The 246,854-nt window shown below is 43.1% G+C and overlaps 2 protein-coding genes across 2 annotated transcripts; both read right to left on the bottom strand.

Moving 5' to 3' along the window:
• Window positions 1-67,777: 67,777 nt before the first annotated feature.
• LOC126267748 (pneumococcal serine-rich repeat protein-like) lies at window positions 67,778-96,445 on the bottom strand. The gene is made up of 4 exons (XM_049973052.1): window positions 96,439-96,445; window positions 96,096-96,176; window positions 83,522-84,029; window positions 67,778-68,360 (listed from the first exon to the last, which is right to left on the bottom strand). The coding sequence occupies exons 1-4, from the start codon at window positions 96,443-96,445 to the stop codon at window positions 67,871-67,873; spliced, it is 1,086 nt and encodes a 361-aa protein (XP_049829009.1). The 3' UTR covers window positions 67,778-67,870.
• An 8,440-nt stretch (window positions 96,446-104,885) lies between these two features.
• Window positions 104,886-185,186, bottom strand: LOC126267142 (uncharacterized). The gene is made up of 8 exons (XM_049972070.1): window positions 184,999-185,186; window positions 169,827-170,067; window positions 151,983-152,155; window positions 146,940-147,017; window positions 137,388-137,506; window positions 116,366-116,541; window positions 111,851-112,044; window positions 104,886-106,948 (listed from the first exon to the last, which is right to left on the bottom strand). Exons 1-8 carry the CDS (start codon window positions 185,165-185,167, stop codon window positions 105,450-105,452), a joined length of 2,649 nt encoding a protein of 882 aa, XP_049828027.1. The 5' UTR covers window positions 185,168-185,186; the 3' UTR covers window positions 104,886-105,449.
• Window positions 185,187-246,854: the final 61,668 nt, after the last annotated feature.

Here is a 246,854-nt window from a genome sequence, read left to right as displayed (position 1 = left end):
TGGCTGCATTTGTTGCTATCGGTACATTTTTCTTCACAAGTAAGAGAGATTCATTGATGAATTTTGCACAGCATACAAACCATACTTACAACTCTATGAAACTCTAGAATTTTCCAAATCTATTAAAAACTGTGGTAAAAATTGGGATAATTAACGACAAAATTCGATTTTTTTCTAAACATAAAGTTTAAAACGTAACAGCTCATTCATTTTTTCATAAATTAAATAGATTCTAGAGTTTCAGACACCTGTTAGTATGGTTTGTATGCTGCGCAAAATTCATCGAACAGTCTTTCTTACTTATGAAGAAAACTGTACCTATAGCAACAAATGCAGCCAATAGTAAGTGAAAAAATGATGAAATTTCACATGCAAAAAAAAAGAAATTGTTATGTTTTTGAACTTCCACTGCTACGAGTGTGAATGCTGAATCCTTCCTGGTCATGCTGACAAAGTTTTATGAATTTAATTCCAAAAGTATAGGCAGTGGAAATTAAACTGTCCTGTGGTGCCTCTCCTGCTCCAAGTCGGCCCGTTTGACGTCCTACCTCCTTTAGGGCCGATTCACATTAGATGTCAGTGGAATGGAACATAACGTAAGCCAACACCACCACGAAATCATGGTGTATTCTCACTGTACAGGGTGGCACATTGATCGTGACCGGGCCAAATATCCCAAGAAATAAGCGACAAACGAAAAAACTACAAAGAACGAAACTCGTCTAGCTTGAAGGGGGGAACCAGAGGGCACTATAGTTGCCCCGCTAGATGGCGCTGCCAGAGGGCAAACGGATATCAACTGCGTTTTTTTTTTTTTTAATACGAACCCCCACCTTTATTACATATTCGTGTAGTACGTAAAGAAATATGAATCTTTTAGTTTGACCACTTTTTTCGCTTTGTGATAGATGGCACTGTAATAGACACAAACGTATAAGTATGTGGTGTCACATAACATTTCGCCAGTGCTGACGGTATTTGCTCCGTTTTTCCGGAGAAGATTGAGTAAGGCATCACTGTTCATTAGGTAAGGATGACTTTCCTGAAAAATGAGACTAGGCCTAAGTATGCCTTTAATTGCGTCTTATTCTAAGTAACAGGACAGTTCCTAATGGCATCACGTTTTTTAGGATCTGGCAATTTGCTTTCCGAAGAGGTTATGTGTCCTAAAAGTTTTACCTTCTCCTGTCCAAAATTAGATTTATTGACATTTGCTGTTGCTTTATGTTGAGAAAAGCGGCACAATACTTATTCAATTAATCTTAAGTGTTCTACCCAAGTGGATGTGGTGACTAAAGGTCATGCATGTATACTATTACCTAACTCAAGAGTTCAGGCCCTAGCACTTTGTCCAGAGCAGAGATAAATACACCTACGCTTACATAAACCCAAATAGTAATACTTAAAATTTGAACCTAGTGCCCCCACACACAAGGTGATATACTTCCAACTTTCTTCATGTAGTTTTGTCTGCCAATATGAGGACCGTAGATCGATTATAGTTAAGAAATTTAGTATCATAGAATATCATAAGCTGTTCCTTTAAGTTGTCTGGATGTGTGCGAACTGGTACAGTAATCTTATTAATGTTACATGTATCAAGGATCAAGGACACTTTGTCATCTGGCTTACTCACGGCCAAACAGGCCTACAGTAAAAGGAAAATGATGCTTGTATTATGCCCCATTCAAGCATCTTGTTAATCTCTTTTCTTACTAGTAATTAGCTTCGCCAGCCGAACCTTATCCGAATTTAAACGTTCGTATTCAGTTACAGAGTTGGAGGGTTTGGCTGTAATTTCGATTTGTGATAGATGGCGCTGTAATAGTCGCAATCGTATAAGTACGTGGTATCACGTAACATTCCACCAGTGTGGACGGTATTTGCTTCGTGATACATTACCCGTCTTAAAATGGACCGTTTACCAATTGGGGAGAAGGTCGATATCGTGTTGATGTATGGCTCTTGTGATCAAAATGCCCAACGGGTGTGTGCTATGTATGCTGCTCGGCATCCTGGACGACATCATCCAAGTGTCGGGACCGTTCGTCGGATAGTTACGTATTTAAGGAAGTGTTCAGCCACATGTGAAACGTCAACCACGACCTGCAACAAATCATGATGACCAAGTAGGTGTTTTAGCTGCTGTCGCGGCTAATCTGCACGTCAGTAGCATGCAAATTGCGCGGGAATCGGGAATCTCATAAACGTCGGTGTTGAGAATGCTACATCAACATCGATTGCCCCGTACCATATTTCTGTGCGCCAGGAATTGCATGGCGACGACTTTGAACGTCGTGTACAGTTCTGCCACTGGGCACAAGAGAAATTACAGGACGATGACAGATTTTTTGCACGCGTTCTACTTAGCGACGAAGCGTCATTCACCAACAGCGCTAACGTAAACCGGCATAATATGCACTATTGGGCAACGGAAAATCCACGATGGCTGCGACAAGTGCAACACCAATAACCTTGGCGGTTAATGTATGGTGCGGCATTATGGGAGGAAGGATAATTGGCCCCCATTTTATCGATGCAAGATGTCTCACTGCATGACAGAATGGCGATGTACCTCCAACATGATGGATTTCCGGCACATAGCTCGCGTGCGGTTGAAGCGGTATTGAGTAGCATATTTCATGACAGGTGGATTGGTCGTCGAAGCGCCATACCATGGCCCGCACGTTCACCGGATCTGATGTCCCTGGATTTCTTTCTGTGGGGAAAGTTGGAGGATATTTGCTATCGTGATCCACCGACAACGCCTGACAACATGCGTCAGCGCATTGCCAATGCATGTCCGAACATTACGGAAGGCGAACTACTCGCTGTTGAGAGGAATTTCGAACACATGTTGGCAAATGAATTAAGGTTGACGGACATAATTTTGCGCATTTATTGCATTAATGTGGTATTTGCAGGTAATCACGCTGTAACAGCATCCGTTCTCAGAAATGATAAGTTCACAAAGGTACTGGTATCACGTTGAAACAACCGAAATAAATGTTCAAACGTACCTACATTCTGTATTTTAATTTAAAAAACCTACCTGTTACCAACTATTCGTCTAACATTGTGAGCCATATGTTTGTGATTATTACAGCGCCATCTATCACAAAGCGAAAAAAGTGGTCCAACTAAAACATTCATATTTCTCTATGTACTACACGAATATGTAATAAAAATGGGGGTTCCTATTTTTAAAAAAAGACGCAGTTGATATCCACGACCTATGGCAGCGCCATCTAGCGGGCCAGCCATAGCGCCATCTGGTTTCCCCTTCAAGCTAGACGAGTTTCGTTCTTTCTAGTTTTTTCGTTTGACGCTAATTTCGTGAGATATTTGGCCCGGTCACGATCAATGGACCACCCTATATATCTATTCGCAGTTGCAAATACAAACATCCATCAGCTGCAGAAAGGAATGACAACAATATAAATTTGTGCCGCACCGTAACTTGAACCTGGGTATCCCGCTTGACGCCAGCGATCGATTTAACCACTATGGCTATCTGTGCACGGCTCACGCCCAGACCCTTCCATATGTCGTCATTCCTGCAGCTCAGCCTGTACTCGCACACTAATTACTGCATCGTTCTTCTTAACAACGCAGGCACCGCAATATCGTATTTATCCACCGATACCAGGAGGCGACTTTCAATTAAAATGTCCTCCCCTGTACAGAAATTACATAATATGTGTACGAGTACAGGTTATGACCCAGGAATATCGACATATGGAAGTTTGGGTCTGTCCATGAGTCTGCATGGATCTCCAAAGCAGTTAAGCCTACTGTTTGTGTAAAACGGAAAATCTCCATCTACACTTATACTTCGCAAGCCACGCAACGGTGTGTGGCGGAGGGCACTTTACGTGCCACTGTCATTACCTCCCTTTCCTGTTCCAGTCGCATATGGTTCGCGGGAAGAACCACTGCCGGAAAGCCTCCGTGCGCGCTCGAATCTCTCTAATTTACATTCGTGATCTCCTCGGGAGGTGTAAGTAGGGGGAAGCAATATATTCGACACCTCATCCAGAAACGCACTCTCTCGAAACCTGGACAGCAAGCTACACCGCGATGCAGAGCGTCTCTCTTGCAGAGTCTGCCACTTGAGTTTGCTAAACATCTCCGTAACGCTATCACGCTTACCAAATAACCCTGTGACGAAACGCGCCGCTTTTTCTATCTCCTCTGTCAACCCGACCTGGAAAGGATCCCACACTGATGAGCAATACTCAAGTATAGGTCGAACGAGTGTTTTGTAAGCCACCTTGATGGACTACATTTTCTAAGGAGTCTCCCAATGAGTCTCAAGCTGGCACCCGTCTTACCAACAATTAATTTTATATGATCATTCCACTGCAAATCGTTCTGTACGCATACTCGCAGATATTTTACAGAAGTAACTGCTACCAGTGTTTGTTCCGCTATCATATAATCATACAATAAAGAATCCTTCTTTCTATGTATTCGCAATACATTACATTTGTCTATGTTAAGGGTCAGTTGCCACTCCCTGCACCAAGTGCGTATCCGCTGCAGATCTTCCTGCATTTCACTGCAATCTTTTAATGCTGCAACTTCTCTGTATACTACAGTATCATCCGCGAAAAGCCGCATGGAACTTCCGACACTATCTGGTTGAGTTCCGGTACGGCTCAAATTTTCATTGTTGTCATTCCCTTACACAACTGATGGTAGTTGGTATTCGCAACTGTGAATATATTTCATAACGGGCGTAATCGCCACAGTGCTTATTCCTCTAGACATGCATGAGTGTCCAAAGGAACATTGCATAGTTCTTCAGCAGCACGGACACTGAAACATCGTATTCTCACTAGACAGAATTCCAGTACAACGCCAATACTGAATAGTGAAAGTGAACTTAAGAAAGACCATCTGCAATATAAAAAATCGGAATATATTATCAGAATCGAGCAACAAGCAATCATAAAAGTTTATCAAAGAACATTCTTAACAGGTGCTCTCGAAAAAGTTTGTATGCAAAGCTGGCGAGAAGAGAAGCCATATTAAATGTGTACCAGTAGTCTAAACATTTTAAAACACTGACATTTACTTGCTAGAGAAATACATACACGAAACACGTCAGACAATACCCAAGAACACAGAACATAGATAGTTTTTACCTTACCCATCTTATTTTTTCTTTCTAGATGCCAAATAAACAACTACACTGCACGACAAAATTAAAGGATTGCCATTTCGAATCCCCATAGTTCCCACGCACTGCAACGCTCAAGTTTGAAATTTGGCGCCGGTTCTAGGTGCTGCAGTCCGGAACCGCGAGACCGCTACGGTCGCAGGTTCGAATCCTGCCTCGGGCATGGATGTGTGTGATGTCCTTAGGTTGTTAGGTTTAACTAGTTCTAAGTTTTAGGGGACTAATGACCTCAGAAGTTGAGTCCCATAGTGCTCAGAGCCATTTGAACCATTTTGAAATTTGGTTCAAATGTGCCTACAGCCTTCGTCCCTGATGGTGCCAAACCGTGGCGTCCTGCGACGTCGCCCTCTGGCTCGGCGTCGCTTCATACAGCAAGCTACCGACACTTGTGAAAAAAAGACCACAAGTCTTCAAATCAATGTGAGCTGGAAGATTGGTTAATGATCTCACATTGGCACCAAATTTCACCACAAATATTGCCCAATGCCACAGTGGACGTGTCAGGCGATCGAAGGGCGTCACACCCACATTTAACCCCTTTCTTTGTTGTCTCTGCGATGGAGGTCAGAATCGACGCGCGTAGTGTTGAGATCACGCTGTTTTCTCACTTATGGCCGCGCAAAATATTCCAGATACACCGCTGGAAGGGCGTCAATGAAACCAACCCTTTCCCTTGGGCGTTGTTTCCCACACTTTCCTCAGTCGAAAATGTCAGCAGCACGATGAGCAACAAGAAGATGTTCTTGACAACGTTTGATACTGCTGACACCCTCAGGCGTGTCAAATCTTCTCTGAGGATATTGTGGTGAGGCTACATCCCCATCGAACATGATCGCAACCTTTTGGGGTGCAATTCGACTTTAATATTTGCTCTCCAGTACATGTTGGAACCACTAGGAAGCGTTCAAAACATGGCGATCATGGGGGGAGGGGGGGTGCGGAATTGATACAGGTGTGAATAAAACAGCAAATGGTCCCTCTGAACCCTGCAGTTCGTCAAAATTCTCGGTAGCATGCGTCCTTCTTTACTGAAAATTTTAAAAACGTACAAACGGAACCTGTGACGACGTCCTAGACGCTTGTAGACCAGCAGTCCCTTTGATACTCTCCCACTGCTGTGACGGCCTAGTATCAGTCACAAGAGCAGCAGTGTAGCGGCGAAAGAACAGCGGCATAGGATGCCTGCAGTTGCCTGGTACTTACGTCATGGGTTCTGTCTGTGCAGGTTGTTGTTGTTGTTGTTGTGGTCTTCAGTCCTGAGACTGGTTTGATGCAGCTCTCCATGCTACTCTATCCTGTGCAAGTTTCTTCATCTCCCAATTCCTATTCATCTCTTGGTCTCCCTCTATGATTTTTACCCTCCACGCTGCCCTCCAACAATGCTAAATTTGTGATCCCTTGATGCCTCAAAACATGTCCTACCAACCGATCCCTTCTTCTAGTCAAGTTGTGCCACAAACTTCTCTTCTCCCCAATCCTATTCAATACCTCCTCATTAGTTACGTGATCTATCCACCTTATCTTCAGTATTCTTCTGTAGCACCACATTTCGAAAGCTTCTATTCTCTTCTTGTCCAAACTAGTTATCGTCCATGTTTCACTTCCATACATGGCTACACTCCAAACAAATACTTTCAGAAACGACTTCCTGATACATAAATCTATATTCGATGTTAACAAATTTCTCTTCTTCAGAAACGCTTTCCTTGCCATTGCCAGTCTACATTTTATATCCTCTCTACTTCGACCATCATCAGTTATTTTACTTCCTAAATAGCAAAACTCCTTTACTACTTTAAGTGTCTCATTTCCTAATCTAATTCCCTCAGCATCACCCGATTTAATTTGACTACATTCCATTATCCTCGTTTTGCTTTTGTTAATGTTCATCTTATATCCTCCTTTCAAGACACTGTCCATTCCGTTCAACTGCTCTTCCAAGTCCTTTGCTGTCTCTCACAGAATTACAATGTCGTTGGCGAACGTCAAAGTTTTTATTTGTTCTCCATGGATTTTAATACCTACTCCAAACTTTTCTTTTGTTTCCTTTACTGCTTGCTCAATATACAGATTGAATTGCCTTTCCTTAATCTTTCTTCTAAGACAAGTCGTAGGGTCAGTATTGCCTCTCGTGTTCCAATATTTCTACGGAATCCAAACTGATCCTTCGCGAGGTCGGCTTCTACCAGATTTTTCATTCGTCTGTAAAGAATTCGCGTTAGTACTTTGCAGCTGTGACTTATTAAACTGATTGTCCGGTAATTTTCACATCTGTCAACACCTGCTTTCTTTGGGATTGGAATTATTATATTCTCCTTGAAGTCTGAGGGTATTTCGCCTGTCTCATACATCTTGCTCACCAGATGGTAGAGTTTTGTCAGGACTGGTTCTCCCAAGGCTGTCATTAGTTCGAATGGAATGTTGTCTACTACCGGGGCCTTGTTTTGTCTTAGGTCTTTCAGTGCTCTGTCAAACTCTTCACGCAGTATATTTTTAAAACTTTCAGTAAAGGTGGGCAGCTGCCAACAATGGTGTTGCCGAAGTGGGAGATCTTAGAGAGAACCGTTGTCGTTGTATTCACGAATGTGTCAGTGTTGCGCGTCCCTATTATCACGCCATAGCAGGACTCAAAATAGAAGCCAGGAGGGAGTAGAACAGGTGGGCTGAAACTGTATAAGCTCCTAAGCACCTTTTACTGTTTCGGATCACGTTCAGATTTCGTCGAATCTTTGGGAACAGTCCCTGGTGGTTCCTTCCTGTACATTGCAGCAAAAATTGTGGTCACGCAGCACTCCAAAGGGGTATGATCACGTTCAGTGGAGATGAAACCCCATAGTGTCCTTAGAGAAAGGCTGAAAACTTCTGGAATTTCAGCAGTATCAAAAGTTGTCAAGAACGTCGTCCTGTTACTCATTGCACTGCGAACTGTCGTTTTCAACCGTTAAATGTGTGGGAATCGACGCTCCAAGAAAGGGGTGGTTCATTGACGCCCTTTTATGCCATCACATGTTGCCTTTTTTTGCCGATTCTGAGCGGCCGAATATCTAGAATGCTTTCCCTGGCCAGTCATAAGAAAACCACGTGATTTCAACGGTGGACGTCATGGTTGTGACCTGCATCGCAGAGATGTCAAACGAGGGGATCAAATATAGGTAAGAGGGGGTGGGATGACCTTCACATCGCGTGGCACGTCCACGGTGGCATTGGCCAAAAATTGTGGTGAAATTTTGTGCCAATGTGATATCATTAACCCACCTTACACGTCACATGAATTTCTTACCTATGGTCCTTTTTTGGCAAGTGTCGACTCCTTGCTGTTTGAAGCAGTGTCGAGCCCGAGGATGACGTCACAGGGCGCCACGCTTTTGGACCATTGCAGAGGAAGGCTGTATGCGCCTTTGAGTCAAATTGCAAATTTGAGTGTCGCAATGGGTCATAAATATGGGGTTACGAAAAAGTGATTCTGAAATTCTGTTGCGCAGTGTACATTTTGCCCCATTAGAGGAAGTGCAAAATGGCTAAACAGGGATGGCTAGAGGACAAATGTAAGGATGTAGAAGCTTATCTCACTAGGGGTAAGATAGATACTGCCTACAAGAAAATTAAAGAGACCTTTGGAGAGAAGAGAACCACGTGTATGAATATCAAGAGCTCAGATGGCAGCCCAGTTCTAAGCAAAGAAGGGAAGGCAGAAAGGTGGAAGGAGTATATAGAAGGTTTATACAAGGGCGATGTACTTGAGGACAATATTATGGAAATAGAAGAGGATGTAGATGAAGACGAAATGGGAGATACGATACTGCGTGAAGAGTTTGAGAGAGCACTGAAAGACCTGAGTCGAAACAAGGCCCCCGGAGTAGACAACATTCCATTAGAACTACTGACGGCCTTGGGACAACCAGTCCTGACAAAACTCTACCAGCTGGTGAGCAAGATGTATGAGACAGGCGAAATACCCTCAGACTTCAAGAAGAATATAATAATTCCAATCGCAAAGAAAGCAGGTGCTGACAGATGTGAAAATTACCGATCTATCAGTTTAATAAGCCACGGCTGCAAAATACTAACGCGAATTCTTTACAGACGAATGGAAAAACTGGTAGATGCAGACCTCGGGGAGGATCAGTTTGGATTCCGTCGAAATGTTGGAACACGTGAGGCAATACTGACCTTACGACTTATCTTAGAAGAAAGATTAAGAAAAGGCAAACCTTCGTTTCTAGCATTTGTAGACTTAGAGAAAGCTTTTGACAATGTTGACTGGAATACTCTTTTTCAAATTCTAAAGGTGGCAGGGGTAAAATACAGGTAGCGAAAGGCTATTTATAATTTGTACAGAAACCAGATGGCAGTCATAAGAGTCGAGGGGCATGAAAGGGAAGCAGTGGTTGGGAAAGGAGTGAGACAGGGTTGTAGCCTCTCCCCGGTGTTATTCAATCTGTATATTGAGCAAGCAGTAAAGGCAACAAAAGAAAAATTTGGAGTAGGTATTAAAATTCATGGAGACGAAGTAAAAACTTTGAGGTTCGCCGATGACATTGTAATTCTGTCAGAGACAGCAAAGGACTTGGAAGAGCAGTTGAACGGAATGGACAGTGTCTTGAAAGGAGGATATAAGATGAACATTAACAAAAGCAAAACGAGGATAATGGAATGTAGTCAAATTAAATCGGGTGATGCTGAGGGAATTAGATTAGGAAATGAGACACTTAAAGTAGTAAAGGAGTTTTGCTATTTAGGAAGTAAAATAACTGATGATGGTCGAAGTAGAGAGGATATAAAATGTAGACTGGCAATGGCAAGGAAAGCGTTTCTGAAGAAGAGAAATTTGTTAACATCGAATATAGATTTATGTATCAGGAAGTCGTTTCTGAAAGTATTTGTTTGGAGTGTAGCCATGTATGGAAGTGAAACATGGACGATAACTAGTTTGGACAAGAAGAGAATAGAAGCTTTCGAAATGTGGTGCTACAGAAGAATACTGAAGATAAGGTGGATAGATCACGTAACTAATGAGGAGGTATTGAATAGGATTGGGGAGAAGAGAAGTTTGTGGCACAACTTGACTAGAAGAAGGGATCGGTTGGTAGGACATGTTTTGAGGCATCAAGGGATCACAAATTTAGCATTGTTGGAGGGCAGCGTGGAGGGTAAAAATCGTAGATGGAGACCGAGAGATGAGTACACTAAGCAGATTCAGAAGGATGTAGGTTGCAGTAGGTACTGGGAGATGAAGCAGCTTGCACAGGATAGAGTAGCATGGAGAGCTGCATCAAACCAGTCTCAGGACTGAAGACAACAACAACAACCCCAAGCTAATCCACCAACCAACACTTAAGTTTGTATTCAGTGTTAACAAATTCAGAGGCATCAAGGGATCACAAATTTAGCATTGGGGGGCAGCGTGGAGGGTAAAAATCGTAGAGGGAGACCGAGAGATGAGTACACTAAGCAGATTCAGAAGGATGTAGGTTGCAGTAGGTACTGGGAGATGAAGCAGCTTGCACAGGATAGAGTAGCATGGAGAGCTGCATCAAACCAGTCTCAGGATTGAAGACAACAACAACAATAGGACTCAGTATTAACTGTTAAAAATGTCGTTTTCTAAAAATTGTTTCATCAGTTTATATTCTTATTTATGCTCAGTGTAGGTTTTATCTTTGTTCAGGTATTGTAAAACCATAACCTTTTTTTGCTTTTAGTCATCGGGCTTCTTTTGTGGAAGAACACTCAAGGGAAAAAATATCTGTGACAGCGTGGAAAATATTCAATCTATCATGAAAACGAAGCTCACAATAAAAAAAATGGTAAAGAGTAAGAAGATACAAAAGCACAAAATCCACTTCCATAATATACACGATTCCATAAAAAACAGGTTTACTTCAAGTTTCAGCGACCGACACCACCGCCTCCACCCGTCCAATTACAAACCTTGATGTTGACGTCCGATCCCACGTCATGTGTGACTGCCGCCATTTAAAATGTGTTTTGGAATGTTCTGACATTCCATTCCGCCCCGTTCCTCTCCGACAAATGTGAATCGCCCTATATTGTGACTGACAACGTTATCAGTTAAAGTAATATTCGTGCCGAGGCAAGACGCAGCCACGGAAAAAGTTTCCGCCAAGAGAGAAGTGAGAAAAAAACATGGTACAAGAGAGTTGACGTGTAGGAAGAAGGATAGAATTTGTGACAACAGGTAGGTCTCAGAGGCAGTTCGAGCGCCGTCACGGGAATGGCGACGGTTATGAATCACGTGTACTCTGCAGCTGTGTGATTGGCCTGTCGATCCCTGCATCGTGCATATTTTTAACAGCACGACTCTCTCTCACGATATTCCTGACCAGATGACGTTTCTACAACGCCACGGTTGATCCCTGAGGTGGAGACTGGCACACAAAATGCCTGAGTCAACATTAACTGGGCATACGAGATTCAGACAATGAACATACTGGTTCCAAGTTGCTAAAAAAAGAACACCACACATTTACAAAGGAAGTGTATCTTTCAAGGTACTTACGTCATGTGTGTTCATTTACTGATCTATAAATCTCGCAAACATTCTGTTTCCTTTCATCAACAGTGTTTGAACTACGGGGAAGTGGGAAGTGTGATTGAAGATGAATAGTGATATATAAGTGGAGGGATACTGGTGGAAACTGACTGATAATCGCTTGAATAATTAAAAAAGTTGACTGGAAATAACAGTGGAAAGAAATCTCTACACAATCCTGGGCGACTTTAACTGATACCAATATCAACAGACCTTCACTATCAATACAATTGAGGTACTTATTCATAATTTGCATTACATACTGCTTCACATTAATTCCATTGTCTTGATTATAACAGTGCCAATGCAGGATCGCTCCTCTGCTGCTCGCGCAGTTCTCTTGTCTTTTCCGAACCTCGCAGACATGATACATGAATTGGAGTGGCACTCATAAAACAAAGGCGTTTTACGTTGCGACGGGATCTTCTCATGAAATTTCAATCACCAGTTTTCTCCTCCGACTGCGACGAAAAAATTCTGTAGGCACCCACCTACATGGGGAGAAATTATCATCATGATAACATAAGAGAAATCAGGTCCCGCACAGAAAAATTTAAGTGCTCACTTTTCCCGCGCGTTGTTCGAGAATGTAGTGGTAGAGTGACAGCTTGAAGGTGGTTCATTGAACCCTCTGCCAGGCACTTTACTGTGAATAGCGGAGTAACCACGTAGATGTAGGATCTCAGCAGCGGGCGAAATGATGAACAGAGAAGGATGGACGTACCAAATGTCCGAATTAATTTTACCTCTCTAATAACTTTTTATAACGCTTTTAATGTAGGTTAAGACAGACATTTTTTAAACAATACTGTTACGACGGATCCGAGCATATGTCCATACCCTACCACTTTTTGAAACAAACAGGTGAAGATACAGGAACTAATAAACTGAAGAACGTATTTCGTCTTTGGTTTTATACAGATGTTTCAAAACATTATGCTTGCCACAAATCAACTCGTTAATTTATCTTTGTCAGGATCTATAACCAATTTAGTTTACATGCAGTTTACATGTATAAAAAGAGAAGAACGAAAAAATAATATGATTCATCACAATTGCCCCCTACTGTGCACTGACGTCATATGGAGGTGCACAGTGTCTGAGCTTGATTCCCTTTTTGAGGGTTGAAAAGACTTTGTAAAAACTACAGAGGAATAACCCTTATGACTCATACAGCCAAGATTTTTGAAAGAATTTTACTAAATCGAATAAGTGAAAAGATATAAAAGGATGAGTTTAGGAAAGGAAAAAGCACAATCGACCTGATATTTTCTGTCTGTCAACTGATGGAAATAAGTTGGAAGTATAACAAAAGGGTGATAATGGTTTTTATAGACATAGAAAAGGCATATGACTCAGTTGACAGGGAAAGACTCTGGGAAAAAATGAAGAAGATAGATATAGAAGATGGATACATTAATGTTATCAAGACAATGTACAGAGGACACAATTGTAAAATTAGACCACCATTGGGGAACTCTGAATACTTCGAAATAATACAAGGACTTCTATCTCCACTGCACTTTTTAATGTTGTGATGGAGGGAATGAATAGGGCAGTTAAAGATATAGTAAAAGAAAAAGACAAAAAGATGATTTTTGCAGATGATATGGTAATATGGGGTGATAAAGAGGTAGATGTACAGTTACAGCTTGATGCGTGGAAGGAAATAATGAAAAGGTATGGATTAAAAATAAATAAAGATAAGAGTGAAGTAATGGTGTTTGGAAGAGAGAAAGGGATCAACGGATATATTACCTTGAATGGAGAACCCCTCAAAGTGGTAGAAAGTTTCACTTATTTAGGGAGTGAAATATCTGGGGATGGAAGAATAACTAACGAAACTAATTGGAGGTTACAGAAGGGAGGCAATTTCTACCAAACAATAAAACGCCTAATTTGGAATAATTAAGTTTCAGAAAGAGCAAAATTCCTTATGTATAAGCATTATTACATCCCTGTTGTCACCTATGGTGGAGAAACATGGACAATGACAGAAACGAACTGGAGCAGACTGCAAGCAGGGGTAATGAAATTTCTCAGAGCAGTTAAGGGAAAAACAAGAATGGACAGAGTAAGGAATGTAGAGATTAGAAAGGACCTTAAACAAGAAAGTATGAGAGAAGAAATTGAAAGCAAGAGATTAAGATGGTATGGGCACGTTAAGAGGATGCATGGGCAGAGACTCCCCAAAATTATGGTAGAACTAAAGATGGATGGGAAAAGACCTAGAGGGCGCCCAAGAACACAGTGGGAAATGGGAGTGAGAATATGTGTAGAAAGGAGAGGTGTGACCTGGCAGCAAGTGGAAGAAGAAGAGTGGTGGGAGGACCGAGCCATATGGAGAAGACTCGTCAACACCCAGACCCGGCAGTAGCTGGAGCGGGATTCGGATATATAGATAGATAGATAGGGTTGATAATCCTGGCCAGTATTGGCATAGCCTTTATTTTCGGCCATTAGAGTTATTTTGAATGGCCATCAATTTATATGGGCATGTCAGCTTCTTTTAACGCACACACACATACGTTTTCCCTCCTGACAAAGTACTTTCTGTAACCGCATCGTCTCATTGTTGTCAGTCAGCATCTGCACAGTGTTTAGCTTGCGAAACATGCACGCGCAGCGCAACGTCCGAAATCACCCCAGTTCACGCTCACATGTTCAGTAAGAGGCCACAGTGTCCGTGTCGTGCGTTTACAGTAGCTTCCACTGCACAAATTCGTGAAGCTCGTGTTCAGTGGCGTGATCTTTCGTGAAATCTTCAATGTGGTGACAACTGGTTTCTTTCTTAACAAGTTGCAGCCTGGTTTCGTTTATTTTTGCCCTTTGTTTTTGAGCGCCTTTCATACCGTTGCATTATACAAAGTTTCTATAGTGTCCTTTTCAAATACTGTAGCAATAACATAAAAAAATACAAATACAGTTACAAAATACACTTATCCTTATCCTATTCATTTATTCATATGCCATTATCGTCGCTCATATACATTATAGTCTGTAACATATTCTCTCCCCATTTTATATACAGTGTCACTGCTTGTCATTTTGTTTTCATTTTCGTTACATTATGCGATTCCAGCTATATGAGTGCACATTTTACTCTCGTTTGGTTATACTTTCTTCATATAACATTCATACAATAATAGATTCGGGTTTCATTGATCGAATAAATTGACATACATTTAATTTCAATTTACTATGACTACTTGTCGGAGCATATTTATTAATTCCAAAGAATTAAAGAAGAAAACAATAGTCTCTACAATAGATACTACGCGGCACTCAGATAACTTCGTATGGCTTCGCCTCTAGCATTCTGCAGGAAGGATTGAGGAAATTCCACAGAAAGGCATTTGTGCTCAGTTACGTCTTGTTAATAGACTTAATTGTGATCCCTTGAACAGAAGAGTTTATTGTTTATAAACATAACTCAAATCTGATCATACCAATCGTATCAAATACTTATTCAGTGTTTAAAAGTGTAGCTCAATATTTACTCGTTATATGCATTGTATAAAGGATAACCATTCCATGTGTTGAGGTTAACAGTGTTGTACCATCAATACGATATGTTATGTACAATGAGCGTAAAACAATGTTTACATAAGTAACAACATGCATAAAAAATTCAATATAATTCAGGTGTTTGACGCTTTCATGAGTAGTTGTCGCTCACAGTAGTTAGGTTTCACACCTTGATCACTTGGTAGTACTCAAGCTTAGTTCAGTATCGTGATATGTGACATACTGCAACTGTTTTCTTCTTCACACTGTCACATTCACACAGATCATAAACCTACAACTACAGGGTGGTCCATTGGTCGTGACCAGGCCAAATATCTCACGAAATAAGCGTCAAACGAAAAAACTAAAAAGAACGAAACTTGTCTAGCTTGAAGGGGGAAACCAGATGGCGCTATGGTTGGCCCGCTAGATGGCGCTACCGTAGGTCAAACGGATATCAACTGCGTTTTTTAAAAATAGGAACAACCCATTTTTATTACATATTCGTGTAGTACGTAAAGAAATATGAATGTTTTAGTTGGACCACTTTTTTCGCTTTGTGATAGATGGCGCTGTAATAGTCACAAACTTCTGGCTCACAATGTTAGACGAACAGTTGGAAACAGGTAGGTTTCTTAAATTAAAATACAGAACATAAGTACGGTTGAACATTTTATTTCGGTTGTTCCAATGTGGTACTTGGATCTTTGTGAACTTATCATTTCTGAGAACGCATGCTGTACAGCGTGATTACCTGTAAATACCACATTAATGCAATAAATGTTCAAAATGCTGTCCGTCAACCTCAATGCATTTGGCAATACGTGTAACGACCTTCCTCTCAACAGCGAGTAGTTCGCCTTCCGTAATGTTCGCACATGCATTGACAATGCGCTGACGCATGTTGTCAGGCGTTGTCGGTGGATCACGATAGCAAATATCCTTCAACCAGTGATGAATACAGCCACTTTCCCCCTGGGGGGTATATAGTTTAACGGGAGGGGGGGGGGGGGGAGAGGACAAAGTTATAGGCTTAAAATTTAAGTGATAGCGTTCTAAAGACGTAGCAGCGCTGTTAATATTTAAAATTTTTCATGAATAGCTGATATATAATTAAGTAATATGCAGTTTAAGTACTAAGCTGTTAGGCTAGGGGTAAGTTAATTATATTAAATAATAAAATAATTTTATTGCGTGCCAAAAAAACTCACATTTACATCAAACTAATACGTCGAGGCTTTTTTACAGCATATCTCTTGATGACTTCATTAATAAAACTTTCTGTTGGCTCGTCTTCTCCTTCAGTTGAAATCTTCACACAAGCTTGGAGCGTTTCCTGGCCCATCCTATTCCTTAATTTTCTCATCTCCCTGTTCATTGTACTAAATGACCTTTCCACACTGCAAGTCGAAACGGGAATGCACAGTACACATTCATGTCCGTAGTGCTTCGTAGCCGATGTCGGCTCTCAGAATGAAAGAAGCAACATCAGAAGACGTATCGTCTAATTTATTACTAACGTCGTACCTAAAAGAATGCAAGTCTGCAATAATAGGGTCGACGTATTAAGTCCCAAAATCAAGCACAGTTCTTTACAATCATTATCACCAAACTCCAGAAATGTTTTAAAACTTTCAAAATATGCACTTAGTTCTAACACTTTTATTGCCTTCTCATCAAACCGTTGCTCAGTTTCATCGATCATACTTTTAACAAATTTCCTTGCGCTTCAGCTTGAATCTGCTCCTCTACGTTCGTGAGTAGCACATCTTTAACTTCTGTTGCGTCCTCCTGCAGTTTTTTTAATTTTATTAAGAGTTTCATTTTCTGCACTATTTCCATCGCAGTCACAAAGACAGTCGATGTTCCAGAGTTCCAGAAACAAGTAGAGGGATTTGAGAAATTTTAAGCGAGTGTCTCTGCAAAACTTTACATAAGTTTGAGACTGCATTTAACGTTTCGTCTAAAATCACTAAACCTACAATGAAATTGGATTTCATAATTTCTAACAAGATACCTCCAGCTAAACTTGTTAAATCCGCGCCGTCCTTGTGTATATGTTCACATGCCATTATAATGGACTTGTAGGTTAGGAAAATATGAACTGTGCGATAGGTACTTAACCATCGGATGTCAAGAGCTTCGGGTATTTTTAAAGCAGGTTGCTCTAAAGCTCACTGAATTTCACGCAAAACATTTTCTCGTTTGGAAGAACCATGAAAAAGTTTGTAAATTAACAACATGTAATGTACGTTTTATAATGGGGTGTTTATTCCTAGAGTTGGTGGCAGCAATTGACAAAACATTTGCTCTGCAGTGAATGTATGGCATCTTATGGCCCTTCCTCTCTGACAATCGAGCGCGCACTCCTGAGATAGAACCACTAAAACTGGCAGCACCTTCGGAAGAACAAGATAATAATCTGTCGTAAGAACGTTTTCTTTAGTTCACTATCAGTTGCTGTAAATATGAATTCAGCTGAAGTGCTTTTCAACTCAACGAGACATAAAAAAAACCTTTCTTCACTTCAAACGATGGAGACTGTGCAACATATCGAACTACTAAAGACAGTTCACTTTAGTTGGAAACATTTGTACATTCGTCTGCCATTAATGAAAAATATTTGTCATGAAGAAGTGTTTCATCTTGAAAGTCTAAAGGCTCTCCCAAATAAGTCAACAGTGCTGACGCAGTATACTTACTAAGATATGTAGCTCTTTCGATCTGAAATTTTAACCACTTTTCAAGATTAATGTCGCTTTTCAGTACTACCTTACGAATTAGAGGTTCATATTTGGTTGTGTGGGGTATTTCTTCCTTACTAAGGAAATACAGACTTGGAATTAACGATGACAGTGCTTGGCGGTTTAAAGCTTATTCATTTTCATTTTGTTTAAATATCTGTGTATGAATTGGAGCGTTCATCCCAGTAATCTGCAATTTTCGAGTGCAACGGTTCTAGCATGTTTTTCTGAGTTGGCGTGCTTTTCTAGTTTTCCCGTGCTTCCGCTAGCTTTTCTATATTTAATAAAGGCACAGAAATGAACACTCCTGCTGTTTTCTGAAGAGCTTCGATATCGTTTTTTAAATGCATTTCACACAATTTGCAGAAAGCCCCGCCTCGCTCGTGTTCAAAGTACAACCAATTGTACTTACACTCCCATTTTTGCTGATACTTAATCTCGCGTGCAATATTTTGTTTAGAATTGCAATTTACGGATGGGCCAGAAATAGCACATTTATCGTTTGAAAACTGTGGAAGGGAAACTGAAGACTTGGTAGACCTACGCAATTTATCGTCACTCACTAGTCCTTTTTTCAGTAGACACACACTCGTCTTTGTCTTTTGCAATACACTGTCTTTTATTACACAACTCGCCATTAAAATTGCTAAACCAAGAAGAAATGCAGATGATAAACGAGTATTCATTGGACAAATATATTATACTAGGACTGACATGTGATTACATTTTCACGCAATTGCGGTGCATAGATTGTGAGAAATCAGTACCCAGAACAACCACCTCTGGCCGCCTGGACATTGAGTCAAACAGAGCTTGGATGGCGTGTACAAGTACAGCTGCCCATGCAGCTTCAACACGATACCACAGTTCATCAAGAGTAGTGACTGTCGTATTGTGACGAGCCAGTTGCTTGGCCACCATTGACCAGACGTTTTCAATTGGTGCGAGATCTGGAGAATGTGCTGGCGTTGGCAGCAGTCGAACATTCTCTGTATCCAGAAAGGCCCGTACAGGATCTGCAACATGCGGTCGTGCATTACCTGCTGAAATATAGGATTTCGCAGGGATGGAATGAAGGGTAGAACCACGGGTCGTAAAACATCTGAAATGTAACGTCCGCTGTTCAAAGTGCCATCAATGCGAACAAGAGGTGACCGAGACGTATAACCAATGGCATCCCATACCATCACACCGGGTGAACGCCAGTATGGCGATGACGAATACACGCTTCTAATGTGCGTCACCGCGATGTCGCCGAACACGGATGCGACCATCATGATGCTGTAAACAGAACCTAGATTCATCTGAAAAAATGACGTTTTGCCATTTGTGCACCCAGGTTCGTCGTTGAGTACACCATCGCAGGCGCTCCTGTCTGTGATGCAGCATCAAGGGTAACCGCAGCCACGGTTTCCGAGCTCATACTCCATGCTGCTACAAACGACGTCGAACTGTTCGTGCAGATGGTTGTTGTCTTGCAAACGTCCCCATCTGTTGACTCAGGGATCGAGGAATGGGTGCACGATCCGTTACAGCCATGCGGGTAAGATGCCTGTCATCTGGACTGCTAGTCATACGAGGACGTTGGGATCCAGCACAGCTTTCCGTATTACCCTCCTGAACCCACCGATTCCATATTCTGACAACAGTCATTGGATCTCGACCGCGAGCAGTGATGTCGCGATATGATAAACCGCAATCGCGATAGGCTACAATCCGACCTTTATCAAAGTCGGAAACGTGATGGTATTCATTTCTCCTCCTTACACGAGGAGTCACAACAACGTTTCACCAGGCATCGCCGGTCAACTGCTGTTTGTGAATGAGAAATCGATTGGAAACTTTCCTCATGTCAGCACATTGTTGGTGTTGCCACCGGCGCCAACTTTGTGTGAATGCTCTGAAAAGCTAATCATTTGCATATCACAGCATCTTTATTCCTGTCGGTTAAATTTCGCGTCTGTAGCACTTCATGTTCGTGGTGTGGCAATTTTAATGGCCAGTAGTGTAGAAAAGAAAGAAATTAAAGTTTGTCGTTTCGACATTGTATTTCGGCACTAACACTTCTTTTTATGTTATAAACTGACGAAGACTGCACGTAGTACACTACGTAATCACATCACACTTCCATAATAACCTGTCGACTGACTGTTACAACCTTACAACAGTTTCAACAATGCATTGAGTTGTTATACAACAATGAATACTTGGATTATACTCGTAGAGCAGCGTTGCTAAATGTCCCACACATGGTGGAATGTACCGCTTCTTTAGTCAAAAATTGTGTATCCCCATTGACACTGCGAAAATCATTGTCGAGTGTACACAAATATTTGGTTTGAGCTTTGGACTCATCGATTAGGAAAAATTTATGTTGTTGTTGTGGTCTTCAGTCCTGAGACTGGTTTGATGCAGCTCTCCATGCTACTCTATCCTGTGCCAGCCTCTTCATCTCCCAGTACCAACTGCAACCTACATCCTTCTGAATCTGCGTAGTGTAGTCATCTCTTGGTCTCCCTCTACGATTTTTACCCTCCACGCTGCCCTCCAATACTAAATTGGTGATCCCTTGATGGCTCAGAACATGTCCTACCAATCGATCCCTTCTTCTGGTCAAGTTGTGCCACAAACTCCTCTTCCCCCCAATCCTATTCATTACCTCCTCATTAGTTATGTGATCTACCCATCTAATCTTCAGCATTCTTCTGTAGCACCACATTTCGAAAGCTTCTATTCTCTTCTTGTCCAAACTATTTATCGTCCATGTTTCACTTACATACATGGCTACACTCCATACGGCCGGCCGCGGTGGTCTCGCGGTTCTAGGCGCGCAGTCAGGAACCGTGCGACTTCTACGGTCGCAGGTTCGAATCCTGCCTTGGGCATGGATGTGTGTGATGTCCTTAGGTCAGTTAGGTTTAAGTAGTTCTAAGTTCTAGGGGACTGATGACCACAGCAGTTGAGTCCCATAGTGCTCAGAACCATTTTTTTTACATTCCATACAAATACCTTCAGAAATGTCTTCCTGACACTTAAATCTACACTCGATGTTAACAAATTTCTCTTCATCAGAAACGCTTTCCTTGCCATTGCCAGTCTACATTTTATATCCTCTCTACTTCGGCCGTCATCAGTTATTTTGCTCCCCAAATAGCAAAACTCCTTTACTACTTTAAGTGTCTCATTTCCTAATCTAATTCCCTCAGCATCACCCGACTTAATTCGACTACGTTCTATTATCCTCGTTTTGTTTTTGTTCAGGAAAGATAGATTAGGCAGAATTGGTGGTGGAGTGTTGGTGTCTGTCAGTAGTGGTTTATCTTGTAGTGAAGTCGAAGTAGATACTCTGTGCGAATTGGTGTGGGTGGAGGTTATACTTAACAGCCGAATTAAGTTAATAATTGGCTCCTTCTACCGACCTCCAGACTCCGATGATACAGTTGCGGAACAGTTCAGAGAAAGTTTGAGTCTCGTAACAAATAAATACCCCACTCATACGGTTATAGTTGCTGGGGACTTCAACCTACCCTCGGTATGTTGGCAAAAATACTTGTTCAAAACCGGTGGTAGGCACAAAACGTCTTCCGAGATTGTCCTAAATGCATTCTCCGAAAATTATTTAGAGCAGTTAGTCCACGAACCCACGCGAATTGTAAATGGTTGCGAAAACACACTTGACCTCTTGGCCACAAACAATCCAGAGCTGATAGAGAGCATCATGACTGATACAGGGATTAGTGATCACAAGGTCATTGTAGCTAGGCTCAATACCATTTCTTCCAAATCCATCAGAAACAAACGCAAAATAATTTTATTTAAAAAAGCGGATAAAGTACCACTAGAAGCCTTCCTAAAAGACAATTTCCATTCCTTCCGAACTGACTATGCGAATGTAGACGAGATGTGGCTCAAATTCAAAGATATAGTAGCAACAGCAATTGAGATATTCATACCTCATAAATTGGTAAGAGATGGAACGGATCCCCCGTGGTACACAAAAAAGGTCCGAATGCTGTTGCAGAGGCAACGGAAAAAGCATGCGAAGTTCAGAAGAACGCGAAATCCTGAAGATGGGCTAAAATTTACAGACGCGCGAAATTTGGCACGTACTTCGATGCGAGATGCCTTTAATAGGTTCCACAACGAAACATTGTCTCGAAATTTGGTAGAAAATCCGAAGAAATTCTTGTCGTATGTAAAGTACACAAGCGGCAAGACGCAGTCAATACCTTCGCTGCGCAGTGCCGATGGTACTGTTATCGACGACTGCGCCGCTAAAGCGGAGTTATTGAACGCAGTTTTCCGAAATTCCTTCACCAGGGAAGACGAATGGAATATTCCAGAATTTGAAACACGAACATCTGCTAGCATGAGTTTCTTAGAAGTAGATACCTTAGGGGTTGCGAAGCAACTCAAATCGCTTGATACGGGCAAGTCTTCAGGTCCAGATTGTATACCGATTAGGTTCCTTTCAGATTACGCTGATACTATAGCTCCCTACTTAGCACTCATATACAACCGCTCGCTCACCGATAGATCTGTACCTACAGATTGGAAAATTGCGCAGGTCGCACCAGTGTTCAAGAAGGGTAGTAGGAGTAATCCATTTAACTACAGACCTATATCATTGACGTCGGTTTGCAGTAGGGTTTTGGAGCATATACTGTATTCAAACATTATGAATCACCTCGAAGGGAATGATCTATTGACACGTAATCAGCATGGCTTCAGAAAACATCGCTCTTGTGCAACGCAGCTAGCTCTTTATTCGCACGAAGTAATGGCCGCTATCGACAGGGGATCTCAAGTTGATTCCGTATTTCTAGATTTCCGGAAAGCTTTTGACACCGTTCCTCACAAGCGACTTCTAATCAAGCTGCGGAGCTATGGGGTATCGTCTCAGTTGTGCGACTGGATTCGTGATTTCCTGTCAGGAAGGTCGCAGTTCGTAGTAATAGACGGCAAATCATCGAGTAAAACTGAAGTGATATCAGGTGTTCCCCAGGGAAGCGTCCTGGGACCTCTACTGTTCCTGATCTATATAAATGACCTGGGTGACAATCTGAGCAGTTCTCTTAGGTTGTTCGCAGATGATGCTGTAATTTACCGTCTAGTAAGGTCATCCGAAGACCAGTATCAGCTGCAAAGCGATTTAGAAAAGATTGCTGTATGGTGTGTCAGGTGGCAGTTGACGCTAAATAACGAAAAGTGTGAGATGATCCACATGAGTTCCAAAAGAAATCCGTTGGAATTCGATTACTCGATAAATAGTACAATTCTCAAGGCTGTCAATTCAACTAAGTACCTGGGTGTTAAAATTACAAACAACTTCAGTTGGAAGGACCACATAGATAATATTGTCGGGAAGGCGAGCCAAAGGTTGCGTTTCATTGGCAGGACACTTAGAAGATGCAACAAGTCCACTAAAGAGACAGCTTACACTACACTCGTTCGTCCTCTGTTAGAATATTGCTGCGCGGTGTGGGATCCTTACCAGGTGGGATTGACGGAGGACATCGAGAGGGTGCAAAGAAGGGCAGCTCGTTTTGTATTATCGCGTTATAGGGGAGAGAGTGTGGCAGATATGATACACGAGTTGGGATGGAAGTCATTACAGCATAGACGTTTTTCGTCGCGGCGAGACCTTTTTACGAAATTTCAGTCACCAACTTTCTCTTCCGAATGCGAAAATATTTTGTTGAGCCCAACCTACATAGGTAGGAATGATCATCAAAATAAAATAAGAGAAATCAGAGCTCGAACAGAAAGGTTTAGGTGCTCGTTTTTCCCGCTCGCTGTTCGGGAGTGGAATAGTAGAGAGATAGTATGATTGTGGTTTGATGAACCCTCTGCCAAGCACTTAAATGTGAATTGCAGAGTAGTCATGTAGAATAATGTTCATCTTATACCCTGCTTTCAAGACACTATCCATTCCGTTCAACTGCTCTTCCAATTCCTTTGCTGTCTCTGACAGAATTACATTGTCATCGGCGAACCTCAAATTTTTTATTTCTTCTCCATTGATTTTAATACCTACTCCAAATTTTTCTTTTGTTGCCTTTACTGCTTGCTCAATATACAGATTGAATAACATCGGGGAGAGAGACTACAACCCTGTCTCACTCCCTTCCCAACCACTGCCTCCTTTTCATGTCCCTCGACTCCAATAACTGCCATCTGGTTTCTGTACAAATTGTAAATAGCCTTTCGCTCCCTGTATTTTACCCCTGACACCTTCAGAATTTGAAACAGAGTATTCCAGTCAACATTGTCAAAAGCTTTCTCTAAGTCTACAAATGCTAGAAATGTAGGTTTGCTCTTCCTTAATCTAGCTTCTAAGATAAGTCGTAGGGTTAGTATTGCCTCACGTGTTCCAACATTTCTACGGAATCCAAACCGATCTTCCCCGAGGTCGGCTTCTACTAGTTTTTCCATTCGTCTGTAAATAATTCACGTTAGTATTTTGCAGCTGTGACTTATTAAACTGATAGTTCGGTAGTTTTCACATCTGTCAACACCTGCTTTCTTTGGGATTGGAATTCTTATATTCTTCTTGAAGTCTGAGGGTATTACACCTGTCTCATACATCTTGCTCACCAGATGGTAGAGTTTTGTCAGGACTGGCTCCCCCAAGGCCGTCAGTAGTTCCAATGGAATGTTGTCTACTCCGGCGGCCTTGTTTCGACTCAGGTCTTTCAGTGCCCGTAGAGCAGCGTTGCTAAATGTCCCACTCATGGTGGAATGTACCGCTTCTTTAGTCAAAAATTGTGTATCCCCATTGACACTGCGAAAATCATTGTCGGGCGTACACAAATATTTGGTTTGAGCTTTGGACTCATCGATTAGGAAAAATCTATATGGCTATTAAATCTTGGAAACATTCCCAATAATGCAATAAAAAAATTAAAGCAATCTTTTATAATGTCAGTTGCTTCTTCCAATTCCGTAGCAATGCCTGGGGACCTGTTTTGAGACATCATGTTTATTCTAAGGGCAAATAAAGTGTAAATGCTAGTGTCGGATAAGAATAAAGTTCGCAGCGAGGGTGGGCTGCTTAGGTAAGGGATTAGCTTACGCGTTAGGCCGATTGAAGGTGTGGTGAGGGAAGATATGAGAGAGGAAAGGCACACTTATTCCACCATCGGCGTTGAAAACACACCTTGCAATGCTTAGCTTTACCGCACATTTATTATACAGCAACTGCTAATTTGTTGCTGTTGGCAATAATAATAATAATAACAGCACAATCGACGCTAAGTGTACCAAACCGAACCGATAAGTAACGAAACCAAACAATAGGGACCCAGCCGCCACCTATTGTATTACAGAATTCATTTTGCTTGTAAAAACTGTATGTCATCACGACTTCTCCATAGTTGACTCCAAACCTCGTTAGCAACAGCAGCTGGCTTAGTTTAAATTCTGTCACAACAGTAGAAGTTAAGAGACCAAATGATAATTTTTATGTTTCATCACAACTATGGATATCAATTTCTCGCGGAGAGGGGGGGGGGGGGGGAATTTCCAATTTCTGGGCGGGGGACTTCCTCGGCCCCTGGGCCACCCCCTAAATTCATCACTGCCTTCAACATTCCCTACAGAAAGAAATCCAGGGACGTCAAATCCAGTGAACATGCAGGCCATGGTATGGTGCTCTGGCGACCAATCCACCTGTCATGAAATATGCTGTTAAATTCCGCTTCAACCGCAGCGAGCTACGTGCCAGACATCCATCATGTTGGAAGTACATCGCCATTTGTCATGCAGTGAAACATCTTGTAGTAACATCGTTAGAACATTACGTAGGAAAGCAGCATACATTGCACCATTTAGATTGCCATCGATAAAATGGGGGCCAATTATCCTTCCTCCCATAATGCCGCACCATACATTAACCCACCAAGGTTATTGATGTTCCACTTGTCGCAGCCATCGTGGATTTTCCCTTGCCAATTGTGCATATTATGCCGGTTTACGTTACCGCTGTTGGTGAATGACACTTCATCGCTAAATAGAACGCGCGCAAAAAAATCTGTCATCGTCCCGTAATTTCTCTTGTGCCCAGTGGCAGAACTGTACACGTCGTTCAAAGTCGTCGCCATGCAATTCTCAACACCGACGTTTTTGAGATTCCCGGTTCTCGCGCAATTTGCCTGCTACTGATGTGCATATTAGCCGCGACAACAGCTAAAATAGTTGCAGATTGTGGTTGATGTTTAACATGTGGCTGAACACTTCCTGTTTCCTTAAATAACGTAACTATCCGGTGAACGGTCCAGACATTTGGATGATGTTGTCCAGGATACCAAACAGCATACATAGCACACCCCCGTTGGCCAATTTGATCACAATATCCATACGTCAACGCGATATCTACCTTTTCCGGAATTGGTAAACAGTCCATTTGAACACGGGTAATGTATCACGAAGCAAATACCGTCCGCACTGGCGCAATGTTACGTGATACCACGTACTGATACGATTGCGACTATTACAGCGCCATCTATCACAAAGCGAAATTACAGCCAAACCCTCCAACTCCGTAACTGAATACGAACGTTTAAATTCGGATAAGGTGCGGCTGGCGAAGCTAATCACTAGTAAGAAAAGAGATTAACAAGATGCTTGAATGGGGCGTAATACAAGCATCATTTTCCTTTTACTGTAGTCCTGTTTTGCCATGGGTAAGCCAGATGAGAAGATGTCCTTGATCCTTTGTTGTAACCGCAGAAAAGCCAAGTCTAAATGCAGTTGTTCTCAGACGATACACCAGAAATCATACGGGGAGATAGAGTTAACAGGGGACGCCAGGCGTGTCAGAGGGGTCACAAAAGATAACGACGCAGCCAGATAGCCGAGGCGGCGGTCCAAGCGGCCAGGCAGCTGCGCGTGATAAGCAAGGAAGCACACTCAGCTATTGAGATAAACAGGGCGCTCTGGGCAGGTCCCTCAATAAGCAATAACTTGCAGTATCAACACTCTTGGCTAGAGGGAGAAGTCTGGGAGCGGAGAGAGAAAGAAAGAGGGCCCTAGGTGGGGACCGCACTACGTCATGAGGAGCCGATGAAGGGCTCAGGACGCAGTGCGTGACCATATAGGGAGAGGCCCCTCTACCCCTCCACCCAGCTTCTGAAGAAAAGTACTGAAGTTAATACTAAAACAATCCCTAATAAGGAAAAGTTGCACTCGACGCTACGTCATGCCAAGCGCTGGCGGGGTCGAAGGGGAAGAGCTAACAAAACTCGGAGGCACGCCGCTCCGGGGATCTATCTCTCTCTCTCTCGGGTTTAGGCAGCGACGGTAGTCAGCGTGAGTAGCAGCCGACTTGCGCTGAGGGCGGGCTGCAGGCAGACAGTTGGAGATAGTCGTCGATGAGCGTTTAGGCAGCGACCGCGGGACTCTGACGTAGGGTGCTAGTGTGGGCAGCAAAGTGCTGGAAAGTTCTATCAGGCAGCCAGAACGGTGGAAGTCAGTCACCGTCTCTGTAATGGGCTTGGCTATTCTGTAGGTACAATCACTACGCAGTTAGGGTGATCTGTATTCTTTATGAATAAATTAGAACTTTTATAACGTCCATACGAGTTTACTTCTACCAACATCCTAGCCTTGTACCTTCACACCAGGGAATTTAACATCTTAGCCAGATCAAAAGTCTCCCTCTCAATTAGGTCAACCGGCTAATTCCCGTTTACGAACCGTGTCGCTCAATCCCTCGCAAAACCCACGCTTGGGACGCGACATAAATAAAAGTTTTGGTGCCAGGTGTGGGGTACCACAAAGGCATATAGGCAAAAAGGAGATAGGAGCCAGTAGATTTTGCTACAGCGACTGTGGTAATTAGCAGGAAGTTGTGGCGACTCGCAACTTTCAGCATTAGTAGCCCCACTACAACAGAGTCCAGAGAAGTAGTCCTCGCGGGTGCAGGGCAACGCAGGATAGCGGCAGCACGACGCGGAGCGACGAGGCACAGAGGTGCCTAAGCAGCCAGCGTTCGAGACCGGGGGTCCGGGCCGAGCAGCGGCAGTAGCCGTAGCAGCGGCAGCCGAGGCGAGCGACGGGGTCGGCACAGCCCAGCAGAGCGGCGGCCGACGCATCGCGGCAGCGCGGAACAGCGCGGGCATAGAGAGCACAGAGACAGCGCGGAGCAGCGCGGCACAACGCGGGACAACGCGGATCAGCGGAACAGACGGCGCACCACAAGAGAAGCGGTACATATAAAATTATATTAAGAATTTTGTATCTTGTATTGTAAAGTGCTAACATAGTTAAGTTGGTAAGATGGCCCAAACTAACGAAGTTCCGTCATCCTCCAGTAGCGGTAAGATATCAGTGAAAGAAGCCTTGTGTATAGTTCCAAAAGTGTTCGAAGGAAATAAGAGAGATCTTAGGGAGTTTATTGAAAATGTAGACGCTGCATTTGAACTTGTGAAACCGGAGGAACACGAAACGTTACTGAAGTTTGTTAAAGCCAAAATAACCGGAGAGGCCAGATCGAGGCTGCAAGTAAGGGAACGCGCGGGGACATGGCAGGAAGTAAAACATGTTCTAGAGGAAAATTATGCGACTAAGCGTACCATTGACTACTACGCGTGCAAGATATTTCAATCGAGACAGGGACAAGGAGAGCCAATTGCGACATGGGCAAGCCGAATAGATGAAATGCAAAGGGATTTCAGGGAAGCAGTAAGCAGAGTTACGGCTAGGGAGAACTTAAAGGGCGCAATAGAACTGGTTGATTCACTAGGAAGAGCATGCTTTATACAAGGATTAAGCAATGATAGAATACAGACGATAGTAAGAAGTAGAGGCGATGAAATCACGCTAGCAGCGGCCGTGGAACTAGCATTGCAAGAAGAAAGTGCAATACTGTCAATGAAAGAGCGGGGACTAGCCCCAAGAGTAACTTTCAACCGGGGAAAGGAAACGTGAAGAATACCAGAGATATTAGAGATTTGAAATGTATCAATTGTGGATTGAGAGGGCACATGGCAAGCAAGTGTAGAAAGAATAGGCCAGAGGGAAGAGTACGGATAATGACGGGCAAAGAGTTTACGAATTTTTGTTACGGGTGCGACAAGCCAGGACATACAGACGCGGAATGCCGGGTAAGATTAAGAAAAATTCAGCCGATAGATACAAGAGACTTTAGAGGAAATCATAGGGAAGCTGATGGAGGGTTACGAGAGTGGAGGTGCCCACAATGTAATCTACCAGGGAACTGTGGAGTTCCGTGTACGAGGGTAAAAGACGTTGCTTGTTTCAAGTGAAAGCGGCCGGGACATTACGCGAAAGATTGTCACGCAGGGCCCTGGCACGCATGGAGAAAAGGCAGGGTGCCAGTATCGAGCAAAACCGGTAAAGTGGTGCAGGGAAACTAAGAGGCGGCAAGGCCGCACAGTCGGGCCTTGTTGCGATAGGTAAACCCTCAGTTAGGGTAATCGACTGTGCAACAGAAAATGACGTTTTGGTTTTATACTGCATAGAATTAAAAAGATATTTGAAGTTGCTAATAGACACTGGAGCACAGTTGTGTCTGCTCAAGAGAACGAGTATTCCGATAAATAGTACACTTGCAATTAATGAAGCGGAAAGGCTTCGGCTAAAAGGTGTAACCAGTGAGGCCGTCAGCACAATAGGTACGGTACAGGTACACTTAAGTGTGGACGGTTCTGAGCAAGTAGGGCAAAAATTTCACCTGTACGGGAGAGGATTAGATATTCCGTACGACGGACTGATAGGCAGAAATTTCTTGACAGAGCATGGAGTTAAGTTAGACTATGCAGGTAAAATAGTGAGACTAAAAGGGCGAGATATACCCTTAGTAGTAGAGGAAGAGCCAAAGGGACATGAGAACGAACAAGATTCAGAAGTAGGCGGGGAAATAGGGCCCCGAGAGGAAAAAATAATGTTATTAAAGGTGGAAGGAAATGTAAAAAGGGGAATCGAAAAGGAAATGATTATTCCTAGGCAGGAGATTGCACAAGGGGTACATGTACCTGAAGCGTTAGTAAAAGTGCGAAATGGGAAATGCATAGTAAGTGCATTAAACTTCTCAGAAGACAGAGTGCAGTTAGGAAACGTCAGGTTAATGACGGAAGAATTAGAAAAAGTAGGGAAAATACGCGAAGTAAAATGTTGTACTAATGTCATAGGAAAGACAGAAAGTCGTACTAGTGTGTTGCGAAGGCAATTAAGAATGGATCATTTGAACGCTGAAGAGAAAAGCGCTCTAGCAGAGGTTTGCGCGGAATACGGAGATGTATTTCATCTACCAGGGGACAACCTGTCCTATACTTCCGCAGTGAAGCACAGAATACCGATTGCACCGGAACACGCGGCAAAGGTAGTAAACGCTAGACCGTACAGGATCCCGGAAGCGCAAAAGGAAGTGCTAAGGGAGCAAATAGAGCAGATGCTAAGAGATGACATAATTGTAGAGAGTAAGAGCGCTTGGAACGCACCGTTACTGTTAGTTCCAAAGAAGCTAGACGCTAATGGCAAACAGAAATGGAGAATCGTAGTGGACTACAGACGATTAAATGATATCACTGTAGGCGATGCATTTCCACTACCGAATATCTCCGAGATACTGGATCAGTTAGGGCAAGCTAAGTACTTCTCGACGCTTGACCTCGCAAGCGGGTACCATCAAATATTGACGGACGAGAAGGACAGAGAGAAAACGGCATTTAGCTCAAACTATCAGTATTACGAATACAAACGAATGCCGATGGGACTGAAGGGAGCCCCAGGATGTTTTCAGAGACTGATGAATACAGTCTTGGCAGGTTTACAAGGAGTGAAATGCTTTGTATATCTAGACGACATAGTATGCTATGGGAAAAACCTGCAGGAGCATAACGAAAAGCTCCGGGAAATATTTGACAGGTTGCGAGAGCACAATTTGAAGCTGCAACCAGACAAGTGTGAATTCCTGAGGAAGGAAGTAATCTTCCTAGGTCATTGCATCACTGACAAAGGAATGTCACCAGATATGGCGAAGGTGGAGAAGGTGAAGTTCTTCCCACAGCCAAAGACAACTAAGGAACTAAAAGGGTTTCTCGGATTGATAGGTTACTACCGCCGTTTCATTGCTAACTTCAGCAAGATTGCGAAACCTCTCCATGAGTTCTTAAAAAAGGGAGTGGAGTACGTCAGAACAATGCGTTCGAAGAACTAAAAGAGAAATTAATAAACCCTCCGTTACTTCAGTACCCTGACTTTACGAAACCGTTCATCATTACAACGGATGCGAGTAACGCAGCCTTGGGTGCAGTGTTATCGCAAGGTAAGAAGATTGGCGAAGACTTGCCCATCGCATATGCATCCAGAGCATTGAACAAAGCCGAACTAAATTATAGCACAACGGAAAAAGAGTTGTTGGCTATAGTTTGCGCAGTAAAACAGTTCAGACCATATGTATATGGCAAAAAGTTCACTTTAGTGACAGACCATAAGCCACTAAAGTGGATATTTAGTGTCAAAGATCCGAGTTCGAGACTCCTGAAGCGGAGACTGAAACTCGAGGAGTATGATTATGAAGTAATATACAAGCCAGGAAAGTTAAATAGTAATGCGGATGCGCTGAGTAGAATAAGGCATGAAGGGAAGGAAGAGATAGATGCGAAGCAGAAGGTGGAGACAGAGATCTCGGCAGCAAAAGCAAATGGGGAAGAAAGTTCCGTAAACGTACGGCAAGCACAAGTGTCGAGTGAAATAGAACAGGAAACGGATAGTGGTGAGGAAATTAGTCCCGAAGAAAAAGAAAATATACTAAAGGAAATGCATGACAATTCCTTGGGAGGTCACCAAGGAATGCACAGGACACTCGAAAGAATTAAAGCATACAAGCAGTGGCGCGGAATGAAGCGTGACATTGAAAATTACATTAGGAAATGCCCATCGTGTCAAAAGAATAAAAACACGCAAATGAAAACTAGGATGCCCTTAGAAATTACAGACACAGCAGAAACAGTATTCGGAAAGTGTGCGATGGATATAGTGGGTCCACTAGATGTATCTAATACAGGAAAAAGGTACATGTTAACATTCCAAGACGATCTGAGTAAATTTACCTTAGCAATCCCAATTGACAAACAAGATGCCGAAACAGTAGCTGAGTCATTTGTGGAAAACGTAGTATTAAGGTATGGAATTCCATCAGTATTATTAACAGATCAAGGGTCTAACTTTCTGAGTGATGTATTTAAAAGTGTATGTAAATTGTTGAAGGTAAAGCGTATAAATACTACAGCGTACCATCCTGAATCAAATGGTGCACTAGAAAAAAGTCATAGAACTATTGTAGAGTATCTCAGACACTTTGTAACAGGAGATCAAAGTTCTTGGGACAAATGGGTACCGTATGCAATTTTTGTGTTCAACACTACACCACACAGCAGCACAGGATACACACCATTTGAATTACTATACGGAAGAAAGGTTAACATACCAGGAGTACTGCAGCAAGAAACACAGCAGGTAAGTTACAATTATGAAATGTATGTAAATAAACTAAGAGCGAGAATGCAGGAAGCCCACAGAGTGGCCAGAGACTCGATTATAAGAAGTAAGAAAATCAGTAAGGAACAGTATGACATGAAACAAAATCCAAAAAACTTCAAGGTAGGAGATAAAGTATTACTGCACGATGAGTCGGTGAGACGGGGTAGATCTCGGAAATTAGATTCACAATGGAGAGGTCCATTTGAAGTAGTAAAAGTGGAAGGTCCTAACGTAGTAATAAAAGTTAAAAGAAATAAGGAAACAAAAGTACATGCCAACAGGCTGAAACAATTCTTTTAAATTTCAGGTATGGCACTCAAGTGGCAGGTCGTGAAATTCGTCATAGTGATAACAGCATACTACATCACTGCATCAGAGCATGCAACAAATGAGTACCAAGTGACGCCATTTCCGAGTTCATCAGGACTATATTACGATAATAGAGGACAGGTAGAAATATACAGTACCACATGGAGAATAGTCACATACGTAAATCTAGATATAATAACAGAAAGGTTTCAGAATGCAGAGAGGTATGGTAGGGCAGCGGTACAAAGGTGCCGAGAAACACTAACACAATTAAATGTAGGATTAATAGAATGCAGGGTACTAGACCAACAAGTAACCCATCATGTGGAAAAAATCACAGGATTGCAACTTTTAGTACAGCAGCTAACGAAACACGAGACCAGAAGGAAGAGAGGAGTATTCAACTTCGTCGGGCAGGTAAGTAAAATACTGTTCGGGACGTTGGACGAAGCAGATGCAGCATACTATAAGGAAAGAATAGACGCTATGGAGAAAAACTCAGAAGGGTTGTTGAGGCTAACAAAGGAACAGGTGGCAGTGGTAAGAGCCACATTGGCGGGAGTAAACAGGACGGTATATACACTAGAGTCAAATGAGCACGTTCTGAAGACAGGCATGCAAAGACTAGAACGATTCATGAAGGAATACGTGAAGGAAACCGATATAGGGTTTAAACGTGTAGCGTCCTTCGACACAGTAACAGAGCAAGTATTACAACTATCGGCAGTGTTTGGTCAGATCGAAGAGGAATACGAACAAATGATAAATGCCATTGTAAATGCTCAGAAGGGAATACTACAGCCTCATATAATTAATCCAGTCCAAATTGTAAAATACCTAAGTTTAATACGGGAAGAAATAAAAGATGTAAAGTTTCCTGTTCCTCTTACGGAGTCCTCAGGTTATCTATTGTTAAGAATAATTGATTTAGATGTTTTCATCTCGGGTAGCATACTAGGATATGTAATTAATATTCCATTAATAAATAATAACAATTTCAATTTGTATAGAGTACTCCCACTACCAAAAGAAATTCCAAACATGAAAGGTAAATATGTGTACATACAGCCAGAGAAAGAATTCTTACTAATAGATGAATCCAAAAGGCAGTACGCGAAACTTTCTGCGGAGGAACTAAAATGCAAGGAGCTAAGTAAAAATAGGAGACTGTGCAAACAAGCATTCGCATTGCTGTCAACATTCGACCACGAAGAGTGCGAAGCCAAATTGTTGCAACCGGTAAGAGAAATTCCGGAAGATTGTGTGCGAAAAATAGTCGCACTGAATCAGAGCCTTTGTACTCATCTAAACAGTAACGAATGGCTATATGTAGCACCGAAGGAAGAAGGCTTAACAGTATTGTGTGGAAGGGAACCACCAAAGGACCTAGTAATAAAAGGGGTAGGAAAAATTAGTTTTTACAGTAAATGTGAGGGGTATGGCACTAGAGTGTTCATACAAACAGATAGAGTGATCCAGAGTAATGTGACGAAGAAAGACATAGTTCCGCAGATCAATCTAGAATTCGATTGTTGCGTGGTAAACAAGGAAAAAAGAAATGTCTCAACGTTAGCATTAGATTTGCCATTGGACCAGGTAATAACACAGTTAGACGACTTGAAAGTAGCAGGAAAAAGACTGGATGATGTCCAGAAGATGGTAGAGAGACACGAGGAGGAAATGAAGTACTCCAGGTACTTCACACATTACTCCATAACTACGTATGTAGCCATATCAATAGTTATTCTAATCATAATAACATGTTGTTGTAAAAACTGTAAATGTTGTAAAGACTGTTTTAAAAGTATATGGAAATATTTTGAAGACAGTGATTGTTGTGGAAAAGTATGTATAAGAAATACCACAGTGAACCAATACCCAGAGACTAGTTCAGCTAGAAGACACAGTAATAAAGAAACTGAAGAGATAGTAATTTATGAAAGATGTGGAAAAGACCAAGGTGATACGGTCGCTTTCAGAAACAGACGTTAAATAACTGTATTTGAAATGTGTAATTGAAATGTAACTGTATTTGAAATATGTAATTGAAATGTAACTGTATTTGAAATGTGTAATTGAAATGTAACTGTATTTGAAATATGTAATTGAAATGTAACTGTATTTGAAATGTAATTCTAATTGAAATGTGAATGTATGTATCAATGAAAGTGTCTTTTGATTTTAATGCAAATGCTTTTGACATAACTGAATGTTAGGCATGTATAATGTAATTGTATTATTGTGTGTTTAATGAATTTGACTTTACTAAATGAAAATGAAAAATATAACATATCAGATGCTAATGTAATAAACAAATCTGTAAAGCATGTAATAAAAAAAAAATAAAAGAGTCACAATTGACGCTACTCTGAGGAGTAACGCCAATTTCCCTGGCGGGGGAGGTGTTGTAACCGCAGAAAAGCCAAGTCTAAATGCAGTTGTTCTCAGACGATACACCAGAAATCATACGGGGAGATAGAGTTAACAGGGGACGCCAGGCGTGTCAGAGGGGTCACAAAAGATAACGACGCAGCCAGATAGCCGAGGCGGCGGTCCAAGCGGCCAGGCAGCTGCGCGTGATAAGCAAGGAAGCACACTCAGCTATTGAGATAAACAGGGCGCTCTGGGCAGGTCCCTCAATAAGCAATAACTTGCAGTATCAACACTCTTGGCTAGAGGGAGAAGTCTGGGAGCGGAGAGAGAAAGAAAGAGGGCCCTAGGTGGGGACCGCACTACGTCATGAGGAGCCAATGAAGGGCTCAGGACGCAGTGCGTGACCATATAGGGAGAGGCCCCTCTACCCCTCCTCCCAGCTTCTGAAGAAAAGTACTGAAGTTAATACTAAAACAATCCCTAATAAGGAAAAGTTGCACTCGACGCTACGTCATGCCAAGCGCTGGCGGGGTCGAAGGGGAAGAGCTAACAAAACTCGGAGGCACGCCGCTCCGGGGATCTATCTCTCTCTCTCTCGGGTTTAGGCAGCGACGGTAGTCAGCGTGAGTAGCAGCCGACTTGGGCTGAGGGCGGGCTGCAGGCAGACAGTTGGAGATAGTCGTCGATGAGCGTTTAGGCAGCGACCGCGGGACTCTGACGTAGGGTGCTAGTGTGGGCAGCAAAGTGCTGGAAAGTTCTATCAGGCAGCCAGAACGGTGGAAGTCAGTCACCGTCTCTGTAATGGGCTTGGCTATTCTGTAGGTACAATCACTACGCAGTTAGGGTGATCTGTATTCTTTATGAATAAATTAGAACTTTTATAACGTCCATAAGAGTTTACTTCTACCAACATCCTAGCCTTGTACCTTCACACCAGGGAATTTAACATCTTAGCCAGATCAAAAGTCTCCCTCTCAATTAGGTCAACCGGCTAATTCCCGTTTACGAACCGTGTCGCTCAATCCCTCGCAAAACCCACGCTTGGGACGCGACACCTTGACGCATGTAACATTAATAAGATTACTGTACCAGTTCGCACACATCCAGACAACTTAAAGGAACAGCTTATGATATTCTATGATACTAAATTTCTTAACTGTAATCGATCTACAGTCCTCATATTGGCAGACAAAACTACATGAAGAAAGTTGAAAGTATACCACCTTGTGTGTGGGGGCACTAGGTTCAAATTTCAAGTATTACTGTTTGGGTTTATGTAACCGTAGGTGTATTTATCCCTGCTCTGGACAAAGTGCTAGGGCCTGAACTCTTGAGTTAGGTCATAGTATACATGCATGACCTTTTAGTCACCACATCCACTTGGGTAGATCACTTAAGATTAACTGAAGAAGTATTGAGCCACTATTCTGAACATAAAGCAACAGCAAATGTCAATAAATCTAATTTTGGACAGAAGGTAAAACTTTTAGGACACATAACCTCTTCGGAAGGCAAATTGCCAGATCCTAAAAAACGTGATGCCATTAGGAACTGTCCTGCTACTCAGAATAAGACGCAATTAAAGGCATAATTAGGCCTAGTCTCATTTTTGAGAAAATTCATCATTACTCAATGAACAGTGATGCCTTACTGAATCTTCTCCGTAAAAACGGACCTTAGTAATGGAACAAGCAATGTCATACTGATTTCGAGAACCCCAAGCAAGCCTTATTAAATACCAATATTTTATCTCAACCAGAAATGAAGAAAGGTTTCTGTTAATTTACCAATGCGTCTTCTCAAGATCTGGGTGCATGCCCTGCTGTACATGTCAGCTAAAGATTATTGCAGCCTACTCATTGAAAATAGTTTCCATAAAGACATGTTACTGCTCAGTAGTACATTGTCTGACGTGACAGTCTTTGCTATTCCACTTTCGCAACAACCTCGTTAGAAAGAAACCTGATGCCACATATTTGCACTGACGTTTATCTTCACCATGGCAACCACTAGTTTGCCTATCGACTTTACAGCAACTTCAGTGGAAAGAAGCCTGCTACCTCATCTTTGGAACGGCGTCCAACTTCACCATGGTAACCAGTGGTTTCAAATGGTTCACTAACAGGCCTTGAGAGGGCAACTCTTGCACTGTCAAAATGACGGTCATTTATTCTACACGTTTAAATATTTTTAACACTTCTTAATTGACAAAAGCTGTTAAATAAGCTAAGTTTACGTGTGTTTATTTTTATTTCTTGACAGTATTCTTTTAAATAAGAAATTTTACATTGTTATTCGACTTATAACCCATAGGTTAGTAATGACATCATTCTGTCAGAAGTGGGCAGAGCCTCCATTATATATAGTAAGAAGTGCACTAGTTTCTCCAGTGTTGGTTCTCCAGAAGGAGGTTCTTACTTATTGGTAATTCATCGTTTTATAGCTTTATAACTTCATGTATTTTCTTTAATGTATGTAGCCCTCTAATTAAAGCTTTGTATACGACTTGTAGGTCTGAAGATGACCACAGCAGTGGTCGAAACCGGTCACTATAATAAATAAATTGTGATAAATACTGTTTTTGATAGTAAATATTCGTAACACATTGATCACTGTCACTCCCATAATGTATTCAAAAGTAATGCTTCACTAATGTTTTGTAACTTAAATGAAAGTTGTTCCTGTTTATCGTCTACGGATGATACTTTTTCCGTCAACGTATTTATGTTGCGGGATATGTCGGTAATTATTTCTTGTTTTCGTTGTTTACCTAGCTCCGTCAACTTCCCAGATATTTCGTCCGATAATTCAGTGCGTATAGTTTTCCTCACCTCACAGAAGTGTTGACTAATACGTGCAACTCTTGAAATCGTTAAATACCTGATTTTTGCTGTGTAAACTGTTGTCCTATATTTTCCTGATATGCTGTGTCATATCCATAAGTTGTTGTGTTACACTTTCCTGAAATTCCTGTTGTTTTGTAAACTGTTGTGTTACTAGTTGCATGAGTTGTGTCAAATTGTGTGTCACTCACTAGTATTTACATCACTTTTACGTACTGTTTGCTGTTCTTGCGTTCGCAATGTAGTGAACAAGCAATCAAACGAATTTTCGCTGTCGCGCCCTTCAGTTTCACTACGTGAATAAATTGTCTCATCAAGCGTCATAAAATGGACATCATGATTAGTAACGTTACGAGTGTCATCATTTATTGATAGTGGGACGCCAATCTGGTTGTTTTGGTTGCCGTTGGCCAGTTCACGTGTTGGCGCGATACCTTCAACTGTTGCCAAGCTCGGATTTGCGACATCTTGGCTTATTGCATTTTGTAATGAATTTTCAACTGACTAATAATTGCTTGAATAATTGAAACAAAATTGTTTGGAAAGAACAGTTGGAAGAAACTGGAACGTAACTTATGAATATGTACAAAATCCTGGGTGACTTTCACTGATACCAACATCATCAGACCTTCAATATCAATACATTCAAGGTGAGTATTCATAATTTGCATTATGTACTGCTCCATATGAATTCCATTGTATATAGTCTTGATTATAACAATGCCGATGCAGGATCGCACCTCCGCTGATCGCGCAAACTCCTCTTGTCTGCTTCGAACCTCGTGATGCAAGATCTCGGCGGTGGGCGAAATGATGAACAGACAATGATGGACATCTCAAATATGCGAATTAATTTTACGTTTCTAATAACTTTTTATACCATTTTTAATGTACGGTTGAGATACATATTTTTTAACACTGGTGGTACAACGGATCCAAGCATATGTCCGTACCCTACCACTTTCCGAAACAAACAGGTAAAGGTATAGGAATCAATAATTTGAAGAGCACATTTTTTCTTTTGTTTTATGCAGATCCTCCCCCCATGAAGCATGGACCTTGCCGTTGGTGGGGAGGCTTGCGTGCCTCAGCGATACAGATACCCGTACCGTAGGTGCAACCACAACGGAGGGGTATCTGTTGAGAGGCCAGACAAACGTGTGGTTCCTGAAGAGGGGCAGCAGCGTTTTCAATAGTTGCAGGGGCAACAGTCTGGATGATTGACTGATCTGGCCTTGTAACAATAACCAAAACAGCCTTGCTGTTCTGGTACTGCGAACGGCTGAAAGCAAGGGGAAACTACGGCCGTAATTTTTCCCGAGGGCATGCAGCTTTACTGTATGATTAAATGATGATGGCGTCCTCTTGGGTAAAATATTCCGGAGGTAAAATAGTCCCCCATTCGGATCTCCGGGCGGGGACTACTCAAGAGGATGTCGTTATCAAGAGAAAGAAAACTGGCGTTCTATGGACCGGAGCGTGGAATGTCAGATCCCTTAATCGGGCAGGTAGGTTAGAAAATTTAAAAAGGGAAATGGATAGGTTAAAGTTAGATATAGTGGGAATTAGTGAAGTTCGGTGGCAGGAGGAACAAGACTTTTGGTCAGGTGAATACAGGGTTATAAACACAAAATCAAATAGGGGTAATGCAGGAGTAGGTTTAATAATGAATAGGAAAATAGGAATGCGGGTAAGCTACTACAAACAGCATAGTGAACGCATTATTGTGGCCAAGATAGACACGAAGCCCACACCTACTACAGTAGTACAAGTTTATATGCCAACTAGCTCTGCAGATGACGAAGAAATTGAAGAAATGTATGATGAGATAAAAGAAATTATTCAGGTAGTGAAGGGAGACGAAAATTTAATAGTCATGGGTGACTGGAATACGGTAGTAGGAAAAGGGAGAGAAGGAAACGTAGTAGGTGAATATGGACTGGGGCAAAGAAATGAAAGAGGAAGCCGCCTGGTAGAATTTTGCACAGAGCACAACTTAATCATAGGTAACACTTGGTTCAAGAATCATAAAAGAAGGCTGTATACCTGGATGAAGCCTGGAGATACTGACAGGTTTCAGATAGAATATATAATGGTAAGACAGAGATTTAGGAACCAGGTTTTAAATTGTAAGACATTTCCAGGGGCAGATGTGGACTCTGACCACAATCTATTGGCTATGACCTGTAGATTAAAACTGAAGAAACTGCAAAAAGGTGGAAATTTAAGAACATGGGATCTGGATAAGCTGAAAGAACCAGAGATTGTACAGAGTTTCAAGCAGAGCATAAGGGAACAATTGACAGCAATGGGGGAAAGAAACACAGTAGAAGAAGAATGGGTAGCTCTGAGGGATGAAGTAGTGAAGGCAGCAGAGGATCAAGTAGCTAAAAAGACGAGGGCTAGTAGAAATCCTTGGGTAACAGAAGAAATTTTGAATTTAATTGATGAAATGAGAAAATACAAAAATTCATTAAATAAGCAGGCAAAAAGGAATACAGACGTCTCAAAAATGAGATCGACAAGAAGTGCAAAATGGCTAAGGAGGCATGGCTAGAGGACCAATGTAAGGATGTAGAGGCTTATCTCACTAGGGGTAAGATAGACACTGCCTACTGGAAAATTAAAGAGATCTTTGGAGATAAGAGAACCACTTGTATGAACATCAAGAGCTCAGATGGAAACCCAGTTCTAAGCAAAGAAGGGAAAGCAGAAAGGTGGAAAGAGTATATAGAGGGTCTATACAAGGGCGATGTATTTGAGGGCAGTATTATGGAAATGGAAGAGGATGTAGATGAAGACGAAATGGGAGATACCATACTGCGTGAAGAGTTTGATAGAGCACTGAAAGACCTGAGTCGTAACAAGGCCCCCGGAGTAGAAAACATTCAACTGGAACTAACGACGGCCTTGGGAGAGACAGTCTTGATAAAACTCTACCATGTGGTGAGCAAGATGTATGAGACAGGTGAAATACCCTCAGACTTCAAGAAGAATATAAGAATTCCAATCCCAAAGAAAGCAGGTGTTGACAGATGTGAAAATTACCGAACTATCAGTTTAATAAGTCACAGCTGCAAAATACTAACGCGAATTATTTACAGACGAATGGAAAAACTAGTAGAAGCCGACCTCGGGGAAGATCAGTTTGGATTTCGTAGAAATACTGGAACGCGTGAGGCAATACTGACCCTACGACTTATCTTAGAAGAAAGAATAAGGAAAGGCAAACCTAAGTCTATATCATTTGTAGTTTTAGAGAAAGCTTTTGACAATGTTGACTGGAATACTCTCTTTCAAATTCTGAAGGTGGCAGGGGTAAAATACAGGGAGCGAAAGGCTACTTACAATTTGTACAGAAACCAGATGGCAGTTATTGGAGTCGAGGGACATGAAAGGGAGGCAGTGGTTGGGAAGGGAGTGAGACAGGGTTGTAGTCTCTCCCCGATGTTATTCAATCTGTATATTGAGCAAGCAGTAAAGGCAACAAAAGAAAGATTTGGAGTAGGTATTAAAATCAATGGAGAAGAAATAAAAAAATTGAGGTTCGCCGATGACAATGTAATTCTGTCAGAGACAGCAAAGGAATTAGAAGAGCAGTTGAACGGAATGGATAGTGTCTTGAAAGCAGGGTATAAGATAAACATCAACAAAATCAAAACGAGGATAATAGAACGTAGTCGAATTAAGTCGGGTGATGCTGAGGGGATTAGATAGGAAATGAGACACTTAAAGTAGTAAAGGAGTTTTGCTATTTGGGGAGCAAAATAACTGATGACGGCCGAAGTAGAGAGGATATAAAATGTAGACTGGCAATGGCAAGGAAAGCGTGACTGAAGAAGAGAAATTTGTTAACATCGAGTATAGATTTAAGTGTCAGGAAGTCATTTCTGAAAGTATTTGTATGGAGTGTAGCCATGTATGGAAGTGAATCATGGACGATAAATAGTTTGGACAAGAAGAGAATAAAAGCTTTCGAAATGTGGTGCTACAGAAGAATGCTGAAGATTATATGGGTAGATCACATAACTAATGAGGAAGAATTGAATCGGATTGGGGAGAAGAGATGTTTGTGGCACAACTTGACCAGAAGAAGGGATCGGTTGGTAGGACATGTTCTGAGGCATCAAGGGATCACCAATTTAGTATTGGAGGGCAGCGTGGAGAGTAAAACTCGTAGAGGGAGACCAAGAGATGACTACACTAAGCAGATTCAGAAGGATGTAGGTCGCAGTAGGTACTTGGAGATGGAGAACCTGGTACAGGATAGAGTAGCATGGAGAGCTGCATCAAACCAGTCTCACTTGACCACCACAACAAAAACATGCAGATGTATCAAAACATTATCCTTGCCACAAATCAACCCGTTAATTTATCTTTGTCAGGGTCTATAACCCATTCAGTTTACATATATTTTACAAGCGTAAAAAGAAAAAAATGAAAATATACACTCCTGGAAATGGAAAAAAGAACACATTGACACCGGTGTGTCAGACCCACCATACTTGCTCCGGACACTGCGAGAGGGCTGTACAAGCAATGATCACACGCACGGCACAGCGGATACACCAGGAACCGCGGTGTTGGCCGTCGAATGGCGCTAGCTGCGCAGCATTTGTGCACCGCCGCCGTCAGTGTCAGCCAGTTTGCCGTGGCATACGGAGCTCCATCGCAGTCTTCAACACTGGTAGCATGCCGCGACAGCGTGGACGTGAACCGTATGTGCAGTTGACGGACTTTGAGCGAGGGCGTATAGTGGGCATGCGGGAGGCCGGGTGGACGTACCACCGAATTGCTCAACACGTGGGGCGTGAGGTCTCCACAGTACATCGATGTTGTCGCCAGTGGTCGGCGGAAGGTGCACGTGCCCGTCGACCTGGGACCGGACCGGAGCGACGCACGGATGCACGCCAAGACCGTAGGATCGTACGCAGTGCCGTAGGGGACCGCACCGCCACTTCCCAGCAAATTAGGGACACTGTTGCTCCTGGGGTATCGGCGAGGACCATTCGCAACCGTCTTCATGAAGCTGGGCTACGGTCCCGCACTCCGTTAGGCCGTCTTCCGCTCACGCCCCAACATCGTGCTGCCCGCCTCCAGTGGTGTCGCGACAAGCGTGAATGGAGGGACGAATGGAGACGTGTCGTCTTCAGCGATGAGAGTCGCTTCTGCCTTGGTGCCAATGATGGTCGTATGCGTGTTTGGCGCCGTGCAGGTGAGCGCCACAATCAGGACTGCACACGACCGAGGCACACAGGGCCAACACCCGGCATCATGGTGTGGGGAGCGATTTCCTACACTGGCCGTACACCTCTGGTGATCGTCGAGGGGACACTGAATAGTGCACGGTACATCCAAACCGTCATCGAACCCATCGTTCTACCATTCCTAGACTGGCAAGGGAACTTGCTGTTCCAACAGGACAATGCACGTCCGCATGTATCCCGTGCCACCCAACGTGCTCTAGAAGGTGTAAGTCAACTACCCTGGCCAGCAAGATCTCCGGATCTGTCCCCCATTGAGCATGTTTGGGACTGGATGAAGCGTCGTCTCACGCGGCCTGCACGTCCAGCACGAACGCTGGTCCAACTGAGGCGCCAGGTGGAAATGGCATGGCAAGCCGTTCCACAGGACTACATCCAGCATCTCTACGATCGTCTCCATGGGAGAATAGCAGCCTGCATTGCTGCGAAAGGTGGATATACACTGTACTAGTGCCGACATTGTGCATGCTCTGTTGCCTGTGTCTATGTGCCTGTGGTTCTGTCAGTGTGATCATGTGATGTATCTGACCCCAGGAATGTGTCAATAAAGTTTCCCCTTCCTGGGACAATGAATTCACGGTGTTCTTATTTCAATTTCCAGGAGTGTATTATTCAACACAAAGAGAAAGTGGATCGAGATTATGCCTATAATACTGTGGATATCGAAGTCATTATTAGTAGTGGGGAAGAACAACCTGATAATAAGGTGAGAGCAGAATAGTGGGTGTCGAACAGGACAGAATTTTCCACATAACCATTGGTCGAAAATGCATCGTTGTAGATCAGAAGCCACAAACGACAGTCAATGAGCAACGATAGAGTTAGTGTGAAACCAGCATTACCAGTCTTAAAATACGTCATACTCTTAGCAACTGTTACCGATTCCACTCGTGCATTGCTGTTCTGAGTTATGCCTGCGCACCATTAGCATGCATACATCAGTAATTAAATTTTTAAAAAAATGCTATCATGAGCAAAGATAAAAGTACCTTGTGATCTAGGATAGTGACACATTAGGAGGGTAGCAAGTTGCATATCTAGAATTCTGTCTCCTTTTATAGTGTACTTCTTGAGTTAATCTTGCTAGGATGGCTAGGATGTGTGCATGCTGTGAGTGGATGAAGGAGGTGCTGGCCACAGTATATGAACAGCTGAATGTGCTTTTAGGTAGGCCATCAGTCACCTTCAGGCTGCTGCCTCAGGGTGTAGCGGTGGCAGAGAATCTGGCACATCACACGGGTGTCACTTGTTTTGCCGACGGGCTCTGCTACCAAGGTACCTCCTAGTGCACCCGACGCAGTGGATCCACCCCCACAGCAAGGTGAGTGACAGTTGCTAGTGCATTTCCATCGTACGAACCTTAGGGCCAATGTGGAGACTGGCCACCTGGCCTCGCCCATTCACACTGTGAGTGGACAGGTGGCCCTTCCTTCAGCAGGGTCTGAGCAGGCACATGGGAGGCAGGGGTTTACAAGTTATTGGGAGTTCCAATGTCATGTGCATTATGGAGCGTTTTAGGCAGATAGCGTTCATGGCTGGAAAGAAAGCCAATGTGCACTCAGTATGTCTGACATGGGTCCTCATCCGTGATGTGGAGACAGCCTTGCCGGTGGCTATCGGGCGTGCAGGATGCAGTGGCCTGCATGTTATGGCTTACGTTGGCACCAATTGCGTCTGTCACCTGGGTTCTGAGGCAATACTCAATTCCTACAGGTGGCTGGCGGAGGTGGTGAAGCCTGCTGGCTCCGTGCACAGGGTGCAAGCAGAGCTCGCAATTTGCAGCATTGTTCCTGGAGTTGATTGGATCCTTTGGTTGGGAGCTGAGTGGAGAGTCTCAGCCAAAGGCTTCGTCACCTATAGACAGTCTTGGCTGCAGACTTCTAGACCTGCGTAATTGGGTGGTGACTTTTAGGACTCCCCTTGATAGGTCAGGGACACGCTACACAAAGAACACAGAGTGCTTGTCGAGTGCACATGAGGTTTTTTTCAGGTTAGTCAGCAGTCTGAGGTGCTCTGATGAACGCTTGCCATTCGATATGCAGCAAGGGAAGTCAAACAGTGTTCATAATTGAGGTGTGCGTACTGTAAGACCTTCAGTACACACACCATCAGATTATTTGACTTGTCGCTCTAACGAAGTAGGCGAGTGTCAGCAATATGCCTTGTGGTCTTAACGTGGCGTGTTTATCTTCTGCCGTTAGGTCAAACGATAGAAATGCCACTTGCATGCTTAGAGTAGCAGATTGATGGTGACCAATTTTAAACAGAACTTGATTAATTTTCACAAACATTTATTAAAATAATAAAAAGGCATAGACATTACATAACTTGATTCTGGATACTATTTACAATTGACAATCTGAAGTTCCTTTGGTATTGGTACATTAATCTTATTCTCACATATCTCTGATACTTGACAAAGTGTCTATACATTTCTCTTCATGGCTATGTACAGGAATATGATAATCTTATTAGGCGCAGACTGAAACTTGACTGTAGACTGGTACAGACTAATGCAGACTGACTAATCGGAGGTCTGTACACTCGTTATAATACCTCGAGCGTTCAGGTATCACTGTGCGAGTGTGATCTGCGAGGAGAAAAGGTTCTACGTTAGCAGCAATCTCATTGGCTGTGTGACATATTAATACGCAGATCGGCGGAAGCAGAATTTGGTCCGTCACTAAGACAGCGCCATCTCGCCGTGCGGAGACGGACGAGCGCTGCGGCTGCATTCTTGTGCTTAGTGGGGCGCGCTCTACTGGGAAAGTTGTGTATGTGCTGACTACACGGAACTATGTACACAACAATAATAAAGACACTTCGACTGTAAAAAAATTATCAGTAAACTGTCGAAGTGTTCGCAACAAAATTCACAAATTTACTGCCCTCTAGGAAATTTCTCGCGCTCAAATTATTCTTGGGACCAAGCCAGCTGAAGCCCAATGTGGAAATGAGATATTTAGCAAGTCGTGGAACGTTTATTGGAACACAGATGAGAGGCCATAGGAGGGGGACTGTTCATTGTAGTTGGCACAAATATTGTCTCTAGTGACGACGAAGCTGAGTGTGACATTGGAGTTATCTGGTCGAATATAACATGTGTAGGTGAAAACAAATTAATTGTTGATGTTTACACTGGCCACCCAATTCTTCTGTGACAGTTGTAGGGCCATTCAAATAAAGTTTAAGTTCGATAGCGCGTAAATATCAATATCATGCTATACTAGTAGGAGGTGACTTTAACCTACCGAGTTCCACGATTCACTGCAGGCAGTAAAGACACAGTCATGCGAAATACTCTTGAACACGTTTTCTGACAACTGTCTTGAGCAGCTAGCTCGGCAGCCCACACACAATGGAAGCACTTTAGACGTTGTAGCTACAAATGGGATGGATCTTATCGACAATGTCACTACAGAAACGGGGATTAGCGTTCATGACGTCATTATAGCAACTATGATTACAAAAGTTAATAAATCGATCAAGAAGGCTAGGTAAGTGTTTCTGCTAGATGGAGCAGATAATCAGTTATTAGCATCTCATTTAGACAGTGAATTGGCATCACTTAGTTCCAGTAAGATGGATGTAGAGGAATTATGGGCAAAGCTTAAGCGGACGGTAAATCAAGTTCTGGAGACATATGTGCCTGGTAAGTGGATAAAGAATGGAAAAGACCCACCATCGTTTAATAACGAAATCTGGAGGATACTGAGGAAGGAGAGGCTCTTGCACGCTCGATTCAAAACGAAACGCACAAATGAAGACAAGCGAAGGTTAGTAGAGATTTGGGCGTCTGTGAAAAGATCTATGTGCGAAGCATACAACAGCTACTACCGCACACCTTAACAAAAGATCTGGCAGAGAAGCCGAGGAAATTTTGGGCTAATATAAAATCGTTAAGTGAGTCTAAGGCTCCCATTCAGTTTCTTATTGTCCAGTCTGGTGTGGCAGTTGAAGATCGCCAAACCAAAGCCGAAGTATGAAATCTCACTTTCAAGACATCATTAACAAAGGAGAAATGTACAAACATACCATCATTTAACTATTGGACAGACTCCCGAATGGATGACATAATAATAAGCATCCCTGGCTTACAGAAGCAACTGAAAGATTTGAAAGTAAATAAATCACCGAGTCCGGATGGAACCCCAGTTTAATTTTACAAGAAGTACTCTACGGCGTTGGCCCCTTACCTAGCTTGCATTTATCGCGAATATCTCGCCCAGCACAAAGTCCTGAACGACTGGAAAAAGACGCAGGTGAATCCAGTACATAAGAAAGGTAACAGAACGGACTCACAAAATTACAGATCAATATCCCTAACTTCTGTTTGCTGCAGAATCCTTGAACATATTCTCAGTTCGAATATAGTAAACTTCACTGAGACTGAGAAGCCTATGTCCACGAATCAGGATGGTCTTAGAAAGCATCGCTCGTGCGAAACTGAGGTTACCCTTTTCTCATATGATATAATGTGAACTATGGATGATGGGCAGCCGGCAGATTCCATATTTATAGATCTCGGTAAAGCATTTGATGCAGTGTCCCATTGCTGCCTGTTAGAGAAGGTACAAGCATATGGAATAAGTTCGCAGATATGTGAGTGGCTCAAAGAGTTCTTAAATAATAGAACCCAGTGCGTTGTCCTCAATGGCAAGTGTTCATCAGAGACAAGTATATCGTTAGGAGTTCCCAAGAGAAGTCTGATGGGATCGCAGTTGTTGTCTATTACATAAATGGTGGATAGGGTGGGCAGCAACCTACAGTTGTTTGCTGATGATGCCATGGTGTATGGTAAGGTGTCGAAGTTGAGTGACTGTAGGAATATACAAGATGAAATTACCAGTTGGTATGATGAATGGTAGCTAGCTATAAATATGGAGAATATGGAGAAATGTAAGTTGATTTGGATGAGTAGGAAGATCAAACGTGTAAATTTCGGATACAGTATTCCTAGCACCCTGCTTAATATTCAAGTCCTTTAAATATCTGGATGTAATGTTGCAAAACAATGTGAGATGGAACAGGCATGTGAAAACTGTGGTAGGGACTTCAGTTTGTTGGGAGAATTTTAGGAAAGAGTGGTCCACCTGAAAAGGAGACTGCATATAGGACGCTGGTGCGACCTATTCTTGAGTGTTTCTGGAGTGTTTGGGATCCACGTCAGATTGAAGGAAGCCATCGAAGCAACTCGGAAGCGGGTTGGCTAGATTTGTTACCTGTAGGTTTCATCAACACGAGTTACAGGGATGCTTCTGGAGCTCAAATAAGAATCCCTGGAGGGAAGGCGACGTTCTGTTCGAGAAACACTAGTCAGAAAATTTAGAGAACCGTCATTTGAGGCTGACTGCCAAACGATTCCACTGTCGTCAACATACATTGCGCGTGAGGACCGCGAAGACACGATTCGAAATTAGGGCTCATACGGAGGCATATAGACAGTCATTTTTCCTCGCTCTATTCGTGAATGGAACAGGAAAGCAAATGACTTGTAATGGTACAGGATACCCTACGACACGCGCTGTGCGGTGGCTTGCTGAGCATCCTTGTAGACGTAGATGCAGAAATTACAAAAAGAAAAACAAAAAACATAAGAACTTGAAGTTCACTGAAACGTATCGTAATTGCTTGAAAATATCTGTTGTTATAATTAAACTGCAACTACTCAGAGGTCCAGTGTGGACTGCAACTATCGTATTGCAGCGAAACTTAATAGATATTCTAATGCGTTAATGCGGAACCGATTTACGCTAGAAAAAATATTTGTTCCAGTTTTGGACACCAGGTGTAAGTCTGGCGCTGTGAATGCAAGAAATATATATATATATATATATATATATATATATATATATATATATATATATAGAATGTTTTCATATTTAATGGCTTAGGAACGGCACATGTGCAGAAATGGTCAAACAAATGAAATAGGAATAATGTTGATTGTATTATTAGCCACCACTTACACAATTTGTTCGATATGAGCACCATAGACGTGGATGAAATGCTGTACAAGGCCAGATTTGCACTTGGTGCCCAAAACTGGAACTAATTTTTTTCCAGAGTAAATTGGTTTCGCGTCAATGCACTAGAATATCTAACAAGTTTCGCTGCTATACGATAATTGCAACCCACAATGGGCTTCTGTGAGTAGCTGCACTTTAATCATAACCATTGACAACCTAGATCGCTGGATCGAATATCAGGTAGAATGAAAGTACTCGAGATGGATATCAAAATTCCTTTATGAATCATCACAACATTGCTCAAAACAATATAAGACACAGAAACATCTTATAAGGCTCTATGATATGACAAGTAAACAAAGGTAAGAAATTTCACTTTATTTACCAAACAAAGTGAGACAGGCAATATAAAGAATCCAGAAAAAGAAAAATTATTGTGTCAAAAGAAAAGGTATCGTTAAATGCCAGTATTTCACAATGAACTAGTGCTTCAAATATGTTTTTGTCTACAAGCAATGAAATAATCATGATAATGCAAAGAAATTCATCACAACACCTAAGTAGTTTTACTAACATCAGAAAGAAATAGAAATAATGCAAGGAAAGCAAATGACACATAGCTCACAACCCACTATATACAATTACATAGAAAAAAGACAATTCCTTAAAATGTTTTGTATAATATTTCCATTAAAAATTGACAGAAAGATGATCATACAGATGAAGAAAAAAAAAGCGTGCACTATGGCTGTCATCCCAAGCAACACATTTTGCAATGGACTTCTGTGCTATGTATCAGTGGCAGGCCGCCTAAACATATTGCAGTAATGCCATACACAAATTCTTCAGGCGTTGAATGGCGGTATTTACATTGCGATCGATGAGGGAAGGACATATGTTGATCAGCCACGGTGACAGGGTGGTACAGCATTGCAAGTGAGTCTTTGGCAACGTTGTTCACTGACAGTGGCTAGTGAATGTAGGCTTTTATGTCACCAGGACTCTCCCTCTTCGCAACAGGAGATAACGTCAGCTGCTCATTGTGACACAGAATCCTCAGCACTTCGATCAGGTTGTCAACATGTAAACACAATAACATTAGACGATAGAATCATCAAGTAACAACATTCATGCTGACTGGTGTTGACCTATTGTGGAAATAATTACACGCAGTTTCGTGGGAAGCCGACGTCCCTACAAGGGACCACTTCCTTCCATCTTTAAAAAAGAAACATTTATGCGATAAATATTTTCATAAAAACAACACACAAATATTGTAAATCAACTCAGTGAAGCGTCCCATATTCCGTGTAAGTACACTATCACTGAAGCTGCCTTATTTCGCTCTCATTACATACTGTCATACGAAGGATATGGGGAAATATAATGGTAACCCACATTAGCTATGAACGGAGATATTAAATTGGAAAAGTTTAAAAAATATTTCTTGCATAAGTTATTAATATTTTATTATTTATATTTTCTACTGTAGTGACTTTTGTATTTTGGAATGTGGTCTATTCTTGTGTTATCCTATTCTATATGCTGGTGGAGTAGTAGCCCCAGCTCGCGTTTTGGACTGTGTGTTTTCTGCTCTACCTTTAGTGTGCTGCAAACCATGAATACTTAAAAATGAAACTTTACAGACATCAGGGCTTCTGCCATCTTTTATAACACTGTATCATACAGTGTTGTTACGCTTGATAATTTCATTGCCTGTATATCTTCTTTTTATGGGTTCTGGCCGCATGGAAACAAACAAATAATAATTTCGTCTATTGAAGTCCCCAATTTTCCAGAATAACTTGGTTATACTTTGTATAAGCTTCTCCCCAATCCGTTCAAAAAAACTTTTTAGAACATTTACAGGAAGCTCCAACTAAATTTCTGGCCTGGATCACTGACCTTTTCTAGTATATTCAAGTCCACTATTCCTTGCAAGTTTCTTCTGTTTTTGTTTGTTCATTAGCTTTTTTTCTTTTTCTCGATGTTCTCATTGTGACGTATTTATTCCAGAGTCAGTTCAGTTGCGATCCTCTTCATCCTATTAAAAAATATATATTTTTACACGGATAGTGTAATATTAAAAAATTGCTGTTAACTAATAAAATGGTAAGCTCATCAATGATAAGATGAATAAAATGGTAACTCTCAAATACGAGAACATTCCTTTTTGTAAACATCCCATGATTTATAGAGGGCAATGTAGCTGCAGTAGAAGACGTGTTGACTATCTTCCTATCAAGATCTTGTAAAAAAAAAGTTGAATATGGAAATTAAATACGTAGCCTAACTAGCTAGCACAAATAACAACATGATGTGGAAAACAAAACTTACTTAACTTGCAGTAGAATTAATATAACTAGAGTCTTCCATCTCCTCGTTTAAATTGAAATCTGTATCATTAATATAATCATCAAAACAGTCAGAATCACTGGAATCATCACACAATTCAGTTAAAATTACAAAAGTATCATAACTTTCCTTATTGCAATCTGCTGCTGCCTCCATTTAAATTTGTGTGTTACCATTGTTTCTCACTAGCGTATGTGGGTTCCCACAGAAACAAATGGACATTGTGCCACCATATTTCATCAATAAGATGAACTCGTTACACCACCTATCTGGATCAGGTTTACCATTGTCTTACCGTACTTGCTTTGAAAACTTCAAATTTGAAGGTTACCATTGTCTTTCCCCATACCTTCATATCCCGATATTAAGGATTAAACAGTAACACGAAACTGATGGAGGAGGATAAAAATCACTGTCATTTTTCCACTGCTCTGAGTTCCAAATCTGCTGTGTAACTTTCGTCAGAAGATTTAATAAGTTTGGCGGTGACAAATAATGTTCCTTAAAAAAGCAGTAGTAAAATTTAGAGAAACCAAGAAATGCCTTAAGCTCGTTGTTTGCATGTTGGCGTTGCAAAATTCTTGACTGCTTCTTAATCTGCAGGATCTCACTCAATATTTAATCTTGGAGCATATAAGCCTCGACAGTGGGAGTGACAAACGTCGTGCCAAACAGACGTAATATTTTGCCGGCGCAGTCAAAAGCGATGCAAATACGTAACGCAACAACTATAGTTACTCAAAAGCTTTATAAATCCTACGATTGCACGACAGAGCGAACTGCCTTATATTATCTCCACACAATTTATTGATTGTAGTTCGCCCGAAGTCTCCACACTCAGATACAGATTCACCAACTGTCTGGTTGTTCTATCAGACTCGCTGAAGAATAGACAGGACTTCAAACTGTGAACATCAATGCAGAAAATGTACAGGGCAAATTATACCTCCGCAATGCTCTGCCTGACAGGTGTATCATATCGTTTCACTAATGAATATCTGTCTCACGAAGTATCGACTGTACATACGTTCATCACTTCTTAGTGAAACTTACTACAAAGTGAAAAGTGCCCGGGTTTTTAACTTGTGTATTCTGAAACACTTCAGTCGATTGACTGACAAAATTAACGTACATTTGCTCCCATGTGTTCAACTGCTCTCTACAACAAGTAAAACATATATATGTATATGTTTGTGTGTGTTTTGTGTCTGTTCTTTTGGACATGTCTGAAAGAATAGACACCTATTTGATCAAGATACCATGCCCAAAGAATAAATACAGGGTGTTACAAAAAGGTTCGGCCAAACTTTCAGAAAACATTCCTCACAAATAAAGAAAAGATGTTATGTGGACATGTGTCCGGAAACGCTTAATTTCCATGTTAGAGTTCATTTTAGTTTCGTCAGTATGTACTGTACTTCCTCGATTCAACGCCAGTTGGCCCAATTGAAGGAAGGTAATGTTGACTTCGGTGCTTGTGTTGACATGCGACTCTCTGCTCTACAGTACTAGCATCAAGCACATCAGTACGTAGCATCAACAGGTTAGTGTTCATCACGAACTTGGTTTTGCAGTCAGTTCAATTTTTACAAATGCGCGGTTGGCAGATGCCCATTTGATGTATGGATTAGCACGGGGAAATAGCCGTGGCGCGGTACGGTACGTTTGTATCGAGACAGATTACCAGAACGAAGGTGTCCCGACAGGAAGACGTTCGAAGCAATTGATCGGCGTCTTTGGGAACACGAAACATTACAGCCGATGACTCGCGACTGGGGAAGACCTAGAACGAAGAGGACACCTGCAATGGACGAGGCAATTCTTCGTGCAGTTGACGATAACCCTATCAGCGTCAGAGAAGTTGCTGCCGTACAAGGTAACGTTGACCACGCCACTGTATGGAGAGTGCTACGGGAGACCCAGTTGTTTCCGTACCATGTACAGCGTGTGCAGGCACTATCACCAGCTGATTGGCCTCCACGGGTACACTTCTGCGAATGGTTCATCCAACAATGTGTCAATCCTCATTTCAGTGCAAATGTTCTCTTTACGGATGAGGCGTCATTCCAACGTGATCAAATTGTAAATTTTCACAATCAACATGTGTGGGCTGACGAGAATCCGCACGCAATTGTGCAATCACGTCATCAACACAGATTTTCTGTGAACGTTTTGGCAGGCTTTGTTGGAGATGTCTTGATTGGGCCCCATGTTCTTCCACCTATATATATGTGTGTGTATTGTCTGTTTTTTGGACATGTCTGAAAGAATAGTCACCTTATTTGATCAAGATACTATGCTCAAAGAATATATACAGGGTGTTACAAAAAGGTACGGCCAAACATTCCCCACACACAAAGAAAGAAAATATGTTATGTGGACATGTGTCAGAAACGCTTACTTTCCATGTTGGAGCTCATTTTATTACGTCTCTTCAAATCACATTAATCATGGAATGGAAAAACACAGCAACAGAACTTACCAGCGTGACTTCAAACACTCTGCTACAGGAAATGTACAAAATGTCCTCCGTTAGCGAGGATACATGCATCCACCCTTCGTCGCATGGAATCCCTGATGCGCTGATGCAGCCCTGGAGAATGGCGTATTGTATCACAGCCGTCCACAATACGAGCACGAAGAGTCTCTACATTTGGTACCGCGGTTGCGTAGACAAGAGCTTTCAAATGCCCCCATAAATGAAAGTCAAGATGGTTGAGGTCAGGAGAGCGTGGAGGCCATGGAATTGCTCCGCCTCTACCAATCCATCGGTCACCGAATCTGTTGTTGAGGAGCGTACGAACACTTCGACGGAAATGTGCAGGTGCTCCATCGTGCATGAACCACATGTTGTGTCGTACTTGTAAAGGCACATGTTCTAGCAGCACAGGTAGAGTATCATGTATGAAATCATGATAACGTGCTCCATTGAGCGTAGGTGGAAGAACATACTGACTAAACTAAAATGAGGTCTAACAGGGAAATTAAGCGTTTCCGGACACATGTCCACATAACATCTTTTCTTTATTTGTGTGTGAGGAATGTTTCCTGAAAGTTTGGCCGTACCTTTTTGTAACACCCTGTATATGAAGGTTGGAACTTAAATAGAGACAACTATTTATTCACAACCGATACAAAAGAGTTACACGTTTGCAACTGTTATTGTCCTTCAAAGTAGTCACTAGCGTTGTGTAGAACCCGTTGACAGCGATGTGGAAGGCGTAGTATACCGTTAGCAGAGCCTGTTCTGTTGATGTACTGTGGACTTACCGATCTGTGTGGTGTGTGTTCCTTATGTGCCTATGCTACTAGCGCCAGTTTTGTATAGTGCCACGTTGTGTGGTACCACATTCTACAATTATCGTTAATTTATGAGCACGAGTGTACATCATACTCCACAAGCCACCTAATGATGTGTGGCGGAGGGTACTTTCGGTACTACTATGTGATCCCTCCAGCCCTGTTCCACTCGCGAATAGTGCGTGGGAAAAATGACTGTCGGTAAGCCTCTGTATTGGCTCTAATTTCTCGAATTTGTTCCTTGTGGTCAGTACGCGAGATGTATGTGGGTGGAAGTAATATGTTGTCCGACTCCTCCTGAAAAGTGCTATCCCGACATTTCAGTTGTAAATCTCTGCGTAATGCACATCGCCTCTCTTGTAACGTCTGCCAGTGGAGTTTGTTCAGCATCTCCGTAACGCTCTCTTACCAGCTAAACGATCCAGTGACGAAACGCGCCGCTCTTCGTTGCACCTTGATAGTCCTACCTGATAGGGATCCCAGACAGATGAACAATACTCAGGAATCGGACGAACAAGCGCCTTATGAACCACTTCTTTCGTGGATGAGTTACATTTCCTTAAGATTCTTCCAGTGAATGTGAGTCTGGTGTCTGCTTTTCCCACTATCTGTTTTATGTGGTCATTCCACTTAAGGTCGCTCTGGCGCCGTCCGTTGTGGCCGAATGGTTCTAGGCGCTTCAGTCTAGAACCGAGCTGGTACTACTGACCCAGTAACCCGTAAACCGCCCACCAGAGCGTTGTTTCACCATGTATCAGCATTATCCTTAATTTATGAGCACGAGTGTAGATGAAGATGGGTTTGAAAACGTTCTGCATACTTAGAGCGAATGGTTTGACCATCCAGATCAAATGAATCCCATCGAACATTCGTGGGACATAATCGAGAGGTCAGTTGGTACACGGAATCCTGCACCGGCAACACTTTCGCAATTATGGATGGCTACGGAGGCAGCACGGCTCAGGTATTTCTGCAGACTTCCAACGACTTGTTGAGTCCACACCACGTCGAACTGATGCACTACAGCGGGGAAAAAGAGATCCGATATTAGGAGGCATACCATGCCTTTTATCACCTCACTGTAAGCGCAATGCATTCTTTTCCTGAAATTACAAAAATTACTCCGAAAAAGTGAGGTTTATCGAAATGTGAAAAATTGTTCTAAGGTGCAGCATGGCCACAAATATTCTATTCAAATTTAATCGAGAAATTAATACTCTTTATGTTATATTATGTCTGTACTGCATACTGATAGTAAGTGAAATCAAAGTAAGAAGTAGTATCATCAAAGACGTGTTACATCTTACAGGCATTCTGAAGTAGAACCTACTGGCAACTAAAACAAATTTGCCCTTTTTTAGAAAGGGAAATTAGTCAAGACCGTAAAAAAACGCAGTTCATTTGCAAATATCATGTGGTTCACGGCAAAAAGTGTTTCCATTTCAAGCTACAACGTGGAGCAAGACTGAGAATGTCTGGCTTACTCATCCACAAGTCAAGTCGTTTAACTACTTAAAAAAAAATACAGAATATTAAGTTACCATGAAACTCCGTAACTGAAGAGTTAACAGTATCTTCAAAATAGCTCTGGTATGGAGTCTATTGTACACGAGTTAAAAATGTGTACATAGCATTCTTACAAACGCTGTACAAAACACAATCTTATGTCTCACAACAATAAAACAGCAGAAATAGCCGGAAGTTGCTTTTCAAATTGTGTGTGATTTTCTAAGGGACCAAACTGCTAAGGTCATCGACCCCTAGACTTACACACTACTTTAACTTATGGTAAGAACAACACACACACACACACACACCCATGCCCGAGGGAGGACTCGAACCTCCGGCGGGAGGAGGGCGCAGTCCGTGACATGGCGCCTCTAACCGCGCGGCCACTCCGCTTTGGTTGCTTTTACTGGCTTCTAGAGCACCATCCTAAAATCGGTCACCAGCTTGAAACACCGATCTGAAACATCTTTTGTTTATGGGTACACTATCCACGTATTACCGGCACTTATGTGAGGGAATGCAAGGCATGTCTGTTTCTCAGATTCTTGTGTTCTGTCAGTTCTCGATTACTTTACTCTTTTGCTTTGTTATTTTGAAAGATAATTATTACAAATAAAAAGTACTTTCATTTTCTCGCTTCCTGTTTTAGCATTACTGATAAAAGAAATTTGGAAATTTGTGGGAAGGTCTTATGGGACCAAGATGCTGAGTTCATCGGTTTCTCAGCCTACACACTACTTAATCTAACTTAAACTAACATACGATATGGACAACACTCACACCCACGCCCGAGGGAGGAATCGAATCTCCGACGGGGGGAGTCGCACGGGCCATGAAAGGCGCCCTAGACCGCGCGGCATTACAGGTAATTACGAAATGATACGGCAGTGTCGGATCGTCGTATTAACGCCATCGTCGATTTGTTAATAGACCTACTTTATGTTTTGCTTCGAAATAAATTGCCTTCACTACCTCCCACAAATATGACTTCATTTTGACGTCACGAGCAGTATCGACAATAGTGGCTAACGGGCAAAATTCTAGCAATCAAGGAAGTAAGGAGCCACTAGGATCGGGCGAGGAAGCAGGGCCAAGTGCTGGTAGAAGCAACAACGCCTTACTTCTAATGCATTTATTAAAACTAGCTAAAATACAATATACACTCTCTCAAGATAATGAATATAGGGAGAATCAAACCTTACGAAACTAGTTCATCAACAATTTAACATTGTACCACGCAACATAGTACTGCGTATGCCTTAACGGCTGCAATCGCAAAGAAAGCCTGAAGGGCCAATTTAGCAAGAATACATATAACGTGTTCAGCCTGCAGGGCTAGTAAATTTGCAAGCCAAAATTCACTTCACTTCAAAATTTAAGATATAAAAGGACAATACCACACACAAAGAAAATATTCAAATATAAACGTATGAACAGATGGTTGTAGCCTGAAGGGCCACCAAATAGGTAACTAGACTTTAGTTAAAGAGCAGATTTTCCAATAGTTTAGGCAAGGCAGTGTGAAACAATAAAGAGGCCTGAAGGGCCGTGCAACTTCCAAGTAAGGGGCCTGAAGGGCCAAATTAACAAGATAAGAAAATCTTAAAAATATCAACTGGAAAATAAAAAGTGCTTATTAACAACTCGACCTTAAGGGCCAGGTAATAAATGAAATTAGTCAAACAAATTCTGCAATAAGTAATGGCCAGGAATTTATCAGTAAGCCGGCCTTCAAGCCCCAGTACACTAACAAGGGAGGTTAAGTATTAAAACTGGATTTCAAAGCCTTAACGGCTGTAGAGCTTCCAAAAGGGCGGGCTCAAGGGCCAATTCATCAAGGTACCTAATAAACAACTCAGTCTGAAGGGCTGGCCGATGGTTAAGGTTAGGCAAGTTCTCAAAAATAGAAGGCAAATCAAGCCTGCAAATTTACAAAGTTTAACCATAGTTGCTGAGTATGAAATACAAACAGCTGATAGGCTACCAATCAGTCATCGTGCCCCAATATCATGATTTACAATCTTCACGTAGTATGAAACAGGAAAAATACAAGGTGAGCCCCAAAGAGGAATTAAATGATGCCCTTCAATTACAAGTCATTAAACAGCAGCGTAAAGCTGCCACATTTCACAAACTGGCGTAAAAGCCACCAACTCAATCGACACTGTTCATATAGGCAAACATACAAATAAAATTCCCTAACCCTGTAAAATTCTCAGTCTAAAAGGGGCTGATAATAACATACGATCTTAAAACAATCTTTAAGATAAACACATGCACCAACAACTTTTAAGGTGTGCACAGCCACGTACTTCACAAATTTCTTTTCTTTCTGTCACATACATAGAACACGTAGGCTTGGAACTGCCTACCAACTGGGTCACAAGAACCAATAGACAGCCACCAATACACCAGTACCTAATTTGAGAGTCTCCTAGTGTGACATGACAGAGCAACAGTTCACATTCACAGCCTTTGATTCAACATGTTCTACTATCCTCGTTGAACAGCATCGACCATGCCCGGAGTGCCTACTGCAAATTTTAACTAAGCAGTTCACGCTCACGTCGACGCCTAACCGAGGAACCAGCCCAGCAGTACAACAACAACCTACACACTCGAAGTCAAACTCCGCAAACCCGTGCAGAACTAACATTCAACCTTTTCCTTCATAGGTTCAGAACCGGCGAGCTAAATCGGTGGACGGAAAACACACAATGTCGGCGGGAGCAACATAAGGAAGTCGCAAACACCACCCTAATACAAGCCAATAGCAAGTCAAAAGCACAACGGCAATAGCGAAAAATACTTAACTTCAGTCTCGGAGGAAAACCTGCCGCCCTCAGTGCTCAAACATTCCTCGGCGACTCCTACTGTTCTCCGGAACAGCAACATCACAGCTCATTATTTCAATTCTCTTCCGACAAGAACAAGCATAATCGGAGCTAACGGCTTCTCCAAGTCAGACATGCTATGCCATAGAACCTCACGGTGGACTGAGCCGGCCGATACCACACAGACCACCGCAAGTAAGACAAACAAGCACTTCCGGAGTCGATGGCGTCCTGCCACGCTTCACGAGTCAGTCACTCCACTCCACCGACTTAGAGGACGGGGCATGAGACGAGGAGAACAGACGGCGGGAAGCCAAGGCGTTACTAGGGAGCGTGTTTAAACGAGACAGAAGCACGTCTCAAATAGCATGATCGGCTATCGGTTTTGTGACAAGGAAGAATACGAATGTTATTGCTCATCCATACACTCGCAGGGATAAAAGCTGTCCTCTTAGGTTCCTGCCTAACCACATACTCGAAAAACGCAACATATTTACTTCATCCTTCGTTCTCAAACCAGATCGAATGTAAATATCATGTATTGCAAATAATATAAATAGCATGATTGCAGAACATACTACTATTACATTCACAAGGAAGGTCCAGAATTTGCTCACAAGGTTGACATGAAAAAAAAAAAAAAAAAACCGCATGTGACGGGATGCGAATCCACAACTTTCGATTTCTGAAACCACCATGTTATCCATTATGTTAGCAGTTGCCTTTTTTTAAGCCAATTTGCCATCACACAAAACAGAGTGTTAAGTGTACCAATGCAGTTTAAATTTCGTAATTATATACAAAAAATGGTCGGGTGTGGTTTGCAAATATTTCCTACTGAGCGAAAGGCTAAGCTGCCAACACTCTTTTCAATCCTAGAATTGCTGAAATTACCTAAAACTACAAAGATAGGTAAGCTGATACCACCACTACTTTTACCCTAAAATTTTTAATAAGAGTCCCCAAAAGAAAAGCTCCAACACTACTTCAGACGTTAGCCTCTATCAAGAAAGACTTCTCTAACTTCTAAAAACACACACACACACACAAAAAAAGGAAATGGGAATACAAGGAATATGCCTATTGTTTTTTATTTTTCAATAGTATTCATTTACTTTTTTTAAAATTATGAATGAATCCATCTCCATCTTAGCCGCACGTCCTCGCAAAGACTGGTCATCGCCTTCGACATCTGCGGGAAAGAAAATCTCGCGTGGTGGCGATACAGCGGTAGACCTTCGATGCACATCTTGTCGGAAGTGTGTACGAATAGCCGCTGAGGGGACCAAATTTTCTGTCAGCTGCTGCTTACCTGGATGATCCAGCTGCGATAGCGCTTGTGGTTAGCGCTCAGGATAAATTTCGAGAAGTACTGCTGGTACTTTGCGTTCCTGCCAACTGTGCAGTGTCGGTGGTTAAGGTGCTGCCAGAAATCGAGTGCTGATTTGTTACCACCACCACCACACAGGTAGCGGATTGCGTGTCCGCTAACCCAAATCACCGAGTAGGTCTTTGCACGCGAAAAATAGTGTATGTCCAGGGTAATCTTGTGGGACTCGTTTCGTGTTTGCATTATCACATCCTCGCTTGCAGTCTTATGCCGCTGAAACGTTACTAAGTTCAAAAATGGTTCAAATGGTTCTGAGCACTATGGGACTTAACATCTGAGGTCATCAGTCCCCTAGAACTTAGAACTACTTAAACCTAACTAACCTAAGGACATCACACACATCCTTGCCCGAGGCAGGATTCGAACCTGCGGCCGTAGCATTCGCGCGGTTCCGGACTGCGCGCCTAGAACCGCGAGACCACCGCGGCCGGCCGTTAGTAAGTGTCATTTAATGATGATGGTGACGTGTTTGCGATAAATTTTCAAATGGCACACTGCAAATTACGAAACTTCCGTGTTTAATGCTTAATTTTGTAAATTACTGATGATAATAACTCCCTCCTGAGAGAGATGTCTTATACGAATATAAAGGTGTTAACCGTTGATAAACCATTTGTAACATTTCATTACAGCGGTAATTATGATAAATCATTCCAAGAATGACGTGTTTTTGTAAATCTGCGGTACGCGTGAGTGAAGCCTTATGAGTCGCCCGCATAGACCATGTATAACATAGACCGCGCATGTCCGATCTCTGCCGTGTTAACGCTTGAAACCAACATCTAAATTACGTCACTTGTGGCACAAACCTGAGTTCCTGTCTTCACGCGATGTGCAGTTTTTCCCATTTACAGCTGAAATCAAGTATTGATTTTGACAATTCAACGAACTGTAGTACTACTATTACACTTGTAGTCCTGATAAATAAAGCAATGGTTATCGTTTTTACGTCTGGTCAAGTTGAAACGTATCGACAGTTCTTTCTACCAAGCGACAGAATAGTAGTTGTTAGTATTTACTTTTTTTTTTGCACTGTGACTTCTTGTACGTCACCACTTCCACAGGAGTGGAAGACAAAATAATAATTCCGCATGCAGCATTAGTTTTCTAACGATTCCAGAAGAATGTGTGTGAAATATTATATGCTTTTGTAAGAAACGAAATTCGTTTATATGCATAATGTCAGGTATTTACACAAAATAAGCGCATGTATTTCCTGACTTTTTCTCAGTCTAGTACAGATACGAAATAAAGATAGGAAGCAAAATATATTACAAAACGTTGATTATACTTGCGTAATGAGCTGGGTGTTAACAATATGTCGTCTTAAAATCTCAGTCATTCATCAAGTTTTGCATCCAAGGACCAACATCCAACCAAACTTTCAAATCATCAAAATACCTCTGTAGTATTTTGAAACAGTTCACTTTCAGAATTGAGATTTTCATCCGTTTGTGAAGCGTGTAGGGGCAAAATAAGACTTCTCTGGGCATATATTCACTAAATAACTGTGATTATGTTGCTTGTAAACAGAACTGTCAGTTCGTTTCATCTGGCCACACGTAAAAACGATAACCATCGCATTAATGTTAGGAATTTCGGAGAAAACAGATTAACTGCACTATTACATGTGTAATAGCAATAAGGCAAATTATTTTCTTGTGTAAAATCAAAGCTTCATTTCAGTTATAAATGAAAAAAAACTATCTACTCCACACAGGGCGTAATAACAGAAGCTCGGCGTCCTGTCCCGGGTTACGTGATTTAGATGTTGGTTTCAGTGTAATGACGTCACGCACAGTGTTGTCTGTGGTCTATGGTGGCCCGTATCGAACGCTAATGGTTCAGATGGTTCTGAGCACTATGGGACTTAACATCTGAGGTCATCAGTCCCCTAGAACTTAGAACTACTTGAACCTAACTAACCTAAGGACATCACACATCCATGCCCGAGGCAGGATTCGAACCTGCAACCGTAACGATCGCTCGGTTCCAGACTGAAGCGCCTAGAACCGCTTGGTCACAGCGGCCGGCCGATTGCTAATGGAAGTCAATAGCCAATCAAGATGTCACCGATATTTTATGTGACGTCACAATGACGTCACGTTTGTGGGAACACTTGTGAAACGGAACGTTACCCCACCCGTGGTATAGTGTACCCAAAGATAATGTACAACTTCAGAAAACGGAATTTACGTTTTAATCGCCTGTCTTAGGACCATGCACATACACCCCCCCCCCCTCTCTTATATATATATATATATATATATATATATATATATATATATATATATGGCACTGCACAAAACCGGCGTTGATAGCATAGTCACATAGGAAAAACACACAACACAGATCTATATGTCCACGGTATTGGTGATAAGTTGAGAAAATCGTCCCGAAACACATGTGCTACAAAACGCCACTGTTTCCTGCGCATGTACCCCGACATCAATATGGGATACGATCACCATGCACACATACAGAGGCCGCACAATGGGTGTATGAATTCCTGCTTTAAGACATTTGCACCATCCTGTCCATGAGAAGGCTACAATGAAGAAATCGTGTAGGCGTCTGACAGCTTAAGTTCTCACTCAAAAGTACTTTACCTGCAGACTGACAGCACTTAATGTAATTACCTCTGATTACTGAAATAAAGCCATAATTAATATAATTTTCTTGGTACAGATTTCTACAGATCTGTATGTACTGCAGGCCCCAATGCGAACTGCATGGGCAAGGCTAGTTGACACGAATACTAGACGTTTCATGTGCTATTGCCTTTGTATATGGAGTGAGGAAAAATAATCTAATGGTACACCTTAGCATGTTCTCTCACCTCTTTTTATCTTCTTGTTATGGAATCTACATGATACAGACATTGGAGACAGCAGAACTACTGCACAAGTTTTGTGCAACACCAAGTCCCCAAAAAAAAACCAGTAGAGTTTTCCGAGTACAGTTAACTTCCTCAGGTATCTCAGTAGCACTTTTGCATGTACTTTACTAGCCTGCTGTGATTATAGGAGCAGGTCTACTGATTTTTTCTTGGCTTACACTGTCATGTCTACTTAATAAGGATTCCAAACACTGGAGCAGTACTCTACATCTGGTCGCACTAGCGTTTTGTATGTGATTTCTTTTACCAATGCACCTCACTTCCCTAGAAACCTCACAGGAAATTCAACTGTACTGTTCGCTTTCCCTGATGCTGATTCCATACAGCCACTCGTTTTTATTAACACTTCTTGCCAGTTAATAATGTTTTCAGTAAATTTCACACTGGGGCGGTGTCACACACAATTGAAATACTGAGAGTCGAGTAAATATATTTTTTGCTAATCACCCAGCACGGCTACAGTTCCTCCAGTGATGTGCTCTCGCAGTTTTCTTTGCTTTTCATCAATAAATCATTAACATGCAGTTCAGCACTGTGAGGGTTGTCGAGAGTAGCAGGTATGATGAAAACATCTCTGACAGACACGTCTGTTCCATAATTCAAATCCAAGTGAGGTCACACGGCGGTTAGCACACTGTAGACATAACAGAGACCTAAGCCATCAGTAGCATGTCCTCTTTCACTATTTGCAGCTGTCTGTCAACACTGGAGTAAGCTCTCAATTCATCAACTGTAGAAATAACATGGCACTGAAGTGAAGAACTCACTGAAACAAGAAGCAAAACAGTCAAAAGTTTATAAAAAACACATTAGTCGGTAGAAGAGTCCAAATGAAAACTGGGAGAGCGTTATCGATGCTCTCACACATTTTACCAATATACACTCCTGGAAATGGAAAAAAGAACACATTGACACCGGTGTGTCAGACCCACCATACTTGCTCCGGACACTGCGAGAGGGCTGTACAAGCAATGATCACACGCACGGCACAGCGGACACACCAGGAACCGCGGTGTTGGCCGTCGAATGGCGCTAGCTGCGCAGCATTTGTGCACCGCCGCCGTCAGTGTCAGCCAGTTTGCCGTGGCATATGGAGCTCCATCGCAGTCTTTAACACTGGTAGCATGCCGCGACAGCATGGACGTGAACCGTATGTGCAGTTGACGGACTTTGAGCGAGGGCGTATAGTGGGCATGCGGGAGGCCGGGTGGACGTACCGCCGAATTGCTCAACACGTGGGGCGTGAGGTCTCCACAGTACATCGATGTTGTCGCCAGTGGTCGGCGGAAGGTGCACGTGCCCGTCGACCTGGGACCGGACCGCAGCGAAGCACGGATGCACGCCAAGACCGTAGGATCCTACGCAGTGCCGTAGGGGACCGCACCGCCACTTCCCAGCAAATTAGGGACACTGTTGCTCCTGGGGTATCGGCGAGGACCATTCGCAACCGTCTCCATGAAGCTGGGCTACGGTCCCGCACATCGTTAGGCCGTCTTCCGCTCACGCCCCAACATCGTGCAGCCCTCCTGCAGTGGTGTCGCGACAGGCGTGAATGGAGGGACGAATGGAAACGTGTCGTCTTCAGCGATGAGAGTCGCTTCTGCCTTGGTGCCAATGATGGTCGTATGCGTGTTTGGTGCCGTGCAGGTGAGCGCCACAATCAGGACTGCATACGACCGAGGCACACAGGGCCAACACCCGGCATCATGGTGTGGGGAGCGATCTCCTACACTGGCCGTACACCTCTGGTGATCGTCGAGGGGACACTGAATAGTGCACGGTACATCCAAACCGTCATCGAACCCATCGTACTACCATTCCTAGACCGGCAAGGGAACTTTCTGTTCCAACAGGACAATGCACGTCCGCATGTATCCCGTGCCACCCAACGTGCTCTAGAAGGTGTAAGTCAACTACCCTGGCCAGCAAGATCTCCGGATCTGTCCCCCATTGAGCATGTTTGGGACTGGATGAAGCGTCGTCTCACGCGGCCTGCACGTCCAGCACGAACGCTGGTCCAACTGAGGCGCCAGGTGGAAATGGCATGGCAAGCCGTTCCACAGGACTACATCCAGCATCTCTACGATCGTCTCCATGGGAGAATAGCAGCCTGCATTGCTGCGAAAGGTGGATATACACTGTACTAGTGCCGACATTGTGCATGCTCTGTTGCCTGTGTCTATGTGCCTGTGGTTCTGTCAGTGTGATCATGTGATGTATCTGACCCCAGGAATGTGTCAATAAAGTTTCCCCTTCCTGGGACAATGAATTCACGGTGTTCTTATTTCAATTTCCAGGAGTGTAATACCTGTGAGAAATCACTAGCGTGGAATGAGGCTTCAGGTTTACTGAATCTAGTCACTAGAGATGAATCAGTATTCCTGTTGACAGTTTGGAAGGACATAGTACAGAGATTTAATAGCATAAATTGAAATTGCAAAGTGTAAGTATTGATACTGAAGAGCTCGAAGAACTGTTTCCAACTAAATGTTTCCCACGTTATTACACAGCTGTAGAAAACTTGATTGCAGCCACACACAACATGGACATATTCCGTTTCCTGTGGAACTACTTAAGTGAACAATATTCTCCAGTAGCAGGGCTTGTGCAAAAGGACGAACCTTTCTACAGTGTAGACGTTAATTTTGCTGTTAAAAAGGATTCATGAAGCCATTTTTGTGTCTGAGTTACTTCTATGCTTTCTTGATGCTCTTCATAAGTGCAGTTTTAGTGATGTACAGCAAAGTACAGTGACAGCCTTACGGATTGTTCTGCACTTTGCCTGTTAGCGTCACCCAAGCAGAGTGACCACTGAGCGTTCTTGCAAGGGTTAATAACTGTTACAGAACGACAGTGGGGCAAGAGCGGCATATTGGATCAGCTACGATCGCAACAGGATCAGAATTTGTGCACTCATTTCATTATATCTGGATTATAGAAGTTTCAGCTTCCAAAAAGGGTGGAGAGAAAGTGTAGTTTAGTAAAGTATGGAATTTATGCAAACTGTGAGAGTTACAGTTTCTTAAAAGAAAGCCATTGACCGATCTTTTGCATTAACACTTTCTGACGTTATCCAAATCAAGGAAGTTTAAAATAGATTTGGAGGGAGGCCTAGCAACATTCACCCACAACCCAGAAAGTGTAGTGCCGGCCCTGCCCATTGGTACCTGCAGCGACATGGAATAGCTGCTTATTTTAAAAAATACACACGAGTTATTCAGACTTCAAGTCTGTTTAAAGTCAGAGAAACTGTCGAGACAGAAATAAGGGACTTGAGTAACGTAATTGGCTTGACAGACATACAGTCTTCATTACACTTATTTACTCGATGTATGAATCAAAGTAAATGTAATTTTATTACCTGTACTTCCACGCCTTGCGTTGCCGTCTCAGCTGTGCCATCGTGACTGATGAGTGTCGAGATTCATGTGCATCATTGTGAAATTGCTTTCATGTGCTGAAATTTGGGCCTCAGGGTTGTCTCGAATAAAACTAGAATTACTTTGGTTATTGCAATCTTTTATGTAAAGTACAGACAAAAACAGGATATGGGCAGGATATCCTCTACATATTGTATGTGTCATCGTTGCTTTCCAACTAATTTACAGCATCTGATGACTGGTTTTCATCAGAATCAAAATGGATCTTTTGTGTCTTCATAAACGAAGTGTTCTACAAATGCAGTGCATACCGACAGGAGGGGAATGTGGAAGAGAGAGTGGGTAAGTCTACTGCATTATTCAGTAAAGTCAGAGTAAAGGTCCACGTTGCCTGGTAGGTGGTGGCGCGTTTTGCAAGAGCAGCGTTACGGCTGTGTGCGAACTGTGAGGTGTGAGGTTGTGCTCTGATTGTGTTTAGTTAAATGTGGACTGACTGTATAGTTCCAGATCATAGGCACATTATGTAGTGTGAATATTGTTACTAATATCTCATTGTTATTAAACATAGGAGGTACAGTAGAGTACAATGTTTGATGAATATGCACAAGTAAATTGCGTCTGATATAAGAAGCGAAAATTCTGGTGATAGAACTGATATAGCTGTGATCTTGGTATGTTGCAAATTAGAATAGTCTGATGTAGCACTATGTTGGCTGGTGTGAATACTTCTCGGCGATTAGATATTATAGATTAGATACAATGAGCTGTTGACTTTTGTAAAGTTTAGTCTAGAAGTGAACTCGAGACGTTTTTCTTGCACTACTCCAGGAGGGGGAAAATTAGTGAGTGCCAGTAGGATTGAATTTTTGAATTGTTTATTGAAGAAGGATGCAAATTATTACTGGAGAAGTTGTTTCAGTTTTTTGCAGAGAATTTGTTGGACTGGCTGACTCATGACAGCATCTCCATCAGCCGACTGTCTTCGTTCTCCGTGGCGAGGTCCAGCGCTGTGGCCCCACTGTCACCTGTTGTGGCCCCCCTGTCGGCCCCCGCCTCGAGCAGAGCAGCCGCCACCTCTGCATTGCCATAGCGTGCCGCCAAGTGCAGCGGCGTCCACCCACTGCCATCCCTGGCGTTGGGGTCGGCGTTCGCCCCTAGCAGCAGCCGCGCCACAGCGGCTCTGCCCCTCTCCGCAGCCACGCGCAGAGGCGTCCACTGCTGCCAGCTGCTCCTGGCGTCCACAGCCGCCCCCGCATCCACCAGCAGCCTCGCCGCCTCGACGTCTCCCCTGGATGCTGCGACGTGCAGGGCGGTCCACCCTCTCGCACCACCCCTCGCCACCACGTCGGCCCCCACGGCGAGCAGCGCCCTCATCTCCTCCACTGCTCCCCGTTCAGTCGCCAGGATCAGCCTCCTGCCTCTCTGCTCTGCAGGGAGCCGCCTGCGCAAAACACACAAATTGCCGCACTCTGCTACAAACACACATCGCACATAATGAGTAAAACTGCCACATGAGACAGCACAACTGCAGTGAATACAATTCTGTGCTGAAACAAACCTACCGTATTCCTGCTCCTGCAATACACAACAGTGCGCAACTCTGGGTGTATTAAGCAACAGTAAATCTATTCTATCCCCACTCATCGTCAATTACAAATACCATTATACAACCTCTGAAAGAATTATGTTGTCACATTTTGTCACACTCATTCCTGGAAGTGAGCTCCTTTGATCTCAGTACACTGTAGCTAACCAGTTGCTCACCTCCACTACAGAATAGGTTTGTTGCAGCTAATACAACTACTCTGTCTGCAGCTTAACTATCATGTATCACACTCAAGAAGAATCCCATCTCCTTGTTTTCGAAGAGACACTCTCCTCAAATCCCACCAAAAAAAAATTTCAATCCAATTAGCGGTCCATTTCTTGACAAAGGCTCACCAAATACTGAAAGTTTCTGACAGACACACACACACACACACACACACACACACACACACACACACACACACACACACACACAGAATTGTTCAGATACAAAAAACACCAAACTGGCAACTCCACCCCCCAAAAAATGTGTGTGTGTGTGTGTGTGTGTGTGTGTGTGTGTGTGTGTGTGTGTGTGTGTGTAGGTTTTAGTGGGTCTGATAGCAAATGCACATGTATCTAACATGTACTATCATACTCAAAACTACCCGAATGACCAGAATTGCGTTTCACTTGATTTGTATGCAATTCACATAACACAGATTCTCTGATCCCTTTTCGGTACAGTCGTTTCTTTATACCACATGGTTACTGCAAGAGAACACAAGAGACAACTGCTTTGTGTGAATACCAGTCCAGATGCAAATTAATACTACGATAATGCAAATACCAGAATATTAGAGATTACACATCCAGTACACTTGTAAACACAAATTTATTGCGATAAACGACATATCGAAAAGCAATTTTCACCTTTAAATTGTAAGACGAAAATTTTGTTTCTGCAGTTCGCTCTCCAAATACAATTCATCAGCTATTATTCCTGTTAACAATAACATGAAATATCATAACTATGGTTTCAGTCACAAGTGAGAAAGAGTGCTCATGCGCAAACTTGAAATGATACGACGAAGTTTTCTGTCGACCGGAGATTCGAACCCAGGACTTAATCAGACAGGTAAGTAAGCACAATCTAACATTAGAAATCGCCATTTTTACCCAGCAGTGAGATGATAAACTGAAATGACGAGACGAAAATGTTTTACTTTACCAGGATTTGAACCCTGCACCCCACTACATTCACTTCTTGTCACGTGTAGGCATTACATGTTGACTTACTTCAACAGCAGCGAAATATTTACACGTCTGAATTCTAAATAACATGATGAAAATTTCTGTGCTGACTAGGAATCGAGTATTACATATATCGTTGTTGACTACATACAAAGACACGTTGACTTTTGAATTCTTTTTCACGAAGAGCTAGGAGCGGGATGAGCCTGACATGATGTGACGAAAATTTCCGTGTCTGACTTGGGAGTCTAAACCAGTACCCATCATTATTGTTGACAAAGCCCAGAGAATCATTAACAATAATTTGTCACATGTAGTTTAGTGCGCACATGTTGCAACTTGTAATGACAGGCCAGGATTCGAACCCAGACATGTGTCTTGTGAAGGTCTTGTGGACTTTGCAGACATGAGGAAACAATGAAACGTAGGAAATGTATCATCTCAAAGGGATCAGACATGACGAAAAAGGAGATTTGAGTGCAGCACCAATATTTTCCATATCTCAAGCCCAAATACAGTAAGAGTGAAGTGCCCTATGACCTCGCACGGCGACTGGCTCATTGATAAAAAAAAAAATACCGCGTAAGAAAGGTAACTGCTGACAGAGTTTCGACCTGGCATGACTTCCTCCTCTCTCTGGGTCCAATCTATACCAACTCTCCTCCAGGGTACCAGAGATGGGAGACATGCTGCTTCTGCTTGATAAAAACAATTGCCTGACGTGAGAAACGAACACAGAACTTCGGCGTATGTAGCTAGAATCATTTGAAATTCTGTAACTAATAACTTAAATTCATGGAAGTGACAGCATTCGAACCCACTACGTGCAGACTAAAACTGGCCGCTTTAACCACTTTTTTCCATTTATTTTTTAACCACTTCGTCACCGAAGTCGAAACAAGGCCCCAGGAGTAGACAACATTCCATTAGAACTACTGACGGCCTTGGGAGAGCCAGTCCTGACAAAACTCTGACCCTACGACTTATCTTAGAAGAAAGATTAAGGAAAGGCAAACCTACGTTTCTAGCATTTGTAGACGTAGAGAAAGCTTTTGACAATGTTGACTGGAATACTCTCTTTCAAATTCTGAAAACAGCAAAGGACTTGGAACAGCGATTGAACGGAATGGACAGTGTTTTGAAAGGATGGTATAAGATGAAAATCAAGAAAAGCAAAACAAGGATATGGAATGTACTCGAATTAAGTCGGGTGATGCTGAGGGAATTAGATTAAGAAATGAGACACTTAAAGTAGTAAAGGAGTTTTGCTATTTGGGGAGCAAAATAACTGATGATGGTCGAAGTAGAGAGAATATAAAATGTAGACTGGCAATGGCAAGGAAAGCATTTCTGAAGAATAAAAATCGAGTATTGATTTAAGTGTCAGGAAGTCGTCTCTGAAAGTATTTGTATGGAGTGTAGCCATGTATGGAAGTGAAACGTGGACGATAAATAGTTTAGACAAGAAGAGAATAGAAGCTTTCGAAATGTGGTGCTACAGAAGAATTCTGAAGATTAGATGGGTAGATCACATAACTAATGAGGAGGAAATGAATAGAATTGGGGAGACCAGGAGTTTGTGAAACAACTTGACTAGAAGAAGGGATCGGTTGGTAGGACATGTTCTGAGGCATCAAGGGATCACCAATTTAGTATCGGATTGCAGCGTGGAGGGTAAAAATCGTAGATGGAGACCAAGAGATGAATACACTAAGCGGATTCAGAAGGATGTAGGCTGCAGTAGGTACTGGGAGATGAAGAAGCTTGCACAGGATAGAGTAGCATGGAGAGCTGCATCAAACCAGTCTCAGGACTGAAGACCACAACAACAACAACAACAACATTTTCTCTACATGATATCTTCCGTGCCAAAGCTATATTTTTTTTCATTTTTTAGGGCGTGAGTGTCAGGTAGGTGGCGATAAAGAGGGCAGGGGTCAAGAATGCAGATGCCCGTCCGCCATGCTCTCTCAGCTGCCCGCTTTCTTTGTGATGGGACTTTGTTGTTCAGGGAGGCGCTGGTCAGCATCAGGCAGGCGGGGGCGAGGAAGCCTGGCCACCACTCCTCCCCCACACCTGTCACCGAGGCGATCCGTTATTTTCGTGTACGATGTTTTAATTTTTAATTTTTTTTATTTTTAATGCTTCCTCCAGAAGACCATGACCACACACAATCATATCAGCTGTGAACGACGGCTTGAAGTTCGTGTTCACGACGCTTTGCTTTCCAATTTATTTCGCAATATCTTCTCAGTCATCCAATGCATCAGTTCCCGAGGCTTGTTTGGGAAGTTGGTCTTCTGCTATCTCCGAGTACTCCACTCGCTGGAAGCTGCGTGCTGTGATTCCTGATACTCAGGGTGACGACGAATGTAGCGCAGAACAGAAGAAATCGGGGTGGTCCCTTCTTCTGGTTAAAAGTAGTTCTGGCATACGGAAAAAAAGTAAAATTAATGTAGCAAAAAGTACTATGTCTTCTGTCGTGAGGATAAACCTTTCCTCCGAGATTCCAACACAAAATAGGGTGCTTCTGACCTACGTATTTTAGATTATGTTGTTCCTGTGTTTACGTGTTTTTCTATTCACTTTGCACACTGTTTCACGTAACTGTTGTTGTGGTCTTCAGTCCTGAGACTGGTTTTGATGCAGCTCTCCATGCTACTCTATCCTGTACAAGCTTCTTCATCTCCCAGTACCTACTGCAACCCACATCCTCCTGAATCTGGTTAGTGTATTCATCTCTTGGTCTCCCTCTACGGTTTTTACCCTGCACGCTGCCCTCCAATACTAAATTGGTGATCCCTTGAAGCCTCAGAACATGTCCTACCAATCGATCCCTTCTTCTAGTCAAGTTGTGCCACAAACTTCTCTCCAATCCTATTCAATACCTCCTCATTAGTTATGTGATCTATCCACCTTATCTTCAGCATTCTTCTGTGGCACCACATTTCGAAAGCTTCTATTCTCTTCTTGTCCAAACTAGTTAACGCCCATGTTTCACTTCCATACATGGCTACGCTCCATACAAATACTTTCAGAGACGACTTCCTGAGACTTAAATCTATACTCGATGTTAACGAATTTCTCTTCTTCAGAAACACTTTCCTTGCCATTGCCAGTCTACATTTTATATCCTCTCTACTTCGACCATCATGAGTTATTTTGCTCCCCAAATAGCAAAACTCCTTTACTACTTTATGTGTCTCATTTCCTAATCTAATTCTCTCAGCATCACCCGATTTAATTCGACTACATTCCATTACCCTCGTTTTGCTTTTGTTGATGTTCATCTTATACCCTCCTTTCAAGACACTGTCCATTCCGTTCAACTGCTCTTCCAAGTCCTATGCCGTCTCTGGCAGAATTACAATGTCATCGGCGAACCTCAACGTTTTTATTTCTTCTCCATGGATTTTAATACCTACTCCGAATTTTTATTTTGTTGCCTTCACTGCTTGGTCAATATACAGATTGAATAACATCGGGGATAGGCTACAACCCTGTCTCACTCCCTTCCCAACCACTGCTTCCCTTTCGTGCCCCTCTACTCTTATAACTGCCATCTGGTTTCTGTACAAATTGTAAATAGCCTTTCTCTCCCCGTATTTTACCCCTGCCACCTTCAGAATTTGAAAGAGAGTATTCCAGTCAACATTGTCAAAAGCTTTGTCTATGTCTACAAATGCTAGAAATGTAGGTTTGCTTTTCCTTAATCTAGCTTCTAAGATAAGTCGCAGAGTCAGTATTGCCTACCAATTTTTCCATTCATCTGTAAAGAATTTGTGTTAATATTTTGCAGCCGTGGCTTATTAAACTGATAGTTCGGTAATTTCCATGTCTGTCAGCACCTGCTTTATTTGGTATTGGAATTATTATATTCTTCATGAAGTCTAAGGGTATTTCGCCTGTCTCATACATCTTGCTCGCCAGATGGTAGTGTTTTGTGGGGACTGGATCTCCCAGAGCTGTCAGTAGTTCTAATGAAATGTTGTCTACTCCCGGGGCCTTGCTTCGGCTCAGGTCTTTCAGTGCTCTGTCAAACTCTTCACGCAGTATCGTATCTCCCATTTCATCTTGCCCTACATCCTCTTCCATTTCCATAATATTGTCTTCAAGTACATCGCCCTTGAATAGACCCTCTATATACTGCTTTCCCTTTTTGCTTAGAACTGGGTTTCCATCTGAGCTCTTGATATTCATTCACGTAACTATATTAACTAAAAAAATTTCGCGATGTTTCTCTCAGTTTTTCGCCTCAGCGGCTCACAGCGGGGGGCCGGATTGAGTGAAGCGCCCCACCCAACGTCCACCAGTTTTGTTTCCTTTCGTTACGAGGTAACACGTTGTTTGTCGTTGTAGCCAGTTTACAGCATTTCTTCACTGTAAATGGACATGGCACGTCGCTAGGATTCAAAAAACTGGAAGGCAACGTATTTTGGGAAGTGCTCGTTTTAATGTGGTTAACAGCTGTCTGATAACTCGCCAGATGTCCTTCACTTCGGCGCACACAAACCTGTGTTCTTCGGTGTCTGCCATGTCACAATTCTCCCGAATTGGCCAATCATTCAGATGCATTGCACGAATTTCTCTGTGGTTTCTAGTTTCCTGTACCAAGTAGTTTTCACATTTGTTGGTAGGTGAAGGGTGACGATGTTTTTCCAAATGAGCTTCCAATTGTAGTGCGAGTACTTTTGTACAATCACATTTGTGCTTTTGCTTCCCATTAATTCCATGTACATGTTCTTAAGTTTTACCATATTCGACGGGCAAACTTCTGGTTTGAGTATAACTCAGTTCGAATCGAAATTGTTCAGAATGATAAAACACATTGGGGACGTGCCATACATATACGGGTGGATGCAAGACAGTGGGAGTAATTTCGCCTGCTAAATGGGACATGAGGGTCGTGGGTGTCTTCTTCCACAGCTAGTATGTGCAACACACGAATAGAGCTGGTGACTTTCTCCCAACGTCGATGAGATTTAATCCACCCCGTTTCTGGCTGAGAGGGTCAACGTGTCGAACTAAATCTTAAAAATATTACCACCAGTTACCAAATGACCCAAAGCTGAGAGAAATATTGCTGCTGTTTCACGTGGTATGGGTAAAACTTGTGCCATACAGTTGATGTTAGAGACCATGTACATATTTGCAAAGTCTGGCTTTTCTGGCGGTAGGTTGCATGCGGGCAATTGTTTTCCTAGGGTTGGCAGCTGTAGTACGATTTATAACAGATCTGTAATCGATACCCAAAATTTGCATATGGTTGACCACATTGAAGTCTCGTGTGTTTCACAGAGATATCCCACGCCCCACATTCACGATGCGTGATTTAGTGTTGCTCAGCTTCGCACCTGATGCGAATTCGTATTTGCTGAAGACCTAAAGTTCTTCAAAATTCTACCAATGATGTCAGCAAAACACTGTGGAAATTCCATTGTTTTCAGAAGGCACTGCTGGCTCACCCTGTAGAAAGCCTTGTCGAAATCGAGTGACATTACAGCGCAGTAAAACGCGGGAGTGAGTGGCGCAGCAACGAAGGGAGTATATTCGCAAACAGTTTGGATAACTGATCTCTCTTCACTCACACTAGTTTGGTACGAGCCAGTTACCTCACGCATTATGATTTTTACTCTGTGGGCAAGAACGCGCGCCTTAAATGAGGAAAGAAACACAGCTAAGGAATTATTCAATGCCACAAGTAATCAACGGAATCGCGTATTCGAAAAAATTGAGATGTGTGTCGGTATAATCGGGAAAATATTATTTTAAGTAGTGTACATGGTCATAGTTTGTTAAATTTTTCACCTTTAGATCGATGGGCTACCAAATTGAAACTGCGATGATATTCAAGATGATTAAGTTAAGATGTCCTTAATGGTTTTGGATCTGGAAGTCTCTAACTTGGTAACAGATTACGTGAAGAGGAGACAAAATGTTCAGGCTTTTACTGGATATAGAACCTAGAACTAATGCAGCGTTCCCCATACAGAGCAGCCACGTTACCATTTAGCTCTCTCACTGCGATATTCTTCTTCAATAGAGAGACTTAGTAGCGTTAAATATGGGATTAGTTATATGTTCTGTGTGGATTAACCTCCCTCTAATCAGGTAATAAATTTGACACCCCACCGAAGCGACAGTCAGTCAGATCACATACCGGAAATGACAACGAAATATCAAGTGAATTTAGCAGGACAAATCTAAACCAGACCGGAAAGTAAATAGACGATCACGTAGTTGCCAAATGTATTCTGCGATATTGCCAATTCTGCATTAGACTAGCGACACGGAGAATACGTTTGTTCAGCAGATGCTCTGAGCTTTCTAGCAATTGGCGATCTCGCCTCGTGAAGACACAGGGAAGCCGTCTGTTGCTGCAATGGCTGACAGCCGAAATACCTGAACCGCGTCCCAGAGTTTCATTTGCGCTTCAATAACTTCTGTTTTGATCCAAAGCAATGTTTCGAATAATATCCAGATCCACCGTCTGTAAATCTAACGTCGTAAATAAAGAGCAGTGGCTGTAGTATCTGTTTTTTTTTTTTTTTTTTTTTTTGTGTGGGTCTTACGTGTAACGCAGACTTGCAGCATCTAACCAAAAATGGTTTTCTTTTTACACCGTTAACGTTATGACTAAATAACTTTCCATATAATATTATTTACATAAAGAAGTTTTCCTTAAGTATGCTTTCATAGGTATCATCCCAATATATAATAACTTAAATGAGAATACAACGCAATATCAATTAGAAAACACGAACATCCGCCAAGATTTTTCGTAAATCGCGAATAACACACGGTGTCGAATCAGAAAGGCAAACACTGGAAGAAAATGTTATCAATGACCAAAGAAAATGCAGTCAAAATGGCGTGAAGAAAATTAAACAAGTGAGTGAGTGAGTGAGTGAGTGCAGTACAAGTCTGATAACGTTAGATGATGTGGGAGACTACATTCCTAATGAGAATGCATTTCTTATGTTTAGCAGTCGTGTTCAAGAAACCAATGAAAACACGCAATGAAGTGTACATAGTACTAACAAAAACGAATTGCAACTTACCACGATAACCTTACAACAAAAGTCTTCTGCAATAAAACAAAGTTCCAATAACACAGACGCCCACATATCGTCATGAATTGGCGAGATATTGTGTGCTTCTTGCGCAAAAACAGGCTCTGACTGTGTGCAGCTCACAGTCCTAATGAAGCTGCGTTACAGGCCTACCGTGCAAGTATGGAAAAGTAGCAGTGTGGTCACATACACAACGAAATCAAGTTCACATATCATTCAGTGCCCCAATTAAGTCATTACTGTTTAAAAACAAGAAATTATATCTGGAGAAGCAGAAAAACCAGCAATAACAAATTTTCAAATCCTTAAGTTTTCACTTTTAGGTCTACAGTCTACTGAATTAAGGTAGAAACAAAATTTATAGGGCAGAATTTTTCTAATGACTTTTTTACTGCCTGTGGATCTGCCTGAGGATAATTGTCACAGAAGAAATAAAAAGTCCTTTCCACCAAGATTTCAGCCTACATTTACCACAATTTCCCCCTTGGAGAGTTAACGTTTCACCCCCGAGCTATCGGACAACTGTCACATCTAGTTCTCTCCTTGCTCCAGTGATGACCAAGTTGGATAATTTTCGGTTTAAAAGGTTAGAGTGGTTGTAGTTTCAGTCTAGAATGAGCCTTCTGGACTGCAAAAAATAAATCTTCTAACCTATACTACCCCTTACATGATAACCATTCGGAATGTTAAATCAAAATGACAGGAAAATAGCAAGTGAATATGTCAGGATGGTTACCTGCCACTCCAGCAGCTAAGCTGAAGGTCAGAGTGTGGGATGTTGTCACGTCTGTAGCTAGTGGTAGAAAAATGTTTCCACGCTTAGCCGCACCTTGAGTGTTTCCTACCTCCTTTTCAGAGACACAGAACAGGAACGAATCTTATTTGCCATTCTGTTAATAGAGGTCGAAACTAAATCGTAGATCTTGTTGTTGTGGTCTTCAGTCCTGAGACTGGTTTGATGCAGCTCTCCATGCTACTCTATCCTGTGCAAGCCTCTTCATCTCCCAGTACTTACTGCAACCTACATCCTTCCGAATGTGCTTAGTGTATTCATCTCTTGGTCTCCCTCTACGATTTTTACCCTCCACGCTGCCCTCCAATGCTAAATTTGTGATCCCTTGATGCCTCAAAACATGTCCTACCTACCGGTCCCTTCTTTTTGTCAAGTTGTGCCACAAACTCCTCTTCTCTTCAGTTCTATTCAATACCTCCTCATTAGTTATGTGATCCACCCATCTAATCTTCAGCATTCTTCTGTAGCACCACATTTCGAAAGCTTCTAGTCTCTTCTTGTACAAACTATTTATCATCCATGTTTCACTTCCATACATGGCTACACTCCATACAAATACTTTCAGAAACGACTTCCTGACACTTAAATCTATACTCGATGTTAACACATTTCTCTTCTTCAGAAACGCTTTCCTTGCCATTGCCAGTCTACATTTTATATCCTCTCTACTTCGACCATCATCAGTTATTTTACTCCCTAAATAGCAAAACTCCTTTACTACTTTAAGTGTCTCATTTCTTAATCTAATTCCCTCAGCATCATCCGATTTAATTCGAGTACATTCCATTATCCTCGTTTTGTTTTTGTTGATGTTCATCTTATATACTCCTCTCAAGACACTGTCCATTCCGTTCAACTGCTCTTCCAAGTCCTTTGCTGTCTCTGACAGAATTACAATGTCATCGGCGAACCTCAAAGTTTTTATTTCTTCTCCATGAATTTTAATACCTACTCCGAATTTTTCTTTTGTTTCCTTTACTGCTTGCTCAATATACAGATTGAATAACATCGGGGGGAGGCTACAACCCTGCCTCACTCCCTTCCCAACCACTGCTTCCCTTTCATGCCCCTCGACTCTTATAACTGCCATCTGGTTTCTGTACAAATTGTAAATAGCTTTACGCTCCCTGTATTTCATCCCCGCCGCCTTCAGAATTTGAAACAGAGTATTCCAGTCAACATTGTCAAAAGCTTTCTCTAAGTCTACAAATGCTAGAAATGTAGGTTTGCCTTTTCTTAATCTTTCTTCTAAGATAAGTCTTAATTTTAGTATTGCCTCACATGTTCCAACAGTTCTGCGGAATCCAAACTGATCTTCGCCAAGGTCCGCTTCTACCAGTTTTTCCATTCGTCTGTAAAGAATTCGCGTTAGTATTTTGCAGCTGTGACTTATTAAACTGATAGTTCGGTAATTTTCACATCTGTCAGCACCTGCTTTCTTTGGGATTGGAATTATTATATTCTTCTTGAAGTCTGAGGGTATTTCGCCTGTCTCATACATCTTGCTCACCAGATGGTAGAGGTTTGTCAGGACTGGCTCTCCCAAGGCCGTCAGCAGTTCTAATGGAATGTTGTCTACTCCCGGGGCCTTGTTTCGACTCAGGTCTTTCATTGCTCTGTCAAACTCTTCACGCAGTATGGTATCTCCCATTTCGTCTTCATCTACATCCTCTTCCATTTCCATAATATTGTCTTCAAGTACATCGCCCTTGTATAAACCCTCTATATACTCCTTCCACCTTTCCGCCTTCCCTTCTTTGCTTAGAACTGGGTTTCCATCTGAGCTCTTGATATTCATACAAGTGGCTCTCTTTTCTCCAAAGGTCTCTTTAATTTTCCTGTAGGCAGTATCTATCTTACCCCTAGTGAGATAAGCCTCTACATCCTTACATTTGTCCTCTAGCCATCCCTGCTTAGCCATTTTGCACTTCCTGTCGATCTCATTTTTTTAGACGTTTGTATTCCTTTTTTCCTGCTTCATTTACTGCATTTTTATATTTTCTCCTTTCATCAATTAAATTCAATATTTCTTCTGTTGCCCAAGGATTTCTATTAGCCCTCATCTTTTTACCTACTTGATCTTCTGCTGCCTTCACTACTTCATCCCTCAGAGCTACCCATTCTTCTTCTATTGTATTTCTTTCCTCCATTCCTGTCAATTGTTCCCCTATGCTCTCCCTGAAACTCTCTACAATCTGTGGTTCTTTCAGTTTATCCAGGTCCCATCTCCTTAAATTAGCACCTTTTTGTAGTTTCTTCAGTTTTAATCTACACTTCATAACCAATAGATTGTGGTCAGAGTCCATATCTGCCCCTGGAAATGTCTTACAATTGAAAACCTGATTCCTAAATCTCTGTCTTACCATTATATAATCTATCTGATATGAGTCGTTTTTGGATTCACTAACGGCGGGCTAAACACTCTAAATCACGATTAATGGGAATTATTTGAGTGGCGCAGCTCTTCAGTAGCTGTGGTAATTGTTTTTTCTGTCTTATGCATGCTTGCGGGACACAGTTCAAGAGCATCTGCTTGTTGCGTCACTATAAAACGTACTTAATCCTTGATGGAGAAAAATTTGCTCACCTATATGTTAAATGCATCAACACCCAAGATCCCACACACTATAGGGTGGCCCCATTATGGTTGCTGGATGCATGTTGTAACGTTATAGCTCTGATAACACTAGAAGACAGCCAAATGGTTTGATTTTCATTCTGTTTAATTGCTTCAAACTGAGTTTAAGAAAAAAATTGACCATGTCAGCTATTCTAATGCAAGTTGGTCAATGCACAGGCTAATTGACCCTGTACTAAGCAATGATGTTAAAGGGTATGATCATTAATAGACCCCCTGATTTAAAACAGAATCATTTCATGTTCTGCGCTGTTTAGTACTGCTATTAGTTTCATGTTTGTTGGTGACTGGTTCTATAAATTGCTGCATCTAGTTCATTTAAGGTACGTATTGTTGAGAGGCATATTTTACCATTTGCTATTTCACAGACCACTTTTTTATATGACTTCCAAGTTAATAGTACATTTATATGCAAGGTTACTGTGTTTTAGTGTGCAAAGATATAAAGAAAGAGAGAGAGAGAGAGAGAGAGAGAGAGAGAGAGAGAGAGAGAGAGAGAGTGATGGAAGCCTATGTTAGCCTTATCACTGCCTTCCGGTTTAGTATATTGTTTGACACAAGAATGCCTAATTAGGCAAGCAACCGATATTAATACATATTATAACAACTTGCTTTTGTGCTGGGAGAATGTCTGTTCCTGACCCACCTGTTTACTGTTGGTTATAATCTGCTGGAGTGTTGCAGAAACAAATTTCAGTCTGTTTGTTCTGTTCCCATTTGGTTATCTCACAGTCACTTCTCAAAAATTCCTCACAGAGATTTGCCATTAGCATCAATTGCCATTTAAGGTGGTCAGTGTTACCATTACAAGTGCCCCCTCCTCCACCATTCCACAAGCTTCTGGGTGGCGGACTTGCAGCAAGACTACACTCTTTATTCTGGGACATTCCTATGGCTGTTTCTGTGTATCGGCTCTTAGGGAGGAAGGCGAAGGCATAGTTGGCAAAGACGGTTCCAGCTGGAGTACTTCACAACCAGACACACATTATAAAATCAGGTACTGAATATAAAGGTGTACCCAGGAACAGATGTACAATCGGATCATAATTTAATAATGATGAGTGAAGTGAATTTTAAGAGAATTGTCATGAGGTATCAATGTGTAAATAAATGAGATACTGAAGTACTGATGAATGGAATGGGAATTTTCACTTCTATGAGGCTCTAGATAATGTGATAATGAATACCATAGCTGGAAGTTCAGGTGAACACCAGTTGATGTCGCTGAAAAGGCCAATAACCAAAGTTTGACAGACAAATGTAGCTACAAGGAGAATGAAGAACCCTTGGCAAATGGGTAAAAATACTTGTTCTGTTTGACAAACAGAAAAAGGACAAGACAGTAATACAGCATTATGGGTCAATAAGGAATGAAATCAATCGCAAATTTGAGGGAAGTAAAAGTAGAATAATTGCTGGAAGAATTAGAAAAAAATGAACATAGGAAGGGCAAATTCAGCATACAGAGAAGTCTGAACAACCTGCAGTGAAATTAAACGCACAGGCCTCAATAAGAGTTCGATAGGAATTCCACTGTTAAATGTGCAGGAGATAGTAGGTGGAAGAACACAGTACATTAAAGACGTCTATGAATGTGAGGAAGTATCAGATGACGTGACAGAAGAAGACATGAAAGCTGATTTGGAAAACTTACACACAAACAAAGCAGAACGGTTAGTTAACGTTCCTTTGGAACTTACATGATCGTTGGGGAAGATGGGAATCAAAGAAGTTTCTACTTTTGTCTGTGTAATCCATGAGATAGGAGTCGTAACAAGAGAGTGCCAGAAGAAGGCCATCCAGACACTACAGAAGCGACCAAGGGCCAACAACTGCGATAGCTGAACAGCTCATGAATTCAAATTGCTGACAATAATAATAATAATAATAATAATAATAATAATAATAGCATGCAGAAGGAGAGAAGACAAAGCTGAGGATGCTAAACATGGAGTAAAGGATCCAGATGGTACTCCGATTTTGTTAATGAAATTCAGTGGTAATATTTCTGTGTTCGCAGAAGGTGAGAAAGAATCAGCAGAGTTGGTGAATGTAATGAACAGTCGAATGAGCACTGAATTAGGACTAACAAACAGAAGAAAGAGGAAAGTATTGGCGAGCGGAGAAACAATATTGGTGGCAAAGTTTACATCAGAATTAAGAAACACGAAGTAGACGAATTTTAGTGATTCTACTATCTGTGAAGCCAATTTATGCTGAAAACAGGAGATTCTGCACAAAACAAAGTTACTGATACCAAAGATATGCCTTCATTTTGGGAAGACATATCTGAATGTATGTTTGGAGCACAGTACTGTATGAAAATGGATCATAGATTACGGTAAAAGCAAGAGGGGAATCTGAGCATTCTAACTGTGATGCTATTCAAGGATGTTCAAATTAGGTGAACACTTAACTGAGGAACTCTGGAACATCTTTGCAGGATAGGTGAGGATAGGGATATTTGGAAAAGGGTGACCAGTACAAGAGTCAGTTAATAGGTTATACTCGTAAGTGAAGGCATCAGGGAATAACTGCCATAGTACTAGAGATAGCTGTAGAGAGTAAAAACTGTAGGGCAAGGCAGAGACAGGAATGTACACCACAAATAACTGTGGACTTTTGGTGCTCAAGGCACTCTAAATCTGTTGCTTGAACAGACAGTCGTTATCTACAGCAGGCAGAGTTTCTGCTTTGCATGTATGTGGTTACTGGCACTGGCAGTTAGGCAAACAAGAGTGGTCCACACCCTGACAAGCTGAGGCTCTGCTGACTTTTGCTTCTGTTTGGTGCTTGACGAGCATATTTCTTGATACTAGCGGAAATTTTATGGCAAATTATTGGGTTCTTTCTCCTCTCTCATTCCTGCCAAGCACCCCAAATGGTCTCATAAATGTGTTTGTCTGGCCCCTATTACACTCTTCCAATGCACCAGGAGTGTTGGACATTCATCTCTTTTGACATATAGTGTTAACATTCAGGGCAGTCATACTCTCTCGCTGACACTAGATTTTCTGTGTATGACGTTGCTTGAATTATTGTTGGCATTGGTTTGCTGATTTTGATGAGAATAAATCACTGAACTGTTGACAATGACTCACTATTTTCCCTAAAAATCTGGTTTTAATTAACCTGTCTCTCATGATACAACCTCCCAATCCTGTGGATAAATCTAGACTTAGGATTTACACTTTGCTTTTCGATATTTATCTCTTATCTACCACAGGCACAGGCACCCGTCTGTGTGTGTGTGTGTGTGTGTGTGTGTGCGTGTGTGTGTGTGTGTGTGTGTGTGTGTGTGTGGAAAGGGAACTCACCGCATGCGAGAGACAATTTCTTCATAAGGTGGAGGAGTCATGGGCAGAGCAGCAGCAGGAGTTTGGCAGGTGGTGCCAGTGGCAGAGGTGGTGGCGTCGGCAGCGGCAGAGGTGGTGGCGGCGGCGGCAGAAGTGGTGGCGTCGGCACCAGAAGTGGTGGCGTCGGCACCAGAAGTGGTAGCGTTGGCGGCAGAAGTGGTGGTGGTGCTGGCAGAGGTGGTGGTGGTGGCGGCAGAGGTGGTGGTGTCGGCAGCAGAAGTGGTGGCGTCGGCGGCAGAAGTGGTGGTGGTGGTGGCGGTGGCAGAGGTGGTGGTGGCGGTGGCAGAGATGGTGGTGGCAGCGGCAGAGGTGGTGGCGGCGGCAGAGGTGGTGGCGGCGGTGGAAGTGGTGGTGGCAGTGTCGCCTGGCACAGCCAACACTGCGGTGCTGTCCCCAGTGTCCAGAAGGGTGCCCAGATCCACGTCTGCTGTGTCTGTGATGTCCTTAACTGCTTCCGTTGGGGAGGATTCTGAAACACAGCATCACCGAGCAGCCTTTTCAGCTTACAAGTGACAATTGAAACTTCTTCGAATGTCGGGCACACTGGTCTCCAGCAACAGTTGATAAATGTGGTCTGACATCATTCAATTTCAACACTATCACACCCTTTCTGTCAGACTGATGCCATTGGTAAATATCTGCAAATCTTTAATAATACTATTTTCAAGGGTTAACTTTTCTTTCAGCACAGTTTTTTTAACAACAAGCTCCAGAGGCGGCAGAGACCTCATTTCCATAATTTTTTCTACAGCCCAATGTTACTTGGTCTGGAAATCGTTCAAAATGGGCATCTAGCAAAATAGTAAGGAGGTTGTAATGAACTGTAGTAGTGCTTTATCCAACGAGATATTATTTATTTGTCCTGTTATTCAAGAAAATAACATTGTTTTATGACTGGAATCTGCATTATTTGTTATTTAATAAGCAGTCGTGCATATAACCTTACAGGAGGTGTTTCACACAGGGGATTAACCATCGACTAAAACCTGGAGAATTTTTCTGGGAAACACTACTTACGGGAAGCAAGTCTACGCAGTCTATAACTCATTCTCAACATTTCTCAAATAGTTCAACAGGACAACATCCAGCAACCACATACACCACAATATCTCGGAGGCAGCCGTAGGGAAGATCTTTTCCCTTCAATTAACACGTATACTATCATTTTGTAGCTGAAATGATGGTACCACGGCGGTGCAGATGGTACTGATAACAGTCAAAATCAAATGTCGTGTGGCTACGGGTCTACTGTTGGATAGACCACTCGCCTGGTACAGGTCTTTTGAGTTGGCGCCACTTTGGGGACTTGCGCGATGACGATGCGATGATGATGAAGGCAACACAACACCCCATCCCTCAACGGATGAAACTCCCGACCCATCCGGAAATCGAACCCAGGCCCCTTGGCATGGCATTCCGTCGCACTGACCACTCAGCTATCGGGTTGGATACTGATAACAGATGATAACGTTCGCTGGTACAGTTTCTGAACTACACCGTCGAATTATCACTCAAGTTCTCAGTTCCTGCTTATGTTCACTGTGAAGATTGTGTGCTTTACATGCCCAGACTGGTCCTTTATATTAGACGGGATATCTCTATCTGTTCATTGGATTTACTTTGCTTCACTAGTAACAGTAGCTGGAAGATCCATTTTAAAACAGGAATTCGGAACAGTTCTGTAGAGAATTAATGTGGCCCAGGTATCGACAATGTTCCTGCTGACTTTGTCGAAGAGAGAGCAATAAAACTGAGAGACAGGCTAAACACTCTCTCTCTCTTTCCTTGTGGCTCTGTCCCGCACTTCCGCAGGGTCGGCATTGTTTTGGTTTGATTTGGCAAGGTTAATTTTAGGGGTGGCCAGACGCCCTTCCTGTCGCCACCCCAGTGGATGAGAGGATGAGGAAGACAACACAACACGATGACGTGGATGAGGACAACACAACACCCAGCCTCTGCGTGGAGAAAAATCCCCGACGCAGCCGGGAATCGAACCCGGTCCCCTTGGCACGACATTCCGTCGCGCTGACCACTCAACTAATGGGGCGGACACCAGCTATATTCTCTTACGCGTTATACCGGGTGACCAAAAAGTCAGTATAAATTTGAAAACTTAATAAACCACGGAATAATGTAGATAGAGAGGTAAAAATTGACACAAATCCTTGGAATGACATGGGGTTTTATTAGAATAAAAAAAAACAAAGTTCACAAAATGTCCGACAGATGGCGCTGGACAGCAAAACTGCTACCGTGACGTGCGAGGTACGCCGATATGTTACAGAATCCCACCATCCCCAGCCTGGCTGATAAACACCTGCTGGAACGTAGGATGTTTATGTAGGATGGCGCTCCACCCCATATTGCTAGACGCTTGAAAAATCTCTTGCCCGCGTCGTTTGGTGACGATCGTGTGCTCAGTTGTCACTTTCGTCATGCTTGGCCTCCCAGGTCCGCAGACCTCAGTCCGTGCGATTATTGGCTTTGGGGTTACCTGAAGTCGCAAGTGTATTCGTGATCGACCGACGTTTCTAGGGATGCTGAAAGACAACATCCGACGCCATAACTCCGGACATGCTTTACAGTGCTGTTCATAACATTATTCCTAGACTACAGCTATTGTTGAGGAATGATGGTGGATATATTGAGCATTTCCTGTAAAGAATATCATCTTTGCTTTGTCTTACTTTGTTATACTAATTATTGCTATTCTGATCAGATGAAGCGCCATCTGTCGGAAATTTTTTGAACTTTTTTTTTGTTCTAATAAAACCCCATGTCATTCCAAGCATGTGTGTCAATTTGTACCTCTCTATCTATATTATTCCGTGATTTATCCAGTTTTCAAATTTATACTGACTTTTTAATCTCCAGGCATAACTGGATGAGGGAAACTGTCCACGACTCCTGAAAGAAAAATTTCAGTTTCCATCCACAGAAAGAAAAATGACTAAAAAAAGGGGAAAATTACGGAACATTTAAGCCAGGCGTCCATCCAGCGGAAATAGTAACTTTATTTCCTCAGAAAGACGAAGCCACATTTTCAGAAACTCACTTTGGATCATAAAAAAGGAAGAAAGTGTAGGACTAGGGATGTTTACTGACCACACACTACACCACGCAGCCATCACACTGGTCCAGCGACAACCGAGTTCCTGCAGACTGGACGCAAACGGGCGCCACTATGAGCAACACCGACTCAAAGGCAGGCCTCGGCGCTTGTTGGTGACGTCACGTCAGCTAGGCACGGCCAACGCCAGGTCTGTTGCAGGCAGAAACGCCTGGGCGTGCTTATCACTATAAATCTCTTATTTTCGGACAAAATGTTTGGTATTGTTTTGGATTCTGCAGTTTTATTTAGATGAAAGATTTTCTTACTATCGTAAAGCTACAAATTAAGATCATAGTTCAGTATTACTGAATCCTGTCGAAACAAACATAGAGCAATATGAGAAGATGCTTTGCCCCATTGCAAGCTTCGGAAATTTAACATTCAAGTAACTATATTTACTTGATCCATTTTGTTATCGAAACTTACCCCAAAACCCTTACAATGAACTCGTTTCTTTTACTTATTTATTTATTTTCGTTTGACATCGTCACTGGAAATGTGAACTAATTTACATGTGTAAATGTCCAACTGTTGCCAGTCAATAGATTACAGTCGTTTTCAACGAAAGGAATTCTAAACAGGAAACAAAATAGCTTCATACATTGAAAATACTGCTGAGCTTAAACTTTTTTAAACATGCACATTAGAAAGATAAATATTCCCCTCTTGCAACTAAAAAGAGAAACTTTATAAGCTAAAAAAATTTTATTTGATGAAACAAGTATCTCTTTTTTGCCTCTTCTTCTGTCCCCCATCCCATCCCCAAACGTGTACAATCGCAAGATATTTCATTAACATTCAGTGCTCCTCCACCCACGGTCAACCAAGATACCTAAAAAAGAGCACCAATATGTTCACAGTTTCCTTTAAAAGCAACCCAGTACAAATGTAACTTCCTCAGATTTACAAATAAGGTAAAGAAGCACGAATTCTGTTGCCTCTGGACCATGAAGTTGTTTTTGTATGTCAGTCCTTAAAACAGGTGGAAATTTAAGTTTAGGAGTGCACTACTTGTTTAGAAGTGTAATGAATTGCACAGTGTGTGTTGATCAACTACCGCCAATAGTTTCACATTTTCCTGCATCAGAGAAGGAGACACCACCATTATGAGTACGCCTGCTACAGATCTGGCGTTGGCTGTGCCTAGCTGACGTGACGTCACGAACAAGTGCCGAGGCCTTCCTTTGAGTCGGCGTTGGCGACACACACAGGCTGACGAACGTCGCCACTGCTGGCCACGCCCCCAACACAGCCCAAAGTGCTCATCCGTGGCTGTTTAAACACTGACGCCCGAGGAGAACTGGTGGGCGGGGGAGGGGAGGGGGGAAGGTATGACCGAGACTGGATGACTGCCGTCGAAGCCTCACAGAGGCAGCGTGGCCATACCTGCACCGTATCATCAGTGAACAGGAAGCTATGAGGCCGTCAATGAGAGATTTGTTCAGCTGAATGAACAACTGTCAACTTGGCAGGGAATGGTAAATAGTTTATATTGGTAATTTTGCCAACTTCACTACAGGAACACTGTAAATTAACATGGGTGAATTTTACCCACTCCACTGTGCGCCTTTGTGCTTGTAGTTTAGAACATCGACCTCATAACCACCTCCTACAGCTGCAGAGCTAGCAGAATCTGAGGAGGAATGCTAATTCACTAATTTTCTGAGTCGTAACGGTCTAATCATAATAGACGAATCTGTCAAGAGGAAAAGAACCAGTGGAACACAGCAGCTGGAATATCTCATTGAAATTATTGCCAAAAAGTCATTGGACTGCTGACTGCCCACTGTATACAGGGTGTTACAAAAAGGTACGGCCAAACTTTCAGGAAACATTCCTCACACACAAAGAAAGAAAATATGTTTTGTGGACATGTGTCCGGAAACGCTTACTTTCCATGTTAGAGCTCATTTTATTACTTCTCTTCAAATCACATTAATCATGGTATGGAAAAACACAGCAACAGAACGTACCAGCGTGAATTCAAACACTTTGCTACAGGAAATGTTCAAAATGTACTCCGTTAGCGAGGATACATGCATCCACCCTCCGTCGCATGGAATCCCTGATGCGCCCTGGAGAATGGTGTATTGTATCACAGCCGTCCACAATACGAGCACGAAGAGTCTCTACATTTGGTACCGGGCTTGCGTAAACAAGAGCTTTCAAATGTCCCCATAAATGAAAGTCAAGAGGGTTTAGGTCAGGAGAGCGAGGAGGTCATGGAATTGGTCCGCCTCTACCAATCCATCGGTCACCGAATCTGTTGTTGAGAAGCGTACGAATACTTCGACTGAAGTGTGCAGGAGCTCCATCGTGCATGAACCACATGTTGAGTCGTAAAGGCACATGTTCTAGCAACACAGGTAGAGTATCCCGTATGAAATCATGATAACGTGCTCCAGCGTAGGTGGAAGAACATGGGGCCCAATTAAGACATCACCAACAATGCCTACCCAAACGTTCACAGAAAATATGTGTTGATGACGTGATTGCACAATTGCGTGCGGATTCTTGCCAGCCCACATATGTTGATTGTGAAAATTTACAATTTGATCACGTTGGAATGAAGCCTCATCCGAATAGAGAACATCTGCACTGAAATGAGGATTGACACATTGTTGGATGAACCATTCGCGGAAGTGTACCCGTGGAGGCCAATCAGCTGCTGATAGTGCCTGCACACACTGTACATGGTACGGCAACAACTGGTTCTCCCGTAGCACTATCCATATAGTGACGTGGTCAACGTTACCTTGTGGAATAGTAACTTCTCTGACGCTCACATTAGGGCTATCGTCAACTGCACGAAGAATTGCCTCGTCCATTGCAGGTGTCCTCTTCGTTCTAGGTCTTCCCCAGTCGCGAGTCATCGGCTGGAATGTTCCGTGCTCCCTAAGACGCCGATCAATTGCTTCGAACGTCTTCCTGTCGGAACACCTCCGTTCTGGAAATCTGTCTCGATACAAATGTACCGTGCCACGGCTATTACCCCGTAGTAATCCATACATCAAATGGGCATCTGCCAACTCCGCATTTCTAAACATTCGACTGACTGCAAAACCACGTTCGCGATGAACACTAACCTGTTGATGCTACGTACTGATGTGCTTGATGCTAGTACTATAGAGCAATGAGTCCCATGTCAACACAAGCACCGAAGTCAACATTACCTTCCTTCAATTGGACCAACTGGCGGTGAATCGAGGAAGTTCAGTACATACTGACGAAACTAAAATGAGCTCTAACGTGGAAATTAAGCGTTTCCGGACACATGTCCACATAACTTCTTTTCTTTATTTGTGTGTGAGGAATGTTTCCTGAAAGTTTGGCCGTCCCTTTTTTAACACCCTGTATACAAACACACACACACACACACACACACAGACACACACACACACACACACACACACACACACACACACACACACACACACCTTAAGAGTTAAACAGACGTTGCTTTAATCCTGTATAATTTTACTCCTTGTTTTCCACATGCGTAATTCAAAAAAATGAGAAACATAGCAAATTGTTTCTATCTCAGTGTCAGATCAGTCGTTCTTCGAGACGGTCCTATGGAACTCGCAAACTTGCGACTGATGAGAATTTTATGATTCAGTATCTCACAGATTCCAGTGATGTGTTGTGCCGCCTCTGCAACACTACTACTGCAACGCAGGACCCAGTTCACTGACTGGACGTCAGAACGTGTGGATTTTTGTACTGGAGCTCTATTAGGTCGGGACTTTGGCGTTTAATGCCCATTTCGCACATATTTCCAGTTCCAGATTGCTTGGTGTGGGGTATAAAGGGACCAGAATTACAGGGTCATCAGTCCCTTTTCCCTGACGCAAGCGAAGCTCATGGAACAAAAACACCCAACACCACACCTAAACGAAAACGAATGGAACGAACAAAAAACGGGGAAAACATACACCACAAGGAAAAGTGGAAGAAGGTATTAAAACCATAGAGCATGTGATCTTCGCTTGTTGATAACAATAATAAAAGATCATGATCGAGCCAGTCTACAACAGTTTAAATGTCCACCCCAAAAAGACAATGCGAGATGAACACATGCAGGGAAAAAACGACCACCAAGACAAACAAATACAAAGAAAGTGCGACAGAGTTGAAAATAAAGTGAAAGTGTGTACTGGAATAGACAGTAGACCTGCTTCAGAGGTGCTTTTGAGATTGTGAAGAGGCTGATGGAGCCAATAAAGAATACAGGTTACAACGCCACAGCTCACTACTTCTACACTTCTGGGAAATAGGCGGACACACTTCAGGAAGATTACAAGTTTATCTGTCCTCGGTTCGTGGTCTTGCGGTAGCGTTCTCGGGTTCGATTCCCGGCGCGGTCAGGGATTTTCTCTGCCTCGAAATGACTGAGTGTTGTGTGTCTTTCATCGTCATTTCATCCTCATTCACTCGCAAGTCGTGTGGCGTTAAAGAACTTGTGGAGCGGCGGCCGAACCGCCCCGCGAGGGGTCTCCCGGCCACCATACGCTCATTCATTCACAAACTTATCTCAGTTAGGACTTTCAAATCCTACAGAAAACACACACCGCAAGAACTCAAGACGACAACGGGCAGAGAGGTGTATTCCTTCAAGTTTGCATTTGCAGATTCATCGACTAAGAAGCCTCCAGTAGCACTTGTCTCTAGAGTCACAAAGGAAAAACTGAAGAAAAATTTGCTGCGAGAAATAGAAGCTGACGCAGCAAAGAAGAAAACCCACATAAACCTGTACTTGCACTAAGGCAGGACGCACTCTACAAACAGGGAGCGGAGGAGGTGGTTCTCCACACCGCTTCATGTGGCTGCAGTCAACTCTCACACAAAGCCGGCTGAAGAGAAATCGAAGGCCAGCGGACTACATCTGCATGAATTAGGATTGTAACTTTTGAATACATATGTAGAATAGCGATCCAAGGACTTGATAGGAGTCCATTTGTCGATCATTTACGCTATAGGAGATGATATGCTTTAAGAACACAAGTAACCAGACAGCCTGAGCTGAGACTTAAAGGTTCCGAGCTGTGGTTGCCATCTGTGCGAGAGATATTAAGAATAAGCCCTTTTGTGTGGACGGGAAAAGTCTCGTCTGGAAATGACAGTATTCTCTCTGATTGAAGACAGTTTCTCGAAAGTTTTAAATGCACCATAACCTATAATTGTGCAAGTGTTTTTCCTTCTGTTTATGAAACTTTCCGTCGCTGGCAAAAATATATTACTCACTTATTCGATCAAATATGTATAAAAAATTTGGACAGCCGGTATCTTCAAGCAAGGAGTTTATGCTTCTAGTTTACACAAACTTTTATTGTCCAAGTTTTGACCACTGTTTGTAATATATGACAAGAGAGAAATAATGTATTAAGATACCCATTTTTTGAGCACCCTATATATTCCAAGCATTACTGTTTTAGTTATATTGTCACTAAGCACTTTCAAAGCGCGAAAAAATTTGACAGGTCGCAGAGGATGCTCCACTGAACAATTTGTGGCAGGGAACCTCGGGTCAGAGAAGACAGCTTAAGGAGATAACAGGAATAAAATCACATTACTGAGTACTTTTTTGTTTACATTAGTTACAGTTAACTACAAATACCATCACCGACACAATGAACGTTCCGTTTGTGCTGTATCTTACAAAATGTGCTGAACTGACTTCTATCAACCTCACTGCACGCATGACATGGACGAACAAGATTTTGACGCACCCTGACAAATATTCTCGGTGTGTTTCGAATTATAACACAGGTAGCTACAATTCTGGCAACTAATTCCATCTCCGTTTCCACTGGGACCTCATACACTAGTCACCTCAGATATCCTGTAATCTACCCCCTCCTTCCTAGTCGCAGCTGTCGTCCACAGTATGCAAAGTCTTTTCTGAGGGTTTGAGGAGAGCACTGTTCCTAGAGCGTCTGACTCTTAAAACTGAAAAACAGACTACCCGCGAACTTAGCGCGAAAAATTGGTAACCAAACTGGAGAACGACCTTGAATACTTTCTTCCTGTACTGAACTAAGCAATTTTGAAGATTGTTGTTGCGGAATTTTTGCTTTTACGTTGCGTTATTTTGTAACATTTTAGTATATCACACAGTCTTTTAAATCTGCTAGACGAGTTTCGTTCTTTGCAATTTTTTCGTTTGATGCTTATTTCGTGAGATATTTGGCCCGGTCACTATCAATGGATCACCCTGTGTGTATATGGCCCCAGTGTTTTCCGTATCAGTGTGGAACGTCGCTTTCAAACGATATGAAGCAAACGAAATGTGCCGTTATGAATGTACTGGCATACTCTCATCTGCGTAATCGTAATTCATTACATCACTCCTTATGTTTATGTCTCGCGTACCAATCAAATCTAAACCCGAAGTATTAAAAAGTAATATTGTGATGCAGAACGCAGCAAAGGTGAGTCACAACTTGCATCTCAAAAGCTCACGCCACTTTGCGATGTGTGGTGGAGGGTGTTTTGTGCAAAGAGGCCATTCTACGCTGCGCCCAGCCGCTGCGCACTCCTGTCCTCCCCCTGCCGCGTGACGTCACCTGCCGCCGCTTGCCGACCCTGCACTGGCGACACTCAGCTATCTGCTTCCGTGCGGACGCCCACTTCCTCCTCACAAACCGGAGTCTCGCACTGCCAACGCGCGTCCTAGAAGCGAAATCAGTGAGATGTCCACCCCAGCGACGTACCACTCGAGGTAAGGCGGCTGGGAGCAGTCAGTGGTAGCAGGAGTACCCTCTACGACACATTGTGACGCGGCTTGCCGACTGCTGACGTAGAAACAGACGTAGGGGTTTAACTTGGAAGTTGCTGCAAGTCCTACAGCGTCACAACCAGTATAAACCCCGACCCACGCCAGATTCTGTGAAGACTACAACTCCTATTTATAGTACTCCTGCAATCGTCAGATTATTTTATAAATGCGTCCATGTGTCGAGTATTTGACGTTATGCATGGAACCGAGGCGAAGGTTTGAGATTATGTTCGAACTTTGCTGCAGGCCGCCGAGTGCTGTCATTCTGAGACAATGGATGAACGTATTGTGGATTATTTGGGCTCCACGAGCTGAACGAGACAGATACGCAGTTTGCCATGGTAATACTTGTCTCACTGTCTCGGGGCTTTAAATACAAGTTTCTACCTTTTAACGGGCGGCTTGCGACAGAACTTTGAAATTCGCCCAATAACAGCATGAAATACTGAGAATCAAATTTTTGTTGCCCCCGGAATTCGTTTGAGGCGGCTCAGTCAACGCCATAGTTTCACCTACGTGGATAACTAGTTGTAAGAGGCTTGTATAGACATGAAGTCGGCCATTTCTAGTTCGATGTAGGCTTGCCAATATCAAGAAATTTTATTTAGTGAAGACCGAGTCCGAAGTATTCGACTTATTTCGTCGGGAGTGCTTTGTCACAGTCACTTCTAAACATGGAATAAAATTTCCACTCCGCAGCCCGTGAAAGGCAATTGTCCCGAGTTCGAGTCTCTGCCCAGCACACAGTTTTTATCTGCCAGGAAGTTTCTTTGAATAAAATTTGTTTCGCGAGTGGCCATGTCTGAGGGTACAACTAATTTTCTTTCATTTCTATTATGGCACTTAGTAGCAAGCTGAATTTATTCTACCAAAATGAGTTGTGAACTGCATGGTGCTGCCTTTAGAGATGACTAGAACAACGAGAAAACTCGTTTGTTTTGAAATTAAACTGAGTACATACTGATAACTATAATAGGTGTCTGTACTTTGCCGCTCTTTATGCTGAATTCAACTACTACTACCGGCAACAGTTGCAAGATTTTTTTTCTATACAAACCTTAGACCGGTATTACAATATCAAATTTCTTTGTCAAAAATCTTTGATTGTGTAATAGGAACTTCGTCGAGTGTCGTCCAATATTTGATCAAATCTAGGGCTCGCTGTAGATTTGACCAAAGAAATTGCTTGTCTTCTGTTCACTGCAATGTGACATGTTACCACATGGAGCGCTAGCATCGCTGCAACGTTCTGTCGTCTGCAGTGTTTTTATAAACATTGCCAGTAAATACAATTGGTGTGTGCCAACAACTACAAAATTAATGGAGATGTATGAAGCTGATGAGGTGCTTTACAACGTGAGGCAACCTGAATACAAAAATAGATTAAGAAGATTGGACACCTGACCTGACCTAACATAACATAACATAACACTCTCCTGTAGCAAGGAATCAGAGTGTTACAGTGAGCCTGTCTTCTGAAGAGGTAGCAGTTTTTAAGTGAATATTGTGATTTGTGATATAAGGATACACTTCACTGAGCACATACAGAAATGTATGCTCATCCATTCTTAAGTAATTGATGTACGACTTGACGTCTTCCACAGCTCACGTAACAAGTTTTGTTGAATGCTTTTATCGTGTCGTCGTAAAACCGACGGTTTCACCCAGATTAGATTGTTTTTCGTTCCATAGATCCGTGCTGAGGAGACCCTCGTGGATGTGGAACATGTCATTATTTTTAAAAAAATCTGAAATAACAATACTAATAGTATGAATAAATACAATGCATCATATGTTTCTATTCAAAATTTCGTCAATGGAGTAGGAGTTGGCCACTAGTAAGTCTTTCAGGCTCCTTGTAAACTGATCTTTATTTGTAACTAAACGTTTTATGTTTGCTGGCAAATTATTGAAGATGAGTGTTCCTGAGTAGTGGATCCCTTTTTGAAGTAAAGTAAGTGCTTTTAAGTCCTTGTGCAGATCATTTTTGTTCCTGTTATTGTATGTATGAACTGAGCTGTTTGTTGGAAAAAGAGATATTACTTAGGACAAATTTCATTAAGGAGTAAATATACCGAGAAGAAGTAGTTAGTATACACAGTTCTTTGAAGAGGTTTCTGAAGGACGTCCATGAATTTACTCCACAAATAATACGTATTACTCGCTTTTGGACTCTGAAAACTTATGTTTGACTTTAAGATTTACCCCAAAATATTATACTATATGACATTATGGAATGAAAGCAGGCAACGTATGCAAGCTTTTTCATTTTTATGTTGCCTATGTCTGCTAACACTCGAATTGCAAATACAGATTTGTTACGGAGTTTTTGCCGTTCTGTGGTGTGCTCCTCCCAACTGAATTTATTATCAAGTTGTAATCCCAGGAATTTAAAAGTGTCAACCTCGTATGTATGGTTCCTTCCCTCGCCCTCCCCCCCACTTCTTTTCCTCATGTGCACACAATGCAATTGCGGTACGTGCAATTGCTGCGGTTAGTAACAAGTTGTCAACCATCTTGAACTTTGACGAAAAATTTGATAACAGTGTAATACCCCTTCTAGCGCTATGCCAAAAATCTTTGTCAAATATATTTGACGGAATGTTTGATCACATGTTTGACAAAAAAATCTGATAGTGTAATACCGGCCTTACACACTTCAGAGAGCACGAAGTGGCGCGTGTCCTCAACTGCCGTTGCGTCCACACGTTCTCCCACCCGCCCGGCTGTAAGAAGGCGACTGAGCGCCGGGCGGGGCGGCGGCCGTGAAGTCACGTGACCCCCCCCCCCCCCCCCTTGCTCGACCGGCCGCCTGCAGCGGACGCCTCCACACGCGACCTTCGTGCACCGTGCAGCTCTTTATTTCTTACTCCAAGAAGCGAGCACACGCAACTCTTCCCGCGACAGAACGCTGCGTTCCGAATGAACAATTTTGTCCTCTGCTTGCTTCTACGTCCGCTCAGCCTCGTTCGGTAACGACACGATCACCTCCCATTTTGGCCAATGCAGAAATTATCTACTCAGCGCCGTACGTGTAAATCGGATACGATCGTCAAGCCTGGAGCAAATCATAGGTTCAGAACGTATCCTCAAACACCTCAGTTGCACTTCCAGAATTACAAGTCCTTTTCACTCCGAATGGTCACCACTTGAATTTTCTATAGTATTTTTGATTTCAGCCTTAACAGAGAAGCTGATAGGTACCAAATACATAACGTAATTAATTCGTATGATCTGTCCATTTTAGCGATTTAGTTTACTGTGTACTGCTCCGCTATCCATGCAAGAGCTTAAATTTTTCTGTCTGCTCCCTTGTACCGCGCCAAGTACGACGACCGGAACGTTTATTTTGTAGCAGCAGTTTTTGCAATAACCTGTAGTTACTTTTAACAGCTATGCTGTGATTGGCTGAGACAGAACAGGTGGAGCAGTCGCCGTATTCGGTTTTATACTATCGGCGCGATGGTGCCACATTTGCTGACCTTGTATTGAAACTTATGCCCAAAGAAAGAAAACGAAAAACTGTAGTTACCTGCTCGATCGTCTGGCACTTTCGAGAGATTTTAAAATTGGCAACAGTAATTTCATTGGAGCTTCCGAATGATGAACACTGGATTGAACAATTATATTTCCGAGTGAAATGGGTTGAAGATATTAAACTACCGGGAAAAAGAATTGTAATTAGGCTGAATAGGTTTTTTTATTGGTAACGCCACGTAGCGCTCTGTATGAAAATCACGGGCTGTGCTGTGTGCAGTCTGTGGCTGGTTTGCATTGTTGTTTGCTATTGTAGTGTTGGGCAGCTGGATGTTAACAGCGCGTAGCGTTGCGCAGTTGGAGGTGAACCGCCAGCAGTGGTGGATGTGGGGAGAGAAATGGCGGAATTTTGAGAGCGGATTATCTGGACGTGTGCCCATCAGAGACAGTAAATTTGTAAGACTAGATGCCATGAACTGCTATATATATTATGACTTTTGAACACTATCAATGTAAATACATTGTTTGTTCTCTATCAAAATCTTTCATTTGCTAACTATGCCTATCAGTAGTTAGTGCCTTCAGTAGTTTGAATCTTTTATTTAGCTGGCAGTATTGGCGCTCGCTGTATTCCAGTAGTTCGAGTAACGAAGATTTTGTGAGGTAAGTAATTTGTGAAAGGAATAGGTTAATGTTTGTCAGAGATTTTTGAAAGTCAGATTGCGTTGCGCTAAAAATATTGTGTGTCAGTTTAGTGTTGATCAGAATAGATAAAGAGCGAAATGTCTGAGTACGTTCAGTTCTGCTCAGATGTTTGAAAATCAAATAACGTAAGAGATATACCAGCACAGTAATTCACTAATTTTTCTAAGGGTACACATCTGCGTTTCATGTGTCAGGGCACATTGTGGTTGGTAATGTTAAAAAAACTTTGTATTTTGCTGGTATGATATGTGTCACTGGTCGACAACATGCAGGATATGCTTTGGAGTTAGACATTTCAGTGTTTAACTTTTAACAATAGTAATTTCTGGAGGTAATAACCCACGCTGAGTAGTTCCGAGTACGAAATCTCTGCCACCACACAACTTCTGCTCCACTGTAACACTGATCCTCTGTATCGATTGAGTCCTCTGCAGTCTTTGGTACAGCGTATGCACGTCAGTGACGTCACGCGTGACTTGACCAGCGTCCATTTAGACTTAATCCGGTTTTCCATCCGCTGCTGGAGGGGGGCCAGCAGGTATCAAGGTCAGAAAACGAGAGCGTAGTATTCCGATTACGTGGGGCAAATTTTGTGGTAACAATATTGTCACTCTGCTTGGACCAAAAGCAGAGAATCAAATTACATAAAACTTACAGGTTGTGCGCAATATGAACAGAGCAACTGGCAGGCCAGGTTTTACAGTTCTATCAGAACTATCCACTGAAACTGGGCCAAAATTTTAGAGGTGTTACCACTACTTTTCGTCACCCTTTACCTACACATCTCCCTATCTCGGCTGCAAATTAGTACACTTTCCTTTGATTGGTCAGACAACCTGCACAGGAAATTTGTACAATATCTGGCTTGGAAGAGTGGGGACCGGCAGACCACTCACCATTTGATCTTTCTGTGTGTGTACTTGTGTTGTCAGGAGGTCACATGACAAAGCTGTTCATTCAGTCGTAACTTTTGAGGTACAGAGGTTTTTTTTCTCCTTTTAGCGATCATCTGCCACGTATTGGTGACCACAGCAACGTCCAAGACGTCTGTCCATCGGTAAATGCCGCCTGCTCTTGTGTCCAAAGTCGATCCACTTTGCGATAATTATAAACAGTTCCGTCCTGTCAATATATTGTTTAGAATTGTGTTCGTCACACAGGATGAACCGATAAAATATGTGTTTAGTGAATAGGTTTGTAGTTTCCGTTCTGTGGGCTTCGTTGTGAATATTAGTGAAACAATGGTGTGCTTCGGGGTCTTCCGTCGAGTTATCAGCGAGTCAGCCGTGTTATTCAGTTGCTGAAAATGTAAACAACAACTCGACGGTACAGCCACAGGCTCACCACTAAACAGTGGCGCCGAAGAATCCCTCGGGATCGTACGAGCGAAACATGTAGTGAGCCAGTTCATCCCGGTTGTCAGCCTCGTACGGTGTGACGAGCAGACCTCCGATTCTTTAAAGAATGCAACTTCCCTGTATAAAACAGCTTGAAACTTCTCATTACACTGCAACTGAGTTAATGTGGTAAATATTCGGCGTTTAGCATGCAGGTTTAGAAAAGATTTGAAATCATGTTCAAAGATTGTTGTTGTGGTCTTTGGGGACTGGTTTGATGCTGCTCTGCATGCTACTCTATCCTGTGCACGCATCTTCATCTCCCAGTACCTACTGCAACCTACACCCTTCTGAATCTACTTAGTGTATTCATCTATTGGTCTTCTTCTACGATTTTAATCCTCCAGTACTAAATTGGTGATACCTTGATGCCTCAGAACATGTCCTACCAACTGATCCCTGCTTCTAGTCAAGTTGTGTCATATACTTCTCTTCTTCCCAGTCCTATTCACTACTTCATTAGTTATGTGACCTACACATTTCAGAAGCTTTTATTCTCTTTTTGTCTAAACTATCTATCCTCCACGTTTCACTTCCATTCATGGCTACACTCCGTACAAATACTTTCAGAAACGACTTCCTGACATTTAAATCTATACTCGATGTTAACAATTTTTTCTTCTTCGGAAACGCTTTCCTTGCCATTGCCAGTCTACATTTTATATCGTCCCTACTTCGACCATCATCAGTTATTTTGCTCCCCAAATAGCAAAACTAGTTTACTACTTTAAGTGTCTCATTTCCTAATCTAATTCCCTTAGCATCACCCGACTTAATGCGACTACATTCCATTATCCTCGTTTTTCTTTTGTTGATGTTCCTCTTATTCCCTCCTTTCAAGACATTGTTCATTCCGTTCAACTGCTCTTCCAAGTCCTTTGCTGTCTCTCACAGAATTACAATGTCATCGGCGAACCTCAAAGTTTTTATTTCTTCTCCATGGATTTTAATACCTACTCCGAACTTTTCTTTTGTTTCCTTTACTGCTTGCTCAATATACAGATTGAATAACACTGGGGATAGACTACAACCCTGTCTCACTCCCTTCCCAACTACTGCTTCCCTTTCATACCCCTCGACTCTAATAACTGCCATCTGCTTTCTGTACAAATTGTAAATAGCCTTTCGCTGTATTTTACCCCTGCCACCTTTAGAATTTGAAAGAGAGTATTCCAATCAACATTGTCAAAAGCTTTCTCTAAGTCTACAAATGCTAGAAACGTAGGTTTGCCTTTCCTTAATGTTTCTTCTAAGGTAAGTCGTAGTGTCAGTATGGCCTCACGTGTTCCAGCATTTCTACGGACTCCAAACTGATCTTTCCCGAGATCGGCTTCTACCCGTTTTTCCATTCGTCTGTAAAGAATTCGCGTTAGTATTTTGCAGCTGTGACTTATTAAACTGATAGTTCGGTAATTTTCAGATCTGTCAACACCTGCTGTCTTTGGGATTGGAATTATTATATTCTTCTTGAAGTCTGAGGGTATTTCGCCTGTCTCATACATCTTGCTCACCAGATGGTAGAGTTTGTCAGGGCTGGCTCTCACAAGGCTCTCAGTAGTTCTAATGGAATGTTGTCTACTCCGGGTGCCTCGTTTCGACTCAGGGCTTTCAGTGTTCTGTCAAACTCTTTACGCAGTATCATATCTCCCAGTTCATCTTCATCTACATCCTCTTCCATTTCCATAATATTGTCCTCAAGTACATCGCCGTTGTATAGACCCTCTATATACTGCTTCCACTTTTCTGCTTTCCCTTCTTTGCTTAGAACTGGGTTTCCATCTGAGCTCTTGATATTCATGCTAGTGGTTCTCCTTTCTCCAAAGGTCTCTTTAATTTTCCTGTAGGCAGTATCTATTTTACCCCTACTGAGATACTGTCTGCAAAACGGTGTTGCCAACAGAGTCGGTAGTAAACGAGTAACAAATTGAAGCGTTAGGTTCGCTGCCGACGTTTCACTGATCGAACGGCGGAATTGGAGTTACCGATCAAATTTTGTCCCTTCACAATTTCGCGTGGTTTGTGTGTGTGTGTGTGTGTGTGTGTGTGTGTGTGTGTGTGTGTGTGTGTGTATGTGTGTGTGTGTGTGTGTGTGTGTGTGTGTGCTGGCGTCGGAATTGGAATTACCGATCAAATTTTGTCCCTTCACAATTTCGCGTGGTTTGTGTGTGTGTGTGTGTGTGTGTGTGTGTGTGTGTGTGTGTATGTGTGTGTGTGTGTGCGGGCGTGCGTGCGTGCGCGAGCGCCTGAGCGCGTATGGAGAGGTGTCGGTGACAAAAAGAACTTTGTGTATGTTTGACACGGAGAACTCAGCAGAGGCGGACGCCGATAGGGTGTGGGGCGCATTGGCACTGCAGTAGCTCAGAGGACACCAGGCTGTACTGAAAGCGTTTGCGTTTCGACAGAGGTAGTTTTACACAAGCTCTGGGCGAGTAACTGAGACAAGTCTGTAAACATTTCTTGAAAACCGTTTTCAGTACCACGATTAGCACCGAGCGAGGTGGCGCAGTGGCTACCACACTGGACTCCCATTCGGGAGGACGACGGTTCAATCCCGCGTCCGGCCATCCTGATTTAGGTTTTCTGTGATTTCCCTAAATCGCTCCAGGCAAATGCCGGGATGGTTCCTTTGAAATAGCACGGCCGACTTCCTTCCCTGTCCTTCCCTAATCCGATGAGAGCGATGACCTCGCTGTCTGGTCTCCTCCCCCAAACAACCCCAACCCCCAACCGCGATCGGCTCTTGCTGTATGCGAAACGGACAAATGTTTCCAGAGTTTTAAGTATTTGCATTTAGCAGTGAGCTCTGTTACAGCCCATTTAGACTTAGTTGCGACTTCCGACGTTTGGCTCACCAGGGGGGGGGGGGGGGGCATGACGCCATTAACCCAGGTAACACCAGTGGCTTCCCCCCACCACGCCACCGGCAGTTCACTTCGTAATGCGCCCCTGTTGACAAGCCGTGGATAGACAGCGCCACGTGGTGTCGCGATTTAGAGGCACCTGCGTCCATCAGCTCTCGTAGTGAAGTGATTTTCTGGCGTTGGTGTGCCCTACAGTCGTCAAGAGTTGCGAACGAGTGTTTCGTGTTGGCGCTGCATTAATAATAGCAGTACAGAACTTCTTAACACGAGATCGGCAGTGAAAGTGGTCGTCCTAGAGCACGGCCATCGCCTGTGACTTCGATGTTCTGCTGCTGACTACTCCTCAGAGTTCAACAAAGCAGTGGACAGTGTGCAGTACCTCTCGGTTGTGATGGATGAAGCTCCAACAGTGCAACGGAGGAAAGTGGCTATTTTTCTCTGGCTACAAAGAAATGTCTATAAGCCATAGTTTATGTATTGCAGTTACACGATATATACAGTAAATAAAGGAGTTTTTGTAGAGCCAACTACATTTTCTACATTAAAGGCTCACTGCTTCAATAATGAATAATAAATAATAATCTTGAACAGCTTAAATATAATTCTTATGATTTTGTAAGTTTTGGTGACATTTGCTATTACTTGAATAAATTAAATATTGGAAAGCTACAGTGCCTTAGGCGTGTATTTATTTTCAAACTCATGCTCCCATTTATTCTTTTGCGATTTAATGTGAAGTTAATAGGATGACAAACTTCGTGCAGTACAATGTTTACAGATTGGGATCGACAGGAATGTTCTTATTAAAGACAGATAATAATCTACCACTTTAAATCCAAAAGCTGTATCTAACAATTCATTTTACCAAACTGGACTCTTGGTTTCTTACAGGGTCAACGAACTGTAGCTAAAATTTATTGGCTACAAATGTTTGATGTAGTTTATGAAATATTCCGTTCGTTCTTGGGGCAATATAGACATGTTAACACATAGTATTAATGTTCCAGCATGATATTTATTTAATAGTTCGTTATGAACCTGCTTTCGGCTTCTTTGGCGATCGTCAGATAACTGACGACGGCTTGAGAAGCCGAAAGCAAGTTCATAACGGACTATTAAATAAATATTATGGTGGAACATTAATACTGTGTACTAAAATATCACATGTTTTTTGTCCTTCCTGAAGAGAACATAAAACAAAGTTAATTCCCATCTTCCACGTGATTTATGTAGTCCCCACTAAAGTTCTCACAAGAGCCATACCACCCCCCCCCCCCCCCACACACACACAGACACACGCACATACATACATACACCGAAGCGCCAAAGAAACAGGTATAGGCATAAATATTCAAATACAGAGATACATAACACGCAGAATACGCCCTGTATGAGACAACAAGTGTCTGGCGCAGTTGTTAGATCCGTTACTGCTGCTATAATGGGAGGTTATCAAGATTTAAGTGAATTTGAACGTGGTGGTATAGTTGGCGCATGAACGATGGGGCACAGGATCTCTGAGGTGGCGATGAAGTGGGGGTTTTCCATTACGATAATTTCAGGAGTGTACCGTGAATATCAGGAATTCGGGAAAACATCAAATTTCCGAAATCACTGCGGCCGGAAAAATATCCTGCAAGAACGGGACCAATGGCGAATAAAGAGAATCGTTCAACGTGACAGAAGTGCAGCCCTTCCGCAAATTTCTGCAGATTTCAATGCTGGGCCACCAACGAGTGTCAGTGTGCGAACGATTCAACGAAACATCACCGATACGACATTTCGGAGCTCATGGCCCATTCCTGTACCCTTGATGACTGCACGACACAGAGCTTTATGCCTCACCTGGGGCCGTCACACCGACATTGGACTGATGATGACTGGAAACATGTTGCCTGGTCTGACGAGTCTCGTTTCAGATTGTATCGAGCGGACGGAAGTGTATGGCTGTGGAGATAACCTCATGAATTCATGAACCCTGAAGTCAGCAGGGGACTGTTTAAGCTGGTGGAGGCTCTGTAATGGTGTGGGATGTCTTTCAGTTGGAGTGATATGGGACCCCTGATACGTCTACATACGAATCTGACGGATCAAACGTATGTAAGCATCCAGTTTGATCACCTGCATCCATTCATGTCCATTTGCGTTCCGACGGACTTGGCAATTCCAGCAGGAGAATGCGACACTCCATGCATCCAGAATTGCTACAGAGTGGCTCCAGGAACACTCTTATGCGTTTAAACACTTTACCTGTCCACCCAACTCCCCGGACATGAACATTATTGAGCATATCTGGGATGCCTTGCAACGTGCTGTACAGAAGAGATCTCCACCCACTCGTACTCTTATGGATCTACGGGCAGCCCTGCAGGATTCATGATGTCATTTCCCTCCAGCATTACTTCAGACATTATTCGAGTCCATGCCACGTCGTGTTGTGGCACTTCTGTGTGCTCGCGAGGCCCTACACTATATTAGGCAGATGTACAAGCTGGTTTGGCTTTTCATTGTATTTATTTCATGCAAGCATACAGTCTCTGAATGCCGTCTCGAGGAATTTCTTACCATGTCTGAAACGTGCTGTTTTTAGCTGACGCAGGCCTCTGGCTGGGGGCTGATGTGGATGTATACGCCTTGCCAGCAAAGTCCACATACGGTCTGTGGGGGACGAATCAGTGATGTTCCCAATCCTCTCATCAGATCTCGGGAACTTGATTCACAGTAACTAGGTAGAAACAGGGCTATTAATTACAGGCGGGCTAATCCTGTCTCGCAGATCAAAGCGAGGTTGGCGACCCTTATGTTAGACTGACTTAACATGTGTAGCAGTGAAGGCTGCTTCCACAATTGGAGTTGGTGTTGGGTTAGATTATGGGTGGTCGGTAAGTGAGTGGTGATCGCTGTAATTTGACAGTTTCTGAAAATCACATCTGTATAGTACCACTTATAGCAAGGTGTTTAATTGGGCTGCATATTGAATTCACACAGGAAATAGTTTCATTTCCAATGGTCGCTCACTCATTTTTTATTCCAACAAATGGCTGGTCTTTTATTAATAATGTATCACAGTAAACAGTGCATAGTATGATATTATACCTCTGGAAAGACGTGTGTACCTTTACTCTGACGTCTGGCACATGTCTTTCCTACCACGAATCTGTCTGTATAAATGTTTTTTAAATAATTTTGTTCCTTGTTTAACACCACAACACTGCATACACATTACTTTTTAATGTCCTCTATTATACTTTAATGTAGTTCTAGCTCAACAAGTCATCATCACAAAAGCACCTTAGTCCTATGTAAAACTCTCCTTTAACATCTTTGTGTTCACTTCAGATTACCCTGAACAACTAAAACTATTAGTCTTTTGTGCTACCATATACAAGTAAGTAAGTAATGCTAAATAAAGAATGAATTATAAATCTGAGGCACTGTTTTGTGAAATCGGTCGCAGTTAATTCTGTCTCGTCTGCTAGATTCTGTCCTTATAACTAATTACATGGTTTAGAATAGTCTACAGTGAAAGACAATCCTTTGAAAACAATGCTTAAAGAGGTTACAACGAAGATTCTGCAACGGCAGCCTTTTCTTTCTTCCTCCTCGCTAGATTTCTCTCAGCTGCTGAGCACAGGTCTTGCTCCGGAATGCTGATGTCTGGGCTGAAACACGCCAGTATCCTCTTCTTGAGTATGGGGAGCGTCGTTCCGTTACAAATGAAAAAAACATACAGTAGTGGCCCCTGCACCATTGTAGCTATATGTACGCAGTACACAAGCTGTGCCACGCCCTGCACCTGGTGAAACCCAATTCTAATAATAATCCCAATCCCACTTAAAATTACAGTTTTAACTGACATAAAAACAAGTTCTTTCTTTGAGGCAAATTTACCCTTCCTATAAATTTTGAGTTGCTGCATTGAGTTCCGAGTTCGTAGGTACATGATTCCCACCAGTCCGAGACAAACCAAGTTAAAAGATATCGATAGTGAAATCGCCCCAAGGAATATTATCCGACTATAGATCAGATAATACCTGGCCGTTCTTTCCAAAGCGATACACGTTGCGCATACTATACTCCAGGGTATTAGTGCATACAGCACCTGGCGACGGAATATCTGGCTCGCTTCAGTAGGTGCTAGCTCGTTAGGAAGCCTCAGATGACGAACACACGCGTACATATGGTAGCAGAATGAGTTTAGCCAGATACAACTGAGAAACGTGAGGGCGCTATCTATCAGTACCATTACAGATAAGTCGGGGACGCCTGCCATCCGATAAACGACCTCAGAACACAGGATCTGGACTATACCCGTGATCTGAAAGGACAAGAATATCTTTCCAGGCAGATTACGTAAATGGGGAAGGTGCATGTATAGTCCGGCAGTCAAAAAGCGGAAAAGAATATTTAGCACTACAAACGATATTTCTAAAGATTTAAACCTTTCGATTTTAAAATTCTTGTATTTCAAGGTGACACTGTATAAACTCTCTTTGTAACTCAGTGTCCTTTCCGTTGGCTTTACATAACCTCTGAGAGGATCTGTCCACGTTACTTCGAAGCCACTCGGGTACAGCCCAGCTCCGTAATATCTGACGGCACACAGCTCGGGAGATTTATGGAAGGAAAACTCGCGGCACTTCAGCAACAGGACAGCTCTGGAGACAGAGCAGATGGCGTCTGTGGTGTTCGATTCCAGACACGACTGGTCGTCGGGACTGTCGAAGTAGCAGCGGGCGTCGTGCACGGACTGCACGATACTGAACGGGACGTCCTGACAAACGCCGAACGAGTTGACAGCCATCCAGGCCAGCAGGCAGAGGTTGACGTTCGCCCTCTGCGTGTAGGCCAGGTAGCTGGTGATGGGTACGTGGGCCGACCGCTGCACCAGGTCGCCCCACAGCCGCTCGCGGCACTGTAGGCGCTGCCGGACGGTCTCCGGGGGCAGGTCTTCCAGCGGACACGGGGGGTGCTCCAGGACGTCAGCCAGCAGCTGCAGGCAGTCAGTGTCCACGTTGAGCACGGCGCTGCTTTTGTCCTCCAGCTGCCACTTCTCGTCTGGAAAAGAACGACAGCAAGTACTTGGTGCTCGTACACTGTAACCCTAGGACGCCTAAGGAGCAGGGGGGGGGGGGGGGGGGTTCGTTGAACCCACAATCTTTTTTATGTCCCCTGCTTTTGCCCAAGTAACTTTCATAGTACATATTCCCTTTGAGTTATTGTTTGTTCGCTATTTTATGAAATGTTAGTGACAATATATTTTATAGAAAATTCCTGCTTTGAAATAAAAAGTAAATAAACTTATTATGGGTACAACAAACCCTCCGCCCTTAGGCTTCCATGCTATAGAAAATTTCCCTTAGTAGGATTTCGTATTTCTCCTCTCTACAACAATGCAAGTTAGTTTCTTGTTGGTTGGTATTCTTGATATTCACAACAATTGCTTTACTTTCAGAGGAACTGATTGTTGATGTCAGTCAGCTGTTATTTATCTTGTAAACTTGCAGTGAGTTGGTGCAGTTCCCAACATTTAGGCCTCCAGTAACTTTGGTGTCCTACACAGCAAAAACGATACCAAGTAAAAACTTACTGATGTTGTCAACAATGCACCAAGATAAAGGCACTGTTGGAGAAGAGAAGAATAAAACCGAGATAAATGCATATTATAATTCCACTAAAGATGGAATTGATACCATTGATCAAATAGCGCCTATGTATGAGGTGCATTCAAGTTCTAAGGCCTCCGATTGTTTTCCTCCAGACTGGAAAGAGATAGAAACATGCGCATTGTTTTAAAATGAGGCCTCATTCATTGTCAATACATCCCAGAGATGACACCACCGTACGGCAGATGGAATTTTACCGCCAGCGGCGAGAATGAGAACTGTTTTAAATACTTAAAATGGCGACGTTTTCCTTACTTGAACAGCGTGCAATCATTCGTTTTCTGAATTTGCGTGGTGTGAAACGAATTGAAATTCATCGACAGTTGAAGGAGACATGTGGTGATGGAGTAATGGATGTGTCGAAAGTGCGTTCGTGGGTGCGACAGTTTAATGAAGGCAGAACATCGTGTGACAACAAACCGAAACAACCTTAGGCTCGCTCAAGCCGTTCTGACGACATGATCGAGAAAGTGGAGAGAATTGTTTTGGGGGATCGCCGAATGACTGTTGAACAGATCGCCTTCAGAGTTGGCATTTCTGTGGGTTCTGTGCACACAATCCTGCATGACCACCTGAAAATGCGAGAAGTGTCATCCAGGTGGGTGCCACAAATGCTGACAGACGACCACATGGCTGCCCGTGTGGCATGTTGCCAAGCAATGTTGACACGCAACGACAGCATGAATGGGACTTTCTTTTCGTCGGTTGTGACAATGGATGAGACGTGGATGCCATTTTTCAACCCAGAAACAAAGTGCCAGTCAGCTCAATGGAAGCACACAGATTCACTGCCACCAAAAAAATTTCGGGTAACCGCCAGTGCTGAAAAAATGATGGTGTCCATGTTCTGGGACAGCGAGGGCGTAATCCTTACCTGTTGCATTCCAAAGGGCACTACGGTAACAGGTGCACCCTATGAAAATGTTTTGAAGAACAAATTCCTTCCTGCACTGCAACAAAAACGTCTGGGAAGGGCTGTGTGTGTGCTGTTTCACCAAGACAACGCACCCGCACATCGAGCTAACGTTACGCAACAGTTTCTTCGTGATAACAACTTTGAAGTGATTCCTCATGCTCCCTACTCACCTGACCTGGCTCCTAGTGACTTTTGGCTTTTTCCAACAATGAAAGACACTCTCTGTGGCCGCACATTCACCAGCCGTGCTGCTATTGCCTCAGCGATTTCCAGTGGTCAAAACAGACGCCTAAAGAAGCCTTCGCCGCTGCCATGGAATCATGACGTCAGCATTATGAAAAATGTGTACATTTGCAGGGCGATTACGTCGAGAAGTAACGCCAGTTTCATCGATTTCGGGTGAGTAGTTAATTAGAAAAAAAAATCGGAGGCTTTAGAACTTGAATGCACCTCGTACACCTGCAAGAGGGGAATAAAGAGATGGCTTCTATCTGTATTTTACTCTCTCATCGACATTTGTGCTATCAATGCAACCACCATATTCATCCAGTAACATCCAAGATGAAATGAAAAGAAACACAACACATGGAAACTTTCTCTTCTGCAAGCTGGGATGGAACTAGTGAAATTGCAGGTAGAAGAAAGAAGTTCCAATGCAAGAGGGTTATCTAACCAAATTGTTCAATCGATGAAGACTATTCTACGAAAGAAAATCAAAGAAGTGACAACAGAAGCACGTCAGCCTCCTGCAGGGAAAGCTCGGTGCCATATTTGTGTAAGAAAAGCTAAAACAAAGAAGCAGAAGTACAACAATCTAAGTAAACCGAAACAGTATTGTGGACAGTGTCATAAACATGTGTGTAACACACATTCAGAAAAAATTGTGAAGTATGTCTCTTGCCTTGAAGTTGAGGACTCAGAGTAGTCTATTGTATATGAACACATCTGTATTTTGTATTGTAATATGTCAATTTTTTATTCACTCAATCCAATATTTATAACGATTAACAACATTTATAAACCGATACCTTAGTTAAAATACATAAACCATATTGAAAGTTGTAATTCTTCGTCAGTAAACTTATTTAATACCTGTGGGCTCCCTGAACCCCCCCCCCCCCTCCCCCCTTAGGCATCCAAGTTAGAAAAAAAGGCTTGGGCGTCCTAGGGTTAAGTCTTCTTTGGACGATACGACTGAGTGTTGTTTAGTTAAATCATCGATGATTAGTGATTATGGTAGGCTACCACCAACAAATAACCAGATGTATTTGTCAGAAATGATGTTAGGCGGAAAGTGAACATGAATTTTAGTGTTCACAAAGAAAGATACCAGAGATCCACTGAATGAATACTATTCAAGCTCATATCATCCAAACGGCGTCAACGAAGACCCCCATGTCCCCTTCGAATTTGTATAACAGACGAAGTAAGTTGGTTTTATAGCTGTCTCTGTTTTGAGGCTGATAGAAGCGGTACTGCACTCTCTTGTTTCAACGTCACACTCAGTCAGTTGTGATTCAATGCCGACACAGTCGTACTGAGAAAGGAACGTTTAGTGGTGTATGTATGGGTGTATGAAAGTCCACAGATAGGGCAAACAGTGACAGAGACAACGAGAGCATTTGGCATGGCCCACCGAATAAAGCAAACCTGCTTGGCCGAGAAAACTTGTTGTTCTTTTCTTTTCAGGCTGTGTCACAGACAGGCTGCCGACTCGACATATGTGAGTAGAAACGTGTGCCACCGTGTCTCAGCCAAATGAGCTGAAATCCGTTGGCAAATATTGAGCTGAACAGCAGGCAGCGAGCTTAGCAATGTGCGACTACACTAGAAAGTTTGAAAATGAAAGGATGTAGGCCGATGTTTGTGAATGAATTACCTGTCTATGACATGGAACAACAAGGTGCACCCTGCCTTACATTGTTGTCACAGTGTCTGCTATGTTTCCCACAGGTGCTTTATCCATTAACATTGTAAATAAATTTCCTCCGCCAAGTTTTTGTGTCAGTATGTGAAGACTAAACACACCAATTATTGCAGGGGTTAGGATAAGGTTTTCGCTAAGCCATAGACTGTTTCATGGGAAAAGCTTGTGTGGATAATTCACAAGTCGTCCACTTAGAGACCCTTAGTGCTACCCCCTGAGAATCCGAGGCTAGTACCTAGTTTTCCAACAACTGTGCGCTGTACTGCAGTTAAGAGTTGCACTGTTTTATGGTCTAAGGAAAATTCTCATTATTTGCAAGGGCTAGAGAGAACTCGTCTTACATTATATGGTCTAGGATACCATCATGATACCATTTCAGACTACAGTTCCTTGAGGGACATGTGGATGGAAACTTTTAAAGTATTGCAAACGTGGTTAATATCTCAACTCGAAGGCAAGGCAATCATGTATCGTGTGTGGTTCAAACAGGACGGAACTCTGGCACACTTTGCTATTCATGTGTGTGAGTTGCACAATGAGGATCGTCACCAGCCTCATCAAAATGGACACCACGTGCTCTGAACTTTACCACACCGACAACTCATTAGGAGGAATAATTATTTCCCACGTAGGTCAACATAACTTGTTGACGAAACCTTTTAAAACGTACCTACACAGACACTTCACAAGATGTCAAAGGAGATGTGGAGACACACAGATCTCTGTGTAAGACGCGATGGTCCACATATTGATATGCTGAATATGTAGTTTTTATGTCTAAGTAGTCCAAATACAACTTAGTGGCCGGCCGGAGTGGCCGAGCGGCTCTAGGCGCTACAGCCTGGAACCGCAAGACCGCTACGCTCGCAGGTTCGAATCACGCCTTGGGCATGGATGTGTGTGATGTCCTTAAGTTAGTTAGGTTTAAGTAGTTCTAAGTTCTAGGGGACTGATGACCTCAGAAATTAAGTCCCATAGTGCTCAGAGCCATTTGAACCAACTTGGTGTTTTGAGCTAGCGCTACGGACTTTCAGCTACACTGTATGAAGGATGACTCATTCTGATTTCCCGCCTTTTCAGTATACTTCAGTATAGTATATTCAGCTTAGAGATATCGCGTAACCAGTTTGTTCGTTAGCGTGAAAATGTCAAGAAGTAATTCAACAAACTCCAGTAGCGAAAACATGAAGGAATTCTTCTGTCCCAATGAGCGGTTTATTCTTAATATTCTACGAGTATAACATCCAAACCACTTGTAGTATGCAGGTGGCTTGTAAGAGTTCCAGACACAGAGCTGCCAAGAAATCGAAAAGCTTACAGTGGAGTGTACACCGTGCACGGCAATCACGTAAATCGAGAAGGGTTTCTGAACATCATTCGTCAAATGAGAATACAGTCCGAAGTCATCAGCGCACAGACCTGCAGTGGATGAACCCCAGTATCAAACTCACCTATGATGTCTCTGACAGATGGGCTGTATTTAGTTCTCAGCCAGTTGATCCGATAGAAGGAGTACACCGCGTCGGCGAGACCGAACATCTCTGATGCCTTTGGCTGCTGCTGCTCGCACTGCGCGCTGAAGTCGTCGCGAAAGGAGAGGTACCACTCCTGGTAATCCAGCAGGCGGTCATTCAGCACCGGCCGCCTGTGACACACAGACAGAGAGGTTAAAACCAGCGTTCCAAATCATGTACCACAGCGCGTGGAAGAATGTGAAAGTATGCATTATGAATTTTCGTTCAGCAGCGGAGCGCGCGCTGATTTCAAACTCTCTGGGAGATTAAAACCGCTTGTAAGACCGGGACTCGAACATGGGACAACCGTGTTTTTGAAAATAAAGTTTTTTACTGGCGCGGAATATATATACACATCAAAAAAGTTTCGCATTGCCACGGTTCCGAGAGTTCCGTAATCTGTACAGAAAATTGGAATAGAGATCAACAAAAACATCATTTCCGCCCTTCTTATTGCTCATAAAAATTACACATTGCATGTTGTAGCACCATACAGCGAGACTTTCAGACGTGGTGGCCCAGACTGCTGTACACACCTCTAATACCCAGTAGCACGTCCTCTTGCTTTGATGATTGCCTGTATTCGTCGTGGCATACTATCCTACTATCCACGAGTACATGTAGGTACTGTTTGTCCAGACTGTCCCACAACCTAATGAATGCATGGACGCTGCATGTCAGCAGAAGACTGTTCAAGCTGATGGAGGTTCTGTAATGGTGTGGGGCGTGTGCAGTTGGAGTGATATGGGACCCCTGATACGTGTAGGTGAGACGTTCGTAAGCATCCTGTCTTATCATTGCACCCATTCATGTCCATTGTGCAATCAGACAGACTTTGGCAATTTCAGCAGGACACTGCGACAATCCACACGACCTGAATTGTTACGGAATGTCTCCGAGAACACTGTTTTGAGTTTAAACACTTCTGCTGGCCACCAAACTCCCCAAACATGAAAATTATTGAGCACTCTGGGATGCCGTGCAACGTGCAAGAGATCTTCACCCCCTCGTACTCTTACAGGTTTACGGACAGCCCTGCAGGATTCATGGTGTCTGTTCCCGACAGCACGACTTCAGAAATTAGTCGAGTCCATGCCACGTCGTGTTGCGGCATTTCTGCGTGCTCTCGGGCGGAGGGGGGGGGGGGGGGGGGGAAGGCTTCACGATATTAGGCAGGTGTACCAGTTTCTTTGTCTCCTCGGAGTATATCGCGAAGATAGTTTGAACGCTGATAGTGGAAGTGTGGTTATACCCATAAAATTGCGATAATATATTGCTGGATTAGTAAAGATACCAAATTCTAAATAATTTGGGCGAGACACGTGTTAAAGGTAGATCAAAAATGATCACCAAATGCGTTTATACACCCCTTGGCATAGCAGCAGTAGAGGCGCAACAGTTGAGGAGAATCTTGGAGAATATTTGGCTTAAGTTTCCTGGTAATTTTATAGCTGCAGAGGTAGATTTAAACTTACCTGTTTTATCCGAAAGATAGTTTTAACAGTTAAACAGAGCACTGACTCGTGAATATAACATCTTAGTTCTATTGGTGACAAACAGACCGGAACTTTTCGACTTGTGTAGCGTAGAAGAGCGAAACCGGACGGTTGTAGCATCAGGGAATACGGCTATAGGAGTGGCCGAGCGGTTCTAGGCGCTTCAGGCTGGATGTGTGTGATGTCCTTAGGTTAGTTAGGCTTAAGTAGTTCCAAGTTCTAGGGGACTGATGACCTCAGATGTTAAGTCTCATAGTGCTCAGAGCCATTTGAACCAATACGGCTACAAATAGGAATAGAAAAAAAGGCAGGAATATCGTTGTAATCAGGAAGAGCGACAAGAAACAAGTTTAAGATTACTTGAGCAGTCAGCACGAAAACTTCATCTCCAGCCCAAACAATATTATCAACAGATAAAAGTTCAACTGCATTCCACCATACGCTTTAGACAGATATGTGCCGAGCAAAGTTCTGAGGAAAGGAAAAGACTCGCTGTAGCTTGACAGACGTGTTAGGAAACTGCTCCGAAAGCAAAGAGAGCTCGACTGCAAATAAAAACGTAGCCAAGGCCTCACAAACCAAAAATAAAAGAAAAAACATAGAATGAAGCCAAAATTAGCGTTTGGAGAGCAATTCGTGAAGCGCCCAACATGACTTGAGAGACAATGTAAAATGCCCTGGTCTCATGTTAACTCGGTAAACGGATCGAAGTCACCTTTCGAGGCACTGTGTGACCATAACGGACGTGAAATGGTTGACGACAGAGCAAAAGCCGAAATACCAACTGCCTTTTTCCGAACCTGTTGCACAGAGGCAGGTTGCAGTGTAATACCTCCTTAAAATCACAGCACCAACGGCAAAATGACACATATCGGAGAAAGAGACCATAGGACAGAAAAACAAATGGTTCCAATGGCTCTGAACACTATGAGACTTAACATCTGAGGTCATCAGTCCCCTAGAACTTAGAACTACTAAAAGCCTAACTAACCTAAGTACACCATACACATCCATGCTCGAGGCAGGATTCGAACCTGCGGCCGTAGCGGTCGCGCGGTTCCAGACTGAAGCGCCTAGAACCGCTCGGTCTCAACGGCCGGTTGACAGAAAAACAACTGACATAATTCGACAGAGGGAATGTTGAGTATGGGAAAGCGCTGGCTCCTCATCCTCCAGCAGTGCGTCGAAAGCGTCTGGGGGAGCCAAGCGTTGCTGATGACTGGCAACCAGCACAGGTCACTCCCATGCTGAAGAAGGGTCGTCAAACGGATGCACAGAGCCACAGGTCGCCATGGGTCGCTTGTAGAATTTTGGAACTTGTTTTATGCTCACAAATTATAATATTTCTGGAGCCAATATTTGGTTATCTTCTGAAACCCAGACCGCTTTCTTCGTCCACGAGACTCAGAAAGCAGTAAATAGAGGCGCCTGGGTAGGCTCAGGGTTCCTTTACTTCCGGAAGGCATTCGATATACACTGAAGAGCCAAAAAAACTGGTACTTCTGCCTAATATCGTGGATGGCCCCCGTGAGCACGCAAAAGTTCGGCAGTACGGCGTGGCTTGGACTCGACTAAATTAGTGCTGGAAGGAACTGACACCAATAATCATACAGGGCTTCCCATAAATCCGTAAGAGATGTCTTCTGAACAGCACGTTGCGAGGCATCGCAGTTATTTTCAATAATCTTCATGCCTTGAGAGTTTGGTGGCCAGCGGAAGTGTTTTTAACCCAGACGAGTGTCCTGGAGCCACTCTGTAGCAATTCTGGTCGTGTGAGTGTCGCATTGTCCTGCTTGAAGAGTCCAAGTCCCTAGGAATGCACAATGAACACGAATGGATACAGGCGATCAGACAAGATTGTTGCGTATATGTCACCTTTCAGAGTCGCCTCTAGTATCAGAGGTCCCATATCACTCCAACTGCATACTGCCCCAAACCATTACAGTGTCTCCACCAGCTTGAACAGTCCCATACTGACAAGCAGGTTCCATGGATTTTCGGGGTTGTCTCCGTACTCGTACACGTCCATCCGCTCGATACTATTTGAAACGAGACTCGTCCGACCAGGCAACATGTTTCCAGTCATCAACAGTCCAATGTCGGTCTTGCCGGACACTGGCGAGGCGAAAGCCTCTGTGTCGTACAGGCATCAAGGGCACACGAGAGGGACTTCGGCTCCGAAAGCCCTCATCGACGACGATTCCTTGAATGGTCTGACCGGTGACACTTTCTGATGCCCCAGAATTGAAATGTGCAGCAATTTCCCGCCGCAACGATGTCGGATGTTTGATGTTTTATCGGATTCCAGATATTCACAGTATACTTGTGAAATGGTCGTACGGGAAAATCCCCACTTCTTCGCTACCTCGGAGATGCTGTCTCCTGTCACTCGTTGGCCGACTATAAAACCACGTTCCAACTCACTCACATCTTGATTACCTGCCAGTGTAGTAGCAGTAACTGATCTAACAACTGCGCCAGATACTTGTTGTCTTATATAGGCGATGCCGACCGCTGCGCCGTATTGTGCCTGTCTACATGTCTCCGTGTTTGAATACGCATGCCTACACCAATTTGTTTGGCGCTTCAGTGTAAGGAAACGCACTGACGTTAGTCACTCACATTCACTGAGACGCCTGGCTGCCTTACTGGTGGTACCACTGTTCACTGAAACGGTCTGCTCCGCTCATCTGGTGCGGAATATGCGGCCCATTTTAAGACAAGAGACAATTGCAATTACTGAAGGCTATACGGAGTGCCAGGACTTTGTAAATGATTTGATGCTGTAATAGTCTCCTTCAACATGATCGACAAGCCCCATTTTTACTCTGTCGTGAATTAAATGATGTCAGTAATTTTTATAACAGTAAAGAATGAGACCCATAGAGATAAAGTAAATATTCCCGAATTATAAAGAGTTGGAGAATAAGTCAAATGTACATGGCCTTTACAGTACCTAAGTATATAGCTTCCAGGTGTCTCCTTGTCTTCTTCCAGCGTATAGTTCGCTATCTGCTTTCTGATGTACTGAACATCGCGCTCCCAACCCCTTAATTTTGTGTGCAGCATGTCTCTCACATGTTTCATGTCCTCAATCCATCGATCGAGCTGCTCATAACTGACGTTTTTACTCTGAAACACACAGAAAGTAGTTAAAATTACTTGCGTAATACAGACAGCGGCAGCCAATCTTAACTTACATTTGTAGGCTCAGTTATTACATAACATTTACAGTATTGTACGTGGGGGACCACACATTCAGTTTTGACAGCCAGCACAGCATTAAAGCAATGTATACAGGGTGACTCACCTAACATTACCGCTGGATATATTTCGTAAACCACATCAAATACTGACGAATCGATTCCACAGGCCGAACGTGAGGAGAGGGGCTAGTGTAATTGGTTAATACAAACCATAAAAAAATGCGCGGAAGTATGTTTTTTTAACACAAACTTACTTTTTTTAAATCGAACCTCAGTGCCGTTTGTTGCATTGTAAAATGTTAATTACATCCGGAGATATTGTAACCTAAAGTTGACGCTTGAGTACCACTCCTCCGCTGTTCGATCGTGTGTATCGGAGAGCACCGAATTACGTAGGGATCCAGAGGGAGCGGTGATGGACCTTAGGTTGAGAAGAGACTGGAACAGCACATTACGTCCACGTGCTAACACCTTTTTATTGGTCTTTTTCACTGACTCACATGTACATTACCATGAGGGGTGAGGTACACGTTCGACGGACGTTTCATACGACGTGGAGAATGCATAAATTGGCCAGTCCGTTCTCCTGATCTTACACCTCTGGACTTCTTTCTGTGGGGTGCGTTAAAGGAGAATGTGTACCGTGATGTGCCTACAACTCCAGAGGATATGAATCAACGTATTGTGGCAGCCTGCGGCGACATTACACCAGCTGTACTGCGGCATGTACGGCATTCATTACGCCAGAGATTGCAATTGTGTGCAGCAAATGATGGCCACCACATTGAACATCTATTGGCCTGACATGTCGGGACACACTCTATTCTATTGAAAATGGAAACCACCCCTCATGGTAATGTACATATGCGTCAGTGAAAAAGACCAATAAAGAGGTGTTAGCACTTGGACGTAATGTGCTGTTCCAGTCTCTTCTGTACCTAAGGTCCATCACCGTTCCCTTTGGATCCCTACGTAATTCGGTGCTCTCCGATACACACGATCGAACAGCGGAGGAGTGGTATTCAAGCGTCAACTTTAGGTTACAATATCTCCGGATGTAATTAACATTTTACAATGCAACAAACGAAACTGACTACGTATTTGTTTATATGTTCAGATGTACTAACAAAACTACCGGGGTTCCATTTTAAAAAAAACGTATGTTTGTGTTAAAAAACATACTTCTGTGCATTTTTTTATGGTTTGTATTAACCAATTACACTAGCCCCTCTCCTAACGTTGGGTCTGTGGAATCGATTCGTCAGTATTTGATGTGGTTTACGAAATATATCCAGCGGTAACGTCAGGTGACTCGCCCTGTATAGCGATGTGTTGTAAGGGACAATCAAAACGTTACTGTTCAAAGGCTGTACGGTCCAGAAACGATATGCCAATCAGGCAAAATCGATCTGAGTATCGAGGCAATCATTTCCCCGACACACGAGCCTGAAATAAACCGTTTGGTAGATCACCGCATTCTGTTGCGTGAAGAAGTCCGCAACTGACTGCTGTACATTCTCAACCTACAGGAATCGCCGACCATTCGAGGCATTTCTTAATGGACCGACCGAAGGCGAAACAGTCACACAGGGAAACATCAGGACTGTAGGGTGGGTGCTCGCGTTGTCTCCCACACGAGTAATCCACAACGGATGAGGCTGGCCTCCCAGACCGACCAGCGACTCGTGCCAAATCGCAGGCAGCGCGGAACTTGGCGCACCATTCCACAGCGGTGGTTTTCGACAGACGTGCTGCCCCATAATTCTCTGATGGATGTCTACTGGTGTTTGTCAGCCAAGAAAAGACTAACAAACATCACGTTGGTCCTATTTGGATGCATTTGGTAATAATGTTGGCGCAGTTCATTTGTCAGGCTCACATCACAAAGACGCGAAAGCCACACTACTCCCTCGTCTACATGTCAGTGCTTATATACCAGCACTGCAGTCACGCTACGTTGCACAAACGTTGTAGCTACGCCACCAAAGGGAAACATTTCATCACCCCTTATATAATTCACAAACAGTTGTCAGCCTATAACGTCAAATAAGAGACCTGTAGATATTTCGAGGTAGTTACAGCACAAATGTTTGAATGTGTGAATGCGTGCTGTTGCAGCATTGCATATGAATTAAATCCCCTAGGGTTGCGGGCAGAGTCAAGCTCCGACATTTGTAGCCGCCTAACGTGGCTGGGAGACCAAGCAAATGTCGTGCAAACTTTTCAACGGTTTTGACCGTTGCCTACTGTGTCATATTCCTGCTTGTTACCAATGCTGCGGAAAAGGTGAGTACATGTAGGGACCGTTTGCATACGTAATGATATGTAACAAGCACTATGTATCAGGAATATTATCTTATATTAGAACAAATAAGCCCTCGGTCACAAATATTAAGTCAAAATTGACCAGGTTTAGACACTACTATGAACGTCGTCTTCAGAATTAAACTAACTGTTCTAAAACATAATGTTGTTGTTGTTGTTGTCTTCAGTCCTGAGACTGGCTTGATGCAGCTCTCCATGCTACTCTATCCTGTGCAAGCTGCTTCATCTCCCAGTACCTACTGCAACCTACATCCTTCTGAATCTGCTTAGTGTACTCATCTCTCGGTCTCCCTCTACGATTTTTACCCTCCACGCTGCCCTCCAATGCTAAATTTGTGATCCCTTGATGCCTCAAAACATGTCCTACCAACCGATCCCTTCTTCTAGTCAAGTTGTGCCACAAACTTCTCTTCTCTCCAATCCTATTCAATACCTCCTCATTAGTTACGTGATCTATCCACCTTATCTTCAGTATTCTTCTGTAGCACCACATTTCGAAAGCTTCTATTCTCTTCTCGTCCAAACTAGTTATCGTCCATGTTTCACTTCCATACATGGCTACACTCCAAACAAATACTTTCAGAAACGACTTCCTGATACATAAATCTATATTCGATGTTAACAAATTTCTCTTCTTCAGAAACGCTTTCCTTGCCATTGCCAGTCTACAATTTATATCCTCTCTACTTCGACCATCATCAGTTATTTTACTTCCTAAATAGCAAAACTCCTTTACTGCTTTAAGTGTCTCACTTCCTAATCTAATTCCCTCAGCATCACCCGATTTAGTTTGACTACATTCCATTACCCTCGTTTTGCTTTTGTTAATGTTCATCTTATATCCTCCTTTCAAGACACTGTCCGTTCCGTTCAACTGCTCTTCCAAGTCCTTTGCCGTCTCTGACAGAATTACAATGTCATCGGCGAACCTCATAGTTTTTACTTCGTCTCCATGAATTTTAATACCTACTCCAAATTTTTCTTTTGTTTCCTTTACTGCTTGCTCAATATACAGATTGAATAACACTGGGGATAGACTACAACCCTGCCTCACTCCCTTCCCAACTACTGCTTCCCTTTCATACCCCTCGACTCTAATAACTGCCATCTGCTTTCTGTACAAATTGTAAATAGCCTTTCGCTCTATTTTACCCCTGCCACCTTTAGAATTTGAAAGAGAGTATTCCAATCAACATTGTCAAAAGCTTTCTCCAAGTCTACAAATGCTAGAAACGTAGGTTTGCCTTTCCTTAATGTTTCTTCTAAGGTAAGTCGTAGTGTCAGTATGGCCTCACGTGTTCCAGCATTTCTACGGACTCCAAACTGATCTTTCCCGAGGTCGGCTTCTACCCGTTTTTCCATTCGTCTGTAAAGAATTCGCGTTAGTATTTTGCAGCTGTGACTTATTAAACTGATAGTTCGGTAATTTTCAGATCTGTCAATACCTGCTGTCTTTGGGATTGGAATTATTATATTCTTCTTGAAGTCTGAGGGTATTTCCCCTGTCTCATACATCTTGCTCACCAGATGTTAGAGTTTGTCAGGGCTGGCTCTCACAAGGCTCTCAGTAGTTCTAATGGAATGTTGTCTACTCCGGGGGCCTTGTTTCGACTCAGGTCTTTCAGTGCTCTGTCAAACTCTTCACGCAGTATCGTATCTCCCATTTCGTCTTCATCTACATCCTCTTCTATATCCATAATATTGTCCTCAAGTACATCGCCCTTGTATAAACCTTCTATATACTCCTTCCACCTTTCTGCCTTCCCTTCTTTGCTTAGAACTGGGTTTCCATCTGAGCTCTTGATATTCATACACGTGGTTCTCTTCTCTCCAAAGGTCTCTTTAATTTTCCTGTAGGCAGTATCTATCTTACCCCTAGTGAGATAAGCTTCTACATCCTTACATTTGTCCTCTAGCCATCCCTGTTTAGCCATTTTGCACTTCCTGTCGATCTCATTTTTGAGACGTTTGTATTCCTTTTTGCCTGCTTCATTTACTGCATTTTTATATTTTCTCCTTTCATCAATTAAATTCAATATTTCTTCTGTTACCCAAGGATTTCTAGCAGCCCTCGTCTTTGTACCTACTTTATCCTCTGCTGCCTTCACTACTACATCCCTCAGAGCTACCCATTCTTCTTCTACTGTATTTCTTTCCCCTATTCCTGTCAATTGTTCCTTTATGCTCTCTCTGAAACTCTGTACAACCTCTGGTTCTTTCAGTTTATCCAGGTCCCATCTCCTTAATTTCCCACATTTTTGCAGTTTCTTCAGTTTTAATCTACAGGTCATAACCAATAGATTGTGGTCAGAGTCCACATCTGCCCCTGGAAATGTCTTACAACTTAAAACCTGGTTCCTAAATCTCTGTCTTACCATTATATAATCTATCTGATACCTTTTAGTATCTCCAGGATTCTTCCACGTATACAACCTTCTTTCATGATTCTTAAACCAAGTGTTAGCTATGATTAAGTTGTGCTCTGTGCAAAATTCTACTAGGCGGCTTCCTCTTTCATTTCTTAGCCGCAATCCATATTCACCTACTATGTTTCCTTCTCTCCCTTTTCCTACACTCGAATTCCAGTCACCCATTACTATTAAATTTTCGTCTCCCTTCACTATCTGAATAATTTCTTTTATTTCATCGTACATTTCTTCAATTTCTTCATCATCTGCAGAGCTAGTTGGCATATAAACTTGTACTACTGTAGTAGGTGTGGGCTTCGTATCTATCTTGGCCACAATAATGCGTTCACTATGCTGTTTGTAGTAGCTTACCCGCATTCCTATTTTCCTATTCATTATTAAACCTACTCCTGCATTACCCCTATTTGATTGTGTGTTTATAACCCTGTAGTCACCTGACCAGAAGTCTTGTTCCTCCTGCCACCGAACCTCACTAATTCCCACGATATCTAACTTTAACCTATCCATTTCCCTTTTTAAATTTTCTAACCTACCTGCCCGATTAAGGGATCTGACATTCCACGCTCCGATCCGTAGAATGCCAGTTTTCTTTCTCCTGATAACGACATCCTCCTGAGTAGTCCCCGCCCGGAGATCCGAATGGGGGACTATTTTACCTCCGGAATATTTTACCCAAGAGGATGCCATCATCATTTAATCATACAGTAAAGCTGCATGTCCTCGGGAAAAATTACGGCTGTAGTTTCCCCTTGCTTTCAGCCGTTCGCAGTACCAGCACAGCAAGGCCGTTTTGGTTCATGTTGCAAGGCCAGATCAGTCAATCATCCAGACTGTTGCCCCTGCAACTACTGAAAAGGCTGCTGCCCCTCTTCAGGAACCACACGTTTGTCTGGCCTCTCAACAGATACCCCTCCGTTGTGGTTGCACCTATGGTACGGCCATCTGTATCGCTGAGGCACGCAAGCCTCCCCACCAACGGCAAGGTCTATGGTTCATGGGGGGGTAAAACATAATACACTCCTGGAAATGGAAAAAAGAACACATTGACACCGGTGTGTCAGACCCACCATACTTGCTCCGGACACTGCGAGAGGGCTGTACAAGCAATGATCACACGCACGGCACAGCGGACACACCAGGAACCGCGGTGTTGGCCGTCGAATGGCGCTAGCTGCGCAGCATTTGTGCACCCCCGCCGTCAGTGTCAGCCAGTTTGCGTGGCATACGGAGCTCCATCGCAGTCTTTAACACTGGTAGCAGGCCGCGACAGCGTGGACGTGAACCGTATGTGCAGTTGACGGACTTTGAGCGAGGGCGTATAGTGGGCATGCGGGAGGCCGGGTGGACGTACAGCCGAATTGCTCAACACGTGGGGCGTGAGGTCTCCACAGTACAAAGATGTTGTCGACAGTGGTCGGCGGAAGGTGCACGTGCCCGTCGACCTGGGACCGGACCGCAGCGACGCACGGATGCACGCCAAGACCGTAGGATCCTACGCAGTGCCGTAGGGGACCGCACCGCCACTTCCCAGCAAATTAGGGACACTGTTGCTCCTGGGGTATCGGCGAGGACCATTCGCAACCGTCTCCATGAAGCTGGGCTACGGTCCCGCACACCGTTAGGCCGTCTTCCGCTCACGCCCCAACATCGTACAGCCCGCCTCCAGTGGTGTCGCGACAGGCGTGAATGGAGGGACGAATGGAGACGTGTCGCCTTCAACGGTGAGAGTCGCTTCTGCCTTGGTGCCAATGATGGTCGTATGCGTGTTTGGCGCCGTGCAGGTGAGCGCCACAATCAGGACTGCATACGACCAAGGCACACAGGGCCAACACCCGGCATCATGGTGGGGGGAGCGATCTCCTACACTGGCCGTACACCTCTGGTGATCGTCGAGGGGACACTGAATAGTACACGGTACATCCAAACCGTCATCGAACCCATCGTTCTACCATTCCTAGACCGGCAAGGGAACTTGCTGTTCCAACAGGACAATACAAGTCCGCATGTATCCCGTGCCACCCAACGTGCTCTAGAAGGTGTAAGTCAACTACCCTGGCCAGCAAGATCTCCGGATCTGTCCCCCATTGAGCATGTTTGGGACTGGATGAAGCGTCGTCTCACGCGGTCTGCACATCCAGCACGAACGCTGGTCCAACTGAGGCGCCAGGTGGAAATGGCGTGGCAAGGCGTTCCACAGGACTACATCCAGCATCTCTACGATCGTCTCCAAGGGGGAATAGCAGCCTGCATTGCTGCGAAAGGTGGATATACACTGTACTAGTGCCGACATTGTGCATGCTCTGTTGCCTGTGTCTATGTGCCTGTTGTTCTGTCAGTGTGATCATGTGATGTATCTGACCCCAGGAATGTGTCAATAAAGTTTCCCCTTCCTGGGACAATGAATTCACGGTGTTCTTATTTCAATTTCCAGGAGTGTAGGTATATAAGACATTAATAAACTAAAGTGTGTACTGGTTGGAAAGAGATGCAGCACTTATAAGTCATATTTAAAAAAAATCTAAGCCGGAAAGGCGACATCATGAATAGTTGTAAATAAGTAAGTTTTTTAAAAATATTATCTTAATTGGTTGTGCGCATATCAAACATCATCATTTGCCTATTGTCTCGCTGCTCACTTTCGCTGCAAATATTCGTTTGCTGTTCGTCGTTTGACGTGATCGTCTTTTTCTGAACATGTCTCGAATCTAGCAAATTTGAAGGCACGTAGCAAATTTTAACGTAACGTTAGCGACAGCCCCCGACGGTGCACAAGTCCCGCCCAATCACCCCCCTCCACACCAATCCATATCCTAAGCTCCGCCCATGGTCTGCCGCATGCTCCAACATCAAAGTTGTTCGTATCACAGATATGCCAGTCATAACAAGGGAGAAAATCAGTAGTTAGTACGAAATACAGTTTTTCTGGTACCATTGTGAAAAGAATGAGAAATATGTTCATTGAATATGCGAGTTGAAAAATCGTCAATAAGAAAGAAAAATAAAAATGGTATCTACACTGTCTTTTTTATTTCATGAGCTTTCATCTGCACTATATCAATAAATCTGATATTTGTTAACTGCAGTGAGCGCAAATTTCCGTCAACTCGCGTAGTGTAAGAAATTCTGTTGGGAAATATTAATTGGTAGTGTCGCCAAGGGTGCTGCCCATTATCTCGATTGTCTAAAGTCAATGTTGTGCATAAACAAGGCAAAGTCGATGTCTTGGTTTGTTTCTGATTACCTCATTAAGACTAAAGAATATAAGAGTGGGATAATGTAGAAATGCGTAATGCAAGCAGTCAGATATTTATACAGTGACATTCTTCATTAATATTTGCCTGTGTAATGGGTGAATTTTTACTTGTGAACTCTTATGACTGCTTGCTTATAGCGGACACGAGATTACTTTGAGTTCTTCTTCAGTGTCTGAGAGCTTTACAGCTGCCCATTGTTAAACACGTGTACATAATTTCGTCAGTGTCATTCCAACACATCTTATTGTACTGTAATGTCTGTTAGATATCAGTTTTGACAGCAGTTGGCCACAACAGTCAAGATTAGGTACCTTGTGTATGATAACTTTATTGAGAGTGCATACCTATGTTTCATTTTGACAGTATTACACAAACTGCTAAGAATTTCTAACAGCACAACACTGCTAGTATGAAGAACCGCGGTAAAACCGGTAAAACAAAAAACGACGAACAAAAACAAGACAGCCACAAGGACTACCAAAGATCATATTGATGCGCTCTTGGTTGGTGTGGAGGGGGGTAAATGGGTGGGGCTTGTGCAGGTGTCCGGGGCTGTCGCTAATGTTTCCTAAATTTTACGGATCGCACGAGTTTCAGATGGGGAAAAATGAGTCCATCAGAGATGTTGTAGCTGATGTTAACAAAGCAGTGAAGTCGGAGAATATATGTCGGTATATCTCCGTTGCTTATAAAGAGAATACTGTGGAATGGCGGTTTATAAACACATGGAGCAGAGAATGTTCAGCACAGACAAAGGTATGGTCAGGAGTGCCCCAGAGAGGTCTGCTGGGAGCACCCTTGTTCTCTCTGTACATACGATGTGTTTCAAAAGTGAGTGTACACACTTTGTAGGTGTAATGTATGCATCAAAAATAAGAGTAAAATATTAAATAAAGTTTTGAGTGAAAATGTTTTATTTCAGAGTTAGGCAGCAGAGTAGGGATCACGACAATCAACACAAAATAAATTTTTGTCAGAAAGCAACGACACGAGGGTGGCCAAAATTCAGTGCAACTTGGTACTGCATATTTACCCCAGAACATGTGCAAACTGATGTGCATGTGGCAGTGACGCGCTCGACGTCTCACCACTATGGGACTTTTTCAGGCTACTTTCAGCTCATCCTGCATAGCTGCACAGCCGTTTTCCGTTCGCTGCTATAGTTGTGCTACATTCTCAGCTGCAACATCATACAGGAGCTTCTTGAGATGGCTCGAAAGTGTAGCGACCATTTTTTCTATCCCGACTTCCATATCTTGCATGAAAGTGGGAATGTTAATTCACCTATAAATTGACTGGTATTGAAGGGTTTTGTTTTATCCCGGCTAGTTCTTAAATTAACCCCAGTGAGTCACTACACGTATTGTCTTCCCAGTTCTGAAGGAAAAAACCATAAGTAAATTAATACTAGTGTTTTCAATAGATTCTCATTCACTTGTTTTAGTTACTAGTCTGCAGTTTATTCTTAGTGAAAATGACGTAACCTGATTATTTATGAACCTAAATCGAAGTAAAGTTCAATATGAATTGTCAGTTTCAAATTAACACGTTATTTTATTTAACAATAATTATTAATAAATCAGTTCATTAACACGATCGCATTCAAAGGGTTCTTTGAATAAGTATCTAATGTGGAATCCCGTCAATATCAAAGGTACTAAACGATTTTCTGTCACTTTCGATAAAAAGATTGTTCCCGTTTAATATCCATAAACTGTCACGAACTAGTCGCGTGAAGTAAACCTTTTACACTATCAGAATACAAAGTTCGAATCTGTCCAAAAATCGTTAATTCCGTAAAATATTTAAATCTTCACACGAAGTGACGTTAAAGTCAGAGAGATTATTAATCACCTCCCTGTTCCTCTAATATGACAAAAGTTCTAATTCTGATCTGAAATTAATGCCCCCAAAAAACAATCTCGTTGCGATTTATTCTTGCGCCCTGGTTTAATAAAGCTCCTATTGTTGCTTTCTAAAGGTGTACATCCTAATTGACTTCGAGCAGACTAGAGGATAGAGACTGGAGCATCATAATTGCATTGTATGTCTATTTATACTTTAGTAAACGCTATCTTTGGTGTTCAATACCTACGTCCTGGACAATAATATTGATTTTCTCATATATACGAATAACTAATAATTTAACCATTTCTATCGTTTTCCCCCCTCGAATGCTTCCAAAATTTATGATTCAAATTCTTTTCTTTTTCTATTTTTTCTGCTATAGATTTCCCTCTATTTGTCTCTTATTTCTATTTCGTAAATTACTACTTGTGAAGGGGCTTGGGACATTTTCTGAATTTATATTTCGAGGGCATGGGAGCTATTTTGGTTTATTAACACCGAGAGGCGTTGTAGGTGTTACAAAAGGTAGATGTGCAAAGATATGACGGGCCAAGCAACCGACCCTGCACGACCTGTCCATGTGTTGGCACAACCAACACTGAGATTCTCTCTGAAATGTGCAGCAACAGCATCGTACATAAACCGTAAGTTGGTTCGGGTAGCGAGAGGACTGCAATAAAACAGATCACCCAATGCATGTTCCAAAAACTGTTGATACACTCTGACTGTCAGACCTTGTGCAATAACATGCAGCACGAGCGACTGATCATCCACTATGCCACACCAAATTTCACTGCAAAACGATATTCATATCCTGATACTGTAGTTACACAAGCATTCTCAAACAATTGAATGAGCTTTTTATGACGGTTCACGATAACCACACAGGTAAAGAAGCTCTCATCCATAAACAGTACCCTACGACCAAACAATGGATCAAGTGCATGGTGCTCGAGCAACCACTGACAGAAATCCTGACGTCTAGAATTGTCTACAGATGTCATCTCCTGTACCTACTGTAGGCGACATGGGTGGAATTGCCATCTCTGGAGCAAATGCAATGGAGTTGATTGAGGAATCCCTACAGTGGTACTTATATGGCGATTACTTGTGGTCGAATCCTCATCCACCATTTCCAGGATTTCCACAATACCCACTCCACCGTGTTGAGACCAGCCTGTCTGCAGTGCACCATGAATGTCATATTCCCTGGAACGGCTGTCCACAGCTGTGAAAGTCTGATGATTTGGTACTCTTCCGTTTGGAAACATTCCATATACCGTCGTCCTGCTGATCATACATTGTCTTCTGCTGCGCCATAAAGAAACTGCAGATCTGCGCATTCACCATTTGAGTACGAAATTGAACTGTGCACAAAGACTGCAATCTATGAACTACCGACAGAATGAATGCACGTAGTACATCTGGTTACCAGAAGCCACAAAACCATTTGAAATGATTAAGATGGATCTCCTTGGTCCATTTAATGAATTAAAGATGGAAACGATTTCGTTTTAATGATTACTGCCACCTCTCATGAGAGGTGAAAATGATTAACATCTTCAATCAGAGAGCAACTATGGCGCCCAAACTGTAGTTGACAACCAGTTCCCCGACTTTGGAGTACCTGAGACATTGTTCAACAATCAAAGGGGACCTTCCTGTCGGACTCAGTGAAACAAATATATCGTTTGCTACGCTTTAAGAAATTGCAAACTAGTCCACTGCATCCAGTCGGAAATGGTAGAATGGAGCGAGTTCATCGTGCTATTATTGGAGTGCTGAGCTGCTGTATTCACTATCACTACAGTCTGTCATTCTTTGTGTGAGCGTACAATTCAAAGGTTCAAGTGATACTGGGATATCCGATTATCATGTAGTCTATGGAAGGAAGATGTCATTGCCAATTGATATGGTTAGACAGATAAACTTCAAGACAGAGAGGCAGTCTGCAATTTTGCAAAGATGCTGAAGAGCTGCAGAGGCATGTGCAGAAAACTAACACCAAAGCTCTGGAATGGCAAGAGGCACTACACTGCAGTACAGGATATGGGGGCAGGTAATGCGGTCTAGCCCTTATACACTGAAGAGTAAAACAAGGACGTTTGTAATGAGATACAAATAAATTTATCAAGTGGTAGAGACATCGCCAATCACCATCAAAGTTCATTTGCCAGTGACAACAGCAATAGTTCATTTCAGATACTTTGAACATTTCAAGACATGCCAGGTGCATTGCCACAAGAATTAATCATGGAGAAAGAGAAAAGGCTGAGAAGTAAGACGAAAGCCGAGTGCAAAGATGTTGCATGATTCGTACAAGAAATACATCATGGATTGAGACCAAAAGAATAGAGAATAGTTGTGTTTTCCGCAATATGTTGTGTTCAGATACTGGAATAACGTAGCATTAAGATAAGGAAGGTGTGTTTGTCAGTGACCAACTTGGTTTTATGCAAAATGTACAAAATTAGTTCGTTTGTCACTGTTTTTGTTATTATATATAAGACTTATGTATAGCGTATGTTTAAGAAGTTTATCAGGTTACTCCATTTCTTTCGAATGGGGGTCAGCGAATAATGATGGCTCCTGTTCCCAGGTTTCTGTGTGCCATGCTGCACCTGTTTACCCAAGACAGAAGGAGGGACGGCTGTGGGATCACTATTTACAGTGGAGTGCTCTTCAATAAACAAGAAGATGTGGTTCTCACCAGTCGTCAATGGAATATGATGCTAGATTTCAGTTCATGGAAAATGTGAAACCAAGTAAGGAGAGTGGAAGAGGTGTTTGCAGGGTTGCAAAAAGAAGTAGAGAGTAAGACATAGCGAATGAAGAACAAGGAGAGTATGACAGACTGCAATAATTGTACATCATTTATGGGGGCAGATGCAAGAAGCAGCAGCGATGCAAGAGGAGTAGGTTGGATGCTGGCCAGTGAAATCCGTAGGAGTGCTTCCAGGACACGATCTGAAATATTTCAACAACATCCAGAAGCCAGATCTAATCCTCTGCCTCAACCAACTCATAGCTAACCAAGAAGGACGTATTCAGAGGAACAGATGTGTCAACACATTTAGCAGTAACAGTAAAGCAGCGTGATATGGTAGTGACCTTGAGTGTCACCATAGCAGGCCCATGCAGCTCTGACGCTGTTCTGTGCAGCCTTCTTCTGAGGCAGAGAGTCGTCCACCCAAGTGAGCACCCGGTAGTTCAGATCTCAGGAGCCTGGTTCACTAATCATGCACAAAGCAAAGAGGTTGGAAGTATGAAATGTAAAAGTTATGTACAAATACATACAAGTAGTGTTAAGAACTGTGGTACATAGTACTTAAGATGTAAACATTATTGAGCTCGACTAGTGACTCTTCATAGACTCTTAAGAAATTTAAGTCATACAAGGAGTGATGCAGAGGTGGAATGACTAACTTCAATTAATGAAGGTTCTTGGGCAGAGACACTGCAGTTGTGGTTCATGTGTGTTAATGAAATTTAGTACTTTATCTATGTTCAGCAATTGTAGGCATATTTTTAAAAAATCAGCGACTATTTGTACAAAAGAAATTTTATTTCTAAATGGGCTCCAGGCAACTAGTCCCCTTCAGAAGATTTCAATTATCTCATAATTAGTGGGCATCAAAAATAGATAGGGTTATGCAACATAGTATCATAGCCATGTATAAACATTAAGGGCACCAAACAATAGGAACTCTTGCATGTCTCCACGAGTTTTTTGATGTCCTTATATCTTATTTGTCCATAACTACAACAATATTTTGTATAACCTCCTTATTTTTGACACTTCGTAATTATGAGATAATTCTACTGAAGAAGAGCACTAGGTGCCTGAAACTGGTAAAGAAATAAAATTTCTTTTGTGCAGCTAGTTCCTAATTTTTTCAACATAAAAGTTAATGATACTTGTTACCCTTCACATTCGTTTACTTGACCCGCCAGTAACTCACCACTCATGACAACCAGCCGCTCAATCTGAACGCTGTGAAATCATGTGTAAGGACAACTTTGTCGGACTCGTTACGTGAATTTCAAAGCAAGATTGTATCTACGAAATTGTCTATCAACACTACAAAGTTATGGTCATACGTGAAATTGCTGAACGCAGCAAAGTCATCTATACATCTGATCATGATGACATTTACATGGAAGATGCTGGGACAAAGGATTAAATACTAAAGTCTGTCTTCAGAAATTGCTTCGCCGAAATGGTACACATGTAACGCCGGAAATGCATATCCTCCTATTTCCATCTATTGTACTATAAATTCTTTTCCTTTGTTTGTTACCTGAAGATATGACATTTGTGTGTCTTTATATATTGTAATTGTTTTACTATTTGTACATATATATTTATACATTTATGTAGATTTACAATTGATTTGTTTTGTAAATATTATTTTGTATTTTTACGCTGGGTCTGGCCTAGGGAAAATATGCTATCGAACGATTACATCGATAGGTCGTGTGGAGAACCAAAGTGTTTAGGATCTTTGGTAGTGTTAACTCTGCCGCATGGAGCGCGGGCAGAAAGAGTCTGGCTGGGATAGAGCGGTGGTGCAGGTGTGTTGTGTGACTCTCTCGCGAGTTGCCGCGCTTTCGGGGTTTGGCAGCATGTAATTGCACTCGACTTGCTATGGTAGTTTCTGACACGGTGTCGCGGACAGGAAGCATTAGCTGGCGCACATCAAGAGCCCATTTCGCCTGGTGGTCGTGTCGAGAAGAAGGCGCGCCAACATCCAGCTTCTGCAACAGCAACAGCCGACAATGAGTGACTGTCGCCACCTCCTCGACCGACGACTTCAAACCTTCAATCAACCAACAAGGAAGACTGGAAGCACGTAAAGTTTTAGAGCTGTATGGCAGACCTCAGCTTTTCAAACGGTTCAAATCACAAAATTAGCGCAACGTAGCATGAACCTTTGTTGCTCATTGTCCCAATTGTATTACCAATCAGGGTCCCTTCCTTTTCCGGAATGAAACCGAGTGTCGTTGAAATTCAAACGTCAGCATTAATTTCACTGCTTTAATTTCAAAGTTCAGTTAAAGTATTCATAGCTGGCTACAATATTTAGATTACACAAGCACAAATTAAGAGTGCGAGTTTTGTTACCATATTTGAGCTTACCTGTGACTGCAGCTCAGCTTGGTACGTACTAAATTTTACTATTGTTAATTGTTCAGAATCATTTAATTCAAGTTCAAAGTTAAATCTCTTATTTCTAAATTGCGTAGATTCAAGTAGCTTTTGAAATAATTGTTGAGGTAGCCCAAGACTAATCTTATTTTATCGGATTTCGTAGTGCTTCAGAAACAAAGTTCACTATTAATTTCAGTCACTAAATTAACTTTCAATTTTCCGGTTTTATTAATTCTTTTGCTAAATTAAGTCAGAGTGTAGTGAAATTTATTACTTCTGACAAACACACACAACACGTGTCAACCTTCAGTTGCCACGTTTTTAGTGCTAATTATATGTGATTTAATCTTTCATTTTCAGTTATTATAGTAGTTGTCCATAGGACTGGCGACCGTAATTTTCCCCAAATCTCAAATATCTAATTAACGCCAATTAATTGTTAGTGTAACGACCGCACATTTACTTTCTTTATTAATTTTCCCCTTTTCTCAAAATTAATTTCCACTAATTTCATTTGCACTTTTCCTTTAATTTAGATGTAACCTTTTCCTCCCTCTTTACCGACAAATTAACTTCGGTGACATTTTCCCAAATTTCCATTAGGTGCACGCGGTTTAATTTTTTACTGTCATTAAGTTCGATAAGTGAGGGGGAGGTTACACACATTTCCTATCGCCGCAAACAAGACGACAAACAAGCAAATAAGCAAGCACCGGACTGAAAATCAGCTCAAGATGTCCACCAGAGGAAGGACCACTGGACATAAAGGGGTGTGTGTTAAATTCTTTATCGAATGCCTGAAACAAAAGGACCAGCTTCTAGAAACAGATTATACTATCCAGAAAAAAGTCAGTAGCATTTATGGCTAAAAAGGTTTCTCTGCCCATTAACTTATCAATTCATTGCACCAAGACCCCCAAATTTTGTTCACAAACGACCCAAGCTGACCCACTCACAACACTTCAGGGACTGAGAAACTTTCACAGTCAACACAAAAAGTTGCAATAATACACGGATCGTACTGCGTTATTTTGCTTTTCGTGTATAGTAGCGTCAGACGTCAGAGGGGCATAACGCCCAGAGCAGATTCTACCACCTTAAAGACCACAGAGTCTGCACTCAGACTCACATGACTCACAAGTGCAAATAAGCAATAAGAAAATCTCCGACCCAGCCGGGAATCGATCCCGAGCCCTTAGGATTGACATTCTGTCGCGTTGACCACTCAGCTACCAGGCGTACATCCTTGATAGGTAATTTAGCATATTAGAGTGCATATCTCCGAAACCATGATATATAAAAACTGTATTCCATGTAAAAGTTGAAACATAATTAACGTTCTTCAAAACTGTATCTCCAACTTTCGTAGTCACCTGAAATTTTCCAAAATACTCGAGCACTACTACTCAGTTTAAAAAAATGGAAATTCTTGTTACAGGATCACTTAAAGAAGCCTGTAGCCCAGCATCCATCCATGTGTAATAAGGCTGGTTTCAGAAATTGTTGGAAAGTAACTTTTACACAATATACTGTTAGGGTATTTTCAACACTCCTAATTGAAACATATAATGTTCATTACTATTCAAGTTACACGTTTTACTTATTTAGTTGTAATTTTAATTTTTTATTTTACGTTTTTTTAGATTGTTGTTGTTGTTGTTGTGGTCTTCAGTCCTGAAACTGGTTTGAAGCAGCTCTCATGCTACTCTACCCTGTGCAAGCTTCTTCATCTCCCAGTACCTACTGCAACCTACATCCTTCTGAATCTGCTTAGTGTAGTCATCTCTTGGTCTCCCTCTACGATTTTTACCCTTCACGCTGCCCTCCAATACTAAATTGGTGATACCTTGATGCCTCAGAACATGTCCTACCAACCGATCCCTTCTTCTGGTCAAGTTGTGCCTCAAACTTCTCTTCTCCCCAATCCGATTCAATACTTCCTCATTAGTTATGTGATCTACCCATCTAATCTTCAGCATTCTTCTGTAGCACCACATTTCGAAAGCTTCTATTCTCTTCTTATCCAAACTACTTATCGTCCATGATTCACTTCCATACATGGCTACACTCCATACAAATACTTTCAGAAATCACTTCCTGACACTTAAATCTATACTCGATGTTAACAAATTTCTCTTCTTCAGAAACGCTTTCCTTGCCATTGCCAGTCTACATTTTATATCCTCTCTACTTCGACCATTTTTTGCTCCCCAAATACCAAAACTCCTTTACTACTTTAAGTGTCTCACTCCCTAATCTAATTCCCTCAGCATCACCCGACTTAATTCAACTACATTCCATTATCCTCGTTTTGCTTTTGTTGATGGGCATCTTATATACTCCTTTCAAGACACTATCCATTCCGTTCAATTGCTCTTCCAAGTCCTTTGCTGTCTCTGACAGAATTACGATGTCATCGGCGAACCTCAAAGTTTTTATTTCTTCTCCATGGACTTTAATACCTACTCCGAATTTTTCTTTTGTTTCCTTCACTGCTTGCTCAATATACAGATTGAATAACATCGGGTATAGACTACAGCCCTGTCTCACTCCCTTCCCAACCACTGCTTCCCTTTTATGTCCCTCGACTCTTATAACTACCATCTGGTTTCTGTACAAATTGTAAATAGCCTTTCGCTCCCTGTATTTTACCGCTGCCACCTTCAGAATTTGAAAGAGAGTATTCCAGTCAACATTGTCAAAAGCTTTCTCTAAGTCTACAAATGCTAGAAACGTAGGTTTGTCTTTCCTTAATCTTTCTTCTAAGATAAGTCGTAGGGTCAGTATTGCCTCACGCGTTCCAGTACTTCTACGGAATCCAAACTGATCTTCCCCGAGGTCGGCTTCTACTAGTTTTTCCATTCGTCTGTAAAGAATTCGCGTTAGTATTTTGCAGCTGTGACTTATTAAACTGATAGTTCGGTAATTTTCACATCTGTCAACACCTGCTTTCTTTCGTATTGGAATTATTATATTCTTCTTGAAGTCTGAGGGTATTTCGCCTGTCTCATACATCTTGCTCACCAGATGGTAGAGTTTTATCAAGACTGGCTCTCCCAAGGCCGTCGTTAGTTCCAGTTGAATGTTGTCTACTCCGGGGGCCTTGTTACGACTCAGGTCTTTCAGTGCTCTATCAAACTCTTCACGCAGTATCGTATCTCCCATTTTATCTTCATCTACATCCTCTTCCATTTCCATAATACTGCCCTCAAATACATCGCCCTTGTATAGACCCTCTATATACTCTTTCCACCTTTCTGCTTTCCCTTCTTTGCTTAGAACAGGGTTTCCATCTGAGCTCTTGATGTTCATACAAGTGGTTCTCTTATCTCCAAAGGTCTCTTTAATTTTCCTGTAGGCAGTATCTATCTTACCCCTAGTGAGATAAGCCTCTACATCCTTACATTTGTCCTCTAGCCATGCCTGCTTAGCCATTTTGCACTTCCTGTCGATCTCATTTTTGAGACGTCTGTATTCCTTTTTGCCTGCTTCATTTACTGCATTTTTATATTTTCTCCTTTCATCAATTAAATTCAATATTTCTTCTGTTACCCAAGGATTTCTAGCAGCCCTCGTCTTTTTACCTACTTGACCCCCTTCTGCCTTCACTACTTCATCCCTCAAAGCTACCCATTCTTCTTCTATTGTATTTCTTTCCCCCATTCCTGTCAATTGCTCCCTTATGCGCTCCTTGAAACTCCGTACAACCTCTGATTTATCCAGGCCCCATCTCCTTAAATTCCCACCTTTTTGCAGTTTCTTCAGTTTTAATCTACAGGTCATAACCAACAGATTGTGGTCAGAGTCCACATCTGCCCCTGGAAATGTCTTACAATTTAAAACCTGGTTCCTAAATCTCTGTCGTACTATTATATAATCTATCTGAAACCTGTCAGTATGTCCAGGCTTCTTCCATGTATACAGCCTTCTTTTATGATTCTTGAACCAAGTGTTACCTATGATTAAGTTGTGCTCTTGCAAAATTCTACCAGGCGGCTTCCTCTTTCATTTCTTTGCCCCAGTCCATATTCACCTACTACGTTTCCTTCTCTCCCTTTTCCTACTACCGAATTCCAGTCACCCATGAGTATTAAATTTTCATCTCCCTTCACAATCTGAATAATTTCTTTTATTTGATCATACATTTCTTCAATTTCTTCGTCATCTGCAGAGCTAGTTGGCATATAAACTTGTACTACTGTGGTAGGTGTGGGCTTCGTATCTATCTTGGCCACAATAATGCGTTCACTAAGTTGTTTGTAGTAGCTTACCCGCATTCCTATTTTTTTTATTCATTATTAAACCTACTCCTGCATTACCCCTATTTGATTTTGTGTTTATAACCCTGTATTCACCTGACCAAAAGCCTTGTTCCTCCTGCCACCGAACTTCACTAATTCCCACTATATCTAACTTTAACCTATCCATTCCCCTTTTTAAATTTTCTAACCTACCTGCCCGATTAAGGGATCTGACATTCCACGCTCCGGTCCATAGAACGCCAGTTTTCTTTCTCTTGATAACGACATCCTCTTGAGTAGTCCCCGCCCGGAGATCCGAATGGGGGACTATTTTACCTCCGGAATATTTTACCCAAGAGGATGCCATCATCATTTAATCATGCAGTAAAGCTGCATGCCTTCGGGAAAAAGTAAGGCTGTAGTTTCCCCTTGCTTTCAGCCGTTCGCAGTACCAGCACAGCAAGGCTGTTTTGGTTATTGTTACAAGGCCAGATCAGTCAATCATCCAGACTGTTGTCCCTGCAACTACTGAAAAGACTGCTGCCCCTCTTCAGGAACCACACGTTTGTCTGGCCTCTCAACAGATACCCCTCCGTTGTGGTTGCACCTACGGTACGGCTTTCTGTATCGCTGAGGCGCGCAAGCCTCCCCACCAACGGCAAGGTCCATGGTTCATATTCGTTTCATATTCGTGAATTTCATTAAGTGAAAATAAAAAATATCTCATTCTTATTAAAAATGATTACAATAATGATTATCTGTAAATAAATGCTTAAAACAATGTTTTTCTACACCATGCACATAAAATCGACGACATTTCTTCACGTAATAAACACGGTGGACAGCACAACACAAAATAAAATTCACCGCAATTCGCAAATTGTGCCAGACGATTCTTTAAATATATTGATTTTTTATGTGCAAAATTACTTTATGGTGTACGTTTTGCCCCTTTGTGTAGCGTAGTGTTGTGTAGTGTTTTGTAGTGATGTGTAGTGTAGTGTTGTTTAGTAGTGTGGTCCAGAATAGAGTAACAGACCAGTAGCATGTGCCTTCGAGATTCCAGATGAACAGATATCAGTGTGCCACATGAGCAAATGGTAATACGTAGATTTACTTTTGTTATTATTTTTCTTTACACAGATATTCTATGTAGAATTTTTTCCCTCGTAAACAACATACTGTTTTGTCACTAATTACAAATTTGAAACTGTTTTAAACTATTATGTGCCACTTTCATGCAAATTCGTGTGCAAGTTTTGGCCTGTTCTTTTATGTAGATAACAGACTAGAAGAAAATAGCTAATAAAATAAAAAGTAAAATCGTGAAATATAGTATTCTCTTAAATAAATATGTAGTCAAGATGCCAGGGCTTGTATGTAGGATCTGAAACGAAGATTCCTAAATCTACTGACGATATTGTAAGAAAAATACGAAAAAAAGATACGTGCAAATTTCTTGTAGTTTTCTCAGTACTCGTACACATAACACAGCTCAAAGGAGGACAAACAAAGACACTTACCAGGTATTTGAATGCGAGGGGAATGAGCAGTCGCGAGACGTGCGTCACTCCAGATGAAAGCAGCTGTGCATTGTCTCTCCAGTAGTTGGAGAGCTCTTCCAGGACGACCGTCTGGAATTCTGGGTAAGAAAACAGAACAGATACTAGTGAACAATCACATGCGCGAGATGTCTGTAGAAGCACAACATTCAACCTCGACGTTCACCAGCTCACAGACTGTATGAAAGTAGAATCAACGTTTAGAAACTACACCGAAGCGCCAGAGACTGCTGTAGGCATATGTATTCGAATACAGAGATGTGTAAACATTCAGAATTCGGCGCAGCTGTCGGCAACGCCTATAAAAGACAGCAAGTTCTCGCGCAGTTGTTAGATCAGTTACGGTTGCTACAATTGTAGGTTATCAAGATTTGAGTGAGTTTGGACGTCACGCTATGGTCGACGCACGAGCGATGGGAGACAGCATGTCCGAGGTACACATCAAATCTCCGACTCCAATGAGACCGGAAAAAGATTCTGTAAAAACGGGATCAGCGACGACTGAAGACAATCGTTCAACGTGACAAAAGTGCAATTCTTCCGCAAATTGTTGAAGATATCAATGCTGTGACATTAACAAGTTTCAGCATGCGAACCATTCAACGAAACATCATCCACATGGGCTTTCGCAGCTGAAGGCCCACTCGTATACCCTTGATGACTGCACAACATAAGACTTTATGCCTCGGCTGGGCCAGTCAACACCTACATTGGATGGCTGATGACTGACAACATGTTGGCTGTTTGGACGAGTTTTGTTCCAAATTGCATCGAGCGGATTGAGGTGTACGGATATTGAGTCAGCCTCATGGATCCATGGACTCTGCATGTCAACATGGGACTGTTCGAGCTCTGCAGTGGTGTGGGGCGTGTGCAGTTAGAGTGGTTGACTCTGACAGATGACACGTACGTAAATGTCCTGTCTGATCAATGCATCCATTCATGTCCATCGAGCATTCCAAAGGACCCGGGCAATTTCAGCAGGACAATGCGACACTCCACACGACGCGACTAACTACAGAATGGCATAGGAACACTCTTCGGAGTTTAAACACGTACGCTAGCCACCAGACTACCCATACATGAACATTACTGAGCATATCTGGGATGCCTTGCAACGTGCTGTTTAGAAGAGATCTCCATCCCCTTGTACTCTTACTGATTTATGGACAGCTCTGCAGGATTCATGGTGAAAATTCCCTCCAGCACTATTTCAGACTTTAGTCGAGTCCATGTCACGTTGTGTGGCAGTTCTGTGTGCTCGTGTGGGCCCTAAACGATACTAGTCAGGTGTACCAGATTCTTTGGTTCTTCAGCACAGATTAATATACAATGGCTACAATTAGACGATGGACACCTTTATCGGGCGTTATCAAATTCACGCTTCATTATTTGTATGCCTGCTCGATATGCTGACCGAACCTTATGTGAACGTACTTATGAACAGAAAAAAATTTAAATAACGTTCATTCTTAGAGATGCAGAGTTGTGTGAGCGCTACAGCAAATATTCAGATCGCAAGAGAGCAAGCCCAGTAGAGGTGCACGTGGAGTTTATTGTTGTGTTTCTGACTTTGTGGAAGGACGAATAATCGGCATGAGGGACCTGAGAATATCACAACGACAGACCGCTCACACAGCCACCTGCAGCGGAATGACTTAAGAACGTGTGGTGGCGAGATGGATTCTGGCGAAGAGTGTGGCTAGGAGACCACTGACCGTCGGGAACAGGTAAGTTGAAGCTGGGCTGACATCTGGAGTGTGTCGTTCACCACCGGTACCACACCACAGACAATGGAGACCGGCATGGTGCATGGCCAGACTGAAATGGCACACTGAGTGGCGTATGTGGCGATTAGAAAAAAAAAAAAAAAAAAAAAAAAAAATGTTCAAATGGCTCTGAGCACTATGCGACTTAACACCTGTGGTCATCAGTCGCCTAGAACTTAGAACTAATTAAACCTAACTAACCTAAGGACATCACACATATCCATGCCCGAGGCAGGATTCGAACCTGCGACCGTAGAAGTCGCGCGGGTCCGGACTGAGCGCCTAGAACCGCGAGACCGCCGCGGCCGGCTGGCGATTCGAGTCGGTTCTGTTTGTAGCTGACTGGTCGGCGCTGTTTTGTCTGTAGACGACATGCTGACCACTCTCAGAGAGCAGTGATTCTCTATTCGCACATCTCTCCAGCTCGAGGAGTAATGGTTTAGCGAGCTGTCAGATATGTCAGCAGGACTGACTTTGGGTATGTTGAAGGAAGGCTGAATGCTCTCCAGGATATGGCAAAAATCTTAATCTCTTTTGTAATGCACTGAGGTGACAAAAATCATAGGACAGCGATACACACACACATACAGATGGCGCTAGTATCGCGCCAGTCGTTGTGGCCGAGCGGTTCTAGGCGCCTCAGTCTGGAACCGCGCGACCGCTACGGTCGCAGGTTCAAATCCTGCCTCGGGCATGGATGTGTGTGATGTCCTTAAGTTAGTTAGGTTTAAGTAGTTCTGCGTTCTAAGGGACTGATGACCTCAGATGTTAAGTCCTATAGTTTGAACCATCTGAGCTTGTATCGCATACACAGGGTATAAAAGAGCAGTCCATTGGCAGAGCTGTCAGGTGATTCATGTGGAAAGGTGTTCGCTGCGACTATGGCCGCAGCGTGGGAATTAACAAACTCTGAACGTGGAATGGTAGTTGGAGCTAGAAGCATGGGACATTCACTTGAACAGTCCACGGGTGTACTGCCGGTCCATAGTGTCCAACAGGCACAATATTACGGCGATCAGACATGTCGCCATCGTCAGGTGCGCTGACGAACTGAGCTCCTGAGGGCGGGCAGCCATCTTAAATCCCCTCCCCCAGCTAGACGTTCTCTCCGCCGTCCGCGCCCGCGCGTCTTCGGTCGCTGAGACGGTGGCGTCGGTGTCTGTGGCGGCGTCGGCGTAATAGCCTCGTCTGCTGTGGTCGCCCGTTCGTTTTCTTTGCTGAGCGTCTTTTTAATTAGACTCAATGCTGGTTCCCAAGCCTTTCAGAGGTTACAGCTGCAATCTCGGTTGATGAGTTCGTCCCTGGTACGAATTTCGATAGCCTCTCTAGGCTTTTGCTTTTGGTACAGACCGTCTGGAATGTAGTCGAATTAAATCAGATGATGCTGGGGGAATTAGATTAGGAAATGAGACAGCAAAAGTAGTACATGAGTTTTGCTATTTCGGAAGCAAAATAAATGTTGATGGTCGAAGCAGAGAGGACACAAAATGGAGAATGGCAATGGTAAGGAAACCGTTTCTGAAGAAGAGAAAATTGTCACGATCGAATATGAAGTAAGTGTTAGGAACTCTTCTGAAAGCAGTTGTATGGAGGGTAGTAATGTGAGGCAGTGAAACATGGACGATTAATAGTATAGATAAGAAGAGAATAGAAGCCTTCGAAATGTGGTTCTACAGAAGAATGCTGAAGATTAGATGAGTAGATCACGTTACTAATGAAGTATTGAACTGGAGAGAAGAGGAATCTCTGGCGCAACTTGACTAGACGAAGGGATCGGTTGGTAGGACACGTTCTGAGGCATTAAGGGATGACCAATTTAGTACTGGAGGGAAGCGTGGAGGGTAGAAATCGTAGAGGGAGACCAAGAGATGAATACGCTAAGCAGATTAAGAACGATATAGGCTGTAATAGTTACTTGGAGATGAAGAGGCTTGCTCAGGATAAGGTAGCATCAAACCAGTCTCCGGACTGGAGATCACAACAACAGAGACCAGTTCAAAATTTCTGCTCTGATAGAGTCTTCTACACTAGCTTTACAATAAGATTTTAATAAACTCTTCAATTTCTTGGTAGCTGGGATAAATCTTCTTCTAGATTTTCATGAGTGTTCAAGAATTCGAACTTATGGAGTGGTTCTGGACAATTAACAAGCTGATGAAAATATTTTGCACTGATTTCGAAATTTTCATTCAAGTCTGTGTGCTAGACCGCTAGGCCACGGCGACATTACAACAACAGCTACTCAAAAAAACCCATCATACCCTAACCTCGCACAATCCGCCAAACGCAGTTTCAAAGAAAAGTACTGTGCTGACGCTGTGACCAACGTTGCACTTGCATTTCTGGAAGGGATGACGTCACATCAGACCACGTGCAATCGAAAACAGCCAATGAGTCCCTTTCACAGTTGATCATAGTGTGGCTGATCATCATTTACATCCCTCGACACCTATTTCTAGTAATCGCAGAGAGGGCACTATAAAACCTGTTTTGGTCTGTTTCATTTGCATACCAGCTCCCATTCGAAGGGAAACGGGTAATTTTATTGTGATTAGAGGCCTGCATTCGAAGAGAAATGGTGCAATTTTAGTGTGATTTCAGCTCGCATTCAAAGAGAAACGGCATAATCTTAGGGTGATATTTATAGTGTGCTGTAGCACATTAGCACACGATAACTGGTCATTACCGGTTATAGCTACGTACTTCTCATGTGCTATGCATGTTATAATGTTGACATATTAACAAGGGACATCTTTGACCTGGAACGCTGCGAACCACATGGGATCTAATTTAGAACAACATTCGATCATAAAAAGAAACTAGTGGTCTGTGTCTTTTCGATGGTAAAATTTCAATTCAACCACGAGTGACATTTAAATAGAGGTAAACAAAGTAACAATATACCCGTACCATAGGAGGGACATTTTACGTAATTCAGTGACGTCAGAATATCATCACATATTCAATGAATAGTGCCAAAACTGCTGTGCTTGAAGTGATTATAACAGCGCAAAACACATATCCTGCAGTCCTAATAGTGCTTTATAGATGTGGGATTTTGATGAAGTGGGTAAAACAAATCGGAATAGAATAATGTGCACATCTCACTAAAGCCACGTTTTTACATTCGAAATCACTTTCGCTTACAAGCAGTCCAGTAGATGTAGCAGAGAACCGACTCGTGGCGATAACATATTAGGTCATCTGGTGACAAACAGACCCAAACTATTTGAAACAGTTAATGCAGAACAGGGAATCAGCGATCATAAAGCGGTTACTGCATCGATGATTACAGCCGTAAATAGAAATATTGAAAAAGGTAGGAAGATTTTTCTGTTTAGCAAAAGTGACAAAAAGCACTGACCTGACGGCTCAACACAAAAGTTTTGTCTCAAGTACAGATAGTCTTGAGGATCAGTGGACAAAGTTCAGAACAATCGTACAATATGCGTTAGGTGAGTATGTGCCAAGCAAGATCGTAAGAGATGGAAAAGAGCCACCGTGGTACAACAACCGAGTTAGAAAACTGCTGCGGAAGCAAAGGGAACTTCACAGCAAACATAAACATAGCCAAAGCCTTGCACACAAACAAAAATTACGCGAAGCGAAATGTAGTGTGAAGAGGGCTATGCGAGAGGCGTTCAATGAATTCGAAAATAAAGTTCTATGTACTGACATGGCAGAAAATCCTAAGAAATTTTGGTCTTATGTCAAAGCGATAGGTGGATCAAAACAAAATGTCCAGACACTCTGTGACCAAAATGGTACTGAAACAGAGGATGACACACTAAAGGCCGAAATACTAAATGTCTTTTTCCAAAGCTGTTTCACAGAGGAAGACTGCACTGAAGTTCCTTCTCTAGATTGTCGCACAGATGACAAAATGGTAGATATCGAAATAGACGACAGACGGATAGAGAAACAATTAAAATCGCTCAAAAGAGGAAAGGCCGCTGGACTTGATGGGATACCAGTTCGATTTTACACAGAGTAGGAGAGCGTAGCGTTCCAAAGGATTGGAAAAGGGCACAGGTCATCCCCGTTTTCAAGAAGGGACGTCCAACAGATGTGCAGAACTATAGACTTATATATCTAACGTCGATCAGTTGTAGCATTTTGGAACACGTATTATGTTCGAGTATAATGACTTTTTTGGAGACTAGAAATCTACTCTGTAGGAACCAGCATGGATTTCGAAAAAGACGGTCGTGTGAAACCCAGCTCACGCTATTCGTCCACGAGACTCAGAGGGCCATAGACACGGGTTCACAGGTAGATGCCGTGTTTCTTGACTTCCGCAAGGCCCTTCGATACAGTTCCCCACAGTCGTTTAATGAACAACGTAAGACCATATTGACTATCAGACCAATTGTGTGATTGGATTGAGGAGTTCCTAGATAACAGAACGCAGCATGTCATTCTCAATGGAGGGAAGTCTTCCGAAGTAAGAGTGATTTCCGGTGTGCCGCAGGGGAGTGTCATAGGACCGTTGCTATTTTCAATATACGTAAATGACCTGGTGGATGACATCGGAAGTTCACTGAGGCTTTTTGCAGATGATGCTGTGGTGTATCGAGAGGTTGTAACAATGGAAAATTGTACTGAAATGCAGGAGGATCTGCAGCGCATTGACGCATGGTGCAGGGAATGGCAATTGAATCTCAATGTAGACAAGTGTAATGTACTGCGAATACATAGATAGATAGATCCCTTATCATTTAGCTACAAAATAGCAGGTCAGCAACTGGAAGCAGTTAATTCCATAAATTATCTGGGAGTACGCATTAGGAGTGATTTAAAATGGAATGATCATATAAAGTTGATCGTCGGTAAAGCAGATACCAGACCGAGATTCATTGGAAGAATCCTAAGGAAATGCAATCCGAAAACAAAGGAAGTAGGTTACAGAACACTTGTTCGCCCACTGCTTGAATACTGCTCAGCAGTGTGGGATCCGTACCAGATAGGGTTGATAGAAGCGATAGAGAAGATCCAACGGAGAGCAGCGCGCTTCGTTATAGGATCATTTAGTAATCTCGAAAGCGTTACGGAGATGATAGATAAACTCCAGTGGAAGACTCTGCAGGAGAGACGCTCAGTAGCTCGGTACGGGCTTTTGTTAAAGTTTCGAGAACATTCCTTCACCGAAGAGTCAAGCAGTACATTGCTCCCTCCTACGTATATCTCGTGAAGAGACCATGAGGATAAAATCAGACAGATTAGAGCCCACACAGAGACATACCGACAATCCTTCTTTCCACGAACAATACGAGACTGGACTAGAAGGGAGAACCGATAGAGGTACTCAGGGTACCCTCCGCCACACACCGTCAGGTGGCTTGCGGAGTATGGATGTAGATGTAGATGTACCAAAAACCACAATAATTACATTTTCAGATGATCACGTGAGTATGTAAATGTCATAGCCTGCCTTTCGCCAAGAATTTTGCAACACAGGCGGATAGTTTTGTACAGAAAGGTAATTGTGAATTACATAGCGAAGTCAGATGGTGAAATAACCATCACGTATCTTCACTTGTGGTTTGGCTAGCTGTAATCTGAAAAAATCAGCAGTCCAAACGAAACTTTTTTTACCCTTGGGTAACAGAAGAAATATTGAATTTAATTGATGAAAGGAGAAATATTAAAAATGCATAAATGTTGCAGGCAAAAAGGAATACAAACGTCTCAAAAATGAGATCGACAGGAAGTGCAAAACTGCTAAGCAGCCTAGAGGACAAATGTAAGGATGGAGGGGCTTTTCTCACTAGGGGTAAGATAGATACTGCCTACAGGAAAATTAAAGAGGCCTTTGGAGAAAGGAGAACCACTTGCATGAATATCAAGAGCTCTGATGGAAATCCAGTTCTAAACGAAGAAGGGAAAGCAGAAAGGTGGATGGAGTATACAGATGGTCTATACAAGATCGATGTACTTGAGGACAACATTATGGAAATGGAAGAGGATATAGAAGAAGATGAAATGGGAGATACGATACTGCGTGAAGAGTTTGACAGAGCACTGAAAGACCTGATTCGAAACAAGGCCCCGGGAGTAGACAACATTCCACTGGAACTACTGACGGCCTTGGGAGAGCCAGTCCTGACAAAACTCTACCATGTGGTGAGCAAGATGTATGAGACAGGCGAAATACCCTCAGACTTCAAGAAGAATATAATAATACCAATCCGAAAGAAAGCAGGTGTTGACAGATGTGAAAATTACCGAACTATCAGTTTAATACCCCTAAGACTTATCTTAGAAGGAAGATTAAGGAATGGCAAACCTACGTTTCTAGCATTTGTAGTCTTAGAGAAAGCTTTTGACAATGTTGATTGGAATACTCTCTTTCAAATTCTGAAGGTGTCAGGGGTAAAATACAGGGAGCGAAAGGCTATTTACAATTCGTACAGAAAGCAGATGGCAGTTACAAGAGTCGAGGGAAGCAGTGGTTGGGAAGGAAATGAGACAGGGTTGTAGCCTATCGCCGATGTTATTCAATCTGTATAATGAGCAAGCAGTAAAGGAAACAAAAGAAAAATTTGGAGTAGGAATTAAAATCCATGGAGAAAAAATAAAAACTTTGAGTTTCACCGATGACATTGTAATTCTGTCAGAGACAGCAAAGGACTTGGAAGAGCAGTTGAAGGGAATGGACAGTGTCTTGAATGTAGGGTATAAGATGAACAATAACAAAAGCAAAACAAGGATAATTGAATGTAGTCGACTTAAGTTGAGTGAAGCTGAGGGAATTAGATTAAGAAATGATATACTTAAAGTAGTAAACGAGTTTTGCTATTTGGGGAGCAAAATAACTGATGATGCTCGAAGTAGAGAGGATATAATATGCAGACTGGCAATGGCAAGGAAAGCGTTTCTGAAGAAGAAAAATTTGTTAACATCGTGTATAGATTTAAACGTCAGGAAGTCTTTTCTGAAGGTATTTGTATGGAGTGTAGCCATGTATGGAAGTGAAACGTGGACGATAAATAGTTTAGAGAAGATGAGAATAGAAGGCTTCGAAATGTGGTGCTACAGAAGAATGCTGAAGATTAGATGGATAGATCACATAACTAATGAGTAGGTACTGAATAGAACTGGGGAGAAGAGGAGTTTGTGGCACAACTTGACTATAAGAAGGGATCGGTTGGTAGGACATGTCCTGAGGCATCAAGGGATCACCAATGTAGTATTGGAGGGCAGAGTGGAGGGTAAAAATCATAGAGGGAGACCAAGAGATGAATACGCTAAGCAGATTCAGAAGGATGTAGGCTGCAGTACGTATTGTGAGATGAAGAAGCTTGCACAGGATAGAGTAGCATGGAGAGCTGCATCAAACCAGTCTCAGGACTGAAGGCCACAACAACAACAACAACAAGAGGTGGAGTCCCTCCACGTACACTCGGGTATGATGGCCGGCACAAAAGATCTAATGCCATCTCTGCATAAGGGTTAGTTTCGCTAAAGTGAGGTCTCCCAGGATGTGGGTACCGCGATGTTCGCATACGTCTGGTTAAGGTTAACTACTAATGCGCGCTCATTTGGAGATAGATTCGTTCGATAATTGAACGAAGGGTAGCGGTTTGTAGGGCAGAGGAAAGAAAGTGCCAAGACAAGAGCCAAGGGAAAAAGACCTCTGCGATAGTTGGGTCAGGCTGTAAGAGCAGTAACGGGTTTCTTGCTGCCTGCGACAGGACATGCAAGGGTGGGCTCTGTTAGTAGTGGGTATCATGCAGGTCGATACCTTTGACGTCGCGCGGTGCTGTTACTCGCCGGCTGCCGATGGGTGCCAGTTTTGATTTCTTGGTCAGCGTCAGCATACCTGTAACAGAGAGGTTCATCATCGTTTTGTGTCCGATAGGCCATACATCAGATTCACAGTGAAGGCGGTTTGTTTGTGTGTCAGTGGGCGAGCTCGACGGTTTCGCTGCTGTAGCCTGTCAGTCGGCTTTAGTAGCAGTTGGCACATCCAGCCAACGTTCCTGATATACAGGGGCTTGCCGATGTTGTCGCTTGTAGGTGTATGTTAGCTTGCCATAGGTGGTTACGCCCCAGCTAGTAGAGTCTTTGGCCGGTTATGCTTCCACCTATGGCTGTGATCATAGTTTCCCAGAGTAAGGGTGAAAGGACTGTTCGAGGGTCTCGAGTTCCTGTATAGTCGTGTGGCGTGTTTTCTTGAATACTTAATTGATGGTTTCAAGGCGGTATTCTTTGTGAAGATCCACGGGCGTGTGTAGCGCTGAGCGTTGCTAATGATGCGTAGCACTTTGTTCTGTATGATCTGCGGTCGGCGCAGGCGTGTAGGAGCTGCGTTTCTCCAGATGGGAGCTGCGCACGTCATCAGAGGTCTCATCAGCCTCATGTACATGGACCTCGGCAGCCTATTCGGTGTACTTTCCCTGTTGAGCATTGGGTAGAGTTGTTTGAGCCACACGCGCGATCTGTTGGCAATGTGTTCTATGTGGGCCCCACATGTAAGTTTCCGGTCCAGCCAGACACCGAGATATCTGACTTTCTCTCGGAAACGTATGGAGCCAGTATGTAGTGTTACCTGTCCACAGTGTTGGTGTTTGCGCAGTAGCTTCGGTCTGCGTGTGAACAGAACTGCTTCGCACTTCTCGACAGTCACTTTAATACGACATCGTTCCAACCAAGTGTCGGCAGTTCTGAGTACCGTCTGTATTCGTGAATTTATGTTTGTCGGTTTCCAATCTTGCGCATGGATAGCTGTGTCATCCGCGTAGACGCCTGACGTCGTGTTTTGTGTTACTGGAAAATCATTAATGTACGGCTTGAACAAGGTCGGCTCCAGAATGCTTTCCTAGGGTACTCCAGCTTGGATACTGTGTTGTGTCGATTGTTTTCCCTGCACGTCGGTGTTAAAACATCTGTTCGTGAGATATGAGTATATGAGACGTGTGATTCCGTCGGGGAAACCAGCATCGCTTAGTTTGCGCATAAGGCCATTGCTCCGTTCTTAGGATGTCATTGGCGATGCAGAGCCTAGTGATGCGTTCAAGTGTTACCTTTTCAACAATCTTGCTTAGCGAGCACAGCAGACTGACGGGCATCGCAGATATGCTCAATAATGTTCATGTCTGAGGAGTTTTGTGGCCAGCGGAAGTGTTTAGACTCAGAAGAGTGTTCCTGCAGCCACTCAGTAGCAATACTCGACATGTGGGGAGTCACATTGTCCTGCTGGAGTTGCCCGACTCCGTCGAAATGCTGAATGGACATGAATGGATGCAGGTGATCAGACAGGATGCTTACGTGCGTGTCACCTGTCAGAGTCGTATCAGGACTTATCAGGGGTCCCATATCACGCCAACTGCACACGCCCCACAGCGTAACAGCGCCTCCAAAAACTTGAACAGTCCCCTGATGACATGCAGCGTCCATGGATTCACGGGGTTGTCTCCAAACCTGCAGACGTCCATCCGCTCGATACAATTTGAAACGGGACTGGTCCTACCAAGCAACATGTTTCCAGTTATTAACAGTCCAAAGTCGGTGTTAATGAGCCCAGGCGAGAGTCGAGCAGTCAGGGTACACGAGTGGGCCTTCGGCTGCGAAAGCTCATATCGATGATCTTTCGCTGAATCGTTCGCAAGCTGACATTTGTTAATAGCCCAGCACTGAAATCTGCAGCACCTTGCGGAAGGGTTTCACTTACTTAGCAGTAACTGATCTAGCGACTGCGCGGGGCACTTCTTGTCTTATACAGGCGTTGCCGAACGCAGCGCCGCATTCTGCCTGTTTAATATTTTTGTATTTGAACACGCATGCCTCTACCACTTTCTTTGGCGCATCAGTGTATATTGGCATTTCAAAGGTTCTCAGACATGTCACGTAAACGTTTATGATATGCTTGTTACGGGACCACGCAGTGTTCTTTATCGTGGGCCACAGTGTCTCTCGGCTTACTGCTTACAGCTCGGAGCCTCTGCACTGTGTGTGTGCCAGCAGGTCCCGATAACCTTGTAGACAGGCAACTCAGGCAGCAGATGGACTCAAAGCTCCAGAAATTTCGGTGTTACCATACATCACCTTTCTGCGTTTTCACTGTTACCAGAACGACAATGGGAGAAAGTCTTAGAATGCCATGTGTCGGAGCTTGGCACAGAAGTTTTGTGTACGTCCAGCGTAGACTGCATAACATCGCGTAGTAATTGTGAATTCCAGACTTGCTTCACACCTAAGTGCCAAGTGTGCTGAGAACATTCACGTCTTCCAAGTCAACGGCCGTGTTCACAGGGGCGTGTGGACGCGTTCCTGACCTGACGTCCATTTAGGCGTCCTATCGCACCTCGACCGAGCCGCTAAGTCATCCGATTTTAATCTCGTAGATAACGTCCGGTCTAGAGGGTCTATACAAGGGTGATGTAGTTCAGGGCAATATTATGGAAATGTAACAGGAGGTAAGTGAAGATGAAATGGGAGATATGATACTGAGTGAAGAGTTTGACAGAGCACTGAAAGACGTAAGTTTAAACAAGGCCCTGGAAGTACACAACATTCCATTAGAGCTACTGATAGCCTTGGGAGAGCCAGCCCTGACAAAACTGTACCATCTGGTGAGCAAGATGTATGAGACAGGCGAAATACCCTCAGACTTCAAGAAGAATATAATAATTCCAATCCCAAAGAAAGCAGGTGCTGACAGATTTGAAAATTACCGAACTATCAGTTTAATAAGTCACAGATGCAAAATACTAACGCGAATTCTTTACAGACCAATGAAAAAACTGGTAGATGCGGACCTCGGGGATGATCTGTTTGGATTCCGTAAATACTGACCTTACGACTTCTCTTAGAAGAAAGATTAAGAAAAGGCAAACCTACGTTTCTAGCATTTGTAGACTTGGAGAAAGCTTTTGACAATGTTGACTGGAATACTCTCTTTCAAATTTTGAAGGTGGCAGCTGCCCACCTTTACTGAAAGTTTTAAAAATATACTGCGTGAAGAGTTTGACAGAGCACTGAAAGACCTAAGACAAAACAAGGCCCCGGTAGTAGACAACATTCCATTCGAACTAATGACAGCCTTGGGAGAACCAGTCCTGACAAAACTCTACCATCTGCTGAGCAAGATGTATGAGACAGGCGAAATACCCTCAGACTTCAAGAAGAATATAATAATTCCAATCCCAAAGACAGCAGGTGTTGACAGCTGTGAAAATTACCGAACAATCAGTTTAATAAGTCACGACTGCAAAACACTAACACGAATTCTTTACAGACGAATGGAAAAACTGGTAGAAGCCGACCTCGGGGAAAATCAATTTGGATTCTGTAGAATGAGGCGATACTGACCTTACGATTTATCTTATAAGATAGCTTAAGAAAAAGCAAACCTATGTTTCTAGCGTTTATAGACTTAGAGAAGGCTTTTGGCACTGTTGACTGGAATAAACTCTTTCAAATTCAAATACAGGGAGCGAAAAGCTACTCACAATTTGTACAGAAACCAGATGGCAGTTATAAGAAACCAGGGGAATGAAAGGGAAGTAGTGGTTGGGAAGGGAGTGAGACAGGGTTGTAGCCTATCCGCGATGTTGCTCAATCTGTATTTTGAGCAAGCAGCAAAGGAAGCAAAAGAAAAGTTCGGAGTAGGTATTAAAATCCATGGAGAGGAAATAAAAACTTTGAGGTTCGCAGATGACATTGTAATTCTGTCAGAGACATCAAAGGACCTGAACATCAACAAAAGGTAAACGACGGTATTAGATTAGGAAATGAGACCCTTAAAATAGTAAATGAGTTTTGCTATTTGAGGAGCAAAATAACTGATGATGGTCGGAATAGAGAGGATATAAAATGTAGACTGGCAATGGCAAGGAAAGCGTTTCTGAAGAAGAGAAATTTGTTAACATCGAGTATTGATTTAAGTGTCAGGAAGTCTTTTCTGAAGGTTTTTGTATGGAGTGTACCCATGTATGTAAGTGAAACATGGACGATAAATAATTTAGACAAGAGAATGGAAGCTTTCGAAATGTGGTGCTGCAGAAGGAGATTAGAGGGCTAGATTACGTAACTAATGAGGAGGTACTGAATAGAATTGCGGAGAAGAGGAATTTGTGGCACAAATTGTTTAGAAGAAGGGATCGCTTGGTAGGACATGTTCTGAGGCATCGAGGGATCACGAATGTAGTATTGGAGGGTAGTGTGGAGGGTAAAAATCGTAGAGGGAGACCAAGACATGAATACAGTAAGCAGATTCAGAAGGCTGTAGGTTGCAGTAGATACTTGCACAGGATAGAGTAGCATGGAGAACTGCATCAGGCCAGTCTCTGGAATGAAGACCAGAACAACAGCTAACGTCCAGGCCGGTATGTGAAACGTGCGAGTCGACATCGCCGCAATCTGGCAGCTCAGTGGGATCTGCCGAGTGGCTTCGGTTGGACGTACCCTGTCTGGAGAGACTTCTGGACTCCGACTCCAGACTCAGACCACTGCCAGGGCCAGCAGACGTGTACTGTACTGCGGCTTCAGCGCCAGGACTGTTTTTATCTTAGATCAATCGAAATCCGTCCCCGGTGTTCGTGTTGATAATTCTGAGTGACAGCTTGGGTGCTATCTTATTTTCTTTTTTCTTCCCAAGTGGGTATTATTTAATTCTGAGTTTGTTGTTATCTACGTACACTGATCAGGAAGGAGTTGTCAGTTCCTGCATTGCCTCCTCATCTACTTGTTCACTGCCTTGAACGAAATTTTTCTTGGTAGCATACCTTAACGAGAATATTAAAGCTTCAGTCAACAATAACACACATACAAATAAGTTACTCACCAGGTTGCTTGGAAGACAGCTCGGGCAAGTTGACTGGATGTCGGAGATAACACATATCCCTGGCAGTCGTCGCCCCTGTGATGCGCTGAACGGCCTCCAGTGACTCCCAGATGACAGGATCCCACAGAGTGTACGTTTCCAGCGTCGTCAGGTTCCATTCCGTGTCGCTCGACCTAACAAAATGACACGGAGTCACACGATTTGGCAAATTATGTCCCGGAACTGGACTGCATTTTCTAGGGCAGCACTGTGGAAGCTAAAGTCAACTAGCCCCATCCTCAGTTTTTACGTTTTCCTTTGATGGATGTGCCAACAAGGAGACGGCACGACCGTGGGGTCGGGGATTTGTCCGCAATTTAGTGTGGTGAAAGAGGACCTCTAATACCTCACGTGGTTAAAATATTAGGACGCACTACTCGGAAAATCCCGAGAAAAATCGATCCAAAGTTTCTTAGGTGCCGTATGAGTATAAAATGTTATTCCATTGCCGAGACACCGTTTGGCCTACATGGTTAGCGTTCGGACCTTTATGCCAGAGGTCTCGGGTTGGCCTCTTCCCACACATTTTTTTTTCTGTTACTTGCAAAATTGCAGCGCATTGTTACAGGAGAGCCGGCCGCGGTGGTCTCGCGGTTCTAGGCGCGCAGTCCGGAACGGTGCGACTGCTACGGTCGCAGGTTCGAATCCTGCCTCGGGCATGGATGTGTGTGATGTCCTTAGGTTAGTTAGGTTTAAGTAGTTCTAAGTTCTAGGGGACTAATGACCACAGCAGTTGAGTCCCATAGTGCTCAGAGCCATTTGAACCATTTTTGTTACAGGAGAATCGTGAAATTAATTCCCGGGAAGATTGTATAAAAATTCATTCTATAATTCACCATCAATTATCGTCACCAATATTCCGTGACATGATCAATATTCCTGGTTTGCCTCAAAATTATCAGAAAGTCAAAACATTTTCGTAAATGTTAATGGGGCATGTTTTTGTACAGATTTATTGCAAACGCCCTGTGATTGTAAAAAATCCGCTTTCATATGTTGCGCAAGATGTCGCAAAAACTATTGCTTTGTTTGTTTTTACCACAATTACCACTGCGGTTCTTGTTTATTATTATTATATGTGTAAAAATTGAATGTTTCCCAATCGACTTTGTTATTCTGATTAAAAAACCAATGTTTCTCCTCATATACTTTAGGATGAAAAATGGAAAACCAACCGCCATGAATTGTGTTGTTGGACAAAAAGAAAATAATTTTGTTCAATAATGTAACTAATTTGTTAAAGATAATGTAGATTTGGGAAACTTTCTGAATAGTTGGTGGAATAACAAAAGAAAATGAAACAGAAGAAATAAAAGTGCCAGTGTAGGAATCGAACCCGAGACCTCTAGCGTAAGAGTCTGAGCCCTAAACTTTTTTTTTTTTGTTTGTTTGTTACAGAGGGCAGCTAACTCTCTGACCAAACACGCCGAGCTACCGTGCCGGCATAAACATCTAGGCCAGACGGCGCCTCGGCAATGCGCTAACATTTTACACTCATACGGCACCTAAGAAACTTTGGATCGATTTTTCCAGCGATTTTCCGGGTAGTGCGTCCTAATATTTTAACCATGTGAGGTGTTAGGGGTCCTCCTTCACCACTCAAAATTTCGGACAAATCCCCAACCCAACGGTCGTGCCGTCTCCTTGTAAGTCTTCCAAGTAGAATCAATATATCAGACTCCCTCATTCCGCAATAAATTTGAGTGCCAATGTGAGTCTGCCGACGCATTCGGTTGAAACACAACAAAGCCTGCGCACACATTCGTCCACAATTGTCAGAACAAGGGTAGGATCTCGCACAGGAGGGTCACTAATACCGCATGGCTTCACAGGACACAGGGACGCATCCGCACCGTGTGGTGACAGGTTAACTTAAAAGTTAACCAACCAGAGCGCGTCACAAGCTGTCTCTTCAGTATAAGGGGAACAACGCACTGGCCCACCGAATGCCGCGGTGTGTGGACCAGGTCAGTGGGTTGTTCTACGCGTAGCGTGCCAGCCCGTAACTCACTCAGTCGCTTCGCTCAGAATAAGCGGACGGGTGCAATGTGTTTATTCAGACTGCTGGAAACAATAAATGGAAGTGTCTGCAGAGGGTGCTGTGGCTATTTGGCTATATTACACCAGAATTCCAGGCTCTTGCTTCGACGAATTACTTTCGGAACATTCTTTAGTAACAGGAGCGACAGCAAAAGTGCGAACATATACAGGGTGTTACAAAAAGGAAACATTCCTTACACACAAATAAAGAAAAGATGTTATGTGGACAAGTGTCCAGAAACGCTTAATTTCCATGTTAGAGCTCATTTTAGTTTCGTCTGTATGTACTGTACTTCCTCGATTCACCGCCAGTTGGCCCAATTGAAGGAATGTAATGTTGGCTTCGGTGCTTGTGTTGACATGCGACTCATTACTTTACAGTACTAGCATCAAGCACATCAGTACGTAGCACCAACAGGTTAGTGTTCATCACGAACGTGGTTTTGCTATCAGTGCAATGTTTACAAATGCGGACTTGCAGATGCCCATTTCATGTATGGATTACTACGGGGCAATAGCCGTGGCGCGGTACGTTTGTATCGAGACAGATTTCCAGAACGAGGGTTTCCCGACAAGAAGACGTTCGAAGCAATTGGTCGGCGTCTTAGGGAGCACGGAATATTCCAGCCTATGACTCGTGACTGGGGAAGACCTAGAACGACGAGGACACCTGCAATGGACGAGGCAATTCTTCGTGCGGTTGACGATAACCCTAATGTCGGCTGTACAAGGTAACGTTGACCACGTCACTGTATGGAGAGTGCTACGGGAGAACCAGTTGTTTCCGTTCCATGTACAGCGTGTGCAGGCACTATCAGCAGCTGATTGGCCTCCACGGGTACACTTCTGTGAATGGTTCATCCAACAATGTGTCAATCCTCATTTCAGTGCAAATGTTCCCTTTACGGATGAGGCTTCATTCCAACGTGATCAAATTGTAAATTTTCACAATCAACATGTGTGCGCTGACGAGAATCCGCACGCAATTGTGCAATCACGTCATCAACACAGATTTTCTGTGAACGTTTGGGCAGGCATTGTTGGAGATGTCTTGATTGGGCCCCATGTTCTTTCACCTACGGTCAATGGAGCACGTTATCATGATTTCATGCCGGATACTCTACCTGTGCTGCTAGAGCATGTGCCTATACAAGTACGACACAACATGTGGTTCATGCACGATGGAGCTCCTGCTCATTTCAGTCGAAGTGTTCGTACGCTTCTCAACAACAGATTCCGTGACCGAAGGATCGGTAGAGGCGGACCAATTCCGTGGCCTCCACGCTCTCCTGACCTCAACCCTCTTTACTTTCATTTATGGGGGCATTTGAAAGCTCTTGTCTACTCAACCCCGGTACCAAATATACTCTTCGTGCTCGTATTGTGGACGGCTGTGATACAATACGCCTTTCTCCAGGGCTGCATCAGCGCATCAGGGATTCCATGCGACGGAGGGTGGATGCATGTATCCTCGCTAACGGAGGACATTTTGAACATTTCCTGTAAGAAAGTGTTTGAAGTCACGCTGGTAAGTTCTGTTGCTGTGTGTTTCCATTCCATGATTAATGTGATTTGAAGAGAAGTAATAAAATGAGCTCTAACATGGAAAGTAAGCGTTTCCGGACTCATGTCCACAAAACATATTTTCTTTCTTTGTGTGTGAGGAATGTTTCCTGAAAGTTTGGCCGTACCTTTTTGTAACACCCTCTATAACCCTGAACGAAAGCTAGTTGTAACGATCAGGTACGCTTGTTCGTATCCTGTTTAAATAATTTAATATTCAGCCTTCAATTGGTTGTCCTTCGCGTTCAACACCGCAAATCACGAGGCGCACAGGACGACTCCCGCCAAATTAGTCTTGACGACAGTAGGTCAGAATAGGGAAAGGTAAACTCCTGGAAATGGAAAACAGAACACATTGACACCGGTGTGTCAGACCCACCATACTTGCTCCGGACACTGCGAGAGGGCTGTACAAGCAATGATCACACGCACGGCACAGCGGACATACCAGGAACCGCGGTGTTGGCCGTCGAATGGCGCTAGCTGCGCAGCATTTGTGCACCCCCGCCGTCAGTGTCAGCCAGTTTGCCGTGGCATACGGAGCTCCATCGCAGTCTTTAACACTGGTAGCATGCCGCGACAGCGTGGACGTGAACCGTATGTGCAGTTGACGGACTTTGAGCGAGGGCGTATAGTGGGCATGCGGGAGGCCGGGTGGACGTACCGCCGAATTGCTCAACACGTGGGGAGTGAGGTCTCCACAGTACATCGATGTTGTCGCCAGTGGTCGGCGGAAGGTGCACGTGCCCGTCGACCTGGGACCTGACCGCAGCGATGCACGGATGCACGCCACGACCGTAGGATCCTACGCAGTGCCGTAGGGGACCGCACCGCCACTTCCCAGCAAATTAGGGACACTGTTGCTCCTGGGGTATCGGCGAGGACCATTCGCAACCGTCTCCATGAAGCTGGGCTACGGTCCCGCACACCGTTAGGCCGTCTTCCGCTCACGCCCCAACATCGTGCAGCCCGCCTCCAGTGGTGTCGCGACAGGCGTGAATGGAGGGACGAATGGAGACGTGTCGTCTTCAGCGATGAGAGTCGCTTCTGCCTTGGTGCCAATGATGGTCGTATGCGTGTTTGGCGCCGTGCAGGTGAGCGCCACAATCAGGACTGCATACGACCGAGGAACACAGGGCCAACACCCGGCATCATGGTGTGGGGAGCGATCTCCTACACTGGCCGTATACCTCTGGTGATCGTCGAGGGGACACTGAATAGTGCACGGTACATCCAAACCGTCATCGAACCCATCGTTCTACCATTCCTAGACCGGCAAGGGAACTTGCTGTTCCAACAGGACAATACACGTCCGCTTGTATCCCGTGCCACCCAACGTGCTCTAGAAGGTGTAAGTCAACTACCCTGGCCAGCAAGATCTCCGGATCTGTCCCCCATTGAGCATGTTTGGGACTGGATGAAGCGTCGTCTCACGCGGTCTGCACGTCCAGCACGAACGCTGGTCCAACTGAGGCGCCAGGTGGAAATGTCATGGCAAGCCGTTCTACAGGACTACATCCAGCATCTCTACGATCGTCTCCATGGGAGAATAGCAGCCTGCATTGCTGCGAAAGGTGGATATACACTGTACTAGTGCCGACATTGTGCATGCTCTGCAGCCTGTGTCTATGTGCCTGTGGTTCTGTCAGTGTGATCATGTGATGTATCTGACCCCAGGAATGTGTCAATAAAGTTTCCCCTTCCTGGGACAATGAATTCAGGGTGTTCTTATTTCAATTTCCAGGAGTGTATAATAAAGCCAGGTGGGTGGATGGATTGGAAGTAGGGGATAGAGTATTTTTCGAAAAACTTCCACAGGCAAGCTCAGGGCAGCGAGGGATTGCAGAGAAGTTGTTGCCGAGATTTGTGGGAACGTACCTGGGTTTGAAGAAACTGTCACCGGTGAACTTCCTACTGAAGAATGTAAAACCAGGACACATCTAACAAGGAGACGGGGTCGGGGATTTGTCAGAAATTTTGTGTGGTGAAATAGGACCCCTAACACCTCACGTGGTTAAAATATTAAGACGCACTACCCGGAAAATGCCGGGAAAATCAGTCCAAAGTTTCTTAGGTGCTTATGAGTAGAAAATGTTAATTCATTGCCAAGCCGCCGTCTGGCTTAGAGGGGTAGCGCTCGGACTCATGCGCCGGAGGTCTCGGGATCGACTCCTCCTCCTATGGCACTTTTTTTTCTTTGGCCAATAACATATCATCGCGAGAGATTTCTTCGGAAGATGTCGATGCAATTAAATTATTTTCCGTCAACAGCTTTTCATAATACACCACTGCGTCCTTCAATCGTAATTTTGATAGATCACTATGAATGGATTCTTCAGGAATTTCTTCTCCTATTCCAGATCAGCCAATAACTTCTTCAGTCAACATGTTTAACCTCGGATCGGAATAACACGTTGAAATTTGAAACAGGCACGTCTGTTCACGACGAAATCGAAAAACAAACAGCCGTTTAGTTCTCAAGGCTCGCGCACAGTCCTTTGCGCGGATGACCGTTATAATCCCAAGGGTACCCTTACAAAGCCCCTTTAAACCTTGAAACCCATAAAACGAAATAGAACAACAAGCACGAATATTTTCAGCGAATGAAAAATTATACGTTCTTGAGCTAAAACAATGTGTTAAAAATAATGTAGGTTTGAGAAACGTTTTTAATAATTTGTGGAGTAACAAAAGAAAATGAAACAGAAGTGCCAGAGGAGGAATCGAACCCAAGACCTCTGGCGTAAGAGGCAGAGCCCCAACCATCTACGCCAGACAGCAGCTGAGCAGTAGTCTAACATGTTACATTGATAACACACCTAAGAAACTTTGGATCGATTTTTCTCGGGATTCTCCGCGTAATTGGTCGTAATATTTTACCCACGTGAGGTGTTAGGGGTCCTCTTTCACCACACAAAATATCGGACGAATCCCCGACCCCAAGGTCATGCCGTCTCCTTGTCAGCCAGATTAAGGCAGCCGGGGTAGGTGACACACACAAGGGATCCAGTCACGAGAATGAAAATTGCTCCCACCCAGTTCCGCATTAAAGGGGGGAGGCAACTTATCAGGATACTTTCTCTGCCCAAGTTACGTGTTTTGCGGTGTGCTGGTTGTCCAGCGCCCTCTGCTTAGCACGGCCTCCGCTCGCTTGACTTAGCAAACTCAGTCGGCGGCAGTGAGAGAGGGAAGGCGGCGCGCGGAGCAGCCCGAGTAGTCAGTCAGTGGGCGGCCGGTGTCCTGCGGGGACGCCGTGTCGACAGTCCGGCTCCTGGGCCTGGCGGCGAGCGGATCTGCGCTGCGGAGGCAGGCGCCGCTCCACACAGGCTCCGAGGTGTGGGCTTCATCTGTTACTCTGCGCAACGAATCAATCTGAGATGTACCCTTTTCCCTGTGGCTCCTGTAAGATGCAATTTCCACCCCCACGCTACTACAGAAGTCAGACAGACGCTCCTAACGTTCTAAAGAGAAATGCCTGAAAAACTTTCAGCAATAAATATCTTCTGGAGTCGTCCGCTGTAAGGAAATGACACAAAAATTCACAATATTTCTTACGTAACTAGTGGGATACTTGGGTACTGGAGTAGTGCTAGTTAGCGTAAGAAAAACATGAAACTAACGAAAGTGATTATTTGTTTTGCAAAAATTCTGAGAAATCACAATGGCACTTTTAGTTATGAATTGAACAAGTTATATCCTGGTTCTTTTCAGAATGTGAAGTTACCTCTCAAGGGTAGGATTCGCTAATGAAATTTCTATACAAAGTTTAAGGTGGTTGTTGATTGGGCAGAATCGCTAATAGGCACGCCTACTCAACTTGAATAATTATCCTTTAGAATGTTGCTAGGTACGGTCGAGGCTGTCGCGTGTGAAATGCAGTGAAGTGTACTGTTGTGGAGGAAATATGGGGCTCGCAATAACTGTAGCGCACAATACCGTAAGCTGCGATGACTGCTGTCTGCGCCGCTCGCTGCTGACTAATAAGATAAATCTCGTTCTATCTGGATTGACCTTCGCCAATCAAACTCTTCCTATGCCTTGTAGAGATGGGCAAAACTGTTCTTTTCAGAGATCAGAACAGAACTGTTCACTCCCTGAAATGAACTAGCTCTTTTTCATGACTCATTCACAATAGAAAATAAATGGAAGGCACTTGCCCTTTAAACTTGGTTCATTCCAGTACTATACCTGTATTTTGATCTTATTTTATCCTATTTTGAAGTAACACAGATAATGAGTAAGAATTTTCCATTGTTTATTGAAACTACCACGATATGACAAAGTTTTTGACTATTGATTTATTTTGCACTATCGTGGTTTTTTGGGTGATCGTAAAATGTTGTAACTTGAGATTTACATTAACAATATATTTGGCTATAATGTATTAAAATTTCATTAACCTCGTACGAATACATCACAAGCCATATATTTTTAAAGTGAACGTTTCCTTCCAAAGATGCCTAAAATCGTAAAATCCGTACCAGAATAAGAAAAAATATAAATTTGACTGTAAGACTAAAGTGCTGCATATAGCCTTACGCAGAATAAAACAAGGAAAATATTGGTGTATCACATTTTGCGATAAGTTTATCGGTTCGCTCATAATTAAAGCATAAATTCGAGTGTGCGACTGAAACGATCGCTAAAGCTAAAGCTGCGCCAGACACTGCACGCGGCAGAGGAAGCACAGAGACTTTTGGCATGGCATATGTGAAACACAAAATCCAATGGGGCACTGCGCAATGCAGGCAGCCAAGGTAGAAGCAGGGCAGAGGCCGGTGCTGGCAGTGTTGTGTGGCGGTGCTGGCAGTGTTGTGTGGCGTGCAGTGTGCTCTGACCAGCAGAGGCCCCGCTGATCCCCACTGATATGCTCCTGCCCCGTCTCTCTCTCTCTCTCTCTCTCTCTCTCTCTCTCTCTGCTGTGCGGAACGTTTGGAGCTACCGTTGTTTTTTTCTGAATCACTGATTGTTCACTCCTTTGAAAGATTCAACTCTATGAATCTGTTCAGGAGCGGATCCCCCATCTCTAATGCCTTGATCAAGTCAAGGATTCCTATTTGCCCCTAGTCTAACTATTGGCGTGGTACACCGGTCAGATAACCGGTCCAGCACGATGCCACTCAAAAGTCGCACGCAGGCGTTTTAACTATAACCCTGTCCATTCACACTGCACAATAAGTGTGTTGGACAACACAGTGAACAACGCTTAACCGCAAGGACTCAATATAGAGTAGCACTTCGATTCGCTCTCGACACAGGTGCTCTCCCAGTGAAGTACTGAGGAGAGACTTGTTCCTCGCTCCAAGAGCGACGACAGAACGGCACCTCTCCACCCCAGACGTGAAGGGGTATATCTTTCGGTCTCTTCCATTATTCCTTCAGCTCAAGGCGTCAGAAATATCGTCTGTCAATCAGCATTGCTCTTCTAAAACGGAAGAAGACCTTTCATTTAAGGCGACCAATCCAGAAACCTGTAGCATTGGCGTTTGGCGTTTGCTGTCCCCCTGTGAAAGTCTCTGAAACTGCGTGCTATGTGTTAAGAATGCATAGGCTGGCCGCTCCCATACAATGTAGCGGAATTTGCTTTTAAGCCGAACAAGGGGTTGTTCCCCCCTTTCACTCGGGCCCACGCTGTCCGTTACATGAGCGTTCACCGGCCGACAAAGGCTGGGTCATCCTCTGAAGGGACCAGCGTCCCGTTCTGTGGTTTCTTTCCCAAACTAAAAGCTTCTGTGACCGTTGTGTCTGGAATGTATGTGTGTACACCAGCCTCGAGTATTTCAACCACGGTGCGCTTACTTGTTAATTGCATATCGTTTACATGAATTCATACAACAATGACTTTATCTTATCGTGTTTGGGTTCGAATGAAGCGTCTTGATGTGCGGAATATGATTGTGAGGGTGGAATATGTAAGCAATGAAGGTCAGGAGGCCACGACGTCTTACAAGGCTCTGTTTAACACCTTAAAAAATACCATCAGGTTTCATATAACTAAATACAAGGATCAGTAATCCACACATTTTCATTGTAGCTTAATACTAATTGCCTACATTATTACGAATGTTAGACAGTTCATAATGGTCAACTCTTGCGAATGATGTGATGTGTGTGATGAAGTTTCTGGAGACTTCACGTTTGGCACATTTTCATATGTGTTTGTACAGCTTGTGCATGGCTGGACGGTACTAATTAAATTGCTGTTCCGTGGATGGATCCGGGGTGACAGGTTGAGTAGACAAGAAGCATCCATGATGGCTTTCATAATAATTTTGGTTACTGCCTCCAGACTGCCAGGTGCTTTCTTTAAATGGTTGAGCAAAAACAAAGTAACGGTCGGGATCATCATCATTTTTTGCCGGAATTTCTTTCATTACCCATACAAGCTATAGTTCACTGTTCTCAGTTCCTGTGTCATTACCCTTTGTCTTCTTCAAGCTCAAGGGCTTTAATATCCAAGTCTCAATTTGGTTCTTCAGTACGCTCAATCTTGGGCTTGCTGCGTTATTTCATCTGAATTCAGACTGTCATACAAGAAACAGAAGCTGCTCGAAGTAGAGATAAGTGAATTTTCGTGTAGCACCTGAGTAGCTTTTCCAACTATAGACTTTCCGATACTCTTTCACAAGTCCATATGTCAGATTTTTCCATTTCTTTTGCAACATCAGACCTACAAAGATACTTATGTAGTGTTTTAACTATCTGACTTCTGGATGCTCTTTCGCTGGTATTCACCGTGGCTCTCGGATGAGAACAGCTGCAGTCAGTGAAACTGTGCAACGAGTTTGCAGAGCAATGTGGCCGAGCGGTTCTGGGCGCTACAGTCTGGAACAGCGCGACCGCTACGGTCGCAGGTTCGAATCCTGCCTCGGGCATGGATGTGTGTGATGTCCTTAGGTTAGTTAGGTTTAAGTAGTTCTAAGTTCTAGGGGACTGACAACCACAGCAGTTAAGTCCCATAGTGCTCAGAGCCATTTGAACTATTTTTTGCAGAGCGATGCCTTCCGCAAGCGACGGCAGAGGTTTCAAACTTTCGTCATATTGTTGGAGCTACAGATGCAAAACATACCTGTGTATAAAATCACGCAGCATAGTATCATTTTATTACACTTACAGAAATATTTTCATTAGTTTTGATGGCACTGCGTGACAGCAACTATAAATTACATATACTGCCGTTGAGGCATATGGAAAATGTAGCGATTTGTCGATTTTGAAAGATTCGTTCTTGTACACACACTTGACACATGGGAATTTAGCAGTATATAATGTAGAGGAAATAAAATGTATTGAAGGCAAAATTCCATATTTCAATATTGGTGCTGAAGCATTCAGCCTACCTGATCGTGTTTAGCTGCTACACCACGAAGATGACGTGCTGCAGACGCGAAATTTAACCGACAGGAAGAAGATGCTGTGATATGCAAATGATTAGCTTTTCAGAGCATTCACACAAGGTTGGCGCTGGTGGCGACACCTACAACGTGCTGATATGAGGAAAGTTTCGAACCGATTTCTCATACACGAACAGCAGTTGACTGGCGTTGCCTGGTGAAACGTTGTTGTGATGCCTCGTGTAAGGAAGAGAAATGCGTACTATCACGTTTCCGACTTTGATAAAGGTCGGATTATAGCCTATCGCGATTGCAGTTTATCGTATCGAGATCCGATGACTGTTAGCGGAATATGGAATCGGTGGGTTCAGGAGGGCAATACGGAATGCCGTGCTGGATCCCAACGGCCTCGCATCACTAGCAGTCGAGATGACAGGCATCTTATCCGCATGGCTGTAACGGATCGTGCAGCCACGTCTCGATCCCTTAGTCAACAGATGGGGACGTTTGCAAGACAACAACCATCTGCACGAACAGTTCGACGACGTTTGCAGCAGCACGGACTATCAGCTCGGAGACCATGGCTGTGGCTACCCTTGACGCTGCATCACAGACAGGAGCGCCTGCAGTAGTGTACTCAACGACGAACCTGGGTGCACAAATAGCAAAACGTCATTTTTTCAGATGAACCTAGGTTCTGTTTACAGCATCATGATGGTCGCATCCGTGTTTGTCGAATCGCGGTGAACGCACATTGGAAGCGTGACGGTATGGGGTGTCATTGGTTACACGTCTCGGTCACCTCTTGGTCGCATTGACGGCACTTTGAACAGTGGACGTTACATTTTAGTTGTGTTACGACCCGTGGCTCTACCCTTCATCCCATCCATGCGAAACCCTACATTTCAGCAGGATAATGCACGACCACATGTTCAGGTCATGTTCGGGCCTTTCTGGATACAGAAAATGTTTGACTGCTGCCCTGGCCAGCACATTCTCCAGATCTCTCACCAATTGAAAACGTCTGGTCAATGGTGACCGAGCAATTGGCTCCTCACAATCCACCAGTCACTACTCTTGATGAACTGTGGTATCGTGTTGTAGCTGCATGCACAGCTGCACCTGTACACGCCATCCGATTTCTGTTTGACTCAATGCCCAGGGGTATCATGGCCGTTATTATGGCGAGAGGTGGTTGTTCTGGGTATTGATTTCTCAGGATCTATGCACCCAAGTTGCGTGAAAATGTAATCATATGTCAGTACTAGTATAATATATTTGTCCAGTGAATACCCGTTTATCATCTGCATTTCTTCTTGGTGCATCAATTTTAATGGCCGGTAGTGTATGAACAATTTCCAATAAGTCCACAGCAATGTGAACGTCTAGGGTATAAAGAAAACTAGAGGCATTCAAGAGAGGACAAAAACTTGTGCTTGCACTTTTCAGGGATGCTAGGTGCGATTTGCAAGATGTGCAAGATGCTGACCTACTACATTACGCACATCAAATTGCGTGCGACATATATTACAGTGATCCCAAGGGAAACAGTGGACGTTTGTCTAAATTGAAAAAGTGCCACAGAACTGGAAGCAGAAGACAGCGAAGTTTCAGTCAAAGCGTCAATTTCATGATGCCGAACAAACTGTAGAATCGTCTAGAAAATTTACAATTCAGATGAACAAACTTATCCGATCGTTCAATATGTTTTCAGCTCCGATCCATCTGAATTTGAATATCAAATGCATGTGAAACAAACTTTGGAAATTGGAGGTACCAAGAGAGCTGTATAAAGATCAACTAATGTCAATGCCTTAACGCATCCGTGTACCATTATGCAGACTGTTAATCTGGATGGTAAATTGTCTGGAAAGCTATTTATTGTGCTCTTAGAAGCTGGAGGTCCTCTGCCCCCCCCCCCTACGATTCTTTCATGTGTGTATGATCTTATAAGGGCAGAAAGGAATATCTACGTCACAGCAAACAAGTGTGGTAAAATGGGCATAAGCAAACTACAACCACGGTATGAGCACTGCTTCTGGGTAATATCAGGTCAAAATAACTTGATTCCCGGTTTCCAGACAAAAATCATAATCCTTTAGAGCAAAGTGTCCCTCCTGAAAAGTGTGTGACGTTGCTATTCATACAACCTGGAACCGCTGGACAATTCATCCTCTGGATGTTTGTTTTTTCAGTGATTATAAAACACATTATCACACTACATGCAGCTACGTGTTAAAGGATACCCAGTTTCATGATAAGCTACAAGACAGACTGTTCCGCATTTGTGTGCATGCGATTCACATTCCATATTACTCTGTACACATTCTTTAAGGGTGGGTACCTAGCTGAAGTCCTGCACGCCTTCGACCTCAATGGGGCGAACCTTTGTGATTACTGCGGCGCGCCATTTTTCATTCGGTGGTCATAGTCCAAATTAATGGTTTCTTTTGAACATTTCTCGAATGTCAACAATGTCCATGTTTTGGAGTGTAATACTTACATCCCACACAAAGCTGATATCTACACCTCCCAGGGACTCATTTTCTATGACCTTCCTGATGCACATGGCGAGTCATTAGCAGCTAATATTTTTGCTGTCATAATTGTTAACATAACACTTTCAAAGGAGCCTTACGAAAGATTGAACTTGTGACCTCGCACTCAAGGGGTTCCTTGTCAGAGGAAACTGCATAGATTGGAGATTTGTAGTCAGGTATGTTGCAAAAGGCTGTTGCTCGCAGCGGTAGGTAGAGCTGCAGGTGTTCATTAGGCCAGACAACACAGAAGCTGGACAGCGGTTCATTGAGGGGCGCCAACAAGTGTCGATTTTGCTTCTTTGTAAATCTTCCTACGGTGCAGTGAGGTATTTGGCATGCATTGTGTACATGGTGTAGTTCAGGCCAGAGATGGTTCTGAGTTGTTATGAGGCTGTTTTTTGTACCACGTCTTGGTTCCACTCATTCGGGATCCCACGAATCTAAACCAGGATGCTCATTTCAAGAGGATCAATGAGTGTTTCCCTATCATCTCCATGTTTGTGACAAGTATGCTGTATACATTTCTATCTCACAAGATAACAAAAGCCGTGTTCACGTGGCGCTACGGATAAACTGAGATGGCGTATCACTCCTGGATTGGTCCGCTTAACCTATATAAACGATGTGGGATTAACTTGCGAGCGAGTGAGACTTGGCAGTCAACATTCTCGCAGGTTGGTAGCTCTACAGGATCTATTCATCAATGAATGACTTCAAAAAATGGTTCAAATGGCTCTACGCACTATGGGACTTAAGATCTGAGGTCATCAGTCCCCTAGACTTAGATCTACTTAAACCTAACTAACCTAAGGACATCACACACATCCATGTGCCGAGGCAGGATTCGAACCTGCGACCGTAGCAGGAGCGCGGTTCCGGACTGAAGTGCCTAGAACCGCTCGGCCACAGAGGCCAGCTGCATTACTTCAGCTGTACAGGCCATACATCAAGAAAGTAATGGACTATTGGCTCGTATAGCTAAGGCCATTATAGAGGGTGTTACAAAAAGGTACGGCCAAACTTTCAGGAAACATTCCTCACACACAAATAAAGAAAAGATGTTATGTGGACATGTGTCCGGAAACGCTTAATTTCCATGTTAGAGCTCATTTTAGTTTCGTCAGTATGTACTGTACTTCCTCGATTCATCTACATCTACATCCATACTCCGCAAGCCACCTGACGGTGTGTGGCGGAGGGTACCCTGAGTACCTCTATCGGTTCTCCCTTCTATTCCAGTCTCGTATTGTTCCTGGAAAGAAGTACTGTCGGTATGCTTCTGTGTGGGCTCTAATCTCTCAGATTTTATCCTCATGGTCTCTTCACGAGATATACGTAGGAGGGAGCAATGTACTGCTTGACTCTTCGGTGAAGGAATGTTCTCGAAACTTTAACAAAAGCCCGTACCGAGCTACTGAGCGTCTCTCCTGCAGAGTCTTCCACTGGAGTTTATCTATCATCTCCGTAACGCTTTCGCGATTACTAAATGATCCTGTAACGAAGCGCGCTGCTCTCCGTTGGATCTTTTCTATCTCTTCTATCAACCCTATCTGGTACGGATCCCACACTGTTGAGCAGTATTCAAGCAATGGGCGGACAAGCGTACTGTAACCTACTTCCTTTGTTTTCGGATTGCATTTCCTTAGGATTCTTCCAATGAATCTCAGTCTGGTATCTGCTTTACCGACGATCAACTTTATATGATCATTTCATTTTAAATCACTCCTAATGCGTACTCCCAGAGAATTTAAGGAATTAACTGCTTACAGTTGCTGACCTGCTATTTTGTAGCTAAATGATAAGGGATCCATCTTTCTATGTATTCGCAGCACATTACACTTGTCTACATTGAGATTCAATTGCCATTCCCTGCACCATGCGTCAATGCGCTGCAGATCCTCCTGCATTTCAGTACAATTTTCCATTGTTACGACCTCTCGATACACCACAGCATCATCTGCAAAAGCCTCAGTGAACTTCCGATGTCATCCACCAGGTCATTTATATATATTGTAAATAGCAACGGTCCTATGACACTCCCCTGCGGCACACCTGAAATCATTCTTACTTCGGAAGACTTCTCTCCATTGAGAATGACATGCTGCGATCTGTTATCTAGGAACTCCTCAATCGAATCACACAATTGGTCTAATAGTCCATATGCTCTTACTTTGTTCATTAAACGACTGTGGAGAACTGTATCGAACGCCTTGCGGAAGTCAAGAAACACGGCATCTACCTGTGAACCCGTGTCTATGGCCCTCTGAGTCTCATGGACGAATAGCGCGAGCTGGGTTTCACACGACCGTCTTTTTCGAAACCCAAGCTGATTCCTACAGAGTAGATTTCTAGTCTCCAGAAAAGTCGCGAAGCTCGAACAAAATACGTGTTCCAAAATTCTACAACTGATTGACGTTAGAGATATAGGTCTATACTTCTGCACATCTGTTGGACGTCCCTTCTTGAAAAAGGGGATGACCTGTGCCCTTTTCCAATCCTTTGGTAGGAACGCTACGCTCTCATAGAGACCTACGGTACACCGCTGCAATTAGGGGCGCAAGTCCCTTCGCATACTCTGTGTAAAATCGAACTGGCATCCCATCAGGTCCAGCGGCCTTTCCTCTTTTGAGTGATTTTAATTGTTTCTCTATCCCTCTGTCACTATTTCGATATCTACCATTTTGTCATCTGTGCGACAATCCTGAGAAGGAATGCTTGAAGGAAGGTAATGTTGGCTTCGGTGCTTGTGTTGACATGCGACTCATTGCTTTACAGTACTAGCATCAAGCACATCAGTACGTAGCATCAACAGGTTAGTCTTCATCACGATAGTGGTTTTGCAGTCAGTGCATGTTTACAAATGCGGACTTGGCAGATGCCCATTTGATGTACGGATTAGCATGGGGCAATAGCTGTGGCGCGGTACGTTTGTATCGAGACAGATTTCCAGAACGAAGGTGTCCCGACATGAAGACGTTCGAAGCAATTTATCGGCGTCTTAGGGAGCACGGAATATTCCAGCCTATGACTCGTGTCTGGGGAAGAACTATAACGACGAGGACACCTGCAATGGACGAGGCAATTCTTCGTGCAGTTGACGATAACCCTAATGTCGGCTGTACAAGGTAACGTTGACCACGTCACTGTATGGAGAGTGCTACGTTTCCGTACCATGTACAGCGTGTGCAGGCACTATCAGCAGCTGATTGGCTTCCACGGGTACACTTCTGCGAATGGTTCATCCAACAATGTGTCAATCCTCATTTCAGTGCAAATGTTCTCATTACGGATGAGGATTCATTCCAACGTGATCAAATTGTAAATTTTCACAATAAGTATGTGTGGGATGACGAGAACCCGCACGCAATTGTGCAATCACGTCATCAACACAGATTTTCTGTGAACGTTTGGGCAGGCATTGTTGGTGATGTCTCGATTGGGCCCCATGTTCTTCCACCTGCTGTCATTGGAGCACGTTATCATGAATTCGTACGGGATACTCTACCTGTGCTGCTAGAACATGTGCCTTTGCAATTACGACACACACATGTGGTTCATGCACGATGGAGATCCTGCACATTTCAATCGAAGTTTTCGTACGCTTCTCAACAAAAGATTCCGTGACCGATGGATTGGTAGAGGCGGACCAATTCCATGGCCTCTACACTCTCCTGACCTCAACCCTCTTTACTGTCATTTATGGGGGCATTTGAAAGCTCTTGTCTACGCAACCCCGGAACCGAATGTAGAGACTCTTCGTGCTCGTATTGTGGACGGCTGTGATACAATACGCCTTTCTCCAGGGCTGCATCAGCGCATCAGGGATTCCATGCGATGGAGGGTGGATGCATGTATCCTCGCTAACGGAGGACATTTTGAACATTTTCTGTAAGAAAGTGTTTAAAGTCACGCTGGTAAGTTCTGTTGCTGTGTGTTTCCATTCCATGATTAATGTGATTTGAAGAGAAGTAATAAAATGAGCTCTAACATGGAAAGTAAGCGTTTCCGGACACATGTCCACAAAACATATTTTCTTTCTTTGTGTGTGAGGAATGTTTCTTGAAAGTTTGGCCGTACCTTTTTGTATCACCCTGTATAATGGACCCTCCTGGTCATCTAGTTGAGGTCATTATTAAGGTCAGAATAGGTTCTGAAGTTGTTGGCATACTGTCCTAGGGGCTGACCAATGTGGTGTTCAGTGTGGTTACTGATGGATATTAGTCTCACGCAAAACGAAAAGTAGAAGATAATATACGGAACAAATTTAAGAAGAGGAGGAGAGGATTAGACGTACGATTGGTGGTCGCGGCCTTCGGAGGTGTACGTACCTCTGTACAGAGTAGGAGTCGATGCAGTTGGCAGCGATGTGGCAACTCAGCTCCCTGGAGAGTTGCACGGCAGCGTCCACTGTCAGGCCACGGATCTTCTCTGTGACGAAGCCGCACCTCAGCTCGTCTGCGTACCGGAAAGGTTTCATGTCCCAGGTGGTCGGAACCAGGCGTCCGACAGCTGGCAACGTGGGGGACGACTGGTCGAGGTTGTCGCACGTTTCGTACAGCTGGTAATCATCTGCAAAACGCGTTTCAGTCACCTCGTGGTCTGCAAACTGACTGCTCGGAGACGCTGTCATCAGCTTCCAATCTGCATCAACACTGCTCACCACTGAAATCGCAAGACCGTGAAAGCAGTAACCGAGAAATTACACATGACACGCTGTGTGCTACACGCTTACACAGAGAAATGATTAACATTTGAGGTGGTTGTTAACACCATTGTTGCGGCTTCCATTGAAGCCGACAGTGGTGTAGTTGGTGACAACATCGGACACACGAGTTGCATCGCATCATCTTTTCAGATAAGTCCCAGTTCTGATCATAGCGTAACTGTGGACGTGTCGAGGTATGGTGCACTTGTAGTGCCCAGGCGACACTTGCCGTCATTGTGGCGATTGTCATTTGGTACGCAGTGTACAGTCGGTAACGTGGACCGCGGCCATTACATTCCTCAGTTCTTAAGACTGGTGTCTCTGTTGTGTCTTCAGGATCTCTGTGACGCTATCTTTCAACAGAATAACTCGAGGTTGCACGTTGTCCATCGTGCCATGATCTACATCAAGATGCAGGGCCATAATCCTGAGCAGAAATTCCTCCAAATTGGAGATGGGCAAACTCGTTCATCCTTGGGAACTAGTTCACTGCTGATCGTTCTTTTTTGGGAACCGTTCATTTTTACTCGTTCACCGTTCATTTGTGCTTGATATATGGTTCTTATGAAAAACTGAAAACCGATAGTGTAGGTGACTGAACGATAGAGGGCACCAAGAGGGGGCACTTGCCTCCCCCCTGGAGTATAGAGTTTTTATTCATTACAGAATTCTTACACCCTTTTAGAAGTAATTTCTGTGATTCTGCAGAACCTCTCGTTTAGCCAACCGTAGCCTTGTGTGGCTGATCGCAGGGAAATAATACAGGGTGGCGCACGGAAAACCGGCCCTGAGTACAGAGTGCTCGCCAATTACGGACGATGTGTTGCGCGTTACGTGGACGATGTGTTGCGCGTTACGTGCAGATACATCAAACAGACAAACATGTAATAATTAGGCTGTGAAGAAATAACAAGCTAATGGAAGCAACAATTGCCAAACAATCGATGACGATGTGTAGAGAGCTGAAAAACTCACGCGACGCGCATGGGCTACAGCTCATGTAGTCTTGTAAACCTGTTGGTGGCTGTTTCCCAACTTAATAGACCACAAGTGTCTTGTATAAAATTCTTCGTTTCGACTGTCGCTACATAGCTATGCTATGTTGTAAACAACAATCGTTTAGACCCTATATATACTTCACGTTGTCTCTGAGTTCATAGGCAAAGTAGAGACTTTATTGAAGCATAAAATGAAATGTGGTTTCCTCATACTTTCGTCACACGCTTAGTAAAAATTAGGTTTTTATGTTGCATTATTAAAGTTAATGCAGCAATAATAATAATAATTAAGTTCGCAGTAATAAAGTTTTTGGTTTGAAAGCTCCTTCTGAACAAATGTTTTTTGAGATAGTAAGTTAATACGATTTTATGGCAATGTATATCTTTTCAAATGGAGAGGCACCACTTTTCCTACAGAGCAAAAATGACCCACAACCCATTTTTTTTTCAAAGAAACCAAACTAGCAAGTAATGGAAATTGAAAACAACCAAACTTAAAAGTAATTAGAGCCTTCCTAAATGTAATGTTTTGTATATGAAATATACACGAAAATCGTTTTATATGAATTTTCTAACACAAAAAATTAAGCAAATTATTGAAAGTTAGCTGCTATATCAAGTCGATGAAACCAAAAATATATGAATAACAAAAAACTTGCCTTGTTATAAGTATGTCTTCTGCTGTTCATCGATATAATGAAGTGAGCTGATATGCCCTTTTGTTACCTAAAAGACGTACCTATTACATACAATGTAATTTACGTTACTATAAATATTTTTTGATTACCGGTCGTGGACGCTGAATAGCCAGAACCAAGTGCAAGAACAGTTTGGAACACTTGTAAAATAGACGAGCGCAGTGAACGAAATGAAGAACTGGATGCTGAACTAACTAGGATCAGTCGGCAGTGGAACTGCGACAGGTGGTCATACGAGAACGACGAGTGCGGCCGAGGGAGACCGAGACTGAGTCGAGCACACGACCGAGGCTGGAACGAGAACTGCCGAAGTGACCGCCGCGACCGAAGTGAACTAGTGAACTATGAACCGATTGTTCCTAGTTCGCGGGAACTATAAGTAGACCGCCACGACCGAAGCGAACTATGAACCGATCGTTCCTCGTTCGCGGGAACTATAAGTAGACCGCCGCGACCGAAGTGAACTATGAACCGAACGTTCCTTGGAATTCGTTCCTCGGTCTTTTCGTTCATCTTGGTGAACCGTTCCTTTCCACCCGTTCGTTCGCGAACTACCCACCTCTACTCCAAATCTCTCACTCAGTAAACATCTGGTCAGTGGTTGCCGAGAGACCGGCACGCCCCCACTCAGCACTTACAGAACCCTGGCACAGAGGTGACGCAGCGGCAGGCGGCATACCCGTCTCCTGTCATCCTAGTGCAATGTGACCCGATGCCCAGCCAGATAACAACTGTTCTTGGTGATACAGGTGGCAGCACTATGTACTAAATTTTGCATCCTGTATACCCCAACCAACTGTGAATGTAAGAGTCGCGTTCTGCCTACCATATTGTATGTTGTTGTTGTGGTCTTCAGTCCTGAGACTGGTTTGATGCAGCTCTCCACGCTACTCTATCCTGTGCAAGCTTCTTCATCTCCCAGTACCTACTGCAGCCTACATCCTTCTGAATCTGCTTAGTGTATTCATCTCTTGGTCTCCCTCTACGATTTTTACCCTCTATGCTGCCTGCCCTCCAATGCTAAATTTGTGATCCCTTGATGCTTCAGAACATGTCCTACCAACCGGTCCCTTCTTTTTGTCAAGTTGTGCCACAAACTCCTCTTCTCCCCAATTCTATTCAATACCTCCTCATTAGTTATGTGATCTACCCATCTTATCTTCAGCATTCTTCTGTAGCACCACGGTTCGAAAGCTTCTATTCTCTTCTTGTCTAAACTATTTATCGTCCACGTTTCACTTCCATACATGGCTACACTCCATACAAATACTTTCAGAAACGACTTCCTGACATTTAAATCTATACACGATGTTAACAAATTTCTCTTCTTGACAAACGCTTTCCTTGCCATTGCCAGTCTACATTTTATATCCTCTCTACTTCGACCATAATCAGTTATTTTGCTCCCCAAATAGCAAAACTACTTTACTACTTTAAGGGTCTCATTTCCTAATCTAATTCCCTCAGCATTACCCGACTTAATTCGACTACATTCCATTATCCTCGTTTTGCTTTTGTTGATGTTCACTTATACCCTCCTTTCAAGACACTGTCCATTCCTTTCAACTGTTTTTCCAAGTCCTTTGCTGTCTCTGACAGAATTACAATGTCATCGGTGAACCTCAAAGTTTTTATTTCTTCTCCATGGATTTAATACCTACTCCTAACTTTTCTTTTGTTTCCTTTACTGCTTACTCAAAATACAGATTGAATAACATCGGGGAGAGGCTACAACCCTGTCTCACTCCCTTCCCAACCACTGCTTCCCTTTCATACCCTTCGACTCTTATAACTACTATCTGCTTTCTGTACAAATTGTAAATAGCCTTTCTCTCCCTGTATTTTATCCCTGCCACCTTCAAAATTTGAAAGAGAGTATTCCAATCAACATTGTCAAAAGCTTTCTCTATGTCTACAAATGGCATAAAAGTAGGTTAGCCTTTCCTTAATCTTTCTTCTAAGATACATCGTAGGGTCAGTATTGCCTCACGTGTTCCATCATTTCTACGGAATCCTAGCATATTGTACACATGCTACAAATTTCGACAGCTCCTGCCTTTTCTGGTGTTACAATTACTGTAATGGTCAGGAGTGTACTTTTAAATCCACAACATAGCAACCACTGTGAAGTGCTTGGGAGGGGTACTTTCCATTGTACTATACAGTAGGGTGTCTTCCCAACATTTTAGCACATTCGGCACAGATGTAAGGAAAGAATGTCTCCTAAGGTTACTCTGTGCATGCAGCAGTTGGTCGAACCTTGTCTCCAAGGTGTCCCAGGGACCGATATGTAAGTAGCTGTAGTACAAGCGTTGATTCCTCGCTTAATTCCCGTTCTTGATACTTTTTAGGCTCTCAGAGGATAGCTAACGTCTGCTTCCTACTAGGTTTTAAAACTTCCTGTGACCTTCTATGAGACTGAAGAAAGCCTGCGACCACCCTCTTTGTATGTGTATATGTACATTCGATATTCCCTCTTAGTCCTACTTAATATGGACAGCATGCAATTGGGAAATATTGTGGAAGGGGTCACACAGGCATGTCTTATTTCCCCAGTATTCTACCACGTACTCCACCTCTCATTCAACCTATGTGATCGTTCGATTTACAAATAGTTACACCAGATATTTCTACGATCTGACTGATCCAATTTGTGAAGTGCACGATTTTTTGTTTCTTAACATTTGAAGTAAGATGACATTCTTTGGACTACATAGAGATTGCATCAGTATCTGTCCGGATACTTGTGCAGCTTTTTCGACTTAACACTCCATTACATATGAAACAATCACTTGAGCTCACTATTAAAATTTTATACTGGATATCTGACATATGTCACTAACAGTAAAGGTCCCAACTTACTTCCCTGTGGTTACCTGTACATCTGTGAGACGACACTCTTTTCATGCCATGTCATCTCTACCAGAATCAAGCCACGAATTTCATTTGATATCCCATTTGATAATCAATTTAGTAAGCATTGGCCTGATAATTAGTCAAATTCTATTAGAAAACCAATTAAAAAATTCTACCTGGTTGCCTTCAACGTGGCCTTTGGCATGACACGTGTCAAAAGTGTAAGTCTGTGTTTTGCAGAATCTAAGACGGTTGGCGTGGAAGAGTGTTCAAGGTACTTCGAGTTTCCAACACAGTATGCAACAATTATGAGAGAGACAAAAAATGGTTCAAATGGCTCTTATCACGATAGGACTTACCATTTAAGGTCATCAGTTCCCTAGACTTACAACTAGTTAAACCTAACTAACCTAAGGACATCACACACATCCATGCCCGAGGCAGGGGATTCGAACCTACCAGTGTAGCATCAGCTCGGCTTTGGACTGGAGCGCCTAGAACCGCTCGGCCACAGCGGATGGCGGATACAGACAGATAATTGGAACATTAAACACTGTTGTTAGTAAATGGGATAGCACAGATCGTGGCCAGTTCGGCGAGCAATCCATAGAGCCATAAGTAACTCAGCATCATTAAGTTGTGGAATTCATCATTGCCCAAACAAGTCCTACCACAGCAACGTGGAATGTACTCAGCTAGTCACAGAGAGTTTTTCAAGTACAAAATGCACTTCTAAAATGATTTCATTGGTGAGATCGAATACGTGAGCTTACCGATCAGATGCATGAAAACGCCTATGTAAAACATTGCAGTCTGGTAGGGGAGATACACTGTTACATTCGTGTGGGAGACGTCACTGCGACACTTCACGAGAGACGCTTGCCTCGATGTGAGGCAGTTTGGAACTGCTGCTCGCAGGTGGCCCGAGACCCGCCTCTCAGTGCAGAGTCTCTACTGCCGACGCCGCGGCTCCAGTAGATATCCAACAGCGGCCAGCGACTCTCCACAGGCCTCCACACCGACTGTCATCTTCTGGAATTACACATGCTTTATCTCCCTCATCATTGCCTGCCAATGTATTTCTCAGAGTTATAACTTCATTAAAGGGGGCAGGACGTCACAGGGGTCGAACTGGAGAGTAGGAGAGGCACCACAGGGCATTTTAATTTCCACTGTCTATACTTTTGCAGATAAATTCATAAAACTGTGTCAGCATGAGCAGGAAGAACAAAAATGGTTCAAATGGCTCTGAGCACTATGGGACTTAATTACTGTGGTCATCAGTCCCCTAGAACTTAGCACTACTTAAACCTAACTAATCTAAGGACATCACACACATCCATGCCCGAGGCAGGATGCGAACCTGCGACTGTAGCAGTCGCGCGGTTCCGGACTGCGCGCCTAGAACCGCTAGACCACTGTGGCCGGCCATGAGCAGGAAGGATTCAGGATTCACACTCATACTAGTGGAAGTTCAACAACATAACAAAATTATTTTTTTTTGACATCTAAAATATTCATCATTTTTTCACCTACTATTGGCTGCATTTGTTGGTATAAGTCCACTTGTCTTCATAATTAAGAGAGATTCTCCGACGAATTTTGCACAGCTTTGCAGTTCCTGTCGGATCACCGAAGTTATGGGCTGTCGGGCTGGGTTAGCACTTGGATGGGTGACCACTCGGTTTGCAGAGCGCTGTAGGCAGGAGGGACGCACTTAGCCCTTGTAAGGCACACTGAGGAGCTACTTGACTGAGAAGTAGCGGCTTCGGTCTCAGAAACTGACATACGGCAGAGGGAACGGTGTGCTGACCACATGCCCCTCCAGACCCGCATACGGTGATGACTATGGTCTGAGGATGACACGGCGGTCGGTCGGTAACGACGGGCCTTCATGCCTTGTTCGGACGGAGTAGTATACAAACCATACTTACAGGTGTATGAAACTCTAGAATTTATTTAATTTATGGAAAAATGAATGAGCTGTTACATTGAAAGGGTACAGTACCACCCGACATTGAAAATAGGTACAACATTCTTCGTTATTCTTGTCAGAACAGCATATTTTTTCTTGTAATAACTCAGTTTCACTTAATACACCGAAGCCGGATACCAGTGTAGGAAGTAAGGACAATTTATTTATTTAATTGATCACATGTGCACTCCCACAAAATAAATCCCTATATCCAATTTCGTGAGATCAGCGAAATGAATGAAAGTATGGTCGTCTGCTAACCGCAGATAGTGAATGTGCAATATATGATCATCTTTGAGACGGTCCTTTGGTCACCTTTGGTGGAACCAAGGAGATGAAATTTATCTGAGCTTTGAGCGCCTGAAATGTGGCTGACCAAAACGGTAGCAAGGTTCTCCCCGACCTTGATGGAGGTGCGAGATGACCTGAAGAATGGCCAAGTTTCAGCACTCTGGCGCTGGCTCTTGTGTTGGTAAGACCTGTCTTAGGTGTGCTCCGTAAAGACAAAAGAGTGGAGAGAATAGTATGCATGTGGAATACTTAAGACTAGTTTAGAATAATAATTTCCCTATTTCAGGAACTTTTGTGGGGAGAATTAAATGTCAGGCAGGTAATATTAAGGGGATCGTAGTAATCTTTGGAAGTGACCAACGGTCACAATGAAAGCACGTGTAGCAATAAGTTGAAATACTTCCGAGTGCTAAAGTTAAGCTGAATTACTGGCGTGTGTACTATAAGTTGGAAATATTTAAGAAACGGCGTGTGCAGGACTTGAAATTAGAGACGAGTACTTCAACATGCATTGCATTGCAAGGATAGTACTGTGCCATTTTTTTCAGCATGGGTAGCCGGTGGTGAAAAGGAACAGTACCGCCCGACATTGAAAATAGGTACAACATTCTTCGTTATTCTAGTCAGAACAGCATATTTTTTGTAGTAATAACTCAGTTTCACTTAATACACCGAAGCCGGATACCAGTGTAGGAAGTAAGGACAATTTATTTATTTAATTGATCACATGTGCACTCCCACAAACTAAATCACTATATCCAATTTCGTGAGATCTGCGAAATGAATGGAAGTATGGTCGTCTGCTAACCACAGTTCGTGAATGTGCAATATGATCATCTTTGAGATGGTCCTTTGGTTACCTTTGGTGGAATCAAAGAGATGAAATTTACCTAAGCTTTGAGCGATTGAAATGTGGCTGACCAATACAGTAGCAAGGTGCTGCCCCACCTTGATGGAGGTGCGAGATGACCTTAAGAACGGCCAAAGTTTCAGCACTCACGCGCTGAATCTAGTGTTGGTAAGACCTGCCTTAGGTGTGCTCCGTAAAGACAAAAGAGTGGAGAGAATGGTACGCATGTGAAATACTTAAGAGTGATTTAGGATAATAATTTCTCTATTTCAGGAACTTTTGTGGGGAGAATTAAATGTCAGGCAGGTAATATTAAGGGTATCGTAGTAATCTTTGGAAGTGACCAACGGTCACAATGAAAGCACGTTTAGCAATAAGTTGAAATACTTCCGAGTGCTAAAGTTAAGCTGAATTACTGGCGTGTGTACTATAAGTTGGAAATATTTAAGAAACGGCATGTGCAGGACTTGAAATTAGAGACGAGTACTTCCAAATGGTGAGTGCTGTCTGAGTCTCAATCTGTGTGTGAGACAAAGGATAAAGAGAAGTACTCACCCATGGTATCAGTTGAGGACTCGCGTGTGTGAGGAATATGATCTTTATATTACTTTGCGTGTTATGTTTCCGAGTGACGCTTGATTCAAATTATAATACTCTGAGAGTGAAGGAAGGTGAGTCAGCCGTCTATCCAGCAACGCCACTTGGCTTGCATTGCACAGGAAGACGTGCATATATCCTCCAGAATTCATAGTAGGAAAGAAAAGTTACGAAGTGGGGCAGTGTCGTGTGAAACTGGGATGAATATTAATTGAAGTGGGAAAGCTGAAAGTGATGTGATTATAACGTTGTGACTATTCTTGGTGTTGTATTGTATGTTGCCAGTGTGATGTATTTCATACAATATAAGTATGCGTAGTTTGCATGGGAGAGTTGCAAGATAGGTTCAGAGGCAGTGGGTTATGCATCTTCCTTTTTGTAGCGCTTGGTCTGGAGGAAATTTTCGTGATGCTGGGTATGAGAGTCGAAGTGTGAGATATAGCAAAAGATCCACCATCCTATCCATAAAGTGCACTGTAGTGTTAGATAATTACGAGACCATAAGATAGAGAATCACCATTGTAAAGCCATGCCCACTGGGCGGAGTTTCTCATGTGTAACTGTTGTACAACATGTAATGGTTTGTTTAGGTTACAGAATTTATCGGAATAAAAAAGATAGTGAAAAGAAAAAGATTGGTGGCCTTTTCCTTCGAATAGTATGTTGTCATGATATCCAGAATTTATAATATGTGCGCCATTCATATTCAGTGCTATGGCTACGTGTTGATCAAAGCCGTTGGGTAAGAAAGAAAATGTGGTATTACCAGTGTGTAGTGAACAGTCAGAGTTGTGTAAATTACGAATGGTCAGATGTGCGTTATCCGTTTCCGTTGCGTAATATTCAAACAGGAGAATAATTTGTAGCTTAATTGTGGGTACTAGAGCTCATAATCAGTCATTGATGTTACACGAGAAATAACAACAAATCCACTCGCTTGGCAGACCACTCATCTTGCAGGCCTGACTGCTTGATGCCACAATATGAGCAAGGCATGTGGGTGCCTCTCAACATTTTAAATTTCATGTTTAGAAAATACTCAAATTTTGTAATTAATCATCTCAATTTTACGACAGCTTTTAATAAATTTGGAAAATTGTAGTGTTTCGTACACCTGTAAGTGTGGTTTACATGTTGTGCACTATTCATCGAAGTATCTCTCTTATTTATGAAGAAAAGTGTACCTATAGCAACATATACAGCCCTTAGTAAGTGAAAAAATGATGAAATTTCACATGTAAAAAAAAATATTTTATTATGTTTTTGAACATCCACTATTATGAGTGTGAATCCTGAATCCTTGCTGGTCACGCTGACGAAGTTTTATCAATTTATTTGTAAAAGTATAGGCAGTGGAAATGAATATGTCCTGTGGTACCTCTCCTGCTCCAAGTCGCCCCGTTTCGCGTCGTACCCTCGTTAATATAACGAACACACATCGTTTTCTTTTCTCAATGTATGTAATTTCGGATGACTTCGTGCCTTCTCGTGTATTCTTGTAGGCTGTGCCCCTGACATTTGTTTACCTAAACTTTAACTGAATTGGAATAGTGTCACAGTTGCGGCCAGTGGCTGAGAAACTTTGTCTGTCCTTTTCTATCACCAAAATGAATTGTTGTTACTAATATTTGTGGCTTTGTTATGACTGTAAGGCGCCCCTTCTCCAGGTACGTGACTTGCTGCAGGATCACGGTGTCTCCTCGAGAAGCGATCCTCGCCCGCAACACCGACCTGTTGCAAGAACCTCACTGTTCGGCATTTCAAAATGAGTACAACTATTACGAAAGGCTACAGCTATTTAACTCATAACGATTCAGCGATAAGAGCTGAAGAGAACACGAAAGAAAGTTCAGAACAAGTTTACGTTCGTAACAGCTGTTCTATGGGACTCGTCTCGGTCAAACGGACATGTAAACCAGAGGTCGGCAATGAGACAGTCCCGTTCCCGCAGCCAGCTGCATGAGCCGAGTAGCCGAGACCAGCTGACGTCTCTCTAATACGAAGAGTGTTTTTTTAAGTAAGTACCGGTTCAAAAAATGGCTCTGAGCACTATGGGACTCAACTACTGTGGTCATCAGTCCCCTAGAACTTAGAACTACTTAAACCTAACTAACCTAAGGACAACACACACATCCATGCCCGAGGCAGGATTCGAACCTGCGACCGTAGCAGTCGCACGGTTCCGGACTGCGCGCCTAGAACCGCGAGACCACCGCGGCCGGCAGTAAGTACCGGTTTGAAATTAAAAAAAGACGTGCTAAGATATCTCGATAATTTTATTTTTACATGAAAGCCTGTACCTTAATCTACGCACAGTCTGATTCTTCCTTGTTTATGTGGTGTACTGAGTGTTTAAGATGCCTCCGATAGTCGTGAGTCCAGCCGACTGTGAAGTACGGGCTGTTATAACATTTCTCAGTGCTAAAGGCCTAAAAGCAATGGATATTCATCGTGAGATCTGTGGAGTTTACGGGGAAAACATTATGAGTGATGGAATGGTAAGAAAGTGGGTGAGAGCATTTAAAGATGGCCGCACAAATGTGTGTGATGAACATCGGAGTGGACGTCCTTCGGTCGCTAATGAAAGTTTGGTGCAGGAAGTGGACAATAAGGTGTGAGAAACAGACGCTTTACGAATTCCTCCTTGCGGGATGACTTCCCTAATGTTTCTCATAGTGTTTTGTATGGCATTGTGACCGAGTACTTGAATTACCGAAAATTGTGCGCACGTTGGGTACCGTAAATGTTGACGGATGTGCACAAAACCAAACGTTTAGAGTTTCCTTGAGCGGTACCACAACGTCGGTGATGATTTCTTAAGCTAAATTGTTACGGGCGATGAAACACGGGTGGCCTCCGTCACACCAGAATCAAAGCAACAGTCCATGGAAGTTGAGCAACGGCATCGTTTTGTTGCAAGACAATGCTCGTCCGCATGTGGCGAATCAGACCAAAGATCTCATCACATCTTTTAGATGGGAAACTCTAGATCACCCTCTGTACAGCCCCGATCTTGCGCCCAGTGACTACCATCTGTTCCTGCACTTGAAGAAACACCTGAGTGGTTAGCGTCTTCAAGATGATGACCAAGTCAAAACAGTGGTGACGCAGTGGTTACCAAGTCAGGCGGCAGACTTCATTGAGGAGGGTATCCAAAAACTGGTACAACGTTATGACAAGTGTATCAATATTGACGGATATTATGTATAAAAGTTGATTAAGATACAGGCTTTCATGTAAAAATAAAATTATTGAGATATCTTACCAAGTCTTTTTTTAATTTCAAAACGGTACATACTTAAAGAAACACGCGCTGTAAAGACTAGATGGCGTTATGCGCAGTAAAGGCGCAAGAGTAGCCACAGAAACGAACCTTGCTGAATATAATACGTTACGGCACAATGAATTGTGGAGTTGAAATGGCCAGTCAAAGCAGTGCGGGAAAGCGGCCTTCTACTCTGAAGCGCCAAAGCAACTGGTATTGGCAAGCGTATTCAAATACAGATATACAGGTATAAAGAGGCAAAATACGGCGCTGCGGTCGGCAACGCTTGTGTAAGACAAGTGCCTGGCGCAGTTGTTAGACCGGTTACTGCTGCTACAATGGCAGGTTATCAAGATTTAGGTGAGTTTGAACGTGGCGCACGACCGATGGGACCAGCATCTCCGAGGTGGCGGTGAAGCGGGGATTTTCCCGAACGACTATTTTACGAGTGTGTCGTGAATATCGGGAATCCGGTAAAACATCAGGTCTCCCACATCACCGCGGCCGGAGGAAGATCCTGCAAGAACGGACCAACGACGACTGAAGAGAATCGTTGAATGGGACAGAAGTGCGACCCTTCCATAAACTGCTACAGATTTAAATGCTGGGCCATCAACAAGTGTCAACGTACGAATCATTCGACAAAACATAATCAATATGGGCTTTCGCAGCCGAAGGCCCACTAGTATTCCGTTAATAACTGCACGACACAAAGGTTTACGCCCTCCTGGATCCGTCAACACCGACATAGGACTGTTGATGACTGGAAACATGTTGCCTGGTCGGACGAGTGTCGTTTCAAATAGTATCGAGCAGATGGACGTGTACGGGTATGTCAGCTCAGGACCGTTCAAGCTGGTGGAGGTTCTGCAATGGTGTGGGGCGTGTGCAGTTGGAGTGATATGGGAGCCCTGATACGACTGACAGGTGAAACGTACGTAGCATCCTGTCTGATCACCTGCATCCATTCATGTCCACAGTGCATTCTGACGAACTCGGGCAATTCCAGCAGGACAATGCGCGATACCTCAAACGTCTGGAATTGCCGCAGTGGCTCCAGGAACACTATTCTAAGTTTAAATACATCCGCTGGCCACCAAACTCCCCAGACAAGAACATCATTTTGCATACCTGAGCCGCCTTGCAACGTGCTGTTCAGAAGATATCTCCACCCCCTCGCATTCTTACGCATTTATTGACACCCCTTCAGGATTCATGGTTCCATTTCCCTCCAGCATTACTTCAGACAGAATGAGATTTTCACTCTGCAGCGGAGTGTGCGCAGATATGAAACTTCCTGGCAGATTAAAACTGTGTGCCCGACCGAGACTTGAACTCGGGACCTTTGCCTTTCGCGGGCAAGTGCTCTACCATCTGAGCTACCGAAGCACGACTCTGCAAGGTTCGCAGGAGAGCTTCTGTAAAGTTTGGAAGGTAGGAGACGAGATACTGGCAGAAGTAAAGCTGTGAGGACCGGGCGTGAGTCGTGCTCCGGTCGCTCAGATGGTAGAGCACTTGCCCGCGAATGGCAAAGGGCCCGAGTTCGAGACTCGGGCGAGCACACAGTTTTAATCTGCCAGGAAGTTTCATTACCTCAGACATTAGTCGAGTCGATGCCACGTCGAGTTGCGGCACTTCTGCGTGCTCGCTGGGGCCCCACACGATATTAGGCATTTGCAGCAGTTTTTTGGCCCTTCAGTGTATTTTACAGTTCAATAGTTGGGAGTGTGATTAGTTGTTCACCGAAAGCGAAGGAGCAGCACAATGTTTAGTATGTGATGAAATATTAGGCATAAAAAGTACAATTTAGAATGTCGCTACATAAAACACCATTTTGACCTGTACGGAGGGGTAGAAGGTGAAATGCAGTTCTCAATATTCTACACGAGAAAGGGACTAAAGTAGAGGTATGTATTATACTGTTGTACCTACGTACGGTATAAGTGAATAACGGCACCTAATAAACCAAATTTTCGTTTTAAATGAAAAATCCGCTAATTTCTTGCAGAGGAATGTATGTACCTCCTCTGCCAGTACAGCTGTTCGTGCTAGTTACGGAATAGCTTTGCTGATCGCCCGTTCTTTCCAACCATTTTGTGAAGCACAGTTTGGAAGTCGTAGCAGACGAACAGTGTCCACAATTATCACGTTCTTTCGCAAGTTTGAAGCTGTCGCGTCGTATCGGAGTTCGTCAGCTGATACTGTGGAACAGTTGCAGGATGTTACTTCGAATGCCTAGGTATTTCCTATTGCATTAGATGAGAGAACCGACTTATCGGACACAGCCCAGCTAGACATATTTACTGGCGGTGTCGATACAAACTTAGCAATAAGAGAGAAAGCCCTTAATTCACGTCCTCTCAAGGACACCATGACAGGTGATGACGTACTGCAGTGCGTGGAAGATGTGTTTATCAGGTCTGGTCTGCCGTGGGGAGAGCTCGTTTCGGTCACCACTGACGGAGCACTCTGCATGCCAGGCTGTAGAGCAGGGCTCATAAGTCGTCTGAGAGGCAAACTACTGCAAGACGAGGAGAGGTTCGTACCTGTGCACTGTTTGATTCATCAGGAAAACCCGTGCGCAAAACACGTCACAACGGCAAATGTAATAGTCGTACTAGTGACAGCAGTTAATTTTATTAAGAGTCATGGACTGAACTATAGATAATTTAAAAGTTTCAATTTGATGGTATTGGGCAATTTTGTGAAGTTCGTTGGTTCAGTAGAGGTAATATGTTGTTGGGAGTTTTTGATTTGTTGGACGAAATAGTTTTATTCGTGGAAAAGAAGGGTCCCCCCGTCCATGAATTCACTGATCCTAAATGGATTAATGAGGTAGCATTTCTCACCGACATCACATCCCACGTGAATAAACTTAATCTCAAGTTGCAGGGAAGCAACACACTTATTACTCATTCTGTAGACAGTATTACTGATTTCAAGTAAATGGTGGAGCTTCGTCAGCGTCAGATATTGTAAGGTGAGTTAGGCCATTTTCCTAAACTGTCAGTGGTTCATTTACAGTCTTTTGAAACTGTGCCACGTGATATCTCCTCGGTCGAAAAAGGGCTGAAAAATTCCACTGACCTAAAAGGTTGAAAATTAAGTACATTTTTTCCGAAATAAGGATAGACTTTCACTGCGAGGTTGAGAACGTATTACCTTTCTTGACAACATTATGTGCAAAGCAAGGCAGCTCTCAGGTGTTCAGAACCGCACAGCGCTTAACGTCGTACAGATCCGTGATGTACGAACAGGTACTCACCGCGATGTATGCAGTACGTACTCCAGACCTCTGACAAACCAGGGCTGACTGAGATTCTACCCGCTTGTTCTCCGGCGAATTTGATTTGTTTACAGACACAATCGAGCAACTCGTTGTCATTTGCTACCACCAAAATCACCAACGATGCAACTACGCCTCCTGAATTCATGATTAGCTGTTGGGATATAGTGCGTATCGCGCAGAGCACGGGCTCTATATACAGCAACACGCGTGGCGAAGTCTTTCCGCAGGACGTGCAGACCGCAGCGAGTCACAGCCGTCCACAGACATCCGTCACACAACATTATTCGTACGATTTACGAGTGCGTCTACGGCTACATCTATATAGAGACAACGGCAACCCACCGTACGGTGCGTGGCTGAGGATACCGTCTACCACTACTTCGACACTGTACTACACAAGCAGCTAGTAGTGAAATTGCGTGCTTACGGAATATCGTCTCAGTTATGTGACTGGATTTCTGATTTCCAGTCAGAGAGGTAACAGTTCGTAGTCACTGACGGAAAGTCATCGAGTAAAACAGAAGTGATTTCTGGCGTTCCCCAAGGTAGTGTTATAGGCCCTTTGCTGTTCCTTATCTGTATAAACGATTTGGGAGACAATCTGAGCAGCAGTATTCGGTTGTTTGCAGATGACGCTGTCGTTTATCGACTAATAAAGTCATCAGTAGATCAAAACAAACTGCAAAACTATTTAGAAAAGATATCTGAAAGGTGCCAAAAGTGGCAGTTGACCCTAAATAACGAAAAGTGAGAGGTAATCCACATGAGTGCTAAAAGGAACTCGGTAAACTTCGGTTACACGATAAATCAGTCTACTCTAAAAGCTGTAAATTCGACTAAATACCTAGGTATTACAATTACGACCAACGTAAGTTGGAAGGAACACATAGAAAATGTTGTGGGGAAGGCTAAACAAAGACTGCAGGACACTTAGAAAATTTAACAGACCTACTAAGGAGACTGCCTACACTACACTTGTCCGTCCTCTTTTAGAATACTGCTGCGCGGTGTGGGATCCTTACCAGATACTACTGACGGAGTACATCGAAAAAGTTCAAAGAAAGGCAGCACCTTTTGTATTATCGCGAAATATGGGAGAGAGTGTCACAGAAATGATACAGGATTTGGGCTGGACGTCATTAAAAGAAAGGCGTTTTTGTTGCGACGGAATCTTCTCACGAAATTCCAATCACTAACTTTCTCCTCCGAATGCGAAAATATTTTGCAGACACCGACCTACATAGAGAGGAACGATCACCACGATAAAATAAGGGAAATCAGAGAGAGTACGGAATGATAGAGGTGTTCATTGTTTCCGCGCGCTATACGAGATTAGAATAATAGGGAATTGTGAAGGTGGTCCGATGAACCCTCTGCCAGGCACTTAAATGTGATTTGCAGAGTATCCATGTAGATGTAGATGTAGTAGGTACTTGTCATTCCGTCTCCTGTTCCACTCGCAAACAGAACCAGGGAAAAACGACTGTATGTATTTCTCGTATCTTCGTGGTTCTTACGCGCAACGTATGTTGGCGGCGGTATAATCATTCGGCAGTCAGCTTTAAATGCCGGTTCTCAAAATTACCTCAACAGTGTTTCTCGAAAAGAACGTCGTCTTCCCATCTGAGTTTCCGAAGCGTCTCCGTAATACCTGCGTGCTCCTCGAACCTACCGGTAAACGAATCTATCAGCCCGCCTCTGAATTGGTCTGATGTCTCCCTTCAATCCGAGCTGGTACGGATCGCAAACACTCTCTTAGTGCTCAAGAACAGGTCGCACCAGCGTCTCCTTTACATGTGAACAACTCTTTCCTAAAATTCTCCCAATAAACCAATATCGACCATTCGCCTTCCCTACCATAGTTCTCACATGGTCATTCAGTTTCATATGGCGTTGCATTGTTTCACCCAGGTATTTAAACAACCTGACTGAGTCTAAAACGACTTGGCTGTGGTGACCGAGCGGTTCTAGGCGCTGCAGTCTGGAACCGCGCGACCGCTACGGTCGCAGGTTCGAATCCTGCCTCGGGCATGGATGAGTGTGATGTTCTTAGGTTAGTTAGTTTAAAGTAGTTCTAAGTTCTAGGCGACTGATGACCTCAGAAGTTAAGTCTCATAGTGCTCAGAGACATTTGAACCATTTGAACTTTGCTGTGTCCGAACATGTTCGATGTTCCTATTCATCGGCATCAACTTACGGTTTTCCGCATTTGGGGGTGCTACCATTCAAGACAGCAACTGCACATTTTGTCTAAGTCGTATTGTATCTTCCTACAGCCACTCAACTCCGACACCTTACCCTACACCACGGCATCATCAGCAGACAAGCGGATATTTGCTGTCCACCCTGTGTGCCAAATCATTGGTGTATACAGAGAACAACAGTGGTCCTACCACACTCCCCCGGGGGCACGCCTGAAGACACCCTTTTCTCTAATCAACACTCACCACATGTGTTTGGGACGACAGCAAGTTCTACTAAAAAACTTGTAGAAGATGTCTACAAGTGATGGACCAAACAAAAAAAAAGAAGAAGAAACGTCGCCAGATTTGCCCTTCTTCAGTACTGAAGTGGGTGCTTATTGTAAAGATAAATTTGTTGATCACAATGACTGATGCTGCATACATTATGTAGATATACTCCGTTCATCATAAGAATAAACCTCATGTAAACATTACACTATGTACTCTTCCGCGTTTGCTGGAACCTGACTAGATTTCGTTCCACGTGGAGCACAAGCCAATCTGTCTGGAGTACAGTCAAGTACTGTGATGAGGATACGTTTCACGCTGTACGTTACGCGTTCGTCGCCTCAGCGATAGTACGGGGCAAGAGGTTTGCCAGCGCATTAAAGTTGGACAGCACTTGCGAGCCACCTTGTCCAACTAACCTGCACTGATGTGAACAGTTGCAGTAAATGCGTAAAGAGAGACGAGCAGAGCACCATATAGTCGCGAATGTCATTTTATTTTTGAACAGAAGGAAAGAATAGTAAAACTGAGGCGATACGCTTCTTAGGTGATCTGAAGGAAAACATGCTCCCGATCTTAGCTAATGTAGTATTGTGATAAAAACGAGAGCGATGAAAATTCCTGACTTTAAGAAGGCTAAATTTCCTGCGCGGGAGCTATGAGCGGCGTAAAAGCGGACTGCTGTGATCTCGCCGTGTAGTTAAACATTGAAGCCACTGAAGGTATTACAGCCAGTCGTCTGGTAATCTCTGATCTGCTTCCATAACGGACTCACAAGGGGAAGGCCTCAGACACGGCCAACCGATTCGGCTCAGATTTGGATAGGTCGCTTGTGTACAATCTAAAACGAAGGAATCTAAGATATTTTGGGTCAACACCCCCGCGTTTTTGACAATATCACCCCTAAAGGTTATGACGAACGACCGACTCGAAGTTGGCGGGATCAATAGATAATTGTAAATGAGCATTTTTCATCATCAAGTATGGGGTCCGAAAACGCATACTTTTCCAGAAATCGGGGTAAGAAACTTTGACAACTGCCGCTTCTCTACCCACATGGTCAACGCTTTTCGCCGACAGCACTGATAGCGCAATGGCCAAGGTAACTGGCTGCGAATCTCGAAGAAACGTAGTGGATGTTATTCTTTTGATTTGGATTTTTCCATATCTCAATTGATAGGGATAGGAGGGTTAATAAGGTAAGTAAATCAACAAGGAATGGTAATAAGGTAGGCAAATAAATTTCTCAAACCTCTTGGGATAGTAAACAACTAAAATGTTACTCCAGGTCACTTTACAATGGCTCTTCCAGTCACTGTTACGTGTCCTTACTTTTCTTCGAACAACTAAATGGATGGTACTTCTGAAATGAACATTCGAAACAAATTTACTCACGGCACCAAGAGCATTTAATGAATGCTACATTGTTCCTTCCCTATGATATGACGAAGAGGCAACCGGATCAACATAACTCTTCCCGCATGCATTCTATCCCGCGCCTCGTGAACAAGCGTCGCACGGTTGGCTATCTGTGATCTCTCGTGAAGAAGTCGCAGCACTTTTACTCGGAGTTGTTTTCATGTGACAAGGCTTAAAAGTTTAATACTTTACTAATTCACGGCGTTTGGGAACTTAGTTTGCCTGCCTTATTATTATCATTCTTTATTAATTAATTACCTTGTTAACCCTCCTATCCCTATCAATTGAGATATGGAAAAATACAAACCAAACGAATAACATCCGCTAGCTTTCTTCGAGATTCGAACCCGGGTTTTCAGATTCGCAGAGAGTTACCTTGGCCGTTGCGCTATTTTTTAAAATTTTTTTTAATGATCTCATTTTATTTGCTTTTGTTCGGTATATCTGCTCGGGGCGGACGTCGTCAGACATCCGTTTAAGTTCGTTGTTGATCCACTAGCTCAGTTTTTTTATTACAGGGGGCTGCTAACCCTCTGACCGAACACGCTGAGCTACCGTGCCGGCTTTGTCCGCTTTTGTTCGTTGTATCTGCTCGGGGCGGGCGTCGTAAGACATCCGATGAAGTTCGTTGGTGATCGATTAACTCAGATTTTTTTTTTTTTTATTACAGAGGGTACGTAACCCTCTGACCGAACACGTTGAGCTACCGTGTCGGCAGCTATTGTCGCTGTCGGTGACAGACGTTAACCATGTGGGTACAGACGCGGCAGTTGTAAAAGTTTCTTACCTCGATTTCTGGAAAAGTATGCGTTTTCGGACCTCATACCTGATGATGAAAAATGCTCTATTTATAATTATCTATCGATCCCGCCAATTTTGAGTCGATCGCTCGTCATAACCTTTAGGGGTGATTTTCTCAAAAACTTGGGGGGTGTTGACCCAAAATATCTTAGATTCCTTCGTTTTAGGTTGTACACAAGCGACCTGCCAAATCTGAGCCGAATCCGTTGGCCGTCTCTGAGCATTCCCCTTGTCAGAGGAATGCGGTACGTTTCACTACTGCCACGCTGATACCGAGGCGATCAACGACAGAGTCCCAAGCCACCAAAAAGTCAACTTTTCCTCTAACTCCTGTTTTATGACGTCCTGTTTCGCTTTTCACCATCTTACGGCAGTGACGTGTCAGAAAGCTTAGTGCATTAGTTCCAGTATGTTTTGCCGCTTAAATGTCTTGTTCTGTCTTGCGACAAATCACTTAACTCGGATGCAGAACAATTCTATTGGGTTCAGATAGCAGAGGTGCGGCTACAACTGTAAAAATGCGACATTTGTACAGCGTGCTCGACGACGTGAAAATTGTTTTCCGTGTTTTTGCGACGTTTATCGCCCTGGCTCGTGTGACACCATTCTGTCCTATAAAACAGCGGGCATTCTCAGACAAAGAGTATTTGATTTTTCGTTTTCCTCCTAAAAATTTAACTGTGTAATGTTTTCTTAAGTTCAAAATCTGTAATTATCTTTTATAACATATCGATAATTAATAATGTGTGTTTGCAACGAAAACCAAAATTCTCCGTGTGGTATGTAATTAGAAACCAGAAGCCGTGCATTTTTCTTGAAAAACATCATGGTCAAGTATGAATTAATCACCACATATTGACAAATTTTGTATTTAAATCGTTTAGATAATCAAACGGAACAAAAAAAATTGTTGATCACATCGATTAACCCAGGATCACTGTTACTTCTGTCTCTCTTATATTTATTGGATCGTATCTGTTAATAAACGGCACAGCTCATTTTTCTCTGTAATGTTGTGAAATACATTAAGAACAATTTGTTTCTAGCCGCTAAAGGTGTTCCGAGTGCGTGTTTCACTACGAAGCAGGAAGCAGCGTCATCCATTTTCACGGACATCGAAAGTATCCGGACACATGGCTGAGAATGTCGTACAAGTTCGTGGCGCCCTCCATCGGTAATGCTGGAATTCAATATGGTGTTGGTCCACCCTTAGCCTTGATGACAGCTTCCAGTCTCGCAGGCATACGTTCAATCAGGTGCTGGAAGGTTTCTTGGGGAATGACAGCCCATTCCTCAAGGAGAGGTGCACTGAGGAGAGGTATCGATTTCGGTAGGTGAGGCCTGGCACGAAGTTGACGTTCTAAAATATCCCAAAGATGTTCTATAGGATTCAGGTCAGGGCTCTGTGCAGGCCGAACCATTACAGGGATGTTATTGTCGTGTAACCACTCCACCACAGGCCGTGCATTATGAACAGGTGCCAGATCGTGTTGAAAGATGCAGTCGCCATCCACGAATTGCTCTTCAACAGTGGGAAGCAATAAGGTGCTCAGAACATCAATGTAGGCCTGCGATGTGATAGGGCCAGGCAAAACAACAAGGGCTGCAAGCCCCCTCCATGAAAAACGCAACCACACCATAACACCAGCGCCTCCGAATTTTACTGTTGGCACTACACACGCTGGCAGATGACGTTTACCAGGCTAACGCCATACCCACACCCTGCCATCGGATCGCCACATTGTGTACCGTGATTCGACACTCCACACAACGTTTTTCCATTGTTCAATCGTCCAATATTTACGCTCCTCACACCAAGCGAGGCGTCGTTTGGCATTTACCGGCGTGATGCGAGACTCGACCGTGAAATCCAAGTTTTCTCACCTCCCGTCCAACTGTGATGGTACTTACAGTGTATCCTGATGCAGTTTGGAATTCCTGTGTGATGGTCTGGATAGACGTCTCCCTATTACACATTCCGACCCTGTCAGTCAACAGAGCCTATAGGCTTTTGTGCTGTACGTGTCCCTTCAAGTATCTACTTCACTATCACATCGGAAACAGTGGACCTAAGGATCTTAAGGAGTGTGGAAATCTCATGTACAGGCGTATGGCACAAGTGACACCTAATCACCTGACCCCGTTCGAAGTCCGTGACTTCCGCAGAGCGCCCCATTCTGCTCTCTCACGATGTTTAATGACTACTGAGGTCGCTGATATGGAGCAGCTGGTAGTAGGTGGCAGCACAACGCACCTAATATGAAAAAGTATGTTTTTGGGGATGTCCAGATACTTTTGATCACTTAGTGTACGTACACTGGAATTACACATTTATATTCAGTAAGAATTACGACTTATTAACATCTGCACACACACACATGCGCACCCATTTGAAATTCACATTCGTTTGTGCTACAACAGTTAACAAACGGCTGTTGGTGATTATAACGTTCAGTCTACGTTATCTCGCATGTAATTTGTACTAGACTCCCACCATAAGCACCACTGACATCCTAATTTAGTCTACTTTGATTGTGGTACTGTACCTTTTTTAAAAGACACAGATATGAAATTCGTAACAGCCAGTGTATGGCTATGTCAGTCTGCGACAAGTAGGTGTCAGTCTGAGATATGCACATGTCAGTCTGTGACATGCGCATGTCACTCTGTGACATGCATGTGTCAGTCTGCGACATGCACGTGTCAGTCCGTGACATGCACGTGTCACTCTGTGTCATGCACGAGTCAGTCTGCAACATGCAGATGTCAGTCTGTGACATGCACATGTCACTCTGTGTCATGCAAGTGTCAGTCTGTGACATGCACGTGTCACTCTATGTCATGCACAAGTCAGTAGGTGACATGCATGTGTCAGTCTGTGACATGCACATGTCAGTCTGCGACATGCACGTGTCAGTCTGTGACAAGCACGTGTCAATGTGTGTCATGCACGTGTCAGTCTGTGACATGCACGTGTCAGTCTGTGACATGCACATGTCAGTAAGTGACATGCACGTATCACTCTGTGACATGCAAGTGTCACTCTGTGTCATGCACTTGTCAGTCTGTGACATGCATGTGTCTCTTTGTGTCATGCAAGTGTCAGTCTGTGACATGCATGTGTCAGTCTGTGACATGCCTATGTCAGTCTGCGACATGTAGGTGTCAGTCTGTGATATGCACGTGTCAGTCTGTGACATGCACGTGTCACTCTGTGACATGCATGTGTCAGTCTGCGACATTCACGTGTCACTCTGTGTCATGCATGTGTCAGTCTGTGACATGCATGTGGCACTCTGTGTCATGCACGTGTCAGTCTGTGGCATGCATGTGTCACTTTGTGTCATGCACATGCCAGTCTATGACAAGCACATGTCACTCTGTGTCATGTACGTGTCAGTCTGTGACATGCACTTGTCACTCTGTGTCATGCATATGTCAGTCTGTGACATGCATGTGTCAGTCTGTGACATGCACATGTCAGTCTGCAACATGCACGTGTCAGTCTGTGACTTGCATGTGTCTCTTTGTGTCATGCACGTGTCAGTCTATGACAAGCACGTGTCACTGTGTTTCATGCACATGTCAGTCTGTGTCGTGCACGTGTCAGTCTGTGACATTCACGTGTCAGTCTGTGACATGCATTTGTCACTCTGTGTCATGCACGTGTCAGTCTGTGACATGCACAGGTCAGCCTGCGACATGCACATGTCAGTCTGTGACATGCACGTGTCACTGTGTGTCATGCCCATGTCAGTCTGTGTCATGCACGTGTCTTTAGATTAGATTAGATTAGTTTTTCGTTCCATACATCCGTGTTGAGGAGACCCTCGTGGATGTGGAACATGTCACCTTTTTTTAAGCTGTCAGTGTGTGACATGCACGTGTCAGACTGTGACATGCACATGTCAGTCTGCAATATGCATGTGTCAGTCTGTGACATGCACGTGTCAGTCTACGACATGCACGTGTCACTCTGTGTCATGCACGTGTCAGTCTGTGACATGCACGTGTCAGTCTGTGACATGCACGTGTCACTCTGTGTCATGCACATGTCAGTCTGTGACATGCACGTGTCAGTGGCGTCTCTCCTTGTGGATGTACTTGCGGCGCAACTCTCTGGTGGTCCACTCCGTGGACGCCCTCTCTGCTCGTCGCCAGCCCCCACTCGGCCCTCTCATCTCTCTGCCCACGTCGCTCCTTTGCCAGCGGCGCGGGCGTGCTTTCACTCGCCTCTGTAGTTCGTGCCGCAGATGTTGTCGGCATCCAACTCTCTTCTGCGTTCTTTTTTTTTTTTTTAGTCATTACTCTTGAGACCGGTCTGATGCGACCCGCCAAGAACTCCTCTCCCATCCCAACATCTTCACCTCAGATTAAAGTTTTCAATTACGTCCTCACTTATTTGCTGGGTGTACTCCGATCTCTGTCTTCCTCTACAGTTTTTGCCCTGTACAGCTCACTCTATACTTCGTTCATCGTAAGAATGAACCTGATGTAAAGATTGCGTCATGTATTCTTCCGCGTTCGCTTGAATCTCATTAGATTTAGTTCCATGTGGAACGGAAGCCAAGCTGTGGTCGATGTAGTCAATTACGATCTTAAGGATACGTTTTACGCTGCGTTACACGCACACAGACGAAGCGGCGCATTTAACTTCGACAGCATTGGCCAATCAGCAGCCGAACTAGCCTGCAATGATGTGAGCATTTTAAGTTCTGGTGTAAAAAGAGACGGACAAAGAAAAACAAAGACAAAGAAATACATTTAATTTGTAAAGAGAATGAAATAATATTCGGCAAAACTCCAGCACTACGCTCGCTTCTTAGGTGACCAGACGGAAAGCATAAAATGCTCTCGTCCTCACCTGCCATTATGTTCTAATTACAAACAGGAGTGACGAAAAACCTAACTTAAACACGGGGTGTTTTTTGTGAGCGAGCTATGCTTGACAGAAGACCATACTGCATGCATTTCCCCGTATTGTTGAATACCGAAGGCACTGAAAGTACTAATTACATTTAGTCATCTGGTAATCTCTCAGCTCTTTATTATGATATATCGATAATTTTTACTTATGGACCGTCTGACGGCAACTGAAAAAAACACAATTTTAGTGCTAGGCGCGTTTCGCCTTTATTTTCTGCAATGCATCATCAGTGGCCTGGAATATGTACATATGTTAGCTATTTGATTTACATTTTTGTCACTGTGCCAATAGGTTCTAAACAGTTCTGGTGGTTGGTTTTTACTATTAGGTAGTAATGTTTTGAACTGTACTTACAGGTTGCGCGGACAATTTCTTACATATTGCGCTTCTGTTGCATTTTTTGGTGTTGTTCTTCGTATGAAGAAGAAACTTCCACATCCAGAAAGCCATTTCAGAAAACAAGCATGTGATAAATAAACAAACACACATCAGCACAGGCTCCCTACTACACTTAATAAAGGAAATGATAACATAAAACAAAAAACAAAACTCTTCCCCACACCATCTGGACAAACAAACAAACAAACAAACACACACACACACACACACACACACACACACACACACCCTCACACAGCATAAAAAAATTAATATCACACCAAAACATACACACACACACACACACACACACAAACGCACACACAAATGCATACACGAACAGACCACAGATACTTCAATAATTACACTCATAAGTTTGGCAATAACATTCGATCTTCGGCAAAAACATTTGACAGTCGGCAACAGAAACCAAAACATTGCATTAAAACAAGCGTTCAGTTCACAGTGCTGTGGAATGTGGGAAAAAACCGCAAATTGGCGTTCATAAGAAGAAGAACAACACCAAAAATGCAACAGGAGCGTAGTATGCAAGAAATTGTCCACTCAACCTGTAAGTACAGTTCAAAACATTACTACTTAATAGGAAATACCAACCACCAGAACTGTTTATAACCTATATGCACAGTGACAAAAATGGAAATTAAATAGCTAACATTTGTACATATTCCAGACCACTGATAATGCATTGCAGAAAATAAAGGGAAAACGCGTATGGCACTATAATTGTGTTTTATTCATTTGCTGTCAGACGGTCCATAAGTAAAAATTATCAATATACCGTAATATTACACGCAACTGAGGAAGACAGGACTACAAAAGTTGAAGACCTCAGCTCTTTCCTTATCCGACACCAAGAAAAACATTTCAGCTCCTGAACTGCCATCTGCGACGTAGATAACGATTCGATCAACAACAAAATGCACGAAGCCCCCCAGTGCCGCATTTCCTCCTTTTACGACGTGCCGTTAAATGTCCCGCCACTGCTCGGCTGTGACGTGTGAAAAAGCTACCTGCGTTAGTTTCAGTACCTCTGGCAGCTTAACAGTCTTGTTATTTGTCGGGTCAAATCCCGTAACTTGGCTCCACATCAGTTCTGCTGGGTCCACATTGTAATGGTACAGCGGAAAAAAAAACAGCATTTGTATGATGTTCTCGATGCCGCAAAAATGATTGTTTTCTGCGTTTCTACGACACGTGGTATAAAACAATGGACATAGCCAAAATAAATATTGGTTTTTCATTTTTTCCCTATAAATTAAATTGTTATGTTTTCTTAATTTAAGCAACCATAATTGACAGTCTTTCACTAAATATTGAGAACTGAGAATTTATATTTGAAATGAAAACAGGAATTTCGCGTGCAATATGCAATTAAAAACAAGACGACGTACATTATTCATACAAAATTATGATGAATTTTACACAAACTAAATCACGCGGGACTTGAACCAGCGAACCATGGATTGCACCTCAGTTTTCAAGCTGTTACGCTACTGATTTTGCTATACATTAGAGTGCAGTTGTGTTTTAACTGTATGTAATACAGTCCCGCGGGAAACTTCAAAGCCGCTTATCTCGGTAAATTTATGAAAAACATTAACAACAACCTATTTGTCGGTACTTTTCAACCGTGTTCCACTCGCGTGTTTTACTACGGAACAGGAAGCAATCAAAGTCATTTTCATACTGCGTATTGACAGCACGACAATTAGAGCACAACATTACAGAGACTGTAACTGTACACGATCTTTGAAATAGAAAGTACATAGCTAAATCGTGCTTAACAAAAACGTTGATGGATGTTAATACATTTGAATATCTTAATGTTTCATTCAACGTAACTTAGTAATGATATATGTAATACACAAGTACGACCTACTTGCAAGACAGTAACAACACCAGTGTACGTGTTCTACGGCTTCTGACCAATCATTGCGTTTTTGTTTGTTTACATCAGGTTTATTCTTATGATGAACGGAGTATAGTACTATCAAGGTAATACCCTGATGTCTTTATCAGATATCGTATCACGCTGTCCCTTCTCCTTGTCAGTGTTTTGACATATTCCCTCCCTTTCCGATTCTGCGGAAAACCTCATTCCTTATTTTATCAGTCTATACAATTCCGCGCTCCAAACGTAGATTCACAGAAATTTTCTTCCTGAAATTAAGGCCTGTGTTTGATAGTAGTAGACTTTGCCGCGAGGGCCCTTTTGGCCATTGCTAGTCTGCTCTTCATGTCCTCTTTGTTCGGTCCGTCGTTGGTTATTTCGCCGCCTAGGTAGCAGAGTTTCTTAACTTCATCCACTTGCCGATCATGAATCCTGATGTTAAGTTTCTCGCTGTTCCCATTTCTGGTACTTCTCATTAGTTTCGTTCACTCTCAGTCCCCATTCTATACTCATACCATTCATTCCATTCAGCAGATCATGTAATTCTTCTTCACTTTTACTCAAGATGGCAATGTCATTAGCGAATCGTATCACTGATATCCTTTCACCAATTTCAATTCCACTCCTTAACCTTTCTTTTATTTCCATCATTGCTCCTTCGATGTACAGACTCGACAGTAAGGGCGAAAGACTACATTCCTCTCTTACACCTGTTTCAATCCGAGTTCTTCGTTTTTGCTCATCCACTCTTATTAATCCCTCTTGGCTCTTGTTCATTTTGTATACAAGCCGTCTCTCGCCAAATTTACCGCTATTTTTCTCAGAATTTCGAACATCTCGCACCATTTTACATTGTCTAACGTCTTTTGCATGTCAACAAATCCTGTGAACGTGACTTGAGTTTTCTTCAGTCTTGCTTCAATTGTGAGGTGGAGTTAAGGCACTCAAAACGAAAAACGGTCGAATACCTACTCTCGCACGCACAGTGATAAGAAGATCGACTTTTTTTTTATTGAAACGCAAAGCGGCCTTCTGTGAATATTTTACAGTGCTGTTGTACTGGTGTGGAAGAAAAAAAAAAAAAAACGCGAACCGACATTTTCAGCTGCTTCGTGAGAAATTCGTGATCACTTGGATACTGCGGAAAGCGTGGTCAAGCTTCTCGACTCAGAATAGGACAGACAAAAAGAAGGAAGTTCATGCAGGTGTACGTTTTTCCTCGAAAATGTTATTATTGTTTATGGTGGGACTTGGCCCTCAATATTTTCCTTGTAACCTGTTTACGGGAAGAGAACCACGTAGTCCACACTGATGCTTGCAGTGACAGTGGGCCATCACACAGCTCTTAAAAAAGCTAAACCGGCGCGTCCCTGCAGCGACGGGGAGTACGTTAAACAGGCTTTTACTGCTGCCGCGATAGACTTGAGTGTAGCGACTCTTCCGCATTTCGAAACACTTTCCCTTTCAAGGGAACAGTTAGCAGATGCATCGAAAACATGGCAAACGACGTGGACAACCGACTGAAAGATAAGACTAAAGATTTGGTTTTTTGTCTTTGGCTTTGTTTGAAAGCACGGATGTGCTGTGTTGTTGTTGTTGTGGTCTTCAGTCCTCAGACTGGTTTGATGCAGCGCCCCATACTACTCTATCCTCTGCAAGCCTTTTCATCTCCCAGTACTTACTGCACCCTACATCCTTCTGAATCTGCTTAGTGTATTCATCTCTTGGTCTCCCTCTACGATTTTTACCCTCCACGCTGCCCTCCAATGCAAAATTTGTGATCCCTTGATGCCTCAGAATATGCCCTACCAACCTATCCCTTCTTCTTGTCAAGTTGTGCCACAAACTTCTCGTCTCCCCAATTCCATTCAACACCTTCTCATTAGTTATGTGATCCACCCATCTAATCTTCAGCATTATTCTGTAGCACCACATTTCGAAAGCTTCTATTCTCTTTTTGTCCAAACTATTTATCGTCCATGTTTCACTTCCATACATGGCTACACTCCGTACAAACACTTTCAGAAATGACTTCCTGACACTTAAATCTATACTCGATGTTAACAAATTTCTTTTCTTCAGAAAAGCTTTCCTTGCCATCTCCAGTCTACCATTTATATCCTCTCTACTGTGTAATATCTCTTTATATTCGATGAATTATTTTGATACAATTCTACCCTTGAATGACTTTTACTAATTTTCTATCTTCATACTCGCAGAATCCATGCGCAAAGTAGTTTCATACAATAGCTATGCCATGAGCGCATAATTATTCTTTGTAGTACTCTCTCTGGTGGTTGTTAGAAAAAAGCTTCCGAGATTGTCTTCGTGCCGATTAGCCTGAGCATTGTTTGAAGAATTGTAATCTGAATATTGTGATTTATGACAAAAGATAACTGATACGAAATTGCACTATTAAAAGGGAAATTATATATATATATAGCTCCTTCATACAAAAGGTGTGTAACAATTTACATTATTTGACATTTGAGAATTAATGATATTCATCGATATATTGCGTAGTTGTTAATCAGAAGGGAACTTCCGAAAGACTGGATACGAACCTGCATTTAATAATCCAAGAACTCCATTACTTCTTCGGAAGGTTAAACTTCATCAAAGCCAAATGTCCGCTTGATGTGAGGTTTCCCGACAGTGATTATACAACGCTCCCAAAAATACGAGGCATTTTATTTAAACAGATTAGCAGACTGCCGCAAAGCACGAGCCTGCAGAGAAGAAGAATCATCACCTGATTTCATTCTAACAAGTAAAATTTCTGAATCATTTTGAGTGAATGAGTTATGACTGTTTCCTATTATGAATGATTGATTGTTCGAACGAATTGAGAACTACATAACTACATAATTACATAGATACGAGGCAAAATTACAGCTGTATTTGTGAGAAATGTTGACGCTCAGTTCAGGCTGATGGAGGACCTCTTTTATTTAATGCCAGTGCACGATATGACTACCACCGACAGCATACGAGTCCTGTTAAAAAAATTCCGGAACATTCCTAATTTCGCCCCAATGGTGTGTTAGAGCGAAATGCGGCTCGCATCCCTGCACACGCCTATGTCTAATGTTTCGTTGTTGTAGTCTGTACTGAGTACAACGTTGTGTCGCACAGTTCGCGAGTTTCAAGAAGGTAGAGTGATAGGGACGACGCGCCTGCTTTAAATTTTGAGTTAAGCCCAAGGAAACCTTTACAGTGACACACCAAATAATGCAGGAAGCCTACGGTGATGCGTGCGTAAGCCGTACTCGGTGCTACGAACGGTTCACACGGTTTAAAACCGGCCGGACGGAAGTTATGACCCTCGTTCAGGAAGCCCTCGGACGTCTACCGACGACGCTCATGATAGGAACGTCGACGAAATTGAGTTTGCCAGTCCAAGAGTGACCGTCCGAGAGATTTCAGAAGAATATAACATTTCAGTTGGATCATCTCATGAAATGGCGACACAGCACTTTGGAAAGTATCCTGTAGCCGACAAGATGGTCCTCCGCCTCGTGGTTCAAGACCAGAAAGAACTTCGCCTCGAAATCTGTGAAAAGATTTTGGGTCGCGCGAATGAGAACGAGATGTTCCTTAAGGGAATCATAACTAGTGATGAGACGTGTGTCGACGGTTATGATGTTGAGACCGAGGTTCTAAATTCACAGTGGGTCGGGAAGGGTTCACCAAGACCAAGAAAACGTCGTCACGGCAGGTCAGGTCAAATGTCAAAGCTGTGCTGAGAGTTTTCTTTGACTTTGAATGACTCAAATGGCTCTGAGCACTATGCGACTTAACTTCTGAGGTCATCAGTAGCCTAGAACTTAGAACTAATTAAACCTAACTAACCTAAGGACCCTCCCCCCATGAACCATGGACCTTGCCGTTGGTGGGGAGGCTTGCGTGCCTCAGCGATACAGATAGCCGTACCGTGGGTGCAACCACAACGGAGGGGTATCTGTTGAGAGGCCAGACAAATGTGTGGTTCCTGAAGAGGGGCAGCAGCCTTTTCAGTAGTTGCAAGGGCAACAGTCTGGATGATTGACTGATCTGGCCTTGTAACAATAACCAAAAGGATGAGTCTATCACGAATTCGTGCCACAGTGAGAAGCTGTTACTCGGTGGTGCTTTCGGTATGTGTTGCGACACTTGCGAGAAAATGTGAGAAGGAGACGATCTGAAATGTGGCGAGACAGTTCGCGGCTCTTGCATCACGGTAACGCAGCCGCATATTCGTCGCTTTTGGAGCGTGACTCTTGCACAAAAAGCACAATCTCTGTGCTGCCTCAGCCTCCGTACTCTCCAAAACCTGGCCCCTGAAGACTCTATTTTATTTAAAAACTTGAAAAATCCAGTTGAAAGGACGAAGATTTTGAGCGATGGACGAAATAAAATAAAATTCACAGACGGCGATCCAGCAATAGCCGTGCTGAGTATCAACTGTGGATTTGAGTATTTCGGAGGAGACCGTGCACAAGTGGAAGGTAAGCGTAGAAAAACTTTGTGGGCGAAATTCCAGAATTCTTTCTTCCTTAGGAAACATTATTGAGAAATATGATATTTGTTGGGAGAAACTTTGGTTGAGTGCAAGACATGGAATTCCTGGAATGACTGGTAAAAAATATAGCATCATTACTTTGGCAGCGAATAAAGTGAAAGAAATTGGTATCCAGTTGGAAATACCAGCGACAGAGTCCCTGCTACGTCGTGTTTATCTGGAAAATTGCGCAGGTCGCACCAGTGTTTAAGAAGGGTGGTAGGAGTAACCCATCGAACTACAGACCTATATCATTAACGTCGGTCTGCAGTAGGGTTTTGCAGCATATACTGTACTCAAACATTATGAATCACTTCAAAGGGAACGATCTATTGATACGTAACCAGCACGCTTTCAGAAAACATCGTTCTTGTGCAACACAGCTAGCTCTTTATTTGCACGAAGTAATGGCAGCTATCGACAAGGGATCTCAAGTTGATTCCGTATTTCTAGATTTCCGGATAGCTTTTGACACCGTTCCTCACAAGCGACTTCTAATCAAGCTGCGAGCCTATGGGGTTTCGTCTCAGTTGTGCGACTGGATTCGTGATTTCCTGTCAGGAAGGTCGCAGTTTGTAGTAATAGACAGCAAATCGTCGAGTAAAACTAAAGTGATATAAAGTGTACCCCAGGGAAGCGTCCTGGAACCTCTGCTGTTCCTGATCTATATAAACGACCTGAGTGACAATCTGAGTAGTTCTCTTATGTTGTCTGCATATGATGCTGTAATTTACCGTCTAGTAAGGTCATCCGAGGACCAGTATCAGTTGCAAAGCGACTTAGGAAAGATTGCTGTATGCTGTGGCAGGTGGCAGTTGACGCTAAATAACGAAAAGTGTGAGGTGATTCACATGAGTTCCAAAAGAAATCCGTTGGAATTCGATTACTCGATAAATAGTACAATTCTCAAGGCTGTCAATTCAACTAAGTACCTGGGTGTTAAAATTACGAACAACTTCAGTTGGAAAGACCACACAGATAATATTGTAGGGAAGGCGAGCCAAAGGTTGCGTTTCATTGGCAGGACACTTAGAAGATGCAACAAGTCCACTAAAGAGACAGCTTACACTATACTCGTTCGTCCTCTGTTAGAATATTGCTGCGCGGTGTGGGATCCTTACCAGGTGGGATTGACGGAGGACATCGAAAGGGTGCAATAAAGGGCAGCTCGTTTTGTATTATCACGTAATAGGGGAGAGAGTGTGGCAGATATGATACGCGAGTTGGGATGGAAGTCATGAAAGCAAAGACGTTTTTCGTCGCGGTGAGATCTATTTACGAAATTTCAGTCACCAACTTTCTCTTACGAATGCGAAAATATTTTGTTGAGCCCAACCTACATAGGTAGGAATGATCATCAACGTAAAATAAGAGAAATCAGAGCTCGAACAGAAAGGTTTAGGTGTTCGTTTTCCCGCGCGGTGTTCGGGAGTGGAATGGTAGAGAGATAGTATGATCGTGGTTCGATGAACCCTCTGCCGAGCACTTAAATGTGTATTGCAGAGTGATCATGTAGATGTAGATGTAGATGTAGTAAGATCTTATGGGACCAAATTGCTGAGGTCATCGATCCCTAGGCTTACACACTACTTAATCTAACTTAAACTAACTTACGCTAAGGACAGCTCACACACCCATGCCAGAGGGAGGACTCGAACCTCCGACGGGGTGAGCCACCCGGGCCGTGACAAGACGCCCAGACCGCGCGGCTAAACGCTTAGAAGCGCATGTGGAGTTAGCGAGGCGAGTGCATCAGAAGTGTGCGATTTGTGTTCTGGGCCAGTTTTCGGCTAAGGAGGCGCATACGCGAGGTCTTTCGCATAACCCCACGAAGATGAGTCCTCGAGTGTCAGGCCCAGAGATGAAGGCGGCGGAGAACGCAGCGTCGTCACGGACGGTGCGAGGGATTAGACGCTTTGGGAGACGTCCATTCACTGGTCTTGTCCAACAACGGAAATTCTGATCTTTCGTTTACGTCCTCTGCAACGGTTACTGATATACCGGTAAACGTGTGGTTGTGGGTCGGCCCGTACGGTGGGCCCACAGCCGGGCTGGTGGCAGCGGGAAGCGGCTCCAGGGACAGCGGGCAGCTCGTCGGCTGGCCGCTAACCGCTACCCGGCTGGATATGACGCCAGCACTTGTGGCTGCACTCCCCACACACACGTAAACACCTGGAGTATTCCTGTCGCGCATCCGCAGTGGTGCAGTTCCGCAAATACCACTTGGCGGCGAGAAACCGCGACGCTGCGACAGTAGATTCTCTCTGAACACTGTACACGTCCTTACACGGCCGGTACATCGACACTGGATGGACAGCTCTCTGCCACGGTCTGGTGACGAAGTTGTCTCATCTACGCAAATCGAACTCCCATTCAATCCCACCAAACTACCGCGTTTATCGGTTCAGTACCACAACGTGCGACGGATACTCGTTAGCAGCACGTTTACCCAAAGCCATCTGTCATAAACTCTCAATACTACTCGACATTCACAGCGAAAATACATTTTCGCATCGACCCACGGACAGAGACGCTGTATATTCTGAAAGTTTCGAGGAAAACTTGAGCCTCACTCCAGACAGGTCCCCAACTCTCACAATTCTACACAGAGTACGCGAAAGAGCTTGCCCCCCTTCTAACAGCCGTGTACCGCAAGTCTCTAGAGGAACGGAAGGTTCCAAATGATTGGAAAAGAGCACAGGTAGTCCCAGTCTTCAAGAAGGGTCATCGAGCGGATGCGCAAAACTATAGAGCTATATCTCTGACGTCGATCTGTTGTAGAATTTTAGAACATGTTTTTTGTTCGAGTATCATGTCGTTTCTGGAAACCCAGAATCTACTCTGTGGGAATCAACATGGATTTCGGAAACAGCGATCACGTGAGACTCAACTCGCTTTATTTGTTCAAGAGACCCAGACAATATTTGATACAGTCTCCCAGGTAGAGGCTATTTTCCTTGATTTCCGGAAGGCGTTCGATACAGTCGCCTGATAAACAGTGTAAGAGCCTACGGAATATCAGACCAGCTGTGTGGCTGGATTGAAGAGCTTTTAGCAAACAGAACACAGCATGTTGTGCTCAATGGAGAGACGTCTACAGACGTTAAGGTAACCTCTGGCGTGCCACAGGGGAGTGTTATGAGACCATTGCTTTTCACAATATATATAAATGACCTAGTAGATAGTGTCGGAAGTTCCATGCGGCTTTTCGCGGATGATGCTGTAGTATTCAGAGAAGTTGCAGCATTAGAAAATTGCAGTGAAATGCAGGAAGATCTGCAGCGGGTAGTCACTGGGTGCAGGGAGTGGCAACTGACCCTTAACATAGACAAATGTAATGTATTGCGAATACATAGAAAGAAGGATCATTTATTGTATGATTATATGATATTGGAACAAACACTGGTAGCAGTTAGTTCTGTAAAATATCTGGGAGTATGCGTGCGGAAAGATTTGAAGTGGAATGATCATATAGAGTTCACTGTTGGTAAGGCGGTTGCCAGGTTGAGATTCATTGGCAGAGTCCTTAGAAAATGTAGTCCATCAACAAAGGAGGTGGCTTACAAAACACTTGTTCGACCTATACTTGAGTATTGCTCATCAGTGTGGGATCCGTACCAAGTCGGGCTGACAGAGGAAATAGAGAAGATCCTAAGAAGAGCGGCGCATTTCGTCACAGGGTTATTTGGTAAGCGTGATAGCGTTACGGAGATGTTTAGCAAATTCAAGTGGCAGACTCTGCAAGAAAGGCGCTCTGCATCGCGGTGTAGCTTGATGTACAGGTCTCGAGAGGGTGCCTTTCTAGATGATTTATCGAATATATTGCTTCCCCCTACTTACACCTCCCGAGGAGATGAACGTAAAATTAGAGAGATTCGAGCGCGCACGGAGGCTTTCAGACAGTCGTTCTTCCCGCGACCCATACGCGACTGGAACAGGAAAGGGAGGTAATGACAGTGCCCTCAACCACACGCCGTTGGGTGGCTTGCGGAGTATAAATGTAGATGTAGAATCACTCGAGGACTGGTCGGAAAGTAAGGTCCGATTGGGTGTAAAACTGGTAGTGGCAGTGAGAATACGATGAAGCTTTGAAACGAGACTCAACCAACCAGGCAACATGTTTCCAGTCATTAATAGTGGAATATCGGTCTTGACAGGCCCAGGCAAGGCGTAAAGCTTTGTGTCGCGCAGTCATTTACGGACATGAATTGGGCTTCCGCTCCGAAAGCCCATATCGATGACGTTCCGTTGACTGGTTTGCACGGTGACACTTGTTGATGGCCCAGCATTGAAATCTGCAGGAATTTGCGGAGGGTTGCACATCTGTCACGTTGCGACTCTCTTCAGTCGCCGTTACTCCCAATCTTGCAGGATCTTTTTCCGGCCGCAGCGATGTCGGAGATTTCACGTCTTACCGGATTCCTGATATTCGCGGTACACTCATGAAATGGTATTACGGGAAAATCCCCACTTTATCGCTACCGCGGAGATGATGTGTCCCGTTGCTCGTGCGCCGACTGTAACACCCCGTTCAAACTCTTTAAATCTTAATAACCTGCCACTGTAGCACCAGTAACCGATCTGACAACAGAATCAATGCAGCGTCAATTTGCGAAACCGAAGACTGTTTCACGATTCTGTGTAACCCGTGCTTTCGTTCGAGTGACGTGGCGGAACACTGGTCGGCGACCCGTTTCCAAGTCATTGAGTGACGGACGTCAGAAAAAGGAGTAACTTCAGCAGTGCTGACTGAGCGAGGCTGGCCATCGAGTACCGTCACATATGCCGGACATGACGTGACAAGTGATAACCGCATTCTCAGGAGTTTAGTACTTGGTGTTTATCAATATGGAACGTACTTCAAAACCGCAATATGATGGACTGCTGTGATACCGACTTCCGCTTTTAAAATGCAGTAACAAATCCGGCATCTGAAAACGCATTTCGATAATCGACTCGGAAGTGCTCACATGACAACCAGAAGTCGTACTCACAGAGCGCCTTACGAGAAACTCTTTTGCTAGCCATATGTAGTACTGTTAAAGTACGTTTCTTGTTACGTTTGCTACAATTAAAGCGAATATTAACGTGCCGTTAATCTTCATCATTAGACGTGCAAACAATGACTGTACTAGAAGTGTTATTTTAATTGTAGATTTTTAAAAAAATTTAACTTCGTGTCAAAACTGCTTGAAAATTCACAATATAACACCTTTCCGAAGTCATTTACCGATTTCAAACCTCTGAAGTGATGTGGTATTTCGACAGACACATTCTGACAATCACTCTACCTTACAGCGTATCGAGCGAGGTGTCGCAGTGGTTAGCACACTGGACTCGCATTCGGGAGGACGAAGGTTCAATCCCGTCTCCGGCCATCCTGATTTAGGTTTTCCGTGATTTCCCTAAATCGTTTCAGGCAAATGCCGGGATGGTTCCTTTGAAAGGGCACGGCCGATTTCCTTCCCAATCCTTCCCTAACCCGAGCTTCCGCTCCGTCTCTAATGACCTCGTTGTCGACGGGACGTTAAACACTAACCACCGCCACCACCTTACTTTGACGGTAATTAAATTTATTGGCCGACATGTTCGAACGGAAGACTCGTCTGTTCTGCAAACCTCTTACTATTAAGGCAATGATGAAGCTGTCAAAAATCAAATTTCATTTACCGTACTTGTAGTGTGTTATGGATGATGGTATCTTATCACTTTTCATAAAAATGTTATTCAGGCAAGGTCTGCAGGGAACTTTCCACATGGAAGTATCATACTGCAGGTTTCTCAAAACGAAAAATACAGCATACAGAAGAGGTCCGTTCCATCCATTCAGCATAAGAATGGCGAGCAATGGAAACCACTATATCTAAGTGTGTCCCCTCTTCTTCCGTATATCTTTACGCCCACAGCCCGTCTGATCCTTCTGCTATGTTCTCCCCGTTACTGCTCATTCAAACCTCACACACCTCGAAGAGACAAATCCTCAAAAATACGCAAATAATAAATCAGCAGTTCTCACTGGGTTCCCCGTCAAATTTTATTAGACGTATTGGGAAGATATGGTGCAAATGGCTCTGAGCACTATGGGACTCAACTGCTGTGGTCATTAGTCCCCTAGAGCTTAGAACTACGTAAACCTAACTAACCTAAGGACATCACACACATCCATGCCCGAGGCAGGATTCGAACCTGCGACCGTAGCAGTCGCACGGTTCCGGACTGCGCGCCTAGAACCGCGAGACCACCACGGCCGGCTATTGGGAAGGTATTGGAAACACTTTTACATAAAATGTGAATGACGTTATTGCTGGTAACCAGATTCAAGGTTCTGGGAGGGGATGATTATACTGTGCCAAAGGAAACCTGTAGTCAGTGAGTGGTCCACAAATCAATAAATGGCACTTCAATAGAAACAACGAGAATAACGGTCACAGCATATGCTGATGCTGTGGGTCTCTCTCTAAAAGACGAATCTGACTTTAACGTAGTACAGACTTTACTCTGTTTCAACAGGCAACAGGCACAACGATAAACTGGAGCAACAAGTTTCCACTGGCCACCCCGCCCTGTACTCCGTACCGCCAGTCGTCTCGGAGCTGCGCCGCCAACACACTCAAAGTGCTCGCAGTGCAGACAACATCTCGCCACAGCCGTCCACAGAGGCTACCACTGCTGCCAACTTTATAATACAAAAATCTCGCGAGCGTTCTCGCGCGACCACTAACCACCACAATCGCCTTTTAAATTGAACGTTAGGCTAGATAGGTGAATCAATGTTTCTATTTTTTTTTACAGATAAGGAATCGGGGAAAGGACATGAGGAATTTACATTTATTGTCTATAATATAGCACAAAGCCACCAACTACTTTCATTTGACAGTTTCCATTTATTACTTGGACCGAAATAACGAGGTACTGGTCAGCATTCAACTTCTTCTTTCTTCTCGTAGATAGTGCAAAGTGCTTGTCTGGAACCAAAGTACCATACGGCACCTTAGCAAGTATCCCAGAAGTCTCCCTTATACTCCAACTCTTCCAGGCAAGAGTACTGGCATCAGGGAAAAGCTTCAAGGCCACCGCAGTCTGCAAGGTTACCCCAAACAATTGCAGGAGTAAACGATGCACTACCTCCAAACACAGCAGAAACCTCACAGGTGAATTGCATTTTCAGTCCTCGAGCATACGAAAGTGTCGCACAATTCGATGTGATAAAACAATGAAAATTACGTTAGAGAAAAGTTAAATAATCAGCATAGAAGAAACCTCCATACAGATTGATTTTGTTGTGTGAATTCGGAGGACTATAAACTACTTAAAACAACTCACTGGAGACCTTGATGTGTAGATTCCGTGTACTCTACTCCTCCTGTTTTTGTGGGCACTAGTCTCCCACAACCGCGAGACAGCTGTGGTCGCAGGTTCGAATCCTGCCTCGGTCATGGATGTGTGTGATGTCCTTAGCTTAGTTAGGTTTAAGTAGTTCTAAGTTCTAGAGGACTGATGACCTCAGATGTTAAGTCCCATAGTGCTCAGAGCCATTTACTCTCCCACGCGTCACTGAGCTGCATTTCACTGACAGCACGCTTTCACACAGCATCGGCAGATGGTCCCTCTTTACTGTGATGCAGTTCAGGTCGCCTCCAAACACTACGTTTTTGTGGTTCCCTGCGATAAGGCTGCAGATTTCTAGCCTAAATAACGTTGTTCGTGCTGGTTTGTTTTAGGTTCCCCAGGGAGCATAGGGAAAACTACCCAGTTATGTGCAGCCTTTAAATTATGGAAAATGCGCTACACTATTACTACGGGAAATGGAAATACTACCCTTGTAAAAATATTTGTAGTTTCTCACTCTGTAATAGGAGAACAAATAATTTAAATGTGTAATTTTTACTTCTTGAAAATATGGCTCCTAATTTCGTGCTTTCTAATTAGTGTTTGGAAAGAAACACCAAGATTTAATGAATTAATAACACAGCCGTTATTCGCACCAGATGTTAGTCTGAGAGGTGAACACTGCTGTTTAATGGATGGCTACTGAGCAGACGTTTCGTGGATAAAAAGAAAAATGTCCATTATTTCTTTTCAAAGAGTACAGCATCTCATGATTTTACGAGTCTAAAAAGTAATAACAAAGTCAGTCAGTAATAGCATGCCAAGTAGATTGACTGGTGGGGCGGGAGGAAGGTGGGTGGGGGAAGACGGTAGGGGTGGTTTCACTTGAAAGGAAGAATAGCTGGTTGAGCCAACAGGAAAACCACATATTGGTTTCAACTGAAAACAAAGAATGAGTAATTCAGACAATATGCACAAGTACAGCAGTTGCTCCCACCAACTGGTTTCGCTCAAAAGAATGAATGAAAATTTCGACCGGTAGGCATAACTGCAACCGCCGCCTCGCACAGTAGGCTTTTCTAAGTATAGAGGGCGTATAAAAGAATACCAGTGTATGGCCAGTTCATAAATTCGTCGGCTTCGGTCAATATCAAATCACCTTAAGGGCAGACGAAAGGAAAGTGGGCTTCAAAAATCTGATTGTTAGATTTTAGCATATTTGAAATGCCCGGTCTATCCTGAGTGAAACAGTTCTTGTTTTATACAAATACGACGATTTTTTCGTGAGATATGATGGGTTTCCTGACGCTCTGTGCAATCCGGCATTTAAATGCCACACCTTCCTTTTTGCGCCGTGCAGAGATAATGTACAGCGTTGTTTTCCTCCTTGTGTATTATTTCACGCTTCTGTTGTTTCATCGCTTCAGTGTTTCCTACCCTGTATCCACTATCGATCTACTTGTCTGTCAGCACTCACAACTTTACGCAACCGTCGCTGCTCTCGATCGTTGACCTGCCTCTAAGGCAGTGCCTGGAACTTGGTATCCTCAGCTCCGCCATAAAAAGAAAAGTAGGGAGCTTAGAAAACATGAAAGAAGCTGTACGAGCTATCTTTTTCCATAAGCTTTCGCAAATGAAAATCCAGTGCGCCGTCTTTGTCTGAATGACCCTTGGTGCAAGTACGGGACAAGTGGCAGATACGACCACAAACATTCTTTACCTGCATCAGTAAAACCCATCTTTAGAGGCCTTTGTAAAGATACCTTGTTGAAGAAATTTCTTCATGGGAAGACTCAAAATTTAAATGAATCTCTGAATTCTATCATTTGGAACCGGTTACCGAAAATTGTAAGTGTTTAGCTTATAACCCTCAAATTTGGTGTTTGTGATGCTATTTTTTGCTTCAATGATGGTCTAATGAGAAAACTGGATGTTTTGGAACTATTGGGCATAAAATCTAGTGGAAATACTACAAAATCCCCGGTACAAATAGATAAAGAGGGAATCCGCAAATCAGATATTGCTAGTTTAAAATGCACAAAAGAAGCCAGACAGAAAAGAAGAGGGACCAAGAGAAGAAAAGATCAGTATGAATCAGATGATGCTCAGTATGGTGCAGGAAAATATTATTGGTAAGTAATTCCGATCAATAACTATACTAGAATTGCAATATTAAACCTTAAATATATTTTTCTCGAAACTACATTTTTTTTACTTCCAGGTACCATTATTCGATAAACTAATGGGGTTAGAAACCTGAAATTTGGTCAATTTGTACTCCAGGTGGTAATAAGTTATATAAACTGTTTTATAGTAATTAAAGTACAAAAAGGTTAAATTTTACTAGTGAAAGAATAAAATTCTTTGTTCTTCAAAACCAGAAGTGGATTTCTTTTCCTGTTTATGCGCAACTTGTTACATTTATTTACATTTAGAATCAATTTCTAAGACTGCACCACTCATCAGTCCTGTAGGCCCTCCTACAAATTGTTAGTGTCTTCTGGCGTTGCTACTTTCCTAAGGGCAACCACATCTTCTGTGACCAATACTGAAGAGCTTCTGACACATTCTACTAGATCACTTATACACATTGTAAACAATTACAGTCCTATTACACTTCCTTGGGGTACGCCAACAATTGCCTTTACATCTGTATAATCTGTCATCATCTGTAAGCCAGTTGCTGCTGACCTATGAAACTGATAGTCATGTATCTAAGTTTAAGGGTATACTGACCCTGCTTTACCATGGACTTTTCTGGAAGAGTGATTCAGAGATATGTGTTTGTAGCTCATGATGACTTTTGGCGTTCAAATGGCTTTCATTTCACAATGGAGCACACTTCCTGAACATTGTCACTCATGAATTCAGTGTTGCATATCACTGCAGACGGGCCGCATCGACCACATAAACAAACATTACAATTTGGGTATCAGGGCATGCCACTAAACAGTGCCATTTGTTGGATAAAAAGTTCTCAGTGAACTTGCCACGTCAAATTCAGAAAATATCCTGAGCTGTCAGTGATTTCTTCCATCATTATTGTCAGGGACTAAGTCTGACTATCTTGAAACTGGCGAGGCCTCCTCTTTTATGCCCAGAGGATGGCGTCTGATAGGCTAGATCAATGTCCCAGAGATGATGCATGCTGAAGTGAAGCCCTCTACATTCACAAATTACGTTTGCGATCGCTGTCCAAATTGTCTCTTGCAGCCCCACTGCCATGATAAGTCTTTCTCTGTCCTCTTTCGTATTTAAATGCACGCTTCCACGTGTTGTTAAGAGCCTAGCCGATATGTCTATTAAAGTTTTTATCAGAGAGTCTAATTTTCACTGCTTTTCTTGTCACAGACTCCCAATAGTTCGATGTGTAGTCCAGATTTCTTGTATACTGAACCATAATTATTTAATAAGTTGTGTTCAATCCATCGCATACATAACATTTTCCAGGGGTTGGAACCCCCTTCCCCCCTGGAATAACAACTGTCTGGGGTGCTCTCAGAGTTGGAATTTGTATAAGGAGAAGCTTTCAGCAGTCTCTGTCTGTGCCATCACTATTGCTGCCAGGCTTCACTGCCTGTCATCCTGATCGACTCTAATGCCAGTCTTCGCCTTTACTACCACTCCTCGCTGCCATTCATTGCCATCGCTGCCAGTCATCACCTTTACTAGGACTCCTTGCTGCCAGTGATCACATTCGCCACCGTTCCTTTCCTCGCCGCTGGACATCACCAGTGATCACCAGTCCACGTCTTCATTGCCAGATTTTGTCTCTATCAGTTAGTCAACACCATTCCATAGCCTGTTTGTCACCACTATCACTGCCATTATTGAGTGATGTATCAACCCGCCATTACAACACCCGCAGTCATCTACTCTCACCGGTACTCCACTCCCAGCTCCATTTACTCCTTTACCCCCTATTCATTGTCCCCTCTTGCTCTTCCCTCCTCTCCCGCCTTCCCCATTACTCAGGTGACTCTATCTCTCTTACCATTCTCACACACTGCATCCTACGAGTAAGTCGTAATTAACTCTTCATTTGCAGATATTCAACTCTGTTGCCACTGCTGCTGCTGCTGCCACCACTGTCAGAACTGCACCAGCCAACAGTGCGTTCATCCCTACCAGTGCTCCACTGGCACTGCCATCATCACTACATTTGGGTCCAGATGCAAAAGCACCAGCCACATGTACACCACCAAGTACCAAACCCACACCAACGACATATGCCGCAGCTGCATCAGCTTCAAGCCACCCAGCTCCAAGTAATAAAAATAAGAAAAGTCCACAGTCAATATCCTCCAGCAGCCTATCCTCAAACAGTCTTTGCAGTCCACCTAGTACAAATACCCCTAATATCTCTGATACCCAACTGCTGCCCCACCAGTCCCACACATCAGAAACTATGGAATACGCTGCCAGCCCATCCCACACATCTCCTCCAACACATTCCTTCCTCCTATCACATCCCGATGAGAGATTCCTCAATCCTGAAACATTTTCCCTCGAAATAAAACAGTACCTTCTAAACCTTAACATATCACTACCCTTGTCCTGCAAAGACTCTGTAGTCACCAATCCTCTGATCCTAATTTTCAAACACATCTACTGCAACAAGTACCTCCAATTGCCTTTGGTCCACAAGCTGTCCTGGTCCCACTTAGCCCACCATCACCCAATAAACCACAACCCGCCCCCCACCACACACTGACCCTTACTGCTGTGATCAAAGGGATGGACCCAGACATCATAGTGGGGACAGTTGAGTGGAAGCTAAATTTCAGTCCTGAGTCCCAAATCTGAAAAGCCCTTCGTATTCACCACCATTCCGGTCATATACATCCCTCATTCACATCTTTCAGAAGATCTCTCAACCATAAATCACTTCTTTCAGAATGGAGCCTTCATCTATTACAATAAACATGAAGTTGAGCCTTCCCAAGCCCAAGTCTACTGTTGCCACAAATGTCTCATTTACAATGATCATTTATCTCCCAACTGCAAAAACCCTCCTACCTCTCTACTGCAACACCAACTGCCTGTACTAACACTGCCCCAACATCAAGTCACCACCCAACACTTGCAACCAGTCCCATCCCAGTTACTCCTCAAAGTATACTCCCAAACCCCCTCCTATCATACATTAACTGATTGTCCCAATTCGCCCAACTGACATACCACTCTAGCCAAATAATTCCCTACATCCTACTCCTACCACTGAGGACATCATTCGCTTCATAACAACTTCCCTTCAAAACATCCACCCATTTGAGCATTCACATATCCTTTAAGTCACCCTGGTAGCCCATCCTGTACTTCATTTAATTGTGACTGTCGCATATTCGAAAAATCACTTCCACTTCCTCTTTTCCCCAATAGACACCCTCATCTAATACATTCCAACCCAACCTTGGGTAGCCCCTTCAACTCCACAGCACCCTAGATGCCTTCCATCACCCTCCTTCTCACACCCACATCAACAATATTTTCTCCTCCTTCACAACTTCAGTGTCAGCTCTCTATCCTCATCTTTTGTTGCGCACTCCACCATGTTACCCATGATCTCTTCCATTTACCCCTTGCCTGAAGCTGGTCATGAAGCAGAGGCCGCATCAGCATCGTCTCCTGCAACTTGTCGCCTCTGACAGCTCGCTACGAAATGCCAATCTCAACACATCAGCAGCACCTGGACACTTTCAGTATTCCTATTTTGTCCTATTTTGTTCATTTTTCTACGTTTTAATACAGCTATTATAATAAAAAATGTAGGCTGAAGAGCGACAATATCACTGCTGGCATTCCGCCTCCACATGGGGAATTAAATGACAGTAAAGGAAAAAAACCCATCGCTGATTTTTTGGATATGCATGTTGATACTTAACACAGCGATCAGCATACACCTGAGAATTAATGGTGGAGGGGGTGAGGAGAGAGGAAAGGGAAGGAAATAATGATATCAGCTGCATCAGAACATTATCCAGAATCAGTGGCCACAAGTGAAAACGTGCGACGGACCGGGACTTGAACCCGGGATCTCCTGCGTACTAGACAGTTGCGTTAGCCACAGTGCTATCCGTCTGCCTTTTTTGTCGCAAATGCACGAGCTACCTTGGCACCCTCCCCAGCTGACCTGCACTCCCACCTACCGACAGCTATCTGCAGTCTCGTCCACGACACACATGGCCACTAATTTTGGATTACCATTGGCGTTTAAACACTGATGTGCAACCGCACTGAAGGTTGGGGTTTCGCTGCCCATCGAGGCGAGTCACTTCGTGTATCATCAGCACTAGCACTAGTCTGTACAGCTGCTGTGTGTAATTGTTGTCACTCTCACACGGTGTGTTACACTCTAAGGGGGAAAAAAAACCACGATCCACGACGTAGTTATGCAAATTGGTCACAAATTGATGCCATACAGGTATGGACGAAAACTGAAAAATTGTTAACTTTGGCGGCTGAGGGACGAATGTGTGACACCGCAGTGAAATTTCGCTGCGCTGCTGGTAAGGATAGTAAACCAAGAACTCGTCGATAGCAGGGTAAAGTCTTTGCAAATTTCATTCTAACTACTCTGTCAGACAGTAACTACGCCTTGCAGACAAACGCATGAACTATATATACAGATGTCACCATTTGAGAGAGGGCGTGTAGTTGGGCTGAAAGAAGCTGCTTAGAAAGGAGCAATGCCACTATTTGTAACTGTTCTGACACTAAATGTAACTCGGTTTTCTCTTTTGATGCTAGTCAGTTGTCAGGATGAGCATTACTGCAAAGGGCGTTTGATTCTAAAGCATTATGTCACGGTGAAAATACTAAATAAATTAATTTTTCTCCCTTAACGACATGTGGGCATGGTGGGTTCTTTCTTGGCTCGGGTATGAGGTAGAACGAAACAGCATTTTTAAATAAGATAACTTTTATTGAAAGTTTTGTACAACTGTTTCCTTACTGGATGTTCTGGCTCGGAGAGCGGCAGCTGTGTCGTTTGCGAAGCCTTCTGCTGCGGCAACGGCGGTGTCTGATTACGCGTGGCGGAGTGTATCTCGTGTCGCCGTCTCGCCCAGTTGACTGAAGACGCGCATCGTGCTGTGGCACGTTTAATTATTGAGAGCGAAGTCGTGCATCGGATGGTGATATCCTGGACGTGGCGTCCCAGTGTTTCTCTTTTCTAAGCGGCCGCGTGTGTTGTGCGTCGGACAGCGGAGCGGCGTCGCGGCGGGGGAAGGCCAGTGTCCCGGACTCGAACAACGGACTCCCGCTTGCCAGTCTTCGGCTGTCAGATCTTCATCCCAGCTCACAGGTGACTGCTGATGTGAGGCCGTTTCCTTCCCGTCCTCACGAGTCACCCGGGTACGTAATAATCAGTTTTCAAATACCTTTTAACTTCCGTCTTCTGGCGCCGAGGCTGCTACTTGCTATTCCATTACAGCGGCGGACTTGGTGCGTCCGTGTATGATGTAGTCTCTTCTTGCATGGCGGTCTTCAGCCCCGAAACTGACTGAAAACTACTGCTACTATCGTCGGGCCCACTGCGTCTCGCGTATTTATTCACTTCAGTTCACTGGAGGTGAACGACTTCACGTTCATTGCCTCTTCTGTCACGTTAAAAAGCTTCTCGAAGAATCTTCTTAACGTCGGTCATTGGCTCTTGGAATGTAGGCGAGGGCCTTTGATCACATGTGACAATTGAGAAACACGTGAGCCGGTCGGGCGATGCCCTGACGGCTGAATCGACAGTTTCCGCTTCTCTCCTGAACGTGCTGACTTCAAGCGCCGGCCGTTGCCACTGCTGCTTTGTCCACTGTTTGCCAGTGTGTAATTCTTCTAAACTAAACTAAGTTTTTCATTTATTTTCTAATTTCTACTTCACTTCACATTGCTTTCACTAATTTATCTACCTATATTAAGTATCACTCAACATATTCAACGATGCTGGCAGAAATGGGTGAACCATAACTGAACACAGCGTAAGAAGAAAGCGGTCGACCTACAGAGACAACAGAAGTTTGAGGACTGAGCAATTTTCAGAAAGGCACTCACGGTCATGGATTCTCGTCATTATCATCGATCCAACGTGCAACTGGTGCTTCAAATGACCACAAGGGTCATTAATACGTAGCTCACAGAAATGGGGCTGAGCTCACTGCACCTCTTGCGCCAACTACCATCGACCTCCGCACACGAGCAAGCCTGTTTGCAGTGGTATGAGATACCAACTCTACTGTCGGCCACCGTATGGCCTGACAACCAGGGGAGATGGTATGGGGTGCCATTTCATTTCACAGCAGGATCCCTTTGGTTGTCATCTGCAGCAGTCTTACCGCAGAACGGTATATCGACGATATTCCACAACCCATTTTATTGCTCTTTATGGCAAGCCAGCTGGGCTTACATGTCAGTAAGATAATGCCCACCCGTACATGGTGGAAATTTGTACTGCTGCTCTTCATGCTTGCCAAACTCTACCTTGGCCAGCAAGGTCACGGGATCTCTCCCCAATTTAGAACGTTTGGGGAGTTATGAACACGGCCGTCCAGCCAGCTCTGGGATTTTTACGTCTAACGCACCAGCTGGACAGAATTTGACACGATATCCCTCAGGAGGACATCCAACAACTCTGTCAATCAACGCTAAGCCGAATGACTGCTTGTATAAAAGCCAGATGTGGACCAACGCGTTATTAAACTGCTCAGTTTGTGGATCTCTTTCTCTTGAATAAATTATCCATTTTTTCTGAAATTGTAGTCATTTGTTTTTCCGTACATGTGCATTGCATTTACCGATTTCCGTCAGATTGTGGTAATTCGTTCGTGGTGGTCGGTATTATGTCTTAGAGTATATTAATCCCTGGCACTCTCAGGCAAGGCTACCGTATCTTTAATGGTTGCAACGTTTCATCAATTTTCCAGAGTGACTGGAAGGCTAAACTGATTCCTCGTCTGTTTAGGACTCTACCTATCTTACTAGTTCTTGTACCGCAGAAGGACGGAAAAGTCTGAACAATAGGAAACATGATTCAAAGCCATTAATTACTGCATTAATGGGCGGCAGAAAGAGATTGCAACTTTAAAGTCAAGGGCGATGGACAACTGTAATGCATTTAGTAAGTGAACAAGTAAGGAACATAAAATGAAAACAAAATTAGTGATTTACATTGCTAAAGATTTTGCACATTATGGTTCAGAATTTAACAACTTTTAAGTAAAGGAAAACAAAACAAGATAGAGTTCTATAACACACACGTGAACTAGGGAAGAGATTCCAAACTTTGGGTACTCAGCTTTAGTGATGTTCTGTGATTTTATACTTATGTTAATTGATGTTTTGATTTGTGTACTTATAAATAAGATAGTCAGTGGATGACCTGTTTCCAGATGATCAGAGAAACTTGTTATCAGTCATTTAATGTTGCATGCAGGTATAATATTCAGCCAAAATTGTGACTGTATGGGAAAGACGAGTTTTGTAATTCTTCATATCTGTGTATACCGAATTGGATAATAAAGGGACCTAAAATTTACATACACCAAGTGTATTTATTTCGATGTGCGGAAATGGAGAAAACACCCAAAGATATTCCAATATTTTAAAAATATGACTAGAACAGTAAGACCAGTGCTACGAAGAGTCAAAGTAAAAGTCTTGACACCATACATTACATAAAAATTATGCTCAAAAATATTCAAAGGATTATGGGACCTCTAATAAAAGAAAAATTCGGAGTAGGTATTAAAGTCCACGGAGAAGAAGTAAAAACGTTGAGGTTCGCCGATGACATCGTAATTCTGTCAGAGACAGCATCTTGAAAGGAGGATGTAAGATGAACATCAACAAAAGCAAAACGAGGGTAATGGAATGTAGTCGAATTAAGTCGGTTGATGCCCAGGGTATTAGATTAGGAAATGAGACAGTTAAAGTAGTAAAGGAGTTTTGCTATTTGGGGAGCAAAATAACTGATGATGGTCGAAGTAGAGAGGATATAAAATGTAGACTGGCAATGACAAGGAAAGCGTTTCTGAAGAAGAGAAATTTGTTAACATCGAGTATAGATTTAAGTGATAGGAAGTCGTTTCTGAAAGTATTTGTATGGACTGTAGCCATGTATGGAAGTGAAACATGGACGATAAATAGTTTGGACAAGAAGAGAATAGAAGCTTTCGAAATGTGCTACAGAAGAATGCTGAAGATTAGATGGGTAGATCACATAACTAATCAGGAGGTATTGAATAGAACTGGGGAGAAGAGAAGTTTGCGGCACAACATGACAAGAAGAAGGGACCGGTTGGTAGGACATCTTCTGAGGCATCAAGGGATCACAAATTTAACGTTGGAGGGCAGCGTGGAGGGTAAAAATCGTAGAGGGAGATCAAGAGATGAATACACTAAGCAGATTCAGAAGGATGTAGGCTGCAGTAGGTACTGGGAGATAAAGAAGCTAGCACAGGATAGAGTAGCATGGAGAGCTGTATCAAACCAGTCTCAGGACTGAAGACCACAACAACAACAACTACAAGTTTTTTAGCAGAGCCTAAGTTCCGTTAATAAGTCAATTCAGACCGTTCATCGTTACTTACATACACTGAATACATAACTTTCGTAAGACAGTTCTTTGGTCCCTTTAACTATCAATTCACTATTAATGAGAGACACATGATTTCTTGTGACGTTCTGTACGTGATTTTATATTGACGTGCTATATAATTAATGAAATCTTTCCACTATTAACCGCCAGAGTTATTACTTTCACTCCCAATCACACGTAAGGCATGATTAGATTTGTTGTCGTTGAACTTCCGTTTAGCTCCTTTCAAACTTTATATGGACTGTGAGAAGTGCCATTAAAGTTGCTTACAGAATCTTTCCGGAACTGCAAGCACTCAAAATTAAATATCCTCGCATCAGCAACAGACACATACCTGGCAATAAGTAACAGACGCATACCTGGTGATGCATAACTTTTTAATATTGACAGTTAGACATCAGACACAACAATGATTACAATTTTATCGTTTCATGTATTCAGCAAGTCATTTTAATTTTCAAATTGAGTCTTCACAATGTCTTCCAGGTCGCCTGTCACCCGCTAGCTGTCGGCTGGCGCCCTGTATACCCGTTGCCGCGTGGTCGAAACAACAATGGAGCACCTTGCCTGGTGTCGACCGTAGAACACGAAATACAGACCAAACGTAGCGTTTTCTGCAAAAATTCATATAATATCTACAGCAGAAAATTATAATACCTGTTTATATCTGCCCAGCGTCGCTCAGCGGAACATAAAAGTGTTTACCCCGATTTATCGTAAACACTACAATCAGCGAGGGACACAACTAAGGCATGTTAAAGGAGGCTGGATACAAATAACAGACGAACACTTCATTATGTAACAAAGATGAAACAAAACACGACAGAAACTCGTGAGATATTAGATACAGGATCCCAGATAGATGGTATTTTCCTTGACTTCCGGAAGGCGTTCGATACAGTTCCGCACTGTCGCCTGATAAACAAAGTAAGAGCCTACGGGATATCAGACCAGCTGTGTGGCTGGATTGAAGAGTTTCTAGCAAACAGAACACAGCATGTTGTTATCAATGGAGGGACGTCTACAGACGTTAAAGTAACCTCTGGCGTGCAACAGGAGAGTGTTATGGAACCATTGCTTTTCACAATATATATAAATGACCTAGTAGATAGTGTCGGATGTTCCATGCGGCTTTTCGCGGATGATGCTTTAGTATTCAGAGAAGTTGCTGCTTTAGAAAATTGTAGCGAAATGCAGGAAGATCTGCAGCGGATAGGCACTTGGTGCAGGGTGTGGCAACTGACCCTTAACATAGACAAATGTAATGTATTGCGAATACATCGAAAGAAGGATCCTTTATTGTATGATTATATGATAGCGGAACAAATACTTGCAGCACTTACTTCTGTAAAATATCTGGGAGTATGCTTGCGGAACGATTTGAAGTGGAATGATCATATAAAATTAATTGTTGGTAAGGCGGGTACCAGGCTGAGATTCATTGGGAGAGTCCTTAGAAAATGTAGTCCATCAACAAAGGAGGTGGCTTACAAAACACTCGTTCGACCTATACTTGAATATTGCTCATCAGTGTGGGATCCGTACCAGATCGGGTTGGCGGAGGAGATAGAGAAGATCCAAAGAAGAGCGGCCAGTGCGGAGCATCAATGGCCAGGCTTGGCTCTAACAGTGGCGTTCCCCAGTGAGCTGTTGCGTCACGACCAACTGTGTTGTTGCAGGTCTCCAAGCAGAGCATGGTTGGACCGTTTCTGCAATGTCTACCAGTTGCTGCAGTGGTATGCGGTCCTGTGGCACAGCAGTAGGACCGTTTCTCGCATGGTAAACTCTTTGATGGTACCCTTACTCCCACAGGTACTCATTCAGATAGGGCAGCGACCTAAGGACACAGCTGTATCTACAGCTGTCATGGCGTCACAGTGTTGTGAGAGTGGCGTTGCTATGTCAACGATCTCTGTGGGAGGGGAATGGTGTTGGAACTCAACTGGAGGCTGGTCTGCTTGGGAAACTTAATCTTATAGTGGAGCGGTGTGTCCATTATCCACTTCTTAGTTCTGTAGCGCCCAGGCTGGTTTCAGACGCTGAACAGAAACAGTGGAAGGTTTTGCATTTAGTAGTATCTTGAACGTATGCTCGTCGTGCTCTAGGATCTACATCTACATACATACTCAGAAATCTACCATACGGTGCGTGGCGGAGGGTACCTCGTACCACAACTAGCATCTTCTCTCCCTATTCCACTCCCAAACAGAACGAAAGAAAAATGACTGCCTATATGCCTCTGTACAAGCCCTAATCTCTCTTATCATATCTTTGTGGTCTTTCCGCGAAATGTAAGTTGGCGGCAGTAAAATTGTACTGCAATCAGCCTCAAATGCTGGTTCTCTAAATTTACTCAGTAGCGATTCACGAAAAGAACGCCTGCTTTGCTCTAGAGACTCCCACCCAAGTTCCTGAAGCATATCCGTAACGCTCGCGTGATGATCAAATCTACCAGTAACAAATCTAGCAGCTCGCCTCTGAATTGCTTCTATGTCCTCCCTCAATTCGACCTGATAGGGATCCCAAACGCTGGAACAGGATTCAAGAATAGGTCGTATTAGTGTTTTATAAGCGATTTCCTTTACAGATGAACCACACAAAATTCTACCAATGAACCGAAGACGACCATCCGCCTTCCCCACAAGTGCCATTACATGCTTGTCCCACTTCATATCACTCTGCAATGTTACGCCCAAATATTTAATCGACGTGACTGTGTCAAGCGCCACACTACTAATGGAGTCTTCAAACGTTACAGGATTCTTTTTCCTATTCATTTGCATTAATTTACATTTATCTATACTTAGAGTTAGCTGTCATTCCTTCACCAATCACAAATCCTGTCCAAGTCATCTTGTATCCTCCTACAGTCACTCAACGACGACACCTTCCCAAATAACAACAGCACCATCATCAGCAAACAGCCGCACATTGCTATCCACCCTATCCCAAAGATCATTTATGTAGATAGAAAACAACAGCGGACCTACCACACTTCTGTGGGGCACCCCAGATGATACCCTCACCTCTGATGAACACTCACCATCGAGGACAACGTACTGGGTTCTATTACTTAAGAAGTCTTCGAACCACTCACATACTTTGGAACCAATCCCACATGCTCATACCTTAGTTAGGAGTCTGCAGTGGGGCACCGAGTCAAACGCTTTCCGGAAGTCAAGGAATATGGCACCCATCTGATACCCTTCACCCATGGTTCGCAAGATATCATGTGAAAAAAGGGCGAGTTGCGTTTCGCAGGGACGTTGCTTTCTAAAGCCGTGCTGTTGCGTGGACAGCAACTTCTCTGTCTCAAGGAAATTCATTATTTTCGAACTGAGAATATGTTCGAGAATCCTGCAACAAACTTATGTTAAGGATATTGGTCTGTGTGGTCCAGTATAAGGCTATTGTAGTCCTTCATAGACGGTGTCGCTTCGAGGCATTACATGTCCACAATTCGTCAACACCTTGTGAACGAACATGCACTGCTCATTGTGAGGTGGTGGAGGTGGTGTATGGACACTGGCAACACGCTATTTTCCCTGTTTGCCCAAATCCGTTAATTCAGACTCGGCAGGTGGTGGAGCTAGAGCCATGACGTCTGTTAGCAGAGTGAGACAATCACCATATAAAATTTCCTCCAAGGATGCTTGTGAATCTTCCTTGTAGGCCTATTGTACCCTAAGTAGCACCCAAAGCGTCACGTCTGTCCACTGGTGACTGTGACGCATGAATGCAACTGTAAGGGCGTGATGCCAGCAATCAATGAGGTCGTCACTATGGGGATGGTAACTTGTTGTTTGAAAGCATCCGATACTACACAGTTCAGAGAAGAAGTGTTACTCAAACTGGCGTCCTTATCTTGTAATAATGGGCATAGGGCAACCGACCTCCGCTATTCACATCTGTATGAATGGCAGAGCCGTGCTTTCAGCTGTCATATCCACCAAATGCATTGTCTCCAGCGTGTTACTCAGTCTGTTGTTGACAGGATGTAACGATAACCACTGGCTTCTAGTAGAGGTGGAACAACTTTGGGATGTGTGTGTTGTAAACGTCCTTTCGGTATTTTTTATCTGCTGTGTATTGGAAATATGTGACATATGGCAGATGATAAATGTTCATATCCATTCCATGCACTCAGATTTCACGTTAGGCCACACGAAATATTCTGTGAGAATTATGGTGGGTGGGTGTACACTGGAGTATGACACATTACTCATATTATTAAAATTATCTTGCGGAATTTTTGTGGAACAAGTGGGCATAATGTATGTTGCGATGATCATACCATTATTCCTTGTCAGTGCATGCGGTGATGTGAGAAACTGCAAGGTTTCTCCACTCTAGTGACAGCCACTAATGACTCCAACTGACAGATACAATTGCATCTAACAACAAATCTGCATGCACCAACCAGACAGTTCAATGATTCATGAGTGGCTATATGATCATATAAAATGAATCAAAAGCGACATCCATCGATAGGGGTGGTATGTTGTTACCACCATCAGTAGAGGCTTGGGTGTATGATGTCATAATAAATGCTGCTGCTGCTACTGCCAAACTTCATGCCAGTTTTACACTAACTGTGCAAGGAGCAAACTGACATAACATCAGTGCCAGCCTGTTGTTTATATCTGAGGAGAGATGGTGGTGATGGTGGTGGCGGTGGAGGGGGGGGGGGATAAGAAATAACCAATCACAAGTGAGCTTTTGTTCTTTTTTGACTGATGTATCAACCAATACCAAGCAAGTTTTCACTGTGGCGTATGTTCCTAGTGCACACCTCACGTATCAGTGAAAGTTCACTTGCGATTAGTTATTTCTCACATCCTCCACCCACTGCACACGTCTCTTCTCGGCTATACAAAGTAAACTGGCACTCCAGTTTTATATCAGTTTCCTCTGCATTAGCATCAATGTCATCATGAAGTGTAACAGTAACATCATCAGCATCCTTAGTGACACCAGACACCAAAGTCTCGACGATGGTGATAATACACCATCCCTACTGATGGATGTGGCTATTGATTAATTTTTAATAGATCAAATAGCTGATCTTGAAGTGGTGAGCTGTAATCCGGCAGGCACCAGAAATTTCCCTTCGATTTTTAGCTCGGCATGGTTTGCGGGAAAGTCAAGTGCCTTCGGAACTATTCGGTGCAGTGCTTCATCAGTGTCAATTGTCTGCCTCACTAAGCAAATTTATTCTTGCCATCATATGCCACTTGCATTGCTAGCTTTGCACTAGTATCAACGATTCTTTGTTCACTAGGCTCAAACTTACAGCACTTACAATTTTGCATCAGTACCGTGTCGCTTTATTTAACTGTTATTTAATGAAGTCATTGTACAGTATCAGTATTCAGCTACCGATACTTGGTCGCCCCCTACTTCTGAAACATAAATTAATTTGCTGCAGTCCCCCCCCCCCCCCCCCCTCATTTTTCTTTTCTGCTTCAGCGCTTCTCATAGCTAGCACAACATGGCTCAAGATATCTATTCTCTTTGATCTAATTATTGCAACTGTGATGTACAAGAATAATAATAATTATTCAAGCACATGGGAGTTAAAACCTTTTTCAAAAAATTAATGTGCATTTCTGTTATTCAAAGGTGGTGAAAGTTAACAAACAAAGCTACAGTTGCATGTACAGTTTGAAGTATGAAGAACAAGTATGTGTTTCGCTATGTACATATTTCTTTAAAAATAGTTCACAGGTTAGTTAGTTGTTTAAAGCTTAACTGTTTCCATTTACAGGGTGTTTCACAATTAATGTTACACACTTCTACAGTTTGTAGAGGGAACTTAGTAGATTACGTTTTACACAGGAACCCGTGTCTGGAAACGGTTTATTTCCATATTGCAAGGAAAACAAGAGCTACTTAATCGCATGCTAGATGTTTCTTATGCAGTTCACCTGTTATGGTAAGCTGCCGACATTCATGAATGGTACAATGACGGGATGTCCTCTGTTTATGGTAACTAGTACTGCAGTAACGGAGTGCCTGAATACACGTTCGCAGCATACATCGATATGCTGTAAATTTTCGGTGAAGCTCGCTGTAATGGAAGAGAACCTGAAATTCTGTGACCTGAGTACACTTCAAATGGTGTGACTCCATCTCGTCCAATTTCTGCCAGAGTAGAACAACGACTGGAGGAAAGTGGGAAATTCACAGGCAATAGAGCAAATTGTGGTGCTCCAAGAAGGTGGTGCACTGTCCTATTGGAAGAAGAAGTGCTTCATCAAGTTGGAGGAGAACCTGTTGACCAATAATCAAGCCATTGCATGTGACTTGCATGTGTCTCACGTCTGTCTGGTGTGTTATGCATGAACAGCAACTACACTGATATCACCCATGTAAGGTACACACAATGCTCCTGGCAGATTTTGTTCCACGTTGGTTATTACACCACTGCGTTGATTTTCCTCAGTTGCCAAGGCAAATTTTGTTGAACGCTTGAAATAGCCACATTTGGGACCAAGAAAACATCACTGCCACATCAGTAAAGATATGTTGGGGTTACTGGTTCACTTTTTTATATCAAATAAATTATGCAAAATAATTAATTGATCAAATTAATTATGCCCACCCCATGACGATGTCAGGGTTTTCCCCAACCGGCATGTGGGCCCCCTCAGGGAACTCCCAGTCTACTCCCCTCCCTTTCTCCTCCCATTGTAATCCAAGATGGCGGACAGGAGAAAATGACAGGATATTCAAATTTATTGAAAGGAACATCCAATTTCATTTGCTCACCTTGAGGTCCGGAGACCAACTGATCTAGTTCACAACACCACCACCAGATGGTGCTATTGGTCCCCCCACCCTACCCCCTGTAACGATTTGAACTATATACGGGACTCCTGTAGCAACATCAATTGGGAATGAAACACACTTACACCTATTTATAAGTCGCAAGTTGCATCCTAGCCAAGAGAAACCCAGGAAATATATCGTACAATATTTCTTTTTTTTTTTTTTTTTTTTTTTTTTTTTTTTTTTTTTACAAATGCAGTGCTCATTATCTTATCTGAGCACAGAGTCTCAAGATGAAAAAGAAAACTGACTAGTCACCTCTAGTCACTTCCAGTCTAGTCCAGCAAAGTCTACCAAATGCATTGTGTACCTAAAGAGCACAGCCACCACCCATCACAGGCCCCCAGTTTAAAAAATCCAAAACGGAGATGTTCTTTTGTCAATACACCTTGAATTTACCCTGTGAAATGTATATTTCTCCCTTTTATACAAGTTATTTTGGAAGATAGAAGAAATAGGACCACACACACTTTTACAGAATTTTCACAACAAGGAACGATACTTTAGCGATGTGTACAGTACTATGGCACAGATCAACTGCAAGATTAAGTACTTACCAAACATTTAACAACCACTAATGATAATATGCCAGTTGACAATGGACTTACACTTCCTTTAACAACTGCCTATAATACTAGATTGTTAATCACAGCCAATGTGACTATTTTCCTGATTTCCGCCAGCCTTCCAGAGTCAGTTCAAGGGTAATGAGTGTCTCGCAAACAAGACTCTTCATGTGGCCCCACAAGAAAAAGCCTAAAGGGGTAAATCTGGGCATCCTGGCGGCCAAGCATGTGGTCCACCTCGACCAATCCACATGTCCCAGTATACTACATGTAGATGGTTTTGACATGAACTGCAAAAAGTACTGCTGTACCATCATGCTGCAACCACAATTTGTACCAATTTGCTGATAGCACATCTTCCATGAACTCCGCTAGTACTTGTTCCAGGAATACCAAGTACCAGGCGCTGTTATGTAGCTAGGAAGGACGTCTGGCCCAGTCACATGACCATTGCAGACACCTGCCCAGACACTGATGCTGAAAGCGTGGTGAAATCTTCATATACATGTAGGTAGTCGGGTGATGGGGTTTTCTGGCACTTTTGATGTCAAATTCATTATGCAAAGTAATTAGTTCATCAAGTAATTACCCCCACTCCCCTGATGATGTCATGGGTTTTCTCTAGCCAGCACATGGGTTCCCCTCAGGGAATCCCCAGCCACCTCCCTTCCAATGATGTAATCCAAGATAGCAGTCCAGAAAGAAATGGCAGGAATATTATATTTTGTGTGTTCATCTTGAGGCCCAGAGTCCAACTTACCTAGTTCGTAAGATGAAAAAGAAAACTGACCAATCACATCTAGTCTAGATCAGCGCATCTACTGACTGTATTGTGAACCTGAAGAGCTGGGCAGCTGCTGTCTATTACAGGCCAAGCTAATCCTCTACTCCCTGCTTCCCAACCATTCTATTCATCAGCCGTGGCTCAATATGGCCTGGCTTGAACTAACTGCAGCCCCAACCCTGACATAGGCCTGTCAGTTTAAAAAATCCAAAACGGAGATGTTCTTTTGTCAATAAACCTAGAATTTACCCTGTGAATTGTACATTTCTCCCTTTTATATGAGTTATTTTGGAAGATAGAAGAAGTCTCATCATACATGCGTTTTCACATCGCCAAAATATCATTACTTGTTGTGAAAATCTTGTACAACACTATGGCATTAGCAATATTTCCTCTAAGTATTCTCTCATCAGATAGAAAAATATCTTTTCTTATCTGCCATGTCCTGCAACACATGATTAGAGTATTATACTCATTTTTGGCTTCTGATAGGGTGCTAAGAGCATGTACTGCTTCTGACACAGGATGCCTTCTCGTTTTCAAACTCTCTCTATAAATAAACAAATGTCTCCTCACATACCAAGTCCCTTCAAGTAACAGCACAGAGAAGTTTTAAATATCAGGTTTATACTACAAATCACTTCATAATATTTGGTAATACAACTGACTTAAGTATATTGGTAATCTACCATATGTAGGTGGCAGACTGAAATTCTGGTAAAAGATCTCGCTGCAGCAAAAAAGCGTCTGATTACCGCTACAACTCTTGAATCATATCTCTGGTACCCTAGCCATCATTTCCACCCACCCGGCAGCACATCATTGATATAAAATTGATAGGTTAATTAATTAATTTCATCATGAGCGTCCCTTTGCGTGGTGAGTAATTTGTTTTTTTCCTGCAGGTGGATTACACTAGCTTCGTAACCATTGCAGACACTTCCGTGACATCTTTGGAGGCTTCCAACAGGCTAGGTATCACTTCCTCTGATATCAAAATAGGTGGTAACCATTGTCAAATAACTAAAGATATTCATCGCTAATTGCATTCTATCTCAATATGGTCTTGCTATGCTGTTGGAAGTAAATCACATAGAATTCAGGTATACTGCTCCTGAACTAATCCTGCTGAGACCTGTCAGCCTGTGGGGGCAGTAGGATGTTTCACTCTCTTCTTCACCCTTGCAACACCTCCCCTAACGAATTCCATGTGGATAGCTGTCACCAGGTTGTGAACCTCTGCCCACGCATCAGGGATGTACCCCTCCCAGCCGAAAAACCCACCTTTCGTTGTGCCAGACAGATGTTAACTATTCCAGACTCACAACAGTTGTTCTGCCCTTCTCAGAAGGACTGGGTGCTTAAATGTCACTGGGGTAAATACTGGGATGTTGTACAATTTGCTTCCCCTTATCCCTCATGTAAACCAAAACATTTTGAGATGAGTTTTCGAAATCTCCTGGAAAGGCTGACACAATTAACAATAACAGAATACTGGTCTACTGACAACCACATCTCAGACATGTGCAAGTCGCAGACCTAGGTTTCCCTCAGAATACCGCCTGTTAGATGCTTTCCTATGGGATCCCTCCAAATTACTGGGCAGATGATTCGAGTACTTGTGCAGGACGATGTTATTTTTGCGGAATACTATTGAGAACTAACATTTGAAGCTAACTGCTGCCAACGTACTTTTCGCATAAGGACCACTAACATAAGATACGGGCAATTAGCGCTCTAGGGGGCATATATAGGTAGTCTTTTTCCCTCGCTGTATCTGCGATTGGAATAGGAGAGGGAATGACTGGTAGTAGTACAGGATGCCCTTCGCCACACACCATATGATGGCTTGTAAAGTAAGCATATAGATGTAAATTCAATGTACCTATTAAGATGTCAGCCCATCCATTTATAGGAGCACGAAACTCATGGTAGAATGTTGTTTCTTATTTGTCGAGAAAACAACAGACAGATCTTCAGCTGCTGAATTGTCTCTCTGTAGACACCTTTGTATTAGCCCCTAATTTTCTCATTGGAATCACTTTGCAAGACGTATGTGAGAGGTTGTAATATGTTTGCCTACAATACTTAGAAGAAACAGTATAGAGCTCACATCACAACTCCCCCATCGAAACAGTATCACTTAGCAGACATATTCTCAAGAATCTTCCAGTCTTCAATATATAGCATTTGAATCCACCTGATTTCAACAAGAAAGATATGTCCCCAGCCATGTTACAAACCCCTGCTAATTCTCCCTAAATCCCATCATGCTCTGACAGCACTGTTCCATTAGTTAGAAGAGCATCTAGTCCACTGCCCATCATTGACTAGGTACAGAGTTATAACAACGAGAAAAATAGCACACTGACGTACAGGAGGGAATTCATAGCCATGCAGAGAACACGTGGACTGCACAAAGAAATTCAGAAACATAATATCTACAGAATGAGATTTTCACTCTGCAGCGGAGTGTGCACTGATATGAAACTTCCTGGCAGATTAAAACTGTGTGCCCGACCGAGACTCGAACTCGGGACCTTTGCCTTTCGTGGGCAAGTGCTCTACCACCTGAGCTACTGAAGCGCGACTCACGCCCGGTACTCACAGCTTTACTTCTGTCAGTACCTCGTCTCCTACCTTCCAAACTTTACAGAAGCTCTCCTGCGAAACTTGCAGAACTAGCACTCCTAAAAGAAAGGATATTGCGGAGACATGGCTTAGCCACAGCTGTGGCCGCGAAAGGCAAAGGTCCCGAGTTCGAGTCTCGGTCGGGCACACAGTTTTAATCTGCCAGGAAGTTTCATAATATCTACAATTCATCAATATCGAATGACTGGCTATAAACATACCTCCTGTATCTCCTTTATCGTACTCCTGTGATTACCACACTAGAAATATGACGTGTAATGGTCTCCAAATTTTCGTTGGTAGCACAGTCTCCAGCCTCTCTCTCTCTCTCTCTCTCTCTCTCTCTCTCTCTCTCTCACTGTCTCCTCATTATTTTTATAACACACAACTGAATAAAACTACAAACTATAAAAACTTTGAAAACTTTAGAGTGACAAACTATAAAAACTTATCTAACTTCAGGTGGTATAGAACTCAATAAGATTTTACTGAGAGTCTCTCTTCTAATATATCAAGAAACAAATATCATCTGTGTGATGACATCAGCCATATGTGGTAATCCCATTAAATATAAATGTATTGGTCTACTGGAGGAGGTGGCCAGCGATCGAAGTCGGTTCCATGGACCCGTGTAGAGTTTTGTTGCCTGTGGTGGAGGAAGACCATATCGACTATAAAATATATTAAATCCTATGACCAATACACTGGCTTTTCAGATCTATAGTGTTACACTGTCTGGTAGAAATGCTATCTGCAATTTGGATTCAAGTCTCTCCATTCCATACTTGTATTGGATCCTATGGAGATGACTTTTAATGGTTACAGCCACTGGTCAATCATATTTGTGGCACTCTCATATCTTGAGACAAGTCACCTTTTTTGAATGTATCTGCTAAGAACACCTTACAGCAAAACTTCAATGTGATTTTAGACAGTCCCTTTGATTCCTGTAACTGTTCCTCAGTCTGTGCCTTGTAGTTCCTGCAGTTTTGTCCATGTGATTGTCCCAGTTTAAGTCAGAGCTGAGCAGAAGTCGGGGAGTGCTATATCTGTCACATCCTACAATCAGTGAAGAAACATGGTGAGCTGAGTTAATGTGACAGGAGTGTTGTCGAAGCTCTGCCAACAGTATACAATGTGTAAGGCCAGCACCAAACGAAGTCTTCTCCTGCAACTTGAGATAGTATAAAAGACAGTACAAGCAGTTACAATGATGTTTCTTATCAGGAAAATTAGGAACATCACATCATATGGGAACTGGAAGAGGTGTGATGATTTTGCTACTGATTGTAGTCCATTTCCAGACTACATACAGATACTACAGACCAAAAAAGATCTTTGTCCCTCGGGGTGCATTTTCTCTGTCACCCAAACCTCCTCTCTATCCTCGTTATTTTGTACCATCTATCAGAGAAAAACTATGAACTATAAAAACTTGACTAACATCACCTGGTATAGAACTCAATAAGCTGTTACCTGTTCCTCTCTTCTGATATATCAAAAACAAATACCATCTGTGTGATGACAGTGAGCATATGTGGTGAGCCTATTAAATATACAGGTATTGATACAATGGAGCAGGCGGCCAGTGATCAAAGTTACTTGCAAAAACCAATGAAAAGTTTCATAGCCTGTGCTGTAGGAGTACCATATCCCGGTCTCTATGTTGTTTTTTCATAAGCAATTTGACACATCGCTGTAACACATCCAAGCAGTGTATGACTGCAGCTTTGTACACCACCATACATCTTGTTTTTCCACCACGTCTTCAAGGTCTGTGTCAGGCGCTAAGGTGATGTCAACAGTTTCAATCCATTGGCTCTCACAGAATGCTGGATATCACATGGTGTAAACTGTTCTGTTCCCACAACATGCAGAATGGTTGAAATAAAAGAGAGAGATAGTGTTTCTTATTGAAACAAAATGCAGACAACATCACAAAGTACGTAAACTAGAAGAGTTTGTGGCATTATGGAGTGTTTCCAAACAGCTGCCTGAAGGTGATGATCTCTACATTTAATCTCATCTTTCACAGCGATGAGGTAGCAGATATCGAGGTGTTCCATTTCAAAGAGACCAAGAACACTGATTCCTTAGATAGCATCCATGTACGCAATCACTGTTTCAGTGCTACCCATACCTGGAAGGCGTTGCTCCCACCAAGTCTATCTCCATCTCAAACGAGTGGAATCAGTGAATCATTATGTGGTAATCAACAGCATACCAGTGGACCGATGGGGTGGGAGAGATACGGTTGGTATGGGTCATAGAACTTTAATAAACACCACAGTTAATAGTGTTATCAATTTTATTAATTTGATCAGTTTTCCTGTGATTTCAATGTCAACCAATGACACAGCAGCATGCTTCCCAGTTTCTGAATCATCACTAAACCACCCTTCAACTACTTTGCAACAGCTGTTCAGAGAAGACTGTTCCACACCAGTCTTACTCACGGTACCTATCCAAGTACACAAGATCTCTCCAGATGCGTGCATGTTGGGGGGGGGGGGGGGGTTAGCACCTCTTATTGGTATATTGCAGATATGAGTGTGTTGTGATCATGTAACAAACAGTTAAGAAGAAATGTGTGAGTTATTCATGATGGAGTTCCAAAGGGACAGAGTCTGAAGCATTTTATGTAAATCAACTGCACGATCAATTCTGAAGTATTATTCTAGTGTCTGGGGTCAGTACCAATAATGTATTGGTAAGAGAGGAATGATCATAGAACATAAACACATACTCCTAAGGCTACACTGTTCTGCACTTAAACATGCTATAATGTTAAAACTGCCTAGTGTCCGAAATATTAGTCAAGTGAAATGTAATGCTCTTAATACTCTAATGTAGGACATATACACCCAACACCTGACAGACACCCATTCTGCAAGTTTGCTATCCCATTGATTACAATGACAAACTTTTAAATGATATAACTACCTTCTTCTACACCAAAGGGGAATAGAGTCTTTGTGATACATGCACAATACAGCTTTCCAGATATGTATAGTGCTCACTGTTAATATCCAAACATGACTCAGAAATGATATTGTGCTTGCTTTTGACATGTGAAATTACTTGCCATGCTGCACTAACATTGTAAACTGGACAACTGTCAAGCAAATGTATACATAGGGTTTGCAGTACCTCACAAACACTTGCCACTAACCTAGAGCCACTGTATTTACGAAACTGAAGACTAAATTTGTGTCCAAGATGTGGCAGAGAATTGAATACTTCGCATACATCTCTGTTCATCTAGGGAGGGAGCTGAAATTGGTTTTCCATCAATGGACATGTTTCATCACACATGCGTTGGAAGTCCTCTGCTGTCTGTGCTATGGAGACATTTCATGCTGACAACAGCAAGCATATAGCACTCTAAGTGACACATAGAACGTGGAGTTGTGTACAAGTAGATCGCAAGTTATATCACACAACTGATGCATCCCAAGAGACCAAAGGAAAAAATGGTTTAATATGTGATAGAATGACCTGCAACATTTCCCTCTCTCTAGAATGCATCATCAGTCTACCATTAAATCATATCTCATTACAACCCCATCTCAGCCAATCACTCCATCCACTTTCTATCATCCTTTAATGCAGATCCAAGTCACTTTAGAGGAAGGTGGTTCTCTTTTCCGGGAGAGCATCAAAGACAGCAGTCAACCTGCATGTATCACTATTACCTCAATAGATATAGAGTAGAATGTTGTTAAAAACCACACAGCAACTGTTCTGTATTTGGTATCTGACACCACACGACTTTGATTGGTGGAGAACAGAGGAGCACACTGTAAATACTGTTTGTTAGGATTTAAAATGCCTCCACAGGGTCAAACAGCTTCCATAAAACTGACCCAGACCTCTAGCTGATGGATCCACCTTTGAACCCTATCCCAGCCATATCGCATTGTGGATCATCCTCTAGACACTGTCCCGCATACAATGTGTTGTGTATCCAACTTCACACCCCATCCCAGATGTAACACATTTTGGTTTCACCTCTAGATACCGTTCTGGATATAATGCAGAGTTGATCGACATTTGAACACTAACTCAGGTCTACCCTGGGTCCTAGGAGACATCCACAACACATGTGTACAGGAAATAGGGAAAATGCATTACATCTGCAGAATATATGGCTGTAAGTGGCTGGTTGCATTCGAGTAAAATGCTATACTGTGCTTTCTGACTAATGTGCTGTCCTATCTTGTACGTAAGCGTAATGCGCCCAAAGTACTTCCTGCCTTCACCAAACGGACGTCTAACAAACAAAATAATGGAAGTGGGATGATCATGTGCCGTCACTGTGGATTTTTAAGAGTGTAAAAGGAGGTGTGATAGGTGTAGCAGGATGCCTAGGTTTGTTGCTATTACTGGAGAATCTAAACAATCGTTTTACAAAATACTGCATTGGTTATGTTATGCTCTTTAGCAGGAGGAATTTAAATGTGCTTACATGCCCTACAGAACTGTTCTGTGAAGACTTTTTCGCTATTTGCAGGGGTGTAGCACTGTGGAAAATGATGTACACATGGTTTTTCGCGATTGGTAATATGCATGCAGAATCTCTGTGTGTATATGAGTAGAGAATTGTCAGCGGTGGACGGTTGCGGTACAAATGCATCTCTTGTTAACTGTTCGTCTATAATTATACTGCCAGGGAGACACTCTCTGTAGGCAGGGAGAAGGGAAACTCTTGCAGTCTGGGAATGCTAAGTGCAGTCAACACACTGTCAACTAAAGAATAACTTATTGCTAGGGCAAAAAAACCAAATCTACAGTTTGTAGGAGTCCAGACAGGGTTGTGGGAATGTATCAGAGTTTGAAGGTATATAAAAAAAGTAGCGAAGCTCATCTGTTAAGAAATAAGTGCATGTAATTATGGGACAAATATCACAGCAGCAACAGAAATCAACTCTGTACACATGTCAACTCCCTGTTGCAGATCCCTACATGATAGAGTGAAAGTCAAATGAACTTATAGAACTGTTTCCAGACTTTCAGTTTCCATCAATTGCATCGCTACTTGAATCTGCAGACAAGCAGATATATCACAGCAGTACAGGGGATTGTTTCCATACTTCAACTGTCCAATGTATCCATCATCTGTAGCCCTCGTTGAGCCCCATCTGGGTACAAAGCGAGTGTTATTATACTTTTCATGATCGTCCTATCCAAAATACATGCATGTAGATCTTTGGGATGAGGGAAATTCTTAGGATTTTTTAGTATAAGGCATGTCAATATCCTCATATAAAATAAAACAATGCATGGTTACGTCAGCAATATAACCATATATGTGAGGAAAACTATCGGGAAAATACGATAAATGACATAAAATCGGTGAAAATCGAGGAAAACTTGGTATAATTACGAGAAATTGATGGGAAATACGTAAAATTGAGGGAAATATGACTAAATATGTAAAACTGCGAAAACCAAAATTATGTATATTGACTGAGAATACCTAAAATTAGATAAAAAAATACCATGAAATGAGGGGGGGATGGGGGTGGGATAGAGTACCTGGTCACTCAAGACCAAGAAAAACTTAAAAATTATCTCTGTCTGCATTCAGATTTAATCCCTCCCCTTCCCCTGTAAATTACATGGGTTTTTGTAACTCATACTTCAACAAAGGCCATATTAGAATTACACAGAATCGCTATATTAAATCAGGCAAAACATATGTATCCCAATCCAGGACAGTGTTCTCAGCCATGTGATCGAATATAGATATTACCGAACTACGGTTAGTTCTCACAAGCATTGTTATTCCGTAAGTATTAATCAGTGTATTTAACTGAATTAAGGCATTCTGTAGTGTGTTCTGTAGGAGAAGGGATTGATTCCACATATGGATGTGCTCTAGAAATGTGGTGTTAGGACAAAATTGCTATATTATCCTACACATGAGCAAAACTACCTAACATCAGACCGTGACTTCCAAGTACAAGAGGAAGGCTGCCAGAGTCAGAGGGATGTTACTGTAAACAGCAATAACATTGTTACAACTCTTTTGACTACTGATTGTAGTGTTTACTCCTCCATAAGAAGTAACTGTTTCTTCATGTGCATTTTCATGCAGCTGAGTGTGGGTGGTACCTCAATGTATCAACTATCGAAAATATTCATGTTAGTTTTCATCGCTCTATGTCCAAGTCAGGTATGGTCACATCCATCAAAACCGCTACTACTAGTAATAAACACGACTGGCGCCGGAAATGTGATTGAGGGTATGTACATTTCCAAATCAAAAAGTCATATAAAATCCATCAGTTCCCTAAGAGACAAAACTGCACTCTCCTGGCTTCATTCTAGTTGGTTTATAAGTAGTTCGAGAGGTGGATACACACTGATGACACCTGTGTAGTGAGGAACAGCTCAGTAACTTCCTAGGACCCCAGACTAGTGTAGAAGGAAGTAGTTTTATCATCATAAAGATTGTCGCTGTATTGATTGGGGTAGAAGACTTACACAGTGGTTGTATATTAGATGTTGGACATATGTATCCTGCATTAAAGTATTAAGAGCATAGCATTCCACATGACTAATACTTCGGGAATCATATAGCTTTAACAATATAGCATTTTTAAGTGTAGAACAATACAGCCATAGGAGGGCATGTGCTTATGCTACACGATCACTTCTCTCTTGCTGGTACCTTCTTGGTACTGACTCCAGACACTGAAATAAAGCTCCAGGATTGGTTGTACAGTTGATTTACATAAAATGTTTCAAACTCTAACCCTCTAGAACTCCATCAAGCATAAACCATACATTTCTTCTCAACTGTCTGTTACATCCTCACAACACTCTAATGTCTACTGTACACTGATAAGCGGTGCTAACTTCCTCAATATGCATGCATCTGGAGAGATGTTGTGCACTTGGGTCGGTGCTGTAACTAAGATTGTTCGGGAACAGCCTTTGCTGAACAGCAGTTATAGTCTCAGCTCTCTCTGGACGTGGAATGTAGTGGGTATAGTACCCTCCTGCTTCTGGTCAGTTGCAGGGTGATAGTTTTGCATCGAGGGTTGATCAAGGGGGAACCATTCAATCTCCGACTTTATCCTATGAATGTGAGAAGACTCTGCGACTCCCGTCCATAGGGAAAGATGGTCAGTTGGAAATATGAATTCTACACTGTGATCAATAAGATAGAAATCTGTAGATAACATAAACATCGGTATAGGATGCTGTCTGGTGTACTGTGGTGTATATGGTCGAATGACAGTACTGCACAGTCATTTATCTGCATTCACAGTATAATATATGGTACTCAGTATAATATCAACAGTGTCTTTTCGATCCCATCTGTCCACTGGTATTCTGTTGATTAGCATATAATGATTGACTGACATCATGTGTTTGAGATGGAGGGAGTCTTGGCAGGACACTGGACATCTGCTACTTGTCACTGTGGATCAACGGATTAAATGAAGTGGTCATTACCTTCAGATGTTCCTCAATGTTGCAGACTCATCCAATTTCCATATGCTGTGATGCCCACCAGATTTTTTTATCACCACTAAGATAACAGTACCTCTTTTTATCTCTGATTTATCTGGGATGCTTTATGCTGTATCATTGGGTGAAGCTGAAATTATGGAAAAAGTAGTAAAATTACTAAAATTGATCACAATATCAACTGTGCTGCTTATTACAGTACATCATCCCATATCATCGGTGCCTTTTTTGTCCCATTGTCCACTGGTTTGCTGTTGATTACCACCTAATGATTGACTGATGTCACTTGTTTGAGATGGAGAGAGTCTTTATGGAACACTGGACATCTGCAACTTATCACAGTGGGACATGAGATTGAATGTAGAGGTCATCATCTCCAGACAGCAGTTTGGAGACGTTCCTCAATGTTGCAGACTGGTCCTATTTTCATATGCTGTGATGCACATCAATTTATTTTTTAGCAATAAGGTAACAATACCGCTTTTTATTTCTACTACCCTGCATATATTATGAACAGCACCTTCTGAGGGTGGTCAACATGGGACCAGTGATCACGTGCATGGCTGTAGTAGAAGAACACAATCCTCTTCAAAATGGAACACGAAGCGATCTGCTACCACGTCACTGTGGAAGATGAGCTTAAATGTATTGGTCATCACCTTCAGACAGCTGTTTGGAAACACTTCGCAATGCCAAAAACTCTTCCAGTTTCCACATGTTGTGATGTCTTCCACATTTCATCACCTCTGTGTTCTATTTCTACCATCCTATGTGTTATGGGGGCAGCATAGTTTACACCATGCGATGTCCAGCTTTCTGTGAAAGCCATTGGATCCAAACATGTTATTGTTGGTTATCACCTGATGCAGACTCAAAGAAGAAGAAAATGTATGGTGGTCATAACCTGCTTGGATGTGCTATAGCAGAAAAACAGTGTATCAAACTACTTCTAGAAGAACAATACAGGAACCCTCTTTTATGATTGATAGTCTGTGGGATATAATCTTCCTCAGCAAATGCAGAAAAACTTTACACATACACAGGTCTGTGTAAGCGACTTTGATCACTGGTCTCCTGCTCCAGTGGACCAATACATGTACATATAATATGGCTGATGTCAACATGCAGATGGTATTTGTTTCCAATATATTGGAACAGAGAGACTTGGTAAAATAGAATAGGAGGTTGTATTACAATGAGTGGTATGACTGGTTAAAGTTTGAATGCAGATAGTTTATTGTTTCTTTTTACCTACTCTGGATGTTACAAAATAATGATGAGGAGTGCTCCCGAATGTAATAAATGACTGTATAGATGCTGGTCTGTATTGGTATTTCATATGTCTGAAATGAATGTAATGACCTTGTGCATGACAATTTGTAATTTGAACACACGGAATGTTCTCAAACTACACTGATTTTGCTCATAAAACTAGCAGTAATTATCGGTACCTATTCTCAGGGAATCATGACTGTTTTTATTATTATGGTCACGGTTGTGGGTTTATAAATACATATTACTGCAAATCCTCTGTTATTTTCTGCTTCATAACCTCTAATTATGAAGTAGCCACCACTTGAATTATAGCTTGCTGTGGAGCCTAGAAATCATCGTGCTGTTCCCGACAAGTGATTAGATTGTGTGATAAAGGCTATTCTATAACAACCAAGTTGCTTACGAAACTACAACACAAGAATCTGCTGCTATTCTGAATGATGATCTGCTTGGTGACTGAAGCTTTACACACAGGTCGGTAGAAGCGAGTTATGCAGAAAAAATGCCAGATGTCAGCATGCAGATGGTATTTGTTCTCTATGTATTAGCGGAATTGTTTATGGTTCTTTACTATATGACGTCAGAAGGCTCTAGTGGAAGTTTTTTTCGATTTTATGCGGGGTGGACATATATAAGAGATGTGTGATAAGTTAATACATCTACCAGATGTATCACTGTAGAGCTCTGACCTCTGAAATTTGCTCATCTATAATCGATGATATTGCTGCAGATTTTTTTTCTTGTCATTGGAGGTCACAAAATAATGAGAGATGGAAAGAGAAAGAAAGATATAATGCCCTCATGCATGACAGTTTATATCCCGATGGGTGATATTCAGTTATTCAATGCATTTAATATTTGATCAGTGAAAGCATGTATAGCATTTTCTGTTGAAAAGCCTGTCTGGAAACTGTACAGACATTTTTTTTAGTACTTCATTTTTACAAAAATGTGTTGTTGAATACATTTCTTTTTCAAGAATTTAGGATAAAGCTACCAGAAGTGATATTGGGCAGTAGTTGTTAGTATCAGACCCAATCCCCTTTTTTATGCAATGGTTTAAGAATAGCGTATTTCAGTCTATCTGGAAAAATGCCCTGTTTCAGTGAGCTACTATATATGTGGCTGAGAATCTTACTTATCTGTTGGGAACAAGCTTTTTGCACTCTGTTGGAAATGCCATCAGTTCCAGGGCAGTGGAAATTAAAATGTCCATCCTACCCCCAATTAAAAAAATCTCGCAATTAATACTTTGTGGTTTTTTTTGTGACCTGGAGAATAACAATTTTTCAGAAAATTTGCACTTTCTCTTTTGTGTGACATAAAATTAAATAAAGGAACATAAAACCAGTAAGGACAAGAGACAAACAAGATGGTACCCATTTCTTCAGTCCTAAGGTCCCAGCATTTTTTTCTCTCTAATCTTGCTAACGCTTTACATGGCATGCTTTCCTATCTGTGAAAGAGTCTAATACCTCATCAAAGTTCATCAAACGTTTTGCTACATGAAAAATCAAAATCTCATTGGAAACTACTGAATGAACCATGTACCTTGCCGTTGGTGGGGAGGCTTGCGTGCTTCAATGATACAGATAGCCGTACCATAGGTGCAACCACAATGGAGGGGTATCTGTTGAGAGGCCAGACAAACGTGTGCTTCCTGAAGAGGGGCAGCAGCCTTTTCAGTAGTTGCAGGGCAACAGTCGGGATGATTGACTGATCTGGCCCTGTAACACTAACCAAAACGGCCTTGCTGTGCCGGTACTGCGAACAGCTGAAAGCAAGGGGAAACTAAAGCCATAATTTTTCCCGACGGAATGCAGCTTTACTGTATGGTTAAATGATGATGGTGTCCTCTTGGGTAAAATATTCCGGAGGTAAAATAGTCGCCCATTTGGATCTCCGGGCGGGGACTACTCAAGAGGACGTCATTATCAGGAAAAAGAAAACTGGCATTCTACAGATCGGAGCGTGGAATGTCAGATCCCTTAACCGGGCAGGTAGGTTAGAAAATTTAAAAAGGGATATGGATGGGTTAAAGTTAGATATAGTGGGAATTAGTGAAGTTCGGTGGCAGGAGGAAAAAGACTTCTGGTTAGGTGAATACAGGGTTATAAATACAAAATCAAATAGGGGTAATGCAGGAGTAGGTTTAATAATGAATAAAAACATAGGAGTGCGTGTAAGCTACTACAAACAGCATAGTGAACACACTATAGTGGCCACGATAGACACAAAGTCCATGCCTACTACTGTTGTAAAAGTTTATGTGCCAACTAACTCTGCAGATGACGAAGAAATTGAAGAAATGTGTGATGAGATAAAAGAAATTATTCAGGTAGTGCAGGGAGACGAAAATTTGATAGTCATGGGTGACTGGAATTCAAGACTAGGAAAAGGGAGATAAGGAAACGTAGTAGGTGAATATGGATTGGGGGTAAGAGATGAAAGAGGAAGCCGTCTGGTAGAATTTTGCAAGAGCATAACTTAATCATAGCTAACACTTGGTTCAAGAATCGTAAAAGAAGATTGTATACATAGAAGAATCCTGGAGATACTAAAAGGTATCAGATAGATTATATAATGGTAAGACAGAGATTTAGGAACCAGGTTTTAAATTGTAAGTCATTTCCAGGGGCAGATGTGGACTCTGACCACAATCTATTGGTTATGAACTGTAGATTAAAACTGAAGAAATTGCAAAAAGGTGGGAATTTAAGGAGATGGGACCTGGATTACAGACATCTAAAAATGAGATCGACTGGAAGTGCAAAATGGCTAAGCCACAATGGCTAGAGGATAAATGTAAAGATGTTGAGGCTTATCTCACTAGGGGTAAGAGAGATACTGTTTACAGGAAAATTAAAGAGACCTTTGGAGAAAAGAGAAACCACATGTATGAATACTGCAATTAAAGTCTATTCCAAGCCACGATGTAATGTGAGATATATTTTGTATATATATATTGTCTGTACACTGCAAAACAATTTTGTGAATAATGTTCAGTTTTGTACTTTGTTTTCTGTACAATATATTAATAACCTAAATGTTAAGTGGTGACATTTACACTTCGTCAACACTGTTCAATTTTTACTGCAACATCCTGACCTAGCCACGTAGAAATGGGTTGGGATGCTTAAAAATGATGATTACATTGTATCTAAATAGTACTGTGCATCTCACAACATAACGCCTCAGCTAGAACAACGTGTTGTAACTGACAGGAATTGGAGGTATGCTGGACTTCCGGCCACACCACTGAAAGCCAACAACAGGGTATTGTGCGATTGTAGGATGAGCATATGGCTGGCACAGGTCATCACTAGCCACGAGTAATGCTGTCGGCTGCCAATGGTCAACTGGTCAGTACTCTGTATCTGACTCATATGGCTGATGGCTGGCCATAGCACAGCACACTCTCTCGTTGTGTGAGATGACGTTTCAGTTACAGTTAGCTAGCAGTGTGTGAATACTTAGAGAACTGTGTTCGACCTCTGTCCAACCAGCAGCACTCTGGTCTTGCCCATAGTCTTGATAGTTTTTGGCTCTGAAATGCCATGTAGGTGAAGACTACTGATCACTACTGTCATAAAATATTGCTCATTTCCTATCACATGTGTTTGTTGCATTTTTGATGTTCATGATTGGTCACTTTGTATAAATTTATTTGGCTCCCAAATGTACTTCATACACATTTGGTGCAATTAAGTTCACATTTTTGGTGGCTGGCTATGAACAAGGTCAGATACTGTCCGTTTAATAGTTGCCACCCATCCTTCTACATCTACATTGATACTCTGCATATCACATTTAAGTGCCTGGTTCATCGAACCACCTTCATAATTTTCTATTATTCCAATCTTGTATAACACATGGAAAAAATGAACACCTATATCCTTCCGTATTAGCTCTGATTTATCATGGTGATCGTTTCTCCCTATGTAAGTCAGCACCAACAGAATATTTTCGCATTTGGACGAGAAAGTTGGTCATTGGAATTTCGTGAGAAGATTCCTCCTTAACGAAAAACGCCTTTGTTTTAATGATGTCCATCCCAGATCCTGTATCACTCCCCTATTTCGCGATAACACAAAACATACTGCCCTTCTTTGAACTTTTTTGATGTGCTCTGTCAATCCTATCTGGGAAGGATCCAACACGGCACAACAGTATTCTAAAAGACGATGGACAAGCTAGGTGTAGGCAGTCTCCTTCGTAGATCTGTTATATTTCCTAAGAATCCTGCCAATAAAACGCAGTCTTTGGTTAGCCTTACCCACAACGTTTTCTATGTGTTCCTTCCAGTTTAAGTTGTTTATAACTGTAATTCCTAGGTATTTAGGTGAATTTATGGCCTTTTGATTTGACTGATTTGTTTTGATCTCATGATGACTTTACTAGCTGGTAAACGACAGTGTCATCTACAAACAAACTGAGACGACTACTCATCTACATCACATCTACATCCATACTCCGCAAGCCACCTGACGATGTGTGGCGGAGGGTACCCTGAGTACCTCTATCGGTTCTCCCTTCTATTCCAGTCTCGTATTGTTCGTGGAAAGAAGGATTGTCGGTATGCTTCTGTGTGGGCTCTAATCTCTGTGATTTTATCCTCATGGTCTCTTTGCGAGACATACATAGTAGGGAGCAATATACTGCTTGACTCTTCGGTGAAGGTATGTTCTCGAAACTTTAACAAAAGCCCGTACCGAGCTACAGAGCGTCTCTTCTGCAGAGTCTTCCACTGGAGTTTATCTATCATCTCCGTAACACTTTCGCGATTACTAAATGATCCTGTAACGAAGCGCGCTGCTCTCCGTTGGATCTTCTCTATCTCTTCTATCAACCCTATCTGGTACGGATCCCACACTGTTGACCAGTATTCAAGCAATGGGCGGACAAGCGTACTGTAACCTACTTCCTTTGTTTTAGGATTGCATTTCCTTAGAATTCTTCCAATGAATCTGTCTGGCATCTGCTTCACCGATGACCAACTTTATATGATCATTTCATTTTAAATCGCTCCTAATGCATACTCCCAGATAGTTTATGGAATTAACGGCTTCCAGTTGCTGACCTGCTATTTTGTAGCTAAATGATAAGGGATCTATCTTTCTATGTATTCACAGCACATCACACTTGTCTACATTGAGATTCAATTGCCATTCCCTGCACCATGCGTCAATTCGCTGCAGATCCTCCTGCATTTCAGTACAATTTTTCACTGTTGCAACCTCTTGATACACCACAGCATCCTCTGCAAAAAGCCTCAGTGAACTTCCAGTGTCATCCACCAGGTCATTTATGTATATTGTGAATAGCAACAGTCCTATGACACTCCCCTGCGGCACACCTGAAATCACTCTTACTTCGGAAGACTTCACTCCATTGAGAATGACATGCTGCGTTCTGTTATCTAGGAACTCCTCAATCCAATCACACAATTGGTCTGACAGTCCGTATGCTCTTACTTTGTTCATTAAACGACTGGAGAACTGTGTCAAACGCCTTGCGGAAGTCAAGAAACACGGCATCTACCTGTGAACCCGTGTCTATGGCCCTCTGAGTCTCATGGACGAATAGCACGAGCTGGGTTTCACACGACCGTCTTTTTTGAAACCCATGCAGATTCCTACAGAGTAGATTTCTAGTATCCAGAAAAGTCATTATACTCGAACATAATACGTGTTCCAAAATTCTACAACTTATCGACAGAGATATAGGTCTATAGTTCTGCACATCTGTTCGACGTCCCTTCTTGAAAACGGGGATGACCTGTACCCTTTCCCAATCCTTTGGAACGCTTCGCTCTTCTAGAGACCTACTGGTACATCGCTGCAAGAACGGGGGCAAGTTCCTTCGCGTACTCTGTGTAAAATCGAACTGGTATCCCATCAGGTCCAGCGGCCTTTCCTCTTTTGAGTAATTTCAACTGTTTCTCTATCCCTCTGTCGTCTATTTCGATATCTACCATTTTGTCGTCTGTGCGACAATCTAGAGAAGGAACTACAGTGCAGTCTTCCTCTGTGAAACAGCTTTGGAAGAAGACATTTAGTATTTCGGCCTTTAGTCTCTCATCCTCTGTTTCAGTACCATTTTGGTCGCAGAGTGTCTGGAGATTCTGTTTTGATCCACCTACCGCTTTGACATAGGACCAAAATTTCTTAGGATTTTCTGCCAAGTCAGTACATAGAACTTTACTTTCGAATTCATTGAATGCCTCTCGCATAGCCCTCCTCACACTAAATTTCGCTTCGCATAATTTTTGTTTGTCTGCAAGGCTTTGGCTATGTTTATGTTTGCTGTGAAGTTCCCTTTGCTTCCGCAGCAGTTTTCTAACTCGGTTGTTGTACCACGGTGGCTCTTTTCCATCTCTTAAGACCTTGCTTGGCACATACTCATCTAATGCATATTGTACGATGGTTTTGAACTTTGTACACTGATCCTCAACACTATCTGTACTTGAGACAAAACTTCTGTGTTGAGCCATCAAGTACTCTGAAATCTGCTTTTTGTCACTTTTGCTAAACAGAAAAATCTTCCTACCTTTTTTAATATTTCTATTTACAGCTGAAATCATTGATGCAGTAACCACTTTATGATTGCTGATTCCCTGTTCTGCTTTAACTGATTCAAATAGTTTGGGTCTGTTTGTCACCAGAAGGTCTAATATGTTATCGCCACGAGTCGGTTCTCTGTTTAACTGCTCAAGGTAGTTTTCAGACAAAGCACTTAAAAAAATTTCACTGGATTCTTTTTCCCTGCTGCCCGTTACGAATGTTTGAGTCTCCCAGTCTATATACGGCAAATTAAAATCTCCACCCAGAACTATAACATGGTGGGGGAAATCTACTCGAAATATTTTCCAAATTATTCTTCAGGTGCTGAGCCACAACAGCTGCTGAGCCCGGGGGCCTATTGAGACATCCAATTACCATGTTTAACCGTGACCTTCACCCAAATCATTTCACAATTCGGATCTCCATCAATTTCCTTCGATACTATTGCACTTCTTATCGCTATGAACACGCCTCCCCCTTCACTGTCCAGCCTGTCTCTGCGGTATACATTCCAATCAGAGTTTAGGATTTCATTGCTGTTTACGTCTGGTTTCAGCCAACTTTCTGTCCCTAGTACTATATGGGCATTGCAACCGTTTATTAATGAGAGCAGTTCTGGGACCTTTCTATAGACGCTCCTGCAGTTTACTATTAGCACATTAATATTGTTATTCTCTGTTGCATTTTGCCTACTCCTACCTTGCCGCGTCTCAGGAGGCGTCTTGTCGGGCCTAGGGAGGGAATTCTCTAACCTAAAAAACCCCCATGTGCACTCCACACGTACTCCGCTACCCTTGTAGCTGCTTCTGGCATGTAGTGCACGCCTGACGTATTCAGGGGGACCCTATATTTCTCCACCCGATAGCGGAGGTTGTGAAATTTGCACCCCAGCTCCGCAGAATCATCTGAGCCTCTGGTTTAAGCCTTCTACTCGGCTCCAAACGAGAGCACCGCGATCGGTTCTGGGAATGATGCTACAAATAGTTAGCTCTGATTCCACCCCGCGAGCGAGGCTTTCCGCCTTCACCAATTCCACCAACTGCCCGTACGAACTGAGGATGACCTCTGAACCCCGACAGCAGGAGTCATTGGTGCCGACATGAGCAACAATTTGCAGTCGGGTGCATCCAGTGCCTTCTATCGCCGCCGGTAGGGCCTCTTCCATATCTCGGATGAGACCCCCCGGCAAGCAGACAGAGTGAACACTGGCCTTCTTCCCCGACCTTTCCGCTATTTCCCTAAAGGGCTCCATCACCCGCCTAATGTTGGAGCTCCCAATAACTAATAAACCCCTCCCCCCGTGGGCCTGCTCGGACCTTGCTGAAGATTGTCTGC

The sequence above is a fragment of the Schistocerca gregaria genome, chromosome 4 (genome assembly GCF_023897955.1).
Source record: "Schistocerca gregaria isolate iqSchGreg1 chromosome 4, iqSchGreg1.2, whole genome shotgun sequence".
NCBI lineage: Eukaryota > Metazoa > Arthropoda > Insecta > Orthoptera > Acrididae > Schistocerca > Schistocerca gregaria.
This window is presented reverse-complemented; position numbering and strand designations above follow the sequence as displayed.

Bases quoted from the DNA above. Each gene is read 5' to 3' on its own strand.
- LOC126267748 (XM_049973052.1), bottom strand. The intron at 84,030-96,095 runs GTATTACACTAT...GCTGTGTTTCAG, and splicing joins CTCTGAAGTGTGTAAGGCCG to AATCCTCCCCAACGGAAGCA. The intron at 68,361-83,521 runs GTGAGTTCCCTT...TGTTTTGCGCAG, and splicing joins GAAATTGTCTCTCGCATGCG to GCGGCTCCCTGCAGAGCAGA.
- LOC126267142 (XM_049972070.1), bottom strand. From the start codon at position 185,167: ATGAATTCAGGAGGCGTAGTTGCATCGTTGGTGATTTTGGTGGTAGCA. The intron at 112,045-116,365 runs GTACTGTAAAGG...TGTGTGTCACAG, and splicing joins CCTGGAAGCTATATACTTAG to GCGGCCGGTGCTGAATGACC. The intron at 106,949-111,850 runs GTGAGTTTGATA...GTTCTTTTCCAG, and splicing joins ATCTGTCAGAGACATCATAG to ACGAGAAGTGGCAGCTGGAG.